The sequence below is a fragment of the Oncorhynchus nerka genome, linkage group LG8 (genome assembly GCF_034236695.1).
Source record: "Oncorhynchus nerka isolate Pitt River linkage group LG8, Oner_Uvic_2.0, whole genome shotgun sequence".
In the NCBI taxonomy this organism is placed as follows: Eukaryota; Metazoa; Chordata; class Actinopteri; order Salmoniformes; family Salmonidae; genus Oncorhynchus; species Oncorhynchus nerka.
In genome coordinates, this window is record NC_088403.1 from 46,758,086 (window position 1) to 47,013,883 (window position 255,798).

The 255,798-nt window shown below is 42.9% G+C and overlaps 15 protein-coding genes, 2 long non-coding RNA genes and 1 pseudogene across 28 annotated transcripts; 11 read left to right on the forward strand and 7 right to left on the reverse strand.

The window, feature by feature from the left end:
- Positions 1–6,372: 6,372 nt before the first annotated feature.
- Positions 6,373–25,261, reverse strand: mmp14a (matrix metallopeptidase 14a (membrane-inserted)). The gene is made up of 10 exons (XM_029666670.2): positions 24,757–25,261; positions 13,536–13,684; positions 13,135–13,257; positions 12,543–12,850; positions 11,799–11,960; positions 11,164–11,300; positions 9,350–9,488; positions 9,011–9,161; positions 8,713–8,828; positions 6,373–8,312 (listed from the first exon to the last, which is right to left on the reverse strand). Exons 1-10 carry the CDS (start codon positions 24,850–24,852, stop codon positions 7,990–7,992), a joined length of 1,704 nt encoding a protein of 567 aa, XP_029522530.1. The 5' UTR covers positions 24,853–25,261; the 3' UTR covers positions 6,373–7,989.
- A 7,372-nt stretch (positions 25,262–32,633) lies between these two features.
- On the forward strand, positions 32,634–49,456 carry LOC115133443 (low-density lipoprotein receptor-related protein 10-like). The gene is made up of 12 exons (XM_029666671.2): positions 32,634–32,727; positions 37,862–38,126; positions 38,539–38,571; positions 38,925–39,069; positions 41,165–41,355; positions 41,509–42,155; positions 42,439–42,878; positions 46,129–46,426; positions 46,664–47,103; positions 47,189–47,383; positions 47,521–47,650; positions 47,903–49,456. Exons 2-12 carry the CDS (start codon positions 38,078–38,080, stop codon positions 48,512–48,514), a joined length of 3,180 nt encoding a protein of 1,059 aa, XP_029522531.2. The 5' UTR covers positions 32,634–32,727; positions 37,862–38,077; the 3' UTR covers positions 48,515–49,456.
- Positions 49,457–51,876: 2,420 nt separating this feature from the next.
- Positions 51,877–58,602, forward strand: LOC135572709 (ciliated left-right organizer metallopeptidase). The gene is made up of 15 exons (XM_065021138.1): positions 51,877–52,212; positions 52,291–52,435; positions 54,614–54,707; positions 54,896–54,947; positions 55,068–55,217; positions 55,444–55,569; positions 55,675–55,756; positions 56,103–56,206; positions 56,476–56,659; positions 56,838–56,907; positions 57,006–57,096; positions 57,252–57,356; positions 57,470–57,601; positions 57,684–57,817; positions 57,991–58,602. Exons 1-15 carry the CDS (start codon positions 51,877–51,879, stop codon positions 58,247–58,249), a joined length of 2,064 nt encoding a protein of 687 aa, XP_064877210.1. The 3' UTR covers positions 58,250–58,602.
- A 2,373-nt stretch (positions 58,603–60,975) lies between these two features.
- Positions 60,976–70,267, forward strand: LOC115133444 (uncharacterized). The gene is made up of 6 exons (XM_029666672.2): positions 60,976–61,130; positions 64,383–64,625; positions 67,003–67,071; positions 68,823–68,954; positions 69,558–69,698; positions 69,920–70,267. Exons 1-6 carry the CDS (start codon positions 61,109–61,111, stop codon positions 70,003–70,005), a joined length of 693 nt encoding a protein of 230 aa, XP_029522532.1. The 5' UTR covers positions 60,976–61,108; the 3' UTR covers positions 70,006–70,267.
- Positions 70,268–81,652: 11,385 nt separating this feature from the next.
- Positions 81,653–90,610, reverse strand: si:ch211-212k18.15 (uncharacterized protein LOC563681 homolog). The gene is made up of 4 exons (XM_029666674.2): positions 90,300–90,610; positions 89,433–89,533; positions 85,801–85,974; positions 81,653–82,443 (listed from the first exon to the last, which is right to left on the reverse strand). Exons 1-4 carry the CDS (start codon positions 90,385–90,387, stop codon positions 81,988–81,990), a joined length of 819 nt encoding a protein of 272 aa, XP_029522534.1. The 5' UTR covers positions 90,388–90,610; the 3' UTR covers positions 81,653–81,987.
- A 1,586-nt stretch (positions 90,611–92,196) lies between these two features.
- Positions 92,197–101,535, forward strand: LOC115133446 (uncharacterized). The gene is made up of 12 exons (XM_029666675.2): positions 92,197–92,300; positions 92,536–92,658; positions 92,752–92,848; positions 94,086–94,204; positions 94,348–94,418; positions 94,524–94,655; positions 94,974–95,069; positions 95,564–95,692; positions 95,913–96,041; positions 99,985–100,010; positions 100,146–100,180; positions 100,278–101,535. Exons 2-12 carry the CDS (start codon positions 92,592–92,594, stop codon positions 101,099–101,101), a joined length of 1,725 nt encoding a protein of 574 aa, XP_029522535.1. The 5' UTR covers positions 92,197–92,300; positions 92,536–92,591; the 3' UTR covers positions 101,102–101,535.
- An 8,593-nt stretch (positions 101,536–110,128) lies between these two features.
- Positions 110,129–125,419, forward strand: LOC115133447 (ubiquitin carboxyl-terminal hydrolase 17-like protein D). 3 transcript variants are annotated; one of them, XM_029666677.2, is made up of 12 exons: positions 110,129–110,261; positions 110,531–110,622; positions 119,523–119,634; positions 119,910–120,031; positions 120,241–120,311; positions 120,398–120,520; positions 120,895–120,990; positions 121,102–121,230; positions 121,479–121,607; positions 121,715–121,752; positions 121,864–121,898; positions 122,065–125,419. In XM_029666677.2, exons 2-12 carry the CDS (start codon positions 110,550–110,552, stop codon positions 123,198–123,200), a joined length of 2,064 nt encoding a protein of 687 aa, XP_029522537.1. In that variant the 5' UTR covers positions 110,129–110,261; positions 110,531–110,549; the 3' UTR covers positions 123,201–125,419. The 3 variants fall into 3 exon arrangements, with proteins under 3 accessions (XP_029522537.1, XP_029522538.1, XP_029522539.1); XM_029666678.2 differs by having other exon boundaries at positions 110,130–110,261; positions 119,584–119,634; XM_029666679.2 differs by having other exon boundaries at positions 110,130–110,261; positions 119,594–119,634.
- An 8,854-nt stretch (positions 125,420–134,273) lies between these two features.
- LOC135572778 (uncharacterized) lies at positions 134,274–135,676 on the reverse strand. The gene is made up of 2 exons (XR_010464476.1): positions 134,696–135,676; positions 134,274–134,537 (listed from the first exon to the last, which is right to left on the reverse strand). It is a non-coding gene; the product is annotated as an uncharacterized LOC135572778 (long non-coding RNA).
- Positions 135,677–139,396: 3,720 nt separating this feature from the next.
- On the forward strand, positions 139,397–140,051 carry LOC135572779 (uncharacterized). The gene is made up of 2 exons (XR_010464477.1): positions 139,397–139,628; positions 139,788–140,051. It is a non-coding gene; the product is annotated as an uncharacterized LOC135572779 (long non-coding RNA).
- A 1,577-nt stretch (positions 140,052–141,628) lies between these two features.
- Positions 141,629–150,680, forward strand: LOC115133448 (ubiquitin carboxyl-terminal hydrolase 47-like). Of its 6 annotated transcripts, none has more exons than XM_029666683.2 (12): positions 141,629–141,721; positions 142,474–142,571; positions 142,688–142,784; positions 142,911–143,026; positions 144,921–144,991; positions 145,116–145,247; positions 145,363–145,449; positions 145,602–145,730; positions 145,961–146,089; positions 146,270–146,307; positions 146,507–146,541; positions 147,217–147,769. In XM_029666683.2, the coding sequence occupies exons 2-12, from the start codon at positions 142,484–142,486 to the stop codon at positions 147,342–147,344; spliced, it is 1,050 nt and encodes a 349-aa protein (XP_029522543.1). In that variant the 5' UTR covers positions 141,629–141,721; positions 142,474–142,483; the 3' UTR covers positions 147,345–147,769. The 6 variants fall into 6 exon arrangements, with proteins under 6 accessions (XP_029522543.1, XP_029522541.1, XP_029522545.1 ...); XM_029666681.2 differs by having other exon boundaries at positions 141,633–141,732; XM_029666680.2 differs by having other exon boundaries at positions 141,643–142,183.
- A 4,281-nt stretch (positions 150,681–154,961) lies between these two features.
- LOC115133449 (tyrosine-protein kinase SRK2-like) lies at positions 154,962–173,596 on the forward strand. 2 transcript variants are annotated; one of them, XM_029666688.2, is made up of 6 exons: positions 154,962–155,525; positions 161,261–161,388; positions 167,842–167,986; positions 169,783–169,935; positions 171,046–171,411; positions 173,158–173,596. In XM_029666688.2, the coding sequence occupies exons 2-6, from the start codon at positions 161,308–161,310 to the stop codon at positions 173,334–173,336; spliced, it is 924 nt and encodes a 307-aa protein (XP_029522548.1). In that variant the 5' UTR covers positions 154,962–155,525; positions 161,261–161,307; the 3' UTR covers positions 173,337–173,596. The 2 variants fall into 2 exon arrangements, with proteins under 2 accessions (XP_029522548.1, XP_029522547.1); XM_029666687.2 differs by lacking the exon at positions 154,962–155,525 and adding an exon at positions 157,093–157,198.
- Positions 173,597–174,247: 651 nt separating this feature from the next.
- oxa1l (OXA1L mitochondrial inner membrane protein) lies at positions 174,248–181,904 on the forward strand. The gene is made up of 10 exons (XM_029666692.2): positions 174,248–174,382; positions 175,423–175,557; positions 175,981–176,257; positions 176,430–176,573; positions 176,756–176,841; positions 177,858–178,022; positions 178,298–178,402; positions 180,754–180,916; positions 181,097–181,177; positions 181,365–181,904. Exons 1-10 carry the CDS (start codon positions 174,272–174,274, stop codon positions 181,511–181,513), a joined length of 1,416 nt encoding a protein of 471 aa, XP_029522552.2. The 5' UTR covers positions 174,248–174,271; the 3' UTR covers positions 181,514–181,904.
- Positions 181,905–182,087: 183 nt separating this feature from the next.
- LOC115133450 (Y+L amino acid transporter 2-like) lies at positions 182,088–199,910 on the reverse strand. Of its 3 annotated transcripts, XM_029666689.2 has the most exons (11): positions 199,792–199,910; positions 199,148–199,455; positions 196,381–197,033; positions 188,734–188,859; positions 188,341–188,485; positions 184,734–184,857; positions 184,434–184,537; positions 184,184–184,280; positions 183,634–183,783; positions 183,204–183,387; positions 182,088–182,904 (listed from the first exon to the last, which is right to left on the reverse strand). In XM_029666689.2, exons 3-11 carry the CDS (start codon positions 196,883–196,885, stop codon positions 182,828–182,830), a joined length of 1,512 nt encoding a protein of 503 aa, XP_029522549.1. In that variant the 5' UTR covers positions 196,886–197,033; positions 199,148–199,455; positions 199,792–199,910; the 3' UTR covers positions 182,088–182,827. The 3 variants fall into 3 exon arrangements, with proteins under 3 accessions (XP_029522549.1, XP_029522550.1, XP_064877925.1); XM_029666690.2 differs by lacking the exon at positions 199,148–199,455; XM_065021853.1 differs by lacking the exon at positions 199,792–199,910 and having other exon boundaries at positions 199,148–199,775.
- A 2,283-nt stretch (positions 199,911–202,193) lies between these two features.
- LOC115133452 (sal-like protein 4) lies at positions 202,194–209,389 on the reverse strand. Its single transcript, XM_029666693.2, is given in 4 exon segments — positions 202,194–203,721; positions 203,936–206,586; positions 206,589–207,266; positions 209,038–209,389. Coding segments are annotated over 4 exon segments (3,540 nt in total). The 5' UTR covers positions 209,114–209,389; the 3' UTR covers positions 202,194–203,586.
- Positions 209,390–211,129: 1,740 nt separating this feature from the next.
- On the forward strand, positions 211,130–213,395 carry LOC115133760 (E3 ubiquitin-protein ligase CCNB1IP1). The gene is made up of 5 exons (XM_029667245.2): positions 211,130–211,237; positions 211,520–211,818; positions 212,104–212,250; positions 212,536–212,704; positions 212,953–213,395. Exons 2-5 carry the CDS (start codon positions 211,522–211,524, stop codon positions 213,120–213,122), a joined length of 783 nt encoding a protein of 260 aa, XP_029523105.1. The 5' UTR covers positions 211,130–211,237; positions 211,520–211,521; the 3' UTR covers positions 213,123–213,395.
- Positions 213,396–213,526: 131 nt separating this feature from the next.
- Positions 213,527–219,040, reverse strand: ttc5 (tetratricopeptide repeat domain 5). Its single transcript, XM_029666694.2, has 11 exons — positions 219,019–219,040; positions 218,524–218,592; positions 217,290–217,422; positions 216,638–216,849; positions 215,869–216,013; positions 215,524–215,615; positions 215,324–215,380; positions 215,080–215,226; positions 214,624–214,838; positions 214,214–214,358; positions 213,527–213,931 (listed from the first exon to the last, which is right to left on the reverse strand). The coding sequence occupies exons 2-11, from the start codon at positions 218,584–218,586 to the stop codon at positions 213,812–213,814; spliced, it is 1,329 nt and encodes a 442-aa protein (XP_029522554.1). The 5' UTR covers positions 218,587–218,592; positions 219,019–219,040; the 3' UTR covers positions 213,527–213,811.
- Positions 219,041–225,478: 6,438 nt separating this feature from the next.
- On the forward strand, positions 225,479–229,326 carry LOC115133847 (N6-adenosine-methyltransferase subunit METTL3-like; annotated as a pseudogene).
- A 7-nt stretch (positions 229,327–229,333) lies between these two features.
- Positions 229,334–242,012, reverse strand: LOC135572937 (uncharacterized protein C17orf114-like). 2 transcript variants are annotated; one of them, XM_065021855.1, is made up of 3 exons: positions 241,752–242,012; positions 233,119–233,221; positions 229,334–232,343 (listed from the first exon to the last, which is right to left on the reverse strand). In XM_065021855.1, the coding sequence occupies exons 2-3, from the start codon at positions 233,201–233,203 to the stop codon at positions 232,174–232,176; spliced, it is 255 nt and encodes an 84-aa protein (XP_064877927.1). In that variant the 5' UTR covers positions 233,204–233,221; positions 241,752–242,012; the 3' UTR covers positions 229,334–232,173. The 2 variants fall into 2 exon arrangements, with proteins under 2 accessions (XP_064877927.1, XP_064877928.1); XM_065021856.1 differs by lacking the exon at positions 241,752–242,012 and adding an exon at positions 237,157–237,621.
- Between the last annotated feature and the right edge of the window lie 13,786 nt (positions 242,013–255,798).

Below are 255,798 nucleotides of genomic sequence, written 5' to 3' on the forward strand. Positions count from 1 at the left end.
TTGTTTCATTCATGTGACCGAACAATACTGGTTCATAACATGTGACAGACCAATACCTCACGAGGCCTCTTCTCTCTTAGCTGAGACCTTGAAACTGACATATCTTTCGTTTTCAAAACAAAGGTCTGGGCAAACTGCCCAAATTGCAACTACTGATAGTGAGGATTCATTCCGTAAGACACTTCCATGAAAATAGAAAACGGTTATTAGAAAAGCACAAACATTAAACATTTCCAGCACAAGTTGACTCAAAGAGAGAGCAAGACAATAGTTGAACAGTTTTGAACAAATTAATTTCCTCCAAAATGAAGGAGAAGCAAGAGAGAGAGAGAGCTATGTTTGGTTGTGTGTTTTTAAACTTTCACTTAGCTAGCGAATGTAGCTATCTAGTTTAGCCTACTCAAACACCCAGCTCAAACAGAGAGGGATGAATTGTTAGCTAGCTGGCTATGGCAATCCAACATTGGGACTCTTCTAAGTCAAGGTAAGCTTTTGGTTTTAGTAATTTATTGCCACTTGTCCCGCCGGTGTAACTGCTAAACTGCTTAAGCAGCTAGCTAGTTTATCCTACTCAAACAGAGAGATGCTAGCTGGCTATAAAAGTATCATAAAACCTAGCAGTCAAACAGGGAAATGTTTCCAAGCATATTTTTTTCAATAGGGGATTTTAGAAACACTTCAAATAATGGAAACACTTCAAATAGTATTTCATGTAGGCTTACCTTGGCGTGACGTTTTCATAATCGTGTAAATCTCCCTAGGACAAGGTGACTATTATCAATATATTAACCTGTATTTACCCACAATTTTTTTTAAATGCTTTTTAGCTGCTAATGTGGCTATCATAAATAACTACAAATACCATGTTGATCTGGACAACACTGTCAAATCGAGGCAAAGGTAAGAATCTCTGGATTAACTATCTAATGTTAGCTAAATGTAGTAATGAATAAATTGGCTATATTTCTTTAAATTGACACTTCTGTGAACTGTCTTGTGCAAGTTTTAAATTGACACAATACCTGTTTAGCAAAGGTTTCGGCTAGAGATGACGTGATCATTTTGAATAGAGCTGAATATATAAATAAATAGATAAATAGATAAAACTTCATGGCAGGGTAAGCCTACACGAAACACAGCCCTTATTTTAAGTGTTTCTAAAATCCCCTATGGGAAAATGTATGGTGCAAAAAGCTATTGGAACCATTTCCCTGTTTGAACTCTAGATTTGATGGGTATCACCTTGATTACTCAAAATTCTCTTGATCTGTGCACTTACGTTGTAAACTTGCATTCATATGCTAGGTTGTAGCAACCCCATGATGGGTACAGGGAACATTTGAGTGTAATGTAGTAGCCTAAACCTATCGATGTTACATTGAGCTGGGTGAATAGAATATGAATGACAGTCATCCAATATGCTGTAATACAAATTAGGCAATGCACATAAAAAACGAAACAACTCTCCCTCATCTTCAAGGCACAACCGTTCACTGATGAGAGGAGATGTGTAGAGAGGGGATGTGAGGAGAGGGGATGTGAGGAGTAGGGATGGGAGAGGGGATGTGAGGAGAGGAGATGTGAGGAGTAGGGATGGGAGAGGGGATGTGAGGAGAGGAGATGTGAGGAGTAGGGATGTGACAAGAGGAGAGGAGATGAGAGGGGATGTGAGGAGTAGGGATGTGACACGAGGAGAAGAGATGAGAGGGGATGTGAGGAGTAGGGATGAGAGGAGAGGGGATGTGAGAAGTAGGGATGTGAGGAGAGGAGATGAGAGGAGATATGAGGAGAGGGTATGTGAGGAGAGGAGATGAGAGGAGATGTGAGGAGAGGGGATGTGAGGAGTAGGGATGTGAGGAGAGGAGATGAGAGGAGATATGAGGAGAGGGTATGTGAGGAGAGGAGATGAGAGGAGATGTGAGGAGAGGGGATGTGAGGAGTAGGGATGTGAGAGGGGATGTGAGGAGAGGAGATGTGAGGAGTAGGGATGTGACACGAGGAGAAGAGATGAGAGGGGATGTGAGGAGTAGGGATGAGAGGAGAGGGGATGTGAGAAGTAGGGATGTGAGGAGAGGAGATGAGAGGAGATATGAGGAGAGGGTATGTGAGGAGAGGAGATGAGAGGGGATGTGAGGAGATATGAGGAGAAGGGATGTGAGGAGTAGGGATGTGAGGAGATGAGACGAGATATAAGGAGAGGGGATGTGAGGAGAGGGGATTTGAGGAGTAGGAATGTGAGGAGAGGAGATGAGAAATGTGAGGAGAGGGGATGTGGGGAGTAGGGAGGAGAAGAGAGGAGAGGGGATGTGAGGAGAGGAGATGAGAGGAGATGTAAGGAGATGAGATGTGAGGAGTAGAGATATGAGGAGATGAGGGGAGATGTGAGGAGAGGGGATGAGAGGAGTAGGGAGGTGAGGAGAGGAGATGTGAGGAGTAGGGATGTGAGGAGAGGATATGTGAGAATTTGTATTTTATTTTTATTTATTTCACCTTTATTTAACCAGGTAGGCTAGTTGAGAACAAGTTCTCATTTGCAACTGCGACCTGGCCAAGATAAAGCATAGCAGTGTGAACAGACAACACAGAGTTACACATGGAGTAAACAATTAACAAGTCAATAACACAGTAGAAAAAAAGGGGATTCTATATACATTGTGTGCAAAAGGTCTGAGGAGGTAGGCGAATAATTACAATTTTGCAGATTAACACTGGAGTGATAAATGATCAGATGGTCATGTACAGGTAGAGATATTGGTGTGCAAAAGAGCAGAAAAGTAAATAAATAAAAAACAGTATGGGGATGAGGTAGGTAAAAATGGGTGGGCTATTTACCGATAGACTATGTACAGCTGCAGCGATCGGTTAGCTGCTCAGATAGCAGATGTTTGAAGTTGGTGAGGGAGATAGATAAAAGTCTCCAACTTCAGCAATTTTTGCAATTCGTTCCAGTCACAGGCAGCAGAGAACTGGAACGAAAGGCGGCCAAATGAGGTGTTGGCTTTAGGGATGATCAATGAGATACACCTGCTGGAGCGCGTGCTACGGATGGGTGTTGCCATCGTGACCAGTGAACTGAGATAAGGCGGAGCTTTACCTAGCATGGACTTGTAGATGACCTGGAGCCAGTGGGTCTGGCGACGAATATGTAGCGAGGGCCAGCCGACTAGAGCATACAAGTCGCAGTGCTGGGTGGTATAAGGTGCTTTAGTGACAAAACGCATGGCACTGTGATAAACTGCATCCAGTTTGCTGAGTAGAGTGTTGGAAGCAATTTTGTAGATGACATCGCCGAAGTCGAGGATCGGTAGGATAGTCAGTTTTACTAGGGTAAGTTTGGCGGCGTGAGTGAAGGAGGCTTTGTTGCGGAATAGAAAGCCGACTCTTGATTTGATTTTCGATTGGAGATGTTTGATATGAGTCTGGAAGGAGAGTTTACAGTCTAGCCAGACACCTAGGTACTTATAGATGTCCACATATTCAAGGTCGGAACCATCCAGGGTGGTGATGCTGGTCAGGCGTGCGGGTGCAGGCAGCAAACGGTTGAAAAGCATGCATTTGGTTTTACTAGCGTTTAAGAGCAGTTGGAGGCCACGGAAGGAGTGTTGTATGGCATTGAAGCTCGTTTGGAGGTTAGATAGCACAGTGTCCAAGGACGGGCCGGAAGTATATAGAATGGTGTCGTCTGCGTAGAGGTGGATCAGGGAATCGCCCGCAGCAAGAGCAACATCATTGATATATACAGAGAAAAGAGTCGGCCCGAGAATTGAACCCTGTGGCACCCCCATAGAGACTGCCAGAGGACCGGACAGCATGCCCTCCGATTTGACACACTGAACTCTGTCTGCAAAGTAATTGGTGAACCAGGCAAGGTAGTCATCCGAAAAACCGAGGCTACTGAGTCTGCCAAATAAGAATATGGTGATTGACAGAGTCGAAAGCCTTGGCTGTGAGAAGAGAAGAGATATGAGGAGAGGAGATGAGAGGGGATGTGAGAAGTAGGGATGTGAGGAGATATGAGGAGAAGGGATGTGAGGAGTAGGGATGTGAGGAGATGAGACGAGATATAACAAGAGGGGATGTGAGTAGAGGAGATGAGTGGAGATGTGAGGAGAGGGGATGAGAGGAGTAGGGAGGTGAGGAGAGGAGATGTGAGGAGAGGATATGTGAGAAGAGGGGATGTGAGGAGATGGGATGTGAGGAGTAGGGATGTGAGGAGAGGGGATGTGAGGAGTAGGGATGTGAGGAGATGAGAGGGGATGTGAGGAAAGGAGAGGAGATGTAGGGATGTGAGGAGAGGAGATATTTGGAGAAGGGATGTGAGGAGAAGGGATGTGAGGAGTAGGGATGTGAGGAGAGGTAATGAGGGAAGATGAGAGGAGTAGGGATGTGAGGAGAGGAGATGTGAGAAGGGGATGTGAGAAGAGGGAATGTGAGGAGAGGAGATGAGAGGAGACGAGAGTGGATGTGAGGAAAGGAGGGAGGAGAGGAGAGGAGATATTTGGAGAGGGGATGTGAGGAGAGGAGATGTGAGTAGAGGGGATGTGAGAAGAGGAGAGTGGATGTGAGGAAAGGAGGGGCGAGGAGAGGAGATATTTGGAGAGGGGATGTGAGGAGAGGAGATGTGAGGAGAAGGGATGTGAGGAGTAGGGATGTGAGGAGAGGTAATGAGAAGAGTAGGGATGTGAGGAGAGGAGATGTGAGTAGAGGGGATGTGAGGAGTAGGGATGTGAGGAGAGGTGATGTGAGTAGAGGGCATGTGAGGAGCAGTGGCGGTTCTAGACCATTTTAACTGGGGGGGCCAAGCTGGGACCAGTTGTACTGTTAGAGGGGCCAGTTACATTAGACGTTATTGTTGACATATGGTTTTCTTCACTACATTGCAGGTATTAGCAGGCAAAAGACCATGTTCATAATCATTCAACTTTTTATTAGCATTTTCTGTTTAATAACGGATGTAAAAAAAAAGAACGATAGCAAAAATTTGTATTTAAAAATTATTTCATACTCCACATTTGGAAGGGCCACAAGGGGGTCCAAAATTGTTGTCACAGGGGAACTGGTGAGTAGGGATGTGAGGAGAGGTAATGAGAGGAGATGTGAGGAGAGGAGATGTGAGGAGTCAAGATGTGAGGAGTATGGATGTGAGGAGATCTGAGGAGTCAAGATGTGATGAGTAGGGATGTGAGGAGAGGTAATGAGAGGAGATGTGAGGAGAGGGGATTTGAGGAGTAGTGATGTAAGGAGAGGAGATGTGAGGAGTCAAGATGTGAGGAGTATGGATGTGAGGAGATGTGAGAAGAGGAGATGTGAGGAGAGGGGATGTGAGTAGAGTGGATGTGAGGAGATGAGAGGATATGTGAGGAGAGGGGATGTGAAGAGTAGGGATGTGACGAGGGGATGTGACGAGAGGAGATGGGATGTGAGGAGAGGAGAAGAGATGTGAGGAGAGGTGATGTGAGGAGAGGAGATGTAAGGAGAGGGGATGTGATGAGATGGGATGTGAGGGGTAGGTATGTGAGGAGAAGAGAAGAGATGTGAGGAGAGGTAATGTGAGGAGTAGGGATATGAGGAGAGGAGATGTGAGGAGTAGAGATGTGAGGAGTAGGGATGTGAGGAGAGGAGATGTAAGGAGAGGAGATGTAAGGAGAGGGGATGTGAGGAGAGGGAAAAGGAAAACAGAGCCTAGATTCTTGTGGTGAGTGGGGCAGTGGTTTCTGTTAGAAACCTCATAAATAGATCAGCGGGGGAGGGAGTGGGTTAAACATTGGGGTGAGATAGAGGGGGGAGGGAGGGGGAGTGGCAGTAAGTTAAGGCAGTTTGTTAGGATTTTTTTTCTAAAACCAATAAAATAATTTCAGCTTTACTGGACACCTCACTCTTAATTTAGCACACTCTTTCTTTCTTTCTTTCTTTTTTTCTTTCTCTCTCTCTCTCTCTCTCGCTTGGTTGGGGCTGGAGGCTCCGATGTTTTAAGAATTCCAGATGTAGTTAACAGAACTCAGTTGGAACACTGCACTCAGAAAAACGTGATCATTCCATCACTTTTTCCATTTCTCATTTCCCTGGGCTCATGGCTCTCTGGCCAAGTCCAAAACAACCTCCCAGCTTCAACTAGGCTCTCCTCTCCTCCACTCCACCCATGACCCCTGGTGAGCTGTAAACAATAGCTGGTTAACAACAAGTTGGAATGCACAGAACCAGAGAAGCAGCTCTTCATTCTGTTGTTTGCTCAGCATTCCTAGTCCTGTTTGAATAGTGGTGAGGCCAGGCTGCTATTTGTTAGTCAGTCCGAAGGCCATTCTCTTCCCCAGTGTGTGTGTGTTTGTGTGTGTTACGATAACAGAAAATCGCTACCAAAAAGTAACGCATGACTCATTTTAGAAAATATTTTTTATTTAATTTTAACTCATGAAATGCAAAAAGGTGAAACAGGCAAAACAATCTAATTCCCTTTTTAAAAAATTGATATCATTATCATTATAAATATCATTACCGTTATCATTGTTATTAACAATTCTACTTCATTTTTCAATTTGTGTAATACTTAAAAACATTAAGCATCATCAGAATTGCTTATAAATAGTTTTGTTTGATTGTTCTTATATGCCAACCAAGCAATGGGAAAAGTAGTGTTTCAGAAAAGGAAACACTTTCAAAGTCGCCCAAGTCCACCACTCAAATGTGAAATTTGGGAGCCATTTTGATTATCTTTGTCACGTTATTGTCTCTGTCCAGCAGGACTCGAAATGACAATGTACAAAAACAACAAACATCATTTACTGTACGACTACACCTGGAGAACAACAACAATAATAATAACCATAGTCATAATAATAACAACAACATTTATAACAATGATAGTAACAAAAACATAACAAACACGATAATACATTAGTATTTGGAATGGGGTGACATGTAATGAAACTTCACTGCCTTTCCATGGAGTAATATTGAAACTGGCTTTATTGTTGAGCCACTGGCTTTATTGTTGAGCCAAAATGGCTACTTTAATTCCATCCAACTTTGACTGCTTACTGAGACCAGGCTCTGTACCAAGGGCCTGTGCGATTTCAGATACATTTGTAAACTGGGTGGGAAAGCTCCTTTTTTTTTAGGATACAAACAGTCTTTGACCCTCTATGACAAGACCTTAGCCTTTCTCACTATGACTCAAGGCAGGAGGGGTGTACAATATACAACACCTTCACATCTACCCCTTTATCATCTCATTAGCGGCGAGGGTAGTGCCCATAGCATGCTCCTCGCAATACAACCACGACTATAAGACCGTGGTGCTGGCGTGAGCACAGTGAGAGACTGGGGTTAGTGTCTTCTCTCAGTGGTAGGAGAAAAGGAAGAGAGAGCTGTTCGTTTGTTTGTGTTTGGCCCTGGGTTTCATCATTAGAGCGAAACCAAAAATGAAAGCGCAAAGTAGCTGTATAAAGGTTTCAAATGTAATTCAGACAGCAGTTCAGCTGGAGTCGTCAAGTAGATGGGATGGAGATTTTAGGAGAGGAAGAATGAGAAGGGATAGGAATGGAAGGACACATGGAGACAGTAGATTTATTGCAGATGGGGTGTCGACCACACGGTACGTTGATCACGATCCTCATCTAGTAATTCCCTTCCTCTGTGTTATGTGTTTTTGGGCCTGTTCCTAATTTCAAACTCGCAGAGCTGTACATGTAAATAGATAACATACTTTTGTCTTTCCTGATTGACTCTCTCTCCTCCCTCCTCCCTGTCCCGCTCCCTCTTTCTCGTCTTCTGGGCTGTATACGAACCAACCAACCAACCAACCAAACCCCATGTCCAACAGCCCTTCCATTACCCCTCCTCTTTTAAAACCCCAACTCCTTTCAGCCTACTTTACTCACCCTCATCCCTACCCTCATCCCTCCCAAACCCCCTTTTCTTTCAATCTTTCAATTCATTCAGTCGCTCTCTCTCTTTCTGTCCCTCTGCATTCTTCATTCGTTCAGTTGGTCTCTAGACCTTGTCCAGTAGAGATCTCTGGCAGTAGAGGAGACGTCGTGGCGTCCCGTACTTCCTGAAGAACAGCAGGGCTCCCAGAGTGAGGACCACGCAGACCAATAGGAGGAGAGGGATCACCACGGCCGCCGCCGTGGCCCCGCCTTCTCCCTCCTCCACCTCGATGATGATCACTTCCTCCTCGCCGTCCCGCTTCTTAGGCTCCTCCCCCGCGCAGCCCATCCATTCGCTGAGCACTGATTTGGGGTAGCCCGACTCCACCCTCATGTGCTGGTTGTTGAACTTCCAGTACTTGTTGGCTTTGTAGAAGTAGGTGTAGGCTGGAGAGAATGTTAGAAGAGAGGAAGGATGAAAGGTCCAATATAAATCTGATTAGAAACTGGGTGGTTCGAGCCCTGAATGCTGATTGGCTGACAGCCGTGGCACAATAAGGCACCCCGGGGGCTTGTGATTATTGGCCAATATACCACGGCTCTGTCCAGACACTCCATGTTGCGTGGTGCATAAGATAAGCCCTTAGCCGTGGTATATTGGCCATATACCACACCACCTCAGGCCATTATCGCTTAACTATGATTACTTTCAGAAATTTGCTGTGGTCTATGATAGCCTCCTCGAATATCACAAAAGAACTGTCATTTTTATCCTTTTCGATTTATATCATGCTCAATGGCACTCTAAAGAACATCCACTATAACATGCACGCCTTGACACACTTACATCCTTCTTCGCTCATGATGGCAGCCTTGATGTTGTCGGGGACACCCTGCCATGTGTTGATGGGTTTGGGGTAGTCTCTGTCCACAGTCTGGGACTGCTCATTGAAACGGTAATACCTGACAGACAGAGAGAGGCAGGTTACGGAGAGGGACGGGAGAGAGAAAAAAACAACCAAAAGAGAGGAAGAAAGAAGAAGAGAGGGACGGATAGCGGATGAATCTGCTATTTTTTTTTTCAGATAGAAAGGTACACAGAAAAAAAAGAAAGAAAGGAATGAAGGATGAAAGACAAGACTCACTTGGTCCCTCGGAAGTAGTATGTCTGTCCGGTGGGGGTGTAGAAGAGGACAGCGTCCAGCTTGTCTTTGGGCAGCCCTGTGCCCAGCTCCTTCAGAGACTTAGGGTAACCCTGCTCCATACTGGACTCTGTGAACACCCAGTACTTGTCACCTGGGGGGAGGAAGAGGGAGAGGGAGGGAAGGAGGAGGGGAGAGAAAATCTATAAGCACACAGATCTGAGAAGGATATACAAACAAAACAATAAATGACTACCAGTAGCTAGAATGGGCTTATCGATGACAATGCAAAACCATCATGCGAAAAACTGAAAAAGACATTGCCAATTGAAGTGAACCTACCCTTGAAAAATACAAATTTGCCATCGTTCCTCTCGTAGGCAGCGTTGATGTTTGGTGGCAGTCCCTTCCAGAAGTGACCGATGGGCATGGGGTAACCCTGGAGCACCTTGTTGTTCCGAACACGCCACAACCACTTATCCTTCACCGGAAAGATAGAGTGTTTACAGAGTACAGTACATACACACACACATCGGTTCGGTAGTTGAGTGACTTGATGTGCCATTCAGTCCTTCTCAGTGGGTGTAAGTGCATTTACAGTGCATTCGGAAAGTATTCCGACCCCTTGACTTTTCCCACATTTTGTTACGTTACAGCCTTATTCTAAAATGTATAAAATCGATTTTTTCCCCCATCAATCTACACACAATACCCCATAATGACAAAGTGAAAAAAGGTTCTTTGAAATGTTAGCATAAAAACAGAAATACCTTATTTACATAAGTATTCAGACCCTTTGCTATGAGACTCGAAATTGAGCTCAGGTCCATCCTATTTCCATTGGTCATCCTTGAGATGTTTCTACAACTTGATTGGAGTCCACCTGTGGTAAATTCAATTGATTGGACATGATTTGGAAGGGCACACACCTGTCTGTATAAGGTCCCACAGTTGACAGTGCATGTCAGAGCAAACACCAAGCCATGAGGTCGAAGGAATTGTCCGTAGAGCTCCAAGACAGGATTGTGTCGCGACACAGAAATGGGGAATTGTACCAAAACATTTCTGCAGTATTGAAGGTCCCTAAGACCATAGTGGCCTCCATCACCCTTAAATGGAAGAAGTTCGGAACCACCAAGACACTTCCTAGAGCTGGCCGCCCAGCCAAACAGAGTCAGGGAGATGACCAAGAACCCGATGGTCACTCTGACAGAGCCCCAGAGTTCCTCTGTGGCGATGGGAGAACCTTCCAGAAGGATAAACATCTCTGCAGCACTCCACCAATCAGGCCTTTATGGTAGAGTGGCCAGACGGAAGCCACTCCTCTATAAAAGGCACATAACAGCCCCCTTTGGAGTTTGCCAGAAGGCACCTAAAGACTCTCAGACTATGAGAAACAAGATTCTCTGGTCTCATGACACCAAGATTGAACTCTTTGGCCTGGATGCCAAGCGTCACGTCTGGAGGAAACCTGGCACCATTCCTACGGTGAAGCATGGTGGTGGCAGCATCATGCTGTGGGGATGTTTTTCAGCAGCAGGGACTGGGAGACTAGTCAGGATCCAGGGAAAGATGAACGGCGCAAAGTACAGAGAGATTGTTAATGAAAATCTGCTCCATAGCGCTCAGGACCTCAGCCTGGGGCAAAGGTTCACCTTCCAACAGGATAACGACCCTAAACACACAGCCAAGACAACGCAGGAGTGGCTTAGGGACAAGTCTCTGAATGTCCTTGAGTGGCCCAGCCAGAGCCCAGACTTCAGATCTCTGGAGTGACCTGAAAATAGCTGTGCAGCAACGCTCCCCATCCAACCTGACAGAGAGAATCTGCAGAGAAGAATGGGAGAAACTCCCCAAATACAGGTGTGCCAAGCTTGTAGCGTCATACCCAAGAAGACTTGATGCTGTAATCGCTGCCAAAGGCAGTTCAACAAAGTAAAGGGTCTGAATACTTATGTAAATGTGATATTTCAGTTTTCGCTTTGTCATCATCGGCTATTGTCTTTGATTGATGAGGAATAAAAACCAACAAAAAACTGAACAAAATATGGAAAAAGTCAAAAGGTCTGAATACTTTCCAAATGCACTATATGTGCCATGTGTTTCGGTGTGGTTATGTGTTAGCCTATGTAGTCGTTTATGTGTTCCATATTTACCTTAAAGACAAACATCTCCCCCCTGAGGATGGCGATGGTGTCGAAGTGTCCCTCACAGACATCTGGTCCGTGTCCGGGGTGGTCTGGTTTGGAGGGTCTGGTGGGGCGGGGGGGAGGGGGGGGAGCTCCGGACGACCCTGTGGTCGGACACAATCAAGACAAAATGAGGAAAGACGATATCCAGAGGTGGACTTGAGTGAGTACTGAGTTGACAAAATGAATGCGAAGTCCTTCTTTCTGTGAACTAGACAAGAACTTCTTGCCTGTTTAGCCTTCCTGAATCATTATAAAGAGACAGTCGGTATTAAATATTGCTGTAACATTCCAGGAACATTGCTATAACATTCCATGAAACTACACTCTTAGAAATAAAGGTGCTATCTAGAACCTAAAAGGGTTTTTCCCCTGGGTGAACCCTTTGAAGAACCCTTTTGGTTCCAGTTAGAACCCTTTTGTTCCAGGTAGAACCCTTTTGAGTTCCATGTTGAACCTTTTCCACGGAGGGTTCTACATGGAACCCAAAATAGTTATACTTGGAACCAAAAAGTATTCTACCTGGAATAAAAAAGGGTTCTCCTATGGGGACAGCTGAAGAACCCTTTCGGAACCCTTTTTCTAAGAGCGTAGGAGTTTACCATAGACTGCCTGGATGCCGCGGCGATCGTCATCAGGCAGCTGGAAGTTCTCTGTGTCCATCCACTGATAGAATGGAGCCATGATGGCAGACGGGTCGTTGGAGTGTTCTAGACCCAGGGCATGACCCAACTCATGGACCGCAACCAGGAACACATCATTACCTACAGAGGTAGAGAGAGAGAGGAGGAAGAAGGGAAAAGGTGGGAAGAGGGAAAAGACCGTTTGAAAAGAGAGTAAAAGTAGCACGTTTACCAAACAAAGTACAGACGCGCCCGAACAGTACTGTGTAATTCAGACTGACTTAATTCCGACTTCCAGACAACCCAGTGAAAAACACTCAGGTGTCTATTTTCACTCGCTCCCACTCCCTGTACCTCCTGTTTAAGTCTACGCTTCTTCTCCCCCCCCCCCCCCCCCCCCTTCGCTTCTCATCTCCTCTCTCCCCTGGTCTCGCCCCTCTTCCAGCTCTCACTCCTCTTTCTGATAATCTCTCACCTTCAGTGGAGGTTGGTGGGAGGAGCTATAGGAGGACGGGCTCATGGTGATGGCTGGAATGGGATAAATGGAACGGAGTCAAACGTGGTTTTCATGTGTTTGACACGTTCCATCTGTTCTGTTCCAGCCATTACCATGAGCCCGTCCTCCTATAGCTCCTCCCACCAGCCTTCCCTGCTCACCTTCTCCCTCTTCCTCCCCCTCTCCCTCACTTTCCTCTTCCCCTCCCCATTTCCCTTGTCTCTTACCCCCTTGGTCGACGTAGCCGGTAGTCCAGGGCTCGGCGTTGTCAAAGTGCGTGTCGCCCCCTATCCCGTTCCCGGGGAAGTACGCGTGGGCCAGGAAGCCGCCCTCGCCATCGAACGGCGTGCTGTCGCCGTGGAAACCCTCGGAGAACGAGAGCATGATGTCAGCGTACTTGTCGACCTTGTCCCTGATGTGGCTGTAAGGGATCTCACGGAAGCGGAGAGGGATGGCTGCCTCCCACACCTTAAACGCCCGGCGGATAGCCTCGTATGTGGCGTGTTCCCCAATCTTAGGGGTGTAGTTCTGTATGCTAGGTGAGGGAAAGGAAGGAAATAGCATATTTGACTTTTTAAAGAATAAATATATAATAATATCTTCTGAAATGTGTATTGGTTGCGTTTGTGCAACCTTTGCTAGATGCAATCTCAATATGATCCCGTTTTGACTGATTAATATTCCTTAAGAGCTCTAGATCTAACAAGTTACTTGATATAAATATTTGATTTATACTGTATGTGTAATTCTTATATGAGGAAGTTAGACTCACTGCGTACATATTAGCTGTGTTGTAGTCGTAAAGCTGTGTAGTCTTACCTGAAAGTGACCTCTTGTTTGTCCCACTTCAGCCCCTGTACGGCGTATCTCTTCCTCCTCAGGTTGCTCTTCAGCTCAGATCCAAACTTGTCTGGTACGCCACAACGCGGCCGCTTCATCGCCCTGGCAACAGCAAGACACACCTGTTTGTTACCTTTACCATGTTGCAAACGGTACAATGTCTATATCTGAGTAAATCATTAGAGCATATGAATGGGTTTTGACATCTGGGGTAATGACATCACTTAAAGTGGGTTAAATGTTCTGTATACAATTCTGAGGCTACAATTCTCACGGGTACTTTAAAAACAGCCAACAGCATGAATCTTTATCAATACGTTATGCGCATAACGCTTAAATATTTGCATTCTTTGACTTTGTCCTGGTCACTCAGGACTCACTGTAGGGTGTTGGTGTCCATAGATCCGGTGACGGTGAGGCCGTAGAACTTCTGCATGGCTGTGATGGCCGTATTGATGGACTTGGGGGAGCGGATAGCCTGGGCCCGGACGTCCCCTGGAGGCAGGTAGCCATACTGCTGAAGCCACACCTGGGATAGAAAGAGGAGAGATGGGAGGGTAGAGACAGTTAGACCCTGGACAATTCAATGTCTTTGAAGATAATGGTAGAAAGGGACACACACACACACACACACACACACACACATACACACAGACACAGATAAACACACATCTCTCTCTCTCTCCTCATTCCTCTCTCTCTTTCTCTCTGGATTTTCCCACCATTTCCATCAGCCAGAAACAACACAGAAACCGACCCAGGATGTCATTGTAAAGAATGTTTTGTGTGTACATGTGTGTCAATATCTGTGGGTGTGCCTGTTTGCCTACTTACAGTGCTTATCTGAACGTGCGTGTGTGAGTGTGTGAGGGTGTGAGGGTGACAGAGAGAGATTGAAAAAGATAGAACGAGAGAGGGAGAGCGAGAGAGATCTGGGTGGGTGGATGAGAGTTTAGTATCCAGTGTTTGAATAAACCGATGCAAAGCTGACATTGAACCAAAACCGTGTTGTACCCAGGAACACACACTCCCTTCCTTACAACAGCAAACAGACAGAGATTGGCCAGACTGAACACACACACACACACACACACACACACACACACACTGAATTATACAAAAAAACTATTCTTATTGCAAGAGTTTACTGCAATGTAATTCCATTTATACACATTAAAAACTTGCTCCTTAGCTTATGCTTGGCATTTTAAAAGGAAACTGTGACCTTGTTGTGGGATTGTAAGGAGAAATGAGGGAAGAGAATCGAGCCAAATAAATCACAGTAGAACCATAACACTGATGTCATCTCAGACGTGGATCCCCAGAACTTCGTCTTTTCTCTCAGTCAGAACCACGGGGGCTCATAGAAAATAGACGTGTGCTTTCTAGACCCTACATGCCTATGTAGAGGGAGAGAGGAGTGACATCTATACTAACAACATCTATGATTCATTTGACATTTTAGTGATTCAGCAGAGGCTCTTATCTTTTCCCCCAGTGGGCATCGAACCCACAACCGTGCTCTACTAACTGAGGCTTTTAACCAGGTGAGATCATAGTTAACTAGATGAAATATAGCTTAGCGACTATCCTGCGCCACTCCCAGAAAGTTGTAAGAAGGTGGTATGCAAAACAACCATAGGACAACCACGCTCTCACCAAGATGCAAGAAACATATGGTTCTCAGAACGTTATGCGTTAGCTGGGTATGGCGTTTCAGTCAAATGTCTGACCAAGAAGTGCTAAACTTTCACCTATCTCGCTCTCAAATACAAGAGCAGTCATGCGGAGCTGCTTAAGCCTCTGGCCTTAGTCTAAAGTTACAAACGGACTACATCAGTGCAACAGTCTCTCTATTAGAGAGAGCGAGAGAGAGAAAGAGAGAGAGAGAGAATGAGAGAGAGAGATGTCCTCAGACAAACATCAACCTAATGGAGATGATTCATTCTAGTCCGACGTAATGTTATCAAACATCATGGACAAGTTTGTTCATGTGTGTGGGTGAGAGACAAGATGAGTGTGCGCGCGCACTTGTGTGTGTGTGTGCTGCACAGACAGGCAGTCAGTGAGTGTCTCAATCTTTTCCACAAATTCAGTCAGTGGAATTACAGAGAATTCTTCTGTAATCCCAGAAAAAACCCAACCCTCTCTCTAATTTATTCCATCTCTCTCTATCTCCTTTTCTCTTAAAACCCCCAACCATGTGTGTCTATATAATAGTATACATTTTATAGTTAGTTGGGTGAATATAGTCAGCCTTCCTCTTTCCTAGAATGTCTCTCTCTCATGTCGTTTTAGATGAGAGGTCTTTTTTAATATCGAGAAGAGTTGAATTTAAATGAGGGAGGAAAACGAGAGGAGAGTAAGAGAGTAAGAGTGAGGAAATGGCTGGCTTGTACCTGGGCAGAGATATTACCACACACAGCCACGGCAGACAGGGTGAAAAACAAGGTTCAATTATAGGCTGCAGAGTGAGGTAAACTCTCCCTTTACTCATGTCAGTACTGCAACCAGCCCCCTCTTTCAGCAAGACCTACACACTGTATCAATCCATCTGGTCCCCACCTCCAACAACCTCTCTCCATGTCTGTATATCTAACTCCCTCCAAGCTCCCTCTCTCTCTCTCCACCCCCCCCCCCTCTCTCTCTCCATCTCTCTGACTCTGACTGCTCCTAGTGTGCGCTGTGGCTCCACTGTGGTGACGAGTCTGGCTCTGTGAAAACACTTTCAGCTCAGTCAGGATGAAAAGTTTCCCCCACAACGAGAAGACTCTCTCCTCTCGCTCTCCTTCTCTCTCAGTCTACCTCTCTCTCGTTTCTCTCCCTCTCTATCTTGGTCTCCTCTCTCCACCACTTGTCCCCCACCCTCTGCTCTTCCCCCCTCTCTCTTTCTATCTCCCAAAGCCTCACATCCCCTCTGACAACGCCAGCTATCCCATCATGCAACTCTCCTCTGGAACTCCCAGCAGCAGTTCCAGTCAAAGGTTCTATTTAGTAGGACTTCTACGTGGCTTATTGCCAGCCTTGGGGTGACTACAAACCCATGTGTGTGTGGTCATAGCCTAGGGTCATGTAACTGCGGTTTTAGTAAACAGACGCAAGTCCCTATAAGTTACGCAATTTGCAGCGATTCATATATTCTGAGGAAATGCATTTCAACAAAGACAGGCTGTGTGACCCGCAAAATAAAATAACGAGTAGATTGATGACAAATATAGATCCGGTCCAACAGACACTCATGAAAGTATTAGACACCCGGAGGACAAAGTAGCCTGATAATATACTAGTACCTACTGTATACTACCTACTGTATACTACCTACTGTATACTCCCTACTGTATACTACCTACTGTATACTACCTACTGTATACTACCTACTGTATACTCCCTACTGTATACTACCAGGGAAGTGAAACTCCCCCCACATTTTTTTTGCAGTTTTTCTGCTAATTTCCTGCAATTCTACAAAACGTTCCATAAGGTGGAGGCAAATGTTTGACCATCAGTTATCATATTAAAAATGGCAATGGGCCAAAGCCCAGTTGGTAATTGGACCATGCTTACTGCAAGTTTAGATAGCTGGCCGCTAGACTAACTTACCAATATATACCATAAGTGTCACGTCCTGACCTTAGTTCCTTGTGTATGTCTCTGTTTTAGTTTGGTCAGGGCGTGAGTTGGGATGGGCATTCTAGGTTTGTATTTCTAGGTTTTGTATTTCTGTGTTTGGCCTGGTATGGTTCCCAATCAGAGGCAGCTGTCGATCGTTGTCTCTGATTAAGAACCATACTTAGGCAGCCTGTTTTCCCATTATGGGTTGTGGGTAGTTGTTTTCTGTGTCTGTGTTTTCCATACAGAACTGTTTCGTTTTTCAAATGTATTTCTCTTGTTCTTTTGTATTCTGTTTTCAGTTTATTAAATGTATTATGGACTCCTCATCAGAGGAAGAAGAAAACCATTACAGAACTACTCAACAAGAAAGGACCAAGCAGCGTGGTAACCAGGAGCAGAGGGTTCTGGACTCCTGGACTTGAGAGGAGATATTGGACGGCAAGGGACCCTGGGCACAGGCTGGGGAATATCGACGCCCCAGAAGAACTGGAGGCAGCGAAATCTGAGTGGCGGCGATATGAGGTAAGGTAGCGCAACAGGCACGAGAGGCAGCCCCCCAATTTTTTGGGGGGAGGCACATGGGGAGATTGGTGGAGTCAGGCGAATGATCTGAGCCAACTCCCCGTGCTTACCGGTAGAAGCGCAGTACTGGTCAGGCACCGTGTTATGCGGTCAAGCGCACGGTTTTGCCAGTACGCGCTCATAGCCCGGTGCGCTATAGACCAGCCCCCCCGCAAGTGCCATGCGAGAGTGGGCATCCAGCCAGGGCGTATTGTGCCGGCTCAGCGTGTTTGGTCTCCAGTACGCCATTTCGGCCCAGGGTATCCTGCGCCGGCTCTGCGTGCTGTGTCTCCGGGGCGCTGGGAGGATGCAGTGCGCCCTATGCCGGGCGAATGTGGGTATTGAGCCTAAGGGAGAGGTGCGAGTGGTATGCACCAGATCTCCAGTGCTCACCCACAGCCCAGTTCAACCTGTGCCTGCACTCTGGAGGGTCCGGGCTAAAGTGGTGATCCAGCCTGGAGGAGTAGTGCCAAGGCTGAGCTCCAGTGCTCCCCCACAGCCCGGTCCATCCGGTGCCTCCTCCACACACCAGGCCTCCTGTAGGTCTCCCCAGCCTGGTGGGTCCTGTGGCAGCCTCACACACCAGGCTGTCTCTCCGTCTCCTCCCTCCAGGTTCTCCCGCCTGTCCGGCGCTTCCAGAGTCTCCCTCCTGTCCGGAGCTGCCAGAGCCGCCCGTCAGTCAGGAGCTGCCAGAGCCGCCCGTCAGTCAGGAGCTGCCAGAGCCGCCCTTCACTGCGGAGCTGCCAGAGCCACCCTTCACTCCTGCGCTGCCAGAGTCTCCTGCCTGTCCGGCGCTGCCAGAGTCTCCCGCCTGTCCGGTGCTGCCAGAGTCTCCCGCCTATTCAGGGCCCACTGTAAGGGCCCCCAGTCCGATGGTCGGTGGGGGTCGCCGCCCCCAGAGCCGCCACCGACAGATGCCAAGACTCCCCTATGGTCTTGGACTCCGCACTTTGGGGGGTGAGTTAGGGTGGGCATTCTATGTGTTCGATGTTTTTGTATTTCTGTGTTTGGCCTGGTATGGTTCCCAATCAGAGGCAGCTGTTTATCGTTGTCTCTGATTGAGAACCATACTTCGGCAGCCTGTTTTCCCACTACGATTTGTGGGTAGTTGTTTTCTGTCCTTGTATTAGTTACAAGACGGAACTGTTTCGGTTGTTCTTTTTGTTTACTTTGTAGCGTTCAGTTCAGTTTAATAAAATGACGAACACTTACCATGCTGCATATTGGTCTGATCCTTCCTACTCCTCCTCAGAAGAGGAGGAAAACCGTTACAATAAGGTGTTTAAGCAACAAGCAATTCTGCCAAGCGTGAAGATACTGCAGATATTTGGGTTTCAAGCAAACTGAAAAGAGCTGTTTTCAGCCCTCTCAGTCCACATGTCTTTTATAGTGGATCTGGTTTTCTTTAGGCAGCGGAATTAGTGGCATCTTTTCCCGACTCTCTTTTTTAATAGTTCACTGATGCTGAGAGAGAGAGAGAGAGAGAGAGAAAGCTAGAGCGAGAGAGAAGAAAAAACTGAGAAAAGGAAAATAAAATGTTCATTGGGATTGACGTATGGAACGACAATGAAGGAAAGTGAGAAAGAAATGGGGGATAAAAAAAATAAAAAATAAAAAATAAGAAAAGGGTCAGAAAATAGGGGACAGGAGTATTAAAGTTTAATTTTATATTGAGGGAGACGGAGTTGACTGAGTCAGTTATTCCCCTTCAGACGGTGCCAACGGAAAAAACAGACACCAGAGTTTGGTCGTAAGCGGCTCAGTCTGAGAGACACATTAGCCTCCCTGGCCTCCTAGTGTGGCGTCCCACTTCTCTGACCCATTTCAACCCAAACCGGGGCTACACGCTAATGCTAACTAACTAAATTACTTTTACTGTATATACACGCTTAATACAATGTAGAATACCTGAGTTCTAGGCTAAAGGAGCGACCATTTATACCATAATAATACACTTGGCTACTCTTAAGCCTACCCCTCAAGCGGCCAAGTATGGCCAGGTCAACACAGGACGCTAGCTTGCACATGGCTCCAGTCTACACAATTACACCCAACCAAACCCTAGGTGTCCTATGCATATTGTCAAAGCCTATCAGTTTATGAGCCTCAATTTCCTAACCTGGGTTCATATCGGGATGTAACGATTCACCGATACACATTGGCCCCTGATTAAATAGTTTAAGATATGAGTGTATAGGTCCGGGGGCCCCAAACCGATCATGCATTGGTAAGAAAATCCATTCAAACATTACGAATCATCTTCTACCTGCACTGCACGATCAAACTTTTTCTACCTGCACTGCATAGTCAAACATCTTCTACCTGCACTGCATAGTCAAACATCTTCTACCTGCACTGCATAGTCAAACATCTTCTACCTGCACTGCATATGGTCCATCAACTTCCAAACAGTCTAAACCTGTGGTTCCCAAACGTTTTATAGTCCCGTACCCCTTCAAACATTCAACCTCCAGCTGCGTACCCCCTCTAGCACCAGGGTCAGTGGACTCTCAAATGTTGTTTTTTTGCCATCATTGTAAGCCTGCCACACACACACTATACAATACATTTATTAAACATAAGAATGAGTGTGAGTTTTTGTCACAACCCGGCTCGTGGAAAGTGACAAAGAGCTCTTATAGTGTGTCAGTGTCTTAACAGCGCGATTTGCCAAGGCAGGATACTCTGAGCGCAGCCCAATCCAGAAATCTGGCAGTGGCTTCTGATTAAATTCAATTTTCACAGAACCGCTTGTTGCAATTTCGATGAGGCTCTCTTGTTCAGATATCGGTAAGTGGACTGGAGGCAGGGCATGAAAGTGATAACGAATCCAGTTGTTTGTGTCATTCGTTTTGGGAAAGTACCTGCGTACTCACTCAGGTGTTTCGCTATGTCACATTTGACATTGTTCGTAAACTTGAGTTAATTTGCACAAAAAACAATACAATGATGGAAAGACCTGTGTGTTGTCCTTGTTAATGCAGACAGAGAAGAGCTCCAACTTCTTAATCATAGCCTCAGTTTTGTCCCGCAAATTGAATATAGTTGCGAAGAGTCCCTGTAATCCTAGATTAGGATGATTCAGGTGAGAAAAAACATCACCCAGATAGGCCAGTCGTGTGAGAAACTCGTCATCATGCAACCAGTCAGACAAGTGAAAATGATGGTCAGTAAAGAAAACTTTAAGCTCGTCTCTCAATTCAAAAAAGCATGTCAATACTTTGCCCCTTGATAACCAGCGCACTTCTGTATGTAACCATTTTCACTGTAGTGTCCAAAACGTCTTTCAAGCAGTCAGGCTTTCCCTTGGCAGCAAGAGCCTCTCGGTGGATGCTGCAGTGTACCCAAATGGCGTAGGGAGCAACTGCTTTAATGCGCTTTGTCTCCCTGTCATGGCTTTTGCGCCATCAGCACAGATACCAACACATATTGACCACCAAAGTCCATTTGATGTCACAAAGCTGTCCAGTACTTTAAAAATATCCTCTCCTGTTGTCCTGGTTTGCAGAAGAGGATCTCTTCCTTAATTGACCCCCATAAACGTAACAGATATATACCAGGAGCTGTGCCAGGCCTGCCACATCTGTCAACTCATCCAGCTGTAACTCATATAATTCTCTGGCTTGTATGCGAAGCAGTAATTGTTTCAAATCTCCTGCCATGTCACTGATGCGTTGTGAAATAGTGTTGTTTGCTGAAAAACTCCTGTGGATTATTTCTCAAATTGCCATGTTTTGTTTCTCAATGTCTGCGCAAGAGTGAAGATTTCATTGAGTTGTGAGATAGTACTTTTGCACATATAACACACCTTGGCTGAGGAAAGGCACTACTCCCAATAAGTGAATCCCAAATCAATGTAGTTCTCATCATATTTGCGCCTCTTCGATGATCCAACGTCCCTGTCTGTTGTTCGGTGCTTTCCCGGGTAAAGGGGCAGTAACTCTTCGGCTGCATCAAATGTACAACTGTCAGTGTCCATGCTAGCTGGGCTAACAGCAAATGTAGAATGACTGATGCTAGCATTGGATGTGCTCGTGGAAGCAGAACAACTTGTTGTCGACAGGTGCAGGTGTAGTACTGCTGGTAGTAGCAGTACTACCAGTAGAGTTGGTATGTGTCTCTATGGACGCAGGCCTTACTTTTTTAACCATTTATCCATTTTCGAGCAAACAGAATGAGCAGCAGCTACGTTTAGCTACATACGGACCGTTAGTGGAATTCCCACAAGAGAGTAACGGTTAATGTGATTGGATGTTAATTATTTGACTAGGCTACCTGTATTTGACATTGTGTTGTTATTTCATTGAACACTAGAAGGTTTCATTTTATTTTTAGCAGTGAAACGAGGCTACTCAGACAGACAGATTATAATTTATCATGGAAAATGACTGTGTTTATGCATCGAATCGCATCGATTCATATCGAATTGCTTCAAACTAAAACATATTGTTCTTGTATCATATTGTAGCCCGTGTATATAGATACATATCGAATTGTTTTGAAAGGGAAAGTTGCAGATCTCTTAATCATCTGGGCCACGAAGGCTAAATTCTATGTCTACTGTTATACAAATAATGGGTTCTAGGACGAAAACTGCCGGGATAGCACTTGAGGGGAATGGATAAACACACCATCTCTCCATAGACATCCGTTGGTTGGTTTGTTTTCCCTGTGGCAGATAGATTAACTGAATATTTTCCTGCCTGAAAATGTTTAAGTGACAGCGAGCACTTGTAGAACAGCACGCGCCAGCACTTTTCCAACAGGGTGCTTCAACCATACAAAAACAACCCAGACAAACCATAGAAATATAATCAATAGAGCAGACATTCCCATTCAAGTGAATGCTCTGTGATGGATGGATCGGCAACAATATTGAGTATACAGATCATAGAAATAGAACTATTCATTCTATTTCTATGGTACCCACACTGTCCATTTTTAAAAATGTATTTAAACTTTATTTAACTAGGCAAGTCAGTTAAGAACAAATTCTTATTTACAATGACTGTCTAGGAACAGTGGGTTAACTACCTTGTTCAGGGGCAGAATTTTTACCTTGTCAGCTCGGGGATTCAATCTAGCAACCTTCCGGTTACTGGGTCAACACTCTAACCACTAGGCTACCTGCCGCCCCAAATTACTGTGGTCTGAGAATGTATCCCCGTTCTAGTATTTCTATTTCTATGGGCCTAACCCATTTGGGATTGGACCCCTGGCATGACCTCTTCCCTGTGATCCCGAGACACGCTAGTCACCTTGCCTCCAGATGTCTGCTGTTATCGTGTTTGAAAAAAACTTCAAGGACTTCCAGATTCAGACATATGTTGCGGAGATCTGTGAAATGGATCATCTCATTTTCATTCCTTTCCACTTCCATTGGCTAAGATAAAGTCCAACCAGCAATTTTATAAAAGTGAGACAAGGTGTTATTGTAAATAAAAGTGAATAAAATGAAATAAAATTAGGGTTTTCTCTTGGATTTATAGTATGTGCACAAAGTAATGTACAGATAGAGAGTAAAGAGGTATTTTGTGATGTATAGCTCTTTTTTGTTACTATCCCATTTCAAAAAGCGCAGCCCGATCTTAAGAGAAGCCTATGACTGTGAATATTTGCTAAGACATTCTCCTCACTCATCACAGCTTTAAGTTAAATTGTAGGCTTAGCCTCCCTGGCCTATCAAGTTGGACTCCGTGGGCAGTGACTTAATACTAAATCACTGAAAGGAATGTCCGAAAATTCTACTCCTACTAAGTTCGGTGCTTTCATACTGTAAATCAGAATTTGTCAGCATAAAAATCAACCTCCCATCCTCTCAACTCAACCCTATTCATTACTTAGCCTATTCGTCACTCTCGTGCTCTGTTCTTTTATCCCTCCCACACAACAGACATCGTATTCATCACAGTTTACCATTACATACAGTGTACTACACACAGGTGATGTAAACCAGAAACCGTTAATTAGTGATAATCCCATCTTCCATCATGGCTGCTATGGGCAGAGTAGGTAGAAGTTGCCCTCGACTGCTGTTCCAGGGTCAGATAATTCCATCTTGCTTATGGCATTCCTTGGGATTTGGGGTTGGGTAATCTGCCGACTCCTGTACGAGCATGAGCAAATTTGATGGGACTTCGGGTGGCATTATGGGTAGGATTTGGAATGGGTAAACAGAGCCTAGATCTGTCAAGGACCCAGCATCAACATCTGCAGTCTTATTGTGACACTGTGTATGCTTTATTACCGTCTCAGTGTTGTGTGTGCACTTATTACACTATTATCACAGGGTTATAGATGTTGTATTGATTGGTCCACTAAACTGTGGCCTCGTAAATGGACAGTCTCCCAGGCATTTCTAACTGACAGTGCAACCAGTGGTTGACCATGTCTCGCTGACTGCATAAAGAATAGGGTGCCATTTCAGACGTCCATCATGTCTGGCTGACTCAGACACCAGCTGTTTGTGGTCACTGAGTCAGGACCTGAGTTCCTCCAAGCATCCTGTCTTTCTTAATAAGAACAACCTCTATGGGTAGGCTTGGAGAAATGAATGGAGAAATGCATGAAAAGACTAGGAGAAATGCATGAGCACCATTGGATACCTTTGGCTATTGCAGTCATGACTAATGTTGGTTATTCTTGACCAACATGTATCCAAAAGCACACTGTGATGGGTAGATAGAGAGATCTGTAATTCCCGAAGAACAGGATCTAGAATTAACCCAGGCCAGAGGCATCATGTCACCTAATAATTTTGAAGGGACACCATGACACAATATAGTGTGACAAAATATAGTGTTTGTGTAGGCTACACTTTAGTAGTGTCCCATCAGTTACAATGGGTATGATGACTCTGTTGCTCCAGACAGTCTTAATGTCCAGTTTGCTAAAAGAGAGAACAGCTTCCTCTCCAGTCTCCAGTCTCTCTCCACCATAACTCAGTACAGATGAAAACCATTACCCCCCCCCCACCCCCCACCCGCCCACACACACAAACACACCACAGCCCCCAGTTTCTTAGAACAAAGCAGCTGACTTGAATTTTCACAACTCTGTACTCCCCCAACACTTTTACCCCTCCTCACTTCTTTCTCTTTTAAACCACAAAATCTGAGTCATGTTATTTTTCTGACTATTATTTGCATTTTCATCTCTTTTTCAAATTCTACTGAAATGTTCACTGGTTTTAATTGCCCTCAATTTAAAGATCATGCCACCCCATCATGAAAGATCAAGAGAAAGAAAATAGTGCCAATTATGAAGACTGGTACAGAAAGAAGTGTAGACACAGTAGGCAATAACACATAGTAGTTGATATATACCTCCACCCTTATCGTATAAACCTTAAGCAATGTCTGTCTTATTATACTTTTAAATAGTTTTTAAATCGTTTCTGAGTTTATGCATGTTGTCATAATGATTTACCTCTGCTTTTACTTCGTTTTCCGTTGAAACAACTCCAAAGAACAGTCCGCACGTCAGCGTCAGGAGCTGGATCACCTTCTCAAGCCGGGGTAACATTCCTCTCTATATGTGCGAGTTACCCAAAAAGGAAGAGATATATAGAACCTCACAACGGGATTGCTTCTATTGGTTTTCCACGTTATCAATTATAATCCGTCGGGATGATCTTTAAAAAACAAAATAATATGCCACTAATCTGCCCTCATGGATACTTTCTTGACACACTTCAAGTTCTACACAACAAATCCTTTGTGGTAGAAAAAAATAATTAAATACATGTAAAAAATATATATATAATCTTACAAATCTGTTCAAAAACTCAAATCCAGATGTTGGTGGGAAAAATCGCTGCAATCTCAGCGCTTCATAGTTCCTCTCTCTTTTGTCCCCCCAAATGATTTTCTTTATTTCCCTCTATTTTGACATCGCTCTCTGACGTGTGGACGTGGTTGTGCTAGCTAGTCGGAACTAGGAAACTCGGAAATGTCCGACTTGCTGATTCGTTGATCGCGGCACGTGTATAACTACAACCAGTTAGCAAATCTGACATTTCCGAGTTTCCTTGTTCCAACTAGTTGTGGAACGCGACAAGAGTCCTTCAACAGATAGATAATAGAGAGAGAGAGAGAGAGAGAGACTAACTATTTGCGCATAGTTACAACACTGCATAACATGACATTTGAAATGTCTCTTATTCCTTTGGAAATGTTGTGAGTGTAATGTTTACTGTATATTTTTGATTGTTTATTTCAGTTTAATTTTTTAATTTTATTTTTTTACCTTTATTTAACTAGGCAAGTCAGTTAAGAACAAATTCTTATTTACATTGACGGCCTACACGCTGGGCCAATTGTGCGCTGCCCAGGTTGTGATACAGCCTGGATTGTGATTTTAGGGTTGTGATACTTGCTTTGGCAATGTAAACATATGTTTCCCATGCCAATAAAGGCCATTGAATTGAATTGAGAGAGAGAGTTCCTCCATCTCCACCCAATCCATCAAATCCACCTTTCCAGAAACAAGTTTCTCACCGTTTCCGCTTGTTATAGACCACCCTCTGCCCCCAGCTGTGCCCTGGATACCATATGTGAATTGATTGCCCCCCCATCTATCTTCAGAGCTCGTACTGTTAGGTGACCTAAACTGGGAAATGCTTAACACCCCGGCCGTCCTACAATCTAAGATAGATGCCCTCAATCTCACACAAATGATCAATGAACCTACCAGGTACAACCCAAAATCCGTAAACATGGGCACCCTCATAGATATCATCCTGACCAACCTGCCCTCTAAATACACCTCTGCTGTCTTCAACCAGGAACTCAGCGATCACTGCCTCATTGCCTGCACCCGTAATGGGTCTGCGGTCGAAAACCCCTCATCACTGTCAAACGCTCCCTAAAACACTTCAGCGAGCAGGCCTTTCTAATCAGCCTGACCCAGGTATCCTGGAAGGATATTGACCTCATCCGTCAGTAGAGGATGCTTGGTTATTCTTTTAAAGTACTTTCCTCGCCATCTTAAATACAGTGGGTAAAAAAAGTATTTAGTCAGCCACCAATTGTGCAAGTTCTCCCACTTAAAAAGATGAGAGAGGCCTGTAATTTTCATCATAGGTACTCTTCAACTATGACAGACAAAATGAGAAAACAAATCCAGAAAATCACATTGTAGGATTTTTAATGAATTTATTTGCAAATTATGGTGGAAAATAAGTATTTGGTTAATAACAAAAGTTTATCTCAATACTTTGTTATATACCCTTTGTTGGCAATGACAGAGGTCAAACGTTTTCTGTAAGTCTTCACAAGGTTTTCACACACTGTTGCTGGTATTTTGGCCCATTCCTCCATGCAGATCTCCTCTAGAGCAGTGATGTTTTGGGGCTGTTGCTGGGCAACACGGACTTTCAACTCCCTCCAAAGATTTTCTATGGGGTTGAGATCTGGAGACTGGCTAGGCCACTCCAGGACCTTGAAATGCTTCTTACGAAGCCACTCCTTCGTTGCCCGGCCGGTGTGTTTGGGATCATTGTCATGCTGAAAGTCCCAGCCACGTTTCATCTTCAATGCCCTTGATGGAAGGAGGTTTTCACTCAAAATCTCACGATACATGGCCCCATTCATTCTTTCCTTTACACGGATCAGTCGTCCTGGTTCCTTTGCAGAAAAAACAGCCCCAAAGCATGATGTTTCCACCCCCATGCTTCACAGTAGGTATGGTGTTCTTTGGATGCAACTCAGCATTCTTTGTCCTCCAAACACGACGAGTTGAGTTTTTACCAAAAAGTTATATTTTGGTTTCATCTGACCATATGACATTCTCCCAATCTTCTTCTGGATCATCCAAATGCTCTCTAGCAAACTTCAGACGGGCCTGGACATGTACTGGCTTAAGCAGGGGGACACGTCTGGCACTGCAGGATTTGAGTCCCTGGCGGCGTAGTGTGTTACTGATGGTAGGCTTTGTTACTTTGGTCCCAGCTCTCTGCAGGTCATTCACTAGGTCCCCCCGTGTGGTTCTGTGATTTTTGCTCACCGTTCTTGTGATCATTTTGACCCCACTGGGTGAGATCTTGCGTGGAGCCCCAGATCGAGGGAGATTATCAGTGGTCTTGTATGTCTTCCATTTCCTAATAATTGCTCCCACACTTGATTTCTTCAAACCAAGCTGCTTACCTATTGCAGATTCAGTCTTCCCAGCCTGTTGCAGGTCTACAATTTTGTTTATGGTGTCCTTTGACAGCTCTTTGGTCTTGGCCATAGTGGAGTTTGGAGTGTGACTGTTTGAGGTTGTTGACAGGTGTCTTTTATACTGATAACAAGTTCAAATAGGTGCCATTAATACAGGTAACGAGTGGAGGACAGAGGAGCCTCTTAAAGAAGAAGTTACAGGTCTGTGAGAGCCAGAAATCTTGCTTGTTTGTATGTGACCAAATACTTATTTTCCACCATAATGTGCAAATAAATTCATTAAAAATCCTACAATGTGATTTTCTGGATTTTTTTTCTTCTCATTTTGTCTGTCATAGTTGAAGTGTACCTATGATGAAAATTACAGGCCTCTCTCATCTTTTTAAGTGGGAGAACTTGCGCAATTGGTGGCTGACTAAATACTTTTTTGCCCCACTGTAAGCATGCCCCATTCAAAAAAATCTAGAACCAAGAACATATATAGCCCTTGGTTCACTCCAGACCTGACTGCTCTTGACCACCACAAAAACATACTGTGGCGTACTGCATTAGCATCGAATAGCCCCCGAGATATGCAACTTTTCAGGGAAGTTAGAAACCAATATACACAGGCAGTTAGGAAAGCAAAGGCTAGCTTTTTCAAACAGAAATTTGCATCCTGTAGCACAAACTCCAAAAGGTTCTGGGACACTGTAAAGTCCATGGAGAATAAAAGCACCTCCTCCCAGCTGCCCACTGCACTGAGGCTAGGAAACACTGTCACCACCGATAAATCCACAATAATTGAACATTTCGATAAGCATTTTTCTATGGCTGGCCATGCTTTCCACCTGGCTACCCCTACCCCGGTCAACAGCCCTGCACCCCTCACAGCAACTTGCCCAAGCCTCCCCCATTTTTCCTTCACCCAAATCCAGATAGCTGATGTTATGAAAGAGTTGCAAAATCTGGACCCCTACAAATCAGCTGGGCTAGACAATCTGGACCCTCTCTTTCTAAAATTTTCCGCTGCAATTGTTGCAACCCTATTACTAGCCTGTTCAACCTCTCTTTCGTATCGTCTGAGATCCACAAAGATTGGAAAGCTGCAGCGGTCATCCCTCTCTTCAAACGGGGAGACACTCTAGACCCAAACTGTTATAGACCTATATCTATCCTACCCTGCCTTTCTAAGGTCTTCAAAAGCCAAGTTAACAAACAGATCACCGACCATTTCGAATCCTTCTCCGCTATGCAGTCTGGTTTCCGGGCTGGTCATGGGTGCACCTCAGCCACGCTCAAGGTCCTAAACGATGTCATAACCACCATCGATAAAAGACAATACTGTGCAGCCGTATTCATCGACCTGGCCAAGGCTTTCAACTCTGTCAATCACCACATTCTTATCGGCAGGCTCAACAGCCTTGGTTTCTCAAATGACTGCCTCGCCTAGTTCACCAACTACTTCTCAGACAGAGTTCAGTGTGTCAAATCGGAGGGCCTGTTGTCCGGACCTCTGGCAGTCTCTATGGGGGTGCCACAGGGTTCAATTCTCTGGCCGACTCTTTTCTGTGTATACATCAATGATGTTCTAGGCCCTCTCCTATTCTCGCTATACACCAAGTCACTTGGCTCTGTCATAACCTCACATGGTCTCTCCTATCATTGCTATGCAGACGACACACAATTAATCTTCTCCTTTCCCCCTTCTGATGACCAGGTGGCGAATCGCATCTCTGCATGTCTGGCAGACATATCAGTGTGGATGACGGATCACCACCTCAAGCTGAACCTCGGCAAGACGGAGCTGCTCTTCCTCCCGGGGAAGGGCTGCCCGTTCCATGATCTCGCCATCACGGTTGACAACTCCATTGCGTCCTCCTCCCAGAGCGCTAAAAACCTTGGCGTGATCCTGGACAACACCCTGTCGTTCTCAACTAACATCAAGGCGGTGGCCCGTTCCTGTAGGTTCATGCTCTACAACATCCGCAGAGTACGACCCTGCCTCACACAGGAAGCGGCGCAGGTCCTAATCCAGGCACTTGTCATCTCCCGTCTGGATTACTGCAACTCGCCTTGGCTGGGCTCCCTGCCTGTGCCATTAAACCCCTACAACTCATCCAGAACGCCGCAGCCCGTCTGGTGTTCAACCTTCCCAAGTTCTCTCACGTCACCCCGCTCCTCCGCTCTCTCCACTGGCTTCCAGTTGAAGCTTGCATCCGCTACAAGACCATGGTGCTTGCCTACGGAGCTGTGAGGGGAACGGCACCTCAGTACCTCCAGGCTCTGATCAGGCCCTACACCCAAACAAGGGCACTGTGTTCATCCACCTCTGGCCTGCTCGCCTCCCTACCACTGAGGAAGTACAGTTCCCGCTCAGCCCAGTCAAAACTGTTCGCTGCTCTGGCCCCACAATGGTGGAACAAACTCCCTCACGACGCCAGGACAGCGGAGTCAATCACCACCTTCCGGAGACACCTGAAACCCCACCTCTTTAAGGAATACCTAGGATAGGATAAAGTAATCCTTCTCACCCCCCTTAAAAGATTTAGATGCACTATTGTAAAGTGGCTGTTCCACTGGATGTCTTAAGGTGAACGCACCAATTTGTAAGTCGCTCTGGATAAGAGCGTCTGCTAAATGACTTAAATGTAAATGTAAATGTAAATGTAATGTCGCTGTCACGAATATCACCGAAGGTGGCTCCCCTTCCCGTTCGGGTGGCGCTCGGCGGTCGTCGTTGCCGGTCTACTAGCTGCCACCGATCCCTTTTTCCCCTTTTCGTTTGGTTTTCTAATTGGTTTCACCTGTTCCTTGTTGGGGTTTTTGGGTTGGGGTTATTTAAGTTCGGTTAGCCCGCCTGTGTTTGTGCGAGCTTGTTACTGTTATGTAAAGAGGTGTTCTTTATTATCGTGGGTTTTCCGTTGTCCGGTGAGATACCAGTGTGTACTTGGGTGGAGTGTATTGCACCTGTGTTCGGCGTTACCCATTGTACGTTTTCGGTTGGACATTAAAGTGTGTTTTTTCCCGAATCCTCTGCTCTCTGCACCTGACTCCACACCCATTCACTCTTTGAGCGTTACAGTCGCTCTTGCTGCTGGTGATTCTCTGATCCACCTCTATGCAGACGACACCATTGTGTATAATTCTGGCCCTTCTTTGGACACTGTGTTAACTAACATCCGTACGAGCTTCAATGCCATACAACTCTCCTTCCGTGGCCTCCAACTGCTCTTAAATGCAAGTAAAACTAAATGCATGCTCTTCAACCGATCGCTGTCCGCACCTGGCTGCCCGTCCAGCATCACTACTCTGGACGGTTCTGACCTAGAATATGTGGACAACTACAGATACCTAGGTGTCTGGTTAGACTGTAAACTCTCCTTCCAGACTCACATAAAGCATCTCCAATCCAAAATTAAATCTAGAATGGGCTTCCTATTTTGCAACAAAGCATCCTTCACTCATGCTGCCAAACATACCCTTGTAAAACGGACTATCCTACTGATCCTTGACTTTGATGATGTCATTTACAAAATAGCCTCCAACACTCTACTCAGCAAATTGGATGCAGTCTATTCCAGTGCCATCCGTTTTGTCACCAAAGCCCCATATACTACCCACCACTGCGACCTGTATGCTCTCGTTGGCTGGCCCTCACTTCATATTCGTCGCCAAACCCACCGGCTCCAGGTCATCTATAAGTCTTTGCTAGGTAAAGCCCCGCCTTATCTCAGCTTACTGGTCACCATAGCAGCACCCACCCGTAGCACGCCCTCCAGCAGGTATATTTCACTGGTCACCCCCAAAGCCAATTCCCCCTTTGGCCACCTTTCCTTCCAGTTTAGTTCTCTGCTGCCAATGACTAGAACGAATTGCAAAAATCACTGAAGCTGGAGACTCATATCTCCCTCACTAACTTTAAGCATCAGCTGTCAGAGCAGCTCACAGATCATTGCACCTGTACATAGCCCATCTGTAAATAGCACAACTACCGCATCGCCATATTGTTATTTATTATTTTGCTCCTTTGCACCCCAGTATCTCTACTTGCACATTCATCTTCTGCACATCTATTACTCCAGTGTTAATTGCTAAATTGTAATTACATCGCCACTGCGGCCTATTTATTGCCTTACCTCCCTAATCTTACCTCATTTGCACACACTGTATATAGATTTTAATTATATTGTTTTATTGACTATACGTTTGTTTATTCCATGTGTAACTCTGTGTTGTTGTTTGTGTCGCACTGCTTTGCTTTATCTCAGCCAGGTCGCAGTTGTAAATGATGAGAACTTGTTCTCAACTGGCCTATCTGGTTAAATAAAGGTGAATACATTTTTTTGGGGGGAATCTTACAGATGTTTATTTATTTTTTATTAACATTTAAGTCATTATTATGAATGGAAAAAAAATACAAAAATAGAAATATACAAACAAGAGCACATAACCTAACAGTATTGCATATCGAGATACATTTTCAATTTGTCAAAAAGGTTTTATGGTGTGTATTGCTTTTTTGTTTTTACATTTACTGATAATTTCAAAATAATATTTCAATTATATCTTAAATAATGTGAAGAGGTGTTTGTTCTCCGCCCACTTCATTTACATCTTACAGATGTGTGAATCCTATCTCAGAGAGGTAAAGAAACAGCGGTAGACGCTGTGTCCGTATAAATATGAACATTCATTTATCACAATTCCTCAAAAACAACACCCCAGGATAGTGTAAATTATCAAAAAGAACTACAAGAACAAGTTAGGCAGACAATTCAGTAGTCATTTGATTTCAATCCACGTTGTCTCAGTCCATTGACGAAATACATAAAATGTGTGTTACCTTGCTGATTACAAAACGTGCTAATGCAAATAATGTTACATTGTATTCTCTGATGCAAGGCCGTCTGCTATAATACAATTCCACTGTGGTATACCCAATCTGAGGGATCGTCTCACTAGCCTAATCAATTCTGACACCTTGTGGTGAAACATGATAACAAATATTAATCCTAAACTGTCGATATGAACACCATTGAAACGAATTCGTGAATCGAGAAAAAAATTACATTTGATGATAAATATGAGAAAATTATTCGTACACCGGTTTGGCTCTTTAACATTGGAGTTTGTTTGGGGCTTTGTGACAGCCGAAGCCTCAGTCTGAGCTTCTAGCACCACCCCCTCTCCTGTTCCAAGTAAACAATACGGAAGTTGCCCAGAACTCTGCCTATCAACAAGAAAGACGACAGAAAGGGTAAGGTTGCTAACTTCGTTGTTACAGGCATTTATATACACAATTTATCGCCGTTTTTTAATTAATCTGTACATCAGAGTGTTTGTATGTATATATTAATGCTTTTTAAAATTATTATCGCGTGGCACGTTCAGGAAAACATAACGAAAGGAAGAGGGAAGTTAGTCAGAGCTATCATTAGCATTAGCCACAACAAGGCGAGAGAGCGAAGCAGGGGTGTATTCATTACGTTCTATAATGTAAGAACCAAACGGAACGAAACGGGGAGGGACCTAGCTGAATTTGTCCAATAGAATCGTTCGTTTTCGTTGGAAAACGGTTTCCTTTTAGAGTAAACTGTTTCTGTACAAAACGTTTTGCAACATAATTGGCGTGATGAATCGCTTCCTCTTCAAGGAAGTTTGCGGGGGCAGGCATTCAGAAGGTCTAGAAGCTATGTACATAATTTCACATAATCTAGAATTAAAATGACACAGAAAAAACGCGATATTAAAAATCACAAGCATTTTTGTGTTTAGGATTAGCTTGCTGGTAAATCATACAGCACAAGGTTAGCTAGATGCGTCATTTAGTTAGCCAACGTTACTGGCAAGGCAGGACATGTCTGTGTATAATATTCAAAAGAGTCACTATCGGTGTCGTTTAAGATGAACATGACGTTATTTATTTATATTACAGAATATTGGGTGACTCTCATTCATATTCCATTCACCCAGCTCAATGAAACATCGATAGGTTAAGGATACTAAGTCACATGATACTCAAAATGTACCGTTACCCGTCATGAGGTTGCTACAACCTAGCCTATGAATGAAAGTTTACAACGTAGGTGCACAGGTCGAGAGAATTTAGTCATCAAGGTGACATACCATGACACATTAAATATCGATTTACACAATCTTGCCTGTATCTAGATGATCTAGGGCGGCTATATCCAAACAGCGGTACGCCAAATAAAAATATGATTCGCATTTTCAAACAGTCCATTTAGATTTTCAAACGGGGCTATACATTTGGATGATGTTTTTTAAATATGTTTTTATTTAACCTTTATTTAACTAGGCAAGTCAGTTACGAACAATTTCTTATTTACAATGACGGCCAAACCCGGACGACGCTGGGCCAATTGTGCGCCGTCCCATGGGACTCCCAATCACGGCCGGATGTTATTCAGCCTGATTACGAACCAGGGACTGACTCTTGCACTGAGATGCAAAAGCCATGACAGGGAGACAACGCGCGTCAAAGCAGTTGCTCCCAACGCCATTTGGGTACACTGCAGCATCCACCGAGAGGCTCTGGCTGCCAAGGGAATGCCTGACTGCTTGAAAGACGTTTTGGACACTACAGTGAAAATTGTTAACTTTGTTAAAGCAAGACCCCTGAACTCTCGTGTATTTTCTGCATTATGCAATGATATGGCGACCATGTAACGCTTTTACAACACTGGTTATCAAGGGGGAAATTATTGACACGTTTTTTTAAATTGAGAGACAAGCTTAAAGTTTTCTTTACTGACCATCATTTCCACTTGTCTGACCGCTTGCAAGATGACAAGTTTCTCACATGACTGGCCTATCTGGTTGATGTTTTTTTCTCGCCTGAATGATCTGAATCTAGGATTTCAGGAACTCTCCGCAACACGTCTTTCCATCATTGTATGTTTTGTTTTGTGTGCAAATTAACTTAAGCTTACGCACATTGTCAAATGTGGTATAGTGAAGCAGATGAGTGAGCTGGGTGCTCAATTACGCAGGTATTTTCCCAGAACAGATGAGACAAACAACTGGATTCGTTATCCTTTTCATGCCCTGCCTCCAGCCCGCTTACCGAAATCTGAACAAGAGAGCCTCATCAAAATTGCAGAGTTACGTGCATCCTTTCAAGCACACCCTTCTCATTAACCTGTGGTGATTTATTCACCATTTTTGATGAACAAATAAGGTTTTATATGTTTGATGGCTAAATAAAGAGCAAAATGATCGATTATTAATGTAATATTATTTGTGCCCTGGTCCTATGAGAGCTCTTTGTCACTTCCCACAAGCCGGGTTGTGACAAAAACTCACCTGAATTCTTACAGTTTGTTAACACATCGTATAGTGTGTGTGGCAAAAATACAACATTAAAGTGACCTGACCCTGGTGCTAGAGGGGGTATGCAGCTGGAGGTTGAATGATTGAAGGGGTACGGGACTATTAAAAAGTTTGTGTACCACTGATCTAGGGTGAAATCATTGTCCAACAGTTGGAAATTAGTTTCTATTGGACAAATTCAGGTATGTTTATCACCGTTCCATTTTAAGAAATATTTTAACAGAATCTGCGCAATGAATACACCCCTGATCACATGCAAACACAGTTCACTTTCATAGCAGCCACTTACAAACAACTTGTTGTGTATATATAATTCCTTCTCGCATATATCTATGCGCTCTCCTCTCACTGTTTCACTTCGCTTGTGGACTTCAGTGCACAACACATAAGCTGTCTGTGACAAGGCAAAAAAAACTATCCGAGCTATGTCATGACCGCTAACCACTACACACAGCCTACATAATTGTCCCGTCTTAGTCAACATAGCTACTAGAACTAATGCATTAGTAAACCCGTTACAATCAAGCAGTTTAGCAGTTACACCGGTGGGTCCCAGTGACAACAAAAATAATACAAATAAAAGCTTGCCTTGCCTTGGAAGAGTTCCAGCGTTAGATAGCCAGCTAGCTAACATAGCATCCCTCTCTGTTTAAGCCAGGTGTTTGAGTAGGCTAAACTAGCTAGCTGCATTCAAAGCTAACAAAGTGAAAGTTTAAAAAATTATACTACGAAATATACAGTTGAAGTCGGAAGTTTGCATACACCTTAGCCAAATACATTTAAACTCAGTTTTTCACCATTTATGACATTTAATCCCAGTAAAAATCCCACTCTTAGGTCAGTTGGGGTCACCGCTTTTTATTTTAAGAATGTGAAATGTCAGAATTTTGGGGAAAAAATAATTTGTTCAAGTATTGTCTTCTCTCTTTTGAGTCAACTACTCACCACATTTTATGCATTGCAGTGCTAGCTAGTTGTTTTTATTTTAAGAATGTGAAATGTCAGAATAATAGTAGAGTGATTTATTTAAGCTTTTATTTCTTTCATCAAATTCCCCGTGGGTCAGAAGTTTACTTACACTCAATTAGTATTTGGTAGCATTGCCTTTAAATTGTTTAACTTGGGTCAAATGTTTTGTGTAGTCTTCCACAAGCTTCCCACAATAAGTTGGGTGAATGTTGGTCCATTCCTCCTGACAAAGCTGGTGTAACTGAGTCAGGTTTGTAGGCCGCAGCAAAGCACCCCCACAAAATGATGCGGCCACCCCCGTGCTTCACGGTTGGGATGGTGTTCTTCAGCTTGCAAGCCTCCCTCTTTTTCCTCCAAACATAACGATGGTCATTATGACCAAGCAGTTATTTTTTAGTTTCATCAGACCAGCGGACATTTCTCCAAATAGTACGTTCTTTGTCCCCATGTGCAGTTGCAACCATAGTCTGGCTTTTTTATGTCGGTTTTGGAGCAGTGGCTTCTTTCCTTGCTGAGTGGCCTTTCAGGTTATTTCGATATAGGACTCGTTTTACTGTGGATATGGATACTTCTGTACCTGTTTCCTCCAGCATCTTCACAAGGTCCTTTGCTGTTGTTCTGGGATTGATTTGCACTTTTCACAACAAAGTAGGTTAATCTCTAGGAGACAGAACGCGTCTCCTTCCTGAGCGGTATGACGGCTGCGTGGTCCCATGGTGTTTATATTTCGGTACTATTGTTTGTTCAGATGAACATGGTACCTTCAGGTGTTTGGAAATTGCTCCCAAGGATGAAATAGACGTGTGGAGGTCTACAATTTTTTTTCTGAGGTCTTGGCTGATTTCTTTTGATTTTCTCATGACGTCAAGCAAAGAGGCACGGAGTTTGAAGGTAGGCCTTGAAATACGTCCACAGGTAGACCTCCAATTGACTCAAATGATGTCAAGTAGCCTATCAGAAGCTTCTAAGGCCATGACATAATTTTCTGGAATTTTCCAAGCTGTTTAAAGGCACAGTCAACTTAGTGTATGTTAACTTCTGACCCACTGGACTTGTGGTACAGTGAATTATTAGTGAAATAATCTGTCTGTAAACAATTGTTTAATTGTAGATGTCCTAACGGACTTGCCAAAACTATTGTTTGTTAACAAGAAATGTGTGGAGTGGTTGAAAAACGAGTTTTAATGACTCCAACCTAAGTCTATGTAAACTTCTGACTTCCAGCTAGCTCCCTCTCTCTTGCTTCTCCTTAATTTTGGAAAAAAAAATGTTGTTCAAGTATTGTCTTCTCTCTTTGAGTCAACTACTCACCACATTTTATGCATTGCAGTGCTAGCTAGTTGTAGCTAATGCTTTCAGTACTAGTCGTTCTCTGATCCTTTGTTTGGGTGGACAACCTGTTAGTTATTGCTGCAAGAGCTCTGATAGGTTGGAGGATGTCCTCCATAAGTTGGTCATAATTACTGTGTAAGTATATGGAAGGGGTAAGAACCATGAGCCTCCTAGGTTTTGTATTGAAGTCCATGTACCCAGTGGACAGACGCTAGCTGTCCTCCAGCAATACCACGGCGCTACCCTACAGAGTGCTGCTGAGTCTACTGTAGACCTTCATTGCAAAACCGGGTGTTTTAATCAATTATTTGGTGACATATGAATATACTGTATTTAGTATAGTTTTATCTAAAAAGTTTAACATTTTCATTTTTCTGGAATTCTTTGAGGATGTTCCTGCCCTTGCTCCTCTGAGGAGCCTTCACTGATGTAAACATTGGGTTCTTGATAAAAACAGAAAACCATCGAATTGAACACAACACATGCTTTAAGCAAACAACTTCAGATGTCTGGCTGTCATAAGTAAAGGCTTAAGCAAGTTCTGTAGCTATGTTTCTGTCATTTCCTCATGTTCCTCTAAAAATATACCCTGGTCCCAGATATTTTTGTGCTGTCTTGCTATTTTTTTGGTGTGTCAATGGCCATAGGACTTAGCAAGACAGCACAAACAGATCTGGGACCAGGCTAGTCAAAATAGCAATTTCTGCTGACTAGGGTTGATCTTTTTATTTTCTCAGGTGAAGTCTTCCTGAACGAGACATTAGCGATGATGGGGCCACTCAGCAAGGCGGACTGAGGGGGATCTGGCTAGATGTTTTTCCATTCTAGTTTGCTTTCTTTTCACCATTTTTGCTCTTTCATGAGCACCTGCATTTCAGAGGAGCACCGTCATTTCAGAGGCGCACCATCATTTCAGAGGAGCATCATCATTTCAGAGGAGCACCATCATCAGAATGACTGTCTCTTTCAACCTTTGTGTCATCAACATTTTGTTTGTAACTGGTGGGTTTTACTTTGAATGTGACCCATCTATCTGCCTGTTTTGTCTGTCGGTCCATATGTCAGGTGGTTAAGAACAATACTTAAGGCCAGGGCTCTCCAACCCTGTTCCTGGAGAGCTACCGTCCTGTAAGTTTTCGCTCCAACCCTGATCTAGCACCCCTGATTCTAATAATTAGCTGGTTGATACGCTGAATCAGGTTAGTTCACAACTGGGGTTGAAACAAAAACCTACAGGAGGGTAGCTCTCCAGGAACAGGGGTGGCGAGCCATGTGTTAGGCCAACAACTATTGTAAACATTGTATTTTGTAAGCAGTATCTAGTGTGAAATGTACCGTGTGCAAATACTAGTCAGATCTTTAGTAATGCCCGATTCAGACCTCTGTAACTCTGTTTTTGCCTGTTGATTCACAGCCTACAGCAGCCTGGAGCTGGTCTCCAGTACTGGTAAGAGCGCTACCCCTCCCCCTCCCTCTCTCTTGCTAATGGCTCTATTCATGTTATCAAAGGGACCCATCTGCCTCTCACCAGTTTTACACAATCCTCATAGTTATGTGATCAACATGGGTAGGCGTGGGAGTCTCAACTGTAATTGACAATCAGCGGTGGCACCTCCGGTTCCTTTACATGATTTTGCACTCCAATGTTTCAGGCGGTACATATCAATTAATAGTGTATTACGGCCTGATTTAATCAGACCAGGAATACCGTAGCAAAATGTTTTGCAACTGGAAAACAAATATGTGTTCTCAGGCCGCCCCTCCCAGTCTAATATACTGTAGGGTTCTTCTCTCTCCCAGCTCATTGTGGACGATCTCCCCAAGTCCTGGAGGCTGCGAGAGGAGAGATCAGAAGCTTTGTGCACCGCAGCTCGTCCTACCGCCCTCGGCCCTTCTACTGTAGTTGGATTATCAAGGCACATGTAGGAGAGCCTGTTATTCTCAGGTAATGTCTCCCCACTCGCTGTCTTACCGCTGTCTTAGGGGCTTATTTGGTGGGTCAGGGTGCATCAACGTTTGTCCCCAAAACAACTTCTAGTCTAGTCCTTAACCCTCTTGGCACTAGTGTGTACACCTGAAGGATTTAAGTAGGCGTAAGCAATTGGAGGAAGAGTTTGTACAGCCTGTCAGTGGTGGAGCTACTACCATGTTCTTTAAATATACAGTGCCTTGCGAAAGTATTCGGCCTCCTTGAACTTTGCGACCTTTTGCCACATTTCAGGCTTCAAACATAAAGATATAAAACTGTATTTTTTTGTGAAGAATCAACAACAAGTGGGACACAATCATGAAGTGGAACGACATTTATTGGATATTTCAAACTTTTTTAACAAATCAAAAACTGAAAAATTGGGCGTGCAAAATTATTCAGCGCCTTTACTTTCAGTGCAGCAAACTCTCTCCAGAAGTTCAGTGAGGATCTCTGAATGATCCAATGTTGACCTAAATGACTAATGATGATAAATACAATCCACCTGTGTGTAATCAAGTCTCCGTATAAATGCACCTGCACTGTGATAGTCTCAGAGGTCCGTTAAAAGCGCAAAGAGCATCATGAAGAACAAGGAACACACCAGGCAGGTCCGAGATACTGTTGTGAAGAAGTTTAAAGCCGGATTTGGATACAAAAAGATTTCCCAAGCTTTAAACATCCCAAGGAGCACTGTGCAAGCGATAATATTGAAATGGAAGGAGTATCAGACCACTGCAAATCTACCAAGACCTGGCCGTCCCTCTAAACTTTCAGCTCATACAAGGAGAAGACTGATCAGAGATGCAGCCAAGAGGCCCATGATCACCCAATTTGTAAGTCGCTCTGGATAAGAGCGTCTGCTAAATGACTTAAATGTAAATGTAAATGTAATCACTGGATGAACTGCAGAGATCTACAGCTGAGGTGGGAGACTCTGTCCATAGGACAACAATCAGTCGTATATTGCACAAATCTGGCCTTTATGGAAGAGTGGCAAGAAGAAAGCCATTTCTTAAAGATATCCATAAAAAGTGTTGTTTAAAGTTTGCCACAAGCCACCTGGGAGACACACCAAACATGTGGAAGAAGGTGCTCTGGTCAGATGAAACCAAAATTGAACTTTTTGGCAACAATGCAAAACGTTATGCTTGGCGTAAAAGCAACACAGCTCATCACCCTGAACACACCATCCCCACTGTCAAACATGGTGGTGGCAGCATCATGGTTTGGGCCTGCTTTTCTTCAGCAGGGACAGGGAAGATGGTTAAAATTGATGGGAAGATGGATGGAGCCAAATACAGGACCATTCTGGAAGAAAACCTGATGGAGTCTGCAAAAGACCTGAGACTGGGACGGAGATTTGTCTTCCAACAAGACAATGATCCAAAACATAAAGCAAAATCTACAATGGAATGGTTCAAAAATAAACATATCCAGGTGTTAGAATGGCCAAGTCAAAGTCCAGACCTGAATCCAATCGAGAATCTGTGGAAAGAACTGAAAACTGCTGTTCACAAATGCTCTCCATCCAACCTCACTGAGCTCGAGCTGTTTTGCAAGGAGGAATGGGAAAAAATGTCAGTCTCTCGATGTGCAAAACTGATAGAGAACAAACCCCAAGCGCCTTACAGCTGTAATCGCAGCAAAAGGTGGCGCTACAAAGTATTAACTTAAGGGGGCTGAATAATTTTGCACGCCCAATTTTTCAGTTTTTGATTTGTTTAAAAAGTTTGAAATATCCAATAAATGTCGTTCCACTTCATGATTGTGTCCCACTTGTTGTTGATTCTTCACAAACAAATACAGTTTTATATCTTTATGTTTGAAGCCTGAAATGTGGCAAAAGGTCGCAAAGTTCAAGGGGGGCGAATACTTTCGCAAGGCACTGTACTTATCCAATACTTTCAGATCTACATGAAGTGCCCAGGGTGTACGGTGTAGGGGTTGTGTCCGGACTGGACTTTAGAAATGTCACATTGTGTAAAGGAAAATGGCTTCATTGCCAAATAATGTCGTTTTTGATTGTTTGCTTACTTCTTAATCTATTTTTTTCCCGTCGATCTTTCAGTTTCTCCCAGTTTTCCACACGGTGTAAGAAGGAATGGGTCTCGGTGACGTCATCGACTGGCAAGCCCATTACCCTCTGTGGATCCGACCTGCCGAAACCCATGGAGTTGATGGGGGGAAACATTACAGTGACGCACCACTTCCTGCCACACTTATTCCCTGTGTCTGCGTTCCGCCTGGGCTATGTCAGAGGTATGGTGCCGTGATGTTAGGCTATATCACTTGTTAATCATCACCTAGTAGACTCGTTATAACTCTCTTTGAGTACCAGGAAATTTAATATAGCTAATAGAAATATCAGCTCTTCTCCCTCTCCCCCTTTCCCTGCCACTCCTCTCTCTCTAGACTCCGGGGACTGTACGGGTGTGGACTTTGAGTGTTTGGGTGGGCGCTGCCTGCCCCTGTCGTGGCGTTGTAACGGCCGGGTGGAGTGCCTGGGTGAAGGGGTGGGCCTGGGCATAGACGAGCAAGACTGTGATGGAGAGATGAAGATCCTGAATCTGGATCCTGAGCATGGCAAAACAGTGGTGGCCACCGCCACACCAGAGTCCTACAGGGCACGGGAGACCGGAAGAGAGAAGAACGGGGGGAGTAACAGCAGAGGGAGGGATTGGGAAACAGTAGGGAAGGCACCGGAAGAGCTGGAGAAAGAGGAGGAGGAGACAGAGAAGCAAGTAGACGAGAATGGGGACCACACCAAGGAAAAGGAGCCAACCAATCCTATATATGACTTCTGGCAGTTCCAGGCTCACAGAGCCCACCCCAGTGTGACCCGGGCCCCTGTTGAGTGGCCCTGCGGGGGCCTCCTCCAGGCCTTCTATGGGACGTTCACCCCTCCTTCCATCAGGGGCCCCTCTCTGTTCTGTGTGTGGACCCTGGACCCCCAGGAGTCTAGGCCTCTGAAGCTGGACCTGCGGCTGCTGGAGCTGGGGCCTGGAGACACGGTCACCATCACTGACAGACAGCAGGGCACCGGGGAACTCCTCAAAACTGTGAGTGTGGGGGGGTGGGGGTGTGTGTAATGGAGTTTGGTAGACGTTGCCCCTGGGGGTGTGTTTGTGTCTTAGAGTTAGGTAAAGTGGCCCCTAATAAACTGATACGGGGTCAGATATTATTTAATTACTCTCGGATTGGAAGTTGGCTAGTCTTATTGTTGATCTGTGGTGAAAGCCAACTTCTACCTCTAGAGTTTGTTACAGGACTGATCAGTTCAATTACCCAAGTTAATTTACTCATTCTAATAATTTCACCATCTTCCCTTTCCCTTTGTGACAGATCACCAGCGCGTCCAATTACAAGGCCATCCAGGTCGAGTCCCGGACCGGCCTCCTCTCCCTGACCTATCGTACGCTCCCCGGCTCTGAGGGGCTGGGCTTCAACGCCACCTACCGTGTCGGGGGCTACTGCCCCCCCTGGGAAGGTAAATGTGGGGGTGCCGAGGGGGGCTGCTACACCCAGGAACAGAAGTGTGACGGGCACTGGGACTGTCCCGAGACGGGACATGACGAAGCAGGGTGCAGGGGATGTCCCCGGGACCAGTTTGCCTGTGGAGTGGCTGGGCAGAGGGCACTGCTGGCGGGGCATAGCTTCCTAGGGCGTCCGGTGTGTTTCCCTGCCAAGGAGAGGTGTAACTACCAGCTGTACTGTTCTGATGGGAGTGATGAGAGCGACTGTTCTATATGTCAACCTGGGACCTTCCACTGCGACAGTGACAGGTAGACGAGTGTGTGTGTATGTTTTTTTTTTTGGGGGGTTCATTTTTCTGCCAATGAAATCCTTATAATTGAGATTCTTCAAAGCGTCAGATGACATGGCCTCCACAATCACCCGACCTCACCCAAGTTCAGATGGTTTGGGATGAGTTGGACCGCAGAGTGAAGGAACAGCAGCCAACTAGTGCTCAGCATATGTGGGAACTCCTTCAAGACTGTTGGAAAAGCATTCCAGGTGAAGCTAGTTGAGAGAATGCCAAGAGTGTACAACGCTGTCATCAAGGCAAAGGGTGGCTACTTTGAAGAATCTCCAATATAAAATAGATTTTGATTTGTTAAAACACTTTTTTGGTTACTACATGATTTTATATATATATATATATATATAAAATCAAAAAAGTGTTTTAACAAATCAAAATCTATTTTATATTGGAGATTCTTCAAAGTAGCCACCCTTTGCCTTGATGACAGCGTTGTACACTCTTGGCATTCTCTCAACCAGCTTCACCTGGAATGCTTTTCCAACAGTCTTGAAGGAGTTCCCACATATGCTGAGCACTAGTTGGCTGCTGTTCCTTCACTCTGCGGTCCAACTCGTCCCAAACCATCTGAACTTGGGTGAGGTCGGGTGATTGTGGAGGCCATGTCATCTGACGCTTTGAAGAATCTCAATTATATAATATATATATTATATACACACAAACACACACAGTAGGGCAAAAAAAGTATTTAGTTAGCCACCAATTGTGCAAGTTCTCCCACTTAAAAAGATGAGAGGCCTGTAATTTTCATCATAGGTACATTTCAACTATGACAAACAAAATGAGAAAAAAATCCAGAAAATCACATTGTAGGATTTTTTATGAATTTATTTGCAAATTATGGTGGAAAGTAAGTATTTGGTCACCTACAAACAAGCAAGATTTCTGGCTCTCACAGACCTGTAACTTCTTCTTTAAGAGGCTCCTCTGTCCTCCACTCGTTACCTCAAATCACATTTATTTATATAGCCCTTCGTACATCAGCTGATATCTCAAAGTGCTGTACAGAAACCCAGCCTAAAACCCCAAACGGCAAGCAATGCAGGTGTAGAAGCACGGTGGCTAGGAAAAACTCCCTAGAAAGGCCAAAACCTAGGAAGAAACCTAGAGAGGAACCAGGCTATGTGGGGTGGCCAGTCCTCTTCTGGCTGTGCCGGGTGGAGATTATAACAGAACATGGCCAAGATGTTCAAATGTTCATAAATGATCAGCATGGTAAAATAATAATAATCACAGGCAGAACAGTTGAAACTGGAGCAGCAGCACGGCCAGGTGGACTGGGGACAGCAAGGAGTCATCATGTCAGGTAGTCCTGAGGCATGGTCCTAGGGCTCAGGTCCTCCGAAAGAAAGAGAGAATTAGAGAGAGCATACTTAAATTCACACAGGACACCGGATAGGACAGGAGAAGTACTCCAGATATAACAAACTGACCCTAGCCCCCGACACATAAACTACTGCAGCATAAATACTGGATACAGCATAAATACCCATATTAATGGCACCTGTTTGAACTTGTTATCAGTATAAAAGACACCTGTCCACAACCTCAAACAGTCACACTCCAAACTCCACTATGACCAAGACCAAAGAGCTGTCAAAGGACACCATAAACAAAATTGTAGACCTGCACCAGGCTGGGAAGACTGAATCTGCAATAGGTAAGCAGCTTGGTTTGAAGAAATCAACTGTGGGAGCAATTATTAGGAAATGGAAGACATACAAGACCACTGATAATCTCCCTCGATCTGGGGCTCCACGCAAGATCTCACCCAGTGGGGTCAAAATGATCACAAGAACAGTGAGCAAAAATCCCAGAACCATACGGGGGAACCTAGTGAATGACCTGCAGAGAGCTGGGACCAAAGTAACAAAGCCTACCATCAGTAACACACTACGCCGCCAGGGACTCAAATCCTGCAGTTCCAGACGTGTCCCCCTGCTTAAGCCAGTACATGTCCAGGCCCATCTGAAGTTTGCTAAAGAGCATTTGGATGATCCAGAAGAAGATTGGGAGAATGTCATATGGTCAGATGAAACCAAAACACCATACCTACTGTGAAGCATGGGGGTGGAAACATCATGCTTTGGGGCTGTTTTTCTGCAAAGGGACCAGGACGACTGATCCGTGTAAAGGAAAGAATGAATGGGGCCATGTATCGTGAGATTTTGAGTGAAAACCTCCTTCCATCAGCAAGGGCATTGAAGATGAAAAGTGGCTGGGTCTTTCAGCATGACAATGATCCCAAACACACCGCCCGGGCAACAAAGGAGTGGCTTCGTAAGAAGCATTTCAAGGTCCTGGAATGGCGTAGCCAGTCTCCAGATCTCAACCCCATAGAAAATGTTTGAAAGTCCGTGTTGCCCAGCAACAGACCCAAAACATCACTGCTCTAGAGATCTGCATGGAGGAATGGGCCAAAATACCAGCAACAGTGTGTGAAAACCTTGTGAAGACTTACAGAAAACGTTTGACCTCTGTCATTGCCTACAAAGGGTATAAAACAAAGTATTGAGATAAACTTTTGTTATTGACCAAATACTTATTTTCCACCATAATTTGCAAATTAATTAATTAAAAATCCTACAATGTGATTTTCTTGATTTTTTTTTTCTCATTTTGTCTGTCATAGTTGAAGTGTACCTATGATGAAAATTACAGGCCTCTCTCATCTTTTTAAGTGGGAGAACTTGAACAATTGGTGGCTGACTAAATACTTTTTTGCCCCACTGTGTGTGTGTGTATATATACAGTATATATATATATATATATATAACACACACAAAATAGATTATTTTTGAGAACTAACAATCATCAAAATAAAATATAGACAGTGAAAGAGAAATTGACATTTCTAAAAGCAAGAATTTGGCAGTATTGATTTGATTTGAGCAAAAATAACACTGTGTTGGCCATGGCAAATTTCTCTCAACTCCATGGATAAATGTGTAGAATTGCAGGACGTTGGCTTAAAAATGTCTACACTGCCAAGATGGGGGGGGTCTCAAAACAATTCTCAAATTCACAGGGATAACTGTGCCCATTGTCACACCCCCGACCATGCCCACCATCTAAGCCCCCTTTTGATCCCGAAAAAAACTTAGTGTGTGTGTGCATGCATTTAATGTTTGTTAGTGAGCTGTGATATGTGTGTTAGTGTAGTTTCGATGTGTGTGTATACGCCACCTGAACTGTTTATGCCTCTGCCCCAGGTGTGTTTTTGAGAGCTGGCGCTGTGATGGCCAGCTGGACTGCAAGGACGGGACAGACGAGCTGAACTGCACCGTGACCCTACCTCCCAAGGTCGTCACCTGCGGGGGCCTCCTCCAGACCTTCTATGGGACGTTCGCCCCTCCTTCCATCAGGGGCCCCCCTCTGTTCTGTGTGTGGACCCTGGACCCCCAGGACTCTAGGCCTCTGAAGCTGGACCTGCGGCTGCTGGAGCTGGGGCCTGGAGACACGGTCACCATCACTGACAGACAGCAGGGCACCGGGGAACTCCTCAAAACTGTGAGTGTGGGGGGGGTGGGGGTGTGTGTAATGGAGTTTGGTAGACGTTGCCCCTAATAAACTGAAACGAAGTCAGATATATATTTTTTTTAAATCAGAGAGTAGGGTGGTCTGATCCTAGATCTGTGGTTAAAGCCAGCTTTTCTACCTCTGAAATCACTGGGAAAGTTAATATAACCAAGTTAATTTACTCAATCTAATCACTTCACCCTCTCCCTCCCTTTCCCTCTGTGACAGATCACTAATGCGTCCAATTACAAGACCATCCAGGTCGAGTCCCGGACCGGCCTCCTCTCCCTGACCTATCGTACGCTCCCCGGCTCTGAGGGGCTGGGCTTCAACGCCACCTACCGTGTCGGGGGCTATTGCCCCCCCTGGGAAGGTAAATGTGGGGGTGCCGCGGGGGGCTGCTACACCCAGGAACAGAAGTGTGACGGGCACTGGGACTGTCCCGAGACGGGACATGACGAAGCAGGGTGCAGGGGATGTCCCCGGGACCAGTTTGCCTGTGGAGTGGCTGGGCAGAGGGCACTGCTGGCGGGGCATAGCTTCCTAGGGCGTCCGGTGTGTTTCCCTGCCAAGGAGAGGTGTAACTACCAGCTGTACTGTTCTGATGGGAGTGATGAGAGAGACTGTTCTATATGTCAACCTGGGACCTTCCACTGCGACAGTGACAGGTAGAGGATGGTCTGTGAGGGTGCGTGGTGTGTTTTTGATGTGTGTAAGTGTATACGCCATCTTGAGCGTTTGTCTCTTCCCCAGGTGTGTGTTTGAGAGCTGGCGCTGTGACGGCCAGGTGGACTGCAAGGACGGGACAGACGAGCTGAACTGTTCCGTGACCCTGCCTCGGAAGGTCATCACCGCGGCAACCGTTGGCAGCTTGGTCTGTGGGCTGTTGCTGGTCATCGCTATGGGCTGCACCTGCAAGCTTTACTCACTGCGCACCCGAGAATACAGGTATCCCTCATGCACCTCACACGTCAGGTTTACTACATGTTGATGCTTCATCACCCACAAATGCCTCCCTTGATCTGTGTCCAAATTGTCTTATTGGACCAGACACCCATATGTTTCTGTCTGTCTTCCTCCTGCAGTATGTTTGCTCCAATCAGCCGCCAAGAGGCGGCGCTGATCCAGCAGCAGGCTCCTCCCTCCTACGGTCAGCTGATTGCCCAGGGCATCATCCCTCCAGTGGAGGACTTCCCCACAGAGAACCCCAACGAGGTGAGAGCCTAGTAACAGGTCTAGGATCAGCTAGCAGTCCCCCAATCCTAACCCTAAGTGACCTTAGATCAGGAACTAACAACAACTTTGTTCCACTGTGCTCTGATTGGAGCACAATTAATTGAAGGCCTCAAATAACAGATTACTTGAGATTTCCTTTCTTTGGTTTCCTTCCTTTACAAGGGGAATCCATCACTAACTTAGTTTGCCTCTCTGTCTCTGTGTTTCTCTTTCTCTCTCTCCCCCCATCAGTCTTCCTCTCTTACTCTGAGAGGTATCCTCCAGCTCCTCAGACAGGACACCGCCAACTCTCCACGTCGCCGTCGCCGGCCCCGATTCGTCCGCCGGGCTGTCCGTCGCATGCGGAGGTGGGGCTTAATCCCTAGAACCGCCTCCAGGCCCTCCCAGCCTTCCAGTTCCGCCCCCCAGCAGACAGATCCCACCTCTACTGGTGCAGAGCCCAGTCAATCAACTCCCGCAACTTCCTCATTGGCTGTGGAAGCCGTCAATCTGCCGTTGCCACAGAAACTAGGCTTGCTCCCTCAGACGGTGCAGCACCCACCACCGCCGCCTCCCGCCTCCCTTCCTCCACCCCTCGTCTCTATCCCAGCCACCCCCCAGATCTTCCCTGTGGCTGCCCCTCCCACCCCCAGTAGCCCCTCCCTGGCCTCGCTCTTCCACTCTCTGGGGCGCGGTATCTCTCGCTTCCGCGCCTCACCGTTCTCCTCCTCCTCCCCCACCAACTCCCTGCCCCTCTCCGCATCCCCCTCTTTCTCCTCTTCGGAGGATGAGGTGCTGCTTATCCCCCTCTCGGAGGACATGACCTCGGAGGATGACGTCCCCCTGCTAACCCTTGATCCCTGACCTTATCCAAACCCCACCGCCATCCCCCTCCCTGAATGATGTGCACAGTGCTCGCGCACAGGAGCACTGCAAGGCTCTCCCCGTCTCTGTGCTGATGTAGTGCCTTTTGAATTACATTGGGTTGGTTTTGACTGACTGTAGAAATCTCGTATTCAATGCATTTATGTTATTGAGTGTGGGACCTCCTTGAGAAAGTGTATACGTGTGCCTGCCTCTGCGTGCGTGTAGTCATGAATGTGTGTAGTCTGAACGTGGTGAACTTTGCACAGAGAATCTTCCTCCCACATCCTCATGCTCTAATATATCAGCTACTGTCAAATGAGTGATTTTGTTTTTAACACATGAAAGAGCTTGTCTTTATGTGACTCGTATGTGTGACTACGTCATGTGTGTTTTAGTATTTATGAGGGTGTAGGGCAGCAGTGTAAGGGTATGGAAGATGTTCTAATATCATAAGTTATATACACCCCCCCCCCCCGTTTAAGTGCCTTGTTTAGAAGCTTCCTGCATATGATGAATTTGAATGATTACACACACGTACTGCATGCATACTGTCACAAATACGCTATATATACAAAAGTATGTGGACACCCCTTCAAATCTGTGGGCTCTGCTATTTCAGCCACACCCGTTGCTTACCGGTGTATAAAATCGAGCACACAGCCATGCAGTCTCCAGTAGAATGGTCCTACTGAAGAACTCAGTGACTTTCAACGTGGCACCGTCATAGGATGCCACCTTTCCAACAAGTCAGTTCTTCAAATGTCTGCCCTGCTGGAGCTGCACCAGTCAACTGTAAGTGCTGTTAATGTGAAGTGGAAACGTCTAGGAGCTTCAGCTGTGAAGTGGTAGGCCAGACCGAGTGCTGAAGCGCGTAGCGCGTGATAATCGATTGCAACACTCACTACCGAGTTCCAAACTGCCTCTGGAAGCAATGTCAGTCAGCACAATAACTATTCTTCGGGAGCTTCATGAAATGGGTTTCCATGGCAGAGCAGCCAAAAGTTGGCTGGAGTGGTGTAAAACTCGCCACCATTGGACTCTGGAGCAGTGGAAACGCGTTCTCTGGAGTGATGAATCACGCTTCACCATCAGGCAGTCCGGCGGCAGATGCCAGGAGAACGCTACCTGCCTCAATGCATAGTGTCAACTGTAAAGTTTGGTGGAGGAGGAATAATGGTCTGGGACAGCTTTTCATGGTTCAGGCTCTTTAGTTCCAGTGAAGGTAAATCTTAACACTACAGCATTCAATGACATTGTAGACAATTCTGTTCTCCCAACTTTGTGGCAACAGTTTGGGTAAGGCCCTTTCCAGTTTCAGCATGACACTGCCCCTGTGCACAAAGGGAGGTCCGTACTGAAATTGTTTGTCTCGATCGGTGTGGAAGAACTTGACTGGCCTGCACAGTCCTGACCTCAACCCCATTGAACACCTTTGGGATGAATTGGAATGCAGACTGCGAGCCAGTCCTAATCACCTAACATCCGTGCCCGACCTCACTAATGCTCTCGTGGCTGAATGGAAGCAAGTCCCCGCATCTAGTGGAAAGCCGTCCCAGAAGAGTGGAGGCTGTTATAGCAGCAAAGGGGGGGACCAACTCCATGTTAATGCCCATAATTAATAGAATGAGATGTTCGACGATCAGGTGTCCACATACTTTTGGTCATGTAGTGTGTGTGTGTGTATCTACACAAAAAGGCACACCTACCTTCTCACAGACAGACTGTTTTATATTGCTTTTTATAATTGATCAATTCCATGCAGTTCTGCAAACTGGCAATAATTTTGGGGACCCTCCTGCTTAGTGTATGTATGGCATAACTTGTGTGTGTAATGTATGCACTTAAATGTGATGTGTGAATGTTTATAATGTAATTCTCTAGTACACATTGTGTCTAGACTCACAAGACAATCTCTCTCAGTGCCTGAGGTTGGGTTAGACTTGTGCAGTGCACGCAGAACGACGAGGCCCCCCAGGGGCAACAGGCACAACAAACTTGACTTGAAGTCTCACCCCTTTGTGAATCCAACCCACTCTACCACACTTTGACACGATGAACAAATAGCGCATGAAGCGGCGTTTCAGTGTGCCATTTGTATAGCATATTCTTTTGTTTTTTTTTCTCGCGCTTTTGTCCTCCAGAAATGTACTTTCAATTTTATTTTCTTATTGATCTGTTTACCTGGTTGTACTGAATGTATTCAATTATACATGGAGTGGTTGGATGATTGCAATCTAATAATAAGATTGTAGAGTGATTTTAAAAAATAGGGTCTATTTCACTGTACATAGGCAAAGATATGAACAAATCCACAGAGATTAAACAATTTGCACTTTTATTTGGACTCTTTGTGTGTGTGTGTGTGTGTGTGTGTGAGAGAGAGAGGTGTGGGTCGAAGAAGTGAAAGTGCAATGTTAGGAAAAGTAAAGAAGTAGTAAGTTTTTAGATAAGGTGGTCTATAAGCCATTGTCCTCTGTCTTCTGGGAATGTATCAAAGACATGTCACATCAGTCTCTCGAGAAGAGCCCCGGGGCGCCATGACGACAAAGTACATTTAAATACCTGGGTGTCAATGGTGGAGAGCTGTTTGGTCGCTTGCAACTTGCACCGTTAGGAGAAGAGTGAAGGTGAGTCGGGAGGAAAAGCCATTACATTTACAGAAGAAGACTGATGAGTATGTTGAGGAATGTAATTTCATTTAGAAAATTCTGCACTCAATTTTTGATGGGGTCGGCGCGAGGCTGGACACGGAGTTCCCAGGTAATTAGAACCGATTCATGAAACGGAACCGATTCAGTGGGGAGTTCAAATTGTCTAGATGAATTTAAAATAGCAGAGGAGAAAGTGGTCCACTATACAGTACTTTTTGACTAATAGCAAGGGGGAATTGAAAAACTTTGATTTAGGCTTACCCCTTTTCATGAAGTTGTGTAGAAAAGTTATGGAGACTCATTACGCAGTCTGAAACGGGCTCCTCTAGTGAAAAACAGGTCAGACTCTGATTAATTCAAGTGTCATTATCTACATCAGTCAATACTTCAGTTGTATATTGACTCACCATTTATACATGTTTGAGTGAATACAGTTACTAAGGCAACAGCATTATTGCGCAATAGTGTCCAAGTGGACTGCTGAAATGCAGTAGTTTTCCAAAGATATATTTGGATTTCCCTCTAAAATCACCTCTAATCCCAAATGTTTTTTAAACAACTAATTTAGGATTATCTTGTAGCATGTTATCTTAGTCCTGCAACTAGCCATTCAAATGACCATTTATATGAACAATGTAGACCTATAATAGAAATCTGTAACATTAAAAGTAAAAGTCCAAATTGTTCATATAAATGGCTAGTTGCGGGATGAAGCTCGTAGCTGTTAGATCTACTGCTGATGTCATGTCAGTCCAACAGATCCGTCTCTGTGATCTCTTCCCCGAGATGAGGCCTCTGTGGAGGGGCGGCTCCTGTGGAAGGGCTATGATTATGCCTTCACCCCCCTCCCTCAGCAGGCCGTGGGTTTGGATGGTGGTGGTGGTCATATGGCTCCCCGGTGCTCTGGAGAAGTGTATCTTTGATGAGGTTCAGCAGTCGGTCACAGTGGTCACCGCACCCACGGATCCAGACGGACCTCACCCTAAAACGACGGCCAGTAACAATGTTGGGCATCAGACTCGACTTACTGCTTCAGAGGACACAGCTAATCCTTTTCAAATTCCTTCATTTGCGCTTCAACTTTCTTCATCCCAGAGACACCACAGGAAGCGCACAAGAGAGCTGGCTCCACCCACAAACCATCCACAGCCAATCAGGATCCACACCTGGGTTCCGAGGGATAGCCCCGCCCTGTCTCAGGTGGAAAGCGAGAGACTGGAGCCAGCAGTCAGAGAGGCTGTGGGCATCGTGTCCAACTTGCTGTCAGGTAGGAGAGGAGTGTGTCTCTGTGTGCTGTGTGTTTGAGTGGATCTGTACTGCACAAAAATATAATCGCAACATGAAACAATTTCTAAGATTTACAGTTCATATAAGGAAATCAGTCAATTGAAATAATTCTATTAGGCCCTAATCTATGGATTTCACATGACTGGGAATACAGATATGCATCTGTTTCTCACAGATAACAACAAAAAGGTAGGGGCATGGATCAGAAAACCATTCAGTATCTGGTGTTACCACCATTTGCCTCATGCAGTGTGACAAATCTCCTTCACATAGAGTTGACAGGGTCTGTCTGGCCCTGTCCGGACGGGGCCACAGTGTCTCCCGACCGCTCCTGTCTCAGCCTCCAGTATTTATGCTGCAATAGTTTGTGTCGGGGGGCTAGGGTCAGTCTGTTATATCTGGAGTATTTCTCCTGTCTCATCCGGTGTCCTGTGTGAATTTTAACTATGCTCCCTCTAATTCTCTCTCGCTCGCTCGCTCTCTCTCGGAGGACCTGAGCCCTGGGACCATGCCTCAGGACTACCTGGCATGATGACTCCTTGCTGTCCCCAGTCCACCTGGTCATGCTACTGCTCCAGTTTCAACTGTTCTGCCTGCGGCTATGGAACCCTGACCTGTTCACTGGAAGTGCTACCTTGTCCTGGACCTGCTGTTTTCGAATCTCTAGAGACAGCAGGAGCAGTAGAGATACTCTCAATGATCGTCTATGAAAAGCCAACTGACATTTACTTCCTGAGGGGCTGACCTGTTGCACCCTCTACAACCACTGTGATTATTATTATTTGACCCTGCTGGTCATCTATGAACGTTTGAACATCTTGGCCATGTTCTGTTATAATCTCCACCCGGCACAGTCAGGAGAGGACCGGTCACACCTCAGAGCCTGGTTCCTCTCTAGGTTTCTTCCTAGGTTCTGACCTTTCTAGGGAGTTTTTCTTAGCCACCGTGCTTCTCCATTGCATTGCTTGCTGTTTGGGCTTTTAGGATGGGTTTCTGTACAGCACTTTGTGACATCGGCCGATGTAAAACGGGCTTTATAAATACATTTGATTGATTGATTGATCAGGTTGTTGATTGTGGCCTGTGGAATGTTGTCCCACTTCAATGGCTTTGCAAAGTTGGTGGATATTGGCGGGAACTGGAACACACCGATCCTGAACATGTTCAATGGGTGACATGTCTGGCCAGTGTGCAGGCCATGGAAGAACTGGGACATTTTCAGCTTCCAGGAATTGTGTACAGATCCTTGTGACATAGGGCATGCATTATCATGCTGAACCATGAGGTGATGGCGGCGGATGAATGGAACGACAATGGGCCTCAGGATCTCTTCACGGTATCGCTGTGCATTGAAATTGCCAAAGATAAAATGCAATTGTGTTTATTGTACGTAGCTCATGCCTGCCACCATAACCCAACTACCACCATGGGGCATTCTGTTCACAACTTTGACATCAGCAAACCACTTTCCCACACGATGCCATTCACGTGGTCTGCAGTTGTGAGGCCAGTTGGACGTACTGCCAAATTCTCTAAAATTATATTGGAGGCGGCTCATGGTAGAGGAATGAACATTCAACAGCTCTGGTGGACATTCCTGCTGGTCAGCATGCAAATTGCACGCTCCCTCAAAACTTGAGACATTGAGACATCTGTGGCATTGGGTTGTGTGACAAAAATGCACATTTTAGAGTGGCCTTTTATTGTCCCCAGCACAAGTTGCACCTGTGCAATGATCATGCTGTTTAAACAGCTTCTTGATATGCCACACCTATCAGGTGTATGGATTATCTTGGTAAAGGAGAAATGCTCACAAACAAGAATGTAAACAAATTTGTGCGCAAAAGTTTAGAGACATAAGCTTTTTGTCTGTACGAAAAATGTCTGATATATTTTATTTCAGCTCATGAAACATGGGACCAACACTTTACGTGTTGCTCTTATATTTTTGTTCAGTGTATCTACTGTGTGTGAATGTTTCTCAGTAGGAACATTATTGTGTGTGGATGTTTGTCAGTAGGAACTTTTATTGTGTGTGTCTTTGACTGAGTCTTTGTGACTTTTGTGTCACGTTTGTGTGTAATAACAATGTAATGATGTAATCATGTGGGGATAACTAAGTATTTCACTGATAATTTAATACTTGCTGTCCCGACAGTAAACAGAGTCCCTGGTCATCTGCTGCTCAGCAGAAACATCAACAAGTACTGCAAGTTCATATGGCGGAACACCAGCGCTGCCAACTATAACAAGTCTGTGTGTTACAACTGTATACCTAGCTATATGTGTGTATTTTTCCATTTCTTTACATAGTAAAATACTGTCTCTGTTTATACAGTATGTTTCTCTTGTCTTAGACTTTCTGATACAGTATATTGGATTTTCTACTGTTATTGGTCGGTGAATCATTTCAACCAATCAAAGATTTCCATTTCCGCAGGTGTGGCCGAGCCAATGAGAACTACAGGACGGAGACCTGTCTGGATGTCATTGTGAGTAGCAGCATCTGAACCCTCTCTCATATCACACAGAAAGGGAGATGCTGTGTTAATATTAGTCCTTTGATGGAAATCATGACCTGCCAGTGAGGATGCACCACCATTGATTGACAGATCCCAGATGATCACCTGAGGGGTTGTTCCGTGTACTCAGAGCCTGATGCACCAACCATGACTGTGATAAGGCCTGAGGGGGCGGGACTTCCTGACACTGACTTCCTACTTTACCTCCACGCGCAGAGCACCGACAAGTGTCGAGCGGAGGTGAGGGGTCACAGCGGAGACCATGTTATGTTCCATGTAAATCAACTTAGTTGGTGACTGTCAACATAGCTCTGGTTGTCCTTAGGTACAGATCTAAGATCAGCAGATATCCTTACCAGCATACCCTCACCAATGAAAAGCAATACGATCAGTAATGAACTCAGGTCATAAAATACGTTGACTGTCAATGTATCACTCTTTCCTCTTCGCTATTCATATATCCCAGCCCAGTGTGTTGGCCTATGCAGTGCACTGCCAGACTGACTCCCAGGGTCGACCTCTGGCTGGAGTGGTGGTCATCTGTAGGGACAGACTGACTGGGGAGGGATATAGCCACCAAGGCACTGTGCAGGTAAAATAATTGTAATTGTGTGTGTGTGTGAGATATATATATATATATATATGTATATATGTATATATTTATAAGTAAAAATAATTAGCATCTCCTTTTCTCCAGACAGTGATCCATGAGTTGTTCCATGCATTTGGTTTCTCCAAAGAACTCTTCAGCACCTGGAGAGACTGCTCCTACTCACAACGTCAGTAACCTTGCTTGTGTTATCATTTGGTATATTACATTTGTATTATAAGGCTATATTCTATTGTGTTACTTAAGAGTGTGTTTTTGTCCAATCCTTTTAGGTTAGATTTTTAGATTTTTCTCTCTCTGTTGTAAAGGTATCTGTTTTTGTTTTGCTGTGGGTTTGTTTGTGTGTTGTGTGATTGAGTTATACTCGGTTGTGTTATGTCATTGAGTTATACTCGATTGTGTTGTGTGGTTGAGTTATACTCGGTTGTGTTGTGTGGTTATGTGATTCTGTGTTGTCTTATTGTGTTGTGTAGCTGGGATGGGCTGCTCCCCCCGGGGTCAGGTGACTAATACAGATGAGACAGGTCAGGTCAGGATCTACACCCAATCAGTGATCAGAGCCCTGCAGGAACACCTGTCATCTACTGACCCTGACCTGGGAGGACCACTGGAGAACCTGGTACGGACCCTGCCATGAGCCATTAACACACAATATATAGTAGTGCAGAAATATAGGCACTGTAGTCACACTCATGAAATACTGGACTCTCACACTTTATTCATATTATATATATATTATATTGTGCTTTACCTTTCTCTATCTACCTCGTTACCCATAACTCCTTTCTCACAGTTATCTCTCTAAATCTCTCTCTTTCTCTCCCCTGCTCTTTAACACACACTCTGCCCCTCCCTCTCTCTTTCTCCACTCCTCTCCCCATCTCCCAGGATGTAGGTTCTAGTGGTCTGTCCTCTCACTGGGAGTCCAGGGTGCTACAGGGTTCCATCATGGCTGCAGCCCTGGGGGATCCAGCTGTGGTGCGTGTCGACCCGGTCACCCTGGCCGCCCTACAGGACACGGGCTGGTACTCTGTCAACCACAGCCGAGCACAGGGCCTGGTGTGGGGAAAGGGTGAGGGACCCGCCTGTCCATTGAGACGGATATAACTGAACCAAACAGATAAGGGGTTTAGAAAGAATATATCTGTCAAAGAGAAAGAGTGTAAGAGAGGAATATCGTGTGGTGTGAGTGATTCTGAGTGTACCTGATTAATGGCCGTAGTCAATTATTGTTTGTGTATCTTTCGTAGGTGAGGGAGCAATGTTTGGATTACTGTCCACCTGCCATGACAACTCCTCCTCATTTTTCTGCACAGGCAGGTAGTGTTATTATTTTATTTGAATATCCCACCACTTGTCTAAAGCTGTCCAGGTCCTCTACCTCATTCTCTGTTTGACTTGTGTTCTCCATCGCTCAGTGGTTTAGGGTGTCATTATCTTCACCGCCACAAGGGGGAGTGCCAGACTGACGCTCACCTGGATGGGTGCCGCATTTACAAACCTCTAATGGTGGGTCTTCTGCATACTTATTTACTTCAGTTTGACCGTTTCCCTGAACTCTGTTCTCCATGACAAAACAGTATTTCAAACACTCTTCCTCAGCTTCACCTTCTCTCTCTATTTGAACTTCTCCCTCTTTACTTCTCTCTCTGTGTTTTCCTAAGAGTGAGTGCTGGAAAGAGGAGAATGAGAGAGAGACTGAAACAGAGTGGAGTGGAGAGTTGTACCGTATAGACAGCCGATGCTTCTTCTCTAACCTGAGCAGAGAGGTCAGTGTGTGTGCATTTTACGTGGACTCACACCGCATATATTTGTGAAAAAGTGTATGAAGGTGACACCTACCCATTTATTTTATTTTCTATACATCTCCTCTCTCTGTCAGAATGTCTCCCTGTCCGTCAGTGACTCTGTGGTGGGGCGTTGTTATAGACACAGGTGTACTGGGCTGAACCGGTATCAGATACAGGTGTCTGGCTCTGAATGGTTGGACTGCCCAGTAGGAAGCACCATTGAGGTAAACTTTTGAGCATACACCGATTTTGCCTTTTTGGCCATTAGATTCTACCATGATTTGACATGATTTCTCATTCATTCAGGTGACAGGTTACATGGGGCTAGTTGCATGTCCTGACAAGAGGTTGTGTTATTACCCTGACATTGGTCTCTCCATCGACAACCAGGACCCCCACTCTCCAGCTGCCTCTACTAAAGGCACAGTGACTACTGAGAAGTGAGTATGGCTGAGTACGAAGTATTTCAGTATCTTTGGTATGGCACAATATGAACTTGCAATGTTGTTATTTCAATCAAGTTTTAAGTGGTCTTTCACTTTCTCAGAGCGCAATACATAATTTATTTATCAGTATAAATAAAGTGTTTATTTTCTTATCTTCTCTCCCTCAGCGATCCCCTGTTACATCAGAACACAATCCCTGACCCGAGCCTGACCTTTGACCCTGCCCCTACTTGTGCAGAACCAGGGGTCAGTACAGACACCACGTTGGCTGCAGTCCTGGGGGTCAGTGCTGCTGTCTGTCTCCTGGCTGCCCTGATGGTGGCCTACAGGAGGTCCCGCTCCTCCAGAGTCAGGGTGCATGCTGCCCCTGAGGCCCCCAGTGTTCTACAGTTGCACTCGACCCAAAGTGATTCAAATAACTGCTAATGGAAACTGGGTGTCCATTATAGCACAGTCTTGTGCACTGGTGTAAATGGTTACTTAATCAAGTAGGTGGTGTTTGTACATTATTTATCAGAGGGGGAAATTGACTATTTGTTAAGTGTTGAACTGTACAAATGAAAAAAGTACACTAGAGTAAAGAGCAATGCGACACTGGGGTGTTCTAATTGTCCCATGGGATTTAGCTTTAACACTATGTTAACCTGTAATAACAATGAATTATGTGAGCGTTTTCTGTGTCTTATCCCTGTGGTATACATTTTACTCATACAAATTGACATATAAAATGTAAATCTGCACTATTTATTTGTTATACAGATCTGTTGCCATGGTGATGTTCTCTGGAATCCCCCTTAGATAAGTCAGAGCAGGGAAGGTTCCAGGCATAAGGGACATAAGCGGTAAGCGTTCTCTTAGGCCTCTAACCCCCCCCAAAAAAAAAAAATAACATTTTTTTTTTTTTTTAAATATTAACTAAATATACACTACAGTTCAAAAGTTTGGGGTCACTTAAAAATGTCCTTGTTTTTTAAAGAAAAGCTCATTTTTTTGTTCATTAAAGTAACATCAAATTGATCAGAAATACAGTGTAGACAATGTTAATGTTGAAAATGACTATTGTAGCTGGAAACGGCAGAATATTATCCCATTATCAGAAACCATCACTCCAGTGTGCCAATGGCACATTGTGTTAGCTAATCCAAGTTTATCATTTAAAAAGGCTCATTTATCATTAGAAAACCCTTTTGTAATTATGTTAGCACAGCTGAAGAGTGTTGTTCTGATTAAAGAAGCAATAAAGCTGTCCTTCTTTCGGCTGGTTGTGTATCTGGAGCATCAGCATTTGTGGGTTCGATTACAGGCTCAAAATGGCCAGAAACAAAGACCTTTCTTCTAAAACCCGTCAGTCTATTCTTGTCTGAGAAATGAAGGCTATTCCATGCGAGAAATTGCCAAGAAACTGAAGATCTCGTACAACGCTGTGTACTACTCCCTTCACAGAACAGCACAAACTGTCTCTAACCAGAATAGAAAGAGGACTGGGAGGCCCCAGTGCACAGCTGAGCAAGAGGACAAGTACATTAGAGTGTCTAGTTTGAGAAACAGATGCCTCACAAGTCCTCAACTGGCAGCTTCATTAAATAGTACCCGCAAAACACCAGTCTCAATGTCAACAATGAAGAGGCGACTCCGAGATGCTGGCATTCTAGGTAGAGTTGCAAAAAAAAAGCCATATCTCAGACCGGCCAATAAAACAAAATATTAAGATGGGCAAAAGAACACAGACACTGGACAGAGATATGGCTTTTTCTTTGCAACTGTGCCTAGAAGGCCAGCATCATTTCTCAGAACAAGAATAGACTGTCGAGTTTCAGAAGAAAGTTATTTCTGGCCATTTTGAGCTTGTAATCAAACTCAGAAATGCTGATGCTCCAGATCCTCAACTAGTCTAAAGAAGGCCAGTTTTATTGCTTCTTTAATTAGCACAACAGTTTTCAGCTGTGATAAGATAATTGCAAAAGGGTTTCCTAATGATAAATTATCATTTTAAAATGATAAACTTGGATTAGCTAACACAACGTGCCATTGGAACACGTGTGATGGTTGCTGATAATGGGTCTCTGTACGCCCATGTAGATATTCCATAAAAATCAGCCGTTTCCAACTACAATAGTCATTTACAACATTAACAATGTCTACACTGTATTTCTGATCAATTTGATGTTATTTTAATGGACAAAAATGTGCTTTTCTTTCAAAAACAAGGACATTTTTAAGTGACCCCAAACCTTTGAACGGTAGTGTATATATTTATTTTCAGGCGGGGTGGGGGTACTCAGTCCAGGTCTCAACTAACTGTTGACAGTTAGAATAGCAGTATACACAATGTGAAAGTTCAACATTTGGTTGTGCTTCAGCAAATTTTCTCTTGGTATGTCAGTCACTGACAGTCACTCAATTAACCAGCTAACAATTGTTTAATTGGTAAGTTAGTCTAGCCACCTATCTACACTTGTAATAATGGCCAAATACTGACCAGGCACATAGGGCAAAAGCCCAGGGGCCCCTTGATGACTTTGTTAGTCACTCTCAGTCAGATATCATTAACAGGGCATAAGTCATGGCACATGTGTAGAATTTTCCTTTAAAACTGAAACAAATGTCTCTCCCCATGGAAAAAGGGGTAGAATTGCAGATAATTAGCTGTAAAACTGAGAAAAAGCAGGGTCTTGCCCCATGGTATTTAAAAAAAAAAAAAATCATGAAATTTGAAATAAAATTGTAAAGACAATTATCCGCCCCATGACAAAATGTGTAGAGTTGCAGGAAATTCACTTCAAACATACATTTAATCTCTGCCATAAAGAGGGGGGTCACTAAAATGTTTTGCAGACTCAAATGTTTTGCTTGCTTAGGGCCCCCAAAAGGCTAAAACGGGCCCTGAGTCAGAGAATGTCAGTTGATAGAAGTTAATCTGCAGTGACTGTGATCTGTCATGCTCAATGATCAAGATAATTCTAATGTTGGACAGTCATGAAACATGACAAGATGCACAGGTGCTAGCCTCTAGGAATCAGTTCAGCAGCACAAAGTATAACAATACACTTTTCAAACACTAGCTAGAAGTAAAATAGTATAGCATCAACAGCATGCATTTCCTTCATACCATGTGACTTCTCGTAAATGTCAGGTGAAAAGGAAAGTGAAATCTAGCTATGTTGGGAAAAACACGTACAAGAGATAGTCGAGGAGCAAATCGGCTTCTCTTATTCATATCCAACAGGCCGTCCTGTGTGTGTGAGGCAACGACTGAGAGACAGTGGAGATAGAGAGAGCAACACGATGACAACCCAGCAGCAGGAGGGTGAGAAGCGCCATGACTCCAAAGACACCACGCTCAAGTTCGTCACTAGACACGATGATAATAGTCAAATGTATCTAAGCCTCTCTTGCTCAACCTTAGTTTATGATTTCAAGTAAAATAGGAATTGCTTAATAGGTCATGGAATTTTGTATGCAGATTTGAAAGTATTGATTTGATTGTAGCTTGAATATACAGTAAATGAGATATACAGGTAACTGCCAAAATAATGGAAACACCAACAAAGTGTCTTAATAGGGCCACCAGGAGCCGCAAGAACAGCTTTAATACGCCTTGGCATAGATTATGCAAGTGTCGAACTCTATTGGAGGGATGCGAACTATGTCCCCTATAAACTGCGCGCGTGCGCGGCCGCGCAGCTTCTGCCAGGATTGCCGGAAGAAGAAATGTCATGCCGCGCAGAGACGCAAGAGATTGAATGTCACTGAGTTCGCCCCATTAGTTTGCTCTATTTAGATCAACGTTTTTTCCTGTGATCGAATCAACATTATATCAGCCACTTTTCAATGTAACAAACCAAAAGAAATCTAACTTTGCAAGACTGAGTCTTTGATTTTGTGAGCAAAGCCAGAGCGCAACGGAGTAGAATTTTATTGGCGGGGGTAGTACACGAGCGCTCGTTCAATCACCCGCGAATGAATGCGTTTTTCAGATCAGTTCAGATCAGAGCGCAGTGCCGCGGGTGTCCCCATTTGTTGATATTCTTTTCTAGTAAGCAAGTTATTAGCCCAAGTGTAGATAAATATAGGTTTATCAAGGAGGAGTTATTGCTTCCTACAAGAGCACAAAACATGTAGGCTACATTTCAAGCTGTTTTTGAAAAGCCAGTCAAAAGCTTATGTCTTAATTAAAGGGACAGTGTTGTATTTTGAGACACGCTTGAATATGCAAATAAGCCAATAGGCAGAGGGGTAACCTACATTGTCTGATTCTCTGTATGGCAATAATAAATAATTGTACTTTGAAAATTGGTTTCTTCATCATAAAACACAATACAATGCACTTTATAGTCACCTGTTTGGAGTGGCGATTTTAGCATGTAAATCTTGGTGGGGCAAAAAAAGAAAGAAAGTGGGATGCATGTCAGCAAAGCCACAACACAACACTAAACAATACATTCATTGAGGCCTCCCGAGTGGCACAGTGGTCTAAGGCACTGCATCGCATTTGCTAGCTGTGCCACTAGAGATCCTGGTTTGAGTCCAGGCTCTGTCGCAGCCAGCCGTGACTGGGAGACCCATGGGGCGGCACACAATTGGCCCAGCATTGTCCGGGTTAGTGGAGCGTTTGGCTGGCAGGGATGTCCTTGTTCCATCGCGCTCTAGTGACTCCTGTAGTGGGCCGGGCACATGCATGCTGATACAGTCGCCAGGTGTACAGTGGTTCCTCTGAAACATTGGTGCGGCTGCCTTCCAGGTTAAGCGGGCATTGTGTCAAGAAGCAGTGCGGCTTGTTTGGGTTGTGTTTCGGGGGGCTCTCGATCGGCTCTCGATCTTCGCCTTTCCTGAGTCTGTACAGGAGTTGCAGCGATGAGACAAGACTGTAACTATCAAATGGATACCATGAAATTGGGGAGAAGAAGAGGTAAAAAATGTTTTATTAATTGCACTATAACGGTGACAAACTGTACCCACAAACTGTTAGGGCCTACATAAAGTTGTCCCAAAGCAGGCCCAACATCTTACCACTGCTACACCTGGCTATCAGCGGAGCCTTGTCTGGCAGCCAAACTGTTCATTCAGCCTCATTTACTGCCTTAAAAAAACACAGCTGATATGGCTGACTTGCTTTAACAAATGTGGTTTCTACTGACAATTAAGATGTACAAACTATGGCATAAGGGGACGCAAAGCGGATAAGAGGCAATCCGTAATTTTGATTAAGACATTAATGAGCAAGCTAGGATGGATGTCGTCAATATAACTATTTACTCAGCACTTTTGAAATGTACAGCGACAGAATTCAGAACATTGACCATTCTTACAGTGTTCTCCCTGTACACCAAGTCAGAACCGCAGGATAAATAAAGGGGGCATATAAGCAGACAATGAAAGCTCTTACAATATTCAATGATTACATTTCTCTAAAACAGGTTATAGGCTACATGTGCACCACCAAATCAGAACAGTAGGCCGAAATTAAGAGGGTTAAATAGACCAAATTATTAGGGGGAGGTACATGGGCTACTGACATCTTACTACACAACATACACTACCGTTCAAAAGTTTGAGGTCACTTAGAAATGTCCTTGTTTTTGAAAGATAAGCACATTTTTTTTGTCCATTATAATAACATTAAATTGATCAGAAATACAGTGTAGACATTGTTAATGTTGTAAATGACTATTGTAGCTGGAAACAGCTGGTTTTTAATGGAATATCTACATAGCCACAATCGCTTATTGGCTAAAACATTAAGGGTACAGCCTCAGTGTTCACTGTAAATGCACCGGAAATTACAAAAACATTCCTGAAACATTGACATTTCCGCTCACGAGACCTAAACTTTGCTCAGTGCCCTAAACAATAATAGGGAACATTGGATGCAACACCATGTTTCCACGAGAAATTCCATCATTTGGTGTTTTGTTGATGGTGGTGGAAAACACTGTCTCAGGGGCCCGCTCCAAAATCTCCCATAAGTGTTCAATTAGGTTGAGATCTGGTGACTGAAACCACGCACGCACGCACGCACGCACGCACGCACGCACGCACGCACGCACGCACGCACACACACACACACACACACACACACACACACACACACACACACACACACACACACACACACACACACACACACACACACACACACACACACACACACACAATTTAAACCACCTATTGTATGCTCCTTTGAGACCTCTCTTTCAAAGTCATGGTAATCAAAATAATGGGCAAGTCTGCATTTTTATACCCTAAACATGATGGGATGTTAATTGCTTAAAACTCAGGAACTACACCTTTGTGGAAGCACCTGCTTTCAATATACTTTGTATTCCTCATTTACTCAAGTGCTTCATTTATTTTGGCAGTTACCTACCTTTATGTTGTAAGATGTGTTAGAAGTTTTGGGAAAAATAGGATACAAATTACAATTTTATTCCAAATGCCAATTTGAACCACTTCTGTAGATATATATATATATATACCTAAGTACTTATGTATATATATATATTACATTTTTTTTATTAGCATTCTTCCATATTGACACAACCTCTATGATATTTACCAGGAGCCCAGTTTATAGATGATCACAGGGCAGAGCTTATTCAGAGGGTCAGTCCGGTAGAGCCCATTGCAGATGTCATGCTCTCACAGGGACTGATCCATCCAGAGGTTAATTCTAACATCCTGGCTGCCAGAACCAGCCAGGACAAAATGAGGGCGCTATACGGAGCCATGTCCACTCAACCCCAGAAGGAGGCACTCTACAGCATCCTGGTGAAGAACTATTCTTGGGTCACTCAGGACATCCGTAAGTATCACAAGCTGTATCGGCTCTGTCAGCTACCACTAAGCCATAAGGTACCGTTATCTCTCTGCATACAGTATGCACACCAGACCTGGTTAGAAAACAGTTGCATTTTGTAGTTTATTTGAAAATACCAACTTTTCAAATACTCAAAGTTGTTGAATATAGAGAATCAACTAAAGACAAGTATTTCCTTTGATAATCAAATACAGGTATCAGAAAATGTAATAATATTTGAAAGTATATTGAATACCTCTCAGAAAAAAAAATATATATTTTAAGGTATTTAAGTGATTTGAAAACAAAAATAATATTTATTTGGTGGCTGCCAAATGCTGTATTTGATGAAGAACGAAAAACTACAACAATTAGTTGAATTAGTCTAAATATATGATCATTAGCACATGTTTTGGAGGGCTTTAAGATATTCATCTATAGAACATTACTTTGTGATTATTCCAATAGCAACGTTGTTGTTACATAGGACTTTAGAAACCCGGGTCCTGTTTAGGAGAATGGAAATGTACAGAATGTTCAAACATACATGTATTGTGTAGATCTCATGTGATCCACTGCCAGATGGATTGGAATTCAAATACTTAAAAAGGTAGTCACTTTCTGAGATCTGTATTCAAATAGTTTTAAAATGAGTCATTTTTGGGTCAAATCCAAAGTAATTATTTGTTACTTTCCCAAAATAGTTACTTTCCACAAAGCATATTTAAAACAATTTGTTATCTCAGGTCTGCTTGACAATGTACGAACCAGTTGAGCTATTCAAAAGGAGCCAATTCGATAGCACCATTGGTGACATTTTAAGTTAGCTGTGGAGTGAGTTTACTGCACATTCTTATCTCCATCAAAGACGGTGGATAAATGAAGATGTCCCACTCAGGCCGTTTACCATTGAAGAAAGGGGGTGGCTCTCCCATCGACACCAATGCATTAGCAGCTGGGTCTGGTCTGCTTAGTTCATTCACTTTATATAGAATAGCGAGTGGGATGTCTCGCTTCCTCTTCCGTCCATGTCTCTGTTACACAATAGCTCCTTTATGATCCATGTAGATCAGGGATGGGCAACTGGCAGCCCGTGGGACCACTCATTCCAGGGTTTTTCTTTATTTTAATATTTTTCTAGATTGTAGAATAATAGTGAAGACATCAAAACTATGAAATAACACACATGGAATCATGTAGTTACCAAAAAAGTGTTAATCAAATCAATATATATTTGAGATTTGAGATTCTTCAAAGTAGCCACCCTTTGCCTTGATGACAGCTTTGCTCACTCTTGTCATTCCTGTGGCGGTCCTCATGAGAGCCAGTTTCATCATAGCCCTTGATGGTTTTTGCGACTGCACTTGACGAATCTTTCAAAGTTATTGACATTTTCCGGATTGACTGACCTTCATGTCTTAAAGTACTGATGGACTGTCATTTCTCTTTGCTTATTTGAGCTGTTCTTGCCATAATATGGACTTGGTATTTTACCAAATAGGGCTATCTTCTGTCACAACACAGCTGATCGGCTCAAATGCATTAAGAAAGAAAGAAATTCCACAAATGAACTTTTACAAAGGCACACCTATTAATTGAAATGCATTCCAGGTGACTATCTCATGAAGCTGGTTGAGATAATGCCAAGAGTGTTGAAAGCTGTCATCAAGGCAAAGGGTGGCTACTTTGAAGAATCTCAACCATAAAATATATTTTGATTTGTTGAACACTTTTTTGGTTACTACATGACTCCATATGTGTTATTTCATAGTTTTGATATCTTCACTATTAAAAATAAAGAAAAACACTTGAATGAGTAGATGTATCCAAACTTTTGACTGAGGTGGAGCCCATTGATCATCAGTTATCATATTAAAAACTACGCCTCCACCGTATTGCAAAATGAGTAGAATAGCAGGAAATTAGCTGTCATGAATCATGCGCACCGATATAAAAATATAGATATATTTATTATTTTCGTATTTCTATTTAGTATTGAAGCATTTCACTTAACACAACAATGCAACATGTGCAAACCTGACAATTCAGCCCGGCGATTGAATAACTCTAACGAGGTATGTGTCAAGGTATCTGTCGCTAGGTGTAGCCTACGACTCATATTGATAACCAGGTCGCTTAGGGCCCCCCAAAAGGCTAGGCCCGGCCCTAGATAGAGTGAACGGAATCTAATGTACGGTATCAAGATCTATAAAAATAGAACTGCACATATACAGTAAACATAGAACCACCGGGAAAAAGATCACTATTACAATGTATTAAACTGTTTGGTTTCAGATAACATGGAGTAGTCACTGTATGAGTAAGGCAGTCATTTCAAGTGCATTCATTTCTCAAATATCGTGTGTTTTTTCTATTAAAACAGATAGAATGAGGATATTGCCGCTGGGAAAAACTTGTGCTGGGAGAAGTGCATCAGGAAACACAATCCTTGGTGAGAGATTTTCCTTCTGAGTCTAACTTCTCTGTTACACACGTAAAACAGAAATTAAAATGGCAAAGTGCAGCCAGAAGATTAATCCAGGGCTAAGTTAGAGTCAGAGTTCATTACAAAAATTTCAAATGAATAAATGAGCAGTAGGTGAGTGTCAAATTATAATTGTCAGTATAATTGTAAGTGTGTAGAAACAGCTTTGTATGGCCTGCCTGTATGCATATATATATATATATATACACCCCAAAATAAACATTTTGTTACAGACATTACCTGCTACGATTATTATTATTATTGATTATTATTATTGTCTTTCATTAAAAAAAAATATTTCAGTAAATAATTATAATATATATATTATTACATTTACATTTAAGTCATTTAGCAGACGCTCTTATCCAGAGCGACTTACAAATTGGTGCATTCACCTTAAGACATCCAGTGGAACAGCCACTTTACAATAGTGCATCTAAATCTTTTAAGGGGGGGGAGGGTGAGAAGGATTACTTTATCCTATCCTAGGTATTCCTGAAAGAGGTGGGGTTTCAGGTGTCTCCGGAAGGTGGTGATTGACTCCGCTGTCCTGGCGTCGTGAGGGAGTTTGTTCCACCATTGGGGGGCCAGAGCAGCGAACAGTTTTGACTGGGCTGCGCGGGAACTGTACTTCCTCAGTGGTAGGGAGGCGAGCAGGCCAGAGGTGGATGAACGCAGTGCCCTTGTTTGGGTGTAGGGCCTGATCAGAGCCTGGAGGTACTGAGGTGCCGTTCCCCTCACAGCTCCGTAGGCAAGCACCATGGTCTTGTAGCGGATGCGAGCTTCAACTGGAAGCCAGTGGAGAGAGCGGAGGAGCGGGGTGACGTGAGAGAACTTGGGAAGGTTGAACACCAGACGGGCTGCGGCGTTCTGGATGAGTTGTAGGGGTTTTATGGCACAGGCAGGGAGCCCAGCCAACAGCGAGTTGCAGTAATCCAGACGGGAGATGACAAGTGCCTGGATTAGGACCTGCGCTGCTTCCTGTGTGAGGCAGGGTCGTACTCTGCGGATGTTGTAGAGCATGAACCTACAAGAACGGGCCACCGCCTTGATGTTAGTTGAGAACGACAGGGTGTTGTCCAGGATCACGCCAAGGTTCTTAGCGCTCTGGGAGGAGGACACAATGGAGTTGTCAACCGTGATGGCGAGATCATGGAACGGGCAGTCCTTCCCCGGGAGGAAGAGCAGCTCCGTCTTGCCGAGGTTCAGCTTGAGGTGGTGATCCGTCATCCACACTGATATGTCTGCCAGACATGCAGAGATGCGATTCGCCACCTGGTCATCAGAAGGGGGAAAGGAGAAGATTAATTGTGTGTCGTCTGCATAGCAATGATAGGAGAGACCATGTGAGGTTATGACAGAGCCAAGTGACTTGGTGTATAGCGAGAATAGGAGAGGGCCTAGAACAGAGCCCTGGGGGACGCCAGTGGTGAGAGCGCGTGGTGAGGAGACAGATTCTCGCCACGCCACCTGGTAGGAGCGACCTGTCATATTATAATTATTTCCTGAAATATATATTTATATATAATTATATATAATATTTTTTTTTTAATGAAAGACATTTCAATTGTGGGATAATAATAATCGTAGCAGGTAATGTCTGTAAGAACATGTTTATTTTGGGGGGGTAGAGGCCAGGGGGCACGTAAACAGCATTTTAAAACGAGCACCCAAGTTGCTAAGTCTGCTCCTGCATTTATATTTGTATCTTTTTATAGTGGAAGGACTGAGACAGGAGAGAATGGCAATCAGCATGGGCCACACAGCGGAGGAGATGAACAATACCAGAGTGCTGCCGCTGAAACAGAATGTTGTCGAGCGAGTGCCAGATAGACCATCAAGGAAGTCAGGTAAGCAGGTAGAACTATATGCAGAATTGAACACACATACTTACTAGGCAATGTCAAGAAATCAATGATGATAGACTCTATTAAAACTACAATTAGAAATTAAATGTAAAATTGCTTAGCAATAGAAAAACAACAGCGAAATACCTGAGGAGTTCAGGTAGGCAGGTGGAACTGTAGAATGCAGAGTACAATACACTGGGCAATATCAAGATATCAATGTATGAAAAAATGAAAGGTGACAAATAACGTGCATTTTCAAGTAGTATAAACAGTACAAAGTCAACATAAGCCTGTTAGCATTCCCATAGACTTAACATGGCGGGTTAGCTACTTAGCATTGTGGAACAACAGAAAATATTTCGATCCTGACCTAATTTTATGTTCATAAAAACATCTCAGCACTATTTCTGTCTTTTGTCATTGATATTCTGTGTCTAACAAGATTGACCTTTCAAGCAATAAGTCTCAAAGAAGAAAAAAAATCTACACGAATTCAATATGTTTAATGACCATGACTTGCAAATGATACATAAATGCCCTTGAATGTAATTTAGTCTAAACCTTGATTCGTGCATGAATAGAGTTTGTTTTGATCACATTCAGCAAAATTCCACGTTAGAGTGAATGGACTGAGAGGGGAGATAATGGAAATCGACGTGGGCCAATCAGAGGAGGAGATGAACAATACCACAGTGCTGCAGCTGAAACAGAAAATTGCCCAGAGACTACCAGGCTGGGACATAGGTAGGACAGGTTGAACTCTACAGTACAGAATTAGAACAAACATACTGGGCATTGTGCATAATGATATTTATGTAATTTGATGGTTTTATCACTAGGGAAACAAGGGAACACCCAACATATTGAGTAACATTGTGATAAACAATTCATCATAACATTTACAGTAATGTGTGTACCACCTTATTAACGACAACTGTGCGCTGAACTCTAACCTCTTTATGCAGATACCCTGACGATGAGATACACATGCAAGACTGGAAGACTCACGCCTGCTCTCCTGTTACGGAATCCAGGACAAGTCTCTCATTAATCTAGTGCTTGATAAATATAGAGATTAAAGCATCTTCACCAGTCGCATCATCCCACTACACTACTCTCCAAAAAATGCTGGGTTGTTTGGTTGATCCTGGGTTGGGTTGTTTTCTTTAAAAACTGCTGGGTTATTGATGCTGGGTGCTGGATTATTGTAAATCCCATTGTTGGGATACAATAAGGTGTTATACCTTATTATAATATGTAATAATTAATCCAATGTGTAAAATGCAAATAAAATAAAGGACAATTTGAATTTGCGGTATGTAAGCTTAACATGATCAAATGGGATGACATTTACTCTCACAGTGTGGCCAATACGATCTATCTGAATGCCACACCCCTAAAATGCGACACTTTTTGAAAATGACCTTACATTCAAAATGACCCAGCTGCTTTGTCAACCCAGCATGAGAGTTAAAAATACTCTAACTCTGGTCCGTAGAATGTTGCTAGCTAGTCCCTGAGATGGTTAATGGACACTCTTTTAGTCAGTTCTACAGTGCTAGTTTAATGTAGGCCGTCTCACAAGGAAGAAAAATGACGTTGAGAAACACTGCATACTGCACCCGGGTTGCTTATGCCAGCTCGTCGGGCTTCCACACCCTAGCTGGCTCGAGAGGTTTCCTTGCCCTGGTTGGCTCGGAAGGCGCCCATCCCACGTCGGGCTGCCCTGCATTAAGCACTCATGCCACCATCATTTACGCACACCTGCCTTCCCTCGTCTTTAGTAATATTTGATATATCCTTCACTTGGTCTTTACTATGGTCTGCTCTTCATGTTTATCCCTGTGGAGTGTAACAAAACTTTATACTGATGTAAATGCTTGTGATTCAGGTACCTACCGTTTCAAAGAAGTCACATGATTTAACAGAGGGGGAAATTGAACTTCAGAGCCACTTTCTCTCCTCAGTACAGACAGACTGTGGCTGCTGTCCCGGGGATCACTGCTGATGTGTGTCTCCTGGCTGCCCTGATGGTCGCCTACAGGGCAAACTTTTTATCCAGATCAAAATGATCCCGTGTTGTCTCAATCCTGTTCCTCCATTCAAATTGGTTCCTCAATCTAAGACAGAAAATATTCTGACCAAATGTCATGGGATCATACAGTACAACATGAACTTTGTAGCTTAGCGTTAGAAAGTTATAAAATATTTAATTGTCACTGCAATGATACAATAATTGACAATACAAAATACAGATTTTAAAAACCACATTTTTGGCCACTAAAATAGAATTTGAGAGGAAATAGCACATGATGTGATATGTTAGAGATTTGTTTCCATTTTGTCTTAAAACGACATCCAAAAATGAGGGACCATATTTAACACAACACAGGGTCATTTTGATCTGGATTTAAAAACCTGGGCCAATGAGGTACCGCTCATCCAGAGTCAGGGTGCATGCTGCCCCCTGAGGCCCCCGGGTTTCTGCAGTTGCACTCAACCCTATGTGATTCAAAATAATACTGATGGAAACTAGGTGACCATAATAGCACAGTCTTTCATGATTTAATACAGCAGGAAATCAACTATTCATTAAGTTGAACTGAGAAAAAAGCAAAGCTTAGCAAAGCTCAGGTTTTCTATGATCGTTCCCTTGATTTGTTTTATGAGATTTCACTTTCTCTGCCATTATGATATGATGTGCCTTTTGTCATATTCTACCTTATTAATATCCTTCTCTTGATATTTATTATATTTGACCCTGGAGGATAAGACCTTAAAACTTTGCACTGATGTTATGCTGCATTCATGACGTGTCGGAATTAGGAAACTCAAACATTTCTGTCTTGAAAACTCGTTGTAGGAAGATGTGTCACATTCAAGACAACTCGGAACTCGAATACTCTAACATTTCAGACTTGGGAACTCGTTGTAGAAATCTAAGATCCAAGTTTCCCACTTAGAAAATATAAAAATCAACCAATAAGAAGCTCTACGCAAATTTGAACTCAGAGGTTCCGAGTTTCCAAGTTGTCTTGAATGTGGCAATAATAAATGAGTTGCCCACTTGGGAAGTATCAGAATCAACCAATAGGAAGCTATAGGCAAATAACTTACACATTAATTTGAACTTGGAGGTTCTGAGTTTTCCGAATTGTCATGAATGCAGCATTAAATAATTATCTAATCAGGTACCTAGTGTTTGCAAGAAGTCACACAATCTAACACAGGCCCGCAGTGACCTGCAGTTACACTTTCCCCAGGGGCGAAAATCTGATATCAACTTTGGAGGGGACAATTACATTACATTTTCTCAAGAGCAATTCCTGAGGGGGACACCAAAAGTAGTGCTGCAACACATAACCTACTTTGTAATATGTTAAATGTATATTGTGGAACCATAATCACTACTATTGGATAATTGATAGGTACAGTAGTTAACTTGTTCAAATGTTTAAATCATTATAATACTAATAATAATAATAGTTATAGCAGTATTCCTTATCAGTCCAGTATGTATGCACGTATTTGTACTTACAACCAGCAATACCAACAAAGGCACAGTTTTCATGGTGTGATCTTGTCTAAAATAATCCCCATTGAGAACCATCACAAAGTTGGTCTCCGTATTGAATTGACCTTTTAATTGACCTTTTTCTGATACATTTATATAGTCATTAAATATGTGCTACTGGCCTGAGTCTACTACAACATCTTTACAAGAACAAAAAGCTCAAAATAAGTACAGTTCTAAAAGCAAAATAACTACTTCAATGAAAAACCCAAATAACCCTCTGCTGCCTCTCCACTGCTGCTACAGGGGTATTTGTTGTGAAAGAGAGGGATCTGCACTGAAAGAGAATCTATGTTCAGCTCAGGGTACTGATCTAGAGACTCATCCAACACCCCCGTGAGAAGCTCTCTTTCCAACTTTTGCAGGACGCTTAAGACTGTCCTGGTCAAAACGGCCGCCAAACTGAACCTCCACACCATCCAACACTTAAAAAATGTCTGCCCTATAGTGATACACTGCTTTGTCAGCAAATCGTCTTGAGTGCGTCTCAATGGATTCAATAGAGTCAATCAATGCTGTTGCTTTCTCATGCAGTGCAAGGTAGCTAAGAGATGACCGCACACACTCCACTGCAGCCTGCATACCAGAGACAGTCTGAGTTGTCTTCTGCAGTGAAATGTTTACACATTCAAGCTCTCCAAGAACAGCAGTGGCAAGTGTGAGGCCCAACACAGTCTTGCCTTTGCTGAAGTGCTCGAATAAGCCATTGGCAGTTGAAGCTGTCTTGGATGCAGTTTTTGCCATCTCCTCTAGGCTGCTTAGTACCCGCTCGTACTGCCCTAGCACAGCTCTAATAGCAGTATTCTGCACAGTCCACATTGTTGCACATAGGGGTTTCAGGGTGGTCAGATTTGTATCTTTGAACGTGGCAATTGATTCAAACATGCTCTTAAACTTTCCTGACTGGCCATAGAGGACACCTAACTGATGGACCCAAGAAAGGGAATCCCGGATCAGTGGGGAGGCTGAGCAGCCAGCCTGTGTAATCAGATTTACACAGTGTGCTCCACAATGCACAATAGAGGGGAAATGGCTGCTGCCTCCTCACAATTGCCTGTGCACCTGTGTATTTTCCTGCCATGTTTGAGGCACCATCGTAACTCTGCCCACGTAAGCCAGACTTGGGCAAATTGAGTCTCAACAACACATCAGTTGCCACTTTCGCAATGCCCTCTCCTGTTGCCTCCGACACCCTGTTTAGCCCAATAAACTCCTCGTGAGGGACAAGGTCATGGTCAACATAACGCAGACAGACACTCTCCGGTTCCGCACCAGAGACATCTTGAGTACAATCAACAATTACTGAAAATTGTACAATCGGAAGATACCTAATCTCAGCTGCAATGCCTCGAATGACTGTATTGGCCATGATGTTTAGAATTTCATTCTGTGCTTTGGGGCCTGTGTACATTGTGGTACGCTCTGTTAACCACTTCAGTAAAATGGGATCATCCTCTTCTGCCCTAAGTTTCAAAAGCTGGTATAAATTCCCACTGTCAGCTGTTTTTTAAAGTTCCCTAGCAACAATTTAGCTTTTGCAACGAGACCATTAAATATATTTAAGACAATGGTAGACGAGCATGTAGTTCTGTCCAGTTTGGACTTCAGTTTATCGCTAACCTTATCACAGGGACATTGAAGCACTACAGCTGCAAACGAAGCGGTCTTCTGGTCAGACTCCGGAGACGGGCACATCGCGCACCACTCCCTAGCATACTACTCGCCAATGTCCAGTCTCTTGACAACAAGGTTGATGAAATCCGAGCAAGGGTAGCATTCCAGAGAGACATCAGAGACTGTAACGTTCTTTGCTTCACGGAAACATGGCTCACTCGAGAGACGCTATCGGAGTCGGTGCAGCCAGCTGGTTTCTTCATGCATCGCGCCGACAGAAACAAGCACCTTTCTGATAAGAAGAGGGGTGGGGGGGAGGTATGCCTTATGATTAATGAGACATGGTGTGATCATAACAACATACAGGAACTCAAGTCCTTCTGTTCACCTGACTTAGAATTCCTCACAATCACATGTCGACCACATTATCTACCAAGAGAATTCTCTTTGATTATAATCACAGCCGTATACATTCCCCCCCAAGCAGACACATCGATGGCCCTGAACAAACTTTATTTGACTCTATGTCACGTCCTGACCTTAGTTCCTTTTTTATGTTTACATTTACATTTAAGTCATTTAGCAGACGCTCTTATCCAGAGCGACTTACAAATTGGTGCATTCACCTTATGACATCCTCTCTGTTTTAGTTTAGTCAGGGCGTGAGTTGGGGTGGGCATTCTATGTTTTTGTTCTCTGTTTTTCTGTGTTTGGCCTGGTATGGTTCCCAATCAGAGGCAGCTGTCTATCATTGTCTCTGATTGAGAACCATACTTAGGTAGCCTGTTCCCACCTGGTGTTTGTGGGTAGTTATTTTCTGTTTAGTGTATGTTGCACCTGACGGAGCTGTTTCGGTTGTGCCTTTTCTTACTTTGTATTTAGTGTTCATTTATATTTAATAAAATGCCGAACACGTACCACGCTGCACCTTGGTCCGATCCTTCCTACTCCTCCTCAGAAGAGGAGGAAAATCGTTACACTCTATGCAAACTGGAAACCACATATCCTGAGGCTGCATTCATTGTAGCTGAGGATTTTAACAAGGCTAATCTGAAAACAAGACTCCCTGAATTCTATCAGCATATCGATTGTGCATCCAGGGCTGGTAAAACCCTGGATCATTGTTATTCTAACTTCTACTACGCATATAAGGCCCTCCCCCGCCCTCCTTTCGGGAGGCTGACCACGACTCCATTTTGTTGCTTCCAGCCTACAGACAGAAACTAAAACAGGAAGCTCCCACGCTCAGGTCTGTTCAACGCTGGTCCGACCAATCTGATTCCACGCTTCAAGACTGCTTCGATCACGTGGATTGGGATATGTTTCGCATTGCGTCCAACAACAACATTGACGAATACGCTGATTCGGTGAGCGAGTTCATTAGAAAATGCGTCGGCGATGTCGTACCCACAGCAACTATTAAAACATTCCCAAACCAGAAACAGTGGATTGATGGAAACATTCGCGCGAACCACTGCTTTTAACCAGGGCAAGGTTATGCCCAGGAATCCACCGGAAAGAGCGGTCACGACAACGCAGACAAAAATTCCAAATTATATCCATAATGTCCACAGAAACATGTCAAACGTTTTTTATAATCAATCCTCAGGGTGTTTTTCAAATATCTATTCGATAATATATCAACCGGGACAGTTGGCTTTTCACTAGGACCGGGAGTAAAAATGGCTGCCTTTCTCTTTTGCGCACAACTCACTCTGAGAGCCCCCACCTATCCACTTACGCAATGTTGTCGTTCACGCTCATTCTTCAAAATAAAAGCCTGAAACTATGTCTAAAGGCTGTTGACACCTAAGGGAAGCCATAGAAAAAGGAATCTAGTTGATATCCCTTTAAATGGGCAATAGGGATGCATAAGAACAGAGAGATTTCAAAAACAGGGGCACTTCCTGATTGGATTTTCCTTAGGCTTTAGCCTGCAATATCAGTTCTGTTTAACTCACAGACAAAATTCTGACCGTTTTGGAAACTTTAGAGTGTTTTCTATCCCAATCTGTCAATTATATGCATATTCTAGCATCTGGTCCTGAGAAATAGGCCGTTTACTTTCCAAACATAAAAATAGTGCCCCCCTAGCTTCAAGAGGTTTTAAAGTGAAGGCTGTTTATCCAGTGAGCAGTAGCCATTGTTTTTATTCATACTGTTTGTAAGCAATAGCTTCTGCTCTCTTAGGTTCTATTTGATCCTCTTATTATATCAAAACCTCTCAGACTAGAAACTATGATTAGAAACTATGAACAACTATGAAGCCATGTCTGTGTGTGTGAGTGATGATCTATTATTTCATTGGGTAATATTACTCTCTCTCTCTCTACTACCTCTCTCAGTGTATACCAGCGTAACAAATATTTAACAACGTTTCAATGTTTTGCAACAGTTATGAAAGACAATTTTTAGGAAATGATTAATATAATGTGTTACATAGTGTGCATCTGTGATAACTTGAAGTACTAAATCTCTCTCTCTCTCTCTCTCTCTCTATGAAAAAGACATGACACTGAGTCCTGGGTGTTGAACTTTTGCCCACTCTATAGCCACCCTGATGGTCATCTACGAACGTTGAAACATCTTGAATAACAATAAGGGGCACATGTACCCTTAAATGTCCACTCAGCGCAGCCCTCGGAGCATGGTTCCTCTCTCGTTTTAATCCTCGGTTTATGACTTCTAGGGCGTGTTTCCTAGATGCTGTGCTTCGACGTATGCATGAATGGGTCTTACATTTTTAGACTGGGTATCTGTACAACACTTTGTGTCAACTGCTGATGCAAAAAAGGGCTTTTAAGAAGTACATTTGGTTGATTGACAGATTTGTATTATATAAAAAAATTAAAAAATTAAAAATATTATTATTATCATATTTCTTATTATTATTATGTTACAGGTGAGACATACCCAGAAATGTCAACGTCTTGTCAAGTACTCAAATCTGTACAACAGCCCCATATAACCACGTACAGTAGCTCCAACTTACAAGAATGTGTTTACAAGGCAGTGATGAAAACAGTTTATGAGCGCTAATTCAAACAGACAATGATATATATATTTGTTACAATTACAGTTTAAAATGTGTTGTTACAAAATCACTTCTCATTGTGCACATTTCAAGGTTTCACAAACATAAAACAACTATCTAGTTCATGTTTCTCAGACGAACACAATGCTGAGTTTCCTATTTACTAAATAACGATCATTAAGACAAAACACAAAAAGTTGTAATATAATCTGTGTACATGTCATTCTATACTGAAAACAGGTACATTCTGAAAGATGTTGATGTGATAACACATTTTTTATTAATGTCTCAATTTAGGATAAAAGGATAAATAATGAAAAATAATTGAATTATCTATTGACTTTTTGATTTGTAAATCATCATTACAACACAAATGAAACGTAGAGTTTGGCTTTTATAGAGAATGAAAGAAAGTTGTATATGTATTAGGTTGTGAAGATCTTAGATTACTTGTAAAAAAACAACTCAATGTTGAACTAAACCAAAAAATGTAGTCGTATTATAACCTCTGAAGAACATGTCTACAACTCACAAATATTATTAAAAAATGTGTAAGAAATTGAAAGACAATATATGTACCCCATCTCAATATTCACAAGAGACATTCTGAACTAATGCTACTTTCACATAACAAAATACAATGTCAGTGTCAGTGTATGCATCCTTAAATGCTGTGGGGACAGTGTTATATCTTGTACATGTCCCCCCCCCCCATAGATATTCCTTAACATCCTAGATACTAGTACATTAGTAGTACATAACAGTGTACTAGTGTAGTACTACAGTACGAACCTGTCTTGACAGCCTCGTTTGGAACTATAAAGCTTCTTGTTTATTGTCGGAACGAGCCTTCTGGATTTGTGTTGTACCGTATATAAAACATCAGTGACTCTTTGATTCACCAAAGGTTCTTGTTCTCTACAGTTTAACATAAACAATATTTCCCTCCCCTCTCAAAATATACTTTTGGATTATTAACGTTTACATTTAAAAAATGAAAAAGGAATACTAAAATAGCCAATGTATCACCATGTCATATACAGTTGAATTCAGAAGTTTACATACACCTTAGCCAAATACGTTTAAACTCAGTTTTTCACAATTCCTGACATTTAATCCTAGTAAAAAGTCCCTGTTTTAGGTCAGTTAAGATCATCACTTTATTTTAAGAATGTGAAATGTCAGAATAATAGTAGAGAGAATTACTTATTCCAGATTTAATTTATTTCATCCCAGTGGGTCAGAAGTTTACATACACTCAATTAGTATTTGGTAGCATTGCCTTTAAATTGTTAAACTTGGGTCAAACGTTTCTGGTAGCCTTCCACAAGCTTCCCACAATAAATTGGGTGAATTTTGGCCCATTCCTCCTGACAGAGCTGGTGTAACTGAGTCAGGTTTGTAGGCCTCCTTGCTCACACATGCTTTTTCAGACCTGGCCACATATTTCTATAGGATTGAGGTCAGGGCTTTATAATGGCCACTCCAATACCTTAACTTTGTTCTCTTTAAGCCATTTTGCCACAACTTTGGAAGTATGCTTGTGGTCATTGTTCATTTGGAAGAGCCATTTGCGACCAAGCTTTAACTTCCTGACTGATGTTTTGAGATGTTGCTTCAATATATCCACATAATTTTCCTACCTCATTATGCCATCTATTATGTGAAGTGCACCAGTCCCTCCTGCAGCAAAGCACCCCCACAACATGATGCTGCCACCCCTGTGCTTCATGGATGGGATGGTGTTCTTCAGCTTGCAAGCCTCCCCCTTTTTCCTCCAAACATAATGATGGTCATTATGGCCAAACAGTTCTATTTTTGTTTCATCAGACCAGAGGACATTTCTCCAAAAAGTACGATCTTTGTCCCCATGTGCAGTTGCAAACCGTAGTCTGGCATTTTTATGGCGGTTTTGGAGCAGTGGCTTCTATATAGGACTTGTTTTACTGTGGATATAGATACTGTTGTACCTGTTTCCTCCAGCATCTTCACAAGGTCCTTTGCTGTTGTTCTGGGATTGATTTGCACTTTTCGCACCAAAGTAGGTTAATCTCTAGGAGACAGAACGCGTCGCCTTCCTGAGCGATATGACGGCTGTGTGGTCCCATGGTGTTTATACTTGCGTACTATTGTTTGTACAGATGAACGTGGTACCTTCAGGCGTTTGGAAATTTCTCCCAAGGGTGAACCAGACTTGTGGAGGTCTACAATTTTCTGAGGTCTTGGCTGATTTCTTTTGAGTTTCCCATGATGTCAAGCAAAGAGTTTGAAGGTAGACCTTGAAATACATCCACATATACACCTCCAATTGACTCAAATTATGTCAATTAGCCTATCAGAAGCTTCTAAAGCTGTGACATCATTTTCTGGAGTTTACAAGCAGGTTTAAAGGCACAGTCAACTTAGTGTAGGTAAACTTCTGACCCACTGGAATTGTGCTACAGGGAATTATAAGTGAAATAATCTGTCTGTAAACAGTTGTTTCAAAAAATGACTTGTGTCATGCACAAAGTAGATGTCCTAACCGACTAGCCCAAACTATAGTTTGTTATCAAGAAATTTGTGGAGTTGTTGAAAAACAAGTTTTAATGACTCCAACCTAAGTGTATGTAAACTTCCCACTTCAACTGTACATCATAACCAGAGGGGGGTCTAAATTGTTGTTCAAATGTTGCACATAACATTTTTTAGTACCTAGATATTGTGTTATATGTTAAAATGTCTAATAAACAACTACATTGTATACATTAATAATATTGTTTGGTCAGAAATATATAAATATAATAATAATGAAGTTTACCTGCACCTGTATACAGACGATACAGTTGTGTACTCTATCGTCCGCCCTGCTGGTCATGCTCTCTCTGAACTACAGCATGTTTCCATTGTCACGTTCTGACCTTAGTTCCTTTGATTTGTCTTTGTTTTAGTATGGTCAGGGCGTGAGTTGGGTGGGTTGTCTATGTTCCGTTTTCTATGTTATGTTAGCGTTTGGCCTGGTATGGTTAGTTGTCTCTGATTGAGAATCATACATAGGTAGCCTTTTCCCACTTGTGTTTCGTGGGTGTTTATTTTCCGTGTCAGTGTTTTGTTCCACATGGAACTTTTTCAGTTTTGTTTTTTCACGTTGTCGTTTATTGTTTTGTTCAGTGTTCTGTATTCTTATTAAAAACCAAGATGAACACTTACCACGCTGCGTATTGGTCCGAATCTTGCTACTCCTCCTCAGAAGAGGAAGAGGAAAACCGTTACATCCATTATTTTGCAGAAAACCTTTATTGACCTTAAATTATTATTGAATACGTGTAAAACTAAGTATATGTTGTTTTCTAGAGTGCACAAAAATATTGTAATGATTGAAGTGTATGTGCCTACCTAGTATGGTGTATCAGTATAGACGTTAAGTTTACTTTTTAAAACATCGTACACCTGGCGATCATGTCAGCGTGCATTGCGCCCGGCCTGCCACAGGAGTCGCTAGAGCGTGATGGGACAAGAACATCCCTGCAGGCCAAACCCTCCCCTAAACCGGACAACGCTGGGCCAATTGTGGATAACTTCAAGGCACGCTTTGATGACTTCACTGTTGGAAGAGAACTGCTGCTGCTCATCCAGAACCCCTTCTTGGTCACAAATGTGAGAAAGTTGTCAGGAGAAGCAAAACAGATCTTCAGATGGGTAGATGCTGCGTCACTGAAATATAACATGTTTTCTAAGTCGTAGACGACTACGTTTGTTACTATGCTGTACCAAAGCGCCGAAAAAGGAAGATATCCATCCGGACCTTTGCCACCTAGGAAATTTGTGTCACTGGACCCTCTCAATTAGTAGTTGAGTACCGCTGCACTACACTGTCTGTCCCTGCATGTCTGATAGCCTATCCAGTGCATAGCCTACAGACCTCACTGTCAGACTGTTTTTGATATTTGTCTCAGAAGAGCATACACATTTTAAATATTCGTCCAAGCACATTTCTGTCCATGAATTTGCCCTTTGATATTACAATGTCCTTGAACGTGTTCGTAATTCTAATATTTTATTATTGTTGTTGTATTGTCAAGGATTGTTTAGTGGCACAAAATGAACACAGTTATTAATAATTTCTCTTGTCACTGATTTAAAACAAAGCATTTCTCCACTTCTATATCCCTTAGATTTACTGTATGTTGAAAGCTACGCGTTACTGATGCTTAAAAGCTCATCTTTCATGCATTATGTGTTAGCCTAGTCCTTTTACATCTAATGGAATGCTTGATAAGATATCACTTAAGATCTGCACAGGCTCGGTATAAAGGTCCTTTTGAGTTTAAGGGTTTTGTTTTACCAGTAAAAGACTATATTATTGGGTAGATGTTTGCTACTGGTATTTTCTTCCTCCTTTTATTATTCTGATCTCAAAACTCTGTGTCCCGAAATGAAGACATCCGTCTGATTTCCATTATTGTTATGGAAACAAAAACATCGATATCGAACAGATGAAGTTTGTTACTTTTGCCAGTAGTTTACTACATTACATGATGATGCACATAAGCAACATGATAATAATGATAAGATGATATAGAAATCCTAATTAACATAAAGCTCTGAGTCTACACACTATGAAACTTGCTTTGTATAATATCTAAGATTATAATAATATAAGATGGTAAAATAAAACATTATGCTTCACATGAAGCACTGCACACAAACTCTCATTGTACAACATATGGAGAGGAAATGTGTATGTGGAGCAAGAGTTCTACCTACGTGTTCTGTTGGAGACAATGTAAGCAGAGTTTACAGTATGCAGTGAATAAGAGGGATCTTATTTTTCAGTTTCTATTCCAGGTGGGTATAGAGGTCTGCCTGGGGGCAACACCAGCAGAGCAGGCTATGAAATATGAGCTGGTCTCCAAGCACTCCTCCGTGAGCTTAAGGCACACAAAGCAGAACTCTTTATTGCACCTTGGACAGAGAATATTCTTACAACCAGTCTTGTCGTGTTCCACCCGTTGGCCACAGGTGGGACAGGCGCGAATGGAAGGGCAGTCGGTGACACCTGCCACCTGAGGGAGAGACGTGGTTTCGCAGTTCTTCAGCAGTTCCAGGTCCTGGTTGATACAGCCATCGTTGTCACAGCGGTCAGAGCGTGGCGCGGGACCTTTCCACTGCTTCAGGCACTGCCAGCAGAACTCATACCTCTGACCTTTGTCTGCAGCGCACACTGTGCAGTGGACACTGAGGTTGGTGAGGTCCTCTCTCTCTACAAAGGTTTCGCAGACAGGGCACTGTTATAAAAGAGGGTAGGGTAAGAGGGGGAGATTAGTAAATCCTATTACTGTCTGCATGCAGAGATTCATGATGATATTGCTGAATAAAACATGTGCAATTACTTTTTTTGGATAACACAGTAAAGAATCTCTGACCAAACCTATGTACTGTAGTTAAAACTTCTGATGGCTGAGGGGCAGTATTGAGTAGCTTGGATGAATAAGGTGCCCAAAGTAAACGGCCTGCTCTTCAGTCTCAGTTGCTAATATATGCATATTATTATTAGCATTGGATAGAAAACACTCTGAAGTTTCTAAAACTGTTGAATGATGTCTGTGAGTATAACGGAACTCATATGGCAGGCAACAACCTGAGGCGAAATCAAAACAGGAAGTGAGAAATCTGAGGTTGGTATGTACTCAACACAGTTCTCATTGAAATCCACTTGAGATATTAATGAAGTTTCACATCCTAGGGCTTCCACTAGATGTAAACCGTCTATAGAAATTTGAATGAGGCTTCTACTGTGTTGTGGGACTGAATGACAGCAGAATGAATCAGGTGTCTGGCAGTCAGCCATTTTCTGGTCACGTGCATTTCACATGATAGCGACCTGCGTTCCATGGATCCTGAAGACACAAAGGAATACTCCGGTTGGAACTTTATTGAAGATTAATGATTAAAACATCCTAATGATTGATTCAGTACTTAGTTTGAAATGTTTCTTCGACCTGTAATATAACTTTTTAATGGATATGTATACCAAACACGCTAACAAAAGTAGCTAATTGGACATAAATAACGGACATTATCGAACAAATCAAGCATTTATTGTGGACCTGGGATTCCTTGGAGTGCATTCTGATGAAGATCATCAAAGGTAAGGGAATATTTAGCAGGTCATTTATGGTTTATGTTGACTACAACATGGTGGTTATTTTGACTTGATTGTTCTGAGCGCCGTCTCCGATTATTGCATGGTTTGCTTTTTCCGTAAAGTTTTTTTGAAATCTGACGCAGCGGTTGCATTAAGGACATGTATATCTTTAATTATATGTGTATAACTTGTATTATCATCTACATTTATGATGAGTATTTCTGTTGAATCGATGTGGCTATGCAAAATCACTGGATGTTTTTGGAACTAGTGAATGTAACACGCCAATCTAAACTCAGATTTTTTATATAAATATGAACTTTATCAAACAAAGCATGCATGTATTGTGTAACATGAAGTCCTATGAGAGTCATCTGATGAAGATCAAAGGTTAGTGATTCATTTTATCTCTATTTGTGCTTTTCGTGACTCCTCTCTTTGGCTGGGAAAATGGCTGTGTTTTTCTGTGGCTTGGTGGTGACCTAACATAATTGTTTGTGGTGCTTTCGCCGTAAATCCTATTTGAAATCGGACACTGTGGTGGGATTAACAACAAGAAAACCTTTAAAACAATATAAAATACATGTATGTTTGAGGAAATTTAATTATGAGATTTCTGTTGTTTTGAATTTGGCGCCCTGCACTTTCACTGGCTGTTGTCATATCATCCCGTTAACGGGTTGGCAGCCCAAAGAGGTTTTAAGAGGTGATCTGTCCCCACCCACCTGTTCATAGCTCTGTAGTTGTATGTATATTATGCCTTATTATTGCTGCCACTCCATTAAAGCCATTAGATGCAGTTTATCACAGCGCACTGCACTTTATTATGGGCAAAAAATGTTTTACTCATCACTGCATTCTCTACCAGAAAGTTTGTTGGCCCACTGACGTCACGTAGGTTGATACATTGCTATATTTTCATTTATAAAGCCCTTTTACAAAATGTCCCAATGTACCTAACATCTTTACTAAACTTTAGACATACGAGTTACCACACCCGGTCTCTGGGATGGTTAATGCTGTAAATTCTCAACTGAGTTAGGTAAATCAGCCTTTAGTTTTCTTGCACCTTATTTGTGGAACAATTTTCTAAATGTCCTTACCGCACAAACGTGAGATGTCTGAGTTTGGTGTGGAGCCTGAAGTCAGAGATTGCTGAGTTTTGGAAAATGAAAGGAACATATGTGGATTTCCCTCGACTGCAAGATAAATAATGGTTGGCTGATTTTGCCTTCACCGTGGACATCATGGCCCTCATGAATGAACTGAATTCCAAACTACAAGGGAAGGGCCTTTTTACACATCAGATGTACAGCCTTGTCAAAGCCTTCAAGGGAAAATGACTCGTCCTGACACGTCAAGTAGAAGCCCACAATCTCACCCACCTTTCTACACTACTAGTCTGTTTCTTATCAGATGACCAGCAGGAGAAGTATACATCGCTGCTGTGTGCTTTGAACGGTGAATTTCCTCGTCGTTTTGAGGATTTCAAAGTGTTGGAAAATGACATGCTTTAAGTTTCATCTCCTTTCACCTTCAATGTGGATAACGCTCCCACAGACCTGCAACTTGAGCTTATCGATCTTCAGTCTGATGCAGTGATTGGAGAACTATTCAAAACAATGTCACTGACGAGGTTCTATGCGTCTCTCGATGAACAAAGCTTTCCCATGATTAGGAGTCCTGTTCAGAAGATGTTTTTACTGTTTGGGTCAACCTATGTATGTGAACAGACATTTTCAGTGATGAAATATAATAAGTCAAGGCAAAGATCATCTCTTACTGACTCTTACCTCTCAGCAGTCCTGTGCATAGCAACGTCAGAAACTATACCTGGCTTCACTGCTCTAGTCAATGCCCATCAGAGACTTCACTCCTCACACTTGAGTTGTTTAAATGTAATGTTGAGCTCTCTCTCTTTCTTGTGTTTTTGCGCATACCCGTTGACAAGAGTTCTGTCCGTGGTGCTGAATGCACAGTGTACTTTTCACTCAGTGTAGTTCATTGCATGTTTAATAATGAAAATACCTACCAAAAGGAGAACATGGATGTGGTTTATTTCTGTGCATGTAAAAAAAGTAAAATAAGTGGCATATCTGGATGTGATTTACAGTAGATATATCTGTCAACATAGTCATACACATGATGTATAATCCTGTAATATGATTCTGGCCCGCAATGGCCAAAATATATTGTAATGTGGCCCTCCATGGAGAAGATTTGCCCAGGCCTGTTCTAGGTTCAGAAAGCTGATTGAGGACCTTATTACTGATGAATGTGTTTCTTTCTTTCTGCTTGCATTATGTATTTATATTGATGTGTGTATTTTCTGTCATTTATGTAATTCAGGGCTCATCTGTAAAAAGAGACCTTGGTCTCAGTATGACTCCCTGATAAAATATAGGTATAATAAATAAAATAATAATAATAATCTATACAGAAGTTTTTTTTTAAAAGCTTGCAAATAAATCATTTGAACAATGAGACATGCACTCACTGATTTGTATTCACAGTATGTGGCAGCAGCCAAAGCTGTCATGGTCTTCTCAAAGTGCTCCATCTCCTCAGTGGTCAGAACAGCCAGCCTACGTACCTCCTGGTAAGACCACTCAGCACCACACTTCACAAAGGTGCCATCCTCAAGTGCAGGGCACAAAAACTTGAACTGACTCTAGGAGGACAAAGAAGAAAAGTTTTCAAGGAAAATGGATGGACATTGGATATCAAAATAGTGCAATATATTTAATATGCATGATGTAATTCATATTCAAATATATCATTTGTTCGATTAATACGGTTAGTTCGGCTCTATGTCCACCTATTTAATATTAATTTATGATAAATGATAGGCCCTATATACCCACTGATTCTTAAAGGGGCAGTGCATGTATTTTTTATTATTATAATTCCACACTATGAGGTCATAAGGACACTTTATGCTACTTATCTAAACAATGGAAGGTGCACAATCCATGGCTACAAAGCTAGCTGGCTAGTTAGCTGTAGCTACTTTGTAAGCTAGCTTGACGTACTAGAAAGTAATATGAACAAGTTAAGGCAAAAGGTAACTACACGAAACGTGGTTTATTATGTTCTGAAGCAATTTGGCTATCTTGTCTTGATTGTAGAAAATGAAGATGTTTTATGCAAAGGCACCCTGACATGGAAAGTTTGAAGGGGGGGAGAGAGACAGCTATAGTATTGCTAGAGACGTTGGTTATGTAATTATTTTCCATACATGTGCCTTATTCCAGAGGAAGATTTGGATGGGGTTCATTTTTCTAAACTGCCCCCTGTAATTGTTTTTTAAATGTTTTTATTAAATTGAGTCTATGATGGAAACCTGGTGGTTTTTATTCTATTCGCCAATTAATTGAAGTTGAACATTCTCATTTTTGGAATGGCAAGTTCACTTTCTCACCCATAAACGCAAGCCAAGTGCAAGTACGCTGCCCAGCGGTTCACATCAGCAAGATGTGGGGCCTTTTCATTAGGTGGGATGTCTGACATTGAGAGGTAAAATAATGATTATGATCACATTTCCTCAATTGAAATATTAGACCTATGGAGACACCTATACATTTGGCAGCCAAGCATGAGTGATCCTTGTAGCCTTTTATCGTCTAGACATGATGTTAAAATATCTTCACGCCTAGAATAAAAAACACCAGGTTTCCATCATAGACTCAATTTAATAAAACTTTCTCAACTGAAGGCCATTAGGTCAACATTAGGCTATCCCTAGACACTTGAAATACCTTCACGCCTAGAAGAGCCTCCAGGCTTCCGTCATAACGGTCAATTTTGAATGAGGGAAAAAAAAATATTACAGGGGCAGTTTAGTAAAAACTAATCCCATCCGAATCTTGGTAAAACTGACATACTGTGGTAATTACATAACCGAAGTTCTATAGTAATACTAGTCCGGTGCGAATAGGGCTATTGACATATTCAATATCGCCTTGCACAAGTTTGCCTGCATCTAGCTGATCTAGGGTGTAATTATTAGTCCAAAAGTTGCAAATTATAGTTTCTATTGGACAAACTCAGGTATGTTTATCCCTGTTTCGTTCCGTTTGCTTCCATTTAAGAAACGTTTTTCAACAGAATCGGCAGAATGAATACATCCCCGATCACAAGCAAACACAGTTCACTTTCATAGTAACCATATACAAACAGCATGATCATTTTGCTCATTGTATAATTCCTTCTCGCACTCTCCTCCTCTCACCTTTCCCTTCACTTGTGGACTTCAGTGCACAACACATGGTCTGTGACCAGGCAAAAAAAACTTTCCAAGCTAAACCTTCGTATCATAACCGCTAACCGCTACACACAGCCTACATTGTTGTCACCATATTAGCTAACGTCAAGTCAACATAGCTCCTAGAACTAACGTGTTAGTAAACATGCTACAATCATGTAGCACAGTGTACAGTTAGCAAGCAGTTTAGCAGTTACACCGGTGGGCACCAGTGACAATGAATTAATGAAACCAAAAGCTTTTGAATGATTAGGACACTTGAACACCTTAATTGGCATTCCAGCGGTGTATTTGATCTGCGCATGTGGTAGTGTCAGCCGAGCAAGCCTCCCACTTTAGTGCGAGTAAAGGGAATTCAGAACAACTGAATGTATGTGGGTTTTAGAAGTAGTTTTCACATACAAACTTTATATGTTCGAACTCAGAATCAAATATGCTTCCCAAAAATAACATGGTAGCTGAGGTAGAACGTTTATTTGATTGCGGATTTTCTGCGTTTTTATCAGTGCCATCAGGCAGCTCGATTTAAGATGTGTCTTTGTAAACAGGATTATTAGGGAAACCGTTATTCTTGCAAAGCATGTAAACGTTGTAATCTAACTATTATATTAATCTGACTTTGCACAATAATCGCATTATTGTGTGCATGTAGCCATACTCATAGACTGGCCAGGTGAATCCAGGTGAAAGCTATGATCCCTTATTGAGGTCACTTATTAAATCCTCTTTAATCAGTGTAGATGAAGGGGAGGTGACAGGTTAAATAAGGATTTTTAAGCCTTGAGATTGTGTATGTGTGCCAAGACAAAAGATTCTAGTGTCTTTGAATAGGGTATGGTAGTAGGTGCCAGGCACACCGGTTTGTGCCAAGAACTGCAATGCCGCTGGGTTTTTCATGCTTAATCGTTTGCCGTATGTATCAAGAATGGTCCACCACCCAAAGGACATCCAACCAACTTTACACAACCATGGGAAGCATTGGAGTCAACATGGGCCAACATCCCTGTGTAACACTTTTAACGCCTTGTAGAGTTCATGCCTTAAAGAATTGAGGCTGCTCTAAGGGAAAAGGGGGTACAACTCAATATTAGGAAGGTGTTCCTAATGTTTTGTACACTCAGTATATGAGCTTAGTTCAACTGTCATACCCAATGCTGATGCTATGCTTGGGCCATTGAGAGACTTTGAAGCCACCGGTTGGGCATATTGCCACTCCCAAGTAGGAGCAGTCCTCCATAGGATTTAACGGAATCCTACATTATTTAAATTAAACGCTGTAGGACAAATTACATGTATTTAATTTTTTTTTCCCAATAAAATTAGTACCAAAAATATATACTTTAAGGAAAATGTTTTTAGATATTATTTTCTTTTTTGTTGTTAAACTCACATAATATAATTTAAAAGTAATGCATTAAGGTGTCTGTAATAAAATAAACGTGTCAAAAACAAATGTAAACAGTAATAAATGCATTTCTATAGTTTCCTAAATATTTTTTACAATTCAGGAGGAGTATCAAGGTGGCTGCAAGGTGGCTTCAACACAGTGCCCCCTGTCAGTCATCCAGGGTTTATACACATCATTGGTCATACCCCATCAGAACCCCACATTTACGCTTGTTTTACTCTAATGTCTGTGAACAAAGTAAATGTAAATAAACACTGTACAGCCTCAGAACATGGTTAAAACTATAATTCTGATATCATGGTCAGTCCTTGCATTCATAGCTCTGTTTATGAATTTGGGAAAGGTTTCATTTCTCCAGCCCAACCCATCAGCTTTTTACCGAAACAGTGCAGGGGTGCCTGCTTTGTTATTATTTCAAATGCAGATTGCCCCTTTAAGGAATAGCGAGTAGGCCTACCTGGTCCAGTAGGCTGCGACACCATCCGGTCAGTGACTCCGGGGTTACCGCATGACCACAAGACATCTCTGCCTTCAGAGTCTCAGTGTCGTCATCTAGGGCTGAGAACAAAACGAGGAAATGTAACAATGGGAAATTCTGGAAAACATGTTCAGTGGTTGAAAAAATACCCAAGGGTCATACTGTAGTAAAAGTAAAGATACCTTAATAGAAAATGACTCGAGTAAAAGTGAAAGTCACCCAGTAAAATACAACTTGAGTAAAAGTCAAAAAGTATTTGATTTTAAATATACTTAAAGTATCAAAAGTAAATGTAATTGCTCAAATATACTTAAGTATCAAACGTTAAAGTAGAAATCATTTCTAATTCCTTGTGTTAATTAAGCAAACCAGATGGCACGATTTACTTGTGGCACACGCCAACACTCAGACATAATTTACAAACGAAACATTTGTGTTTAGTGAGTCCGCCAGATCAAAGGCTAGTGAGTCCGCCAGATCAGAGGCAGTAGGGATGACCAGGGATGTTATCTTGATAAGTGCGTGAATTGGACCATTATCCTGTCCTGCATTCAAAATGCAACGAGTAGCTACTTATGGGTGTCAGGGAAAACGTATGGAGTAAAAAGTACATTATCTTTAAGAATGTAGTGGAGTAAAAGTAAAAGATGTAAAAAAATATATAAATAGTCAAGTAAAGTACAGATACCACAAACTACTTAAGTAGTACTTTAAAGTATTTTTACCTACGCACATTACACCACTGACTATGTTCCTCCAGGGGGCTAAGTAATAATGAATACCACATTTTTTCTTCTTTTATTTTACCTGGATAATGTTGGTTTATTGATTAAATGGATTGCTTACGATCTAAATCGTCCTGTCGGTTGACGAACGTGAGCGTGGTGTCTCCGGGGTCATATCGCTTTTCTTCCTCCTGCTGTTGGGTTGTCATCGTGTTGCTCTCTATCTTCACTGTCTTGTACAGTAATCCTACTTCTTCACACTCACCCGGGGGACGATGATATAACCACCGGAGGCAGGTGTGCTCTCCCTTGAATGAATGCTGTGCCTGGACCGCGTTCACGGAATAAAATTTCCCGCCGTGAGTAACTCTAAGCCCTTGTTTATCCCTTGGACTTGTTATTCAACACCAGAAGCGTTCACTTTCAAGTGTCAAGAAGACACGTGATATACGGTAGATGACGTTGACTGCGTTCATTTGAGGATGTTCTCATAACATTTGCAGCGTTGTAATGCAGATAAACCTGTATCAGCTGGCGGACCTCAGTCACCACATGTATCGAGTCAAACGTGTTTATTGTTAATTTAGTTTGATGGAATTCCCCTGAGATCCCAAGTCACTGTACCTACGTTCAGTTTAACTTCTGTACTCAAAGTTAGGTATGTTTATTATTTGTCATGTGCATCTGAGAAGGAGGAGCATTTTGCCTTCCTTATTCTCTCACATACAAACAGTTACACCAATTGACAGAAAAACTCGGACACCTGAGCAGCTCACGCACATTCATAACCATGGGAAAGATCTACCAGGTCATCGTGATTGGATTCAGAGGGGAGAAAATGGTAATAGACGTGAGCAATACGGAAGAACAAATGAACAGTATGACAGTACTGCAACTGAAAAATAAAATTTCTGAAAGACTCCCGGGGAACTCAGGTAGAGAGATATTCATTCCACAGCGGAATCATTAATCATCAATCATTATGAGAGTTTCATTAAATGTAATTCGAATATTAACTAAATTAAGTATTTTATTTAATTTCGGGGGTAATGGTTTAGCAGTGATTAAGGAAATTCTATTAGTTGTCAACTGTATTGACTAAAATATCTTACCTTTTTAGGGGACAATCTGGAGACCCTGCGACTGATTTTCACAAACAAGCAGCTGGAAGACTCATCCGTGCTCTCCTCATATGGGATCCAGAACCAGTCTGTCATTCAGCTAGTGATGAGGGTGCCTGGGGGATGGAGACATTGACGACTGGAGAGAAGAGAGAATCTCTGCCTGCATTTTGATGTCTTTTTAATACTGTAGTCTTGTTATATTAATCTCACTGCCAAACCACACGAAGGAACTGATGTTGATAAATGTATGGGCTCTTTTTTCAACAAAATATATAAACAACATGTGGCCAGAAAGCATTTAGTTTATTCTCTGAACCTGCTACCAGAACTTCTCAATTCATTTTTATTTTATTTGTGACTTCACTGTATGGAAGTCTTCTACAACAACAACATTCAACAATAAATGAATGTTCTCCCAATTCTGGACTCTCTCTCTCTGACTCATTCATTTGGAAAAATAACAGTTACAGTATCCATATTTAAATATTTTGGTTGACTATTTATTCATTTATTTTCGTCCATGCAGAGAATGAATGCAGAAACATAAAGTTGTCAGTGTGTCCAATTGTGATTAGAAACACTAGGTGGGCCGCCTGAAACCTTACTATAATAATTCAACATACGATTAAAACATTGAATTATCTGATCAACTCATGCATTTAAAGTTATATTCTTCAAGAATCATAGAGCCAAGCCTATATATCTTTAAATTAAGTCCAAACATGTATGTATCTATCGAAGATTGCCCCTTTAACGATAGAGTTTCGTTTGATGTGATTGAAAAACAATTCAACGTTTAATTATTTTCTGAGTGTGCCTTCACAAGGACAACTTTGCTAAAAAGGAATATTTAAAAAAAGGCGTTCATATTTGTTATATTGTGATACTGACAGGAATAGCCGAAATCGAAAGTGAAGCCGGTTCAACGTCGTTGTTTTTCCTTAGAGGTGACAACTCGAAGTGACGCTTTTCGGCTACAAGAATACACGAATAAATCGGTAAATTTGGATTGAATAATATGTATAGTCTAGCCTACATTCGATTTTCTTGTATTGCTCTATTAACTATACAAACTAGAAACACTTTTGGATTACTCAATTGACAAATAGAAATGTTGCATTTGATTTGATAATCGCATTGTATTCTTTCATTAGCCTATCAATGCAAGTGGAAACATTCTGGTGTTGGAAAACTTGAGAGCAATTCATTTTTTATCAAATCTTACATTTCCAGGTCATTAGGTGGGTGTTCTATGGCGTTTATTTGGACTGTGAAAACTACTGTAAACAATGGAGCTGAACATTTCAACAAGACACTACCAAGGCTCAAAAGCATTACTTCCCACCCCAGGACCAGGTATGTGATTTACTGTATGTACAAGTACAACACAATGCAGCTATATCTATATCTTATCATTTGTGCACTAATTGACAACTTTATTCCTTTCAGAACACCATGGCCTCTATAATCAAGGGGCAACGTGTTATTTGAACAGTGTGCTGCAGGTCCTCTTCATGACAAAAGAATTCAGAGAGGCTGTTGAAAGGTTTTCCATTCTTACTCTGTGTGCCAAGGATACTGTATCTCCGTGAAAGTATTAGAAATAGATTGAGTCTTACCAGAGCCATGTATCTAACTAAATACATGTCTCTGAGTCATCCTATAGAAACATTATCATTACACAGTACACTGAGATTAATACTAAACATCTTGTATACTGTATATCTTAACTTCTTATGGCTGGGGGGCAGTATTGAGTAGCTTGGATGAATAAATTGCCCAAAGTAAACAGCCTGCTCCTCAGTCTCAGTTGCTAATATATGCATATTATTAGTATTGGATAGAAAACACTCTAAAGTTTCCAAAACTGTCAAAATATTGTCTGTGAGTATAACATAACTGATATTGCAGGCAAAACCCTGAGGAAAATCAAACCAGGAAGTGGCTTCTATTTTGAAAACTCCATGTTCCATAGCCTGCCTTTGCTCCATTTAAAGGGATATCAACCAGATTCCTTTTCTTATCACTTCCTCAAGGTGTCAACAGTCTTTGGACATAGTTTCGGTCTTTTATTTTGAAAAAATGAGCGAGAAAGATAACATTGCGTCATTGTATGGCTGGGTGCCAGCAGTGTTTTGTATGCGCAAGAGAGTTTGGGCAGCCATTGCCTTTCCCTCTCCTACTGATAAAGACAGTTGCGGTTGATATATTATCGATTATATATTTTTAAAACAACCTGAGGATTGATTATAAAAAACATTTGACATGTTTATGTGGACATTATGGATACTATTTGGAATTTGTCTGCGTTGTCGTGGCCGCTCTTTCCAGGGGATTTCTGAACATAACGCGCAAAACAAACGGAGGTATTTTGGGTATAAAAATAATCTTTATGGAACAAAAGGAACATTTATTGTGTAACTGGGAGTCCCGTGAGTGAAAACATCCAAAGATCATCAAAGGTAAACGATTAATTTGATTTTCGTGACCAAGCTACCTGATGCTAGGTGTTCATAATGTTTTATCGAGTGATCGATAAACTTACAAACGCTTGGATTGCTTTCGCTGTAAAGGTTATTTTCAAAATCTGACATGACAGGTGGATTAACAAAAGGCTAATCTGTGTTTTGCTAAATTGCACTTGTGGTTTCATGAATATAAATATTTTTAGTAATATTATTTGAATGTGGCGCTATGCAATTCAGTGGTTGTTGATGAAAATGATCCCGTTAACGGGATTTCAGCCCTAAGAAGTTAACAAAATCAGTCTCTTTTTTTTACAGTAATAGGCCTCCTCAAGAAGAAGACACTGTTGATCTTCAGCTGAAAAAGTTGTTTACAACTTTACGTGAAATTGAAACTAACACAAAGGGCATCTCATCAATACTAGGCATTGATGATGGTGAGTTGAGCTTTCATAGCTGCTAAATAATACATTTACACATTCTGCAACTTTGTTAGATGTACAGCTTGTGATGTTATGTAGTATTAAGTATAGTGTTTGTAGTTATTTGTAGTAGAAGACCCTTCATTGTCCCCCCTCAGTATACATGCAATGTGATGCGGCTGAGTATTTTGAGAAGATTTTAGGCATGGCCAATCCTGAAGTGTCAAAGGTAGGCTACTGCATTTACTTACCTCATCTTGGGCAAAACCTGATATCATAACTTATAAACATTGCATGGTTAGCTATGACAAGACTGACAATAGTTTGTCTCCAGATCTTCAAAGGACAATTGAGGCACATCACTACCTGTTTAGGAAAACATGTGATGAGTGATGGATTTGGTCCATTTTGGACACTGCCCCTCTCAATAGCAGATCCCTCTGACTGTTACAAAACCTTCAGTGTGGTAGGAAAATATATATCTTAACCTAAAGCAAAAAACATTGTTTTATGATGGCAAATATAATCATGACAGGGTTAACCAACACTTTAAATGCCATAGCCTACGTTATTGTTATTCAATATTAGCATAATTGTCATGGTAATGTATCATGTCGTAATTTGGCATGTGTGTAGGCGTACTCTACTTTTTGTCTCAGTTGTCATGATCATGGTATTGTAGTTAATATTATAAATTGATATAATATGACATTTAAAAACAAATTAATGGAAAAAATATCAAGTTGTTGGAGAAAGATAACATTTTGTGTTTCTGTGTTTTCAGAAAGACGGCTTTAAGGAGTTCTTCAAGTCTTCATCTGTCACTGGGGAAAACCAGATGTACTGTGATGAATGTGAAAAGAAATTAGATGCAACCATTGTGAGTAGTGACATTTAGAATTCTCATTTAGTACACAAAATTAAAGATAATTTTATATATATATATATATATATATATATATATATATATATATATATATATATATAAAATTATGTCCTTCTCATTGAAATCATATCTAAGAAGCGGTAGTTCTGTGCACTATTAATATGCTTCCTGTTCTTAAGTTTAGTTTTCGTGTCTTTTACTTTCAGTTTTGTACACCAACTTCAAACAGAAAATACAATATTTTTGGTAATGGAAAAAAGACAGTATTTTACAGTAGTTTAGATGGTACAATTATTCTCTACGCTATACGTGCTTATTTTGAAACATAAACTGAAATTAGGCAACCTATTCGAATTTTAGCAACCAGAAAATGGCGATTTCTTCTTAGTGCAGCTTTAATTATTGTACCAAAGGCTTCTCAAAAATGGATGTCAAGCTTTTCACTGAAGAAGATATTGTATTACAATGCCTCCCTCTGTCACCTATAGGAATGCAAGATGGAATATCACCCAGAAATTCTTACTCTGCTCCTCAAGCGGTTTGAATTTGACTACTACAGCATGTCATATGTCAAAATCAACTGCTGCGTGGATGTGCCTCACACACTACAGACAGAGGTAGACTACTTACAAAACCTTTATTCAACAGGTTCTGTTCTCATACAAGTCTACATTTAGGGCTTCGCAATGTAGCCATACTAAATTAAACTGATCATTCTGTTGTACTGTATATTGCCTTCACTTTATTGCCCATCAGAAAAATAAAATATTTCATGATGCCTGATGTCTGTCTATCTGTAGTTCAGTTAATGGCATGTCTTTTGATTTATCTGAACAGAAATGTGAATATGAACTCTATGCCATTGTGGACCATTTCGGAAGTCTTGGATGTGGACACTACACTGCTAAGATCAAGTCCTTTGAAGATCATAACTGGTATGAGTTCAATGACTCATACGTTACAAAGGTATGCACTGTTATTTTATTTATTTAATTGAATACAGCCTATACCATCATTTTTATAATATCATAAATTGTATTTGCCATTTTATTTGGTTCTGTGAATGAATCAGTGGCGACCCGTTCTTCAGGGCAGGTGGCATTAATACGTGTCAGATGTCAGTTTGCAAACAATGGAAAAACAAAAAATCGTTGAGTTAATAAAGCCGCATACAAACATGGTCTATTTTTTTCTTTCTTGAGGAAGGAAGCTCCAAAATGTAGGTGTTTCAGCCTAGCTAAGTGATTTCTATGGTGGTTGCGCAGCCAGAGGAAAAATACGGAGCGTAGGGGTTGGTAATGTTCTCTAGCTGTGCCGTGATTGGTTCAGTGTTCTGTCACTCAAGGGGACACTATGTCACTGCAAATTCTACAGGGAGAGCTAGAAAATTCAAGCCCCTTGGGTGCTGCCATAGAGTTATATTAGAACTGCCCATCCAAGAAGGCTCAAGTTCATTGGCCACTGGTAAAAGGACGTCAAATCATGTTTTATCTACCGTAGCTTTGATTAGACTGATTATGTCAACATCATATTTTCAAAATCTTAGCTCGCAAGATTGGCAAGCAGCCATCATTATGAATCATGTTGACAATCTACTGGCACATCCTTTTCAATCCTTGTCATTTGAAGAGAAATGAAGGATAAAACGTCTTTGGACATGAACATTTCACAACAAGTCGGAAATCGCAAATTCAACAATGAATGGTTTGGCATCTCAAAGCAATCCCTATTTTACTTCCCCTGCCTGCTATTCAGTGGGGAGCGTGTGTGGTCCAAGTCTGGGCTCAAGGATTTAAAACATCTGTCTCTCTCAAAACATGAGAATTGTGCATCACATACAGACAATGCTGTTAAACTCGGATTGCTGGGGAAATCAAACATTGTGGCTCAGCTAGACACCGCATATAGATGAGCTATCAACCTTCACAACCAACAACAGGAGAATAGGTACGTGCTTGCCAGAATTATAGCATGCATTAAATTGTGTGGCAGTTGTGAGGCAGCACTGCAGGGCCTGTTTGTACAACTGTTCTGCCTTAGTGGCGTATATGTAGCCTATGGCCTGTTTTAGAGAAATGTCATCATCGAATATTGTAACAGCTTTCATTGTCTGCCTACGTGCCTCCATTGTAAGAGCTTTACTTGTCTTCTTAAGTGCCCCCGTTAATTTAGCCTACTGTTGGGACTTGGTGTACAGGGAGAATACTGTAAGAATGGCCCATGTTCTGAATTATGTCGCAATCCATTTCAAAAGTGCTGGAGGAATAGGCGGCATAGACTACTTCTATCTCAGCTCGCGCATGTCTTAATCGAAATTACAGCTTGCCTCTTAAGCACTTATCGTTCTGTCCGCCATAGTTTGTATATCTGCATTGTTATATTGCTTACATTAGGTCTATCTCATTAGTATCTTATTCATAATTTTAGGCAATGTTAGAATTATGCATTTAATTGTTTTGCTTACTTTGTGTGTTATAATTAGCTCAGGTGCTTTTCTCCACAAGGAGGGGATAGTATATAATGTTGTTGGGTCTGTAAGTTACAGACCCAATGTAACGGTTTTCTTGCGGTGAAGGAGAGGCGGACCAAAACGCAGCGTGGTTGTTATTCATTGTTCTTTAATAAAGAAACTATACATGAAAACTAACAAAACAACAAACGTGAGAAAACCTAAAACAGTCCGGTGCAAACACAGAGACAGGAACAATCACCCACAAAACCCAACACCAAACAGGCTACCTAAATATGGTTCCCAATCAGAGACAATGACTAACACCTGCCTCTGATTGAGAACCATATCAGGCCAGACATAGAAATAGACAAACAAGCCATCCAACATAGAATGCCCACTCAGATCACACCCTGACCAAACAAAACATAGAAACATACAAAGCAAACTATGGTCAGAGTGTGACACCCAACAACAGTATATTATAGTATCCCCTTCTCGTAACCATGTTTGCCAGTGGCAGTCTCTTCCCATTCAAATACTTTTGTTCAACAAAAAGTTCAGTAATAGACCCTTGTAATTCCAGTTGATATTGTGAGGGTTGTTTTGTTTGCGCAATGCACTGTCAGTGCATCTGTATATTGTCTATAAAAGTGGATCCTTGTAGTTGAATTGTCCTTCCTTTTTAGACCAAGTAGGCCAAATAAAATACTTCAAATGGTAGGCTAACCGCTGAGTTTGTGTCTCTCTCTCTCTTTCTTTTTCCGTTGTGACTTAAAGAAGAATAAAGTTAAGGCCTCAACATCTTGCTGAATTTATCTGAACTAACATCTATCTGAACTTCTGTTGCTGTCCATTTTGAAAGTGCTGAATAAATAGGCCTACCTCGTCGCAGCTCGTTTGCTTGCACTTGCTTATACTTACAGCTAAGTGTTGATTATAAAAGAACAAACATCATGAATTTACTGAACATGAATGTAATAATGTTGGTGTATGGTTCAAAAGTCTAAACTCATGTTGACATTCATTATTATTGAAGGAGAACGCGGTTCTTATCCAGTTACACAAATTCACAAGGAGTCAGTAGAAACCATATTTATTACCTCTTCGGCCTAGGGGGCGGTATTTTCACATCCGAATGAAAAGCGTGCCCAAAGTAAACTGCCTGCTACTCAGGCCCAGAAGCTAGGATATGCATACAATTTGGATAGAAAACACTCTAAAGTTTCTAAAACTGTTAAAATTATGTCTGTGAGTATAACAAAACTTATGTGGCAGGCGAAACCCCGAGGACAAACCATCCAGGATTTCTTTTGTTGAGGTGACAGTGTTTTCAATGAGTTTTCTACGTGGATCTAGATTTCTAAGGCACTTGCTTGCAATTCCTATCACTTCCACTTGATGTCAACAGTCTTTAGAAATTGGTTGACGTTTTTCCTTTGAGAAATGAAGAAGTAGCCATTTCCTATCTGGGTGGATAGCCAAGTGTACTGTTGTGGTTGGGGCGCATGACCTGAAAGCTCGCTCCACTTTGTTTTTATCCGCTATTGAACGCAGTTTATCCCGTCATAAATTTGATCAATTATTTACGTTAAAAAATACCTAAAGTTGTATTAGGAAAGTTGTTTAAAATGTTTGGACCAAGATTACAGGTAATTTATTAGACATTTTGTAGTCAAATGCGCCAAATAAATTGACATTTTGGAGATATAATGACGGAATTTACTGAACAAAAGGACCATTTGTGATGTTTATGGGACATATTGGAGTGCCAACAGAAGAAGATCTTCAAAGGTAAGGCATGAATTATATAGTTATTTCTGAGTTTTGTGTCGCGCCTGGCGGGTTGAAATATGATTGTCATGTGTATGTTTGATGGGGTGCTGTCCTCAGATAATAGCATGGTTTGCTTTTGCCGTAAAGCCTTTTTGAAATCTGACACGGTGGCTGGATTAACATGAAGTAAAGCTTTCATTTGGTGTATTGCACTTGTGATTGTATGAAAGTTAAATATTTCAAATATAAAAAATAAAAAATTGCGCTCTGCAATTTCACTGGCTGTGTTCGAAACGTTCCACTAGCGGAACCCATAGCCGTAACTGGGTTAAGCAAGTCAGCCATAAGCTCCACTGTTGGGACAGCTTGATGTAGACCCTAACAGTTTCTGGTCACCGTTATAGTGCATTTTATGCATTTTTAGAGTTATGCAGTGGCTTCGCTGGCCTGCATCTAAACAAATTGGTTGTTTTGCCCACCAAGATTGACATGATAAAATCACCGCTGGAGTGAATCAGACAAGGGTTATCACTTCAAGAACAAATATGATTATAGTTCATATTTGCATATATTTGGTGGGGAATCACCAAAAATACCATGCTACTCTGCCAGAATCTTATCTAAGGCCATTGGAAATGTATTATATTTATTTAATTTTGACACATTGCTGCTCCTCCCTTACAGGTCCAACCAGCTCCACTGATTGACAGGTATGTTGTTTTTCACGTGTGTTTGTGTTTCCAGTTATGTATCCAAAGTTTATCGCCAAATGTATGAACCAGAACATTAGCAGGCGTTCCAGTTAGTAATTAAATACGTATGATAACAAATGATTCTCTCTCTAGTTCTTGCAGTGCTTATCTACTGGTGTACAGGAAATGTAAGTTCATTTATGAACTATTTATGAACTGTGCTCTTTTTATCAATTGCCTTGAAACTGTATCACTGATGTCTTTCATTTTCCTTCCCCCGCAAAGCACATGCTTCAGATCGTGAGAACCATGGAACCAACCAAGTTCACGGTTCACTCCGAGAGGATGGGGTTACAGAGGTTGGAGAGCATGTTCAAATAAAGACAAGTGGAGATGATCATCACGGGGTTGATGGAAATAAAGGACAGGGACAACATGTTGCGGTCAGAAGAAAGGAAAATGTAGGAAAGGCAGATACAGGAAGAGATGATGATTTGATAGAGAGAAGACAGGAGATGCACACAGGAGAAGGGAGAAAGGAGAAAGGACACAGGAGAAAGGATGTGGATGGAACAAGACGGTATGATGTGGTTTTGATAACAGAGAAACAGCAGAGTCCAGAGATATGTCGGAAATTAGGCAGACTCCGTGTGTTTCATCATGACTATATTTTGCCCATCAGGTATTCATCGTTGAAAGAAGAGGATAATGCTGTGGAGAAAACAGAACAGGATGATGTAGTGAGAAGGGTAGATGAGGACAGTGAGGGTGTCGTGGTAAAGGGAGAAACGCATCTCGGTGAGACAAAGACAAGTCTGACCAAGTACGGAGAGTCTTCCAGCTCTACAAATAGGTGTGAGACCATCCCATCACACCAAGAGTTCAATGAACTCAGAAGGAAAGAAATGCAAAGAAGAAAGGACGAAAAGGATGCCAATTACAGTCAGTTCCTTGCTAACATTCAGGACAACAAGCTGAGAGAGGTTCTTGAGAGGCAGAAGAAGAACAAGGCTCACTGTGGTTTCAGGCGCTTCTGGGGTGTCCGTGGCAAGCACACCAAGGCCATCGGTCGCAGTGGTCGCGTCGTTGGTATGTCTAAGAAGAAGTAAACTATGTCCCGACTCCCCATGTGTCAATAAATGCCACAGTTCACACACAAAAACGATGCAAGAAGAATGAAAAGAGAAGTGTAGAAGAGATGGAGCTTTTGGGTAAAGACAAGAAAAGAAGAAAGAGGAACTTCAGGGAAGGAGAGGAGGGAATGGAAAAGAAGTGAGATGGCTACATTTGAAGTTTCTGTTTTGTCCAATTTGAAAACTGGAAGAGGAATGTATGGAATATGGAATATATTCTGATTTTGGGAACAATTCTGCCTTTAACCCTGTATTATCTTTTTATATATGTTTAACAACTAACTTTAACTAAAGTCCTGTTATTAGCCTCTTTTATGTTCAACATCGTTCATCACTTTACTCAGATGACTTTCTTGTCCAAGTGTTTACAAAGTACTGTATATTAAAGATGCTTTGTATGCAGAGAATAACTTAGTCCTCATCTTATTTCTTGAAATACTTCACAAGAGGTTTAGAGATCATCCTTGGTCTGACATTTTAAAAACGCAAAATATTATTCTTGCATTTTAGTAGACACTTCATTTTTCTCACCCCCTTTTTTGCTCCCAATTTCAATTATGAACTCGTCTCATCGCTGCAACGCCTCAACGGGCTCGGGAGAGGCAAAGTCATGTATCCTCCGAAATATGACCCACCTAACCGCACTTTTTAACACCCATCAGCTTACCCCGGAGCCAGCCGCACCAATGTGTCTGAGGAAACACCGTTCAACTTGCGACCGGGGCAAAGGAAAGCAACCCCGGCCAAACCCTCCACTAACCCGAACGACGCTGGGCCAATTGTGCGCTGTCCTATGGAACTCCCGGCCACAGCCGGTTGTGTCACATGAAACCGGGTCTGTAGTAACTCCTCTAGTGCAGCGAAGCAGTGCCTTAGACCACTGCACCACTCAGGAGGCCCTTTAGTAGATACTTTTGTCCAGTGCAATTAGGGTTAAGTGCTTGCAACATTTCGGTAACTGGCCCAACACTAGGCTAACTGCCACCATACATCTTTAAATAAGCATATAGAAACTGTACTTTTGCAGGTTGTCAAATCACAGCCTCACAGCGCAGGTTTAAAGACAGATGATTTTTAGGTATCATTAATATTCTCCCTTGGCAGACGGGTTGCGTCCCACACAATGCTCCGTCATAAACTAGTGCTGTTGCCTAGGTCTGTTTTTTTTCGAGACTAAATCATTGATAACAACTTTAATACTGGGTGGAGTACTGCGTACAGAGACCAAGGTACACTGACCTGGGATATCAGCTGAATTCCAGTAAATATCACTATGGCAATGGATGACAAAATGGAAATACAAACAAACAAATGAATCAACAATATAGTTGTCATTTTGTCTGGCTGTAAAGGTAAAATCTCAAAAGGAAAAGCCATAGAGAAAGATAAAATGTATTAAAGTATCATAAATGGAAATTGCTGACAAGTACCACCTTAAAAGGGGCAATCTGCAGTTCCTACATACATTTTTGGACATATAAATACATTATATGTACCCATTGATTCTTGAAGAATATAACTCAAATGTCTCATGAGCTTAGTTCAACTGTCGTACCACATCAGAACCATAAAAATATATGCTTGTTTTACTCCAATGCTTGTAAACAGTGTAAAAGTAAACAAAAATTGCATAGCCTCAAAACATGGTTAAAGCTATCGTTTTGATATCATGGTTGATCAGACCTTGCATCCATAGCTCTATCTATGAATTTGAGAGTGGTTACATTTCTCCAGCCCCATTACTAAGCTTTTTACCGAAACAGTGGCGGGGACAACATTTTGTTATTGTTTCAACTGCGCATTGCCCCTTTAACTACACATGATACTGATGAGACTGACAGTGTACTTGCCGGTGAAAATACAATTCAATTCATCTCTAATGAGAAATAATGAATATACTAGGCTATCTACGCTACAGCAGCTGCCCGATACATCATTTTATGCTTATGCTTTCTTGTCTTCAACATTCACGATTGGAATTTATCCAATAACCCCAGGCAGAGATAGCACGAGTGGATGATGTTGCCTTTCCTGTTGTTCATGGTCGGGGTGCTGGTCATGCTCTTAACAAGACCTGACATTTTTATATGGAGGGAAGAACTCTTCTAAATAGACTGTTCCAAAGTTAAAATGTGTATGCTAAAATATCGTCTCATCTCCTAGCTTATCAAACGAACTTCACTGGTGCCTCCTACTGGAGATTCCTCAGAAAAGTTATTTTGGTCAACTGCCGGATACATAAAAAACAAACAAATAAAACCTATTTCCACAAAAACTATGATGCTAACACATTAGTATTTTAGGTGACTCAAATTGGGGTCTGATCTGCTGATAATCTGTTTGATCTTTCATTTCCGTCTTGCGCCTCCATCCACAGTTTGTCTCTGTAGACTCCTGGGAGATTGATCGCAACTCTATAAAACTGTCTAAGAGACTGGGTGAAGGTTCATTTGGAACGGTCTATCAAGGCATTCACCCAATTGCTTATACCTATCAAGTTGTTTCATCTACGTAAGTGCCTAAGAAGGAGGGGTTATTGCCCAATAAGTACAGTGGGGCAAAAAAGTATTTAGTCAGCCACCAATTGTGCAAGTTCCCCCACTTAAAAAGATGAGAGAGGCCTGTAATTTTCATCATATGTACACTTCAACTATGAGAGACAAAATGAGAAAAGAAATCCAGAAAATCACATTGTAGGATTTTTAATGAATTTATTTACAAATTATGGTGGATAATAAGTATTCTGAAAGGCCCCTGAGTCTGCAACTCAACTAAGCAAAGGGCACCACCAAGCAAGTGGCACCATGAAGACCAATGAGCTCTCCAAACAGGTCAGGAACAAAGTTGTGGAGAAGTACAGATCAGGGTTGGGTTAACTTCTTGGTGCACCCATCCCGTTAGCGGGATCATTTTCGTCAACATCCGCTGAATTACAGAGCGCCAAATTCAAATTAATTACTAAAAATATTTAATTTTCATGAAATCACAAGTGCAATATAGCAAAAAAGCTTTTCGCCGAAAGCAAACCAAGCGTTTATGTAAGGACATCTCTCAGCAGACAAAACATTACAAACAGCTGGCAACAAAGTAGATTGGTCACGAAAGTCAGAAAAGCAATCAAATGAATCGCTTACCTTTGATGATCTTCAGATGTTTGAACTCACGAGACTACCAGTTACACAATAAATGTTCCTTTTGTTCCATAAAGATTATTTTTTATATCCAAAATACCTCCATTTGGTTGGCGCGTTATGTTCAGTTTTTTTCTTTTTTCTTTTTCCTTTTTTTTCTACTGTGTTATTGACTTGTTAATTGTTTACTCCATGTGTAACTCTGTGTTGTCTGTTCACACTGCTATGCTTTATCTTGGCCAGGTCGCAGTTGCAAATAAGAACTTGTTCTCAACTAGCCTACCCAGTTAAATAAAGGTGAAATAAATAAAAAAATAATAAAAAATATAAAAAATCCACAGGCTCGAGCGGTCACTACGGGGCAGACGATATCAGAATAAAAGGCTGAAACTATGTCTAAAGACTGTTCACACCATGTGGAAGCCATAGGGAAAGGAATCTCGTTGATTTCCCTTTAAATGGAGGGAAGGCATGCAATGGAACAGGGAGCTTTCAAAATAGATGGCACTTCCTCTTTGGATTTTCCTCAGGTTTTCGCCTGCAATATTAGTTCTGTTATACTCACAGATTATATTTTGATAGTTTTGGTAAATTTAGAGTTCTTTTCTATCCTAATCTGGCAATTATATGCATATTCTAGTTTATGGGCCTGAGAAATAGGCAGTTTCATTTGGGTATGTTTTTCATCCAAACATCAAAATACTGCCCCCTACACTCACCAGGTTAATATAAAATATTAGAAACTTTGAACATCCCACGGAGTACTGTTAAATACATTATTAAAAAATTGAAATAATATGGCACAACAACAAACCTGCCAAGAGAGGGCCACCCACCAAAACTCACAGACCAGGCAAGGAGGGCATTAATCAGAGAGGCAACAAAGAGCCCAAAGATAACCCTGAAGGAGTTGCAAAGCTCGACAGCGGAGATTGGAGTATCTGTCCACTTTAAGCGGTACACTCCACAGAGATGGGCTTTACGGAAGAGTGGGCAGAAAAATGCCATTGCTTAAAGAAAAGAATAAGCAAATAACCAAAAAGCATGTTGGAGACTCCCCAAACATATGGAAGAAGGTACTCTGGTCAGATGAGATTCAAATGAAGTTTTCTGGCATCAAGGAAAAAGCTATGTCTGCCATAAACCCAACACCTCACATCAAACCAAGAACACCACTCCCCACAGTGAAGCTTGGTGGTGGCAGCATCATGCTGTGGGTATGTTTCAGAATAGAAGGAATGATGGTTTGAGCTAAATACAGAGAAATTCTTGAGGGAAACCTGTTTCAGTCTTCCAGAGATTTGAGACTAGGATGGAGGATCTCCTTCCAGCAGGACAATGACACTAAGCATACTCCTAAAGCAACACTTGAGTGGTTTAAGGGGAAACATTTAAATGTCTTGGAATGGCCTGGTCAAAGCCCAGACCTCAATTCAATTGAGAATCTGTGGTATGACTTGAAGGAGCTGGAGCAGTTTTGCCTTGAAGAATGGGCAAAAATCCTAGTGGCTAGATGTGCCAAGCTTATAGAAACATACCCCAAGAGACTTGCAGCTGTAATTGCTGCAAAAGGTGCCTCTACAAAGTATTGACCTTGGGGGTTTGAATAGTTATGCACACTCAAGTATTCAGTGTGTTTCGCTTATTTGTTTGAAATTATTTTGCATCTTCAGTGGTAGGCATGTTATGTAAATAAAATGATACAACCCCATCCAAAAAAATCTATTTTAGTTCCAGGTTGTAAGGCAACAAAATAGGAAAATTGCCAAGGGGGGTAAATACTTCCGCAAACCACTGTACGTTTTCAGACCCTTTGCTATGAGACTTGAAATTGAGCTCAGGTGCATCCTGTTTCCATTGATCATCCTTGAGATGTTTCTACAACCTGAGTGGCCAGACGGAAGCCACTCCTCATTAAAAGGCACATGATAGCTCGCTTGGAGTTTGCCAAAGGGTACCGAAAGACTCTCAGACCATGAGAAATAAGATTATCTAGTCTGATGAAATGCCAAGCGTCAATTCTGGAGGGACCCGGGCACCATCCCAATGGGGAAGCATGGTGATGGCAGCATAATGATGTGGGGATGTTTTTCAGCAGTAGGGACTGGGAGATTAGTCAGGATTGAGGCAAAGATTAACAGAGCAAAGTACAGAGAGATCCTTGATGAAAGCCTGCTCCAGAGTGCTCAGGACACCAGACTGGGGCGAAGGTTCACCTTCCAACAGGACAACAACCCTAAGCACATAGCCAAGACAACGCAGGAGTGGCTTTGGGATAAGTCTCTGAATGTCCTTGAGTGGTCCAGCCAGAGCCGGAACATGAACCCAGTCGAACATCTCTGGAGACACCTGAAAATAGCTGTGCAGCAACTCTCCCCATCCAACCTTACATATCTTGAGAGGATCTGCAGAGAAGAATGGGAGAAACTCCCCAAATACATGTGTGCCAAGCTTGTAGCATCATACCCAGGAAGACTCAAGGCTGTAATCGCTGCCAAATATGCTTCAACAAAATACTGAGATAAGGATCTGAATACTTACGTAAATATGATATTTCAGTTTTATTTTTTACATAAATTTGGTTTTGACTTATATTGGGAGTTGTCACATATACTCCCTCTCTGGCAGACTTCTGATTATTACACACACCGTGTCACCATTGCCACGTGTACCAGCTCTTATTGACACTCACATGGACTCCATCACCTGCCCTATTTATGTCACTCCCTTTGGTTCCTTCCACAGGCGTCATGGTTTTTGTATGTTTCATGTCGGTGTGCTGTGCGTGTTTTTGTTTTGTTCGTGTTCTTTTATTTATTAAGTGTATTCACTCCCTGAACTTGATTCCAGACTCTCAGCATACATCGTTACAGGGGTAGTGCCTTTCCTCAGCCACAGTGTGTTATATGTGCAAAAGTACTATCTCACAACTCGATGAAACCTTCACTCTTGTGCAGACATTTAGAAACAAAACATGCCAATTTGAAAAATAAGCCACTGGAGTTTGAGCGAGAATTAAGAGGACTTTCAAGTAGTAAGACATGTATAAAAGCAACAGATACCATTTGTCAAGGTTTTCTTACGTCGAAGGAGAGGCGGACCAAGGAGAGGCGGACCAAAACGCAGCGTGGTTATTTTGATACATCTTTAATAAAGATTAAAATAGAACAATATACAAAAACAAGAAACGTGAAACGTGAAAAAACCAAAAACAGCCCTATCTGGTGTAACAAACACCAAAGACAGGAATAATCACCCACAAAACCCAACACCAAACAGGCTACCTAAATATGGTTCCCAATCAGAGACAATGACTAACACCTGCCTCTGATTGAGAACCATATCAGGCCCCAACACAGAAACAGACAAACAAGACATCCAACATAGAATGCCCACTCAGATCACACCCTGACCAAACAAAACATAGAACATACAAAGCAAACTATGGTCAGGGTGTGACACCATTAATAAGAAGGGGCTAAAAGCATCTTATATGGTGAGCTACCAAGTGGCTAGGACAGGCAAGCCACATACTATTGTGGAGGAATGAATTCTTCGTTCTGCTGGGGATATGGCTGGGACAATGCTGGGGGAAAAGAACAAAAAAACTATACAGACAATGTCTTCATCAAACAACACTGTTTCACGACGCATCAGTGACATGGCAGGAGATGTTTTGAAACTGTTACTGCTTCGCATACAAGCCAGTGATTCTATGTGTTACAGCTGGATGAGTCAACAGGCGTGGCGGGCCTGGCACAGCTCCTGGTATATGTCCGTTACGTTTATGGGGGTCAATTAAGGAAGACATCGTCTTCTGTAAGCCACTGGAAACCAGGACAACAGGAGAGGATATTTGTAAAGTACTGGACAGCTTTGTGACATCAAATGGACTTTGGTGGTCAAGATGTATTGGTATCTGTACTGATGGCGCTAAAGCCATGACAGGGAGACATAATGGAATGGTAATACACGTGCAAGCAGTTGCTCCCAATGCCCCTTGGGTACACTGCAGCATTCACCGAGAGGCTCTTGCTGTCAAAGGAATGCCTGACAGCTTGAAATACTTTTTGGACACTACAGTGAAAATGGTTAACTTTGTCAAAGCAAGGCCCCTGAACTCTCGTGTATTTTCTGCACTATGCAATGATAAGGGCAGCGACCATATAACGCTTTTACAACATACTCCGATACTATAATCAATGTGCAGGACAAAATTGAGGCGATGATTAAGAAGTTGGAGCTCTTCTCTGTCTGCATTAAAAAGGACAACACACAGGTCTTCAATCATTGAATGATTTTTTGTGTGCAAATGAACTCAAATTTACGAACAATGTCAAATGTGGTATAGTGAAGCACCTGAGTGAGTTGGGTGCGCAATTAAGCAGGTACTTTCCCAAAACGGATGACACAAACAACTGGATTCGTTATCACATTCATGCCCTGCCTCCAGTCCACTTACCGATATCTGAACAAGAGAGCCTCATCGAAATTGCAACAAGCGGTTCTGTGAAAACTTTATTTAATCAGAAGCCACCTGCCATATAACAGGTGTAACTGGAATGTCCCTGGTTGGCTCATGCTCAGGCTCATGCTCCCTTCCCTATGAGTTGACCTAGTTTAACTTTCCATCCTACCTCTTTTGTCCTCTCATTTATCATGTGTTGCAAGTTGTCACACCAATAACAAACAATACTATTTACAAACACTCTTTCAAATCACCCTTGCTCTGATCATATTGAGCCAAAATGGAGAATGGTGTGATTCTATAACAATCGTTGTGCTCATGAATTTGTGAACAACCAAACCTTCATTCCTTTGCATCTCAATATCATTGTACTGTTTGTCATCAATATCAATAATTAGTAATTGACCGTGGCAGCTTTCCAATCTTTGGGAATCTCAGACGATATAGTCTCGCTACTGTTATTTTACTGCTGCTCTTTAATTACTTGTTACTTTTATTTCATATTCTTGTCCGTATTTTTTTTAAACTGCATTGTTGGCTAGGGGCTCATAAGTAAGCATTTCACTGTAAAGTCTACACCTGTTGTATTCCGCGCATGTGAATAATACAATTTGATTTGATTTGACTTCCACCCGGTTTGTTCTTTTGTAGTCCATAATAATGGAACATTATTATGCCAACCTTTTTTAGTCCAATAAATCTCTTTTTGTCTGAGTACAATATTTTTGAAGTTTCTGATAAATCTTGGTACCAGAAAAAAGTCCTAGTGTCATAATGTTTTACTGTATGAGCCCCCAACAGTCCCTGTCCTGTGTAGACATCAACTGATAATTGACAAACATTCCATTATATGCAAAATGACTGGGACGTACCAAAAAACTAGGCCAGCACATCTGAGCAAACAAATACAGTCCATGAAACTTGAACTTTCATGACTTTCAGCACTGTTATCATTTTAAATTAAGTAGTAGGCTATAGCAACAGTAAATACATTCTGTTTTCAAAACAGGGACTTGCATGGTGCGATATGAATGATTGCCAAGTTCAAACTATGACTAAGTATCGAAACAATGATAAAACAGCTAGATTGACCGGTTATCTCTTCAGCATTTGCACAGCAGTTGTCATTGTAAATAATAATTTGTTCTTAACTGATTTACCTAGTTAAATAACGGTTAAATCAAATAAATAAACAAACAAACTGATGCCTATTCATGTGATGATGGATAGTACCGTTGTAGCTTGGACATAATTACAACATTTATCAATTATATCAATGGACAGGTCGATATAATTAATTGAAATGGCCAATGAACAACCGTAAATATTGCAGATTAGGCTACACCTTTACATTATATCGTTCTGTTGACTGACAGGAAGGAGTAGCTGAAATAGAAAATGATGTTTTATGACTAGGAGAGATGACAGTTGCACTATAATAGCTTTCGTTTTCTTCGAAGCTGACAACAAATAACCATAGACCAAAGCGCAACCAACAATATATATTCTAAGCCGCTGTTTCTTTTCAAGGATACTGGTAAGATTTAAGTCAATTTCACTAAACTATTCCGCTACCCTGCAATGTAAAAATTGTCAAAGAAACACTCAGAACGCGGAACAGATCAATCTCAAAACAAAATGTTCCTTCTTTCCATTGACAGCTGTTTAACTTGAGTCCGTATATTTATTGATCAAATAGTAGTAGACTCGTTTCTCCTATCGTTGGTGTAAAACCTTCAAGATGTGAATTCGAAGTACGAATGTAATCGAACAATTTAACAAAGTCCCATGTTTTCCGTTCAACAGCTCATACGTGGATGAGGGTATGGATTATTTAGACATGATGGATCCCTTTTGGATCTACCAACACTATTATCCAAAAGAGAACGTGAACACAGGTAAGCCTGTTATACAGTTGAACTCGACATAGAACTACTTTATTTTATTAGTTCCAAATGGCAGTCATCAACTGAAATAATATACATTCACATACACATACAAATATTGGGGTTTGAGAGACATGTAGGCTACCTTTATCCAGTGGTGGAAAGAGTACCCAATTGTCATACTTGCTTACAAGTATAAATACCTCAATAGAAAGTTACTCAAGTAAAAGTGAAAGTCACCCTGTAAAATCCTACTTGATTAAAAGTATTTGGTCCTAAATATACTTAAGTATCAAAAGTAAATGGAATTGCTCAAATATACTTAAGTATCAAAAGTGAAAGTATAAATAATTTCACATTTCTTATATTAAGCAAAGCAGGTGGCGCCATTTTCTTGTTTTAAAAATGGGGCACACCAACACTCCAACACATCATTTACAAATTATGATTAATTGATTAATTTGTGTTAGTGACTCGGCCAGATCAGAGGAAGCAGGGATGACTGCGTGTCCTCTTGATAGGGAATTGGACCATTTTCCTGTCCTGCTAAACACTCACAATGTAAATAGTATTTTTGGGTGTCAGGGAAAATGTATGGAGGAAAAGTTAATTCTTTTCGTTGGGAATGTAGTGAAGTAAAAGTGAAAGTTTTTAAAAATATAAACCATGAAGTAAAGTATAGATACTCCAAAAAACGACTTAAGTAGTACTTTAAAGTATTTTTTCCTATGTACTTTACACCACTGCCTATAGCTCTAACTCCAAAAAGTTCTGGGACACTGTAAAGTCCATGGAGAACAAGAGCAACTCCTCCCAGCTGCCCATTGCACTGAGGCTAGGCAACACGGTCACCACCGATAAATCCATGATAATAGAACATTTCAATAAGCATTTCTCTACGGCTGGCCATGCTTTCCTCCTGGCTACCCCAACCCCGGCCAACAGCTCTGCACCCCCTGCAGCTACTTGCCCGAGCTTCTCCTTCACCCAAATCCAGATCGCAGAAGTTCTGAAAGAGCTGCAAAACCTGGACCCATACAAATCAGCTGGGCTAGACAATCTGGACCCTCTCTTTCTAAAATGATGTTCTGTTCAACCTCTCTTTCGTATCGTCCGAGATCCCTAAAGATTGGAAAGCTGCCGCGGTCATCCCCCTCTTCAAAGGGGGTGACACTCTAGACCCAAACTGTTACAGACCTTATCCATCCTGCCCTGTCTTTCTTAAGTCTTTGAAAGCCAAGTTAATAAACAGATCACTGACCATTTCGAATCCCACCGTATCTTCTCCGCTGTGCAATCCGGTTTCCCAGCTGGTCATGGGTGCACCTCAGCCACGCTCAAAGTACTAAACGATATCATAACCGCCATCGATAAAAGACAGTACTGTGCAGCCGTCTTCGTCGACCTGGCCAAGGCTTTTGACTCTGTCAATCACCGTATTCTTATTGGCAGACTCAATAGCCTTGGTTTATGAAATGCCTGTCTCAAACGAGCTTCAATGCCATATACCACACTCCTTCCGTGGCCTCCAACTGCTCTTAAACGCTAGCAAAACCAAATGTTTTCTTATCAACCATTCGCTGCCCTCACCCGCCCCGCATCACTACTCTGGATGGTTCTGACCTAAAATACGTGGACAACTACAGATACCTAGGTGTCTGGCTAGACTGTAATCTCTCCTTCCAGACTCATATCAAACATCTCCAATCCAAAATCAAATCTAGAATTGTCTTTCTATTTCGCAACAAAGCCTCCTTCACTCATGCCGCCAAACTTACCCTAGTAAAACTGACTTCTTTGGCGTCATCTACAAAATAGCTTACTATACTCTACTCAGCAAATTGGATGTAGTCTATCACAGTGCCATCCGTTTTGTTACCAAAGCGCCTTATACCACCCACCACTGCGACTTGTATGCTCTAGTCGGCTGGCCCTCGCTACATATTCGTTGCCAGACCCACTGGCTCCAGGTCATCTATAAGTCTATGCTAGGTAAAGCTCCGCCTTATCTCAGCTCACTGGTCACGATAACAACACCCACCCGTAGCACGCGTTCCAGCAGGTATATTTCACTGGTCATCCCCAAAGCCAACACCTCCTTTGGCTGCCTTTCCTTCCAGTTCTCTACTGCCAGTGACTGGAACGAATTGCAAAAATCGCTGAAGCTGGAGACTTACATTTCCCACACTATATATAGTCCATCTGTAAATAGCCCACCCAATCTACCTACCTCACCCCAATATTGTTTTTATTTACTTTGCTGCTCTTTTGTACACCAGTATCACTACTTACGCACCACCATTTGCTCATCATCATCTGCTCATCTATCACTCCAGTCTTATGCTTTGCTACTATGGCCTATTTATTGCCATACCTCCTCGTGCATTTTGCACACACTGTATATAGACTTTCTTTTTTTCTATTGTGTTATTGACTGTACGCTTGTTTATTCCATGTGTAACTCTGTGTTGTTGTTTCTGTCGCACTGCTTTGCTTTATCTTGGCCAGGTCGCAGTTGTAAATGAGAACTTGTTCTCAACTAGCTTACCTGGTTAAATAAAGGTGAAATAAATGAAATACATTTTTTTTATAGGCCTACACCAGTGGTGTAAAGTACTTAAATAAAAAATACTTTAAAGTTCTACTTAAGTTTTGAGGGTTATCTGTACTACTAATTTACTATTTATATTTTTGACTACTTTTACTTTTACTTCACTACATTCATAAAGAAAATAATGTACTTTTTACTCCATACGTTTTCCCTGACACCCAAAAGTTCTTGTTACATTTGGAATGCTTAGCAGGACTGGAAAATAGTCCAATGCACGCACTTATCAAGAGAACATCCCTGGTCATCCACACTGCCTCTGATCTGGCGGACTCAATAAGCACAAATGGTTCATTGGTAAATGATGTCTGAGTGTTGGCGTGTGCCCGTGGCTATCCGTAAATTTAAAAAAAGAAAAGAAAATGGTGCCGTCTGGTTTGCTTAAATATAAGTGATTTGAAATGATTTCTACTTTTATACTTCAAATCAAATCATGGTTTATTTGTCACGTGCGCCGAATACAACAGGTGTAGACCTTACAGTGAAATGCTTACTTACAGGCTCTAACCAAGAGTGCAAAAAAAAGGTATGTATGTGTGTGTGTGTGTGTGTGTGTGTAGGTAAGTAAAGAAATAAAACAACAGTAAAAAGACATTTGAAAATAAGAGTAGCAAGGCTATATACAGACACCGTTTATTGAGGTAGTATGTACATGTAGGTATGGTTAAAGTGACTATGCATATATGATAAAAAGAGGGGTTGGCGGATGGTGCGACACAATGCAGATAGCCCGGTTAGCCAATGTGCGGGAGCACTGGTTGGTCAGGCCAATTGAGGTTGTATGTACATGAATGTATAGTTAAAGTGACTATGCATATATGATAAACAGAGATTAGCAGCAGTGTAAAAGAGGGGTTGGGGGGGGGGGGCACACAATGCAAATAGTATGGGTAACCATTTGGTTACCTGTTCGGGAGTCTTATGGCTTGGGGGTAAAAACTGTTGAGAAGCCTTTTTGTCCTAGACATGGCACTCCGGTACCGCTTGCCATGCGGTAGTAGAGAAAACAGTCTATGACTGGGGTGGCTGGGGTCTTTGGCAATTTTTAGGGCCTTCCTCTGACACCGCCTGGTGTAGAGGTCCTGGATGACAGGCAGCTTTGCCCCCGTGCTGTACTGGGCCGTACGCACTACCCTCTGAAGTGTCTTGCGGTCGGAGGCTGAGCAATTTCCGAACCAGGCAGTGATGCAACCGGTGAGGATGCTCTTGATGTTGCAGCTGTAGAACCTTTTTAGGATCTGAGGGGGAATAGGCTTTGTCGTGCCCTCTTCACAGCTGTCTTGGTGTGTTTGAACCATTCTAGTTTGTTGGTGATGTGGACACCAAGGAACTTGAAGCTCTCAACCTGCTCCACTACAGCCCCGTCGATGAGAATGGAGGCGTGCTCGGTGCTCCTTTTCCTGTAGTCCACAATCATCTCCTTAGTCTTGGTTACGTTGAGCTGGCACCACCCGGTCAGGTCTCTGACCTCCTCCCTATAGGCTGTCTCTTCGTTGTCGGTGATCAGGCCCCACTGTTGTGTCGTCTGCAAACTTAATGATGGTGTTGGAGTCATGGCTGGCCATGCAGTCGTGGGTGAACAGGGAGTACAGGAGAGGACTGAGCACGCACCCCTGGGGAGCTCCAGTGTTCTTGGGCACAGGGACTATGGTGGTTTGCTTGAAACATGTTGGTATTACAGACTCAATCAGGGACATGTTGAAAATGTCAGTGAAGACACCTGCCAGTTGGTCAGCACATGCCCGGAGCACACGTCCTGGTAATCCGTCTGGCCCCGCAGCATTGTGTATGTTGACCTGTATAAAGGTCTTACTCTCGTCGATTACGGAGAGCGTGATCACACAGTCGTCCGGAACAGCTGATGCTCTCATGCATGCCTCAGTGTTGCTTGCCTCGAAGCGAGCATAGAAGTGATTTAGCTCATCTGGTAGGCTCGTGTCACTGGGCAGCTCGCGGCTGTGCTTCCCTTTGTAGTCTGTAATAGTTTGCGAGCCCTGCCACATCTGACGAGCATTGGAGCCGGTGTAGTATGATTCAATCTTAGCCCTGTATTGACGCTTTGCCTGTTTGATGGTTTGTCTGAGGGCATAACGGGATTTCTTGTAAGCTTCCGGGTTAAAGCGGCAGCTCTAGCCTTTAGCTCAGTGCGGATGTTGCCTATAATCCATGGCTTCTGGTTGGGGTATGTACGTACAGTCACTGTGGGGACGACGTCCTCAATGCACTTATTGATAAAGCCAGTGACTGATGTGGTGTATTCCTCAATGTCATCGGAAGAATCCTGGCACATGTTCCAGTCTGTGATAGCAGAACAGTCCTGTTGTTTAGCATCTGCTTCATCTGACCACTTTTTTTATAGACCGAGTCACTGGTGCTTCCTGCTTTAATTTTTGCTTGTAAGCAGGAATCAGGAGGATAGAGTTGTGGTCGGATTTACCAAATGGCGAGGGAGAGCTTTGTATGCGTGTGTGGAGTACAGGTGATCTAGACATTTTTGCCCTCTGAGTTGCTAATTTAACATGTTGATAGAGATTTTGTAGAACTGATTTAAGTTTCCCTGCACTAAAGTCTCCGGCCACTAGGAGTGCCTCCTCTGAGTGAGTGGTTTCCTGTTTGCTTATTTCCTTATACAGCTGACTGAGTGCAGTCTTAGTGCCAGCATCTGTTTGTGGTGGTAAATAAACTGCCACGAAAAGTATAGCTGAGAACTCTCTAGGCAAGTAGTGTGGCCTGCAATTTATCACAATATACTCTACTTCAGGCGAGCAAAATCTAGAGACTTCCTTAGATTTCGTGCACCAGCTGTTGTTTACAAATATGCACAGACCCCCCCCCCAATTTCGTGAAATATAGGATATTACAGTTTTTGATGTCCCTTTGGTAGGATATTCGTGATCGTACCTCATCTAGTACCCTCCAAGCTCGTCATCAAGCTAGAGACCCTGGGTCTCGACCCCGCCCTGTGCAACTGGGTACTGGACTTCCTGACGGGCCGCCCCCAGGTGGTGAGGGTAGGCCACAACATCTCCACCCCGCTGATCCTCAACACTGGGGCCCCACAAGGGTGCGTTCTGAGCCCTCTCCTGTACTCCCTGTTCACCCACGACTGCGTGGCCACGCACGCCTCCAACTCAATCATCAAGTTTGCGGACGACACAACAGTGGTAGGCTTGATTACCAACAACGATGAGACGGCCTACAGGGAGGAGGTGAGGGCCCTCGGAGTGTGGTGTCAGGCAAATAACCTCACACTCAACGTCAACAAAACTAAGGAGATGATTGTGGACTTCAGGAAACAGCAGAGGGAACACCCCCCTATCCACATCAATGGAACAGTAGTGGAGAGGGTAGTAAGTTTTAAGTTCCTCGGCATACACATCACAGACAAACTGAATTGGTCCACTCACAGACAGCATCGTGAAGAAGGCGCAGCAGCGCCTCTTCAACCTCAGGAGGCTGAAGAAATTTGGCTTGTCACCGCATTCACAAACTTCTACAGATGCACAATCGAGAGCATCCTGGCGGGCTGTATCACCGCCTGATACGGCAACTGCTCCGCCCACAACCGCAAGGCTCTCCAGAGGGTAGTGAGGTCTGCACAACGCATCACCGGGGGCAAACTACCTGCCCTCCAGGACACCTACACCACCCGATGTTACAGGAAGGCCATAAAGATCATCAAGGACAACAACCACCCGAGCCACTTCCTGTTCGCCCGCTATCATCCAGAAGGCGAGGTCAGTACAGGTGCATCAAAGCTGGGACCGAGAGACTGAAAAACAGCTTCTATCTCAAGGCCATCAGACTGTTAAACAGCCACCGCTAACATTGAGTGGCTGCTGCCAACACACTGACACTGACTCAACTCCAGCCACTTTAATAATGGGAATTGATGGGAAATGATGTAAAATATATCACTAGCCACTTTAAACAATGCTACCTAATATAATGTTACATACCCTACATTATTAATCTCATATGCATACGTATATACTGTACTCTATATCATCTACTGCATCCTTATGTAATACATGTATCACTAGCCACTTTAACTATGCCACTTTGTTTACATACTCATCTCATATGTATATACTGTACTCGATACCATCTACTGTATCTTGCCTATGCTGCTCTGTACCATCACTCATTCATATATATTTATGTACATATTCTTTATCCCCTTACACTGTGTATAAGACAGTAGTTTTGGAATTGTTAGTTAGATTACTTGTTGGTTATTACTGCATTGTCGGAACTAGAAGCACAAGCATTTCGCTACACTCGCATTAACATCTGCTAACCATGTGTATGTGACAAATAAAATTTGATTTGATTTGATTTAATTTATACCTAAGTACAGTGCCTTGCGAAAGTATTCGGCCCCCTTGAACTTTGCGACCTTTTGCCACATTTCAGGCTTCAAACATAAAGATATAAAACTGTATTTTTTGTGAAGAATCAACAACAAGTGGGACACAATCATGAAGTGGAACGACATTTATTGGATATTTCAAACTTTTTTAACAAATCAAAAACTGAAAAATTGGGCGTGCAAAATTATTCAGCCCCTTTACTTTCAGTGCAGCAAACTCTCTCCAGAAGTTCAGTGAGGATCTCTGAATGATCCAATGTTGACCTAAATGACTAATGATGATAAATACAATCCACCTGTGTGTAATCAAGTCTCCGTATAAATGCACCTGCACTGTGATAGTCTCAGAGGTCCGTTAAAAGCGCAGAGAGCATCATGAAGAACAAGGAACACACCAGGCAGGTCCGAGATACTGTTGTGAAGAAGTTTAAAGCCGGATTTGGATACAAAAATATTTCCCAAGCTTTAAACATCCCAAGGAGCACTGTGCAAGCGATAATATTGAAATGGAAGGAGTATCAGACCACTGCAAATCTACCAAGACCTGGCCGTCCCTCTAAACTTTCAGCTCATACAAGGAGAAGACTGATCAGAGATGCAGCCAAGAGGCCCATGATCACTCTGGATGAACTGCAGAGATCTACAGCTGAGGTGGGAGACTCTGTCCATAGGACAACAATCAGTCGTATATTGCACAAATCTGGCCTTTCTGGAAGAGTGGCAAGAAGAAAGCCATTTCTTAAAGATATCCATAAAAAGTGTTGTTTAAAGTTTGCCACAAGCCACCTGGGAGACACACCAAACATGTGGAAGAAGGTGCTCTGGTCAGATGAAACCAAAATTGAACTTTTTGGCAACAATGCAAAACGTTATGTTTGGCGTAAAAGCAACACAGCTCATCACCCTGAACACACCATCCCCACTGTCAAACATGGTGGTGGCAGCATCAGGGTTTGGGCCTGCTTTTCTTCAGCAGGGACAGGGAAGATGGTTAAAATTGATGGGAAGATGGATGGAGCCAAATACAGGACCATTCTGGAAGAAAACCTGATGGAGTCTGCAAAAGACCTGAGACTGGGACGGAGATTCGTCTTCCAACAAGACAATGATCCAAAACATAAAGCAAAATCTACAATGGAATGGTTCAAAAATAAACATATCCAGGTGTTAGAATGGCCAAGTCAAAGTCCAGACCTGAATCCAATCGAGAATCTGTGGAAAGAACTGAAAACTGCTGTTCACAAATGCTCTCCATCCAACCTCACTGAGCTCGAGCTGTTTTGCAAGGAGGAATGGGAAAAAATGTCAGTCTCTCGATGTGCAAAACTGATAGAGACATACCCCATGCGACTTACAGCTGTAATCGCAGCAAAAGGTGGCGCTACAAAGTATTAACTTAAGGGGGCTGAATAATTTTGCACGCCCAATTTTTCAGTTTTTGATTTGTTAAAAAAGTTTGAAATATCCAATAAATGTCGTTCCACTTCATGATTGTGTCCCACTTGTTGTTGATTCTTCACAAAAAAATACAGTTTTATATCTTTATGTTTGAAGCTTGAAATGTGGCAAAAGGTCGCAAAGTTCAAGGGGGCCGAATACTTTCGCAAGGCACTGTATATTCTAGCAATTACATTTACTTTTGGTACTTAAGTATATTTAAAACCAAATAATTTTAGACTTTTTCTCAAGTAGTATTTTACTGGGTGACTTTCACTTTAGGTATTTTATATTAAGGTATCTTTACTTTTACTCAAGTATGACAATTGGATACTTTTTCCACCACTGGCCTACACACACAAAACATTGCATAATGACATATACAGTATTTAGCCTAGCCTAGCCTAGACGACACAACACAATATAGCTACTGTATGAGCTGCCTCTCTGTCAGTCATCATGCCACTAATTATTCATATTCTGTCCTTATTTTAGACAATAAAACCATACTCTATTATGGTTTGTACAATCAAGGGGCAACATGTTATTTGAACAGTGTGTTGCAGGTCCTCTTCATGACTAAGGGCTTCAGAGAGGCTGTGGAAAGGTTTGGGTACTCCTACTCTTTTGTCACATTTTCTGATGGGAATACAAAAAAAGCCAGGCAATTTACTGGCAATTGTCAAAAGCTTTTCAAAACTGGTAACAAGCTATGCACTTTTGGAGATATGCTGTAACCAAGTAGCCTCTTTCCCTAGTGGCTATAAGAGTACATTTATTGGCTATTGACAATAATAATATGAATCTTAACTGCCAATAAGTTATTAGAAGATGTTGCTAATAAATATGACAATTTATTGTTCTTAAATGTCTCCTTTACAGCCAAGAGCAGGATAATGTTGAACAGAACACTTTTGATCTTCAGCTGAAATGTTTATTTGAGACTTTAAAGAAAGAACAAGCTCACACTAAAGATGTCACATCAAAACTGGGCATTGAAAAGGGTAAGTCAAGCAAAAGTAATCAGAGCTGAGAAATAATCAGCATTTTAAGTATCAGCATAGGTGTACAGGCACTTTAATAGCGGGGTATTTGATGTTACCATTGAAAATAGTATTCTTTGAAGTATAACCTATTGCCTTAATGAGTGTAGCACTATCATTCATTAGATCAAAGGATGTACCATTACTTGTTTTTATCGCTTCTAATGCAGTGTTCGAGCAAGGGGATGCTGCTGAATATTTTGAGAAGATTTTAAGCAAGGTCAATCCGGATGTGTCTAAGGTATTGCTTCGCTCAACAAATGTAGGTGCAATTCAATGTATAGAAATGATGAAATTACAAGACTGACAAAAGTTAGTTTTTTTTAGATATTTCAAGGACATTTGAAGCACACTGCCACCTGTTCTATATCTGACCGTCATGTGAACAGTGAGGAAGTTGGTCCATTCTGGACTGTGCCTCTCTCTATGGAAGAGAACCACTACAGTGTGGTAGGGAAACATCTATTTCACCTGTTATAGCAACTCTAACATGTTATACATGGGCTGTTATACAGGGCTGTCAAATACTTCAAATGGCATGTAGTATGCAATGTGTCTTCATGAAATGTAATTGTAGTTGGCATGTGCACATTTGTTATTGTAAAAAATATATATATACATCTAGTTAAATGTTTTTGAATTAACAGCATATTTGTTCAGTGAGAATGTATTTACAAAAAAAAAGCAAATGAATTACATTTAGTCTTGTATGATAATGATGCCAACATTTGATATTTTGTGACAAATTGGTTGAGGCAAATAACACTGTACCGTTGGGCTGCTGACGTTGGAGGTGCAAGATACAATATTGTTTGCTTTTTCAGAGAGATGGTTTTGAGGATTTTTTCAAGTCTTCAACTGTCAGTGGTGACAATCAGATGTACTGTGACCACTGCGATGGGAAAACAGATGCAATCCTTGTGAGTAATGGTATACAATCAATACTCAATATACTAAAAAAGGTAACACTGTCAAAATACTATGTTACTGGGTCTTCTAGAGGTGTGATAAGTGTGTTTTGGTGTCTCCAGACATGTAAGATGGTACATCCCCCAGAGATTCTAACTCTGCTCCTCAAGAGGTTTGAGTTTGACTACAACAGGATGTCTTATGTCAAAATTGAGAGCTGTGTGGAGGTGCCTCAAATGTTACAGACAAAGGTAACTATAAAATGTTCTTTTATACAGGTTATTATGTTATAAAACACTTTTTCATTAAGTTGTGTGACTTAGGTAGTAATGTTAATTGCCTTTAAAAATAGAGTAGGATTGTAATATGTGTTTTCAGTGTGTTCCTTTATAGCCCTCCTCCTCACTGTACCTTTCCCTACTTTTGGCCCTATCTGAAAAAGCTCAGGGATTTTCCTGTTCATGGGCGACCTTTTGATTTACTCAATGTCTCTGAACAGGACTGTGACTATGAACTCTATGCAGTTGTGGACCATGTGGGAAGTCTAAGAGGTGGACATTACATTGCTATAATCAAGTCCTATGATGATCACAACTGGTATGTGTTCGATGACAGCTACGTCACACAGGTAAGGGATACTTAGCTTTTTAAAATCTAGTATATAGCACCCTGCTATTTCCTCAACATGCATACCATCCCTAGTTATAGTTGAACACTGCTGCTCCTCTCTTACAGCTCAATTCAAAACCATTTGAACAAGATGAGAGTTTTAGGTAAATATAGATGTGGGTGCGCTTTATTTGCAAACTTGTGTCCATTTAATTAAGTGTAATTGTCAAATTAGAAAAGCCTTGAAGTAACTAATTATTATTCCATTGCTGTAGGTCCCAGAGTGCGTACCTGCTTATGTACAGGAAATGTAAGTCAACAAATGTGAATTGTCTTTATCTATGTGGTTCTATTTTATCCATGTTATTCATGTGATTCTACTTCTCCATAAGATCAAACATTCCTCTATTTGATCAATCACAGTGAACCTGTGTTACTTACCTCTGTCACTCTGTCAATTACCCTCCGTTTCTAAGTGGATTCTCCAGATCGTCAGATGAACCATGAAACCGATCACAAATGTTCACTCAGTGACTCTCAACAATCTACTCCTTCCTGTTCCTTTGAGATGGGAGCCAGCGGAACAAGAGAAGAAGAAGAAGACAGAAAAGTTCAATCAAATCAATCTATCAATCCAGTTGACTTGGTAGGGAGAACAGAAGTTGTCCCAGAGGAAAGACAGAATGATGATGGAAAGGTTGGTGATATGAAAAGACAGATGAACATCAATGATATGAGTGGAGAGGATAACGTTGCTGCTACTGATGACAAAGACAATTTGTTTAATGGAGAGAAAGAACTGAAAGTAGGGGATGATGTTGTTGGACAAAAAGAACAGGAAGGTGAAGTGGCCAATGTTGAGATGCAAATGAATGATGAAGGGAGCAGGGAAGAGGGAATGACAAGAAAGTATCATGGTGTAAAAGGAGAACTGGAAGAAAGGGAGGAAGGTGGACAGAATCAAAGAGATAAGCCAAAGAAAAGGGAGGTTATAGTTGTGGATGTTGTGGATGAAGCTGGACAGAATCGAAGAGATAAGGCAAGGAAACGGGAGGAGATTGTTGTGGATGGAGATCATGTCTTGGAAAATGGAACAGAGGGTGATGTGATGGGTAGAAAGGATGCGGTTGTGACGGACAGAGATGGAGATAATAATGAGAGAAAGATGAATAGAGATGGTGCAGCAAAGACAAAGCCAGGTAGAATAATAGATGACACTGGGGATTGTAGAACAGCAAAAATAAATGGTGGTGAGTTAAAGACAATACAGGTTGAAGTGGCAAAGTTAGGAGAGGATTGTGATGTGACAACGATGAGCCAAACTAACCACAGTAAATCTCCCAGTTCAGTTAATATGTTTCAGAACAGACTGACAGACATCCCAGAGGAAACAACCACATGTTTTTGCTTCAAGAGTATAAGAGGGAGAGGGGAAAAGAGGAGTGAACATGACAAAGGGAAGAAAGGGAAATTGGAGAAGAGCAGAAAAGGTGAAAGGAAGAGTATGTTAGGAGGGCAGAGTAGAAAAGAGAAAAATGAGGAAAAGGCAAATAGAAAAAAAATTGAAAAGAGAAGAGAGGAGGAAATAAAGAAAAGCTCAAAGAGAGAATAGAGGAGAAAAAGAAGAACCCAGTGGGAAAGAGAAAAGGTTACCTTTAAGTTTAAAGGTAGAATTGAATAAAAGTCATGAGAATGGTTCTATCTAAAAAATTAAGTAATGAACTTTGATGGTATTCTCAATTGAACCAAACAAGGATTAGTGAGACAGCTGTGATAAATTGCTCTTCTAATTTTGCCAGACTGACATGGCTTGGCATTGTGCTTGTGTATATAGATTCAAACAGAGCTATAGTGGGCACCGGTTGTGATAATGAAATAATGGTAATGGCATTAACTTCGCATCTGAATAATGTAAGGAATCATTTTTGTAATTCATACATTTAATAGAATTTCAAACTGGATTCAAATGACCCTTTTTGTCTCCCCCTGCTTCACACTACCGGCTCAAATTCAACCCACATCTTAGAAACTTTCACTTTCCATCTTTCCATAACACATGCTTGATGTCACGGTTCACTTCACCAATTCAGTTCATGCCATTGATCCTTGAACATCTCTGATACAGAATCATCATAATCACTGTTGCCTTGCAAAGATATGATTGGGACTCGAAAACATTATATTTGATTGAAGTGGTGGATTATTTTTTATCACATTCTCTCAGGCTGGCTAGATGTTTATAATCCCAGAGTGCACAGACTTAGGTACACTGACCTGGGATCTAACCCTGACCCATTGACTATCACCTTGGCAATGGGTCACAAAACAGGAAAATATCAAAACAGAGACAGGTCATTTCTGATCATGTGATTGACTACACCTGATACCTGCCATATACAGGTGTAACGGGGATGTCCCTGGTTGGCTCATGTTCTCTTCCCTTAAGAGTTGACCTAGTTTAACTTTCCACCCTTTTGTCCTCTCATTTATAATATGCTACAAACACACACACACACACACACACACACACACACACACACACACACACATTAAAATACATCAAAGAGAAGTAGTGCTCATTATCTGGTCCCCAAGTTGCCACACCAATAACAAACAATACTATTTACTGTGCCACACAGATTGCAAAATAGTTGGCAAGAGATTTTTGATGTACCGATTCCATGGTACAGGGTGTTTGAGCTGATATATAAAACAACGCAAGATTCAAGACTTTGTGCTTTTCAGCTAAAATTATTATATAGTATTCCTGCCACCAACAAAATGTTGAATATTTGGGGCATAAAATCATCGAAGCTCTGCAGATTTTGTTGGTGGGGATCCAGAATGAATAGACCATTTATTTTGGTATTGCCCTCAGGTTTCTGGTCTCAGGTTCAGGAATGGCTGAAAATGGATAGCATTGATCTAAAATTGACCCTATAAATAGTACTGTTAGGAGATCTGGAGAGACTGGGTCAGTCAATTACTAATATACTAATACTCTTAGTAAAAGTATTTATCTTCAACACGCAGTCTGTAGATTCTATTCGATTAGATAGATTGAAATTGTATGTTAAACATCATAGCATAGTTGAAAGATATGTGTTGCGTAGAAACACGAAGTGGCTGGCCAGCAGAGATAGACGGGATGGGCTGAGGGAAGCTGAGGGTTGGTGTGTGGAAATGGAGACAAGTGGGAGTGGAGTTGCTGTGTGAGAGAGAGAATGGTGGTCAAAAGATAACGGGGAAAAAAGCCAAAATAAAACATAATAAAAGTACATTTGAATGACACTAAGTGGCAGGGAGGCGTCTCGAATAGTTGAGGGACAGCTATTGGTGAACTGTGGGGGGATCTTGGACGGTTCGGGTCTCACAAGATTGTGATCATGAAAAGGAAACTATGACATATATTTTATATCATTATCATGCACACGCACCCTCACGCATAAGGATGGCTCTGTTGCGGAAAGACTGATACGTGTTTGATAGTGTCTTGATGCTGTATTGTTTGTCCTTCATGTTCTAATACTTGAATGTTACACCTTCCTTGTGTTTTTTTGTTTCAAAAACTAAAAAACACTACTATTTACAAACACTCTACAAATCACCCTTGCTCTGAACATATTGAGCCATAATGTAGAATGATGTGATTCTATTGCAATCGTTGGGCTCCTGAATTTGTGAACAGCCAAACCGTCATCCCTTTGTATGTCAATATTATTGTACTGTATGTCGTCACTATCAAGAGTTAATCAAATGTATGTTTGTCATCTCATTTATATCGTGTTGTGTCTGTGCTTCTTTATTAATAAACTATACTCACAAAAGTAACCCATTTCAACCTGTTTGTTCTTTTGTTGTCCATAATAATGGAACATTGTATACCAACCTTTTTTAGTCCTAATAAACCTCTTATTGTCTGAGTACAATATTTTTGACGTTTCTGATCAATCTTTGTACCAGTAAAACGTCCTAGTGACATGTTTTATTGTATGAACCCCCAACAGTCCCTATCAGCACATTACATGGTAGGCATTGGGGTTTGTGAGACATGTACCTATATCCTACATGCACACAAAACATATCACATACCGTAAGGACGTGTACACTGAGTGTACAGTCATGGCCAAAAGTTTTGAGAATGACACAAATCTTAATTTTCACAAAGTTTGCTGCTACAGTGTCTTTAGATATTTTTGTCAGATGTTACTATGGAATACTGAAGTATAATTACAAGCATTTCATAAGTGTCAAAGGCTTTTATTGACAATTACATGAAGTTGATGCAAATCAATATTTGCAGTGTTGACCCTTCTTTTTCAAGACCTCTGCAATCCGCTCTGGCATGCTGTCAATTAACTTCTGGGTCACATCCTAACTGATGGCAGCCCATTCTTGCATAATCAATGCTTGGAGTTTGTCAGAATTTGTGGGTTTATGTTTGTCCGCCCGTCTCTTGAGGATTGACCACAAGTTCTCAACAGGATTAAGGTCTGGGGAGTTTCCTGGCCATAGACCCAAAATATGTATGTTTTTGTTCCCCAAGCCACTTAGTTATCACTTTTGCCTTATGGCAAGGTGCTCCATCATGCTGGAAAAAGCCTTGTTCGTCACCAAACTGTTCCTGGATGGTTGGGAGAAGTTGCTCTCGGAGGATGTGTTGGTACCATTCTTTATTCATGGCTGTGTTCTTAGGCAAAATTGTGAGTGAGCCCACTCCCTTGGTTGAGAAGCAACACCACACATGAATGGTCTTAGGATGCTTTACTGTTGGCATGACACAGGACTGATGGTAGCGCTCACCTTGTCTTCTACGTACAAGCTTTTTTCTGGATGCCCCAAACAATCGGAAAGGGGATTCATCAGAGAAAATCACTTTACCCCAGTCCTCAGCAGTCCAATTCCTGTACATTTTGCAGAATATCAGTCTGTCCCTGATGTTTCTCCTGGAGAGAAGTGGCTTCTTTGCTGCCCTTCTTGACACCAGGCCATCCTCCAAAAGTCTTTGCCTCACTGTGCATGCAGATGCACTCACACCTACCTGCTGCCATTCCTGAGCAAGCTCTGTACTGGTGGTGCCCCGATCCTGCAGCTGAGTCAACTTTAGGAGATGGTCCTGGCGCTTGCTGGACTTTCTTGGGTGCCCTGAAGCCTTCTTCACAACAATTGAACCGCTCTCCTTGAAGTTCTTGATGATCCGATAAATGGTTGATTTAGGTGAAATCTTACTGGCAGCAATATCCTTGCCTGTGAAGCCCTTTTTGTGCAAAGCAATGATGATGGCATGCGTTTCCATGCAGGTAACCATGGCTGACAGAGGAAGAACAATAATTCCAAGCACCACCCTCCTTTTGAAGCTTCCAGTCTGTTATTCAAACTCAATCAGCATGACAGAGTGATCTCCAGCCTTGTCTTCGTCAACACTCACACCTGTGTTAACAAGATAATCACTGACATGATGTCAGCTGGTCCTTTTGTGGCAGGGCTGAAATGCATTGGAAATGTTTTGGGGGGATTCGTTCATTTGCATGGCAAACAGGGACTTTTCAATTAATTGCAATTCATCTGATCACTCTTCATAACATTCTGGAGTATATGCAAATTTACATCATACAAACTGAGGCAGCAGACTTTGTGAAAATTAATATTTGTGTCATTCTCAAAACTTTTGGCCACGACTGTACAAAACATTCTGAACACCTGTTCTTTCCAGGACATAGGTGAATCCAGATGAAAGCTATGATCCCCTATTGATGTCAGTGTAGATGAAGGGGAGGAGACAAGCTAAAGAAGGATTTTTAAGCCTTGAGATAATTGCAACATGGATTGTGTATGTGTTTCATTCAGAGGGTGAAGGGAAAAGACAAAAGATTCAAGTGCCTTTGAATCTTTTAACAAGCCAGGCCCTGCTTTTATCTCATTTCCCAGTGATAATGCCTTGCATTACGCCTGGGAAGAAAACACTTCAATTTGCTAAACTTGCCATGGCTCAACCATTGGCATGACTAACCCCATGGCCATATTAGTAGTTTTTCCGCCCTTTGCTGCTATAACCGCAGGCGACCTGCTTCCATTCAGCCACAAGACCATTAGTGAGGTCGGGCACTGATGCAGCCCTGGTTCGCAGTCGGCGTTCCAATTTATCCCGTCTTGAGGTCAGGGCTCTGTGCAGGCCAGTCAAGTTCTTCCACACTGATCTCGACAAAACATTTCTATATGGACCTCGCTTTGTGCACAGCGGGCATTGTCATGCTGAAACGGGAAAGGGCCTTTCCCAAACTGTTGCCGCAAAGTTGGAAGCACAGAATCATCTAGAATGTCATTGTATGTTGTACCATTAAGATTGACCTTCACTGGAACTAAGAGGCCTAGCCAGAACCATGGAAAACAGCCCCAGACCTTTATTCCTTCTCCACCAAACTTTACAGTTGGCACTATGCATTCGGGCAGGTAGCGTTCTCCTGGCATCTGCCAAACTCAGATTAGTCCGTTGGACTGCCAGATGGTGAAGCGTGATTCATCACTCCAGAGAACGCGTTTCCACTGCTCCAGAGTCCAATGGCAGCAAGCTTTACACCACTCCATCCGACACTTGGCCTTGCGCATGGTGATCTTAGGCTTGTGTGCAGCTGCTCAGCCATGGAAACCCAATTCATGAAGCTCCCGACGAACAGTTATTGTGCTGACATTGCTTCCAGAGGCAATTTGGAACTCGGTAGTGAGTGTTGTAACCAAGGACAGACCATTTTTAAAGCCATTCTACTGACAATGTTTGTCTATGGAGATTGCATGGTTGTGTATTTGATTTTATACACCTGTCAGCAACAAGTGTGGCTGTACTAGCTAAATCCACTCATTTGAAGGGGTGTCCAAATACTTATGTATATATAGTGTAGAAGCATCATGAAACCTCTAACACAATAAATTATTTGACTTGGTGAAAAGACAAGGTTGGCTCAACTTACCCCTTTGGCTCCAGTTACACTCTTAGAAAAAACTGTTCCAAATGGTTCCACATGAAACCCAAAAAGATTCTACCTGGAACCAAAAGGGTTCTACCTGAACCAAAAAAGGTTCTTTAAAGGGTTATCTTATGGGGACAACCGAATAACCTTGATAGGTTCTAGATACTGTAGCACCTTTGTTTCTAAAGTGTACCCCACCTTACTGTACAGTGACTACTGCAATGAGAAAAACAGATGCAACCTTTGTGAGTTATGATATTTAGAATATTCAATCCTTCAATCAATCCTGATAATTGTACCAAAAGTTTCTCAAAAAGATAACATTTAGAAAAATATTATTCTAGAGCTGTGACGATAGTGTGTTTCAAGGGGTGAAATCGTGGTGTAGATATTGGGGGGGACAAACTGTAGACAGAGGTTCAAGGGGGCTCTCCCCTGGAATTCCTTTGACATTTTTGTTGTTATTGGCAGATAAAAATGTGCTGTTTTATAGCTCATTTCATGCTATTCTTCACATTTTGCCATAAGGATGAGGGAAAATATTGCAGTTTTAAAGTAACTGTCCAGTGAAAGTCGCAATTTAATAAGTTAATAATAATAATAATGTTGTTGATTCATTCCTATACTTGTATTTGTGGGCAAAGCATAAATTGGAGAGAAATACTTCCAAAACCCCACCTCAATCTTGATGATGTCATCCCCCTAAGGAGAATGAGCTGGCCAATCAGCGATCTACTCGCATTAATATTTTTAATGACCGGTATATGTCCCCTAGCATTTGTATTACATTTTAAACAAATTATTGGGAGGGACAAACAAAATCGATTTGTTCTGAATATTGGAGGGGATATTTCTCCCCCATCCCCGTGGCAATTTTGCCTACGGTGTGATTTGGGTACATCCACACCAAGAGATTCTTGCTGCTCCTCAAGAATTTTGAGTTTGACTTATCACAAGATGTGATTTTTTATTTATTTAAATTTTATTTTACCCCCTTTTTCTCCCCAATTTCGTGGTATCCAATTGTTAGTAGCTACGATCTTGTCTCTTCGCTACAACTCCCGTATGGTCTCAGGAGAGACGAAGGTTGAAAGTCATGCGTCCTCCGATATACAATCCAACCAAGCCGCACTGCTTCTTAACACAGCGCACATCCAACCCGGAAGCCAGCCGCACCAATGTGTCGGAGGAAACACCGTGCACCTGGCAACCTTGGTTAGCACGCACCGCACCCAGCCCACCACAGGAGTCGCTGGTGCGCGATGAGAGAAGGACATCCCTACCGACCAAGCCCTCCCTAACCCGGACGACGCTAGGCCAATTGTGCGTCGCCCCACGGACCTCCCGGTCGCGGCCGGTTACGACAGAGCCTGGGCGCGAACCCAGGGACTCTGATGGCACAGCTGGCGCTGCAGTACAGATTGCATGGCTGTGTATTTTAGCTAACCCTTCCCCTAAACTAGGGTTGCCAACTGTCCCGTATTAGCCGAGATGTCCCTTATATTGGTCTAAATTGGTTTTTCCCATCCAATCACAGTATAGCGTAATGATAGCCAATTCCTGCAAAATAATTTCTGTTGTTGTTTGGTCAGTTTGGCTTATCAAGGAAATATGGATAAGCCTGCAAAAAGGAAAAGACTGTGCAGCTACAACAATTCTCAATTGGCCGAGGAGGGGAGAATGACCTAACTCAGCATGCATCCACAGAAATACACAAGAAGGCCACGCTAGCTAAAGGTGCTGGCAATATCGGTGCATTCTTTGTGACGTCTACTGCGGAAAATGACAATATCGTGGCAAGTGAAGCCTGTATGTGTACCATACGGTTAAACACGGACTCAGCAACGACAGCAACGAGTGTCTTGTTAAGCTCAACGGTGCTTTGTTTCATGATTCAAATGTTGTGAAGAAGATGCACTCGGGAAGAACGAAAGCTGAGATGATTACAATGAACGCTTTAGGACCAAAGACTGCATGGGATATTTTGGATGATCTGTCCCCGATCGAAGGTGAGCCTGTGCATTTCTCAGTTGCCAGTGATGCCTCAAGCAAGGGAAAAATACAAATGTTTCCAGTGTGTGTGAGATATTTCTCTGTGTATGATGGAGCACAGTGCAAGTTACTTGACTTTTATGAAGACATTGATGAAACTGCAAATGGCATACATCAAGCTCTGATGAGCTGTCTGGAAAAGCTGAACTGGATATTAGACACATCACAGCCTATACAGCAGATAATGCCAATGTCAACTTGGGAAAACACCACTCTGTTTACCAGTTATTGAGCAGTGCCAACAATCGCATTCTGAAAGCTAATTGCCCAGCTCACATAGCTCATAACGCCTGCAAGAACGCCTGCAATCAGCTGTCAGTGGATGTTGAGACAATTGTTTTAAAGATCTACAGCCACTTCTCAGTATCTGCTTCCCGAAGAGAGGAACTGCGTACATTCTTTGCCTTTGCTGACATTGAGTGGCGTGAAATTCTGCAACATTTTTGCACACGATGGCTCTCTCTTCATCCAGCTGTCGATCATCTCCTGCAAAGCTGGCCAGCTCTTACTTCATACTTCAGGTCCCTTGGGGAGACCTGTCCTGGTGGACTGAAGAGTATTTTTGTAAAACAAAATCATAAAAAAGCTGAAGGAAACAACGCTCTGCATCACAGATGTTTACGAGGAAGTCCAAAAGTTCAAAATGAAGATGCTTCAGCGGAAACAGGACAGCTTTTTTGGATACCAGACCAAGCAGCTGCTGGACAAACAATTGTCAGCGCAAAGGTCCAAGCAGCAACAGGACTTTATGAAGTTCTATGTCATTACATACATTGACAAGTGGTTTGATTTCTCACCAGAAAATGTAATGGTAAAAGTGAAACCGATCTCTATAAGGAGCTCTCCTTCACTGACCTGGAGGTGGTTGCCCTCAAAATGACAGAGACAGTCAGTATGGACCAACTCTATGAAGAGTTTTGTGATATAAATACCTAGGTCTGGCTAGACTGTAAACTCTCCTTCCAGACTCACATTAAGCATCTGCAATCCAAAGTTAAATCTAGAATTGGCTTCCTATTTCGCAACAAAGCCTCCTTTCACTCATGCTGCCAAACATACCCTCGTAAAAGTAAAACTGACTATCCTACCGATCCTTGACTTCTGCAATGTAATTTACAAAATAGCCTCCAACACTCTACTCAGCAAATTGGTTTTGTCACCAAAGCCCTAGTTTCTACCAACCACTGCAACCTGTATGCCCTCGTTGTCACGATCGTCGTATGGAGGGGACCAAAGCGCAGCGTGGTGTGAATACATTCCTCTTTTCTTTAATGTAGAACACGAAGAACACTTAAACAAAAAACAACAAAACGATAAGACGAACGTGACCGCTATATAAACAATGTGCTAACGTATAGCATAGACATAGATAATCACCCACCAAGTACCCACAGAATAGGGCTGCCTCAATATGGTTCCCAATCAGAGACAACTGGCGCCTCTGGCGGCTCCTGGCTGACTGGCGGCTCTGGCGGATCCTGGCTGACTGGCGGCTCTGGCGGCTCCTTGCAGACTGGCGGCTCTGGCGGCTCCTTGCAGACTGGCGGCTCTGGCGGCTCCTTGCAGACTGGCGGCTCTGGCGGCTCCTTGCAGACAGGCGACTCAGGACAGGAGGAAGGCTCTGGCAGTGCTGAACAGACGAGGCGCACTGTAGGCCTGGTGCGTGGTGCCGGCACTGGTTGTACTGGGCCGAGGACACGCACCTCAAGGCGAGTGCGGGGAGGAGGAATAGGGAGTACTGGGCTCTGGACACGCACAGGAAGCCTGGTGCGGGGGGCTGCCACCGGAGGGCTGGTGCGTGGAGATGGCACCGGATAGACTGGCCCGAGAAGGCGTACTGGAGATCTGGAGCATCGAGCCTGCCCAACCTTACCTGGTTGAATGCTCCCCGTAGCCCGCCCAGTGCGGCAAGGTGGAATAGCCCACACTGGGCTGTGCAGGCGAACCGGGGACAACATGCGTAAGGCTGGTGCCATGTATGCCGGCCCAAGGAGACGCACTGGAGACCAGATGCGTAGAGCCGGCTTCATGGCACCTGGCTCGATGCTCAACCTAGCCCGGCCGATACGAGGAGCTGGAATGTACCGCACCGGGCTAAGCACGCGTACTGGGGACACTGTGCGCTCCACCGCATAACACCGTGCCTAACCAGTACGACGCCCTCTCTCACTCCGGTAAGCACGGGAAGCTGGCGCAGGACTCCTACCTGCCTTGGCCACACTCCCCGTGTGCCGCCCCTCAATAATTGTTTGGGGCTGCCTCTCGGGCTTCCTTGCCAGCAGTGTTCCCTCGTATCGCCGGCTCCTCTCTCCGGCTGCCTCTGCTCTCCTAGCTGCCTCCACCTGTTCCCATGGAAGGCGATCCTTTCCCTCCAGGATCTCCTCCCATGTGTAGCAACCCTTGCCGTCCAAAACGTCCTCCCATGTCCATTCCTCCCTATTTCGCTGCTCCTGCTGCCGCTGCCTGTTACCAAGCTGCTTGGTCCGTTGGTGGTGGGTGATTCTGTCACGATCGTCGTATGGAGGGGACCAAAGCGCAGCGTGGTGTGAATACATTCTTGTTTTCTTTAATGTAGAACACGAAGAACACTTAAACAAAAAACAACAAAACGACAAGACGAACGTGATCGCTATATAAACAATGTGCTAACGTATAGCATAGACATAGATAATCACCCACCAAGTACCCACAGAATAGGGCTGCCTCAATATGGTTCCCAATCAGAGACAAGATAGACAGCTGCCTCTAATTGAGAACCAATCTAGGCAACAATAGACATACAATTTACCTAGAAAGGAAAACAGCCCCATAAACATACAAAACCCCTAGACAATCCCCATATTTGTTTTTGTTTTTCTGCTCTTTTGCACACCTGTATTTCTACTTGCACACCCTCATCTACACATATATCAGTCCAGTGTAAATTGCTAAATTGTAATTACTTTGCCACTATTGGCCTATTTTTTGCCTTACCTTAGAGAGTAATAGGATACGGCGCGTGTTAAATTTGATTGATTGCTGACCTTATGACCTGATGACATGTACAGAATATGTGCCCCCGCCCCGCCCCCCCTGTTCGTGTGGTCATGTGTTAGAGGGTGTTTGAACTTTTGGGGCCCATGCCCCCTCCACCCCCCAGTTTTATCTCCCTTATGGTTGTTATCTATGAAGCAGGAATGTCTGGGGCTATAGATAGCGCTGTGGCCTCAGCATTATAAATGTCCAGAACAAGCCATTTTTTTAAGACCTGAATATGTGTGTGTGTGGGTGTGTGTGAGAAACAAGGAATGTGTGTGGGTGTGTGTGTGTGTTAGAAACAAGGTCCCTTGGGCATTGTGTCCATTTCAGGCTTTAAACAACAATTAAACAACCATCTAAATAATGTTTCTCAGCCTAGTTTCCTATTGAGTTCTCTTTATATGTACAGGCACAGAGCTTCCAGATGGCTCCAGCCTAAGGATTTTCAGTGCATGTACACCCGGGGAGATTAGAACCCCAAAGAAAAGATCCTAAAGGTACTTTCAGATTCAGGTTTATCATGACAGCCGCTTTATGAAAGGCCTTTACTTATGGCTAAACAGCTTCTACACAGCTTATTAATTAATGCTGTGGGATGAAATTATGTGTTTCTAGGAGGGCTTAAACAAATATACAATGAATCAAACATGTACACTTTACACACATATTTATTGACTTTTAAAAAGACCACAGTAACATGACAGAATTTGTGCAAAGGCAACGAAATCTGCTAGGGGATATTAAATGTACAACAGTAGTATTCTGTAACAAGCAATACGTGTTAAACATAAGGGACATGCAATCATGACAGGCTCTTTATGAAAGGCCTTTAACTATGGCTAAACAGTTTTCTACACATCTTTATTAATTAATGATGTGGGGCATACCCAGGATTTACAGGCAGGACGTTTGATCTACACAGGGAGGGAAAAATACAGTTAAGCACACTCTTACAACATTATCTTAGGAGTGACTTATTAGCTTGGTATAACTCTGAAGTGCTTACATACATAACAGTTTAACCGGCGTTATAACGGGTTCAGATTAAACACATGAATAAAGGAAAAAATACCTCATTGGCTGCTTATTACAGAAGGGAGGAAATCAAACTTCACACTTATTATTCCTGGCATGAATTCACACTTCATCCTAACATACACTCTTCAACCTTTATGAACTACACCCGATGACATGAAAATTTAGCTAACGCAGCGCAGGATTGCCTTCCCTACAAAAGTGTGTTGCTACAATAAGGATCCCCAGTTACAACAGTATTAGCTACGTAGTTCCGCTTGTATTATCATTTTCCCCGCACAGCGGACACATAATTTGGAATTATAACATGTGTTAAAATGTAGGTACTAAATATTTTGAATTAAATCACTGGTTTTAAAAATGTATCGCACGCTTTAACGATAGGGGAAAAGGTCATTTCATATTTCGTTTTAGGGGGGGTTATTAACTTTATGGAAAACAATATTCACACAAACAACACCGTTTAGAGCAACTTGGAGATTATTAGCCATGTAAACGGGGAGCAAAAGAGCGGATTTAACCAACTCTGTACAAACCCCGACTGTAACCATTATAAAACTAAAACAAAACAAAAAAATGTCTCGAAACACACACATAGTTAGGGACAGAACGTGGAGCATATACTTTAACACTGTTACCACAGCTTTAGCGCAAACCCACAGCCCCGAATATTTAGCTGCCAGGACAGATTAAAAAAGAGATGTGAATAAGGGAATCCCTCCTAATAGATATTTCTGAAGGCTACTGGACATAGGTGATTGGGAAGCGACTGTTAGACGTAGATTCTCAGAAGCAATTTATAGTCTTTCCTACAATGGTATGTTATAAAGTTTGTAATAATGTACAACTGTAGGTCTCCAATGTTTTTACATAAAAACACTAATGATGCATGTTTAAATAGTAGTACAATTTGGTAATTAATTCGAACATGTCTTTAAAAAGTTAGTACTATATATTTTGGGTCTTAAATCAATGGTTTTAAAACAGTATCTCACCCTTTAACGAAGGGAAAATGTCCTTACCACGTCTGTCACGAAGAAAAAAATACAGAAAATCCGGGTGCGTGCGTGCGTGAGTGTGCGGTACAACTGTAGACCTCCAATGTTTTTACATAAAATACTAATGATTCTTGTTTAAATAGTAGTACAATTTGGTCATTAATTCTAACACGTCTTTAAAACGTATGTACTAAATATTTTGGAATTAAATCACTGGTTTAAAAAATGTATCTCACCCTTTAACGATAGGAAAATGTCCTTTCCCGACATCACCCCGGTCTGTCACGAAGAAAAAAGACACGGAAAATCAGGGTGCGTGCATGAGTGTGCGTGTGACGGAGCAGCAGGAGTGTGTGTGTGTGTGTGTGTGTTTGTTTCAAAAACAAAGGGTGGGGGTGTGTGTTCAACAGGGGCCCAAGCATGTAGCCCCATTCTATCTGTAGAGAATCGTTTGAAACCAAGGTGTGCACTATCAGGCATAAGGCATGTCGAGATATCAGCCGACCACCCGGGGTTAAACATAGATACCTCTATTCTGCGGCCGGTGACCCCCCCCCCCCCCCCCCCCCCCACCCCGGTTGCAGACAGAATGTCACGACATCCCCTCCTGTTGTTTGAATTCATAGCCTTTGTTCTCTAAACCAAATATCCTGTATCGGAGGAACCGATGAAACAGACAGTATTAGGTCTTTTTGCATGAAAGGTCTACGAACGTTGGAACATCTACAACTATTGAAGATGCAAAAAGGGGTTTTCAGAAAAACATTTGGTTTGCAGATATGTATTATTATAAAAATAATATAACATTATTATCATAATCTAAAACACTTTAAAGGAGCTCTAATTCAAACATGCAAGGATATATATATATATATATATTATATATATGATACGATTACCCACTTTAAAACTGTTGCTGCAAAATCACTTCTCAATGGGTGTACATTTCAAGCTTTCAACAACAATAAACCAACCAGCTCAATAATGTTTCTCAGACTTACACACTGTTGAGTTTTCCTAGTTAGTAAAGAAACAACCACTAAGTCAAAACTACACGAATTGCCATTATTTTAGTTAACAGCCACCCATGGTTGAATTTGGTACTTTTTCTGTTGTACTATGAATCCCCACTCATCCCTGTTATATCTTGATGTGTTGGCTCTCTATGTACGTACATGTTTATAATCCACATAGTGGGAATATTGTTTTCCATAAAGTTAATAACACCTAAACCGAAATATGAAATGACCTTTAGGATCTCTTACCACCCTCTTACATTTACATTTAAGTCATTTAGCAGACGCTCTTATCCAGAGCGACTTACTTTGTGGTTCTAATCTCCCTCTTTCAAAATCGCCCCAGTGACCAAACATTCAGTCATGGATGTATGTAAAACATATTTAACACGTATTGCAGGTTACAGAAGCCTCCTGTTGTACTATGAATCCCCACTCATCCCTGTTATATCTTGATGTGTTGGCTCTTTATGTACGTACATGTTTATAATCCACATAGGTGGGAAACCATTCAGTCAGTATTGTTTTCCATAAAGGTTAATAACACCTCCCTGTTAAACCGAAATATAATCCACATAGTGGGAATTACCTTTAGGATCTCTTACCACCCTCTTACTTTGTGTTTCTAATCTCCCTCTTTTGCCCCAGTGACCAAATCTCTAACATTCCTGATCCTTCCCATATATTTTAACCCTAAACCGCCCACAATAACTATTGTCTATTGTTAGTTTGTGACCTTACTGACAATATCCCCCGTTTAAAACAGCTCAAAATACATTGTTGGCTACAGTTTCCATGTCTTTCATTATGCAGACATTTGTTTTATTAGACTATATTTCTCATTAGGAATACGGTTGTCACCCCCCTTGGAGGCTTGGTGCATGTACAAAGAAAAAGTACCAAATTCAACCATGGGTGGCTGTTAACTAAAATAATGGCAAATTCGTGTAGTTTTGACTTAGTGGTTGTTTCTTTACTAACTAGGAAAACTCAACAGTGTGTAAGTCTGAGAAACATTATTGAGCTGGTTAGTTTATTGTTGTTGAAAGCTTGAAATGTACACCCATTGAGAAGTGATTTTGCAGCAACAGTTTTAAAGTGGGTAATCGTATCATATATATAATATATATATATATATATATCCTTGCATGTTTGAATTAGAGCTCCTTTAAAGTGTTTTAGATTATGATAATAATGTTATATTATTTTTATAATAATACATATCTGCAAACCAAATGTTTTTCTGAAAACCCCTTTTTGCATCTTCAATAGTTGTAGATGTTCCAACGTTCGTAGACCTTTCATACAAAAAGACCTAATACTGTCTGTTTCATCGGTTCCTCCGATACAGGATATTTGGTTTAGAGAACAAAGGCTATGAATTCAAACAACAGGAGGGGATGTCGTGACATTCTGTCTGCAACCGGGGTGGGGGGGTCACCGGCCGCAGATTAGAGGTATCTATGTTTAACCCCGGGTGGTCGGCTGATATCTCGACATGCCTTATGCCTGATAGTGCACACCTTGGTTTTAAACGATTCTCTACAGATAGAATGGGGCTACATGCTTGGGCCCCTGTTGAACACACACCCCCACCCTTTGTTTTTGAAACAAACACACACACACACACACACTCCTGCTGCTCCGTCACACGCACACTCATGCACGCACCCTGATTTTCCGTGTCTTTTTTCTTCGTGACAGACCGGGGTGATGTCGGGAAAGGACATTTTCCTATCGTTAAAGGGTGAGATACATTTTTTAAACCAGTGATTTAATTCCAAAATATTTAGTACATACGTTTTAAAGACGTGTTAGAATTAATGACCAAATTGTACTACTATTTAAACAAGAATCATTAGTATTTTATGTAAAAACATTGGAGGTCTACAGTTGTACCGCACACTCACGCACGCACGCACCCGGATTTTCTGTATTTTTTTCTTCTTGACAGACGTGGTTGATGGCTGGAAAGGACATTTTCCCTTCGTTAAAGGGTGAGATACTGTTTTAAAACCATTGATTTAAGACCCAAAATATATAGTACTAACTTTTTAAAGACATGTTCGAATTAATTACCAAATTGTACTACTATTTAAACATGCATCATTAGTGTTTTTATGTAAAAACATTGGAGACCTACAGTTGTACATTATTACAAACTTTATAACATACCATTGTAGGAAAGACTATAAATTGCTTCTGAGAATCTACGTCTAACAGTCGCTTCCCAATCACCTATGTCCAGTAGCCTTCAGAAATATCTATTAGGGAGGGATTCCCTTATTCACATCTCTTTTTTAATCTGTCCTGGCAGCTAAATATTCGGGGCTGTGGGTTTGCGCTAAAGCTGTGGTAACAGTGTTAAAGTATATGCTCCACGTTCTGTCCCTAACTATGTGTGTGTTTCGAGACATTTTTTTGTTTTGTTTTAGTTTTATAATGGTTACAGTCGGGGTTTGTACAGAGTTGGTTAAATCCGCTCTTTTGCTCCCCGTTTACATGGCTAATAATCTCCAAATTGCTCTAAACGGTGTTGTTTGTGTGAATATTGTTTTCCATAAAGTTAATAACCCCCCCCTAAAACGAAATATGAAATGACCTTTTCCCCTATCGTTAAAGCGTGCGATACATTTTTAAAACCAGTGATTTAATTCAAAATATTTAGTACCTACATTTTAACACATGTTATAATTCCAAATTATGTGTCCGCTGTGCGGGAAAATGATAATACAAGCGGAACTACGTAGCTAATACTGTTGTAACTGGGGATCCTTATTGTAGCAACACACTTTTGTAGGGAAGGCAATCCTGCGCTGCGTTAGCTAAATTTTCATGTCATCGGGTGTAGTTCATAAAGGTTGAAGAGTGTATGTTAGGATGAAGTGTGAATTCATGCCAGGAATAATAAGTGTGAAGTTTGATTTCCTCCCTTCTGTAATAAGCAGCCAATGAGGTATTTTTTCCTTTATTCATGTGTTTAATCTGAACCCGTTATAACGCCGGTTAAACTGTTATGTATGTAAGCACTTCAGAGTTATACCAAGCTAATAAGTCACTCCTAAGATAATGTTGTAAGAGTGTGCTTAACTGTATTTTTTCCCTCCCTGTGTAGATCAAACGTCCTGCCTGTAAATCCTGGGTATGCCCCACATCATTAATTAATAAAGATGTGTAGAAAACTGTTTAGCCATAGTTAAAGGCCTTTCATAAAGAGCCTGTCATGATTGCATGTCCCTTATGTTTAACACGTATTGCTTGTTACAGAATACTACTGTTGTACATTTAATATCCCCTAGCAGATTTCGTTGCCTTTGCACAAATTCTGTCATGTTACTGTGGTCTTTTTAAAAGTCAATAAATATGTGTGTAAAGTGTACATGTTTGATTCATTGTATATTTGTTTAAGCCCTCCTAGAAACACATAATTTCATCCCACAGCATTAATTAATAAGCTGTGTAGAAGCTGTTTAGCCATAAGTAAAGGCCTTTCATAAAGCGGCTGTCATGATAAACCTGAATCTGAAAGTACCTTTAGGATCTTTTCTTTGGGGTTCTAATCTCCCCGGGTGTACATGCACTGAAAATCCTTAGGCTGGAGCCATCTGGAAGCTCTGTGCCTGTACATATAAAGAGAACTCAATAGGAAACTAGGCTGAGAAACATTATTTAGATGGCTGTTTAATTGTTGTTTAAAGCCTGAAATGGACACAATGCCCAAGGGACCTTGTTTCTAACACACACCCACACCCACACACATTCCTTATTTCTCACACACACCCACACACACACATATTCAGGTCTCTAAAAAATGGCTTGTTCTGGACATTTATAATGCTGAGGCCACAGCGCTATCTATAGCCCCAGACATTCCTGCTTCATAGATAACAACCATAAGGGAGAAAAAACTGGGGGGTGGAGGGGGGCATGGGCCCCAAAAGTTCAAACACCCTCTAACACATGACCACACGAACAGGGGGGGCGGGGCAGGGGCACATATTCTGTACATGTCATCAGGTCATAAGGTCAGCAATCAATCAAATTTGACACGCGCCATATCCTATTACTCTCTTACCTTCTTACTACATTTGCACGCACTGTATACAGATTTTTCTATTGTGTTATTGACTGTACGTTTGTTTATCCCATGTGTAACTGTGTTGTTTTTGTCACACTGCTTTGCTTTATCTTGGCCAGGTCGCAGTTGTAAATGAGAACTTGTTCTCAACTGGCCTACCTGGTTAAATAAAGTTTCAATTAAAAATAAAAAAATACAGAAAAAGAGATGAACATTATTGACAGTGCTGCAGCTGAAACTCAAAACTACTGACAAAGTACGCCAGAGCTCAGGTAGGCAGTTAAAACTACCACACAAACAAACACACACATCACACTCTGAGAATTGACCGTTGGCTAATTTAATGGTTACACACTGAACAAAGAAACTTGTATTGAGTATAATTTGATAAGAGGGAAACGTGCACAATGAATGTGAAATCAATTCAAATGAACTTGATTATAATGCTGATATGTGAAGCTATCCTATGATGTGTTCTACTCTCCTCACCTTTTTATTTAGGGAACAGTATGAGTACCATACAGACAAGCAGCTGGAATATTCATGCCTGTTCTCCTTTTATGGGATCCAGAAGGAAGATTGGCAATGTCTACTCTCCTCTTCTATTTTCATGATTTTTTAAATCGACAATTCGCTACATGATCTATAATCTCCCGTAGACATTTTATTTGACCTAAACGTTGTGCTTCGTTAAATTATATATGTCTATGTGTGAGAGAGAGGGGGATCATATAATTAGGAATTGGACTACTAATGTAATAGGCTCTGTTTGGGGATATACATTATTAAAAACAACTCTTAATATGTGTTTTATTTCTTTCAGTAGCCCGTATACAATACGCCACATCTGGCCATATATGCGTATTACTGTAGATTTCAAGCGAGGTAAAGTGAATCTAAATCGAAACTGAAATTTGGAAAACAAATATGTCGCACTTCTCTTTCTCGAAGCAGAAAAATCGGTGAAATCGGTAAATTGTTGGTAGGCTACGGTTTTAATTGTGTTATCACAGTGCTAAAATGTACATGAAACTAACGGAGTAATCAAGTCATGAAATCATACCGATATATAGGTATTGTAAGACGCCTGATGTCCGTTTCCAGGCTTTATTTCAGCCCTGCTGAAGCTACTATTCATGTAGATTATTCATGTGTGCATGCATATTGTTGTGGCGAATCTTCAAATATTTGGAATTTGAATCCATATGCGAGGTCTACAATTAGATTTTAATACAGACGACATTTTCCATAACGCTGTCCACAAATGAGTGTTGCTGCAGCAGTAACCTCAAAACGAAAATCCGCGCAAACAGACGTACAAAAATGAAACTATGGTGCGTCTTTACGGGTGACGGGCTTTGTTTATCGAAAAAGGCCTGAATAATTATTGTAAGTAAAATAAAAACTCAAAGTAGCCTCGTAGCCCAGATACGGTACGACATTCTCATTGTTATTTCATAAATGATTTAGCCTGATAATAATTCTATTCTATTCTATATATAATGTGGTTATTATTGTTATTGTTGTAGTTATATAATTGTTGTTACATTGTTATAATTGTTATAGTGTTGTCCTAATAATACTCGTATAATTAGTCTAGTATGTGTTTACAATAAGGTAGGCCTAAATATATTTTTCCAAATCAAGGTGTATATATATGTAAATCTAACAGATTATGGCTTTAATGTTTTCTCTGTTAACACAAGATCTTTTGATTATTCAGGCGTGAAAAAATGAGTTCCAAGGAGAATCCTCCAAAGAAAAAAGGATGCGACAAAGGCATCGTGAAGAGGTTTAAAATGAGACTTGACCTCATATTTGGTAAGCAATAAGTACGTTTCTGTCTCAAGATCGAGCCATTATAGGTCTACATGTTGACACACTGAAGTGGATCAGTTATGGTACTACAATAATTCATTATTCTTTCTTTATTTTAGACTACAATGGCTTAGTTAATCAAGGAGCAACCTGTTATTTGAACAGTGTGCTGCAGGTCCTCTTCATGACTAAGGACTTCAGAGAGGCTGTGGAAAGGTTTGAGAATTTCCATTTTCTGATCGAGTCCCACTTAACACAATGATTACAATCTAAAAATCAATACATCAAACTATAATAATATGCAGTAAGAGAATATATTAGATATCACATCGATCTCTACAGTCACTGTGGTCAAGATCGGAAGACCGCTGATTTTCACCTGAAAAGCCTTTTCGAGGCGTTAAAGACAAGTGAAACTCACACAAAGGACATCTTATCCATACTTGGCATTGGGAATGGTGAGTTTGCTTTTGATATCCTGCTGAGAAAGAGTATATATTTTTACCTAACTTTGATAAATGTACAAGTGCTCTAAGAGCATTATACAGTATATTCAAACAAGTATAATACATTCCTTTCCTGCAGTCAAATGACCTGGTAGGCCTCATGGGTGGAATGTTATTCTCTTTTTTTAAATTTCATAATTAATGAACATTTAAAAAATAAAATGCCTAAAATCCGCTATTTCTATGTCAAATATATATACTGTGACCTCCCGAGTGATGCAGTGGTCTAAGGCACTGCATCGCAGTGCAAGCCGAGTTACTACAGTTCCTGGTTTGATATCATGCTGTGTCGTAGCCATCCGTGACCGGGAGACCCATGAGGCAACAAACAATTGGCCCAGCATCGTCCGGGTTAGGGGAGGGTTTGGCCGCCCGGGATATCCTTGTCCCACTCCTGTGGCGGTCCTGGGCGCATGCAAGCTGACATGGTTGCCAGGTGTACGGTGTTTGGTAGGGCTGGCTTCCAGGTTAAGCGTGCATTGTGTCAAGAAGCAGTGTGGCTTTCCGGGGTTGTGTTTCGGAGGACGCACGCCACTCGACCTTCGCCTCTACCGAATCCATAGGGGAGATGCAGCGATGGTACAAGACTGTAACTACCAATTGGGAATGATGAAATTGTGTAGAAAATAATTTTTACAATAATAAGTATTCAGACCCCTTCCCTTTTTCCACATTTTATTACGTTACAAACTTATTCTAAAATTGATTAAATAAAACGTTTTCCTCCTCAATCTACACACAATACCCCATAATGACAAAGTGCTATTGTAATAAAAATAAAATCTGAAATCCCTTATTTACAAAAATATTAAGACCCTTTGCTTTGACACTCGAAATTGAGCTCAGGTGCATCCTGTTTCCATTCATCATCCTTGAGATGTTTCTACAGCTTGATTGGATCCAACTGTGGTAAATTAAATTGATTGGACATGATTTGGAAGGGCACACACCTGTCTGTATAAGGTCCCACAGTTGACAGTGCATGTCAGAGTAAAAACCAAGCCACGATTGTCTAAAAAATTGTCCATAGAGCTCAGAGACAGGATTGTGTCAAGGCACAGAACTGGGGAAGGGTACCAAACATTTCTGCAGCATTGAAGTTCACCAAGAACACAGTGGCCTCCATCATTCCTAAATGGAAGAGGTTTGGAACCACCAAGACTCTTCCTAGAGCTGGCCACCCGGCCAAACTGAGCAATCGGGGGAGAAGGGCCCTGGTCAGGAAGGTGACCAAGAACCTGGTGGTTAGTCTGACAAAGCTCCAGAGTTCCTCTTTGGAGATGGGAGAACCTTTCAGAAGGACAACCATCTCTGCAGCACTCCACCAATCAGGCCTTTATGGTAGAGTGGCCAGACGGAAGTCACTCCTCAGTAAAAGGCACATGACAGCCTGCTTGGAGTTTGCCACAAGGTACCTTAAGGACTCATACCATAAGAAACAAGATCATCTGGTCTGACGAAACCAAGATTGAACTCTTTGGCTTGAATGCCAAGTGTCACGTCTTGAGGAAACCTGGCACCATCCCTACTGTGAGGCATGTTGGTGGCAGCATTATGCTGTGGGGATGTTTTTCAGTGTGTGTGTGTGAGGGGAATTATTTTGTTTCAAAGTAGATTTGTTTAAGACTACCAAGAAACACTCTTGTGTGACCCTGATTTAGCCCACTGCATTAAAAGGTTAAACTATATACATACATTTGAATGAATCAAATTATAAATCATTTTAGTAAAACATATATATTAGTAAACAATTATAAATTATATGAGTTTATATAAATGAAAAAGTATATCCTTTGCATTATGACCTACCGCAGGAGTGTTTTGACTTGTTGTTTTTACCAATCAGTTTACGAGCAACGGGATGCTGCTGAATATTTTGAGAATATTTTATGCATGGTCAATCCTTATGTGTCTCAGGTACAGTATTATTGATTATTTATACTGACATGTTATTAGAAAAAACCTGCAACTGAACATGTTATAAATACAATATTTGCCATGACAAGACTTTATTATTATATGGCATATGTTTTGCATTTAGATCTTCAAAGGACATTTGAGACACACGATGAGATGTTCAGAAGGTCATGTGACCAGTGTTGAAACTGGTCCATTCTGGACTCTGCCACTCTCAATAGAAAATCCATCCGACTCAAACAAAACCTACAGTGTGGTAAGGAAAATATTCTTCAAGTATTTTAGTCATTTCCAAAGGTTTTGATTTTTGCAGGGAAGGATTTTTTGTAAACGGTGTGTGTGTGTGTGTGTGTGTGTGTGTGTGTTTACAGAGGGATGGTTTTGAGGAGTTTTTCAAGTCTTCAACTGTCAGTGAGATGTATTGCGACCAATGCAATGAGAAAACCCGTTCAACCATTGTGAGTTGTGATGTCGAGAATATTCAATCATATCAAAATCCTTAATCCACAATGGTACCAAAAGCCTCTCAAAAAGATAACACGCTTTAGACTATGGAAGGTAATGGCTATACTGATAGACTGATAGTGTGTGTTTGTTTTGTGTCGCCCAGGCATGTAAAATGGAACATCACCCAGAGATTCTGACTCTGCTCCTCAAGAGGTTTGAGTTTGACTACCACAGTATGTCATATACCAAAAACGACTGCTGTGTTGAAGTTCCTCACACGTTACGGACAAAGGTATTTAGAGATACTTTCTTTATAGGACAGGTGCTTTTGTAACATTTTTCTCGGGTAGGCGACACATTTGTATGTGTATGTATTCAGGCAGGAGCACTATAAAAGGAAAACAGAGGGTTACGTGTTCTCTCATTCTCATTGGTCCTTCACCGGTCCCTACCAACCACAGCTTCGTAAATGTAAATGATGGCGGTGTTTTTCTTTTCATGACAGACCTTTTCTCTGAACAGAACTGTGACTATGAACTCTATGCAGTGGTGGACCATGTGGGAAGTCTAAGAGGTGGACATTACACTGCTAGAATCAAGTCCTATGATGATCACAACTGGTATGTGTTCGATGACAGCTACGTCAGACAGGTATGTTTTTTTGTCAATTGATTTGAATATTGACTGTTTACAGTGTCAAATATGATGTGTCGTCAAAATATATTAAAACACCACCAATAGACGCCACCCTCAATATACTGTAGGCCAGTGTACACAATGATTTGCATATATTTGTATACTCTTGTAATACATACTGCTCCTCTCTTACAGCCCAATCCACAATCAATCAGTCATATGAATAATGAAAGGTAAAATGTCAGTGTTTTCCATCTCTTGAGGTTTGTGTGTGTGTGTGTGTGTGTGTGTGTGTGTGTGTGTGTGTGTGTGTGTGTGTGTGTGTGTGTGTGTGTGTGTGTGTGTGTGTTTTCCAGAGAACATCATGCCAAACTGAATCACCTCTTTTTTTGTAATATTACAGTTTTAACATTATTTTCCTATTTCCACTAGATCCCAGAGTGTGTATCTGCTTATGTACAAGAAATGTAAGTTAAAGTGGCAGTGCAGTAAAAAAAAATATATATATTCCTGTGTTTTCTATATATTTCTACACTACTAGGTTGGAATAATAACTGTGAAAATGATGTAAGAGATGTTTGAAAATACTGCCTGAAATTTTAGCTTGTTTTGCATGGGTGGGGTTTTGGACAATAGACCAATAACCAATAAGAGAGGTAGCCCTACTCTTTGCCAATAACAGCTAGTTTTAAGGTTACATATTGCTCCCAATAGGCTTCTCCAAATAAGTCCCTCACTCAGACCACTCTCAGACAGTCTTAGGAAAATTCTTGCTTGAGATATTGCTTTTTGCTAAGAAACCTTTTTTTCTTCTTTTTTTTACAATTTTAATTTAAAACAATCACTGTAAGGTACTTAATTGTTACCCAGAAATGATTTGATATTGAGAAAGAAATGGCTGCATTGGAGCGATAACAATCTGTCATACAGTCATCCCGTACAGTAGCATCACTTATCTTAAAGGATCCTCCTATATGTCTTCAATTATCCTGAATTCAACAGCTCCTCTTCAGTCCCCTCAGATTTGTGGCCCTAAATGTTCATTCTGCTTTTGGATAAACTGAATTATGCTTCCTTCATCTAAACTATTTTTGACCAATTACAGTCAAACGTATCTATGCATTTCCCTCTGTAATTCTAAGCACGTGCTCCGGATCAACCAGGAGAAGAGGAAATTAAGAAAAGAGGAGGAATTAAAGTGTATGGAAGAGGAATGGAAGAAAATAGAAGAAGAATTGAGGAGAATAAAAGAGGAATGGAATACAATTAAAGCAGAATTGAAGAAAATAATCAATGTGGAATCACAGAGTATAGCATTGCAATTGGAGAGAATATATGTGGAATTCAAGGCATGGGTAGACAACAATGGAAGAGGCATTGATGACATTCCTCAACAATTCATGACAATAAGAGAGACAGTGAAGATGATAGAAGAGGAAGAGAAGAGAATATACGGAGTTGACGAGTATAGAAGAGAAATTGAAATGAATACAAAAGAAATTGAAATGTATAGAAGAGGGATTGAAAAACATAGAGGAGGACTTGAAGAGCATAGAAGAGGAATTGAAAAGCATAGAAGAGGAATTGAAAAGCATAGAAGAGGAATTGAAAAGTATAGAAAAGGAATTGGAGAGTATAGAAGAGAAGAGAAAGTGAAGGGTATGGAACAGGAATGAAATATAATAGAAGAGGAATGGAAGAGTGTAGAAGAGGAATTGAACATATGACGGAGTCTGCTACTACGTCCCATTGGGGACGCTAAGTCACTTAAAGCTAACTGCCAGTTGAAGTCTCTGGGAAAGTGATATCAACAATGGCAACTAACAGCTTCACTAGCCAGCTATTCTGGTTAAAGCCTTCAGCAATAACACAGGTACGCTTGGAACAAATGATATTCTGTTTTAGGTCCCGCTTTATTTGAAGTGCATCTTATGAAGGCTAAGGCTTCATAAAGCAGTCATATACTGTCGAATTTAAAAGTACTAGATAAATGGGCCACAAATCCTCTATAACTATTTCATGCTCTAGAAAAGAGTAACGAACGTCAACAAATCAATGAATGGTTATGTCATACAGCTATGCCACATTATACATCGTTATAGAGCATGATATATGGTTATAGATCATTTGTGAAGCATCTATGTAGTGCTTTATGAAGCCTTCATAGGATGCACTTCAAATAAAGTGGGCCCAGTACCCAGTTTTATTCAGTGGCCTTTTAGACATATAGATACAGTTTTTAGTTTTAGGCTACAAGCCCATTCTGCCTAGTCTGTGTCATTAGCCATATCGACTAAAGAGAACACGTTTGCATTTTGTATTTTTTATATCTCTTTAGTCATACAAATAATGCCAACAACAGGCAACTTCAAAAGTCCTTTATCACTTGATACATAAAAATTTAAAAAATTAGGCTTACCATGTACAATGTTTGTTCTGGGGTGTATTCATTAGTGCACACCCTAGCAAACCATTAGCAATGATTGCCCACTAAAGGCCTGCTTTAACTGTTGTGCGTGTGTGTGTGTGCGTGTGTGTGTGTGTGTGTGTGTGTGTGTGTGTGTGTGTGTGTGTGTGTGTGTGTGTGTGTGTGTGGAAATAAGAACCTAACTAGGGAAGTATGTCCTATGCAGTGGAGGCTCCACAGAGGAGGAAGGGGAGGACCATCCTCCTCAGTGAAATTTCATAAAAATAAAAATAGTGAAACATTCAAAAGGTTTTCCTTTTTAGATAAAACTGTACTAAATAAATTCATATGTCACCAAATAATTGATTAAAATGAAAGTCTACAGTAACTTCAACAGCACTGTCTGGGGTAGCACCATGGTGTAGCCTGAGGACAGCTAGCTTCTGTCCTCCTCTTGCTACACTGACTTCAAAACAAAAGCTAGAAGACTCGTAGCATGTACCCCTGACTGCAGTGTGCAGTTCGGGCCTGGCTCAATATGGGTGGAGTCACATAATTGACTCCGCCCACGTTTGACCCCGCCCACCAGTGTTTGACAGTCACACACTGAATACAAACACACACGTTTGTGCAAGGCACACGTTGAATACAAACATATTTCATTTTTGAAGATTGTAAGTAATATTATATAACGTGGTACCAGCACATGTGTTGTAACACTTTTTGTTTCATGCTATATTTGAGACAAGCTACTGATATTGTTGCAGTGAACAACAGACTTGTTATGTATGTCATGTACTGTTAAAATTGTGTTGATAAATGTTATACATTTGTAATTATATTATTTCATTGAGTGTATATATACAGTTACTACCTATCCTGATTTATAATGCTATTTACTTTCCTCATGAGAATGTATTTAAAAAAAAAAAAAAAATGTATTTCACCTTTATTTAACCAGGTGGGCCAGTTGAGAACAAGTTCTCTGTCACGAATACCACCGAAGGTGGCTCCCCTTCCTGTTCGGGTGGCGCTCGGCGGTGGTCGTCGCCGGTCTACTAGCTGCCACCGATCCCTTTTTCCTTTTCGTTTGTTTTTGTCTAATTGTTTTCACCTGTTCCTTGTTGGGGTTTTGGGATGGGTGTTATTTAAGTTAGTTTAGCCCGCTGGTGTTTGTGCGGGCTTGTTGGTTGTTATGTTTGGTGATGTATCGTGTTTTGTTTTGGGTTTTCGCTGTCCAGTGTTTGTATCTAGGTTTTGGGTTTGTTTAGCGCCAGTGTTTTGGGCATTCACCCATGTTTTGGACCTGTTACGTTTTGAAGGACATGAAAGCGTTTTCCCGTTCATTTCGCTCTCTGCATTTGACTCCTCACTCATTTCACTCACCCGCCGTTACATTCTCATTTTCTACTGCGACCTGGCCAAGATAAAGCAAAATGGAGAATGGAGAAAGAATATAACATATAGACACATGGACAAGCTGAATGTGCTTTGTACACTAAGTTTTACCAGCTCCAGTAAAGAGATCAGAGACTCGGGTGACGTCTACATCATCTTTACTAAACAACACAATTAACAATTGAAACAAATAACACAGCAGAGAAAAACAAGGTTTGACCACTCCTCAAAAATGGCTTCACTCTTGCTCCTCAAAAGAGGCAGACAGTCATTTTATTGTAGTCAACTGCCTCCACATAGAACATCTCATAATGTCTCTGTAAGTGGAACGAGAACATGAATGGTTCCTTGAGGAGAATATTCTTCATCCAGGCCATCATACAACCGTAGTTCTTTAAGAGTTTTCAGTTTCGTCTAGAAAGAAAACAGATTGTGGTCATTGAGTAATGTAAGGGAACCTCTAGTGATGTGTGTACAAGAATGCACCTTACTTTAGCTAATAGCCTATGCTGTACCTGATCCTGCAGAGGGGGGATCACACAATCGGATGGGTATCCCAAAAAACCCAGGATGCTGATGGTATGTCAGGTGCTTCAGAAACTGTGCTCTGTTGATTATTGTTGCCGTGCAACAGCAACAACGAAAGCCACGCTTTATGATTGTGACCTCTGAAAGAAAGGAATAACAGTAAAGTAACAATCTATCAAATTGAATTAAATACACTGATGTAACTGAAAAACAATAGGGCAAATATAAAAAAAATGTGAATGTCAAATATATTCAATAAACAAAGAAATAGTACCTCTGTGCCTCACTGAAGCATGACCTTTGATGTGGTTGTTGACCTTTGGTGTGGTTGTTGACCATATATTGTTCAGCCTTATATGTGCAGAAGGGGCAGTGATGAAGTTGACAGCTGCTGCATCGCCCTCCAACAACACACTAACGTGTCTCTATACATCAAAAAAAAATAAGCATAGACATAAAAAGGCATGAAGGCATGGACATAGAGTGGCATAAAATAGGCAATAGGCATTTCATTTCATTATTGTATATACTGTGTGTAGGCTGTGTAGACTCGCTATGTGTATCTTAGGGAATGGCCGCCGGCATCAACATTTACATTTACATTTACATTTAAGTCATTTAGCAGACGCTCTTATCCAGAGCGACTTACAAATTGGTGCTTTCACCTTATGACATCCAGTGGAACAGCCACTTTACAATAGTGCATCTAGGTCTAGATGTGGCCGTCTCAGTCACCAGATCTCAACCCAATTGAACACTACTGGGAGATTCTGGAGCGACACCTGAGACGGCGTTTTTCACCACCATCAACAAAAAAAAACACCAAATGATGGAATTTCTGGTGGAAGAATGGCGTCTCATCCCTCCAATAGAGTTCCAGACACTTGTAGAATTAATGCCAAGATGGACTGAAGCTGTTCTGATTGGTGGAGGCCCAACGCCCTATTGAGACGCTATATGTTGGTGTTTCCTTTACTTTGGCAGCTCTCCAAGTCTCTCAGGTACTGTGTCTATGGTTACTACCAGAACCACATGCATGTCTATGTAACAAGGTTTCAAGGGGCTCGGCATGTCACAGCCCAGTGTTTAGATTCATAGTAGATGTAGTTTTAGGGGGCTCAGCATGTCACAGCCCAGTGTTTAGATTCATGGTAGATGTAGTTTTAGGGGGCTCAGCATGTCACAGCCCAGTGTTTAGATTCATGGTAGATGTAGTTTTAGGGGGCTCAGCATATCACAGCCCAGTGTTTAGATTCATGGTAGATGAAGTTTTAGGGGGCTCAGCATGTCACAGCCCAGTGTTCAGATTCATGGTAGATGTAGTTTTAGGGGGCTCAGCATGTCACAGCCCAGTGTTTAGATAGATTATATTAGCCCTACAGTACACCATCACAAGACCCACAGCAACAGGAAGACAACTCATCCTGTTCTGTAGCAGCACAGAAACATCCATGTCTGTCTCACTCCTTCCCTCACGTCTCACTCCTCCCCTCACGTCTCACTCCTCCCCTCACGTCTCACTCCTCCTCTCACGTTTCACTCCTCCCCTCACGTCGTGTTTATCAGGCCTTTATTCACTTCACTCACAGGCCTCCAGGTAAAGTGTGTGTGTGTGAGAGGGTTGGGAGGTGTGTGTGTGTGTGAGAGGGTTGGGAGGTGTGTGTGTGTGTGTGAGAGGGTTGGGAGGTGTGTGTGTGTGTGTGAGAGGGTTGGGAGGTGTGTGTGTGTGTGAGAGGGTTGGGAGGTGTGTGTGTGTGTGAGAGGGTTGGGAGGTGTGTGTGTGTGTGTGTGAGGGTTGGGAGGTGTGTGTGTGTGTGTGAGAGAAGGTTGGGAGGTGTGTGTGTGAGAGAAGGTTGGGAGGTGTGTGTGTGTGAGAGAAGGTTGGGAGGTGTGTGTGAGTGAGAGGGTTGGGAGGTGTGTGTGAGTATCAACGATACACATTTAGAGCCAGCCAAACACAACGAGGCATACGTTGAAGAAACGCAGAAAATCAATGATCAAATCGATTACATAACTGTACATGTAAACCTAGGCTTACCGCTCAAGTAGGTACATTTGTCCAAATAAGATTTCCTCATTGTAAGCAATTGCCTAAGGGTGCTATTGCTAACGTTAATTAGCTAGCTCACGTGAAAATGGGTGCTAATTAACACTATGCTATCGGTGCGGTAGTTGGTTAATTCCAATAATTTTTTTAAATTACAGGAGACAGGAGGAGGTGTATTATAAATTGTTCTCTTTGTTTTCGAACTTTATTTTTGTTTCCAATTCGTGCAATCTATTCCAAATTGCCTTGCTAACTTCTGTAGCTAGCTACCAGCACGAGTGTGCAGTTTTCTCCGCCAGAATGGTAGAAGGGCCAACGGAAAGTCTGAGCCTTGGTCAAAAAGTGGGTACAGTGCCACAAAGAACATAGATTGTTCAGCTAACGAAAAAACAAAAGCAGGGCATGCAAGAATTTGCTTTTAGAGGACACGACGAGAGGGAAAGTTCCATTAACAAGGGCAACTACAAGGAGGTTGCAGAGGTAATTACGCGTTATGATGCTTTACTTGCTGAACATATCAAACTTTCAACTGTCTTTTTTGGGATGTCGAAAACAATTCAGAAAGATTTGATAGCTTCCATCGCATCATCCATTAAAAGTTCGATTAAGGGGAGAGCTTGGCGCAGCGCATTTTGTCTAGTGCGCTCAGAAGATGAGAACACATAATCACTCCGGACAGACACAAGCAAAAACTCATGACATAAATGTTGTCAGCAGGCTACACCTAAACATTGGAAATCTGACATGCTGTATCGGATGATCAACTGTTAAAAATTGCCCCCCCGCTCTGGGACCTATGGTGCCACCAGTCTGTTTGCAGTTGTCAGTTATCGTCAAATATGTGGATGATCAGGGCTTTATTAAGGAACCTTTCTTGGGAAACTTTATTGTGTCAAGTGGGCGAGATGCGCAGTCTGTGTTTGACTTTATGAATTTTGAGATGTTTGTAGAAAAACTCCAAACCTATGATGGATTGTATCCATCCAAAAGTGTTTAAACTCAAAACCTATTTCCATTTTCCACTGAAACTGTGATTTAAAAAAAATAAAGTAGTTGTACAATATCATGGGTATGCTCAGAGCATCTTTTTACAGCTTGAGAAGTTGACATTTTACTACTGTACTTGGGCCTTTAATAAGGAGGTTTGCTGATTACAGAAGACAGATTCCAGTTGTTAGGTTTGTTAGTGACTCAAATTTTCTGCTGATATTCTGATCTTGTATCTCACTCCACAGTTTACTGGCTCTGCGGACCCCTGGGAGATTGATCACAGCTCTATAAGTCTGCATTTCAATTGGACTGGTGTGTATTATATGCCTATAGGGAACGCACTATTCCCTTTGAGATGGACAGCTCCTGAGGACATCACCAGTAGAAAGTTCACCATCAAGGGTGACGTGTGGTCCTTCGGCACCTTGCTGTATGAGATCATGACCTATGGGGAGATGCCCTGTCCCAGTAAGATTTGTATAATTAGGATATATTAATCTCCTTGGCATTAAAGCTCATTGAGGGAAAAATTGGACAAGATGGTGCTGACTGAGAGGGGCGAAATCAAATGATCTTTACTTCTATTGTACAGAAAAGTTCATACTATTATCCCATTTGACCCCAAGCACTTCTGGATATCAGATAAACAGTTACTAACCACGATTTCGACCTCAAATAAGACTTCAACTCAGCTGTTGCCCGGTCCCTATTCCTTTGTTCCATTAGCTACCAAAACCCTGCAGGCATAGACGCAGTAGACGAGCTGCAGCCCTGGTGAAAATGAGCGATGAGAAAACCGAACGGCGCTCCCCTCCTTTCTGTTGGCAAATGTCCAGTCACTTTAGAATAAGATGAGCTTCGTTTGAGAGTCACATGTCTTACAGATACGTGGCTAGATGATGACACTATACACATAGTAATTTGTGGATTCTTCATCTAGTGGCAAGATCGGACGAAGGCTTTGGGAAAGTCTAAAGAAGGAGGGGTGGTTTCATAAATAACAACAGGTGTGCTGCTTCCAGTGTGAAGGAAATCTATAACTTTTGCTCACCTGATATAGAAAACCTCATGGTAAGTTAAGCTGCAGACTCTTTCATCTACCAAGAGAGTTATCCGTAATTATCACGGCTGTCTACAAGACAACAAAACTCTGGCACTCAACAAACTGTATGGGGCCATAAACAAACAAGAAACTGCTCACCCAGTGGCAGTGTTTCTGGGGGGCGGAGACTAACTTGAGGAGATTAAAACCGTGCTCCCTCACTTCTACCAACACATCACCTGCTCCACTAGGGGACCTAAAACTTTAGACCACTTTTATTCTACCCACAGAAACTCATACAACGCCCTCCCTTGTCCTCCCTTCTGCAATTCTGACCACAACTCCATTCTCCTGCTTCCTGTTTACAAAACAAAGCTCAAACAGGAAGTACCAGTGATGCGTTCAATACGGAAGTGTTCGGATGACACGAGGTTACAAGACTGTTTTGCTAGTACAGACTGGAATATGTTACAGGATTCATCCGATAGCATTGAGGAGTTTACCACAACAGTCGCAGGGTTCATCAATAAGGGCACAGACAATGTCATCTCCACAGTGACTATACGAAAGTATCCAAACCAAAAATCATTGATTACAGACAATATCTGTTCTGGGCTAAAGGCTAGAGCTACCGCTTGCTTACAAGGAATGGGACATGGACGCATGCAAGAAAGCCTGCTACGACCTCCGACTAGACATCAAACATGCAAAAGGATACTATAGTAGGAAGGTGGAATCCTATTACACCAGCTTCGATGCTCGTCGTATGCGGTAGGGCCTGCAGACGATAATGAATTACAAAGGGAAACCCAGCCGTGAGTAACCCAGTAATGCAGAACTCCCAATCCAGCTGAAAGCCTTTTATTCTCGCTTCGAGGAATACAACACTGTGTCTAGCGTGAAAGACCCTGTTTTTCTGGAGGACTGTGTGATCTCTCTCTCCGTGGCCGATGTGAGCAAAACGTTTAAACAGGTTAACAATCACACAAACGGAATACCAGGGTGCGTTCTCAAAGCATGAGCAGACCAGAGCTCCAAGGTAACCTGCCTAAATGACTTTCGCCCTGTAGCACGCACATCTGTAGGTGCTTTGAAAGGCTGGTCATGACACACATCACAGGTACACCTCCAGTTGACTCAAACAATGTCAATTAGCCTATAAGAAGCTTCTAAAGCCATTACATCATTTTCTGGACAACCTTGCCTAATTTCTCTCAACTCAAATCTAGGTGAGGTGCCATGTTTGTTCAAATCAAATTTTATTGGTAACATACACATATTTAGCAGATGTTATTGCAGGTGTAATGAAATGTTTGTGGTTCTAGCTCCAACAGTGCAGTTGTATCTAACAATTCACAACAATACACACATCTAAAAGTAAAAGAATGGAATTAAGAAATATCAAAAGTTTGGGGTCACTTAGAAATGTCCTTGTTTTTGAAAGAAAAACACTTTTTTGTCCATTAAAATAACATCAAATTGATCAGAAAGGCAGTTTAGACATACATTGTTAATGTTGTAAATGACTATTGTAGCTGGAAACGGCAGATTTTTCATGGAATATCTACATAGGCGTACAGAGGCCCATTATCAGCAACCATCACTCCTGTGTTCCAATGGCACATTGTGTTAGCTAATTGCAGTTTATCATTTTAAAAGGCTAATTGATCATTAGAAAACCCTTTTGCAATTATGTTAGCAGAGCTGAAAACTGTTGTTCGGAATAAAGAAGCAATAAAACTAGCCTTCTTTTAGAGTAGTTCAGCATCTGGAGCATCAGCATTTATGGGTTCGATTACAGGCTCAAAATGGCCAGAGCCAAAGGACTTTCTTCTGAAACTCATCAGTCTATTCTTGTTCTGAGAAATGAAGGCTATTCCATGTGAGAAATTGCCAAGAAACTGAATATCTCGTACAAGCTGTGTGCTAGTGCCTTCACAGAACAGCTCAAACTGTCTCTTACCAGAATAGAAAGAGAAGTGGGAGGCCCCTGTGTACAACTGAGCAAGAGGACAAGTACATTAGTGTCTAGTTTGAGAAACAGACACCTCACAAGTCCTCAACTGGCAGCTTCATTAAATAGTACCCGCAAAACACCAGTCTCAACATCAACAGTGAAGAGGCGACTTCGGGATGCTGGCAGAGTTGCAAAGAAAAAGCCATATCTCAGACTGGCCATACATTTTGGGCGTCAGGCATTTCGGTATTGCCTCTCCTCTTTCGTGGAAATGCAGTGAGGAAATGAAACTTAAGAGTTGCGTTACCAAAGAGGAGGAGGCGATTCAAGATGGGTAACTTGGCCCAAAATCTGTCCCCACCAGGCGAGGAGTTATGCGTGGTGGTCAATGAGAGTGTCGAATTTGGCCAACATCAAAAAATGATGTATTCTTTGCAACATTAAGCTAATTTGATCGAATATAAGTTTCGTGATGGTTAGGTTGTTACGAATGTTCTGATATAAGCATACACACATGGCATACCGGGAACTTTGAAAAAAACGATTTAATATTCGAGTTGTGCCTGTTTGTCACACGATATATGCCTTCTCATTGGCTAGAATGGCCCCACGTGATCTCGCCTCCTCTCTCTAATGAAGCGAATCCTAATCCAACTGTTAGACCTGACCATCTCGTCATTATATACATATCTCTGGCATAACTTTAGTATGACATAGTTCTGTTGGTTGGTTGGTCTGGTCAATATTTGTCAAAGGTAAGTGTAATTATGGAGCGATTGGTGAATCTTCAGGTAAATGTATTATTGGGAAACCCTGAATATCCAGTGACATTGTTTGTATTTGTACCTGCTGTGTTCGACTGCAGCCGAAATATGTATCTTACTTTTTGATATTGGATGTATCCAATTTATAGCGATGGTTTACGACTCTGGGTCTGTGTTTGATACTTGACTGGCTTGGAAACTGATCATAGAAGTGTTTTACATTGCCAATGAGCGCTTGAAACACAATTCGCAATGAAAACCTTGCGATTTTAAGGTCGCTGGCATTCAATTTCCTTTTAGGCAAAAACGATGCAAATAACTTATGACAGTGCTCATAGGAAAATGCTATTTCCTGATGAAGTGCAAAATGAAGAGACTGCTTCGAATGTGGCATAAAGTAGTCTTTCCATTTAGAAGTAAACAATTATATTCCATTCGATAGAAGAAGAAAAAAACGCAAACGTTATGAAATCTGTTTTAAAAATCTTGCCTAGGCCTACTCAAAATAAAATTAATTCCCCTGTGACCACCCGAAACAACATAAGGCATATAGATGCAAGCTTTATTGCTCATATAGCTCACTGTCTTTACATCACTGAAAGATAAAAACAACATCTAAAGTGTCTAGGAGGCACAAAGTGGTGTGGTTCCTGTCATGTAAAAATAGCTTTTCAGAAGTTTGGTTTACATCCGTGACTTTCTGTGCTGTAGCTTTTAAGATAAAATAATGGCTTTATTATCCACGTGGGGACATTTGGGTTGCGGCACGGAGCATACATAAAAGCACAATCAAGCATAGACAAGGACATATACTGACACTAAATACAGATAGAAAAGGTGCAATTAATGAGAGACCAATGATTAATCTGTACACTTTATACACTGTACACGCAGTCAACCATAATGTCACCTGTAGGCCAGCCCGCCTTATTGCCTGTCTCTATTTCTGATTCCTTTTGTACCCTATAACGTCGCCCCGAGGGGAGGAGTAAGGTTATTAGTAGGCTAGCGTTACATTCACAGAATACTACGATTATTGTGAATAGTAAGATTAATATAATAGTTCGATTTAGTCGTTTACATCCTTTGCAATAATAACGATTTCACTAATAATCCTGTTTACATGGACACGTCTGAAATCAGGCTACCTGATGGGACTTTGATAAATTGATAAATGTAGAAAATCGCAATTCAAATCAAACGTTCTACCACAGCGACTATGTCAGTTTTGGATTTAAAGTGTATATGTGAAAACGTTTTTTAACAGGCATACTTACATTTTTTCGAACTCACTTCACTCGCGCAAAAGAAAGAAGGAAATTTACCAGCAACCGAAAAAATGCCTATTCAAACACTCATGTCCCAAGGCACTAACCTTACTGCAATACACAGGTCGGAAATCTACAAAAAATAAACAGCTGAATACATTGAAGGTGCCAAGACGAGGTATTTTTTCAGTTGCATGTATCTTTTTTTGCAGACTTTTTTTGGAAGTGCATACTGGCCGTGACCGCAGTAAATGACAATAGTTGCTAATCGAAACCATATTTACTAGCGGGGTGGGGGTAGCGCAGTGAAATGCTAGCTGTTCCCATTGAGCCAATTACTATCCATTTAAAAGCTATATATATATATATATATATATATATATATATATATATATATATATATACACACACACAAATACTTAAGACATCAAAATTATAAAATAACACACATGGAATCATGTAGTAACTAAAAAAGTGTTAAACATATTTTATATTCTTCAAAGTGCCCACCATTTGCCTTGATGACAGCTTTGCACACGCTTGGCATTTTCTCAACCAGCTTCACCTGGAATGCTTTTCCATCAGTCTTGAAGGAGTTCCCACATATGCTCAGCACTTGTTGGGTGCTTTTCCTTCACTCTGCGGTCGGACTCATCCCAAACCATCTCAATTGTGTTGAGGTTGGGTGATTGTGGAGGCCAGGTCATTGGATGCAGCACTCCATCACTCTCTTTTTTGGTCATATAGCCCTTACACAGCCTGGAGGTGTGTTGGGTCATTGTCCTGTTGAAAAACAAATGGATGGCAAATCGCTGCAGAATGCTGTGGTAGCGATGCTGGTTAAGTGTGCCTTGAATTCGAAATAAATCACAGACAGTGTCACCAGCAAAGCACACCCACACCATCACACCTCCTCCTCCATGCTTCACGGTGGGAACCACACATGCAGAGATCATCTGTTCACCTACTCTGCTTCTCACAAAGACATGGTGGTTGGAACCAAACATCTCAAATTTGGACTCATCAGACCAAAGGACAGATTTCCACCGGTCTAATGTCCATTGCTCGTGTTTCTTGGCCCAAGCAAGTCTCTTCTTCTTATTGGTGTCCTTTAGTAGTGGTTTATTTGCAGCCATTTGACCATGGGCCTGATTCCCACAGTCTCCTCTGAACACTTGATGTTGAAATGTATCTGTTACTTGAACTCTCTCTCTCTCTTGAAGCTTTTATTTGGGCTGCAATTTCTGAGGCAATTCTAATGAGCTTATCCTCTGCAGCAGAGGTAACTCTGGGTCTTCCTTTCCTGTGGTGGTCCTCATGAGAGCCAGTTTCATCATAGCGCTTGATGGTTTTTGCAACTACACTTGAAGAAACTTTCAAAGTTCTTGACATTTTCCGAATTGACTGACCTTCATGTCTAAAAGAAATCATGGACTGCAGTTTCTCTTTGCTTATTTGAGCTGTTCTTGCCATAATATGGACTTTACCAAATTTACCAAATAGGGCTATCTTCTGTATACCCCCCTACCTTGTCACAACACAACTGATTGGCTAAAATGCATTAAGAAGGAAAGCAATTCCACAAATGAACTTTTAACAAGGCACACCTGTTAATTAAAATGCATTCCAGGTGACTACCTCATGAAGCTGGTTGAGAGAATGCCAAAAGTGTGCAAAGCTGTCATCAAGGCAAAGGGTGGCATCAGATGACCTGGTCTCTACAATCCCCTGGCCTCAACCAAATTGAGATGGTTTGGGATGAGTTTGACTGCAGAGTGAAGGAAAAGCAGCCAACAAGTGCTCAGCATATGTAGGAACTCCTTCAAGACTGTTGGAAAAGTATTCCAGGTGAAGCTGGTTTAGAGAATGCCAAGAGTGTGCAAAGCTGCCCTCAAGGCAAAGGGGGGCTACTTTGAAGAATCTCAAATATAAAATATATTTTGATTTGTTTAACACTGTTTTTGGTTACTACATGATTCCATATGTTATTTCATAGTTTTGATGTCTTCACTATTATTCTACAATGTAGAAAATATTAAAAATAAAGAAAAACCCTTGAATGAGCAGATGTGTCCAAACTTTTGACTGGTACTGTATATCTATAGTTTTTGTCAAAATTGCTCAACCTAAATACATTTGATAAATAAAGGTTAAATAAAACAAATGTATAAAAGATATTCAAACCATGTCTCTGATTTTCAAGCAGATTTAAATCAGGGCTGAGACTGGACCTTTTCAGGAACACTCACCACCTATTGGAAAGCCATTCTGGTGTTTCTTTGGCATACAACTGTGTGTTTCCCACAAAAAAATACAACTCTATCCCAGGGTTACATTTTTATACTGAACAAAATATAAAAGCAACATGTAAAGTGTTGGTCCCATGTTACATGAGCTGAAATAAAACAACCCAGAAATGTTCCATATGCACAAAAAGCTTATTTCTCTCAAATGTTGTGCTCAAATTTGTTTACATCCCTGTTAGTGAGCATTTCTCCTTTGCCAAGATAATCCATCCACGTGACAGGTGTGGCATATCAAGAAGCTAATTAAACAGAATAATCATTACATACTGTAGGTGCACCTTGTGCTGGGGACAATAAAAGGCCACTCTAAAATGTGCAGTTTTGTCACACACAGGTGTGGCATATCAAGAAGCTAATTAAACAGAATTATGATTTACACAAATTTCTGCAGGCCCACCCACCAACAAATTTGGTGTAAAGCTCCTGATCAGCTGCCTGGATACATAATTTGCGTTTCCTTTGTTGTCTTCAACCTTCAGGTTTGGAATCTATTCAGTAATTCCAGGCAGAGAGGAGAAGAGTGAAGATGCCAATGTCTGGAGAATTGTCCCTGTTCCTGCCCTTGGGTGGGGCGTTGGTGATGGCGGCGGTCATGCTGTTTAATCTGGTAAGAAGAAGAGGCAGAGAGCAAACAGGAGAGAAAGGTAGACAAAGGAGAACAGGATGACGTTAGAGTGCCTATAGAAAGTCTACACCCCTTTTTGGATTTCTTCACATTTGAACGTTACAAAGTACTTCATTTAGGTAACAGTTCACCCCCTGAGTCAATACATGTTAGAAACACCTTTGGCAGCGATTACAGCTGTGAGTTTTCTTGGGTAAGTCTCATAAGAGCATTGTATTGTGCAATATTTGCCCATTATACTTTTTAACATTCTACAAGCTCTGTCATGGTGTTGGGGAACATGGCTAGACAAGATTTTCAAGCAGATTTGTCAAAACTGTAACTTGGCCATTCGGGAACATTCACTGACTACTTTATAAAGCAACTCCAGTGTAGATCTGTCTGCTGAAAGGTGAATTCCTCCTCCAGTGTCTGGTGGAAAGCAGACTGAAGCAGGGTTTTGCATGTACTTTGCTAAATCCCGTTTCTTTTCATCCTGAAAAACATGCCGTCTTTGCCGATGTCAAGCATACCAGTGCCATTATGCAGCCAACACCATGTTTGAAAATAAGGAGGCCGTTACTTAGTGATGTGTTGTGTTGGATTTGCCTCAAACATAGCGCTTTGCACAAGGCCAAGTGTATTCCTTTGCCATGTTTTTTTTGCAGTATTACTTTAGTGCCTTGTTGCATACATATGTTATGGAATATTTATATTTTATTTACTTCTTTTCACTCCTTCATTTAGGCCATTATTGTGGAGTTACTGCAATGTTGTTGATCCATCCTCAGTTTTCTTCGATCACAGCCATTGAACAATGTAGCAGTTTTAAAATCACAAATGGCCTCTTGTTGACATCCCTAAGCAGTTTCCTTCCTTTCCTGCAGCTCAGTTCAGAAGGACGACTGCATCTTTTATGTGTCTGGGTGGTTTAATACATCATCCACAGCATAATTATTAACTTGACCATGCTTAAATATAATGTCTGATTTGTGTTGGGGAATAATCCGAATTAGTTGGTAACATAGGTAAGATGTTTTATATTCATCATATGTTTGTAAGTTACTTCTCATCAGAATGTGTTTGTATAATACTGTGGCGGGGTTGCAGTGTCTGTTCTATGTCAAGACTAAGTTACTTGGGTAGTGGAGAGGTCAAGCGTGCATCTCTTGGCTCCATAATGTCTGTGTGCCAGTCAGTGTGTCTCTGTGATCTTGTCAAGATAGGATGGATTTGATATATGCCTGTTGATATGGAGGATTGGTTTATGGTTCTGAGTTTGAGTAAAGAACATAGTTTAGGAGACAAAGCTGAACGATAAATTATGCCGATGCTGTCTGGCTATGTGTGCCTTTGCTATAAAGGATCTCAGTTGCAATGTGTAAGGGACTCATTTATAGTTTCCTCCAGACGTGACGCTTGGCATTCAACTGGAAGGGATCTGAATACTTTCCAATGCTTTGGCAATAGTGGCAACCACCAAGAAACCATGCCAATAGAGCACCTATTGCATTTATTTAGACGTGATCAGTTTATCCGGCTCCGCAGCAGACGGAGAACACAAAACAAAAGGGACAAAACCTGAGACTTTGACAGTGACGGCAGTAGCCTAGTTCCGTCATGTCCCCGCTTCGCACATTTTGTTTGTGTATGCTGCCACCTGCTGTGCGGTAGTGTGTGGAATATCAGAAGTTCACTCAGGCCCCCCTTCCAGCATTGGGGAACATGCCCCCTCTGCCGACTCCTCGCTCCCCCCACAGTTTGGGAACCACTGTGGTATACAAGATATACAAAAATCAAAAGGAATGGGGAAAGGAAAAAACATTGTACCACAAACTAACCCAAACTAACCCTACACACACACACACACACACACACACACACACACACACACACACACACACACACACACACACACAGTGGGGGAGAACAAGTATTTGATACACTGCCGATTTTGCAGGTTTTCCTACTTACAAAGCATGTAGAGGTCTGTCATTTTTTATCATAGGTACACTTCAACTGTGAGAGACGGAATCTAAAACAAAAATCCAGAAAATCACATTGTATGATTTTTAAGTACTGCAGCAGGGATTTTGGCCCACTCCTCCATACAGTGTGTGTGTGTATGTGTATATATATATATATATATATCACTATTTCAAAAATCTATATTAATGAAAACACCACCGCATTCCACTACTTTGACCCTAACTGATCCTACACCAGGCCGATGGTCTGGGAGGTCGGGACTATTTTGTTCAACACACCTTGTAACTCTTCTCCAGTAAGACCTTGTACACCCACGTACTTCTCTGCAGCTGCCACCACAATACCTATCTTCTGTGACTTACGCTCCATTCCTGTGGTACAGTTGATAACCATGGCAATGAATGCTATGAAGCCAACCTTACTGAAGCACAAATTCGTATCACTCTGTATTGGCCAAGGCCTACTTACTCACCCTTGAACCATCATCCTCTGTCTTCACTGCCTCCTCATACAACACCTGTTCTACTTTGACCCTGACAACCTCAACCTGTCTCTCTCGTACGGGATACTTTTGATCCACAGCAACATGGGCACCCCCACAATTGACACACACTGTTTTTTTCCCACCAATACTACACATTATTTTGTTCCATAGCCTGCTGCACACTTCTCACATCTTGGAATCTCCCTCCTACAAGCTGCTGCAACATGACCATAAGCTTGGCATCTGAAACGGCTTAATGGGTTCGGAATAAAATCTCTCAAGGGATAACTGACATATCCTAACATGACTTTGTCAGGTAAAGACTCTGCTTCAAAACTCAAAAGGGCAGACAGTGTATTCTTAGTTTCACCACACTCGCAACCGGGCTGGCGTCACATACATTGGGAATCTTCCATTTCAATTCCTCCACCTCGACACTTAACGCCACCTCAGTAATCACTCCTTTCAAAGGCATTCTGCTCCGGAGAGAAAATGAAGTCGCAGGTATTACATTTACATTACATTTAAGTAATTTAGCAGACGCTCTTATCCAGAGCGACTTACAAATTGGTGCGTTCACCTTAAGACATCCAGTGGAACAGCCACTTTACAATAGTGCATCTAAATCTTTTAAGGGGGGAGGGGGTGAGAAGGATTACTTTATCCTATCCTAGGTATTCCTGAAAGAGGTGGGGTTTCAGGTGTCTCCGGAAGGTGGTGATTGACTCCGCTGTCCTGGCGTCGTGAGGGAGTTTGTTCCACCATTGGGGGGCCAGAGCAGCGAACAGTTTTGACTGGGCTGCGCGGGAACTGTACTTCCTCAGTGGTAGGGAGGCGAGCAGGCCAGAGGTGGATGAACGCAGTGCCCTTGTTTGGGTGTAGGGCCTGATCAGAGCCTGGAGGTACTGAGGTGCCGTTCCCTCACAGCTCCGTAGGCAAGCACCATGGTCTTGTAGCGGATGCGAGCTTCAACTGGAAGCCAGTGGAGAGAGCGGAGGAGCGGGGTGACGTGAGAGAACTTGGGAAGGTTGAACACCAGACGGGCTGCGGCGTTCTGGATGAGTTGTAGGGGTTTAATGGCACAGGCAGGGAGCCCAGCCAACAGCGAGTTGCAGTAATCCAGACGGGAGATGACAAGTGCCTGGATTAGGACCTGCGCTGCTTCCTGTGTGAGGCAGGGTCGTACTCTGCGGATGTTGTAGAGCATGAACCTACAAGAACGGGCCACCGCGTATTGTTCCGAGGCGCGTGACGCGAAGTACCCAGTTTCTTTTCTACACAGCCTGAGTCTACATATGGGACAGCCAAAAGGCATGGGTCGACTTTCTCCAAAAATGTCACTCCCACTGGTCCAGAATCATCCTTTGCATGACCATCGGGGCGAGGCTCGGACTCAGATCTTCATCGTCACTCTCGTCTGGTTCAATTTATGAGACATTAGAGACAGCTAGAGTACTGTTTGTGCTTGGCGCCATTATTCCTCAACACATATCTTCACTCGGCTCTTCTCCTTCTTCCTTGCAGTCCATTACCACATCTGTCCGTTCACAACGCTCATGCCACACCTGCATCCACGGTATTGCTTACAAAACGCACACTGATGGCCCTTCTCCAATACCCAACTTCTGTTCCTTAGCCCAATTTATTAGTCTGGCTATCTCTGGCCTCTTGATGCTCGCAAAATGTGGGCTACTCTGCTCCCTTCATTAGCTACACTTCCCTGTGTCTCCTGTCATCTTATGAAAAGATCATGGCTAGAAGGGATCCAGCTTTTGCCAAATTAACATCAGATTTTACTTTTCGTAGCAGGATAGGAGAATTTACATAGCAGGTAAGAAGAATTAACATAGCAGGTTAGGAGAATTAGGTTAAGGTTAGGGTTAGCGAAAATGCCATTTTTAAAAACTTTTGACGTTAATTTGACAAAAGCTGGATCCGTTCTAGCCATGATCCTATAACACATATCTGTGCAATGTTCAAATCAAATGTTATTTGTCACATACACATGGTTAGCAGATGTTAATGCGAGTGTAGCGAAATGCTTGTGCTTCTAGTTCCGACCATGCAGTAATATCTAACAAGTAATCTAACCTAACAATTTCACAACAACTGCCTTATACACACAAGTGTAAAGGAATGAATAAGAATATGTACATAAAAATACATGAATGAGTGATGGCCGAACGGCATAGGCAAGATTGAGTAGATGGTATAGAGTACAGTATATACATATGAGATGAGTAATGTAGGGTATGTAAACATTATATCAAATTTTTCCATTATTAAAGTGGCTAGAGATGAGTCCGTATGTTGGCAGCAGCCACTCAATGTTAGTGGTGGCTGTTTAACAGTCTGATGGCCTTGAGAAAGAAGCTGTTTTTTAGTCTCTCGGTCCCCGCTTTGATGCACCTGTACTGACCTCACCTTCTGGATGATAGCGGGGTGAACAGGCAGTGGCTCGGGTGGTTGTTGTCCTTGATGATCTTTATGGCCTTCCTGTGACATCGGGTGGTGTAGGTGTCCTGGAGGGCAAGTAGTTTGCCCCCAGTGATGTGTTGTGCAGACCTCACTACCTTCTGGAGAGCCTTACGGTTGTGTGCAGAGCAGTTGCCGTACCAGGCGGTGATACAGCCCGACAGGATGCTCTCGATTGTGCATCTGAAAAAGTTTGAGTGTTTTTGGTGACAAACCAAATTTCTTCAGCCTCCTGAGGTTGAAGAGGCGCTTCTGCGCCTTCTTCACCACACTGTCTGTGTGGTTGGACCATTTCAGTTTGTCCGTGATGTGTACGCCGAGGAACTTAAAACTTTCCACCTTTTCCACTACTGTCCCGTCGATGTGGATAGGGGGCTGCTCCCTCTGCTGTTTCCTGAAGTCCACGATCATCTCCTTTGTTTTGTTGACATTGAGTGTGAGGTTATTTACCTGACACCACACTCCGAGGGCCCCTCACCTCCTCCCTGTAGGCCGTCTCGTCGTTGTTGGTAATCAAGCCTACCACTGTAGTGTCGTCTGCAAACTTGATGATTGAGTTGGAGGCTTGCATGGCCACGCAGTCATGGGTGAACAGGGAGTACAGGAGAGGGCTGAGAACGCACTCTTGGAGGGAATAATTACATTCTTACTGTAGGTGATTCCTCTGAAAAGTTATTGTGGTCAACAGACAGGGAAAAATGAATATACCAAAAACAATAGTGTTTCAAACACACCTACAGTGCTTGGACCTGTAATGGCCCCTGCAAGTTTTAGTTTAATTTCCTTATTCTGTAAATAATCTGTGCAAGGGGCCTCCCGAGTGGCGTAGCGCAGTGTTGCGGCGTCACTACAGGCTGGGGTTCTATCCCAGTCCCATAGGGCGGAGCACAATTGGTCCAGCATCGTCCAGTTTAGAGGAGGTTTGGCCGGGGGGCTTTACTTGGCTCATCGAGCTCTAGCAGCTCCTTGTGGCGGGCCGGGCGCCTGCAAGCTGACCTCAGTCATCAGTTGAACTGAGTTTCGTCTGACACATTGGTTCAGCTGGCTTCTGGGTAAAGCAGGCGGGTGTTAAGAAGTGCGGCTTGGCGGGTCATGTTTTAGAGGACGCATGACTCGACCGTCGACTCTCCCGAGCCCTTTGGGGAGTTGCAGTGATGAGACAAGTAGTAATCCCGAAATTGGGGAGAAAAAATACACCTTTTTTTTATTTGATTTTTTTATGTGCAAGACCATGCCATGTCTTGGCATGTTTTTATTTGTTTATATTTTGGGAGGAAGCAGCCTTGAGATTTCGAATTCAAACCCACATTAAACATAATTCCACTGAAACTATGATTTGAGAATCTTGAAGTTGATATTTCACTACGTGGGCCTTTAATAATGAGGTTGGTATACTGATGGAACCTACAGATGACAGGTTACAGTTGTAAGGTATGTTAGGTGATTTAAATTGGAGTCTGATCTGCTGGTAATCTGGTTTTGCATGCCTTTCTTGTCTCCCTTCACAGATTAGGCAGACTGTCTCTGCGGACCCCTGGGAGATTAACCGCAGCTCTATAAAACTGGGGAGGTGCCTGGGCGAAGGTTTCTTTGGAGTGGTCTATGAAGGGCTCTATAACAACACTCCAGTTGCAGTGAAGACCCTTAGACGTGGTAAACACCTGGGACAAGTTTTTCCAAAAATCTGCATAAGAATGATCTAGATTCTGTAATTATCCTCTATTTGTCAATCCAGGATCCGATCAATCAGATATTTTTGACAGATTTTCGGGAAAAGGATGGGATGGGATCCTTCTGATCCAGATACCACAATATCATGTTTCTACACTGTCATAGAGAAACAGAGATGAGTAAACTACATTAAAACCCAACATTTAAAGACCCCCTTCAGCTATTTTTGGACTTTTCTCATTGAAAAACAATATCCCAAGTATAAATACAGTGATGTACACACACTTGAGGGTAAAAAAAATGATGTTTGGAGAATTATTATTATTATTTTTAGACACAACCGCCAAATTCAAGGAGTTGGTCTGATTGGTCCACTGTTGTGTCATCGACATCCCTCCCTCCTTCCAGGAACAGAGGCGTGCTAGAGGTGACACTACAGACCCGAGTTTGATCCCGGGCTGTATCACAACCGGCCGGGATCGGGAGTCCCATAGGGCGACGCACAATTGGCCCAGCGTCTTCCGGGTTAGTTGAGGGTTTGGCCGGGGGGCCTTTACAATTAGGCCATCATTGTAAATAAGAATTTGCTCTTAACTGACTTGCCTAGTTGAATTAAAAAAAACAATTCTAAGATTTAATACAATCTGATTGCCAAAATACGATTAGAAAAGTTTTTAAAAACCGAGCCCAGGTATCTTTGCTATCTGATTTGTGGACGGGTAAAGCTTGCATGTCAAAATATCAATCCCTAGTTAGTACAATTGTTATTTTGCTAATATTTATCAGTAATACTCTCTAATTCTACTGTACATTAAGGTGGCATGGCTATATTGCATTTTGTTTGTATTTGCAGACATGCAGCTGTACACAGATTTTGCCATCGCTTAGGCAATGTTAATTTGCTATCCGAGTGACGCAAACATTAGTCAATGTGTGGCCCCTGCATAATCCGGCCATGATTACCACAATTTTGAGATAGCTGGTTAGCCTAATGTAACACCTACAGCAGTGATTCCCAAATATTTTCACTCAGGCCTGCTCCCCCTCCCTCTCGAGCGCCAGGCTGCCCTTCATTACGCACACCTGTCACCATCATAACGCTCATCAGCGCTCATTGGACTCACCTGGACTCCTTCCATTTGTTGATTGCCCCCTCTATAACGGTCTGCTTCCCCGTTTGTTTCCTGTGTCTGCATTAATGGCGTTATGTGTTCATGTCCACACGCTGTCCTGTCCTGTTCCATGTCCGTCGATATTAAATGTGCACTCCCTGTACCTGCTTCTCGTCTCTACCAGCGTCGACCCTTACACAGGCCCCCCTCTTCATCACCGGGAAACATCCCCCGCGTGCTATGTCTATTTCTATGGATACAAGCACTGTCCATGACGACAAAAAACTGGCCACACCCCTCTTGTTGGCAGAGAAAAGGTTTAAAGCAGGTTTAAACCTTATTTCATGCAATTCTATACATTTTGCCATGTCTTATGTGTGTTCATGTGATATCTGAGTGACTCAAACATTGCAACAAAGTCAATGGGCTAAAAATGGTGAGCTGTCATGGGCTAGTTGATCTGGACATTTCTGACAAGTTATAAATGGCTCTCTAAGGTCTGCAATGACTGACGAGAGGAAAACTGCTGATGCACTACTAATTTCAAAATTGCACCTTGTGTTTTCTACTATTACAGCTTTCAATCGTAAGTTGAATGCCCGAGTTCCTTAAAAAAAAATCTACAAAATAAATAAACAACCTTCTTTCCCTCATTTCCTCTCATAGGCACCATGGACCCTGGGGACTTCCTAAAAGAGGCCCAGATCATGAAGACTATGGAGCATCCTAACCTCATCCAGCTCTTGGCTGTCTGCACTGAAGAACCCATCTACATCATCACTGAGCTAATGAAGAACGGAAGTCTGCTGGATTACCTGAGTAAGAGTACACTGTCGTATATGAACCAGCCAAGCCCTGCAGTACACGCCCAGGAGTTTTTCCTAATTATATGACATATTATCCCATCAGAAAAATCTAAGGGTTGTAGTCTATAACTTTCTATCAAATCAAATTTCATTTGCCGAATACAACAGGTGTAAACCTTACCGTTAATTGCTTACTTATTAGTCCTTAGCCAACAATGCAGTTCAAGGAATAGAGTTAAGAAAATATTTACTAAATAAAGTAAAACATTTAATAAAAAGTAACACAATAAAATAACGATGCTATATATTATTTAACAAGGCAAGTCAGTTAAGAACAAATTCTTATTTACAATGACGGCCTACTCCGGCCAAACCCAGACGGCGCTGGGCCAATTGTGCGCTGCCCTATGGGACTCCCAATCACGGCCGGATGTGATACAGCCTGGATTCGAACCAGGTAATATAGTGACGCCTCTTGCACTGAGATGCAGTGCCTTAGACCTCTGCACCACTCGGGAGCCCAGGGGGTACCGGTACCGCGTCAATGTGTGGGGGTACAGGTTAGTTGAGGTAATTTGTACATGTAGGTAGGGGTAAAGTGACTATGCATAGATAATAAACAGCGAGTAGCAGCAGTGTAAAAACAAAGAACAAAGGGGGAGGGTCAATGTAAATAGTCCGGGTGGCCGTTTGATTAATTGTTCAGCAGTCTTATGGTTTGGGAGTAGAAGCTGTTAAGGAACCTTTTGGATGTAGACTTGGCACTCCGGTACCGCTTGCCGTGCGGTAGCAGAGAGAACTGGGCGACTGGAGTCTTTGACAATTTTATGGACCTTCCTCTGACACCGCCTGGTATAGAGGTCCTGGATGCTATGTTATAGTGATCAGGTCACATGGCCAGTAAAACTCCTGCCGTTACTTTAAACCTCTCTCAAATATGGTACACAAACAATAGGACATTTTCAAGTGTAGAACTTTTCAAACATTTTTATGTACCAACAGTTAAAATATGAGCTTTCATACTTCCACTGGTTCCTTTCCAATTTTGAATGTGAAAATTCTACCCATCATGTCATTTTATCATATCATCATTGTGCCCTGTTCCCTGTTCCCTGTTCCACAGAGGTCAGGGTTGGAAGGCTACGTTTAAATGACCAGATTGAGATGGCAGCCCAAGTGGCTTCTGGGATGGCTTATCTGGAGATGAAGAAATACATCCACAGGGACCTGGCAGCCAGGAATGTGCTGGTTGGCGAGAACAACGTCTACAAGGTGGCTGACTTTGGCCTTGCCAGGGTCTTACAAGCCCCACCAAAGCTTTTGAATCAGACCAACCTGTATTATATACCTGTAGGGAAAGCGATATTCCCTTTGAGATGGACGGCTCCTGAGGCCATCGCCAACGAGAAGTTCACCATCAAGTGTGACGTGTGGTCCTTCGGAATCTTGCTGTATGAGATCATGACCTTTGGGCAGATGCCCTATCCAAGTAAGACTTTCATATTTACGATTTCAACTCCACATCTCTAGTCAAGAGTATACACTGGGTATACCAAACATTAGGAACACCTTCCTAATATTGAGTTTAACCTGTCTCCTCCCGTTCATCTATTGTAAAAACAATTTGTTGCTAAATCCAGAGAATTTACAGGCCATGTAAAACAAACTGTTGGTCACTAAATCTGTCTAGAAGGACCACGTGAAAATGGTTGGCTGGTATGCCCTCACACATCTGAGCGGTCGGCAGTGAATGCTCTCACTGTAACGGTTTTCTTCTGGTGAAAGAGAGGCGGACCAAAATGCAGCGTGGTGGTTATTCATGTTTTTAATAAAGACGACTATACATGAACAGACTAAACAAAACAAGAAAAGTGAAAACCTAAACAGTCCTATCTGGTGCAAACACAGAGACAGGAACAATCACCCACAAAACCCAACACAAAACAGGCTACCTAAATATGGTTCCCAATCAGAGACAATGACTAACACCTGCCTCTGATTGAGAACCATATCAGGCCAAACATAGAAATAGACAAACCAGACACACAACATAGAATGCCCACCCAGCTCACGTCCTGACCAACACTAAAACAAGGAAAACACATACGAACGATGGACAGAACGTGACACTCACCCGCTATGTACTTGTAACGGATTGGTTTGGTTCTGCCCACCACAGTGCTGTCCGGTCAGAACATGATGTTGAGGCCCATACTGAACACAGACACTGCTGTTTCCATTTGAAGATGTTACATGATCGTGGAAATCCGAATGACTTGGAATCTCATTGTTGTGGTTCTATAAGACAAAGAGATGAACGCATGTAAGCAGTATTAGTTCAAGGTTATAACTATGCAATGTACATGTATGTACATGAACATGTCTAATAAAGGGCTGTAAACACAGCATCAATATAAACATAAACTTAAACATTCACCTCTTGGAGAGAGCGAGAGAAACCAATTAATTGGATTGACAAAGGGTCAATATTTAGAGCACCCTCTCTCTCCAGCCTTGTGTGAGAATTGGCCAGGCTGAGACCTTATGAGATCTGCCCTGGCGCCACAGGTTGGTAAATTACTCTGTGCATGAGCAAGCTCCAAGAACTGTCTGGGATGACTCTAGAAGCTCACGCATGGCAGCTCAATAAAACCCCTTAATATGGTAAGCCATCCCAGAAGCCACTTGGGCTGCCATCTCAATCTGGTCATATAAGCGTAGCCTTCTATGGAAAATGCTGTGGGAGCGTATGCATGTGAAAGACTATGTTTACCAATACAACAAGTAAACCACTTCTGCAAAAGTACTTGTGCAACCAATGCAATAACACTTCTGGCAGTACGGAATAATACCTCATACAGTAAACAAAAGGCAAAGCAGTATTGGCAACTCTAACATTAAAGAATAGGAACAGCCATAAAGTAGAACATATGTCTGAAAGTTATCAAAGTAACAGTAAGTAATTAGTGGTAATGATCTATTATTACACTGCATGTAAAAAAAAAACAATAAACCCCCCATGCAACTTACATTTCGATACACGCACAACATTCAGACATTCGTGGTACTGTCGACAATAAAAAGTCATCCGAAACATGCGTGTTCTCCCTTCAGACCACAAAAAACTCAGTTTCTATCTACTCTTTTTACTCTGCGCTACATTCCCCAGGTTTGATTGTTTTACTGTCTGAGATCAGTTGCATTACACTGTAACTAGTTCATCTTATTGTTTCAGACATGGACGACTCCGAGGTGAAACAGAGGGTTCCCGGTGGGTACAGGATGCCTTGCCCTGTTGACCACTACTGTTCCCAAGACATGTACAAGATCATGTTGGACTGCTGGAAGGAGAATAAAAATGACAGGCCCACTTTCAACGCTCTGATAATGAGTCTGAGGAACGTTAGAGGTTGAAGGTTTTATGTAATCACTCTTGAGTATCGATTAAATAGCAGTAATTAAATGTTAGTCTTGTTTCTCAGCTCTGTCATCTCTTTTTGAGGGTCTGGAATGTTCCTTAGTGTTGTGTGTTACTGAAGACTATCTTAAAGTGCTACCATGACCACATTGCTGATTTTACTGACTGCGCTGGGAAGGGATAAAAGTTGATGTCATCTCTGCTGTCTTCAGACATGGTGTGTGCTTCCAAATTAAACCTTTTCTTTCTGCCTTTACACCATTGTCCAATTGCATCACTTCATCTTTGATTCTACACATAAGAATAAGACAATTCCCAACACTAGTAGTACAGTATACTAACTAGCCTAGAATCTGGCCACACTGAATATCTCTCAATTTCACTATTACTCCACCTCAGTGTAGATTCCAGATTATGCTTGAAACAAAATGTCAATGTAGTAAATAATCGGGTTATCTTCCCTGGTCCTTTATTGGTAACACTACCCTTTATAAGGGTTTATAAGTAAGGGTCATAGTTTATAACAATGAAAGATGTCAATCCTAACCTTATACAACACAGGACCATTACAGATTAAAAACAGTCTTGATAATAGTTTTTTTGACAGATGATAGAAAACAAAGTCATGTAGCCTCTTGGGTTCTGATGGGCTACCACCGTTGAAATAAGCTCATGCGGCATTTATAAGTTATATTATCAAGAATCAATGGGTACATTTCATTAATGTACAAGTCCAAAAATGGATGTATCTACTGCTGATTGCCCCTTTAACAGTAAGATTCATATCGGCCTACATAGGTTTTGTGTGAATAAAATGTAAGTCTAATAGCTAGTTTTAATTTATATTAAAATGCGTTTAAGGATAATACGAACTTGGTAAGACCATGTACGCTTTCCGTACAAACTTTTTTCTTTTACTAACAATTCCAACATGGCTGCGATCAGGAGTGGAGTGACTCCGGGTTGTCTAACGAGATGTTTTTTAAGACAAAGTGGAATATCAAGTGCAGGCAACCCTTCATTTACAGAGAGATGGAACCAGGTTTGACTTGTGCTCTTGAATTCGTGTGTTTGGCGTCAAGCAGTAACAGCGATTCTAAACAGCACGCCAAGCGCATGTCTGTGACTTTGACAATGTCCAGCTAACGTTAGCTAGCAAGTGAATTAACAGTTGTATCAACATCTAGCTACATGCCACACACAGGACTCGGGGAATATGATTGTTCCCATGTATGCTTACATCATTGTTGATAGTTGATTGGGTCGCCTGTCTACATACACAATTTGATATGTCCAGTCAATTATGACATGCTAACTAGTTAGCTGGTAGCTAAAGTTAGCTTGTTACCGGCTGAAATGGGAACGCTAACGTTGGCTTGTTACCGGCTGAAATGGGAACGCTAACGTTGGCTTGTTACCGGCTGAAATGGGAACGCTAACGTTGGCTTGTTACCGGCTGAAATGGGAACGCTAACGTTGGCTTGTTACCGGCTGAAATGGGAACGCTAACGTTGGCTTGTTACCGGCTGAAATGGGAACGCTAACGTTAGCTTGTTACCGGCTGAAATGGGAACGCTAACGTTGGCTTGTTACCGGCTGAAATGGGAACGCTAACGTTGGCTTGTTACCGGCTGAAATGGGAACGCTAACGTTGGCTTGTTACCGGCTGAAATGGGAACGCTAACATTTGCTTTCTATGAATGATACAGCCTTGTGATATGTAAACATGTATATAACAAGCAAACAATAACGTTGTGTATGAGCCCTCAAGTCAACATATTTCTTGAGATTTGTGATATGGTGATCATTCCGTCAGACTATTGAAACAAACCACAATACAGCTCTCATAGCTAGAAATATGTAACGTTCAGTCTATTGACTCCGTTGCAATTGCTGCTGCATTGTCAAAGTCAACCTATCCTGCAATGAGCCACACTGTAAAGTGGACCAGAAGGTGGTGGTGGTGTGGACCAGGAGGTGGTGGTGTATCTTCATCTGAGGGTTGTAAACATGCGATTGTTGTTCATGTACTGTAGTTCATTGTAGGCCATTCATGTTATTGTGCCCCCCCCTCCTAAACAGAGGTTTCTACAGAGATCCCATCTTCACACAGTAATAGAGTGCAGGAGTCCTACAACTAGAGCTGTTCTCGGTCGACGTCACAATGGACGGTTATTATTGGTCAGCGCTGTGGCCGTCAGGCACAACAGCTCGCAGGTGAGTCGGTGTCAATGTACAGCACAGTGTTGGCTTTCCCACCTTACTACATTACAGACGTTGCGTTACATCATCCAATGGGTTTGTGTGCAACGCCATTGACTGCAGTTGGGCACCATATTGCTATATCATACGATGTGGAAAGCTGATTAAACCCTTTATTCAACCATTGTGAGATCTGGCAGGCGTCTGCAATGTAGTCAGGCAGGAACAGCCAAGTAAAGTATTTTAGAACATTACACCAGAGGATGCTCTAGTTATTACACCTTGATCAATTGCCTGGAAAGTTGATACATTTGGTCAAACTCTAAGACACTTCCTCTGGGATAATAGTTTGTCCTGTCTGTTTTGGACATCCTTCCACCTGGTGTGTGAAAGAGATGATCACCACCATATAAAATAAAAGCTATGTTATATTTTCAGGTCCCAAGTGAAAGTATTCCTACAGCAACTCCAGTGCTGGAAGCATCCATTGCCAGCCCTGTCGTCGTTGACCCCGCCTCTATTACCACAGAGCCAATCGCCGAGCAGGTGTTAGAGGCTGCACCAACCGCAGTGGATATTCTGCAGGGGGTGGGAGCAGAGCTGAGCCTATCAGAGCTGGGCCTGGGGAGCGCCACTCCTGTTGGCCTGGTCCAGAACCTACTGGAGTTCATGCATGTGGACATTGGGATGCCGTGGTGGGGAGCCATTGTTGTAGGTGAGGCAGCCTCATCATCAGAACTCTCACTGTGGTTTGCCTCAGCCTGTCTAGCTTATTAAAGTCACCAGACTTCAGTCAGCTACCAGACTTCTATCTATTCTGAGTTTTCTTATGTCCATTTCTGTTTCTCTCCTACAAACACACTAAAACACACACACACACACCCCAGGCACAGTGCTGGCTCGCATCATGGTGTTCCCGGTCATCGTGAAGGGTCAGAGGGAGGCGGCCAAGCTGAACAACGTTATGCCAGAGATGACTAAACTCACCAACAAGATGAACGAGGCCAAACAGAGTGGAAACAAGTTTGACTGTTAGTTTTCTCTCTTTCTTTCTTTCCTGCTCAACTCATTTCCATTTCATGACTCATCTGGATCATCCCTCTGCATTTATCCACTATGTAACTCCTCGTTCATGTTACATTGCAACTCAGTATCAGTTTTAGTGTGTGATGTCTCCCTCAGTTTCAAGGTAATATGTCTGTGTGTCTCCTAGTTGCTAAGGCGTACTCTGACCTGACCATGTTCCAGAAGAAACATGACGTCAACCCTCTCCGTGGCTTCCTTGTCCCTTTGGTGCAGGTAAATTACAGTGCTCTGTCTCTCTCTCTCTCTCGCTCGCTCGCTCTCTCTCTCAGTCTCTCTCTCCATCTATCTCCGTCTCTCTCTCTCTCTCTCCAACTCTCTCTCTCCCCGTCTCTCTCGCTCCCCATCTCTCTCTCCCAGGTATCTATAGTATCTCCTCAATGTTTTATGCTTTGACAATGTTTTTACACCTCTGTCACAACCCCCCCCCTCTCTCTCTGTCTCTCTGTCTCTCTCTGTCACTACCTCCCCCCTCTCTCTGTCTCTCTCTCCCAGGTATCTATAGTATCTCCTTAATGTTTTATGCTTTGTCAATGTTTTTACACCTCTCTGTCACAACCCCCCCCTGTCTCTCTCTGACTCTCTCTCTCTCTGTCTCTTTCTGACTCTCTCTTTCTGACTCTCTCTCTGTCTCTCTCTCCCAGGTATCTATAGTATCTCCTTAATGTTTTATGCTTTGTCAATGTTTTTACACCTCTCTGTCACAACCCCCTCTCTCTCTCTCTCTGACTCTCTCTCTCTGACTCTCTCTGTCTCTCTGACTCTCTCTCTGTCTGTCTGACTCTCTCTCTGTCTCTCTGACTCTCTCTCTGACTCTCTCTCTGACTCTCTCTCTGACTCTCTCGCTGTCTCTCTCTCCCAGGTATCTATAGTATCTCCTTAATGTTTTATGCTTTGTCAATGTTTTTACACCTCTGTCACAACCCCCCCCTCTCTCTCTGACTCTCTCTCTGTCTCTCTGACTCTCTCTGACTCTCTCTCTCTCTCTCTCTCTCTCTCTCTCCCAGGTATCTATAGTATCTCCTTAATGTTTTATGCTTTGTCAATGTTTTTACACCTCTCTGTCACAACCCCCCTCTCTCTGACTCTCTCTGTCTCTCTCTCTGACTCTCTCTCTGTCTCTCTCTCCCAGGTATCTATAGTATCTCCTTAATGTTTTATGCTTTGTCAATGTTTTTACACCTCTCTGTCACTACCCCCCTCTCTCTCCATCTCCCTCTCCTCCTTTCCAGACTCCAGTCTTCATCTCCTTCTTCATCGCTCTCAGAAAGATGTCCTACCTCCCCGTCCCCAGTATGCAGACAGGAGGTTGCTTGTGGTTCTTAGACCTCACAGCAGCAGACCCTTTCTACATTCTCCCCATTGCTGTGACCGGGACCATGTTCGCTATACTGGAGGTATGGTAATGGTGTTGCCGCGTCTACTAGGAAAGTATTTTCTAGTAGTCAGTTGATGATTTTAGAGGCCAGCTGTATTGACCCTGAAAAATAAGCGGTCTTGATTTTAATTAATAAAATGGACAATCAAATTGACAATTAAAAAAAAAATGTTTTATTGAATCACGCAAAAATATGAATAACATTGTCACTGATTACATTGTATTTACATTGGAATAGCAGTATTGAGCCTAAATAACACCTACCTGTTGTCTGTTTGCCTGTCTTCTCCTCAGCTGGGGGCAGAGTCTGGTGTGGACAACCCTAACCTGAAAGCCATGAAGACAGTGTTCAGAATCATGCCCTTCGTCATCCTCCCTCTCACCATTAACTTCCCCACGGTCAGTCTCTCTCTCTCTCTGTCTCTCTGTAGCCTACACACACAGCACGGTTCCTGCTAGAGCGGCACCTCTCTCTACCTCCTCTCCCTCGCACTTTATCGGCTCCAGTTAATAAAGTAGCTTAAAAATAGCCTTTTCTGCTGCTTCCCTCACTCGGACCGGGCCTGGATCCGACCAGGTCTTTACAGAACGGGTGTAGTTGTCTTTTGGACCGTTCGGAAGTGGGTCTCTATATTAATTATATACACTGCTCAAAAAAACACGTAAACAACACAATGTAACTCCAAGTCAATCACACTTCTGTGAAATCCAACTGTCCACTTAGGAAGCAACACTGATTGACAATAAATTTCACATGCTGTTGTGCAAATGGAATAGACAATGGGTGGAAATTATAGGCAATTAGCAAGACACCCCCAATAAAGGAATGGTTCTGCAGGTGGGGACCACAGACCACTTCTCAGTTCCTATGCTTCCTGGCTGATGTTTTGGTCACTTTTGAATGTTGGCGGTGCTTTCACTCTAGTGGTAGCATGAGACTGAGTCTACAACCCACACAAGTGGCTCAGGTAGTGCAGCTCATCCAGGATGGCACATCAATGCGAGCTGTGGCAAGAAGGTTTGCTGTGTCTGTCAGCGTAGTGTCCAGAGCATCCAGAGCATGGCTACCAGGAGACAGGCCAGTACATCAGGAGACGTGGAGGCCGTAGGAGGGCAACAACCCAGCAGCAGGACCGCTACCTCCGCCTTTGTGCAAGGAGGAGCACTGCCAGATTCCTGCAAAATGACCTCCAGCAGGCCACAAATGTGCATGTTTCTGACCGTTTGAGCAGACACAGACTCCATGAGGGTGGTGTGAGGGCCCGACGTCCACAGGTGGGTGTTGTGCTTACAGCCCAACACTGTGCAGGACGTTTGGCATTTGCCAGAGAACACAGAGATCGGCAAATTCGCCACTGGCGCCCTGTGCTCTTCACAGATGAAAGCAGGTTCACACTGAGCACGTGACAGACGTGACAGAGTCTGGAGACGCCGTGCAGAACGTTCTGCTGCCTGCAACCGTCTCCTGCATGACCGGTTTGGCGGTGAGTCAGTCATAGTGTGGGGTGGCATTTCTTTGGGGGGCCGCACAGCCCTCCATGTGCTCGCCAGAGGTAGCCTGACTGCCAGTAGGTACCGAGATGAGATCCTCTGACCCCTTGTGAGACCATATGCTGGTGCGGTTGGCCCTGGGTTCCTCCTAATGCAAGACAATGCTAGACCTCATGTGGCTGGAGTGTGTCAGCAGTTCCTGCAAGAGGAAGGCATTGATGCTATGGACTGGCCCGCCCGTTCCCCAGACCTGAATCCAATTGAGCACATCTGGGACATCATGTCTCGCTCCATCCACCAACGCCACATTGCACCACAGACTGTCCAGGAGTTGGCGGATGCTTTAGTCCAGATCTGGGAGGAGATCCCTCAGGAGACCATCCGCTACCTCATCAGGAGCATGCCCAGGCATTGTAGGGAGGTCATACAGGCACGTGGAGGCCACACACACTACTGAGCCTCATTTTGACTTGTTTTAAGGACATTACATCAAAGTTGGATCAGCCTGTAGTGTGGTTTTCCACTTTAATTTTGAGTGCGACTCCAAATCCAGACCTCCATGGGTTGATCAATTTGATTTCCATTGATCATTTTTGTGTGGTTTTATTGTCAGCACATTCTATATATATGTGTGTGTGTGTGTGTAAAAGAAAAAAATGTATATATATACTGGGTCCAGGTGGAAAAGGCCCAGGTCTATTTCCGGAACGGGTTCAACATTTTGGACCCATGAAGGCCTGTACGCTCTCGCTCGCTCCCCCCTGTGGCAATATCATAATATTACATCACATCCTCTACAAACAACAACATGTATTTAGTAGCCCTGGATACGCTTGTTCATTTAATTGTTATTCAACCTTGATTTATCCAAGTTAGTCTCATTGGGGTCAAAAAAGCAATTAGGGTCAATGTGTCTGTCTGACTGAGCATCATGGAGCCAGTCTTCTTATCTCACGATTGCCCCCCCCAATGCCATTGTTATTCAACCTTTATTTATCTCATTGAGGTAAAACACCAGCAGGTTCGCTGTGTTACAGGTGTGTCTGTTTGACTGAGCATCATAGCTAGTCGGGTGATCTCACAAACATGCCTCTGCTTCCACCTCTGCTGGCTTTTTGTGGTCTAGGCCAGGGGATTACTATTAAAGCACTTTATGACAACTGCAGATGTAAAAAGGGCTTTATAAATACATTTCATTGATTTGATTGGTTGATTGACATGCATGTTCCTCTCCTCTCTGCCCCCTCCCCCTCCCCCAGGCGGTGTTTACGTACTGGATGACGTCCAACTGCTTCTCCCTGGCCCAGGTGGCCCTGCTCAAACACCCCCTGGTCAGACAGAAGCTGAGGATCCCAGAGAGGATCGAACACCCTACCTCCGCCCTGCCCCAGAACGACGGCTTCTTCGAGACCATCAAGAAGGGTGGGTGTGGTGGGACTGATGGGGATGTGTCATGGAGTCACCTGTCAAAATAGGATTCTCTTTCGTGGTTGGATTAGCTTTTTTCCTCTCTTCTCTTTCTCCCCCTTCATTTCTTTTCACTCTCACACACATTCTCTTTCCCCCCCTTTTTTAAAACGTGGGCATCTGTCCCTCCTATAGGCTGGAAGAATGCTCAGCTTGCCCAGCAGTTGGAGGAGAGGGAGAGGAGGATCAAGAACCACCTGGATATTGCATCAAAAGGTAAGAAAGAACACTGGTGCCTTTTTACCCCACCACAACCCCTTTCTTAGGATCAACAATATTTACCGTTACTGTGTTTTTACTCCTAAATGGAATGTTTTAACATCCTCTTTGATACATGCTTTTGTTTCTCTGTGAATACTGTCGTGGATTTTTATTTAGCCTAATATTTTTGCTCTTCAACCAGGTCCATTGAGACAGACCTTCACTCACAACCCTCTACAGCAGTCGACACCATCCATTGCAGCAGCAGCAACAACCAAGTCAGCCAAAGCAAAACAAGCATCCCCGGCAACCGGTGGTAAGAAGAGGCCATGGGAGGAGACTATTGGTTGAAGAAGAGTGACAGACCGTTTGAAGGCCCAATGAATTATGTGTGCATATTTATTGAGAGAGAAGTGTGTGGAGGGATTGGTAGACAGGACATGGGCGCACAGGGTTTGTCATAAATGTAGTCTAAATAAAGAGCAAACTTCTGTTGCCTTAAAGTGTGTGTACATTATGACAACCTGAATTCTGATTTGAAAACAGGAAAACGTATAGGTGATTATATCCATTGGAATGACTGCAATGGAATTGTTAGAGTCGTTTATATATACACACACACACACAATTGACCGTTCCCCGTTGTGCTGTTCTTATTTCTGATAGTTTAAGAGCTAAGAAGTTTAAAGCAGATATCCAATTTATTGACATGAATGCTAATCAATAAAAATGTGTTAAATTCGCTGCCCTGTTTTGCTTGTTTACAGCGGGTCATTTCATTTTGTCGGCGGTGGTCTCGTATTGTTGCTAACATGACAGCTGTTCTAAAACCTGCTTGATTTCTATATATCGCTCTGGTTACAACTACTGTCTGTATTCTACTCATCCATGGTGGGAATTTAGAAGAAGAAAAAAGTCAGTCATGTAACATCTATCAGTAATTTATTATAAATACAGTGTAAACCTTTGACTAACCATCGACTCAACCAACCCCCCTCCCTTCACAACGATCTTAAAAGCTTCAGGTGGGACAGACATTTACATAGAACACAAAAAACAAGTGGCTAGAGCAACCTACTGTTCTAGTCCTCACTACAGGTGATGCCAAAGATGACATTTATTGTCAGCAGTGCTGTTTGAATGATCTACCTACCCACAAAACAAATTAACCCTCTAATTACATTTCTTTCCTACATGTCTTCAGTATCTCTTTTGTTATTCAATAATGACATTTTATTAATGCCACTTCACAGGTATTAGTAGACTTATACCTCTGTGTTTATAAAGGCAGCCCTGTTCTGATATTTTGCCCAATTATTGGCAAAAGAGATGATCTGATTGGTCTAAAGACCAATTAGTGGAAACAGATCAGAATTGGGCTGCCTATGCAGATGCCTACATTGAAAGATCATAAATATCAGTATTTGAGTAAAACATGTAAGGCATAGGAATGGTTTAGTATTGATACATCAGGAGTGTGTGTGGAACGTCCTCCTCAGAGGCAGCTGGAGTGTCATCCTGGCCGTAGAACGACCCCATCGTCCAACATGAACATATCATGGCGATAATTGGTTGTCCAGAGATTTGGTCCAATGAATGGCTGCCGTTTGAATCAGCAGCCCATGGCTGAGGGAAATACTGGCGAGGAAGTGTGTTCTTCTCTCTTCACTCCAACTTTTCTATGACATCCAACTCAGTCACAACAGAATAGCACACCTTCTGAATCAACAGACCAAAGTTGGCTAGAGGGAGAGAGGATGAGAAACCTATCCATCAAATACATCATCAATGTAGTGACATTAGCAATAGCATGAGAAGTGCACTTTGGCTGAAGAATGTACATAAAAAAAATGTAGGCATACAAAATAATGTACTTACATAACTCATGCCATACCAAACTAGGGTCGTAAAATTCCAGTAATTTCCCCAAAGTTCCCAGGTTTTCCAGAAATCCTGGTTTGGTAGATTCCCTGGGAATTTGGGTAAAGTCCCCAGATTTTTGCAACACTATACTAAATTCAAACATTCATCTGATTCTTACCAAAGAACCTGCGGAGCCAAATGGGCCTTTTGGTGGCGGGAGTGTAGATACACAGGAAGTAAACGGGGACTCCTGATAGGGCGATGCCGATGCCAATCAGAGAGTTGATAGTGTCACTGTAGATGGGAACCACCACTAGGAACACGGTGCAGAAACAGAAGATGATCGGGAAGAACAGACTGAGCTGATAGATAGATAGATAGATAGATAGATAGAAGGAGAGAGAAGAAGAGTTATGTCACAACTATCATACAGGGTCTGGTATTGACGTCAAACAGTGAAAGAGATTCAAAACTATTGTGAATTACAGAACAAACGCTTCAGACGTTACAACACCAATGGAAGTTTGCATTTGAATAGGTCTATAGGCTACAGTGTTTTGTGTGGAGCCTATTGGTGTTAAAGGTGAATGTGTGGACGATTGTGTTACCTTGAGGGGTCGGACTCTGTCTGGCTGTTTCCAGCGCAGGTACAGCTGTCCCAGGATAGACAGGCCCACAAAGAACCAGTAGCTGAAGCTGTAGTAGTTGATCAGTTTAAAGATGTCCTCCACACACAGATAGACCAGAGCCATGGCACCCTATAGCATAGAGCAACAGCACTATGTCAATATACTGTACTTACAGACTGTTTCAGAGACACTGTAGAAAGAGGGAGAGCTGAACTCTACAGGACAGACAGACAAACAGTGCGCTGAGGCAGACAGAACAACGGGTTAAAATAAAGGACTGCTGAGACAGGTAGGCAGATTTCTGGGACAGACGGAACCCAGAGGCAGACAAAACGATGGGTCCGAATCTTTCGGTAGACGCAGAAGCAGAACGTTGACACAGAACTCGGACAAATGCAAAACTGAACAATGAAAACAACTCGTAAGACAATGGAAAAAAAATTTCAACACAGACAGTCAGACAGATGCGCCCCCCCACACACACACCCCCAAACAAAAACACAGAGACTGGTTTTGCGGGATGACTGACGTTGAAGAGCAGTGCGGGGATGGGGGTGTAGCGGGTGACGTGGATCATGCAGAGGTAGTCTGGGAGATGGCCCTCCCTGGAGCCCACGAAGAACAGCCTGCAGGGAACACACACACACACACACAGGGTTATCGCGTGTTGGTCAAATAAGGAGGAGAGGATCAGTGATAACAGTAACGATGATGAAGAGGAGGATGATGATGTGATAATGATAGTTAAGACGCGATTCCGTCATGTCATTCTAATTCACCTGGAGGCAGCCAGGATAGAAGCGTTGAGTCCTCCGAAGCAGGAGAGAGCCACCGCTAGAGGGATGGTCCAGTTCATCACGCCAAACACCTGGTCTGCAAACGTCTGGGGGAATAAAAACAGATCTTATACTACACCAATTCAAAAACGCTTACAGTACATCCTATGACAAAGTCATTTAGGGCTTATTCAATGGGATGATACTGCAGATGGAATTGTATACATCTGACATACTGTATAGAACCCGGCTTTATTTTGTGTCATGTACAGGGAATCCTATTTCGTTCCGAAGTGAACTTACCACAGCCACAGCGTCACTGTCCAGGATGGCGGGAATGGGCAGCACAGTGTAGTAGGCAACATTGGTCAGGATGTAGATCACAGTGACGATGGGCATGGAGATGGCGATGGCCAGGGGCAGGTTCCTGTAGGTCACACAAACAAAACACCAGGGGGAGACAGAGACACTTCGATTTTTAGAAAACAACACAGCAAGTACGAAAACATTTAGGATGGCTCGGAAACATCCAGGGTTCTCCATGAGTGAACGGGTCAAGAGTTGAGTCGGAGGAGGAGCAGCAGGGGGGAGGAGCAGAGGGAGGAGGCGGGGTGTGCTTTGTCACGTAATCTGCCTGAGAACTCCTGGAAGTAGCTTGTGATCCAGTCATGTCTGTCTTGCTCCATTTCATCAGCGTTTAAGTGTGCGAATCAGAGCCAAGGGGGATCAGATAAATCCTTCCCTCAGGAGGAAGAGCCCCTCGCCTTCCCCTGCATAAAACACCACTACCCATTCAGTAGGTTATCCCTTTCCATACCTCCCATCTTTGCCTCATCAAACCACTATTACTTGACATTCTCTACCAATCGCAACCACTCCATATATTCCTACATACTCCTACCCCTCTCCTTATTACACCTGCATCCTCTCAAGTCTCCCATTCATTCTACACCTATGCCCTCTCATCCTTCTACTCAGTGGTGTAAAGTACTTAAGTAAAAATAGTTTACAGTACTACTTTTAAGTCTTTTTTGGGGTTGATCTGCACTTTACTATACTATACATATTTTATGACAACTTTCACTTCACTACATTCCTAAAGAAAATAGTGTACTTTTTACTCCATACATTTCCCTGGCTGAAAATCAAATCAAACTTTATTTGTCACATGCACCGATTTGTCACATGCGCCATCTACAAGTGTAGATGTACCTTACTGTGAAGTGCTTACTTACAAGCCCTTAACCAACAGTGCAGTTCAAGAAGAGTTAAGAAAATATTTACCAAATAAACTAAAGTAAAAAATAATAAAAAGTAACATAATAACATAACAACAATGAGGCTATATATACACATGGGGTAATTTTAATGGCTTTCCTCTGACACCACCTATTATATAGGTCCTGGATTGCAGGAACCTTGGCCCCAGTGATGCACTGGGCTGTACGCACTACCCTCTGTAGTGCCTTACGGTCAGATGCTGAGCAGTTGCCATACAGGCAGTGATGCAACTGGCCAGGATGCTCTCGATGGTGCAGCTGTAGAACTTTTTGAGGATCTGGGGACCCATGCCAAATCTTTTCAGTCTCTTGTGGGGGAAAGGGTGTTGTCGTGCCCTCTTCACGACTGTCTTGATGTGTTTGGACCATGATAGATCGTTGATGATGAACTTGAAAACTCTCGACCCGCTCTCCTACAGCCCCGTTGATCTTAATGGGGCCCGTTTGGCCTGCCTTTCCCTGTAGTCCATGATCAGCTTCTTTGTCTTGCTCACATTGAGGGAGAGGTTGTTGTCCTGGCACCACATTGCCAGGTCTCTGACCTCCTCCCTATAAGCCGTCTCATTGTTGTGGGTGATCAGGCCTACCACTGTTGTGTCGTCAGCAAACTTAATGATGATGTTGGAGTCGTGTTTGGCCACGCAGTCGTGGGTGAACAGGGAGTACAGGAGAGGAATAAGTACATACCCGTGAGGGGCCCCTGTGTTGAGGATCAGCGTGGCAGATGTGTTGTTGCCTACCCTTACCACCTGGGGCCTGTCAGGAAGTCCAGGATCCCGTTGCAGAGGGAGGTGTTTAGTTCCAGGGTCCTTAGCTTAGTGATGAGCTTCGTGGGCACTATGGTGTTGAACGCTGAGCTGTAGTCAATGAACAGCATTCCCACATAGGTGTTCCTTTTGTGGGAAAGGGCAGTGTGGAGTGCGATTGAGATTTTTTATTTTTATTTTATTTCACCTTTATTTAACCAGGTAGGCTAGTTGAGAACAAGTTCTCATTTGCAACTGCGACCTGGCCAAGATAAAGTATAGCAGTGTGAACAGACAACACAGAGTTACACATGGAGTAAACAATTAACAAGTCAATAACACAGTAGAAAAAAAGGGGAGTCTATATACATTGTGTGCAAAAGGCATGAGGAGGTAGGCGAATAATTACAATTTTGCAGATTAACACTGGAGTGAATAAATTATCAGATGGTCATGTACAGGTAGAGATATTGGTGTGCAAAAGAGCAGAAAAGTAAATAAATAAAAACAGTATGGGGATGAGGTAGGTAAAAATGGGTGGGCTATTTACCGATAGACTATGTACAGCTGCAGCGATCGGTTAGCTGCTCAGATAGCAGATGTTTGAAGTTGGTGAGGGAGATAAAAGTCTCCAACTTCAGCGATTTTTGCAATTCGTTCCAGTCAGAGGCAGCAGAGAACTGGAACGAAAGGTGGCCAAATGAGGTGTTGGCTTTAGGGATGATCAGTGAGATACACCTGCTGGAGCGCGTGCTACGGATGGGTGTTGCCATCGTGACCAGTGAACTGAGATAAGGCGGAGCTTTACCTAGCATGGACTTGTAGATGACCTGGAGATTGCGTCATCTGTGGATCTGTTTGGGCGGTATGCGAATTGGAGTGGGTCTAGGGTATCCGGGAGGATGCTGTTGATGCCTTTCAAAGCACTTCATGGCTACCGACATGAGTGCTACGGGGCGGTAATCATTTAGGCAGATTACCGTCGCTTCCTTGGGCACAGGGACTATGGTGGGCTGCTTGAAACATGTAGGTATTACAGACTCAGTCAGGGAGAAGTTGAAAATGTCAGTGAGGACAATTGCCAGTTGGTCCATGCATGCTTTTGAGTACACGTCCTGGTAATCCATCTGGCCTTGTGGCTTTGTGAATGTTGACCTGTGAATATTATCACACAGTCATCCAAAACAGCTGGTGCTCTCGTGCATGCTTCAGTGTTGCTTGCTTCGAAGCGAGCATAAAAGGCATTTAGCTCGTCTGGTAGGCTCACTGGGCAGCTCGCGTCTGGGTTTCCCTGTGTAGTCCATAATAGTTTTCAAGCCCTGCCATCTCCGACGAGCGTCAGAGCCGGTGTAGTAGTTCCATTTTCAATGCTTAGCAGGTCAGGAAAATGGTCCAATTCACGCACTTATCAAGAGTACATCCCTGGTCATCCCTACTGCCTCTGATCTGGCGGACTCATTTGTAAATTATGTCTGTGTGTTGTAGTGTGCCACTGGCTACCCATACATTAAAATAACAAGAACATTGTGCCTTCTGGTTTGCTTAATATGAGCAATTTGAAATAATTTTGATACTTAAGTATATTTTTTGCAATAACATTTACTTTGATACTTAAGTATATCTTAAGTATATTTAAAACCAAATACCTTTAGACTTTTACTCAAGTAGTATTTTACTGGATAACTTTCACTTGAGTCATTTTCTATTAAGGTATCTTTACTCGGTTGTCTACTTTTTCCACCACTGCCTTAACTCCTTGCATATATCTAAGCCTCCATTCACTATACTCTCATTGCTACCCATCTTCTACTCCTCATTCCTTACAGAGGGTTAACCCTTTGCCCACTGGTGCCTTCATCCTGCCCTCCCTGTCTCCCCCCTAACCTTTCTGGGTTTTTGATCTCCTCCGTGACGAAGTTCAGTGTGTCCCATCCGGAGTAAGAGAACAGAGCAGAGTAAAGCGCCAGAGCTATGTTTCCTGGATCCGTCGACGAGCCCTCAAACATGCCCTCAAAGTTCTGTGTCTGACCTGAGGAACACACACACACACACACATTATAACACGTACATAAATAACATACATTCACTGGTGCAAATGAATATATATAAGATATAAATATGTAAGTTATGTCAAATAAATGTATGTGAAAGAACATGTCCGAGTGTTCACAGTGTGCATGTCTGTGTCTGTGAATGTACCGTATAGTGGACGGATGGGTGAATATTTGTACGATATTAGTGATTTGTATTGAGTGGGAGACATCCTGTCATCGGTACCTTGGCTTATCTTGAACAGGCCGGTGATGATGACAGCGATGAGGGCGATGACCTTAGCATAGGTGAAGAAGTCCTGGACACGCGTCCCCCACTTCACATAGGCACAGTTCACAAAGGTCAGCAAACCTGTGGGAGAAACACGGACATTAAGATCTACGTTACTGCAGAGTGAGACAGAGAGACGGAGCGCACACACACACACACACACACAGCATTGTGGGGCTGAGCTGCATGGGTCTGAGGTGCCTACTATAGCAACACCATTATAGCTCAGTGTAGGCTTCTCTATCTACATAACGGGGTCCCTGAGAGTCAGAATTCCTTGTGGATGAGCAAGTCTGGACTCTGATTGGCCACTACGCTGACATGTACGTGTGTGCGTGTTCTAGTTCTAGAGTCTGCGTAGCTTGAGGAAATGAGGCTGCTGACTGCAGCAGTCCAGCCAGTTGTTTTCCACAGAAGAAAAGAGCAGAGAGCAGACAGATAAAGTGCACTCCTTGAAATTATTTAAAGACCTCGACAAAACATTAGTCAAAGCACAAACATACTGACACACTGACTGACTGTCTAGCTTCCTGACTGACAAATACACACTGACTGACTGTCTAGCTTCCTGGCTGACAGATACACACTGACTGACTGTCTAGCTTCCTGGCTTCCTGGCTGACAAATACACACGGACTGACTGTCTAGCTTCCTGGCTGACAAATACACACTGACTGGCTAGCTACTGACAAATACAGACTGGCTGCCTGACTGACAAACACACACTGACTGCCTGACTGACTAGCTTACTGACAAATATAGACTGGCTGCCTGACTGACAAACTGACTGGCTTACTGACAGATACAGGCTGGCTGACTGACTGTCCAATCGACTTACTGACAGAAACAGACAGTTGCTAACTGTGTCCTTGTACACTGCTCCCCCAGTTTTAAGAAAACATGTTTTCCAGTTAACCTTATCTCTCTCTCTCCCTCTCTGTCCTTATCAGTGTTTGTTCCTTCAAGTTCATAAAGTTACATGGAGATAGATTCATAGGATGGTCCAGTCTGAATCATTACTGTTCTCCCTTTCACTGATTGAATATGTATTCAATGTATCAATGAATCCCTCCTTTCAAAATGGTGACAACCCAAACGTCACCTTATTCCCTATGTAGTAAACTACTTTTCATCAGTGCCGTTTTAGAGACACCCTATATAATCTCACACACTACATCATGTTTAGTGAACCTTTAAAATACTAAAAATGCTCCTCAGCAATATATTCATGCAAAGCAGCCATAATATCATGTACCATAGTGTTTGCCTAAATTATTAACACTCAAGTTCATATCTAAACTCAGCAAAAGATGAAACGTCCTCTCCCTTTCAACTGCGTTTATTTTCAGCAAACTTAACATATGTTAATATTTGTATGAACATAAGATTCAACAACTGAGACATAAACTTAACAAGTTCCACAGACATGTGACTAACAGAAATTGAATAATGCGTCCCTGAACAAGGGGGGGGGGTCAAAATCAAAAGTAACAGTCAGTATCTGGTGTGGCCACCAGCTGCATTAAATACTGCAGTGCATCTCCTTATCATGGACTGCACCAGATTTGCCAGTTCTTGCTGTGAGATGTTACCCCACTCTTCCACCAAGGCACCTGCAAGTTCCCGGACATTTCTGGGGGGAATGGCCCTAGCCCCTCACCCTCCGATCCAACAGGTCCCAGAGGTGCTCAATGGGATTGAGATCCGGACTCGTCGCTGGCCATGGCAGAACACTGACATTCCTGTCTTGCAGGAAATCACGCACATAACGAGCAGTGTGGCTGGTGGCATTGTCATGCTGGAGGGTCATGTCAGGATGAGCCTGCAGGAAGGGTACCACATGAGGGAGGAGGATGTTTTCCCTGTAATGCACAGTGTTGAAATTGCCTGCAATGACAACAAGCTCAGTCCGATGATGCTGTGACACACCGCCCCAGACCATGACGGACCCTCCACCTCCAAATCGTCCTGCCTCAGAGTACAGGCCTCGGTGTAACGCCGATTCCTTCGACAATGAACGTGAATCTGACCAGAAGAACACTTTTTGCCAGTCCTGTCTGGTCCAGCGACAGTGGGTTTGTGCCCATAGGCGACGTTGTTGCCAGTGATGTCTGGTGAGGACCTGCCGTACGACAGGCCTACAAGCCCTCAGTCCAGCCTCTCTCAGCCTATTGCGGACAGTCTGAGCCCTGATGGAGGGATTGTGCATTCCTGGTGTAACTCGGACAGTTGTTGTTGCCATCCTGTACCTGTCCCGCAGGTGTGATGTTCGGATGTACCGATTCTGTGCAGGTGTTGTTACATGTGGTCTGCCACAGAGAGAATGATCAGCTGTCCGTCCTGTCTCCCTGTAGCGCTGTCTTAGGCGTCTCACAGTATGGACATTGCAATTTATTGCCCTGGCCACATCTGCAGTCCTCATGCCTCCTTGCAGCAAGCCTAAGGCATGTTCATGCAGATGAGCAGGGACCCTGGGCATCTTTCTTTTGGTGTTTTTCCAGAGTCCGTAGAGAGGCCTCTTTAGTGTCCTAAGTTTCCATAACTGTGACCTTAATTGCCTACCGTCTGTAAACTGTTAGTGTCTTTACGGCCGTTCCACAGGTGCCTGTTCATTAATTGTTTATGGTTAATTGAACAAGCATGGGAAACAGAATTTTAAACCCTTTACAATGAAGATCTGTGAAGTTATTTAGATTTTTACTAATTATCTTTGAAAGAGAGGGTCCAGACAAAGAAGGTTCATAATAGCACCCTGCGGTTTTCCTAGTGTTGTTACGCTGTCAGTGTCCTAATTTTAAACATGAATATACACATACAGGCCAATGTACATCATTGACCATAACTCCTTCTCCCCTTCCTCCCCCATAACCACTGGGGAACCATAACACCGTCTTCCGCTTCCTCCCCCAAACAAGGTATGAAGATATAGACCAAAACAGTCTCCTATAAATAGGAAGTCTTCTTAGCTTTCCTGCAGTCAAGTTACCAAATTGCCTTCTAGTGGCGTCATGGGTGGAATGTTATATTTTTCATAATTAATAAACATTATTTTTTTAAACCTGCAGAAAATCCAGTGTTTCTATGTCAAATGGTTTTGTTATACACTATACAGTGGCTTGCGAAAGTATTCAACCCCCTTGGCATTTTTCCTATTTTGTTGCCTTACAACCTGGGATTCAAATGTATTTTTTTTGGGGGGGGGGGGGGTGTTGTATGTATCTCTTGATTTACACAACATGCAAAATATAACCCGAAACAAACAAGAAATAAAACAAGAAAACTGAAAACTTGAGCGTGCATAACTATTCACTCCCCCAAAGTCCATACTTTGTAGAGCCACCTTTTGCCGCAATTACAGCTGCAAGTCTCTTGGGGTATGTATCTATAAGCTTGGCACATCTAGCCACTGGGATTTTTGCCCATTCTTCAAGGCAAAACTGCCCCAGCTTCTTCAATTTGGATGGGTTTTGATGGATTGAGGTCTGGGCTTTGACTAGGTCATTCCAAGACATTGAAATGTTTCCCCTTAAATCACTCAAGTGTTGCTTTAGCAGTATGCTTAGGGTCATTGTCCTGCTGGAAGGTGAACCTCCGTCCCAGTCTTAAATCTCTGGAAGACTGAAAAAGGTTTCACTCAAGAAGTTCCCCGTATTTAGCGCCATCAATCATTCCTTCAATTCTGACCAGTTTCCCAGTCCCTGCCGATGGAAAAACATCCCCACTGCATGATGCTGCCACCACCATCACTGGGGGGGGGGGATGTTATTCTCAGGGTGATGATGAGGTGTTGGGTTTGCGCCAGACATAGCGTTTTCCTTGATGGCCAAAAAGCTCTGACCAGAGTACCTTCTTCCATATGTTTGGGGAGTCTCTCATATGCCTTTTGGCGAACACCAAACGTGTATTCTTTAAGCAATGGCTTTTTTTCTGGCCACTCTTCTGTAAAACCCAGCTCTGTGGAGTGTACGGCTGAAAGTGGTCCTATGGACAGATATTCCAATCTCCGCTGTGGAGCTTTGCAGCTCCTTCAGGGTTATCTTTGGTCTCTTTTTTGCTTCTCTGATTAATACCGTCCTTGCCTGGTCTGTGAGTTTTGGTGGGCAGCCCTCTCTTGGAAGGTGTGTTGTGGTGCCATATTATTTCCATGTTTTAATAATGGATTTAATGGTGCTCCATGGGATGTTCAAAGTTTGATAATAAAAAAAATATAACCCAACCCTGATCTGTTCTCCACAACTTTGTCTCTGACCTGTTTGGAGATCTCCTTGGTCTTCATAGTGCCGCTTGCTTGGTGGTGCCCCTTGCTTAGTGGCGTTGCAGGCTCTGGGGCCTTTCAGAACAGGTGTATATCTACTGAGATCGTGTGACAGATCATGTGACACTTAAATAAAGTCAACCTGTGTGCAATCTAACTAATTATGTGACTTCTGAAGGTAATTGGTTGCACCAGATCTTAGTTAGGGGCTTCATAGCAAAGGGGGTGAATACATATGCACCAACCACTTTTCAGTTATAAATATTTTTTAAACAAGTCATTTTTTCATTTCACTTCACCAATTTGAACTATTTTGTGTATGTCCATTACATGAAATCCAAATAAAAATCTATTTAAATTACAGGTTGTAATGCAACAAAATAAGTAGAATAGTTTTGCAAGGCACTGTATATACCAAAGTATGTGGACACCCCTTCAAATGAGTGGATTTGGCTATTTCAGCAACACCTGTTGCTGACAGGTGTGTAACATCGAGCACACCGATATGCAATCTCCATAGACAAACATCGGCAGTAGAATGGCCTTACTGAAGAGCTCAGTGACTTTCAACGTGGCAACGTCATAGGATGCTACCTTTCCAACAAGTCATTTCGGCAAATTCCTGCTCTGCTCGAGCTGCCCCATGCAACTGTAATTGCTGTTATTGGGAAGCGAAGTGGTAGGCCACAGATGTTCACAGAACAGGATGATGAGTGCTGAAGCGCGTAGCCCGTAAAAATCGTCGGTCCTCAGTTGCAACACTCACTACCGAGTTTCCAAACCTTCTCTGGAAGCAACGTCAGCACAATAAATGTTGGTCGGGAGCTTCGCAGTGGAAACGCGTTCTCTGGAATGACGAATCACGCTTTATTATGTGGCAGTCCGACGGACAAATCTGGATTTGGCGGATGACTGGAGAACGCTACCTGACCCAATGCATAGTGCCAACTGTAAAGTTTGGTGGAGGAGGAATAACGGTCTGGGGCTGTTTTTCATGGTTCGGGCTAGGCCCCTTTAGTTCCAGTGAAGGGAAATCTCAATGGTACAGCAGACAATGACATTGTAGACGATTCTGTGCTTCCAACTTTGTGGCAACAGTTTGGGGAAGGACCTTTCCTGTTTTATCATAACAATGCCCCCGTGTACAATGCGAGTTCCATACAGAAATGGTTTGTCGAGATCGGTGTGGAAAAACTTGACTGGTCTGCACAGAGCCCTATTATGCAGACTGCGAGCCAAGACTAACAACATTAGTGCCCGACCTCACTAATGCTCGTGGCTGAATGGAAGCATGTCCCTGCTGCAATCTTCCAACATCAAGTGGACAGCCTTCCATGAAGAGTGGAGGCTGTTATAGCAGCAAAGGGTGAGACCAACTCCATATTAATGTCCATGATTTTGGAATGAGATGTTTGACAAGCAGGTGTCCACATTTTGGTGATGTAGTGTATTTCAGTCTTCTGTGATGTATATAAAGTGCAATACGCAAACTCTATATCTGACACGGTACAGGTGTCTTCTTTCTTTAAGCCCATAACCATGTATGTGTATACTTTTGTTTCAAAGTAGATTTGTTTAAGACTACCAAGAAACACTGTATGTGACCCTGATTTAGCCCACTGCAGTAAAAGGTTAAACATAACATATCACACCACCAGACCGGTCCAGACAGAGACAGTGAGTGATCTGGACTAACAGATGCCACACAGATGTCCAAGGTATGGTTGTATTGACAGTGAAAGGCTAGAAGGGTGGGAGGGGGTAGATCAGGTTGGTCCTGTTGGATAGTCTAGATCTGGACGAGATGTGAGGGGTGGTCAAAATAAGGGGAAGATTGACGTCTGCCATGGTTTGCGCAGTCCTGTGGTGTACGGAGTACTCCTAACCACCGATACAGGATCAGGTATTTTTCAATCAGCCTGATGGTTAAGGTTGGGGTTGACAGTAGGGTAATCTGATCCTATATCTGTGGTAATAGCTCATTTCTACCTGGGGGTGTTACTGGTCTTTTCATTGGCTGTTGAAGTCCCCTAACGCCTGTAACCACTGATACAGGATCAGGTATTTTCCCATCCACTTGATGGTTAAGGTAAGGATGGGGTGCAGAGAAATCTGATAATGGATCCTAGAACTGCGGTTATGGTTCACTTCTTTGCCATGCTTCAAGACTGAAGTAGAAAATACATTTACACATTCACAGTCCTCAAAGCATTGTTTATCTAAGTGTGTGTGTTGTAATTAGATGATTGAGTGTTAATTATTCCTTTAGTCATTTTTTGAAACTTGAAGGAGAAGGCTTATCCCTTTTAGTAAATATTGTAACAGTGTTCCACCTGGTTTCCGTAGTAGACTTCTGTATCGTTGACTCAGGGTTCCATCTTGTTGCTAATATTCTGTTTGTCATTTTTTAACATTTTTTTTTTAACATAACCTTTATTTAACTAGGCATGTCCGTTAAGAACAAATTCTTATTTACAATGACAACCAACCCTAGCCAAGCCCTAACCCAGACGACGTTGGGCCAATTGTGCGCAGCCCGATGGGACTCCCAATCCCGGCCGTGATACAGCCTGGAATCGAACCAGGTACTATACCTCTTGCACTGAGATGCAGTGCCTTAGACCGCTGCGCCACTCGGGAGCCCCTATCAATCTGTTCCAGTAGTCTGTCTTATACGTAACCTACTAATGTCTGTCAAACTCACAAGGATAATATGACTGTGAGTGGTTCTACTAATCAGCTAGAACAATATCCATGTCTCAACACTCCCACTCTGCTCTCTACATATTACCTTACTAACCTCTATTCATCCTCGTCTCCCTTGATTTATAAATTATCAATTTACAGTACACTATTGTCATGGGTCACGGGCTATGCTTGCAGTTTCATCTGGTCAGGTCATGTGATAAGACAAGTCACACAGACATTTTAAAATAGTTGAGTGGATTCTCCTTTCCCCTATCTTCGGTCTTTTAGACAGGAAGCACGTGTTGTAGTCTGTTGTCTCTGTCCTCCCCTCGCTGTTCCTCTTTCAACCTCTAGTGTTCCCTTCGGTTGCTGAGGTGCTTGACGTGGGTATGCCGTCATTTACTTTCTGTTCCCCTTTCCCACAAAGAGAGGCGCATAAACCCATATATCCACGTTTAGCACAAACGGGACTGTGAACGCACACACAGTCAGTATGCAAAGTCCTTGCCAATACTATGGTTGGGGCCCCGAGTTTTTCTTGATAAGTTCCAGTGGTTAGGAAAAACCCAGGGCCCAAGCTACAGTAGAGACAGTGGAACAGTACTGCACCAACACACCAACAAGAACCCCCCCATACACAATGACTATAACATACTCACATATACAGGCCGCTGCCAGCATGCGGTTAGCCAGGTAGGGGGCTATGCAGGTGGGGAAGACGGGCTGCACCATGTAGTTAGAGAAGGTGATGGCTATGACCGCCTGGCTGGTGGGCTCTATGATCAACAGGGAGGTCCACAGCCTGATGAAGGCCAGGAACCCTCCGAAGGCCTCCAGGATGTAAGCATAACTGGCCCCTGACTTGGTGATGGTGGTCCCCAGCTCGGCATAACACAAGGCCCCGAACACAGAGAAGATACCGCCGATGGTCCACACTACCAGTGACAGCCCATAGGAGGCGCTGTAGATTAACACACCTTTAGGCGAGACGAAGATGCCTGAGCCAATCATGTTGCCCACGATGAGACACACGCCGTTCAGGAGAGAGATCTCCTTCTTCAGCTTCATGGAATCGTTGTCGCCCCCCGAGTCGCCCGACTTGAGCGATGGCGACCTGCCGTTGGTGGCGTGTGCTTGCGTGGGGGCGGGGCTGTAAGACGCCATTGTGGTGGAGTGGAGGTTGGAGATGGGATGTGGGGAAGTGAGCAACAGTGATTGGACCAGGTGGCTGTCAATCAGTCAGTTGGTGGAGAGGATTGGTTATAAGAGCTTAGGTAAAGTTGTTTTCCAGCTATGAGGGTCCCTCTGACATCTGTGGAAAAAAAGAGACATACAAGAGAGTGTTTGGGTGTTGCCGTGGAAACCAAGCTGTCATCAAATGGAACCTTCAGTTCTTTTTCTTTTTTTTTGTACATAAATGTTTGTTTGTGATACCTTGGTAACTAACTGAATACAATTCACAAACACAAATGTTAACAGACACACACACACGCTGTTGGTTATCGGATAGGGTTTCACAGATGGCAATTTGAGAGCCATTAGGGGTTTTAGTAAATGACCTTTTAAGCTTAAGTGTATTGACAGAGTGAGAGAGAGAGGCACACAGGCCTGACAACACTATAACGTTCATTACCGGCTGTCACTGACTGCCAATGTGATATTTTTAGTCTTAACTGTAACTATTCTACAGTGACATACACCAAGCTTTGCTAGGAGTCAACAGCATGCTGACCCGAAGCGTCATGTTTTGCAAAGTTCATTACCTTCAGCAGCATGTGTGGAGTTTGAATGACTAGACACATGCTGCGTTAATGCATCTTAGTGCATCAGCTCCAGTATATCACACATGCTCAGTCAGGACAGACAGCACATGAACAAAACAACACACACATCACACTGCTCTGTGTGAGAGAGGGGACAGGGCCGGGCAGGGGTCCTGGGCTAGCTACAGTTTTATCACACACACACTGCTCTGTGTGAGAGAGGGGACAGGGCCGGGCAGGGGTCCTGGGCTAGCTACAGTTTTATCACACACACACACACACACACACACTGCTCTGTGTGAGAGAGGGGACAGGGCCGGGCAGGGGTCCTGGGCTAGCTACAGTTTTATCACACACACACACACACACATACTGCTCTGTGTGAGAGAGGGGCCAGGGCAAGGGCCACCAGCTACTTAATGGCTATTTCTGGTACAAGATAAGTTGTTTTTGGGGATCCCTGAAGGGTAGGGGAGGGAGTTGATTGAAAAACATATGAATAGACCACGGAACTGTGTCGTAGTGAACAATAATGCTGATTGGACTGGATGAACAGTACTTGGCCTGTAGAGCAAGACAGGGGATGATAAAACAAACACAGAATAAGACCAGAACATAATTAGGCCAGAGGCAAACAGTAACAGGAGACTGGTAGAGACAAAGAGAGCAATGAAGTAGATAGACATATTGACCAATTGATAGAAAAAGAACACATACCATCAGAAGAGCAACATTTTTGGGGGAGAAAACAGGTGGGAGTGAATGAGTGTGTGTGAGAGAGAATCAGAGTCAATCCATAGAGCTGTGTGGCTCTGGAGAAAACCAATTCCAGTACAAAACAACAGGTCAATGACAGGCAGTCATATCACATCACAGGGACAGAGCATCGTCCTCCTAACACAGGAAGTCAAAACAGGTCTGATCACACGAATCCACCTTACATCATAGAACGCCAGGGAAAGAGAGCTCGAGTGAATACAGTAGAGACGTAGGCTACGCAGTCCGTGGCGGGGTTGAGACGGGGTGGGGGAGAAGGGGAGAGATGGCGAAGTAGTGCAGCTAGATAGACAGCCCTGGCTTGTGAGTTCAGTTGAAAAGAAAGAGTGATTGGGGGAGGACAGTAGATAGTCTCAGCGCGTGATTACAAAGGGCAGGGCAGAAGGGCAGGAGACGCTCACAAGTAGAGGCCCTGGAAGTGAGGTGCAAGGTCCAAGCAGGCACTGATAAGTAGTCTACTCAAAGAGATATACCACTCAAGGTTGCTGTGTCCTACCTGAAATATATGCTCTCTCTCTCTCTCTCTCTCTCTCACTCTCTATTTTCCTCTCTCGCTCACTCTCTCAAAGCTAGAAATAAACTATTCGGTATGACAAGTCAGCCGAAATCATTCGGCCAACTCAGAGACTTATTCGTTGCAAAGCTGCAGAGTTGACAGAGCGCATTTGTATTGATGAACTTTAGCTACATAGGAATGCCATTAGAAGTTCATATGTAATGTAATGATAGCTCCTGGGGAAAAAAACGTGTTAAACAGATAGTAAAATGTACAATTACAGTCAAACTACATTCTCTGTATTTGAAATATATCATACAAATGTAAAAAAAAACTGCATTGCTACTGTAGATTAGTTAGGTTACATGCCAATTATTTCAGGGGTTTTACCTTTTCCAGGTGGCTATAGTTGAACTTGGCTTCCTTTCCTTGGGTGTCCTCTTGCTCTTCTTCTCGAAAGCCTATGTGGCAGCTTTTTACACCACGTTCATTTCATCCCTCATTGTTTTACTCACTATTGTAACAAAGTGATCAAAATATCTCTGTGCGCTCTCAACTGATGCCCTTCCCTATCTGTCCGTCACGCCGCGTCCTCTGCTCTGACTTGGCTTCCGCCAACCTGCTCGCCCTCCTACCGGAGTCTGAAGGTACACAGTTGATCAGCTGATGAACTGTGTACCTGTTTTCTGTCCCAGATGCTACCAAGGAGACAGGGAAAAGAAGAGGAGGGAGATGGAGGATAATGCCCCTGTGTTCTGATAATGGGTTTCACTGTAAAAATGTAATGTTTCCCATCAAATTGATGAATAATGCAGTAACAGGCCTGATCAAGTTTACTCGGCTATTCAAAAGTGTAACCGGTGTGAACTGGCTGGTTTAGCGGTGCGCGCTAGTAGCATTTTAGAGGGACCCTGGTTGAAGCCCAGGTTGGGGCGGGGAAAGGAACGGAAGCAATACTGTAACACAAGTTAACGCATACTTTCTGCTGTGGCAATTAAAGTCAACATGACTCTTTAATTCTTGTTTTAGCCTACCTGTTGATGGTGATGCTTGTTTTAGTTTTGGGCTATTATGTTAGGCAATGATGTTGTTGATGTTTCTTTGCTCGTCATCGTCAAAAATCTGGCACAGTAGAAAGCAGCGTGGGAATCAAATGAATGATGAATCACTCTAAGAAATGATTCAAGTACGATTCAAAGGATGTTGAAGACTCGAAGCCACTTAGAATTTTTCATCACTATCCTAATTTATTGTATGTGCCATGTGATCATATTTGAAACCACTATATTATTGTTGAATCAAATAGTTAACAATATTTATTTAATGATGAAGACACGTGAGGAACTATCTGCATTGAATCATTGTAATTGATAAGGGAGCCCAAAATTGGTTACACAGCTCCGTCTTCTGGTCATTATTTGCTACACACCTCCAATTCCTCAACGTTGGCAAATGAATGGTTTGAGAATTAAAGATTAAGATTTTGTTGTTCCAATTACTGAAATTTGACTTCTGCTTTTAACCCAACCCCTCTTTTGGAGAGGGTGCCCGACGATCTGTTGTTGTGGGGGGGTTGCGTGCCTTGCTCAAGGGCACAACGGTAGGTAATGGTCTCTACGATTTGATACCAGCAACACTCCAGTTGCGAGCTCACTTCCTGACAGATTTTTTCCATCAGACCCGGGATTCAAACTGGCAATCTTCCAGTTGCTAGCTTGCCTCTAAAACATCATTAGGCTTATTGTGGTATGTCTGCTTTTGTGTTGAGTCAGTGTTCATGATTGGCAGAACTTTGAACTTTGTTCTGGATGTAGTTAGATATTTAAATAATTAACATTAGTTTTGGAAAATTATTTTGAAACTTCATCCTGAAGTGATTCATGATCGTTGACAGTGGTGTAAAGTACTTAAGTAAAAATACTTTAAAGAACTATTTATGTCGTTTATTTGGGTATCTGTACTTGACTATTTATAATTTTGACAACTTTTTATTTTACTTCACTACATTCCTAAAGAAAATAATGTACTTTTTACTCCATACATTTTACCTGACACCCAAAAGTACTACATTACATTTTGAATGCTTAGCAGGACAGGAAAATGGTCCAATTCAAGCACAAGATAACATGTGGTCATCCCTACTGCCTCTGATCTGGCGGACTCACTAAACACAAATGCATCATTTGTAAAGCGTTGGATTGTGCCCCTGATTATCCATACAAGACAATGGTGCTGTCTGCTTTGCTTAATATAAGGAATTTGAAATTATTTATACTTTTAGTTTTGATACTTAAGTATATTTGAGCAATTACGTGTACTTTTAATACTTAAGTATATTTAGAACCAAATACATTTAGACTTTTCTCAAGTAGTATTTTACTGGGTGACTTTTACTTGAGTAACTTTCTATTAAGGTATCTATACTTTTACTCAAGTATGAAAATTGGGCACTTTTTCCACCACTGATCATTGATGATACATCGATTAAAGGCAGATATTAGCTGTCCATTAACATGAATAAAGCATTCTCAACTGATCAATATCTATAGGTAGCCTATGTCATCAAAAGTTGATCAAGTAACCCCTCCACACTTGTGTGACAACTCCACACGTTTCCTCTCAAACCCAACCACCATCCCTGCATCCCTTTCCAACTCCGCTTGTTTGATTGAGACATGTCTCTGTCTCATTCCCAACGCATGTGGACAAACTTCTCACACATGGCTTCTTTTCAGCCCTTTGTCTCTTTCCCCTTTCTGCTCCCAAATTCCTCTCCTTGGTTACCGGTTGTCATGGTTTTAGAAGCCCCAGCTAGTGGGAAGGGTGTTTGGAGGATTAAGGCGGCCATTTTGGAGACAGCTGGCCCAGGTCTCTGTGTGTGCTGCCCCCTGTCCCGCTCACTGTCGCTTGGGGGGGGGGGGGGGGCTATCATTGTGTAAGGATTAAAGCTTCCTATGTGTCAGACTATTACACTGGGAGGGGGAGGACAGAGAGAGAGGGAAAATGAAAGAGAAAATGAAAGAGGGTGAGTATGAAAGAGAGTATGACAGAGAGAAAGAAGGGGGGTGAGGGGGGCCTCTACAGCTGCACTTTCAATCACACAAGCACTGATTATCCCTTTCACACACACACAGGCACGCACGCACGCACACACACACACCCCAGAACCACAGAGGAACTGAAACATACAAAAATAAAGTGAGGCCAAAAAAGGCAGAATAAGTAGATGGCTATAGCGTCCAGTCAAAGGAACTGTGAGACAGACAGCCAGACATACAGAGCGGTGAGACAAACAGAGAGACAGAGCACACTCCGACATACAGAACATGTTGACATGCAAACAGAATACTTAAACAGATAGATGAATAGTCTGCGACCAGCTATACTGAGACAGACAGAGTGATAAACAATATACACAGACAGACAACCAAAAAGCTATGTTTTTACCATCAGAAGTATTTTATTTTCTGTTTTTGACATTTAAAAAAATATGGGAAGCACGTGTTATCATCACAACTACAAAAAAACAATGGTTGGGAAAAAACATACGAAGGCAAAATAAAGTAGTAAGACTAAACTGATCTAATGTAGGACACAGAGCAGACAATTTCTGCAGGGCAGAAAACTTGAACTCTCAAAGTGCTTTGAGAGAGAGAGGGAGAGGAGGTAAGAGGGAACAGCAGGGAGGGTGAGAGGGAAGAGGAGGAGAGAAAGAGACAAGGGAAGAGGAAAGAGACAACAGACATGGAGGGATGAGGTTATCCATCTGACATAGTTCCTCCTGGTCCTCGGGAGGTTCAGTTGATTTATACACCAGTTTCTGCTATACTTCAACACCAGCCTGGTACCAAAACTTCACAACAGTGAAACATAACACAATCTATTTGGCTGTCAGGCTACTTCTGTATGTCCCTGTGCAGATATATCCAATAAATTAATGGATAAACCAATTACAATCACTGATATAAGTCATCATTGTTCATTTCTCAGGTTCCTGCTGTATGGTCACTCACAACAGCAGGAACCAGGATTGCCAAAATACATTGTATATACGGACTGGTCAATGTAACGCTATCATGATCACCATCATAATCTCTTGTTTCAATGGATGTATAGACAGTAGTGTACACAGTCAGTGCAACTCCATTGAAACATCAGTACAGCAGCAAGACAGTTTAAAAAGTCAGTAAAAAAAGAACTACACATAGTAAACAGGGTTAATATATACAAGGAAATGGCCACTACTACGGCGGCCTGTTTTGGTATGGAGATCGTACCATAGATCCTAAAGAGTGAAAACACATTTTTCTCCTCCCACTTCATCCCCATTTTAAAATTCAAATGTGAATTTCATTCATATGTTTGACTAGAACTAGCTGCTCTCTAAAACATACATCCCTGCTCATCTATTCAATTGCGATCCAACACACATAACGACACTGGTTGCCGTTACACTACAAGACAATTCTGTGACATCATGTGGTCAATAAGGCCTCGTTGTGTTCTTTGAGATAGTGATATCGTAACCATGCCGACTGAATTAAAACTTCACAACAATCCAACCTTCTACTATAGACAAAATAGACCCAACTGACTAGTACCAAAACTACACAGAATTAAAATCAATCATTCTAGAATCAATTCTAATTATATGAAGAAAATACATTCCCTTGTCAGGGCCTTAGAAAAAACTGCCTGATGCCATTAAGCAGCCAATCATGTCTTTTTAACTCAGTAGTGTCCACAGGTTTCTCTGCTTCCTTCCCAGATGCAGCAGTAATTGGCTGATTCTCTAAGGTAACACGTTTCTCAGGAGCTTTGGCCAATCGTTACTTTTCATCCTCCTTTCCATTTGCTGAGACCGAACTCGGATCCTCCGTAGTTTCATTGTCATTGGTCAGGGTGGCGGGAGGAGGAGTCTCGGTGGGAACGTTGGTCAACACAGGGTGTGTCTTCATGTGTCCCTGTTGATGGAAACAGAACATAACTTTAATTAGAATATATTTGCTAACATAACACAAACAAACACAGTAAAACATAAGAAATAGAGTGATTTGCACCATACTATTTTAATTTTCCAACCTCAAGAATCAAAAGTTAGCTTCTGTCAAGTGTTCTGTATATCCATAAGAACATATGGTACTAATACATTCTATCCTTATCTTATGCTTTTCAGACCTTTAATCCACTGCGACTGGCGTATGCCTTCCCACACAGGCTGCAGGAGTAGGGTTTGGAGGGCGTTAAGGCTGGGGTGGCTAGCTGGGAGGCCTCTGGTTCCTCTGGAGCCCTGTCACTCTCCTCCGTGGAGCTAGGGGTCTGCTTCTCTCTCTCAGGCCCCTCGACCGATGAGGTTTCTCTGGATGCTGTGCTCTCACTTGCCCCTTCAAGTGGGTCTGTCTCCCCTTCAGGACTGGGCTCCGGTGGGGTGATACTGGGGGACTGGGCTGGCTCTGAAGCTGCTTCAGGGCTGGCAGGAGGGGTGAGCGTGGGTGAAGGGTTGAGGGTGGCAGGGGATTTTGGGGTGGAATCAGATTCAGGACTGGAGATGAGTCCATCTGGAGAGTTAGTCTGGTTCACTGTGGTTGAGCCAGAGCCATTGATGAGCCCTCCTGACCTACTACCATCAGTATCCAAAGCTGGTCTAGAGACACAGAGGGCAAGAGGGATGTTTTCCTCCTCCTCTTCCTCACCATTCCCCACTGAGGCTGGCAAGGATGTCTTGGGTAGACTAATTGGGCTGGCGTTCGAAAGGTCAGCTGGGGAGTCTTGCAAGTCTTCCAGAGAGGCTGCAGATGGGCCGGAGTCTGACTCAGATCTTTCCCCCAGGAGCATGGGGTCTTCTGGGGAGGGATTATGGGTCAGAGGTGGGCTAATGCTGTCCGTGGAGGGCGAGGGTTCACACTCCCCCTCTATAGGTGGGCTCGGGTCAGCTGCCTGGGATTGCTTGGTAGCCAGACCTCCGAAGTCTAAGCTGCTGACCAGCGAGTCAGGGTTAGAGATGGAGCTGGTCATTTTTAAAGCCAGGGGGTGCAGGCCTTGGAGGCTGGAGGGTTTGGATGGAGAGGCTGTGGTCATTTGGCCCAGATCTTCTTGGGTCATATCTGTACCTTCCTCCCCCTCTCCCCCTGGGGGTATCTGGCCCCCCAGGTGCATGCGGATGTGGTGCTGCAGCACCAGGGCATTGGTGAACTTGCGCGGGCACAGCGGGCAGGAGTTCTGGGTGCGGGCGTTGGGCGGGCGTGCACGGTGGGTGGCGAGGTGGGCCCTCAGGCTTCCTTTAGTGGAGAAGGAGCGTCCACACAACTTACAGGGGAAGGGGCGTTCGCCCAGGTGGGTGGCCTGGTGGAGACTCAGGGCCCTGGGGCAGGAGAGCACCCGCAGGCACACCCCACACTGGTTAGGGGCCAGGGCGGGATTGTTGGATACAGGGAGACCCTGTCCCCGGCTGCTCACCATGGCCTCAGTGTTTGGGTTGGGGCCAAGGCCCAGGGCTGCCATCATCTCCCTGCGGTAGGCGCTGGAGCTTGTAGTCAGGTCGTGGCCGTGGGTTTCCCCATTTGAGGAGCCGTCTGCTGGGCCGCAGGAGGAAAACTGGCCCCCGCCCTGGGGCTGCTTCTCCAACTTCTGGACCAGTCGCTGCAACTTGGAGGTGTCGGAGGTTTGAGTGAAGGAGGTGGTGGAGGAGGAGGACGGGGAGGACGTGGGGAGTTTAGGATAGGGAGGGAAGGGAAGCTGAGTGTGGGGGGAGGTGAGGTGGGAGGTAGAGGGGTGGGTCCCCGGGGGACGGAGGAGGGCGAGGTGGTGGGGCGAGGGTCCTCCGGGGAAAAGGATTTTGGGGAAGTGGGCCAGCTGGGAGTAGGGGGAGCCTGGGTGGAGGGCGGAGTGTGGAGGGGTGTTCTCATCAAACCTCTGCTGCTTCGCCCCTTTGAACTGGCTACCCATGGAGGATGAGGATGATGGCGGTAACACACTACCTGAGGCGCTGCCTGCTGCAGCAGAGGCCCTGTTCAGCTGTAAAAGGGAGTGAGCCGTGGACAACAGTGCCATATCCATACTGGGTGGCATAGGTATAGAGGAAGGGGAGGGGCGAGGAGATGCCCCGGAAAGGAAACCGAGCGCCATTCCCTCCGTCATTCCTTTCACGCCTCCGAACGGCGGCTCCTCGTCTTCTGCCCGGCGCTTCCTACGTCTCTGGCCGGTGGTGGCAGTGACGGGAGCAGGGCTGGGCTGCTCCAGAGCCGGGGGGAGGAGCGAGAGCGACAGCTCAGGGTTCTGCTCGCGGTGACGCAGGAAGTGGGCCTTGAGGTTCCCGCGGGTGGTAAAGCGACTGAGGCAGACGGGACAATGGTAGGGCCTCTCACCCGTGTGGGAGCGCAGGTGGATCTGTAGCGAGGAATCACTGCTCAAGACCTTCCCACAAAACTTACAGGCATGCTGAGGACGTCCTGCTGAGGACAAGGACCCCAGGGAGGAGCTGGACTGCAGCAGGTGGTCCTGGGAGTGGCTGGAGTTGGGGAGGGGCGGCGTGGGGAAGCTGACCCCGTTGCTGTGGCCAAAGGGGGAGGTGTTGGAGGATTTCTCATGGAGATAGTGCGGGGGGAGACCCAGGGACAGAGGATGCATGGAGGAGACTATCGAGGAGCTCCAAGTGGTGGAGGAAGAGGATGAGGGTGACGTAGAGGAGTTTGGGGCTCTGCTCCCATTAGTGTGAGAGGAGAGGCTGGGCTTGGACACAGTGAGCTGGGGGAGGAGGGAGGGGAGGCCGGCCAGGAGAGGGGAGGCTGAGGATTTGACAGGGGCAGAGCAGGGATGATGTGGTGGGGAGGGGATCCTGCTGTAGGTATTTGGATCTTCTCTCCACTACCAGCCTGGGAGGTGTCTTGGGTATAGATGGCCCCTCCTAACCGGAGGACATGCCTACAGATCTCCTCAGTCATCTGCATCTGGTGGATCTGCCTCTGCTGCAGCACCCTCAGCTCCTCCAGGAGCACAGCCAGGGTCGGTGGCACCTGGATCTGGCCTAGCCCTGGCACCAGGGGGCTGGAGCCATTCTGATGCCCAGGACTGGTGCTCTCCCGGCGGGGAGGGAGGCTAGACGAGGAGGAGGACAAGGAGGAGGTAGTGATGGTGGCAGAGCTGCCCATCTGTGGTGAGGTCATAGTGGCGTGGGAGTGGGCCTGATGGGAGAGGGGGTGGCCCGATGTCTGATTGAGGTTGAGTGGCAGGGATTGGGTCTGAGAGGATAAAGAGGGGTGAGGGAAGTCTGGAGAGAGGGATGAGTGGGTGTTGGGAAGAGAGGTGGTGTAGGGGGCGATGTGGCTGGGCCAGTGGGGGGGCGGAGAGCTTTCGCTGGGGAGGGAGGGCGCGTGGAGACCCCCGGGGGATGGCCGCGGGGCCAGGGGGGGCTGTCGGCCTTCGAGCGAGGTGGGGGAGGACGAGGAGGACCCAGATGAGGTCAGTTCTGAGCCCAGAGACATGGACGGTGACTTTTCTGACAGCTGGTCATCTATGGACAGAGAGAGAAACAGAAGGATTAGGACTGGTACCTTTTCATCCCTTTATTCAACCAAATTAAAAGTTCAGTTTCATGATCAAATTGTTGATGTTAAGTCCTCATAAGAACCATGAAAGACAGGGTGCGAGCCTCATTCTTTATGGAAGTGAAGTGGGAGCTCAAAGTAAGTCTATAAGTCCTAACTTTTAACTGTAATCATCGATTACAACAATTGCTAATGTTTCCATATTAAATTCAAGCTTAAAGCTTCAGTCTTCTCATGTAAAGCAATGCATTAGCAAATATTGATATAGTAGTCTACAAACATGCCGAGAGTCACAGTCTTGCCCCTTACATTATCTTGTCTTCTGTCCACTCTATTTCTTTCCTGAGGAAAACTCTCCAAACATCTTCTGACAACACAAACCACCTTGTTGCTATGGCAACACGTTTAAAAGGACAATGGCCATAGCCAAGAAAACCCATAACCCCTTCTAACCCGCCCCTCACTCCAGCAGTTCACGTCTTTCATCTCCCTATTCACCCTTCCCCCCTGACGTCACATCAGGGGTCAGGGGTCGGGACACGCTAAGAGTTCTGGGCACTGTCCAGAGGCTTGTGATTGGTCTGCTCCTCAGATCTTTAGAGCTCTGGGGTCAAATTCTTTCAGAATCTTGAGCACAGAGTGAGAAAGAGAGAGAAACAAAAGAAGAGGGGGGGAGGTGGACAATGGAAAGACAAACTAACTATTCCCTCCTAGAGGGATAGTGATGGTATTAATGACTGTACTACTGCTGCCAAATAGTCCACCTTGGTTCTTTTCGCAGAATTAAAGGTGTTCAAAACCAGTTCCTTGCTGTGGAAATGTACCTGCAGAAGTTCTAAGTACGAAGTCATTCGTATTTTTAAGGTGTGTTTGTGCAGCAAATGCAATTCAATTGAAGGTACATGCACTCTGCATTCTACCCCCTTTGAATTTTACACACTGAGCACCCCCCAACTGGGTAGGTGTATACAGTCAATAGAATTGGGGGTAGAGAGGGAAGCATTCAGCAGTGAGCATTCAGGGGGGGCAAGGAGGAAATGAAACATGAGGGAGAAAAGCATGGAGAGAAGAAGAGAACGCGGAGAGAGATTAATCTTTACCAAAAAGACCCCTCCTCCACCCACGGATCCAGCCTCATTGTTGGTGGATAAGGAGACTTTCCTCTAAGTAATGAAAGACCTCCAGTAGTCATTCTGAGCAGACTGCTAGTTTCCTGGAGGACTAAGCATCACAGGAAAATGGCCACAGATGGATGTTACCATCCAGATCACAGGGACAAGTTGGAGCTCATACCTGGAGCTCTACCCTACTGGGGCCCATTGCAGAGCTAAAGCAGACTGAGCAATCCACCAAACTCTCATTTATTGCAAGAGGCAATGGCTTTTTGTAAATATAAAATATGCAAACATAAAACACAGACATACACAGATCAAGTTATGATGACTGATCACCTGAGTAAAACGACTTTCTAGATGTGAAAAGAATTATGTGAGGAGGAATTGACATATATAAAGTGCATCTATATTCAAATAAACAACCTGTAACTTTAGGGATTTTAAATCATGTTTCTCCACCTTATCTAACGTGACCGTATTAAACCCGATTGATCACCATTATAGTTGTAAATTACAACCTGTAACTTTAGTTGTTGCTTCCTTCATTCATAGAACTATAGGGAATATCATAGGAATAAAAACATACGCATGCCTTAGAATACCCATAATAAACTTTTCTCACCGTGCGATAGTAACCGCGTGCCCCCCGGGTCCGAGTTAACGAGCTGCTGGGGTCGTTTCTGCTTCCGGCGTGACATGATTCACGAGGAGACGGAAAGAAAGGGGGCATCAGCCGATTAAACAGCACTGGCCACTTTAACCACTTGTAGGCTTCGAGTTCCAGAATCGGTGAAAACTCAAATTTCAGGAAAATGTGAATGTCCAGTCTGCATCTAGATGACGTTATCGAATGTTTATCCCTTGCACGTAAGAAAACAAAGATAGGTAAAAATAGAAATCCGTATCAACGCACCGTGTCATATGAGGCTGCCGTTAGTGCGTGTGGCTGTTTTTCTAAAATCGTCTCTCGCTCTCCAAACTTGCCCAATTTGTGGCGCCCCCACCCCCGCTCCCTTGCATACACATAGCCTACGCAGGCACACATAATAACATGCACACACACACATACAATCTCTTCGTGCTCCTCACTGCTATTTGCATTTCAATGGCGCGGAACACCGACTCCCTGGTTGTCCCTTTTCTCTCTGTATTCCCTTCACGCCATCACTAAACTCTCAAATCAAATATCATCATAAGGGTGTTCAAATCCACATGAATAAATCAAATATATGACTTTACTTGTTGCATGCTGTTTGAACCCATTCAACTACAATTTATTGACGAACTTTGAAATGTTGCCTAGTTTCATGGACCTTTATTTTGGCACAACATTTGGAGGAATTAAGTGATACCAAATGTTTGTACTGGCCTTTGTAAACAAGTTAATCAATAACCAAATCAGAATCCTTATCAAACACACGAAATACTGATTCTATTTGTGGTAGCTAAAATTATACTAGTTTACTCTACAAGTGGTCAAGAGACTGGGAAATAATAATAGCCTTATCATTGCAATATAGGTGAACATTATGTGCTAATTATTCACGGAGAGGGCAAGAGGGATCATATAGGCCAACCGTTGCAGAATGAATGAGCACATTTTGCACACAGATTTACATATGGCTAATTATCAACAAAGAGGTGGTGTGAGACTGTTGAAGCAGTTCCATCCATTCCGCATCAGAACATGCATGTGTTCCATTCCATGTCACTCTACACACTGACCCCCCAACCCCCCCCCCCCCCCTTCTACCAGTGTCCTGGTGCGCAGGCAGAGCTTTATTTAAAAGGCAAAGAATAGATGGGAATCTACGACAATGGCGCACTGGACACAGTTGAGTGAGCACCTCTTCTCTCTCACTATGAACCCCCGGATCCAGTGCTGCTCCAGCACAATGCCCTCTTTCACCCCCCGCCTTTACTCCTGTACCACGTGGAGGAGGGATAAAAAAAAAGAGAGAGAGAGAGAAAAGGGACCCTTTTTAAGTAGGTGTCTCGCATACATGTCCCACTCAATACATGGTGGACAGGAATGAACAGCAAAAGGCTGGTTAAATGGAACCAAAATAATTAATCTCACCTCATTTGTTCACATCGTATATAGACTTGTTTCTACTGTATTATTGACTGTATGTTTGTTTTACTCCATGTGTAACTCTGTGTCGTTGTATGTGTCGAACTGCTTTGCTTTATCTTGGCCAGGTCGCAATTGTAAATGAGAGCTTGTTCTCAACTTGCCTACCTAGTTAAATAAAGGTTAAATAAATAAATACAAATAAAAATAGCATGGTAAATACAATGATTGTACAAAGATGTGTGAGGATTAAACCAATGCTAAGTAAATAAAAAGCATAGCATCAACCTGTATTAAAAAATAATAAAGTATTCCAAACATGAATAGGCAAAACGTTACCAAAACTTTCACTAGTAAAAATGGATGCCCTTTCAAATCACATGTTATTTGTCACATGCACCGAATACAACAGGTGTAAACCTTACAATAATACAATGCTTACTACAAGCCCTTTACAAACAATGCATTATTTTACCAACAACGCAGAACTCAATAAAACGTGTAATTATCCTTCCTTGTTATTATTAAGGAATATATTTAACTTTAGTTTTGACTACACAAGTCAACGAGTAATACCTATTTTATTACGTCTATAATAAAGGACTTATTTGATTTGTCCCTTGACATTTCTAGCAAGCCAATCAGAATTTTCATTCGAGCCCGCTTCAAAGACATGTACTGTAGCTAGCTAGTAAACCTTTAGCATCAAAACATTCCTCAAACGTCCTACTTTTGCCCAATTAAACAGGCAAGTTTGTTGAACCCATTGAGTATCGAACACAGCTACATTTTTATAGAGTTGTAGCTAGCCACTAATTCCAGAAAGAAATGTTAGAACTAACGTTACAGGTATTTGTAGTAGCAGTATGACAGTTAGCTAGCATGCTAGTATGCTAAGGATGGCAGAGGTTAGATGTTGCATACCTTGTATTGAGACACGTTACATCATCAACGAAACTTTACATCATCAACCTCTGTGTGTGAAGTGAGTGTCTGTCAAGTTTCACCAAGTTGTTCTTGTCCCCGACAGCCATGTCTATGTGCGACGACACTCTGCTCTGCAACTACCCAAAGTGTCGGGCGAAGCTGTGTGGGTTCGCCTGGGTCACAGCTTGCTCTCACGCCTTCTGTGACCAACATGGATCCGGAGAGTTCAGCCGCTCCCCGGCAATATGCCCGGCCTGCTCCTCTGCACTCTCGGGAAAGCTGGACATCGTGCGCACTGAGCTGTCGCCATCTGAGGAGTACAAGGCCATGGTGTTGGCGGGACTGAGGCCAGAGACAGTGCTGGACATAAGCGCCCGTGCCCTGGCTTTCTGGACTTACCAGGTATGTCAGTGTGTTGCCTATGACATTCACAGTATGTAATTACTCCATAGTTTATCTCATGCCTGGTCCAGGAGACCCTCCGGGTATGCAGGCTTTTGTTCCAGCCTGGTACTAACACACTTGATTCTACTGATCAAACCAAGCCTGCACACCCTGTGGGTCCCCAGGACGAGGGATGAAGGGCACAATTCAAGAAATGGGAGTGTCAAATCTATCTTATACCATCACCTTCTCATGGTGTGTGTGCTTATGTCCGACATGCGTGTGCATGTGTGTGTGTTTCAGGTGCACCAGGAGCGTATGTTCCAGGAGTACAGTCTGTCCCGGGCCGAGGGTCAGGTGAAACAGATGGAGAAGGTGCTGACCCAGCAGAACCAGAGCAGAGAGCTGGAGCTCAATGCCATGAGAGGAGAGGTCACCTCACTGAAGAAGGTACCACCTTTACGTCACATCAGACCCTGGAGTGGGCAAGCTTAGTCTCCTATTGGGTGCAGGCTTTTGCTCCATTTGCTCACTTACACCTGATTCAACTCATCACAATTAGTGCTGCTCGGCCAGAACAAATGCCTTGCACCCAGCAACCCACTGTGGCCCTTCACCACCCGAAATGAATGCTCAACCCTAACCATAACCCAATCACTTTTATTTAGCCTTATTATATACTCTACCTCGTTATCGCCCTCCATCTCCTTGGTATCCCTCTCTCGTCTCTTTCAGGTGATGGAGGAGTACAAGAGGAAGTACAGTGAAGTGTCAGAGCGTCTGATGGAGAGGAACAGACAGTACCAGAAGCTACAGGGGCTCTATGACTCGCTGAGGCTACGCAACATGGTGGTGGGGGACAGAGAGGCACCACGCCAGCCAGGACCCCCAGAGTTCAACACAGGTTAGAGAGGGAGTAGGGTCTGAATCCTGATTAGAGACGCATCTTGGAGTTCTGTCTGTGTAAAATAATGTGTGTATGTCATTAGGAATTTGCTTGAAAGTTTGAGTTCAGCTTGCTTGTCTCAACTCAGGACTTCCCCATAGGATTGGTTAAAAACAAGGATTGCAAGGATTGGTTAAAAACAAAACGTATAAAAGAGGCATAGAGAATACCAGGTTTTGAGATTCAACCCCCTGCCTGTTTCCCAGGGGTGGTCAGGCAGCCCTCTCCCCGAGGGAGTCCTCACTTCCTGGGCATGGGCCCTGAGGGGGACAGCCGCCTTTTCTCCTCCCTGGAGCCCGATGCTGGAGCCAAGACCTTCTTCCAGTTCAGCTCTCCTGCCAGAGACAGGGGCCGGGCCTTACTCAAGAAATACTGAGACTAGAATTCCAATTCTAGAACTCCAGGATTAGAATGAATAGAATAATTGTATGTCTGACTGAGGCAACACTGGTTGAGTACCTGGCTGCTGGATCAATGACAGCATTATCATAGTGTAGACTGTCAGGTTATCAAAGGATGGTTTGATATTCATATTGTAGTTGCCTTTTTCTTACCCAAAGTTACTGTATCTTGACAAAATGCTCTGATACAACATTTATGTTTGTTTGCATTGCACTTATTTTGTCAATAAAATTCAGCATGACCATTGTAAGAAAGGTGTATGTTATTCTACTAAAATGTTATTTTTCACTGAAAGGTTTGATTACCTTCCAGTGAAAGAGGATCAACTATATAAAGCATGCATGTGAAATCATGTCCACATTGGAGAAAGACACAATATTTGGGGAATGGGGATGTTTGTTTTAATGTCTTGAACACATAAGCCTGACACCATTATCATCGCAATGAATTATCATATTGTAGGCAGTCATTTACAAAATCCCCCAGCCTCCCTCCCACAAAATACAAAAAAAGAAATATGTATAAATATGTACAGTGTATTCCTAAAGACTAACATAACAAGGATCTACTATTTACAAAACTCACATATGAAAACATTTTGAGAGAAAAAAAAACAGGCACTCGCTCATCATGCTTCTTCCCTCCACCGCCCTCCTCCTCCTCTCATTCACTCTGGGGCTTGTAACTGACGGAGGCTGCAGTCTGAGCCTGGACATTCTGTCTCTTGCCATTGACGATGAGGAGTAGGGGAGAGTCCACTCGTATACTGCGGAAGTCAAACGTCTGCAGGAGGCACAGGGGAGAAGAGAGAATAGATCAGAGAATCAGAAATGTTGCGAGTATCAAGAATTGCGTTTGTTAATGTAACATCATACCTAATACAGAGAGGATTTGCATCTTTGGACAGTGCAATCACAGTTTGTATTCTAGTCAGATGCTTTGTGTATGTTTATAGCACAAGTACTGCATGTTGTTGTTGACACCGACCTGTTTTCACAATGTTATAACATTCCTATCACAAGTTGTGTGCAGTGGTCCATGTTAGCTGGAGAGAGAGAGACTGACCTGGTCCTTGTGGGCTACACTGTGGCGTTTGACCTGGGGCTCTGGGATGACCACAGAGTCGCCAATCAGAACACCCCAACTGTCTGCCGTGTTATAAACCACGATCACGCAGCAGGTCTCCTCACTGTCCACCATGCCAAACGTACTGGGAGAGAGAGAGAGACAGTCACATTACTGTCTATCCACCATAGAGAATGTACAGTAAGAGGACAACTCATCATAAAACTTCATGTTCAACCAAGGGAATGCACTGTATGGTATGGAGAAAAACATTCAGAATTAAGCAAAAGGACACAAAATGCTATCTATCATTATTTAAATGCATAAAGAAACATGTATGCAAACAGATAGAAAGTGCACAGCAGGTCCCACATTACAGATAGCATTCTATCACTAGAAGGTAGACTCACAAGGCCATGCGTCCCTCGGAGGCCAGGCTGAACACCACCTTGCCCAGGGCAGCCACCCCAGTGTTGTGGCCGTGTGTCAAGGCAGACAGGTTGCGGGGCTCCAGGCTCCCAACGCGGCCTGCGGGGGAGCGGAACTGAGGGGAGGAGCACGGCCCCAGGGCCGACGTGCTGAGGTTGGAGAGCATTGTCCGCAGGCGCCGGGCCTTCACCTTCCCCTGTAGGGGTGAAAGAGTAGCAGACTAATAAGTGAGAAAGAATAGTACTCTGCCACCACCTACTGGTGATTTATAACACAATTTCCTTTGCATCGGTGAATGGTAATAAGAAATGCGTTTGTATTTATTTATTGAGTTTATAGCCTAGACAGATCCCATGAACTGCTGATAGATGTAGTTTGGAGACTGATGTGCCCTGTGCAGTTTATCTATGAGAATGTGGGTGGTTCTCCTGTCTTACCTTGTTCTCTGTGAGTGCTGTGAGTTTCTCCAGGTATTCCATCAGCTGCCTCTCCCTCTCTGGAGGCTCCTCCCATGCAGGGTCCAGTGCCGCAGCCCGGCTGTACCCCCCCAGCGCAGACCCAAACATCTCCTCATACTGGAACAGCTGAAGGAGGGGACACAATCATGCATTTTTCTGATGTAATTCATGTCTCACATGCCTAGTGTAACACTCATATCAGAATATGTAAACAATGTGTTACCGTGGCTCTGTTGAAGTGTAGATCAGGGTTGGAGGTTTCTGTTCGGTCCACTTTCTCCTGAGAGAGAGAACAGAGAGGAAAGGAATTATATAGTGTTGCTGAACAACGATTATTGCCCGAGAATTAAATTGACTTACCCATACTGTCTTTTGTAAAAAAACAACCCAGTTTGGTGTGCGTGTGTGGACATAATAACTCACAGCCTGTGCATAGGCACTCAGAGCCTGTTGAGACATCTGTGGATTCTGTCCGCAGGTGAAGAACAGGGAGATGTAGGCGTTTCCTAGGATGTCTGTCAAAAAAATGCCAATACCTCAATGTTCCACTCATATTCAGCACTATAAGACATTCTTCTCATACCAGTCATTTACATAAACTGCTGATCTTTTATCCCCTCTTTTGAGAACGTGAATTACAGCCAAAATCATTTCCCACCATGCTTAGACCCATCCACATCTCCAACGTATGTAACTGTACCCATACTCCACCCCAGTAACCCCATGTGAAATGTGAATATCTGTTATGAGACTACCCATCATACTCACACCAGGAGGTGCCGTCTGTGACGTCCAGCTGTACAGCCTGCCTGGCCATGTCCACACTCTCCAGGACCCTCTTCCCCTGCTCATCAACGCCCGGTAGCTGCCTCAGCACCATGGACAGACTGCGCAGAGACACCTTGTTCTTTTTCTGGGAGGGAGGGAGAAAATATATGTGATGAGGATAATCCAGGTAAAACCAGGAAATCCACAGCCTGTGTGGTGCAGCACAATTATGCCAGATTTGGAATGGGTTCCAATCCGGCACACTGCCCTTTGACTCTAACTCTATAGTGCCCATCTTTCCATCACTGTACTCTCTCTTCAATAAAGCAAAGAAATATTGCCCAACTCCTTAAAAAATATATTATAAATGGATATTGGTTTGGGGGTAGGTCAATGTAAATGATTTAGGAATAGAGGATAAAAGAGACATTTGTGAACAAAAGATGTGAAGTTAAAAAGAAAGAGAGAGACAAAGAAAGGTGGAAACAATGGGAGAGGAAGAGCTATGGCTTGGAAGGCTGAGAGAAACAGCTGTTGTTTGTGTAGGACTAAGGCTATAACCAGTGTGGCACACTTTACATGCATTCTATTCATGTTATCCTCTCAGCAAGGCTCTACTGAATACTTTGTTCTCAACACAATAACAGTACCACGACACTGACATCGCTCTCTCCAGTTAACCTTAAGAGCTGTGCGATTCCTGCGGTCTATAAATTAAATAACGCGCAGCTACGCAAATAAAATGTATAACTACTGTATTGTTGCTAACCTGCTGCAGGGCTCCAGTGAAACAAGTCTTGGCGGTGATCAGGTCTCCTTTCTTCCAGTACTGCTCCCCCAGGATATTCCAGCCCTCCACCAGCCCAGGTTCCAGCTTCACAGCCCTGGACAGGCACTCCTCGGCGGTGGTGCTAAACTCTGGTGCCACCCCCAGGCAGCGGCCCCGCAGCAGCAGGAACTCAGCACTGTGCTTATACGACTCTGGAGAAGACAGAGAGATTATTCTGTAGTCAATTGAATTATTTTGTGTTTGAAGATGTAACCCCACATATTAGATATCAAATGGAGGCAAAGCTCAACTCAGTCAACACTGTGCTTATGTAACCTCGTCCCCAGGCTCAATTGCTACTGTATGAGAGAGCTGGCTGGTGGACGACAACAGCGCTTATAAGACTAGATGAGATGGCTGGACACAAATAGTCTTAGTTATGTAAGTCATTGATGAATACATAATGCATAAAGACACCCCTCTCCAGTCAGGCAAGTGTGAGTACTGAATAGTGCAGTAAAATATATGTGTAGCTAAACATTGAAATGCCAAATGGATACAAAGCTATCATGCAAAATGTCAGTATATTATTTTTTTACATGTGTAGTTACTAAATGACAGCACACCTTCCTTTTCTGTTCTGTCATCTCACCTTCTTTCTCCCTAAGCTTCGTTAGAGTCTTCTCCATCTCCTGTGCCACATCACTCTGTTTCCTCCCTGCATCCTCCACACTGTGAGTCTCAAAGTAATGATCCCGAAAATGATACAACTCATCCACTAGTTCCTGACCCAGAAACAGAGATGGAAACTGGTATTGATACCATGGTATTGATACCAGAGAAAGAAACTAGATGCATGATTAGAGGCAGATGATGATGCAAGAATATGATTTTGCAATGTGTTGCTGAATAGGACTGGACTGCAAATGTACTTGAGGCTAGGATCCTTGCATGAGTGGGTGCATGCATGCTCATTGGCAATGAGGGATCCATTACATTACACATAAGAGTTATTGGAAGAAGGCCGTCTTCTGTAAGAGTGAGTTTTATTAAGAGCCCCAACGAACATCAACATGCATGTAGGGTTTTGAAAGCAAAGGACCGTATCAGTGAGAAAGTTTTCATTGATACACACCTTTATAGGGTTAGTGTTCCCACAGATCGGATATCCATGTTACAGTAGACAGACAGAAGACAGAGGGACAACCTGTGCTAATTAGCTATTTGGCATGCCCCCGAACACCTGTGTAATGGAAGAAGGCCGCCAGAAATGTGTTGTCACTGAAAAATACTGTCGGCTACAACTGTGATAAAGCCGGTTAAAACATCGATATGAAAGTAAACGGGCTTTATGTTTCTAACACTGTATCACAATTTAGAATCGATTCACGTCCTGACCTTGGACCTTAAGAAGTAACGATGTGTAGGCTCTTTAAAAAATACACCTTGGTCTATGAGGTATGATGACGCAGAAAGTTTAGCTAGCTAACTTATTTGGCTGCATCATGGCTAGCTGTCTAACGTTAGCAAATGGAGAGAGATTGTAACTAAGAACGATGCACACCATCCAAAGCTAGCTAGCTAACGTTAACTAGCTAACTGAGGAGCTTGATGCATAAACATATAGAGAAAAATGACGGCTCGGCAGATTTAGAGACAACCAACTCGGGATAGCTAAAAACCAACCACAAACAGATTTTGGTAGATTAATGACCGTCGGTGTCAGTTGTTATAGTAACGAATCTGGAGGAGAGCGAACTAGCTACCATCAAAGGGAAGATGTTATCTGTCTAACTTTAGACAAGACCTTCATTAAAATAGTCAGGTTAAGAAACCTCATGACAATATATTACATGTAGGGATTATAGCATTATCTTTTGCAATACCTTTAAAATCTGTAGGTCATCTTTCTCAGCCGCAGGATCACCATCCTTATCCACTTCCGCCATCTTTCCCTGGTGGTTGTTGGAAGAATTCAAGAAAACTAAATTGAAAACACAGCACCTGCTGGCCTAGAGGGGTCAGCAGTAGGAGAATATTACCATATTCGTTGCTAAACAATTCTTATTTAGTGAATGTACTAAATCGAAGTTTGTATTATTAATATTTATTTTACCGCAGACTGCTAACTAATGAACTATCTAAATTTGGATAGTTGTTGAACAATAGACATTAAAACAAGCATTTCGCCGGAAGTGTCCCCTTTCGAACCGGAAATGTGTCCGTTCCCAAAACACATCCGTCTTCTGCTCATTTTAACAAATCTATTTATTTTAAATAGCCACGACCTAACATAACCTAAACATATTATTTCAACTACTTCTGCGAGGTGAAAAATCCTACTTGCAATAATATCATCGTATGATTTCAAAAAAAGTTACCTGTTAGATGTTCCTCCAACAAGAGGGAACAATTCATGTATTGTTGTTGCCGTGTCCACACATAGCTATTGGTCCACATTATCCCGCTAAACTAACCGATCCTGTACACTTGATAGCGGTAAATCGCCGCGTGCGGCTTAGGTTGCCCATTTCGCTTGTGGGCGTGCTGGCAGCAAGTTCAATTGTGCGTCAAAAATTCAGCATTGCAAGTTTGTATGAAGGTCTGGTTATTAAATGGGTACATAGTTCAATAGTAATATCCTCTAAAATGCTCTGATGACAAACACACTTTGCTGCCCAGTTGTCCACATGGCTGGGAGAATACATTCAACTAAGTCAATATGTTACATTTCAAAAATGTTTTAAAAAAACGATGTATTATTTGCTAATTAGCTACAGTGCAGGGTAACTCAAATGAGCTGCTAAATGAGCTAGCTAGCTAACAACAGTTGAAGTTTACATACACCTTAGCCAAATATATTTAAACTCAGTTTTTCACAATTCCTGACATTTAATCGTAGTAAAAATTCCCTGTCTTAGGTCAGTTAGGATGACCTTATTTATTTTAAGAATGTGAAATGTCAGTAATAGTAGAGTGATTTATTTCAGCTTTTATTTCTTTCATCACATTCCAAGTGGGTCAGAAGTTAACATACACTCAATTATCATTTGGTAACATTAACTTTAAATTGTTTAACATGGGTCAAATGTTTTGGGTAGCCTTCCACAAGCTTCCCACAATAAGTTGGGTGAATTTTGGCCCATTCCTCCTGACAGAGCTAGTGTAACGGAGTCAGGTTTGTAGGCCTCCTTGCTCGCGTACACTTTTTCAACTCTGTCCACACATTTTCTATAGGATTGTGGTCAGGGCTTTGTGATGGCCACTCCAATACCTTGACTTTGTCCTTAAGCAATTTTGCCACAACTTTGGAAGTATGCTTGGGGTCATTGTCCATATGGAAGACCCATTTGCGACCAAGCTTTAACTTCCTGACTGATATCTTGAGATGTTGCCTCAATATATCCACATCATTTACCTGCCTCATGATGCCATCTATTTTGTGAAGTGCACCAGTCCCTCCTGCGGCAAAGCACCCTCACAACATGATGCTGCCACCCCTGTGCTTCATGGTTGGGATGGTGTTCTTCGGCTTGCAAGCCTCCCCCTTTTCCTCCAAACATAACGATGGTCATTATGGCCAAACAGTTGTATTTTTTTTCAGGCCAGAGGACATTTCTACAAAAAGTACGATCTTTGTCCTCATGTGCAGTTGCAAACCATAGTCTGGCTTTTTTTATGGCGGATTTGGAGCAGTGTCTTCTTCCTTGCTGAGCGGCCTTTCAGGTTATGTCGATATAGGACTTGATTTACTGTGGATATAGATACTTTTGTACCTGTTCCTCCAGCATCTTCACAAGGTCTTTTGCTGATGTTCTGGGATTTGATTTGCACATTTCGCACCAAAGTACATTTCATCTTCAGGAGAAAGAATGTGTTTCCTTCTGGAGCAGTAGGACGGCCGCGTGGTCCCATGGTGTTTATAATTGCATATTATTGTTTGTACAGATGAATGTGGTACCTTCAGGCATTTGGAAATTGCTCCCAAGGATGAACCAGACTTGTTGTGGTCTACATTTTTTTCCCGAGGTCTTGGCTGATTTCTTTTGATTTTCCCATTATGTCAAGCAAAGAGGCACTGAGTTTGAAGGTAGGCCTTGAAATGAATCCACAGGTACACCTCCAATTGACTCAAATGATGTCAATTAGCCTATCAGAAGCTTCTAAAGTCATGCCATCATTTTCTACAATTTTCCAAGCTGTTTAAAGGCACAGTCAACTTACTGTATGTAAACTTCTGACCCACTGGAATTGTGATACATGTCATGCATAAAGTAGATGTCCTAACTGACTTGCCAACACTATAGTTTGAGAACGAGAATTTGTGGAGTGGTTGAAAAACGAGTTTTAATGACTCCAACCTAAGTGTATGTAAACTTCCGACTTCAACTGTATCTAGCCAACTTCACATACTGTATAGATAACTAGCTAAGTGAATGAAATATCACCATCTACCTAACTTCATATTGGGTGATATATTGGGTCATGGGTGCACCTCAGCCACGCTCACAGTCCTAAACGATATCTTATCCGCCATCGATTAGAAACAATACTGTGCAGCCATGTTCATTGACCTTGCCAAGGCTTTCGACTCTGTCAATCACCACATCCTCATCGGCAGACTCGGTAGCCTTGGTTTCTCAAATGATTGCCTCGCCTGGTTCACCAACTACTTCTTTGATAGAGTTCAGTGTGTCAAATCGGAGGACCTGTTGTCTGGGCCTCTGGCAGTCTCTATGGGGGTGCCACAGGGTTCAATTCTTGGACCAACTCTCTTCTCTGTATACATCAATGATGTCGCTCTTGCTGCTGGTGAGTCTCTGATCCACCTCTACGCAGACGACACCATTCTGTATACTTCTGGCCCTTCTTTGGACACTGTGTTAACAACCCTCCAGACAAACTTCAATGCCATACAACTCTCCTTCCGTGGCCTCCAATTGTTCTTAAATACAAGTAAAACTAAATGCATGCTCTTCAACCGATCGCTGCCTGCACCTGCCCGCCCGTCCAACATCACTACTCTGGATGGTTATGACTTAGAATATGTGGACAACTACAAATACCTAGGTGTCTGGTTAGACTGTAAACTCTCCTTCCAGACTCACATCAAAAATCTCCAATCCAAAGTTAAATCTAGAATTGGCTTCCTATTTCGCAACAAAGCATCCTTCACTCATGCTGTCAAACATACCATCCTACCGATCCTCGACTTCGGCGATGTCATTTACAAAATAGCCTCCAATACCCTACTCAATAAATTGGATGCAGTCTATCACAGTGCCATCCGTTTTGTCACCAAAGCCCCATATACTACCCACCACTGCGACCTGTACGCTCTCGTTGGCTGGCCCTCGCTTCATACTCGTCGCCAAACCCACTGGCTCCAGGTCATCTACAAGACCCTGCTAGGTAAAGTCCCCCCTTATCTCAGCTCGCTGGTCACCATAGCAGCACCCACCTGTAGCACGCGCTCCAGCAGGTATATCTCTCTGGTCACCCCCAAAACCAATTCTTCCTTTGGCCGCCTCTCCTTCCAGTTCTCTGCTGCCAATTACTGGAACGAACTACAAAAATCTCTGAAACTGGAAACACTTATCTCCCTCACTAGCTTTAAGCACCAGCTGTCAGAGCAGCTCACAGATTACTGCACCTGTACATAGCCCATCTATAATTTAGCCCAAACAACTACCTCTTCCCCTACTGTATTTATTTATTTTTGCTCCCTTGCGCCCCATTATTTCTATCTCTACATTGCACATTTTTCCACTGCAAATCTACCATTCCAGTATTTTACTTGCTATATTGTATTTACTTCGCCACCACTGCCTTTTTTTTGCCTTTAGCTCCCTTATCTCACCTCATTTGCTCACATTGTATGTAGACTTATTTTTCTACTGTAGTATTGACTATGTTTGTTTGTTTGAGTAGGCTATTCCTAAAAGTGAAGATGGAGATAATAGTAACATAATATTCAGTGGGGTGTAATTTGACTATAATTTAGTCTGTTTCTTGTGAGGTTTTCTGTCCTCAGATAAAGAGGGCTATGAAATCCTGTTTACATATGAAGAGGTCCCAATGAAGAGCAGTGGTTCTTAGTCCTGGTCCTGGGGACTCAAAGAGGTGTGCATTTTTGGTTTTGCCTTGGCACTGCACAGCTGATTCAAATGATCAACTCATCATCAAAGCTTCAAGTAGTATTTGTGTATTCAGTTGTGATGCTATCCTTGATAAGATCCTGTTATTGTCACATACTACACATGCGTGTGCCCATGCATCTATCAATCCAATGTTATCATGAGTTGTTATCAGGGATATTATTATAATCCACAATGACCTGGTGATGTAAAAGTCTAATAATGACATTGTCTTCCATATTCCTACAGATACCTTGTAACTGGAGATTCCTTAAACGATTGCCTCCAGTTAACGTGTAGGGCACTGCAAGGTTGGGTGACCAGGGTCATCTGGGACTGCCTCCTGGAGGAATTCAGGTGTGTGAAGGCTACCTATGTCCTGCATAACTACATGAGGATGGACACGAGGACCAGGAGGAAATCTGCAGCTCACCGCCGTGTGCCAGAGGAGAAGTCCGCTGCTCTGCAGGAAGTTTCAAGGATGGGGCCCATCAACGCAACAAGATAGACAATCTGTGTGCGGGAGCTCTTCACCTACTTTTTGAAAAGCTGTTCTCTAACACCATAGACTACACTATGCACAACCAAAGGCTCTTTTAAGAGCCATTCACATTGCAATAAGAGTATTCTTCCATTTACTTAGCTATGTCAACTGCAGTTATTCAGTTCCCAATTTCTCTCCCTTTGATTTCTACTTCTCAGGTGATGGTGCTGTTTAGGTAAGGGTGTGATGTCTGTACAAAAACAAAACAGGCTATTTTAAATCACCCATATTGAAAAAATGTAGAACATGTAGACACCCTATAACCCACACCGACACACTCATGTATCAATCTGATTGATGGATTGTGTTGCGGAGTAATGGGGCTCCTTCCACCTTCATAGAATAGGCAAGACGGCCAACCATGGAGAATAGTAAGACACTTCATTATTTCTATAACTACGCTATATTGTTTTTCCTCGTGTGTCCGTTCATGTTTTTCAGCATAAAGAACTCTGCCGCCACTTAGTGTGGTGTGGACACCAGGTGAGGCCACACATAGATTCCTGTTGAACACTGTCTCTTTCAACTACTTTATTTTCTCAATAACAGTCTCTCTCCTTAACTTCATCCTTCTCTCTTCACCCTAAATCAACTAGGTTAAATCAGCTGTGTCGGTGAACCCCTCCTGCATTGGAACTGGCTACATAGAGGCCACAGCATGATCAGAGGTGAGAGATCACTTGGTCAGGTCAACAGGAAGTATTATTAAAGAGATACTTTACATTGAAATACAGATAGAGATGCAGTAGTCCCAGAGTTAATGATCCAAGGTCAGTTTTGCACCTCATGATTATTATGACTAACAATGTTAGAATAAAAAATAAAAACAAGGCTTAAACATGCTCTCTCTCTCCATCTGTCTCTCGTCTGCAGATATGTTTTGATGTGAGAGGATGCCGACCCGCAGACCTATCATCGCCACCTCACCCACTTTTAAGATCGCCTTTGGGCTGACTAGAGACACTATTATGTAATTGTGATGAACTGAGAGAATATTTGGGTTGCACTGTGATTCATTAATCACATGCTGCCTTCCCTGCTCCTATGTTCTTACCTCTTTCCCTTTCTGTCTTTTACACCTCTCTCGCCACCTCTTTCTTCATCTGTTTTTATAATGCACAAGAGATGTGCATCGAAGTACAGATTGAACATGTATTTATAACGCATGTATTTATAACACTTGGATAATGAACTTCTTTCAATAAAGCGTTTCACATTCTCTACTGGTTGAAATGAAGTCTCATTTGAGGAAACACTACACCTAACCTGTGTAACAGATGCAGACGAAGGGTGTTAGATATTGACATGAACCGGTTTTAGAGTATTTACATGATGCATAGGAAGTGTAGTGTACTGTTTTTTAAATTATATTTCTGTATATATGAATTACAAATCAGCCTTTTAATGAGTTAAATCCTGTTTCTAGTCTATTAGTTACAATGTGTAACCATTGATGTCCCAGGACCAAGATTGGTAAACACTGTTGAAGTGTATAATTGTAATACATACATGCAGACACAGCATCATTCAAAGACTGGAATTTGATACTCCTGGTAGTGGATATGATATTCATACCTGAACTGCACCTTTATTTACCAAGGTAGAGTACATGATCAGTGAATATATTAAATGTACAGGCTACAATGTGAGGATCTCATGCATGGTATTTACTACATGTAAATACGACTTGCATCCTTGGCACAACGTTATATTCTACTCAATCCATAGTCTTCGTCAATGTCATTCAGACTGTTTTGAAGTTGATACAACTGTCTATGATAGCTGAGGTTCATAGCTAGGTTCTGAACTAATATGTATACCAAACGTTTGGGCCCATACACAGATCGGCTAGATAGCTACACATCCATAGGGCATACAGGTATTTTTATCCTCCACTGCCCAATAAGCAAGAACATAACTAGCTACTTTATTTAATCTATCTGCCTTGCATGGCAATTATAAGCAAGGCAAGCTTACAAAATAGTACATTCAATTTGCAGTAAATGCTTTAGCTAGCTAGAAAATTTACATCCACTGTTTCACAAGACGACTGCCTGGTTTGCTGGTTGCTTCAGAATTAGAATTTCATACTCATGTCACAACATCATAAAGCTTGCCAGCTAACTGGCTAATGTTAGCTAGTCAGCTAACTTGCTCGAAATGTCGCATACATGGTGCAACATCCAGGCACACAGGAAGCACCAGGATTCTCTGCGAGAGAGACTGAAGAGGCGGCAGAAAGACCCCACACAACTCCGTACAGGTCGCGTACAGGTCGCATTTCCAATGTAACGCTTGCAGCATTGCGTTGCAGAGGCAGTTGCAATCCGTTCTGTGTGGTGCGTACGTTGGATTTATCGAACGTATGTATCAAACTGTATGCCTAGACGGCTTGGCATGTAGTGAACGTTGAACTTTGCACACATATTGTTAAGGGTTGCGTCAATCGAATCTGGTATCAGGATAAATATGACATTAAGTCACCGATTGTATACTATGTATTTTTTATTAGCTAAGCGGTAAATGCAATTTTTGTATATACGGGTTCGCTGTAACACCACACAGGGTAGAACAGAGAACTGACTTGTCCCTGAGTTATTATAATATACTCTGACAGAAGTAGTTCCTGCTTCCGAGCTGGCCTGTCAGAGTAGCGACTGGGCGTGGTTTAAACTCACTCAGCCTATCATTGATTGTTGGCACCCGAACTGGTCCCAGCCCCCTAGGCATTAGGAACACCTTCCTAGTATTGAGTTGCACCCCACCTTTTGCACTCAGAACTCCCTCAATTTGTCAGGGCATGAACTCTACAAGGTGTCGAAAGTATTCCACAGGGATGCTGGCCCATGTTGACTCTAATGCTTCCCACAGTTGTGTCAAGTTGGCTGGATGTCCTTTGGGTGGTGGACCATTTCTTGATACACACAGGAAACTGTGGAGTGTGAGCAACCCATGTCTCAAGGCTTAAAAATCCTTCTTAAACCTGTCTCTCCATCTACACTGATTTAACAAGTGACATCAATAAGGGATCATAGCTTTCACCTGGTCAGTCTGTCATGGAGAAAGCAGGTGCTCCTAATGTTTTGTTCATTCGATGTATATGTGTTACATGCTGTTGCTAATTTGAATGAAGACTGGACAAGAGTAATTGCTATGAGCCACTTTGCCATCACTGACTGACTGCATCACATTGACATTCCATTTCCTATCCTTTCCCTTTCTTTGCCTTCCTCTCTCTTATCCCTGTCTTTTATATTATTCCTCCAGTCTTAAGCGCCCATCACCCATGGCTGCATCCAGAGTCTGCTGCTCATGTTCTCTGTCCAGGAAGCTCTTCGAAGTAAGCCAGCCATCTATGGGCACCTCTTCCTCCACGCTAGTCATCTCCGTGGACCACACACAACTCTGGGCCATGATTGGGGGTGGAGCCTTAGCTCAGAGAATGGGGCCCAAGTGAAAAGCAGAGGACCAAGTCCACCATAAATGTCCAAAAGGCTCCTCCGCTGCTCTTCAGAGCCCACCTTCCCCTCTGCCCACTTCCTCATCACACTGGCACCGGCTTCCTCCTTCCAGTTAGTCGGCCCTCTGATTGGAAGACTGGCCGAGAAATGGGTGGGGCAGATAAACAGGGCAGGACCAGTAAGGGGCAGACGCCTCACCTGGACATGAGAGCCTGCTGAACCAGCAATCCACCAAGAAGCAGCAGAGCAAGAAGGTACAGTAGAAGAGGGAAGGGAAATAGATGGAACCCAAGTGTGTGTTATAGATGAGCAGAGTGATCCTGGAGCTGCTGAACACCAGCACAGCTAAAGAACAGTCCATTGTTGAGGAGTTCCGGTCGTGCTCAGGTCCAGGAGTTCTGTGGCCACGGGACCAGAAAGGAGTGTATGCGGTCCAGATTCAGACCCCAGGCTTGCACCGAGCAGCATTTCCGGTCAGTGCAGCATTTCCTGTCAGTACAGCTACACAGTCTTAGAAATACTCTCCAAAATATGTATTGTTCTTGATTAATCAAGAAATCCCTTTTTTCTTTCTTTTTTTTTACCTCGTCTTTCATTCTATACTTCATTTAATCATCCCCTCCACAAAAAGATTGTTGTGCTGGTTGAATCTCTAAGCGATCTCTCCCTTCTCATTGGAGCTCTCTCCATTCAATCACTTATGATTGGCTGATCTATCTTTTTTGTTGTTGTCCTACCCTATTGACTAAGCCCAAGTCTTCTCTCCCCTCTCTGACGCATCACCAACAAGCATACAGACGAGAGTCTTGAAGACTGCTCTTTCCTCAGCACCTGTTTCCACATGGACACCTGTAAATACAGTATGTGCACTAGGGGATCGACAGCCTCCAGAGGCAGAGGGGGGTCTGATGGGTTCCCAAGTTTGGGACATGGAGGTGGGACTATACCAGGGGGAAGAAGATGGCAACGTGGGGAAACTGTTCCCCTCTCAGGTGAGAGAAGAGGAGGAATAGAGGGAAGGGAAAGGGGAGGCTTATGAAAAGGAAGGAGGGAGAGACTGGTGGGGGGTATTTTGGTACACGTCTCTACAGGTTTGGATTTTCTAAATTCATATACTTTCGTAAACCCCAAAGGGGGACCTTATGAAATTGTCTGTCTTACATAGTTATGTTCGCTACCTCCAAAAGTAGTCAAATGTGGTTCTGATGATGATGCTGCAGTTCGATCCAGCCTGATCCGGTTTTGTCCCACATCACAGTGGATCTGCTGTGGCATCCGTGTCCTGGAAAAGTTATCTGTGGTGATGGCCGACCCTCCCTGTGACATCCACATTGGGCTGCCCTATGGAACTCTGACGGACATCGAGATAAGGAAGCTCCACACTCCCTTTCTCCAGGACGACTGTCTCCTTTTCCTCTGGGTGACAGGCAGGTACCTCCACTACCTCCACCAATCAGATATGAGTGGAATAGTGTGTTACTGATCGACCAATCAGCTGCCAGGAGAGCAGTACATGCTAATGAACATGCACTACAGCAGAAAGGGTCTGACAGAGCGGTTTAGTGATAGAAGCCTTAAACTCCTGATTTTGGATGATGTTGATTGGTGCTTTGACATATTTCACTTAGAATTTACAATAGACTGTTTTAATCTCCATGTTTCTCCCTAGCTCTTTTCTTTAGGGCTATGGAGTTGTGTGTAGAATGTGTTTCTTTTGGGGTGAGTCTCTTTATTCATCAAACTTTGTGACAGTTGACTTACTTACTGGCCCAATCTGACTGTGGGTCTTCCCCTTGCTTTCTCTCGTAGCGATGAGCGTGTTGATGAGATCATTTGGTTGAAGACCAACCAGTTACAGCGATTTTGGTATGTATTGTGATATGTTGTGCGGCATCATACCTCTTATCTGAGTCTGGGCTCAGCTTTGGGCAGTTTGGTGCAGTCAGTTGTGTGTATTTACTGTTATTATGGTGTGTGTGTGTACACAAGTGTATTGATGTGTGTGTTTCTCCTCAGGCAGGTGTGACGGAAAGCCCCCAGGGATTCAAGAGGGCTGGACTGTGATGTCATTGTGGCCAAGGTCAGGGGTCAAACACAATGAATCCATTTGATGTGACATTCCCATCCCAAGAGAGCCCTGATTTGTTTTAACTCAACCCTCTCCTATATCTCCCTCTTTGTCTCTACCTCTCTCTTTCTCCTATCTTAGGTGCATTCCATCAACCACAAGCCAAATGAGATCTGTGGGATGATTGATACTTTCACCTGGTAGCCAGGAGATTGAGCTCTTTGGCAGACCTCACAATGTCCAACCCAACTTGTACGTGTCTCTGTATTTATTGTATGTCGCTATTTTTCTAAGCTGCATTTTTCTCTCTCTCTCTCTCTCTCTCTCTCTCTCTCTCAGGGTAACTCTTGCTAATCAATTGGAGGGCATGCACCTAAGATACCTCTTGAACCCTGATCACCTCTTGGACCCTGACGTTGTGGCTCGGCTTCAGGAAGCACCACCCAGATGGAGTCATTTGCAAACCAAAGAACACGTAGAGAGTCGTCTGTTGGACTGTCTTCAGTTTATTCATCTTTTTGTACCAATTACAATATTTTGTAATGAATAAGGTTGAAAGAAAAATATCTTCATTAGATATTTGCACATTTCACAACATCAAGCTAAATTAATCCACCAAAACATTTTAGTATGCAAATTATTTTTTGTATTACATTTGTTAGTAGTACATTTCAGCCATTCACATTACAACAAGAATAGAGTAAAATGTTGGGATCTTTGATTTCCATTCAAATGGTTGAACATTGGGCAAATCATCAATGTTTTTGTCACCATTATTGGGGATTATTGCATATAGTGCTTTCACAAAGTATTCTCACCCCTTGACTTTCTCCACATTTTGTTGTTACAAAGTGCGATTACAATTGATTAAATTGTCATTTTTGTCAACAGTATGCAAAATACTCTATCAAAGTGGAAGAAAATTTAAACAATGTTTTTTATGAATGGAAAATCAAATATTCCGATTTTAGATAAGTATATTAACCCCCTAAGTCAATACATGTTTGACTCACCTTTGGCAGTGATCACAGCTGTGAGTATTTTTCTTGGTAAATGTCCAAGAGCTTTGAAACCTGGATCCTATACTATTTGTAAGGTTTTCCTGATTTCAGTCTGCTTTCCAACAGATACTGGGAGACAAACCCACCTTTCAGCAGGACAATAAACCTAAAACGCAAGGCTAAATATACGCTGGCGATACTTACCAAGACGACATTGAATGTTCCCGAGTGGCCTAGTTACAGTTTTGACTTAAATCGTCCGGAAAGTGTACGGCGTGACTTAAATGAATTGTGGAGTAAGTACTATGTTGATACATCCTCAGTTTCCTATCACAGCCATTTAACTCCAACTGGTTTAAAATCACCATTGGCCTCATGGTGAAATCCCTGAGCGGTTTCCTTCCTCTCCGTCAACTGAGTTGGTGACTGGGTGTATTGATACACCATCCAAAGTGTTATTAATAACTTCCACATGCTCTAAAGGATATTCAAATGATTATTTTTCGCCACTAACCAATTGGTGCCCTTCGTTAGGTATTGGAAAACCTCCCGTGTCTTTGTGGTTGAAATTCACTGCTCGACTGAGGGACCTTACAGATAATTGTATGTGTGGGGTACAGTGATGAGGTAGTCATAAAAAAAAGTTACATTTATTGCACACAGGATGTCTGACTTGTTTTGTATTCCTGAAGTTATTTCAAATGCTTTGAAGCCTTAACGCAGGACAGTTCAGCTTTTCCTTTTTAATTCATAAATCCACTTTGACATTATGGGGTATTGCGTGTAGACCAGTGACCCCCAAATCTACATTTAGTTTTAAATTCAGGCCGTAACAACAACATGCGGGAAAAAGTCCAGGAGTGTGAATACTTTAAAGCCCTGTACATTCTTCACACCAAACCCCCAGAAGTGGTGTCAGTGAGATGCTATTACCTCATCACTCATACAACTATTTCTCAATTTGTATCTAGAACTTAGATTTCTACAAACACAACACAATTAGAAGTGGGGGGAAATGACATGTCCTTAAACTAGTATGTGAAGCATCTGTTGACTTTCTGGTCACTTCATTGATGTTCCCCAGAAGATTTCATGAGAATCAGTCAAGGTAAAAGCTGCATGTAAGATGGAGAGGGCAATGCTGCCAAATAAAGTGTAGACTCTGTCAGTTAGGCAGGGCACTACTAGAAGATCGCTGGCACCAACATTCATTTCACCTTTGAAATGTTTCAGAAGGCACTCTCGCACATCTGAGCTATCTTTGTTGCAGGTGCATATGGTAACCGCTGAATAAAGTGAGGGGGAAAAGAAGAAACCCGCACACTGCTCTTTATTCAACTTTTGACGTATCGGCCTCGAGGCCTTCGTCAGAGCTTTGGAAATGTTTAAATTATTTTTTTTTACAAGGCACAAACTCTGAAACTCATTACTGTCTTTATCAGCTAATCTGATCAAATCTAGTTACCATGTTTTTCTCAGCAAGTGAGGACACTGTCAGGATATTTTTTTTAAAAGCCTGTATTTAAAGTTGGGAGTGCTTACACTCTTACGCACTTACTCCACACACATACATTGTAATATTGTTGTATGGTGGTATTATACATTTAGCATTGTAGGTATGTATTGGTGTAATAATGTTATATGATGTACTGTTTTATCTTTTATGTGTGATTTAAGTGCCTTAATGTGTTTGGACTCCAGGAAGAGTAGCTGCTGCCTTGGTAGCAGCTAATGGGGATCCTTAACACATACAAATACAAAATCATATTCACCAGCTAGTATTTTAAAGACACTATTGTTTGCAGTTTGTGGTCTTTTACCTGGCCCTAGACCAAACCAACCCAGTAATTTACACCCCAACACACACATTGGAAAGAAGGAACGTAGAAATAAAAAAGGTGGGCAGAAAAACAAAAGGAAAATAATGCACTTAGTATGATAACGTTGTAAACATTTCTCCATTACATGTCTCCACCTCCACTAGCTACATTAGCAGTGCATTTAGTCTTTCTCTGTAGTGAAGAACTCAATCTGCTGTGATTATATTCCTCCTTTCACAGTCATCTCTGAAGGGAGAGTTGAGAACGATGTATTTATGCACCACTGAGTAGGTGAAGTCTCAGTCCTTCGCATTCAACTTCTGCCCCATTCCCCGTTCTGTTGAGCTAGAATAATGGCTGTCATAGTGGAGGGGTGAGAGTTCATTTTTTCGGGGTGGTGATGATGATGATTGGACAAGCCCAGGTAGTCCCTCCCGGATTCAGTCTATATTCTTCCATTTAATGCCTAATGAACACTACCCAGGCTTGTCGAGGCTGCTCTTACTCAGCAGGTTGCGTCCACTGCGTTGAAGTTGCTGTCCATCTGGTGTCTAAAGGAGAGGCGAGCCTTGGTGGAGAAGTAGATCTGGGATCCGCTCAGGCTGCTACCGCCCTCGCCCTGGCTACCACACGACACCGTAGACGACAGGCGAGGCTTCATCTCCTCTCTGGGGACTGGAGGGACGGAGCGAGGTGGCGTAAGATGAGGCGACGAAGAGAGAAGACAGGGGGTTTATTGAACCGCTAGCACACAACGTTTTAGAATCTTTTCTTTGGCATGTCTCTACATGTCTACATTGTATGGGATGATTTGATAATGCGATTTAACATAGCTAATGGTATGAATGATCCCTCAGACATCTTTAATGTAATGCAAATATAACATTCTAATAATATAAACATCTAATAGAAGATATCCATTATGAAGTTATGGGTGGAATTAATGAGCAAATTATTGATTGACAGTTATAGTATTGGGAGGTTGACATTATGGACTACTATTAGCAGAGCCCCAAGCATTTCTTTAACGCGACCTAACTGACATTCCTGGTTATATCAGATCACTTGTTTCAACATGTATTCCAATATACGGTATGTGTTTGATAATCATGAGTGCAGCCTTGGGAAGTTATTCTGACATAATGATAATGTATGTAATAGCGTATGTAATGGAATGGATAACTGTTATATGCATAAACTGTTGTATGCATATTTTGGGGTAGCCTAGTGGTTAGAGTGTTGGACTAGTAACTGGAAGGTTGCAAGTTCAAACCCCCGAGCTGACAAGGTACAAATCTGTCGTTCTGCCCCAGAACAGGCAGTTAACCCACTGTTCCTAGGCCATCATTGAAAATAAGAATTTGTTCTTAACTGACTTGCCTAGTTAAATAAAGGTAAAATAAAAATAAATAAAAAATAAAGTACTATGAAATGGAAGTAGTTCTCTCACCTGCAGGTGGGGGGCACTGTTTAGCCTTGCATCGTTCCTTACAGCGTCTGTACCAGGAGAAGCACTTGAGGACCTTCACACCCATGCCTGGAGCTGAGGAGGTCTGAGAGAATGAAATCAATATTTTACTATTTTTGAATTGGTATCTTGTAGTTGCACAGCTTTTACCCGTCAGCTTTGTCTTAATTGCCTAGGCATTTGTTTGTTTGGAATTACTTCTTAGAATCAATTACTCATTTCAAATCACAAGATAACATATCAACCCACAACCACAAATAACCCACAACCACAAATAACTCTTAGCCAACTGATTAGCCTAAATAATAAAACAATTATCAACAACAACAAAAAACACGGCCATCTGCTATCAATGAACCTTTATTAACCAGACAATACTGAGACAATGTGTCTTTATCTCATCATCACTCACAGGGTTGCCATAATGGTATTAGTCTGGTCTAGTACACTAATCCAGTGGAATTAGTCCAGTAATGTCACTATGAGGGGACAAAAAAATATGAAATGACCTGATGACACCGCGATGACTGAGGAGGCTTAGCTAATCTCTGTCTTGTCTCTTGTCAACAGTAGACGAGCATTCACACAAACAGTTGAAGTCAGAAGTTTACATACACCTAAGACGAATACATTTAAACTCAGTTTAACAATTCCTGACATTTAATCCTTGTGAAAATTCAATTTCTTAGGTCAGTTAGGGTCTCCACTTTATTTTAAGAATGTGAAATGTCAGGATAATAGTAGAGAGAATGATTTATTTCAGCTTTAATTTCTTTCATCACATTCCCAGTGGGTCAGAAGTTTACATACACTCAATTATCCTTTGGTAGCATTGCCTTTAAATTGTTTAACTTGGGTCAAGTGTTTAGGGTAGTCTTCCACAAGCTTCCCACATTAAGTTGGGTGAATTTAGGTCATTCCTCCTGACAGAGCTGATGTAACCGAGTCAGGTTTGTAGGCCTCCTTGCTCGCACACGCTTTTTCAGTTCTGCCCACAAATTTTCTATAGGATTGAGGTCAGGGCTTTGTGATGGCCACTCCAATACCTTTACTTTGTCGTCCTTAAGCCATTTTGCCACAACTTTGGAAGTATGCTTGGGGTTATTGTCCATTTGGAAGACCCATTTGCGACCAAGCTGTAACTTCCTGACTGATGTCTTGAAATATTGCTTCAATATATCCACGTAATATTCATGCCTCATAAAGCCATCTATTTTATGAAGTGCACCAGGCCCTCCTGCAGCAAAGCACCCCCACAACATGATGCCTCCAGCCCGTGCTTCACGGTTGGGATGATGTTCTTCGGCTTGCAAGCCTCCCTCCTTTTCCTCAAAACATAACGATGGTCATTATGGCCAAACAGTTATATTTTTGTTTCATCAGACCAGAGGACATTTCTCCAAAAAGTACAATCTTTGTCCCCGTGTGCAGTTGCAAACCGTAGTCTGGCTTTTTTATGGCGGTTTTGGAGCAGTGGCTTCTTCCTTGCTGAGCGGCCTTTCAGGTTATGTCGATATAGGACTAGTTTTACTGTGGATATAGATATTTTTGTTCCTGTTTCCTCTAGAATCTTCACAAGGTCCTTTGCTGTTGTTCTGGGACTGATTTGCATATTTCGCATGAAAGTACGTTCATTCATGTCTCGGAGACAGAACGCGTCTCCTTCCTGAGCTGTTTGACAGTTGCGTGGTCCGATGGTGTTTATACTTACGTACTGTTGTTTGTACAGATGAACGTGGTACCTTCAGGCGTTTGGAAATTGCTCCCAAGGATGAACCAGACTTGCAGAGGTGTATACATTTTTCCTGAGGTCTTGGCTGATATCTTTTGATTTTCCCACGATGTCAAGCAAAGAGGCACTGAGTTTGAAGGTAGGCCTGAAATACATCCACAGGTACACCTCCAATTGACTCAAATGATGTCAATTAGCCTATCAGAAGCTTCTAAAGCCATGACTATTTTCTACAATTTTCCAAGCTGTTTAAAAGGCACAGTCAACTTAGTGTATGTAAACTTCTGACCCACTGGAATTGTGATGCAGCGAGTTATAAGTGAAACAATCTGTCTGTAAACAATTGTTGAACAAATGACTTGTGTCATGCACAAAGTAGATGTCCTAACCGACTTGCTGAAACTATAGTTTGTTAACAGGAAATTTGTGGAGTGGTTGAAAAAACGAGTTTCAATGGCTCCAACCTAAGTATGTAAACTTCCGACTTCAACTGTATGTACACACACACACACACACACACACACACACACCTTTGATAATCCAGCAGTTGGACTTCAATGGGCTACAGCAGATAGCTAAAAGGGCTAATTAAAGTCTTGGATGGAATTACACAGAGGTCACATGACACATACAACACAGACAGGATAAGAGATGGCAGGCAAATCATGCCATAAAGTATTGTAGGTGCTTAGAGAGATATACTGTTCTGTGGTGTTACCCAAGTCACGTCGAGTCTGTTACTTGTAGGTGTCAATCAAGTCATGTCATAGAGCCCCGAATTAATTGACATACTAATGCTCTCGGCATTTAGCTAGGTGGTCAGTAGGACTCTCAAATGGATTTTGACATGTAATGCATGTATTTGCACTGTAAATGTATACATTGATAAATGTATGCAGGCTAACTGAATACTTTGACTGTATGGATCCATTACAGCTATGCCCATGGCAGAGTCTATATGTCTTACTCAGCCCTTTTCCACACCATCTAAACAAAAATATGAACGCAACATGAAAGTGTTGGTTTCCATGATTCACGAGATGAAATACAAGATCCCAGACATGTTCCATACGCACGAAAAGCTTATTTCTCTCAAATTTTGTGCACAAATTTGTTTACATCCCTGTTAGTGAGCATTTCTCCTTTGCCAAGATAATCCATCCATCTGACAAGTGTGGCATATCAAGAAGTTGATTAAACAGCATGCACATTACACAGGTGCACCTTGTGCTGAGGACAACAGGCCACTCTAAAAATGTGCAGTATTGTCACACAACACAATGCCACAGATGTCTAAAGTTTTGAGGGAGCGTGCAATTGGCATGCTGACTGCAGGAATGTCCACCAGAGCTGTTGCCAGAGAATAGAATGTTCCTTTCTCTACCATAAGCTGCCTCCAATGTCATTTTAGAGAATTTAGCAGTACGTCCAACCGGCATCACAACCGGCAGGCCACGTGTAACCACGCCAACCCAAACTTCCACATCCGGCTTCTTCACCTGCGGGATCGTTTGAGACCAGCCACCCGGAAAACTGATGAAACTGAGGTGTATTTGTCTGTAATAAAAAAAATTGTTGGAGAAAAACTCATTCTGATTGTCTGGGCCTTGCTCCCAAGTGTCTAGGTCTATACCCTCCCAGGGCCAGTCATGGCTGCGCCCCTGCTCAGTCATGTGAAATCAATAGATTAGGGCCTAATGAATTTATTTAAATGGATTAATTTCCTTATATGAACTGTAAATCAGTAAAATCGTTGAAATTGTTGTTGTTCAGTATAGTTTACAATTAGCATGTTATTCTTCCCAAAGCGTTAACATGTAGAGACAGGCTTTGTTGGCTTGGTGCACACGACCCACCCTGCTTTCCTCTCATTGAAGTCACACACATACACGAGCACGCACACAAACTACTTAGCTTCTCATTGAGGTCCCTGATTCGCCAGAAGAGTCATTTTGCATGTTTTCCCAGCCTGGGTGAAGTGTTACAGATGGCTCGATATAAATGTAAAGGTCATTTTCCGAATGAGCCGACATGCAGCGTGAACGCTAACGTGGAAGATTCAAAAGTAGCGCATTTAGCCTTTGCTAGTCCTGTATTAGCAGATTGATATAGCCGTCTGTAGCGGCAATGAACTAAATGATTACAATTGAAATAGAGTCGAAAGGTTGTACTAAATTGAGTCTGAAGAACTCTCTGGTAAAAACTTTTGAGCAGTCTTAGTTTTCAGCTTTCTATTCCTTCGGTATATCTGAATATATGTCCCCTGACACTTTGATACTGCCACTTACCTTGTTCCACTGACCTCATGTTTGAAGGCACCGGAATAGAACAGAGAAATTGAATGACTCTCTATTGAAACAATCATATTGCTTTCTATTTTAAAACCTCTCATGGTCTTCCATCATCACAGATCTCCATTTAGCTCCCGCTCTGTGGCAACGTCAGGAGAGGGTGGCGGTGCTGCCAACAAATTGAGGCTTTCCTTGCAAGCCCATGACCACACATAACAGAAGCCTTTCACTGGACTCTGCTGCAAGTGCAGACATGCAATCTGTAGCAGAAACCCCTCTGACTGGCGTGGGTGTGTTTCGCTGGCTGTAACACTCACTGGCGTGGGTGTGTTTCGCTGGCTGTAACACTCACTGGCGTGGGTGTGTTTCGCTGTCCCTGCACTCACAGGGACGAGCTCATTACATAAAGACGTGACAGCTCTCTTACAGTCTCTGAGCGCCTTTGACTTCTAGGGGTCAGGCCAAGGTGGGGGACTCATATCAGTTTTCCACTCTGTCGAGAGTTAGTCACGATTAGTGAAAATAGCTTTCAAAAACAACTCTCTTTTCTCTCTCTCTCTCTCACCCTCTCTCCCCTTCTACCCTTTCCCCCAACCCCTCTCTCGTTCTCTGGTATGGTTCTTATCCATATACAGACACAATGAACCCGTTATACTAAGTTAAATGTTGCTCGGCCAAGCTGTAGGAAGTTGTTCAGATAGACAGACTGATCAATTTAGCCACTTTGGAATTCCTAAGAGGGAAATAAGGAAATGGTTGAGTTTGTGATAGCACTGAGTTGGGTTAGGACATTGACTATAAAACATACCGTTGTTTTTTATTGTATGGTGTAGTGTACATAGGAGAGTGATGGGAAGAGAGCGGGGTAGGCAGGAAAAATGAACAAATCAGCCTTGTAATGTAGAGCATACATTGGTCAGATTTATTTTCCAGACCTTTCCATGAGCCAAAGCCTAATTCCTTCTTATTTCTGTAAAAACCCTGAAGAAGATCAAAAGCCTAAACGCGTCGTTTCTACTCTTTGCAATAAATAAGCTTTTTAAAATCTCATTCCATTTGTTCCACAAGTGTTGCTGAATCTCCCCTCTACTTCTTTTGGGCCTAAATTAGCACAGAGATAATACATTTGTTGTGTATTAATGACCCACTCAAACACAGTCCTTTTCTCAATCTGGGTCACGCACACAAAATAGACGGTCAGTGGTGAGGAATTCTGGGGCCCGGTCATTACAGCATCTAGTACAGCGAGTCTTTGGCAAAGAACAGCAGTCACAGGGCTTAGAGCAGAACAGCAAAACCAGTCCAGTGGAAGACAGAGAGAGAGAGAGAGAGAGAGAAACAGACAGACACAGAGACAGAGGGAGAGAGAGAGGGAGAGAGAGGGAGAGAGGGAGAGAGAGGGAGAGAGAGAGGGAGAGAGAGAGAGAGAGGGAGAGAGGGAGAGAGAGAGACAGAGAGAGAGAGAGACAAACAGACAGACACAGAGACAGAGGGAGAGAGAGAGAGAGAGAGAGAGAGAGAGAGAGAGAGAGAAAGAGACAGACACAGAGACAGAGGGAGAGAGAGAGGGAGAGAGGGAGAGAGAGAGAGAGAGAGAGAGAGAGAGACAAACAGACAGACACAGAGACAGAGGGAGAGAGAGAGAGAGAGAGAGAGACAGACAGAGAGAGGGAGAGGGAGAGGGGGAGCGAGAGAGCAAGAGAGAAAAGGTTTGAGAGAAAGGGAGAAAAAGAGGGGGAAGAGAGAGACAGAGAGGGGATTGGAGAAGGAGAGAGCCTGAGAGGGTGGGAGAAAGTAGAACAGTGCCCACCTAAACAGCAGAGAGAGGGGGGAAGGCTGGAATTGGTCTTTGGGCCAGTTTTCTGTGCAGGATCCTGCCAGGGCAGAGCACAGTGGTGACGTGAAGGACGTGCAGCTCTGAACGATGTGGTTTTACTAATACACACTGCCTGGTCATTGACTTATTCTGGCAGTTACTGATTGCTCAATATTGCTAAAATACTCATAGGTTGTCTTATCGCCCTATTATTTGTCATAGGGTGTGTGTGTGTGGATTTATCAAATCAAAGTTTATTGGTCACGTACACACTTTGGCAGATGTTATAGCAGTTGCAGTGAAATGCTTATATGTTAAACGCTTATGTACATATACCTATGTATACTTATGACAGGTTACATACAGAACTATACACAGTAAACAACGTAAAACACACATTCTTTGTGTGTGTTCCTACCTGGAATGTAAAATGGTTTGCAGCATGTAACATAACCCGGAAAGTCAGAGTATATGAGCAAACTCTACAGAAATCTGATTTTCAACCTTTCCTATGTCCATTCCAAGTCTTCAGCCTCTTGGGAGACTTAGTGTCTGTCCCAAATGGCAGCCTATTCCCTATATAGTGCGCTACTTTTGACCAGGGCCCATAGGGCTCAGGTCAACAGTAGTGTACCATGTAGGGAAGAAGGTGCTATTTGGGACACAGAGTTAGAGAACTTGTGGCAGTGAGCCTGGGTCTGTAATAGAGCTCGCCAGCTTGTAGTCCTAAAAAATGGGAATGAGTTACGTTTGGTTTGTTCAGCCATTCCTATGGGGAAAATGAATGGGGATAGAATAGGGTTTTGGAATAAACGGCAAAAATGAGGTCTTAGGTTAACACAGGCTTAGGTGATCTTATATATGTTTTGTTCTATGAGATAATATCAGTCAGTTAACATGACCTTTATGAATTATAAAAGGCTTTGTGCTTTAAAAAAAATGACAAACGCTTCAAAACTCACAAAAAAAGACGTTAGCTGATGAAGATAATATCATAGAACAAAACGTATAAGATCTCCTAAGCCTGTGTTTACCACAGACGCTATTTTCAGTGTTTTCCAAAAACCCTACAAAACTCCATTCATTTTCCCATAGACTTTGCCCAACAAATCATGGCAGACTTAGTACCTACAAAAAGACGCCATTACTATTTCTCTCTATGCCCCTGAAAGAAGCAGGGCCCCTGCTCCCTTGGCACGATGACGCACATTTAGGCCTATTGGTGCCCAGTCTGCCCACTAACATTAGAACCCTTACCCATCTCCAAAACAGCTATGGAAATGGGAAGTAATACTCAAACACGACTTTTCTTGCAGTTGTGTCAGATCTTTTTGCATAATTTCCCTCTGGCCATTTTCCAATGTTGAACAACGGTAGGCCTATGGAATTGTACCATGGTTCCAGAAGAGGGCCCCCAACAGGTTGAATGAAGTGACAGAACAACAGAGCAATATGGGCTAATTGAAGCTTTCAATTAATCAGTGCATCACCGCAATCTCTCCCTCTGCCCCCTTGTTCTCTCTAATATTTTTAAATACCCGGGTTAAATGCATGGGAGTGTGTTTTAATCCCTGTATTTGATTATTCTCAAATACATGCCAATACTTTCCAACCGTATTTCCAAATACAATATTCAACTACTTGTATTTTCAAATAAAAACTATCTGAATGCTTACTTTGAAATGTATGTGAAAAGTAATTGAGAAATTTCAAATAGTATTTGAACCCAGGTCTGGCAGTAACATCATTTGTTTCTGTTCAAACTGTTTGTCTGAAAGAGGAGTTGTGGGTGTAAATAATAAATAAAGGAGTTTTTACATTTTCGTGGAAGAGGGTGTGCTAACACTCTGACAGGAAGTCTATTAATTAATACACCCTTTTCTGTCTAAATAAAGTGTCACGCATAATATAAGTTGTTTTGGAATCATCTGGAGTTGAGTAGGAAGGATTAGTTTGAACTAAAATAGCATTTTCTCATATCCATGCAGGCTCCATGTATCGCAGTGTTGGAGTGCCGATCCAGGGTCAGTTTAGCCTTTTAGATTATAGCGAATGGACAGGGGGTGGCCTGATCCTAGATCAGCACTCTTACTCTGAAACGCTTGAATAATGGGCCCAGGTTTAAATCATAAAAGCCAAATGAAGGCCCAATATCAAAGTCAACACTGAACAACAATATGACACTTGCCTATTCTATTCGTTACGCTTTGAACACACCAACAGCGACATTTCGCAAAATATTACGCAGCATCGTCTGGATGTGTATGCAACTAAAGTTCAACATGCACCTTCTGTTACCATTTCTGTCAAGCCGTCTACGCATACAGTTTGACGCATACGTTCATAACATCCAATGTATGCACCACACCAAACGCACTGCAACTGCCTCTGCAAGGCAAACGCAGAGTTTCATTGGAAATGAATGTGTACCAAAATGCTTAGTACAGGCGCACTGTACAGCAAGCCTACAACTCTCATGGGACACTCCCACCCAGACACACCTCCTACAGCCAAGTAAACAGCCACACAGCCCCCCTCCCTCTCTATCTCCGAGGCAAGTTACACTTTTCCATAACGTTTAGGCTACTATTTGTCTGTATGTGTTGTGTCCAACCCTCTATTCTGCTTTAAATTCATTAATAGTCTCCTCAAAAGTGTACTGCAGTGAAATAACAATACTGTTCTTATTTATTGAAATTGTAGCTTATGATAAAAGTATGAAAGTCTGTCATTTAAAAACGAACATTTTAACCTTAAAATAAGCACAATAACCTACCTGTTCAGTTGCAACCTTGCAGATCTGGAAGAAAAATGTGCAATTTTCAAATTAGGATACCTATTACAGCCGAATCGAATTATTGGTTCCAATTCAATGGTGATTTCACCATTTGCAACTTTGCTTGTTCCACTTTCTGATGTCAGTTCTGCTAACTAAATGCGACCTCCACAAGACTCGCGCGAGGCGGGCGTTTTATACCGATTGCTAGGTTGATCCTTGCATTGCACTAGATGGCAACATGGAAAGGTTTGTGGAGCGCATGGAGAGCCTGAACTTTAAATAGCTCATCCCTGTGGCCCGAGACACGCCTCCCTCACTACCTCCCTCCTTTTCTCAATGTGGTCTTCAAACAAGTCACAGTTTAGTCACACACAGACAGTAGCAGTGTTTTGGTCTGTAGACCTACTGGATAGTTAGGGATTAGAGGGTGGATATAATTCATTTGGATTTGACACAATTAACAAATAAAGCTGAGAAGTTTATAATGCACTAGAGGAGTGAATCGGTGATCTGTGAATAAATGACTGGAGGGATGAATGAATGAATATGGGAATAAAATAGAACAGTACATAGCATGAGACAAAGCGAGAAAGAGAGATCACAAAGTCTCTCGCTCTCCTTCTTTCCATGACAAATAAGATTTTCGACAAACGTCAGAGAGATCGTGTACGTATGTGCCTGCATTAACATACCCCTATACCCCCTGGCCTAAACAGATGTAGGATCTTAATTTTAGACAGTTTGCTACAGCAGGAAAATAATCCTGCAGCAACCGGAATTGTAAGGGAAAATCATGTCAAATTTCAAAGTGGAAATGACAAACTTCAGAAGTCTTTTTAAACCTCAAATACACTATAAGTTGAACATTTCCTGCATTGCGTGAATGTTTTCCTGCAGCAGGGTGATCAGATTAAGATCCTATATCTGTACCCACTCATCGGACCAAGTCATTTCCTTTCAGCTGATTCACAACTGTCCCAGTAAGCACGGACAGGTTGGTTGAGTTTGCTCCCCTCCTTGTTTCCAGGAATTCTATGTTCTTGTAATGGCTGTTTGAAGAAGTGGACCAAAGCGCAGCGTGGTAAGTGTTCATGATATTTTAATAGAACTCCGGCCGCAAAACCTAATCCTACAGGGGAGGGTCTGGGTAGGCATCTATCCGCGGTGGCGGATCTGGTGCGGGGTGTGGACCCCGCTCCACTTTAGGCTTGGCCCACTTAGGTGGCGCCTCTGGAGCGGGGACCCTCGCCGCCGACCCCGGACTGGGGAACCTCGCCGCGGGCCCCGGACAGGAGGGCGACCCTGGCAGCTCCGGACAGGAGGGCGACCCTGGCAGCTCCGGACAGGAGGGCGACCCTGGCAGCTCCGGACAGGAGGGCGACCCTGGCAGCTCCGGACAGGAGGGCGACCCTGGCAGCTCCGGACAGGAGGGCGACCCTGGCAGCTCCGGACAGGAGGGTGACCCTGGCAGCTCCGGACAGGAGGGTGACCCTGGCAGCTCCGGACAGGACGCAGGCACAGGACTCACCAGGCTGAGGAGACCTACTGGAGGCCTGGTCCTTGGAGGAGGCACAGTATAAACCGGGCTGTGGGGGAGCACTGGAGCTCTGGTGCGTAGCCTTGGCACCACTCTTCCAGGCTGAATGCCCAGTCTAGCCCGGCACGTGCGGGGAGCTGGAACAGGCCGCACTGGCTTCTCCTGGCGAACTGGGGAAACTGTGCTTAGAGCCGGCGCAGGATATCCTGGCCCGAGGAGACGCACTGGAGGTCTGGAGAGCAGGGCTGGCACAACCCGTCCTGGCTGGATCCTCACTCTAGCCCGGCAGAAGCAGGGAGCTGGGATGTAGCGCACCGGGCTAAGAACGTGTACTGGAGACACCATGCGCTCCACCACATAACACGGTGCCTGACCAGTACGACACCCGCCACGGTAAGCTACGGGGAGTTGGCAGAGTCAGGTTAGAGACCTGAGCCAACTCCCCGTGTGCCCCCCCCAAAAACATTTTTTGGGGGGCTGCCTCTCGGGCTTCCTTGCCAGCCGTGTTCCCTCGTAATGTTGCCGCTCAGCCTTAGCTGCCTCCAGTTCCTCATGTGGACGGCGATACTCCCCAGCCTGCCTCCAGGATCTCCTCCCATGTCCAGAAGTCCATTACACCAAGTGGACCAAAGCGCAGCGTGGTAAGTGTTCATGATATCTTAATAGAACTGAACACTGAATAACAACAAAGAGAACGAACAAAACCGAAACAGTTCTATCTGGCGCAGACACAAAAACAAAAAACAACTACCCACAAAACACAGGTGGGAAAAGGCTACCTAAGTACGGTTCTCAATCAGGGACAACGATAGACAGCTGCCTCTGATTGAGAACCACACCCGGCCAACACAGAAATAGAAAACATAGAACACATAGAACACAAATCATAGAATGTCCACCCCAACCCACGCCCTGACCCACGCCCTGACCAAACCAAAATAGAGACATGAAAAAGGATCTAAGGTCAGGGCGTGACAGGTCTGTATACACCAGCCAGCCAGGCCGGTACCTAGGGAGTCGTGGTGTGCTGTCGTGACATGACGTGAGGGTGTTTACTTGGAAACAAACTTGGAATCCATCTCTGGATCAAATCAAAACAAAAGCTAAGTTAACTACACAAGTTGTATAAACACACCCCATCTTCTGGAACACGTGAGTGGAGGAGAGAGGGAACGGAGGAGAGGAGGAATGGAGGAGGGTGTGTATCGTCACCATGGCCCTAACGCAGCTAAACAGTGACTTAAATGGCTCATAACATTTAATACACGCATGTGATGATACGGTGTTACTAATCTTCCAAGAACTCTCACTCTCAACCAAACACACCTTAGTAATATCATTTTACTGCAATGGGCTAAATCTGGGTCACAGACTGTTTCTTGGTAGTCTTAAACAAATCTACTTTGAAACCAAAGTAAACACCTGGTTATGGGCTTAAACGAAAGAAGACACCTGTACCATGTCAGATATAGAGTTGAAATGTATTCCATTTGGAGTTTGCATCCCAATATTACACTTTCTATACCTCACAGAAGACTGAAATATAACAAAACCGTTTGACATAGAAACACAAGATTTGTGGCTGTAATTTTTTTTAAACTTAACGTTTATAAATAAATTACCATAAATTATGAATTTGTGAGAAAAAAATGATAACATTCCACCCATGAGGCCACTAGTCATTTGACTGCAAAAAAAAAGGACTACAAGAATGGCATCACATCATCTCTGGTATAATGATGCATTATAATGATCTTGGTTCTGCTGTGTGACCTGTTCAAATTTGTATTTTATTGCTTTTTATTAGGTCTTTGCATGCAAACCTTATTCAGGCTCATGGTTTATCCAGCCAGGGCTTCTGTATTGCTGTGTGAGGACATGGCCAAAGGACTGGTGGAAAGTTACTTGGACAAATGACAGAGGGAAACGGATTATAATTCGGAGTGATCAACACTAACCCGAAGCAACAGGTAGTATACTCAGGTAGTATACTCAGGTAGTATACACCCGTGGTATTGCTCATCTGTCTCTCTCTCTCTCTCTCTCTCCCCCCTCCCCCCTCACTCTTTCTCTCTAAATGTGGGTGAAGGCCAGCCTGCAGCGGGCCATTGTCTCCAGGTAGTTATAAGCTCCCAGTCAATCATTAGCTCACCTACATATGTCAGACGTTTGTTTGCGGACCATAGAATGGGGGTAAAAAGGCTCTTATTCGAAATGAAATGGACCCTTTCTGGTGTTTCATATTACTGTGGCTTGTATCCCAAAAGGCACCATATTCCCTACCTAGTGCACTACGTTTGCCCGTCGCCCTATGGGCCCTGATCAAAATTTGTGCACCATAGAATAGGGTGCCATTTGGGATAAAAAAATATATAGTAAATGGAAGCAATATGGGGAGTGGCAGTTGGCACATAAGCAGAAGCTAAAGACTGTCCAATATTTGCACAGTAGCACATTGTTCTGTGCAGTATAAAAACCATCACTGATTCATTCTTTGTGTCCTTGTGAATGTGTCCTCAGCCCCTATTCCCTCTATATACAGTAGTGCACTACTTTTGACTCAAGCCGTGCCAAAAGTAGTGCAGTCATGATTGTTAATGTATGACGACCTAATACAATTGTCAATAATTGAGACGAGGGGACTCGAACCACACCGCTTCTGGCTCAGAGTCTCCTTGTGACATCGATACATTCAGTGGGAGGACCAATCGGATGCCAAATAAAAATATATTTTTTGAAATGGCAGACATAAAAATACTGACTTCATCCTCTGTTAATCTTTGGCCCCTCAGCTAGTTAGTCCAGCGTTCTCAGCACTACCATCACGCTTCAACTATCCTCAGTCAGGATAAGAATAGCACTGTTGTAACGTAAATATGTGTCACAAAAAGCAATAAGGGAGGGTAATGTGTTACAAGTCAATGCTACTTGTCACTTCCACTCATCATTTTTTATTTTAACTTTATTTAACTAGGCAAGTCAGTTAATAACAAATCCTTATTTACAATGACGGCCTACCAGGGAACCGTGGGTTAACTGCCTTGTTCAGGGGCAGAACACCAGATTTTTACAATGCCAGCTCGGGGATTCAATCCAGCAACCTTTTGGTTACTGGCCCAATGCTCCAACCACTAGGCTACCTGCTGCCCCAACTCGCTCCCTGCATCCCAAATGGCACCCTATTCCCTACATAGTGCACTGCTTTAGACCAGACCCCTATAGGCCATGGTCAAAAGTAGTGCACTGTAAAGGAAATAGGGGGCTATTTGGGACGCACTCACAGTCTGCTTCCACGGGAGTGATTTCCTTGTGTGGAAGGAGTGGTCACGACCCTGAGCTAGGGAGAGTTTATAATGGTTTACACAGTGGTTTTATGAGGTGAAGGTCTCTGTGTGGATGTGTTATTGTCACGTAGGCTGTGTCTCAGATGGCACCCTACAGATGTTGGATCTTAATTTGATCACCCTGTTGCAGGAGAACCTTCCTGCAAAGCAGGACATTTAAAACTTGTAGAGTATTTGAGGTTTAGAAAGGCTTCTCAAGTTTGTAATTTCCACGTTGAAATTTTTTCTTACGAAAAATGTATAAACTCCTACAAAAATGTCCATTAATTATAATCCACATAATAATTCAAATGTCCTGTTACTTTCCTGCTGTAGTAAACTGACTCCAATTAAAATTCTACATCTGTGTTCCCAATATAGCGCATTACTTTTAACCAGGGCTTCGGTCAGACTTGAGCTGACGAAACCGGTCCGATCAGGTCTGGGCCTGTGTGTCTAACAAGTGTTTACTCTTTCACAACCCCTCTCCCCCTCTCTCCCTCTCCACTCCTCCTTCAGACCTCAAGATGTTCCCAACTTCCCACACATTCAGGCTCTTGTGGGTTCTGGCAAGGGGTCGGGATAAGGGGACCTGGGGGACAAGCCGGTTGATGACGCCCTTGACTGGTTCTTGTGTACAGCAGCTTGAGAACATGTCCCCCTCCCTCCGTTCCCCCTTTCCCCCCCATCTCTCTCCCCCTCTTCCTCTCTCTCCTCTCACTGTCCCTTCGGCTCCTTTTACTCCACTTCAGTCCCCAACTCTCTCTCCCGACCTCTTCTATCCTCGACGGTTCCTTTGTGGCATTGGAACAAATAGAACAGAAAACACAGATTACAAAACCATCCAACCGAGCCACCTGACCACAAATACATGTTGATTATACAACCAACCAACCAACCAACCAGTAAACCAAATAACTATTTACTAGAACAATGAACAAATTCATTGAACTATGTCCTAGAACTATGAGATCAAATACCAATATCATACATGTGTTTTCTCTCCTGTCGCTTATTGACAACATAGGTCAAATCCCCTAGACCAGGTATTCCCAAACTGGGGTAATGCCGTCAGGGGTAAGCCAAATAAAAATGTGATTTTTTTTCTCTTCACTTTTTCAAAAAGTCAATTTATATTTTCCAACGGGGCCATACATTTGGGTGAGTTTTTTTCTCGTTTCTCACCTGAGTAGCCTCATTTCACTGCTAAAAATCAAATTAAAACATGTCGTGTTCAGCGAAATAAAAACACAATGTCAAACACAGGTAGCCTAGTCAAATAATTAACGTCCAATCACATTAACCGCTACTCTCTCGTGGGAATTCCACTATGTACCTGCTGCTCATGTTGGTATCTGTACTGATGGCACAAATGCCATGACAGGGAGATATAGTGGAGTGATAACGCGTGTGCAAGCAGTTGCTCCCGCCACCACTTGGGTACACTGCAGCATCCACTGAGAAGCTCTTGCTGCCAAGGGAATGCCTGACAGCTTGAAAGATGTTTTGGTTAACTTTGTTAAAGCAAGGCCCCTGAACTCTCGTGTATTTTCTGCATTATGCAATGATATGGGCAGCGACCATGTAACGCTTTTACAACATACAGAAGTGCGCTGGTTATCAAGGGGCAAAGTATTGACACTTTTTAAAATTGAGAGACGAGCTTAAAGTTTTCTTTACTGACCATAATTTTCACTTGTCTGACCGCTTGCATGATGACAAGTTTCTCACAAGACTGGCCTATCTGGGTGATGTTTTTTCTCACCTGAATCATCTGAATCTAGGATTACAGGGACTCTCCGATACTATAATCAATGTGCGGGACAAAATTGAGCTATGATTAAGAAGTTGGAGCTCTTCTCTGTCTGCATTAAAAAGGACAACACACAGGTCTTTCCATCATTGAATGATTTTTTGTGTGCAAATGAACTCAAGCTTACGGACAATGTCAAATGTGACATAGTGAAGCACCTGAGTGAGTTGGGTGCACAATTATGCAGGTACTTTCCCGAAACGGATGGCACAAACAACTGGATTCGTTATCCCTTTCATGCCCTGCCTCCAGTCCACTTACCGATATCTGAACAAGAGAGCCTCATTGAAATTGCAACAAGCGGTTCTGTGAAAATTGAATTGAATCAGAAGCCACTGCCAGATTTCTGGATTGCTCTATACTCTATATTAAGGATCCTGCCTTGGAAAATCGCGCTGTTAAGACACTGATGCCCTTTGCAACCACGTACCTATGTGAGAGTGGATTCTCGGCCCTCACTAGCATGAAAACTAAATACAGGCACAGACTGTGTGTGAAAAATGATTTAAGACTGAGACTCTCTCCAATACAACCCAACATTGCAGTCATTTGCATCCATTCAAGCGCACCCTTCTCATTAACCTGTGGTGAGTTATTCACAATTTTTTGATGAACAAATAAGGTTTTATATGTAAGATGGTTAAATAAAGAGCAAAATTAATGATTATTATTATATTATTATATGTCCCCTGGTCCTATAAGAGCTCTTTGTCACTTCCCACGAGCCGGGTTGTGTTAAAAACTCACACTTATTCTTATGTTTAATAAATGTATTGTATAGTGTGTGTGTGGCAGGCTTACAATGATGGCAAAAAAAAACATTTGAGTCCACTGACGCTGGTGCTAGAGGGGGTACGCAGCTGGAGGTTGAATGTTTGAAGGGGTACGGGACTATAAAAAGTTTGGGAACCACTGCCCTAGAGAAGATGGAAAGTAGGAGGAAAGGAAGGAAGCAGAAAGAGAAAAAGTTGAAAGGACGATCTATATAAAGGCAAGGAAAGATGAAAAAAAGGAGGGATCAAGAAACAGAAAAGATGAAATTATGTTTTTTTTAAAAGAGAAAAGTCAAAAGAACAAGGATCGGTAGCAATCTTCTCCCTTTGTGTCTGCCATTTTGATCAAGGATATTTGATATGTGCAGCTAACTACATAGCTCAGTTATTATATGTTGTGTGTGTGTGTGTAGTAGGTGGTTGGTTGTGACCAGTTGAAACCGGTTCTGTTCTGCTCCTCTATGTCCGTCTGTGTTCTCGTCTGCTTCGAAGGGTCAATGGGGGAGTCTGTGTACTGTGAGGGGAGTGGGAGTAGGGGGGATGTTTTTGGGAAAGGGGGGGGGGGTTTGGGGCAAGGGGTTCAGTAGACCTGCTAAATAATGGGTTTTGCTCTGTTCCTTCATGTCTCTATCCACTGGGCACAGACATTGTTTAAAAAGTCTAGTTTTGATTTAATTAAACGTGAAACCAACAAACAATTTCACCATGTCATTGGATTTAGGTGGAAAGTTGGGTGAAGAAAATACAACATTTCCTTACGTTGATGAGTTTTTGAAAACTGCCCTTCCAATTTAAAAAAAAAATTAAGTGGAAACAACATTAATTCAATCAGTTTTTTCCCAGTGGGTGTCTACTTCCTAGGGCCAGTGGGAGAGTCAGCGTCCTGTGGAGGGAGTGGGAAGGGGAATGGGGGGAGGTTTTCGGGAAAGTAGGGGTTCAATGCGAATAATGAGTTCACAGCAAGAAGTCTCGTCTTCACAATCCACTTACCACACTGGTTAATGCCTAATTGTTTATCCGTTTCTCTCTCACTCTCTCTCATTCTGTTTGTGTGTGAGTCGCATGAGAAGTGGCAGTCAAAGAATGCCCCTTTCCTTCCATCTCGTTCTTTTCCAAAGTACAGTATGTCCTCTGCCTGCTCCCTGCACTCGCCCTGAGGTGTGTGTCACCAACCCAGTGACACACACTGTGCCTCCAGTGCGCCTCCAGGGTCCAGTACGCCCTGTTCCTGCTCCTCGCACTCGCCAGGCCTACAGTGCGCCTCGGCAGTCCAGAGCCTTCGGCGACAGTACCCAGTCCAGAGCGTCCGGCGGCAGTACCCAGTCCAGAGCGTCCGGCGACAGTACCCAGTCCAGAGCTTCCAGCGAATGTTCACAGACCGGAACCTCCAACGAGGGGCCACAGTCCGGAACCGCCAACAATGGGCCACAGTTCGGAGCCTCCAGTGCCGATCCCCAGTCCGGAGTCTCCAGCGACGATCCCCAGCCCGGGGCCTCCAGCGATGATCCACGCAGCGAGGGTCCCCAGCCCGGGGCCTACGGCGAGGATCCACTGGTCAGTGCTACAAGGGCGGAGGGCTCAGTGTTAAGAAGGGGGGCGGCGTCCAGAACCAGAGCCGCCACCGAAGTTAGATGCCTACCCAGACCCTCCCATATAGGTTTAGGTTTGCGGCCGGGAGTCCGCACCTTTGGGGGGGGGGGTACTGTTACAGTTATCTTTGTTTTCTTTATTATTTTGGTTAGGTCAGTGTGTGACGAGGGTGGTTTGTTTCGTTTTTGTAAGTCTAGGTGTTTATATGTCTGTGGTTGCCTAGATTGGTTCTCAATCAGAGGCAGCTGTTTATCGTTGTCTCTGATTGGGGACCATATTTAGGTAGCCATATTCCTGGGTAGTTTGTGGGTTCTTGTTTAGTTGCCTGTCTGCACTACGCATATTAGCTTCACGGTTTGTTTTGTTGTTTTGTATAGTTTGTTCAGTGTTCTTTCTTTAATTAAAGAAGTATGTACGCTTACCACACTGCGCCTTGGTCTCCTCCATATGACGACCGTGACAATACCGCTCAGGACACGTTCGGTCTCCTAGAGATGAACGGACTTTGGTGCAAAAAGTAAATCCCAGAACAACAGCAAAGGACCTTGTAAAGATGCTGGAGGAAACAGGTACAAAAGTATCTATATCCACAGTAAAAACGAGTCCTATATCGACATAACCTGAAAGGCCGCTCAGCAAGGAAGAAGCCACTGCTCCAAAACCGCCATGAAAAAGCCAGACTACGGTTTGCAACTGCACCTGGGGACAAAGATCGTACTTTTTGGAGAAATGTCCTCTGGTCTGATGAGACAAAAATAGAACTGTTTGGCCATAATGGCCATCGTTATGTCTGGAGGAAAAAGGGGGAGGCTTGCAAGCCGAAGAACACCATCCCAACCGTGAAGCACGGGGGTGGCAGCATCATGTTGTGGGGGTGCTTTGCTGCAGGAGGAACTGTTGCACTTCACAAAATAGAATTCATCATGAGGACGGAAAATTATGTGGATATATTGAAGCAACATCTCAAGACATCAGGAAGTTAAAGCTTGGTCGCAAATGGGTCTTCCAAATGGACAATGACCCCCCAAGCATACTTCCAAAGTTGTGGCAAAATGGCTTAAGGACAACAAAGTCAAGGTATTGGAGTGGCCATCACAAAGCCCTGACCTCAATCCTATAGAAAATGTGTGGGCAGAACTGAAAAAGCTTGTGCGAGCAAGGAGGCCTACAAACCTGACTCAGTTACATCAGCTCTGTCAGGAGGAATGGGCCAAAATTCACCCAACTTATTGTGGGATGCTTGTCGAAGGCTACCCGAAATGTTTGACCCAAGTTAAACAATTTATTGGCAAGGCAACCAAATACTAATTGAGTGTATGTTAACTTCTGACCCACTGGGAATGTGATGAAAGAAATAAAAGCTGAAATAAATCATTCTCTCTACTATTATTCTGACGTTTCACATTCTTAAAATAAAGTGGTGATCTTAGCTGACCTAAGACACTGATTTTTTACTGGGATTAAATGTCAGGAATTGTGAAAAACTGATTTAGGTGTATGTAAGGTGTATGTAAACTTCCGACTTCAACTGTATGTGCAGTATTCCTCCCTATCAGTCTGTCATGCACACAGTGGTCTCTCTCTCTCTGCTTGTTTTTGTCTTGAGAACATAATCTATATTTATCCCCTTATAGTGCTACTAAGGGTGTTTATCTGGAAAGTTATGTAACAATTACCACAAAGCCACTCGATGGCAAAAAAAACAACTCACTCCTGCCCCAGACAGTCAGTTTTTCCAGCTGTAGTTCTTACCGTCACCACAGGGTTCACTGTGACCTCTGACCTACCCTGACACAAAATCCTGGTAGTTCTGGGTGTCTGTATCTAAGTAACCTAACGTAGCATGCGTAAATTAAATGCCTGAGCGGCTTCGGCAAAATCCGGAAGCATCCGGATCAGACTTCAGCTCTTCTCTGCTTTTTAACAGAAAACCGGATGCTTCTAGTTTCCTCCGGCCCCGCTGAGGGTGGTGTCTAACGGAACTAATGAAAGTTCTCCCTTGCTCTCCTATCTCCTCCTCTCCTATCTTTCGCTCTACCTTCTCTCTCTGTAGCCCTCCTTCCCCTCTCAGACTGTCATCAGATAAGACCTTGTGTGACGTTGCTACTCATAGCCTCTCGCACATGTACATGTCAATGTACCTCTTCGGTGTCATGGTCTACTTTCTTAATCCCTTGCCGTTGGTCAAATGGACTCACTTCATTGGCTGCTCTCTCAAGAATCTCAAGGGGGGGGGGGGAAGACCCCTGCTTGTTTTATGTTTGTATACACGGGGCATGATGAGGTCTGCTCTGAGGTTCACATGCATCACACACTGCAAAAAGACTATGCATTAAAATGAATCATTTGTATGGGGGTATGGAGGCCATTGGCTCAACTTACCTCACAGCACCTTAGCCCACACAGCTACAAGGATGCACTTTCAGGAAACCTATAACACCAATTCATTTGACTTTGTGAAAATCCAGTTTATTATTATTTTTTGCCTAACTTACCACTTTTCCCCCATGTGGTTTCTTCCTTCACAGACTCCATGAAATGATGACCTCTTCCTCAATATTTGGTCATGATTCATTTTGTGTTTGGTTTCCTAGAAACAAGGGGTGGCTCAACATACCCCACTCTCCCCTACAGTTTTGGTGCTTTAATCAAGGAATCCTTCTTATAGTTCATTTGTTGTTGTTTTCCATGATGTAACTCTGGGTTAAATTGGGTTAAGATTTTGGTACTGGAGGAGAACCGTTCAGTTGTCTGCCTTCTTCCTGAACTGTTGGCCAGTAATTGAATTACCAATAAATACCCAGATCACGAAAACTTCATGACAAAAAGATTTAATCAAAAATAATATGGTTTATTGCTTATTTTTACTATTCTGACTTATCGGATTAAACTAAAGAAGATACAAAAAAAAGATAATGTGAAAGAAATGTTTGCTAAAAGGAAATAAAGAATGGAAAATAACTGAACCAACTCGGAGGAACCCGCCGATGACGTACTGTATGATGTTTCCATGGAAAGTCTCGATGCAGAAGTTCCCTCTCTCATTGTTGTCAATAATTCATATAAAAGTCAAACAATTTAATAATTGAACAAACTGGCAGTGGGCAGCCCACATGAAACGACGCAAGAGGTACACGACTATGACAAGAGTTTTGAATGATTTAAGAATGACTTTGACTATGACATATTGTGGCTTGATTTGAACACGGTATCAAAAGCAGACCATATGCTTTATTCCCAAAAGGGAAGGTTCCTGGCAGATAAGCTGTAGCAAGTACTCTAGTCCAGGTATGTCATCTGGAACAGGCTGTGGCATGTTTGAGAGTCTGAGAGTCCCGCTGGCGTCACCCTGAAAATAGAAAAACACAAAGGGGGAAAGAATGATACATGATACACGCATTCAAAAATCACTTTTTGAAAAGGCTCCCTCAGATTCTTGTGATGTAGGGAGAGCTATTGTTAATATATCATAACCATGGTTAACGTTTGATCTTTTATGCATTACTGACAAAATACAGTAATTCCCCATGAGTTATTGTAAAGGAATGTGTATCATGAGTGGACAATAGGAAGCGTGCCGTGTGAATAAAGGCACACAGCGTGATCACGTACAGGACCTGTGTGTGTGAACCTCTTCCTGTACGTTCAACCAGGAGCTAAATCTCAGCATGATCTTCAAACAACCACCCGTATGATTTGATAATTGTACCCTGAATTTCACTAAGCTGGTCTTTATATTTAAGAAACTTTCGTTGCAACTTCAATCTATTAGGCATCGTGTCTGGTCATCAGATTGTACTCTGGTAATAACACCTTGTTAGTGGCACGTGTGTGGTTTGTTTTCATATTAGCCTGAAAATAGAAATATATTATTCTAATTGTGACCCTCACATTATTACTTTTTGCACAGAAACAAGTCAGTCAACCAGAGAATTAGAACGTTGTCTAATGAATCAATCGTCAACTTTATTCAAATTTATATGGAGTCAACATTGATTCGTCTGTTTACACCTCAGCACCCAGATCCAAACCTTGCATGCTGGTTGACATTGTGTTCTAATGTCAGTCAAATCTCCTTATACGGTAATCCTCAGACGCAGCCTACACAGCCGTTGGCCACCTGGATGACACAGAAACATTCAATGACACAATCACACATAAATAACGTGTGGTATTTCATTATCTGACCTGGATGCCACACAGGATGAGTTGCAAACTTGAATGTTGTGAAAATTCGGTGCAACTTCCAGCGCGCTTTAAGTTACAGTTTTAACCAGTGGCTAAGTAGGCTACTGTGGCTATTTGATCCTAATGTAGGCCTACAAGAGAGGCCTTCCATTGAAAACAATGGAGAAAATGCATCCTGTAACGTTTTAACATGGACACAGCTGTTCTACCGTTCCGCCTACAGTAGCAGCCAGTGTGTGGTGTTCAATGTGGGCCTACATTCCATGAGAATGAAAACAAACACGCAGGGATTGACCTGTTTATCCACTTGTCCTTCAGAAAAGGAGGTGACTAAAAATGTGTTGTTTGATGCAAGAAACTGCTTCACAAAATACATTATTATTCCCATACCATTATTACAGAGAATCAGACACGTTATGCTATTGGCTATTTAGCTCATGTCTCAAAATACAACCCTGCCCCTTTAAGACAAACCCTGCCCCTTTAAAGACTCGTTACCCGACTGCTTTTGAAATATGTCTAGAAATGTGCATGTTTTGTGCTCTTGTAGGAAGCAATCACTCCCCTGTTGCTGGCTACAAATTATCTATAACTAGGCAAATAACTCACTAACTAGCAAAGGATATTAACAAAAATGTGCACACGTCTACATGCAGCTCTCGCTTTGATCTCAAAACAAGCTCATCGACTCACGATCGCTCATGCTGTAAACAGTCCAGTTCAAAGTGAATGGTACAGATTCATATATGGAAATGGTCTTGTTGCATATAGGCCTACTGCAGCGCTGTTTATGCCGCACAAGTCTGTGTTTAGTATGCGC

Coding starts and splice junctions, on each gene's coding strand:
- LOC135572709 (XM_065021138.1), top strand. CDS start 51,877: ATGAAGCTCGTAGCTGTTAGATCTACTGCTGATGTCATGTCAGTCCAA. Junction 55,218..55,443: donor CCGACAAGTGTCGAGCGGAG/GTGAGGGGTCAC, acceptor CATATATCCCAG/CCCAGTGTGTTGGCCTATGC. Junction 55,570..55,674: donor GCCACCAAGGCACTGTGCAG/GTAAAATAATTG, acceptor CCTTTTCTCCAG/ACAGTGATCCATGAGTTGTT.
- LOC115133447 (XM_029666677.2), top strand. CDS start 110,550: ATGGATTATTTAGACATGATGGATCCCTTTTGGATCTACCAACACTAT. Junction 119,635..119,909: donor TTCAGAGAGGCTGTGGAAAG/GTTTGGGTACTC, acceptor TCTCCTTTACAG/CCAAGAGCAGGATAATGTTG. Junction 120,312..120,397: donor TCAATCCGGATGTGTCTAAG/GTATTGCTTCGC, acceptor AGTTTTTTTTAG/ATATTTCAAGGACATTTGAA.
- LOC115133446 (XM_029666675.2), top strand. CDS start 92,592: ATGGAGCTGAACATTTCAACAAGACACTACCAAGGCTCAAAAGCATTA. Junction 94,205..94,347: donor AATACTAGGCATTGATGATG/GTGAGTTGAGCT, acceptor GTCCCCCCTCAG/TATACATGCAATGTGATGCG. Junction 94,419..94,523: donor CCAATCCTGAAGTGTCAAAG/GTAGGCTACTGC, acceptor GTTTGTCTCCAG/ATCTTCAAAGGACAATTGAG.
- LOC115133448 (XM_029666683.2), top strand. CDS start 142,484: ATGAGTTCCAAGGAGAATCCTCCAAAGAAAAAAGGATGCGACAAAGGC. Junction 142,785..142,910: donor TTCAGAGAGGCTGTGGAAAG/GTTTGAGAATTT, acceptor CGATCTCTACAG/TCACTGTGGTCAAGATCGGA. Junction 145,731..145,960: donor CTCACACGTTACGGACAAAG/GTATTTAGAGAT, acceptor TTCTCTGAACAG/AACTGTGACTATGAACTCTA.
- LOC115133449 (XM_029666688.2), top strand. CDS start 161,308: ATGCCAATGTCTGGAGAATTGTCCCTGTTCCTGCCCTTGGGTGGGGCG. Junction 161,389..167,841: donor CGGTCATGCTGTTTAATCTG/GTAAGAAGAAGA, acceptor CTCCCTTCACAG/ATTAGGCAGACTGTCTCTGC. Junction 171,412..173,157: donor TGGGCAGATGCCCTATCCAA/GTAAGACTTTCA, acceptor TTATTGTTTCAG/ACATGGACGACTCCGAGGTG.
- si:ch211-212k18.15 (XM_029666674.2), bottom strand. CDS start 90,387: ATGACAACCCAACAGCAGGAGGAAGAAAAGCGATATGACCCCGGAGAC. Junction 85,975..89,432: donor GTCGCAGCCTACTGGACCAG/GTAGGCCTACTC, acceptor TTGTCCTCCTAG/AGTCAGTTCAAGTTTTTGTG. Junction 82,444..85,800: donor CATACTGTGAATACAAATCA/GTGAGTGCATGT, acceptor CTTTTATAACAG/TGCCCTGTCTGCGAAACCTT.
- LOC115133443 (XM_029666671.2), top strand. CDS start 38,078: ATGACTGTCTCTTTCAACCTTTGTGTCATCAACATTTTGTTTGTAACT. Junction 38,572..38,924: donor GGAGCTGGTCTCCAGTACTG/GTAAGAGCGCTA, acceptor TCTCTCTCCCAG/CTCATTGTGGACGATCTCCC. Junction 47,104..47,188: donor TTCCACTGCGACAGTGACAG/GTAGAGGATGGT, acceptor TCTCTTCCCCAG/GTGTGTGTTTGAGAGCTGGC.
- ttc5 (XM_029666694.2), bottom strand. CDS start 218,586: ATGGCGGAAGTGGATAAGGATGGTGATCCTGCGGCTGAGAAAGATGAC. Junction 216,850..217,289: donor GAAGCTTAGGGAGAAAGAAG/GTGAGATGACAG, acceptor TGTCTTCTCCAG/AGTCGTATAAGCACAGTGCT. Junction 214,359..214,623: donor TCCGAGGGACGCATGGCCTT/GTGAGTCTACCT, acceptor TCTCTCTCCCAG/TACGTTTGGCATGGTGGACA.
- LOC115133760 (XM_029667245.2), top strand. CDS start 211,522: ATGTCTATGTGCGACGACACTCTGCTCTGCAACTACCCAAAGTGTCGG. Junction 211,819..212,103: donor TGGCTTTCTGGACTTACCAG/GTATGTCAGTGT, acceptor TGTGTGTTTCAG/GTGCACCAGGAGCGTATGTT. Junction 212,705..212,952: donor ACCCCCAGAGTTCAACACAG/GTTAGAGAGGGA, acceptor CCTGTTTCCCAG/GGGTGGTCAGGCAGCCCTCT.
- LOC135572937 (XM_065021855.1), bottom strand. CDS start 233,203: ATGGGTGTGAAGGTCCTCAAGTGCTTCTCCTGGTACAGACGCTGTAAG. Junction 232,344..233,118: donor ACAGTGCCCCCCACCTGCAG/GTGAGAGAACTA, acceptor CCGTCCCTCCAG/TCCCCAGAGAGGAGATGAAG.
- mmp14a (XM_029666670.2), bottom strand. CDS start 24,852: ATGTTACCCCGGCTTGAGAAGGTGATCCAGCTCCTGACGCTGACGTGC. Junction 9,489..11,163: donor GGGAGATGTTTGTCTTTAAG/GTAAATATGGAA, acceptor TTTCCGGTGAAG/GATAAGTGGTTGTGGCGTGT. Junction 9,162..9,349: donor CAAATTTGTATTTTTCAAGG/GTAGGTTCACTT, acceptor TCCTCCCCCCAG/GTGACAAGTACTGGGTGTTC.
- LOC115133450 (XM_029666690.2), bottom strand. CDS start 196,885: ATGGCGTCTTACAGCCCCGCCCCCACGCAAGCACACGCCACCAACGGC. Junction 188,486..188,733: donor CCTGTTCAAGATAAGCCAAG/GTACCGATGACA, acceptor TGTGTTCCTCAG/GTCAGACACAGAACTTTGAG. Junction 182,905..183,203: donor TTGGCTCCGCAGGTTCTTTG/GTAAGAATCAGA, acceptor CTCTCCCTCTAG/CCAACTTTGGTCTGTTGATT.
- oxa1l (XM_029666692.2), top strand. CDS start 174,272: ATGGCTGCGATCAGGAGTGGAGTGACTCCGGGTTGTCTAACGAGATGT. Junction 178,023..178,297: donor CCATGTTCGCTATACTGGAG/GTATGGTAATGG, acceptor TCTTCTCCTCAG/CTGGGGGCAGAGTCTGGTGT. Junction 181,178..181,364: donor CCTGGATATTGCATCAAAAG/GTAAGAAAGAAC, acceptor CTCTTCAACCAG/GTCCATTGAGACAGACCTTC.
- LOC115133444 (XM_029666672.2), top strand. CDS start 61,109: ATGACAACCCAGCAGCAGGAGG. Junction 67,072..68,822: donor ATCAGGAAACACAATCCTTG/GTGAGAGATTTT, acceptor ATCTTTTTATAG/TGGAAGGACTGAGACAGGAG. Junction 68,955..69,557: donor TAGACCATCAAGGAAGTCAG/GTAAGCAGGTAG, acceptor GATCACATTCAG/CAAAATTCCACGTTAGAGTG.